We start from the raw sequence: 288,358 nt of genomic DNA on the forward strand, positions 1-288,358 counted from the left end.
TTATCAGGTGCTTTTAGCAACACCCCCACCCCACCTCAAAATTTTGTTCTCACTATTCACCTGCATTTTCTTTCTTTCTTTCTTTTTTTATGAAAGTGGATTTCAAATCCAAAGATTTCTGGACTGGCACTATGGCTTAGTAGGCTAAGCCTCCACCTGCAGAACCAGCAACCCATATGGGCCTGAATTCATGTCCTGTGTCCTGGCTGCTTCTCTTTGATCCAGCTCTCTGCTTGAGGGCTGGGAAAGCAGTGGAAGATGGCCCAAGTGCTTGGGCCCCTGCACCTGTGTGGGAGACCCGGAAGAAGCTCCTGGCTCCTGGCTTCGGTTCAGCCCAGCTCCAGCTGGAACAGCCAGTTGAGGAGTGAACCAGCAGATGGAAGACCTCTCTCTCTGTAACTCTGCCTTTCAAATAAATAAATAAAATCTTTAAAAAAACCCTAGGCCATAGGATGGTTACTGGCGCCATAAACTAGAGTGTCAATTTGTTGGGTCAACAACAGGAGCCACTGTGCACTTGCTCCTCATGTGGGATCTCTGTCCTTAATGTGCTGTACATTGTGATTTAATGCTATAACTAGTACTCAAACAGTATGTTTCACTTTGTGTTTCTATGTGGGTGCAAACTGTTGAAATCTTTATACTAAATTGATCTTCTGTATATAAAGAGAATTGAAAATGAATCTTGATGCAAATGGAAGGGGAGAGGGAGCGGGAGGGGGGAGGGTTGCGGGTGGGAGGGAAGTTATTGGGGGGGGGAAGCCATTGTAATCCATAAGCTGTACACTGGAAATTTATATTCATTAAATAAAAGTTAAAAAAAAAAAAAACCCTAGGCCATCCATAGGAAGTGTACATATAAACATATATTTCATCTACTTAAGGAAGTTGCAGCATTTCCTGTGATCAGCAGTGAATGCAGCAGGCCCTGTGCACACTTGCTTCTGCACTGACCCATCAGATCTGGGCCATGTGCAAACAGGAGCCATGTGCAAACCTGACTTCCTTCACTGCTCTGGGCTCAGGAGCAGCAGGGCAGGGCTGGTCTTTTGGAAAGTTCTGGACAAGCCAAGGGGACCTTTTCCACCTCTACTCAAAGAGGTCACAGGAAGTTGGCACTGGCTAAACCATCAGAGCTATAACATAGGGTGGGTTTTTCCCGTCCATTTACTGTTCCATGAGCATGGACGCTGAAAACCCGCCTGCACTCAGCCAGGCAATGGAAGCCCGACAGTGCTCCTAGGTAGCCCTGGTTCTTTCCAAGTTGCACATATGGAGCAGGATGGGATGCACTGGCAACAATTTCAGGGAAATGTCCCAAACACCCCCTAAAAGAACCTTCTCAGCTCTTGCATCTGGCCCCTGGAATGGTGAACATTCTTGCCTGAGGCTGATTTTTGTTCTGCCAGGTCTCACGGAATAACTCGAAGTCATTATTTCCATCGACAAATCGGTCTCAGTTCTTCCTCTGATGAATAGTGTGGCCCCCAGCACCACACATAAGCCAAGCCTCTCACTCACACCCACAAGTCTCGGCAGAGCTTCAACCCTGGACCAGACCGTACCTAAAACCTATCCATGTGGTCCCAGAGGACACATTTCTGTGGCAAGAACTGGTCTCCAGGGGTGCAGGACCAGTCCCACCCACCCCACCCAACCCCGCCAATCACAGGTCAGGATTTCCCATTCACCTGCCCACTGTTTTGGTCCCCTGGGGAGCTCAATCCCAGCTGTGGATGTTCAAAGTCACTGTCAAGCCCCTGCATGTGGGAGCTGAGGTTCTCCCCGGGTTTGTGTGCCCTGCTGCAGTACCATTTCCCATAAGGAACAGAATCCAGGTGTCCCTGCCCTTTCCTGATTTTCCTTGGCCCATGGCCTAGGAGAGGCAGGAAAACCTCACTCTCTGGAGAGCTGCTGCCTCTGCAGTGGACGCCCAAATTATCCCCACCTCCAGATGAAGTGTCGTGCTCAGCCTGTGTTTGGCAGTGGTGGTCAAGCACTTTTGCTTCATTCCTGCACTTCTGCATATTACAGAGATCGCACAAAGTTACCAGTGGTTACTTTCCGTGGTATAACTTACTGTTACACGTCGCCGCTTCCCCTCCCTCTGAGACAGGCTCAAAGGCCAGAATTCTTTTCCCAACTATTTGCTTCTCCATGAACACAACGTTTTTATGGATGGGCGTTACCATTAAAAAGAAAAATATAGATTTTTAAGTTTGATAAGAACTGATTCCCTGTGCATTTTAAAGCTTAGACACATCTTAAGGGTTTGTTCCCAGTGTGTGCTATTTAAAACGTGATACTTCTATCTAGCAAACTGCTGGACTTCCTCTGAAGAGTCATGGTCAGCTCAGTGCATTTTTTGTTTTGTTTTGTTTCATGTTTTGTTTTTTGTTTTGTGTGTGTGTTTATGTGTGTGTGTGTGTGTGTGTTTGGTGAAAATTCTGGCACACAGGGTCTGCAGTAGGATATAGAGCTCTGCATTTTTTTTAAGATTTATTTTATTTATTTGAAAGGCAGAGTTACAGAAAGAGAGAAGGGGAAAGACACAAAAAGAGATCTTCCATTCACTGTTTCATTCTCCAAATGGCCACAGCGGCCAGGGCTGGGCCAGGTCAGGCAGCAGCCAGGAGCATCTTCCAGGTCTCCTACGTGGGTGCAGAAGCCCAAGCACTTGGAACATCTTCTGAAGCTGCTTATCCCAGATGCATTCCCAGGGAGCAGGATCAGAAGTGGAGCAACCAGGACTAGAACTGGGGCCCAAATGGGATGCCGGCACCACAGAAAACGGTTTTCCCTGCTACACCACAGTGCCAGCCCCGTCTATGGCATGTCTATCTGACCTCACACTCATTCACCTGAGAAGGAGGGACAGCACTACCTCCCCTCTTTGCTGGCCACCAGTCCCCAGCAGGGCCAAAGCATGTAGGACTCAGACCAAGCTCCCTGTGGGGAATGTTACACTTTGCCGCTTCCCCTCCCTCTGAGAGAGGCTCAAAGGCCAGAAACAGTAGCTTTGCTTTTGCAGGTGAGAAAACCCAGCTACTGGGAGTGAACTCCCAGTGGATTTCCTGGTTACCGTGAAATACTGACAGCAGGTTTCCTGTTCTGTCTTGCATGACTGGTCCCCTGGGTTGTAGTCACCTGATAGCTTTCCCAAACTCTCCCTAGAGCCCCTGTGGGGGACTTCCATCAGCCCCACTGGAGACAAACTGAAAACATGTTTTATAGATTCTCACAGGTTAATCACCTACCAAAATCAAGTTGCCCCCACGGATCACAAGACTAAGCCCACAACCATCACGACTTTGTTTCCTTTTGGGACGGCTGCACTGGCAGCATCCTCACATTTGCAGGACTGAAGTGAGGTTGCCATTCATGTGGAAGCCCACCTGTGTGCGGAAGGGAGAGAAGGAAAGAGAGCCGACCTCGGAGGTGAAGCACCCTCCCACCCCATCCACCTAGGACCGTGAGGACCACCACACTGTGCCCACTCCAACCGGGATCGCCAGCCCATCCAGGAATCCAACGGTCCCTCCGCTCTTTCTGTGGTCCCTCATGGTGCTTCCAAATGGGCTTAAAGTTGCTTAGCTCCAGCCTGGCTCTGAAGCAGGGCAGGAGTTTGGTCAAGGAAGCTGCATTTCAGGATAGACACATGGGTGCCTCCAGGTAGACACAGATGATGTAGCAACAGGACAACGTGGCTAAGCCACAGCGCCTCACCAGGTGCGCTTTCTGATTACACCAGTGATTTTCCTTGTGTTCTCTATGTCTAAACTGAACTAAGTTTTATAAGCCTTCTAGGCAAGGATTTCTAATTTTCAGGGTTTTTGTTTGTTGTGATGCTTTTTTTTTTTGAGGGGGGGATATGCTTTCTATGTTATTGATGCTTAAGCATTTTATTTTTTGTAGGCCCATAATACTGTACAAATAATTGATGGAAAATACCCTCATCAAACATTTTAAGACCCAGGATGGGGTCAACGCTGTGCAGGAAAACCTTCCGCCTGCAGTGCTGGCAAACACAACACTTAAGACCCTGACAACCAGCCGGCGCCGTGGCTCAACAGGCTAATCCTCCGCCTTGCGGCGCCGGCACACCGTGTCCTAGTCCCGGTTGGGGCGCCGGATCTTGTCCCAGTTGCTCTTCTTCCAGTCCAGCTCTCTGCTATGGCCCGGGAAGGCAGTGGAGGATGGCCCAAGTGCTTGAGCCCTGCACCCGCATGGGAGACCAGGAGAAGCACCTGGCTCCTGGCTTCGGATCAGCGCGATGCACCTGCCGCGGCAGCCATTGGAGGGTGAACCAATGGCAAAAAGGAAGACCTTTCTCTGTCTCTCTCACTATGCACTCTGCCTGTCAAAAAAGTTAAAAAAAAAAAAAAAAAGACCCTGACAACCAATGCTCCTGTTTTTGAGGTCGACAACAAAGCAGTAAGTAGAATGGGTTGTATCGCTCACGTATTACGGATGAGGAGACTGAGGCTTGGCTAAATGGGCGGTCTAGCCTGGCAGGCTGAGCCGCAGCTGCCGCCGGTCTGCCCCCGTGGCCGGCGTGCAGAGGGCAGGGAGCCGAGGGCGCGGCCGGGAGGAGCCCCCGCCCGCGGAGAGCAGGCGCGGCTGGGACCGGGCGCTCCTCCTCCGAGCGCGCCCAGCGCCCCGCCTCGCTGCGCGGCGTTGAACGGTCTGCTCCGGGCCGCCGAGGCGCTCTCCCTTGCCAAACCGCAGGGAGGGAAGGGGCCCGAGCAGGGAGGGGGCTGGGCACTGTTTGTTGTTGCTTTTTTTCTGAATTAAAAGAAAACCGGGGAGTAGAGCATGGAAGAGACCAAAGTTCAAGGGGGAATCTGGCGAGTGGCCCTGGGCAGACCCCTGGGCCCCGGCCAGCCCTCTCTTGGAAGGGGCAGGGCTGCCGAGCGCGCGATGAGAGCTCGGCGCGTATTCACGGCGGATGATAGATGACCGGCCTGGACGCCTTCCACGCCGCAAATTTGTTCCTCTGCACACCCAGGCAACCGAGCAGCCCAAGGAGGTGGGGGCGCTGCTGCGACTCCTACTCTCCTCGCCCACCGTCCCGGGCGCCTCCGCCACCCCCGGCCCCATTGTCTTGGGGGACTTCACTCCCAGCTCCCTTTGGCGCGTCCCCTTCCCCTGCTTGCGCTCACTCGCAGCCTCCCTGGGGCGGGCGTGATCGCAGGCCGATAGGGAGGGCAGCCTCCCCGGCTCCCTGCCTTCCGCCCCTTCCCCCCGCGCTCCCTGACCCAACCATCCCACGGCCCGGCTGCCAGAATCGCGTTTCCGTTCCGTGGTTTTGATCATGGAACATCCCCTCTTGGAAGACCCGAGTGCGTCCCAGTGGCCCCATCCGTCAAATCCTGATTTCTGACGGTGAGCGTGAAGGGCGTCCCCACGGCCCCCCATCTTGCCTGCCCGGCCTCGATGACCTGCTCTCCAAACCCTTCCAAGACAACACTTCTGCTCGGACGGTGCCAAACTTCTCGCCTCTCCCTCCCCGTCCCCACCGCATAGTCATTCGACAAGTATTTATTGAGCTTCTATAACGTGCCAGGCCCTGAGCCATGGGCTACGAACACAACAACTAGGGAGAAACAGCGACCCTGCCCTTGCAGACTCCACAGCCAGGCTGGAAAGTGCTAAGCAAGATGAGAGGGCAATGCCTTGCTTCTTCTATGTGCCGCTGAAAACTTAGCTGATATTTAAGCCTAAGCACAATTACGTAAAACAAACTGATAAACAGCCCATGCACAGATAAAACACGGAAAAATCAGCCCAGCTGTTTCCTTATTTTTACTTTTAGGTCATTTCCAAAATTCATGACCAGGGATTCATTTTTATGAAATCGAGCAAGCTCTTTTGTGGTATCTCTTATCTTTTTTTTTTTTCCTGCTTAAACAAACAATAACATTTCTTCTAAGAAAATTTTAAAACTACACAATGCATTCATAAGAAATTTTAAAAATCCACAATCCCGGGCTGGCGCCGTGGCTTAACAGGCTAATCCTCTGCCTTGTGGTGCCAGCACACCAGGTTCTAGTCCCGGTTGGGGCGCTGGATTCTTTCCCGGTTGCCCCTCTTCCAGGCCAGCTCTCTGCTATGGCCCAGGAAGGCAGTGGAGGATGGCCCAAGTGCTTGGGCCCTGCACCTGCAGGGGAGACCAGGATAAGCACCTGGCTCCTGGCTTTGGATCAGCGCGATGCGCCGGCCGCAGCGGCCATTGGAGGGTGAACCAATGGCAAAAAGGAAGACCTCTCTCTCTCTCTCTCTCTCTCTCTCTCTCTCTCACTATCCACTCTGCCTGTCAAAAAAAAAGAAAATCCACAATCTTAACATTAATACATACACCTATGAGCACTTCCCTGGTACCTAACCACTATCACATTTTTTTCATAAAATCAGGCTCATGTTTCTATATATTCAATCATAACCTATCTTCCCACAACAATTACATTGTAAATAATTTTCCATAGCACTGAAATGTTCTAAATAGCATTTTTCATATCTTCATAATATTCAGTACACATGAGCCTTCACTGGTTTACTCAATCCCTATGCATAAATCATTTTACATATTCATAAAAAGGAAGAAAGCTGTAGAGCTTGGAGATAAAATTTTCAAATCCCTGAGACCTGGTTTCAAATCGTGGCATTACCACTTACTGGCAAGAACTTTAGGCAAATTTACTAAATATTTCTAGATCTCATTTCTCTCAAGTATAAGTAAAGTGATAACAGCATTTTCCTTATAGGCATATTTTGAGAACAAAATGAAATAATATCCATCAATTGCTTTGGCCATGCCTGGCACTTGGGGTTAAACTAACAGCAATCATTAACCCTGTTATTTCCTGAGGATTCATTCCTAGACATAGAACTTTAGAGGGCAAGGGTTTGACCCTTTTGAAGTGTTTCTGAAGTGTACTGCCAACTTGTACGAGAAAGAGTGTGTAAATTTCATTTAGAAGGAAGAGACGGGGGAAGTCATTAAAAATCCAACTTGTGTTGAGTCTGATGTGCCCAGTGCTATAACGGCTCTGTCAGTAAGGTAGGCATGGACAACATCTGCCTACTCTCTAATTGTGTCCTGTGACAGTTTCCCAGCTCTCTTTCCACCAGGGCCAGTGCCTCCCTCTCCAGGGCACCTGTCTTTAAGACGTTTTTCTAATGAGCACATCAGGTGCTTCTTCACGTTACATCACTTGAGACTTCCACGTTCAGCAGTGGATGCTCACTGCAGCACCCTCAGCAGACGGCAGAAGTGTGAAGTTCGAGCTTAAGTCATGAGAATGAAATTGCTTTAGATCCTTTAGTGACTCTGTTTTGACTGAGAACAGAATAAATTTGTCCCCTAATCAAACATATCCAGGAAGACCCGGGACATGGAAAAACTTTCCTACTGAGAGATACCACTATGTAGTTGAGAAAATCTTGACTTGGGGAGGGAAAGTGTTCTCCCCAAGGCCATACATCAAGTTCAGGGGCCTTGTTTCTGTTTCTCCACGTTCCTCCTATCTCATCGGGCCTCCTGCCCCCGGTTTGCATGTTTTATTGCTCCGTCTAAGCCCTGTGTTATCCTCCACACTATCTCAACTTGAAAAATCTTGCCTTGACTCTTGCCTTCCAGCAGCCCACTGCCCTGCTATCAGTGGAGATCATTCCTGCATCCAGACTCCGCACTCCCACCCACCGCCCTTCCTTGAACCAGGGGAGATAACAGAAGCAGCACCCACTCGGCATTCCTGCACATCCCGCACATGAAAGCAGTTGTGAAGCATGTGGAATCCTCCCCGATTTATTTCTTTCTACCTTACATCCCTTCCACTTTGATGTCAGTAGACTATTTGAAAGAAAAGGCTCTAACGTGACCTGGTACCCTGGAATGCCAAGAAAAACAATTACCAGGGTGAAGGAGTGCGGTGAACAGATGGTGGGCGCAGACAAGCTGGGCAAAACACGTTTCTTCTGAACTTCTGGTCCACCTCTGGGTGGACCAACAGGTCCTTCTGCAGGAGTCTGCTCAGAGCTGCCCACTTGTGGAAACTCAATGTCCTGCAATCCATTCCTAAATGGGAGAAGGTCCTGTCTTTCCCTCAGATCCTTCAGGGTCCTAGCAGGGCTCCTTAGGAGTCCCTGGAACTTCCTAGGAGTGATATGAGTTTAAAAACACTTGGACCTATGGGCGTGGGCGGTGGAATGGGAGTGGCGGTGGAAGTGAGTGCAGAGGGAAGGAGGATCATTTCTCCTCCCAGGCCAGCTCCAGGGGACTCTAAAGTACCTCAGCCTCCCCTCCCCCGCTGCCCACCCCAGGGCCTATGGTGACAGCATTTCTTCAGCTGCAGTGATTACAGGCACCGTGTTCCTGTGCACAGTGCTGTTATGAGTGATGATGGTCAGCATGGGCTTTGAGAAGGACTAGAGTGTGGTGCATCTGAAGGTGAAGCCTGCCTGCCATCTCCAACAAGACCAGTCTTGCTCACTGTTACCTTCTGGGCTGCTTCACAAACAGAGCTACTTCTTGCCTCAGTGCCTCTACATGTGCTATGGCCCTGTCTCTACCACATGCTAAACTTAGCGCCCTGGCTATGTTCCAACCAAACTGCACAAAGCACAATGCAGCTATGACCTGCCCCGCCTGTGGGCATTCACACACACGCACATACATACACATCTTGTAATTGGGTCTGCCATAACTCTTTGCATCACTGTCTCCTTCTCTTCATTCATATCTCTGACTGCTCCTTGGAAAAGTCTTTTCTGGCCACCCTATCTAAAATAGCAGTCTCCCCACCTCCCAGCCCAAGGCCTTACCTTGAACCATTTTCTTCATCATACACTCTGTCTAAAGGAGAATTCTTTGTGTGTTTTTCTGTTCCTTCTTCAGACTGTAAACTTCAAGAGAGCAAGATTCATTGCTGAACCCCAAAGACTAGAACAGACCCTAACTTGTAGTTGGGACAAAATCTAACATGCCTGAATAATCAGTCACTGAAGGAGCTTCCAAGTCTGTTTTTGATTGATAAAGCAGAATTGTATCTATACTGGGAAAGCTTTGGTGGCTGAATCTTGCCCTACCCCACTGGTCTCTTTGATTCTGGTTTTGTACGTCACAGTTTCGGTGGATTGGAGCATCTTCTCCAGTACTGAGACATCCCCTAAGGCCGGGCTCCCCCAGTGAGAATGGTGCAGGTGCTTCTGCAGGAGGCTGGCTGACAGAGGAGCTCTTGGTACCTGAGTTCTCAGGATGGACACTTACACCCCCAAGTCAAAAACAAGGATTGAAGAGTGATCTATCTTTGGGAAGTCATAGCTCACATTCCGTTGTTTACGAGGAAGTACTACTGCTGACAAGCGTAAGCCACTTAGATATATGACAGGAGTTACGAACCCTAGAAGACGGAACCATCCTTGAACTGGAAGTCTGGATGATGGAATTTCATGCTATTTGCTCAACTGTTTCTGCTACCCATCAGAAATGCTTCTTTTCAGTATTTCACTAGAAGAGAGGCAAGTGACTCAGAAGGGAGAGGGTCCCTATCGGAGAAAGCTGCTCTTTGGTGGCCACCTGATGTGGAAATGAGAAGCTGGGCTCTGCTGGCATGGAGATGTCTGTCTGTTACCTGGGCAGTAAGTCTTTCCCAATAGAGTGGACATTACTAGTGCTCACAACGTTTTCTGATTCTCTTCTCTTGAGCCCACGTCCCTCCCATTTAGACATGTCCTTGGGACTGACTTTGATTGCTGAGACATGAATGGAGTGATGCTTTTTAGGGCTGGAGTGGGAGTTTCCATCTTCTCCTTCCCTGTCACTGTGACTCCAAAGCCTGATGCCAAAATGGTAGTGGGGAATGACTCATGGGTCTCAGAGTGTGTACTATCCACAGAGTCCCCCTCTTAGTATATGAGAGAAATGAAGCTTGCTTTGTGCAGAGTTTGGGGGCTGTGTCTTATAGCAGCAAACCTAGCCTATCCTGGCAACACCATACCTCCAACAAAGCAGGTGCTTTTCCATCAGTGAACTCATGTGATCACTGTAACTGCATGAGCCTCGTTTTTCAGACAAGGAGACTGCAGTGTAACAAGGCCAGGCTCCAAAGCTCAAACACTGATTGAGTCCAACACTGATTCCCTTGCCACTGCTCTGTGTTGTCTTCTACTTTGGAAGAGATCCCACTTTTTGTGTTTCTCCAGGCCCTCTGGGACTCAATAGCCCTTGTTCTGGAATTCAGTTTGTTGTGGTCTGCAGTATATGGCCTTATGATTTAATGAGCAAATCAGAGAGATAAATAAACACTTTTTTTTCTCCTAAAAAGTAGGTTAGAGAGTGGGCACGCCCTGAACTTGTGGACTGGTAGGGCCTGGGTGACAAAAGGGAGGTCAGGCCCAGCCTAGGGAGCTGTGGGGTAGGTGATGCACATCTCATCCGGGAAGCTTGACACTCATCCGGGTAATGTAAGATTGGACTGGGTCCTGGAAGCCTTGGGTTCCAGGCCTGGCTCAACTGGGCTTGGTGAGTCACCTTTCTGGGCCCAGCTCCCAGATGTGGAATAAGCATTTTGGATTTCAACCCTGCATGCACATTAGCACCACCTAGGGAGCTTTAAAAAGGCAAACATCCACCCACTCTCAGAGATCCTGTTATTTTATTTTTAAATTTTATTTACTTATTTGAGAGGCAGAAAGACAAAGAAACAGATAGAGAGAGCTCCCATCTGTTGTAGTTCCCACAACAGCCAAGAACACAATCCAGGTCTCCCATGTAGGTGCAGGAGCCCAATTACTTGAGCCATCACTACCATTTTTAGAGTTTGCATTAGCAGGAAGCTGGGGTCAGGAGCAGGAGCCAGGCATCAAACTTGGGCATTCCAGTGCAGGACTCAGGTGTCTTAACCACAAGGCTAATGCCACCCCACCCCGGAGATCTAGAGGCAGTGGGTCAAGCTCACAAGCCTCCATAGTTGTAAGTGGCCGTGCACAGAACAGATCATTTAATAACATTTTTCTCCTAATTCAGTGGCTGGGGCCCACCCTCATGATGGGTCCGTTCTGAAACAAACCCTGAGGTCAAGACTCCGGTAGCCACTCAAAGTCAGAGGCCCCAAGGAGACAAGGGGATTCTGAAGGGCCCCAAAGCCACTTCTCAAGCTATGCAGCAATGACACAGAATCAGCAGAAAGACCTCCAGCACCCAGCAGCCTCTTGGCAGAACTCAGAGTGGGCTCTCGGCTGACATACTGTGTCCAGGGCTGCTGGGTTCTTGCCCAGCCCTGTTGCCAGACTCCACAGCAGAGGGCAAGGCATGGGGTTGCTTTGGTTGGTGAGCACATTCCAGTGCCTAGGAGTCTAATGGGACCATGTTGCAAATTAGCCATCCAATTACGGCAACTAAAGGCTCACACCCTCTTCATCATCAATGTGGGAAGGACTGCTTTACTGAATAGAGCCTCTGTTGGCTCCCACACCCCTCGGTGTAGATCCCGAGCCACACTGGAGTGTCCCCAGCAGTGGGAGCAGGGTGATCTTTCTCTGCAAATCCTTAAGGTTCTCAGGGTGTTGATGGCTGCTTTGGCTTCTCTGAATGGCCCAGCAGCCTCACGCAAACCCCACCTGCTCCTGGCTATGCAACGTCAGGGATGCTCAGGTTCTGCACACCATCCTGGTCCCACAAGCCACATCTGCATCTTGGTCACTGCCTCTGCAGTGGGATTGGAGAAGTGCTGCGGAAGCTCATGTTTCTGAAATGCCCAGTCATCTGCTCAAAGTGGAACCAAAGTTTGTTTTTCTCCTCCCTCTGATTTAGTTTCTGTATCTTGCCAACTTTCAAAAAAGATTTGTGAAGACTTACGATAAATGACACCTTGCTCATCAAGCAATGAAGAGAAGGAAGGAAACCAGGGCTAGCGCTGTGGCACAGAGGATTAACGCCCTGGCCTGAAGCACCAGCATCCCATATGGGCACTGGTTTGAGACTTGGCTGCTCCACTTCCAATCCAGTTCTCTGCTATGGCCTAGGAAAGCAATAGAAGATGGCCCAAGCCCTTGGGCTCCTGCACCCACATGGGAGACCCGGAAGAAGCTCCTGGATCCTGGCTCCTGGTTTCAGATTGGCGCAGCTCTGGCCATTGTGGCCAATTAGGGAGTGAACCATCAGATGGAAGATCTCTCTCTCTCTCTCTCTCTCTCTCTCTCTCTCCCCTCTCTCTGTGTAACTCTGACTTTGAAATAAATAAATAAATCTTAAAAAAAAAAAAAGAAAGAAGAAGGAAGGAAGCCAAAGGGCAGGTATTGAAGCAGCCACAACCTAGAGGAATGCCTGTACCAAAAACCAAACCTAAGGGATGCCTAAGGAGAATTTGGTCCTGAGCATCCTGAGAGCCCAGTAAAAGTAGAACCAGGATCTGTTACAATGCCCTTTATTGCCTATGAGAGAAAGTATATCAGATGATATAGATCATTTCTTAGTCCTGAAAGTATGAGAACATTTTAATGATCTTTATATAAATATCATTGAACAATAAACTAGACAGTGACTCCACAAGGTTTATCAAAATGGCCCTGTCTAGAAAGAATAATGATAAATTATTATTGGGGTGATATTTCTATGGGAAGCTGGAAAGCTGTATTTTAGCATTATAGTGTGTAGCAGCTGGACTGGCTGTTTATTATTATGAGGATATGAGTTTACTTCTGACTTGTAGGGAGTCTGAAATAGCTTCTATGGGGTCAAAAACTAAGGATGGTAAGCTGGGTTTCAAATTGCACAAACACCCTTTCATCCATCCTCTCTTCTCCCTTTGTCTACCATCATCTCACTCCAAATCCTTCCTTCCCCCAGCTTGACCTGATGTGAGGGGGGTCCCGATAGTCTTCCTGCCTCTGACCACTCCTCTTCCAGTGAAGACTGTGAAGTCCATGCTAGGATGATCTCCCCAAGTCACAGCACTCATACTGTCACTTTGCAAGTAAAATAAATAAATATATAAATACACAAAGATTCCTAGTTGTCCCTATTGTGGGCTGTGCTCCCCAGAAGCAGACTTGGAGCAGGAAAACCCCAGGCAGAATGTTTACTGGGGGAATTTTCTTGGGAGACAGACTTAAAGGAGAAGTTGGCCCACATATGATAGAAACAGAAGCCCCCACTAATCCTTTTGGGACTCTGGAGCTGGGAGAATCCTGCAGTCTGGTCCCAAACTGAAGGGAAGATCCAGTCATTGGATGTAGTTGACTTCCTGGAAAAGGTAGTGTAAACTTGGGCAAGACCAGTCCCTACAGCTGTAGACCATGCCCAGGGAAGAACAGGGCTATGGGACATTGGCAGCTGATGCTCTGAGCCTGCATTGACTCTGAGGAGGGTGTTAAGCAGGTGACCCCATTATCTGTTCCAGTTTCCTCAGCTTGGCACTTGTGCCTGCTTCCTTTCCAACATAAAACTCATCCCTCCTTCCTTTTTTGAAGTTGTATACACACCACACTCACTCACTCACACACACACACACGCATAGGCACTCACACACAATGTTTGCCATTGTAACCATTTTCACATGTACAATTCAGTAGCATTAATTACATCCACAACATTGGGCAACCCTCACTACTACCTATTGCCAAAATTGTTTCATCATCCCAAACAGAAACTTGGTAACCACTGAGCAGTAACTCACCATTTTCCCATCTCCCTGGGCTCTGGGAAGCTCTGGTCTACTTTCTATCTATGGATTCTTCTATTCTAAATATCTCATCTACGTGGAATCATACATTAATTGTCCTCTTGTGTCTGGCCTCATTCCCTTAGCATAATGTTCCCAGGGTCCATCCACGTTGTAGCACGTATCAGAACTTTGTTCCCTCTCTAGCTGAATAGTAATTTGTGGTATGGATATACCATGTTTTGCTTATCCATCTATTTGTTGGGGGACACTTGGGTTCTTCCAGCCTAGGTGACTAAGAATGATGCTGCAGTGTACAGCAGCACACAAAAGTCTCTTGGAGTTTCTGTTTTCAAATCCTCTGAGTATGTACTAAAGACAGCAATTGTCCACTCCTCTCTTTCAGACACCCAGGTTTTATTGAGCAAACCAATTTCCAGCCCTTAAGCGTGACTGTGCTCCTGCCTCAGTGCCCCAGCTGTACTGAGCTCTCCACCAACAGCCCCCTTCTTCTCTTCTCCACATCCCAAGGTCCTCTCCACCTGTGTCAAGCACCCCTGATATGTTCACCCCTACTCTCTGGAGGCCACGAGGATCCCATTGCGTGGCAAAGGAGGGGACTGAGGGGAAGTAACTTGAAAGGAGGAGCACATCCTGTCTTATCCTGGCAGGCCCTGACAAGAGAGAGGTGGAGGGAGATTCAACAGACAACGCACAGAGGAGAAGGCAGCGTGAAGGCAGAGACTGGAGCGATGTGACCACAAACTGAGCCATGTCAAGCATTGCTGGGAGCCTCTGGAAGCTGTAAGAGTCCCCCAGAGCTTGAAGCAGAAGCACAGCCCGCTGAAGTCTTGAAACGTTTGGCCTCCAGAACTGTGAAAGAATATGTTTCTATGATCTTAAGCCACCAAGGTTGCAATGATGTGTTATGGCAGCTCCAGGAAACTAGCATGTCTTCCTTCAAAGTCCTGCTCAGCCCCACCTTGGTTACCTCTGGGAAACCGTATCTCCTTCTTCCCAGCCCCTTCCCTCTTTGTGTATGCTCTTTATGAGACTTCCAATCCAGCATCTGATAAATTTTTAAAAGTGTGGATGCCTGGATTGTAAAGTTCCTTAGAGTGTGCACCGAGCCTTGTGCACTAGAGCATTTCACTTAAATTCACCCAGTATATACTAGCATGAGCCAGGCTGTGTTCCAAAGACATAAGGCTTCCATATGGAACACATATATTTTCCCAGATTTATAAGTCATTCACTTCATCAACAAATATTTATTAAAGACTTAATCCATGTTAGACACTGTTTCAGGTCTTGAGAATTCAATGGTAAACAAAAATGGACCTCTAACTTTTGACCTCTCACAAGTAGTCCTTGTCCTCACAAAGGAGACAGAAAAGAAACAAATATGTATACAGTGATGCACTGATACCGACATCTACCATTTACGACAATGGTGGGCTTCATATTCCATGGAGATCTCATAAGATTTTAATGGAATGGAAAAATTCCTGTTGCCTGGTGACATCATAACCATTGTCAGGTTATAGTACAATGCCTGGCTCACACGTGTGTGGTGATGCTAGCATATGAAACCTACTGTGCTGTAAGTCTTTTTTTTTTAATTATTTTTTTCTTTTTTGACAGGCAGAGTGGACAGTGAGAGAGAGAGACAGAGAGAAAGGTCTTCCTTTGCCGTTGGTTCACCCTCCAATGGCCACTGCGGCCGGCGCACTGCGCTGATCCAATGGCAGGAGCCAGGTGCTTCTCCTGGTCTCCCATGGGGTGCAGGGCCCAAGCACTTGGGCCATCCTCCACTGCACTCCCTGGCCACAGCAGAGAGCTGGCCTGGAAGAGGGGCGACCGGGACAGAATCTGGTGCCCCAACTGGGACTAGAACCCAGGGTGCCAGCGCCGCAAGGTGGAGGATTAGCCTAGTGAGCCGCGGCACCGGCTTATCAAAAGGATAGCACACTCATTATATGCAGTACACTATAATTAGTAAATGTAATATGTGTAATATATATGTAAATGGTTTATGTGCTATAATATGTAAGTGGTTTATGTGCTCACTGTACTACACTTCCTAGTACTATTTTTGTGTACTCCCACTAGTTATTAAGAAAAGGTTACTGTGTGGTGGTGGGTTAAGCCACCACCTACAAAGCAAGATCCCCTGTCAGAGCACCAGTTTGAGTCCCAGCTGTTCCACTTCCAGTCCAGCTCCCTGCTAATGTGCCTGGGAAGGTAGCAGAAGATGGCCCAAGTACTTAAGCCCTGTACCCATGTAAAGCCTTGATGGAGTTCCTGGCTACTGGTTTCCATCTGGCCTGTTCCCAGCCTTTGCTCTCATTCGGGGAGTGAATCAGCATATGGAAGATCTCCTTCTGTTTGTCTCTCTCTCTCTCTCTGCTCTGTAACTTGGCATTTCAAACAAATAAATAAATCTTTAATAATAATAATAATAAAGCAAACGGTTGCTGTGAAGCAGGGTGTTCTATTAAGCCAGCAGCAGTCCCATACGCTTCATGTTTATCCTGTCTCTTGATTGGATCATCTTCTTTTGTGCTTGATTTAACCTCCTGCTGTTTGCTGCTCCTGGAAGCCACGGCTACTCTGTACACATATACCATGTGGCCTGGGTGTGTCGTAAGGCCATGCCGTCCAGCTTTATCTAAGCACACTCACTGATGTTTGTATGACAACAAAAGTAGAGTGTGTTCCCACCAGTGAGTGTAGCTCATGACAAGAAATGCTAGATGTTATAAAGAATTTCAGAAGAGATTTGAATGAACACTCATTGTGAAAAGAGAGAAGATAAAAAGTAAAAGTACACTGCACCACCGCTTCTGAGTCCACTCTGAAAGCAACCATGTGCATCCTTCCCATCTTTTCCTCTACACGTTTATACATACCACATAAAACCCCTGTATGATCATTTTATGCAGAAGGAGAATCATGCTGAATGCATTCATGCCTTGTGACTTGGCATTGGATTTCATGTAGAGTGTTTGTTTTACATACAGTAGCTATTTGAGTGTTGAGTTTCTTTAGGGTCTCAAAAGACCCTCCTAATGCTGAGTATCAGGGTCAAGTTCAGCAGCTGGTCCTTCGGGCCCCCTCTGTTGGGGTGTGTGTGTGTGTGTGTGTGTCGGGAGCTCCTCGGGTGCTGAGAGGAGATCTGAACAGGGCACCATTTGCCAGCCCCATCTGAGAGGTTTGAGTGGCACCTCCTCTGGAGCACCTGGAGTTCAATGTACAGTCTTCCTGCCCCTGACCCCAGAATTCCTTTGTTCAGTTCTTCCCCGGGGGGAAGCAGAAGGCTGAAGATTTCGGACAGTTCCAGGCAAGATCTTTTAACCCTAGTCTGAGAGGAGAGTTTTAGACATTTATAGAGTTGACTATCTGCCAGACTCTGCTACGTCCACTTCCATAAAAAGCCCAAGCATGGTGCAGGGAGATGTCACCTGGCTTCATCTGCCCTGGGCAAGGCCAGCTACAAAAATCACAGTGATGCTCTCTGCAACTGCTGTGATGGATGCATTCATTGATGAGTGATTTGATCTTCTACCAAATGCCTCTGCTTCATGCTGTGGGAAAGAGTCCTATTCTCCTTAGGCACCATCCCATAGCAGACTGAGTGCCTTAATGGTCACAGTGCATGGATGTGTGCATGCATGTATGTGTGCATGTGCGGGCACAGACACTTTCTACATTCCATGGTATTGCACCAAAGCAAGACAGAGAGATGATGGCCCTGAGAAACCACTAAGCTGAAAGGGACACTCCAGAGAGTATTTCTTTGTCTCCAGGAAGCCTGTGTCGGAGGCATGGACAATAGCTGGGTGTTTTCCAGCTTCTAAATCTCCTTGAGGAAATTGGAACATGACTGATCCCATCTTGGAACAAATTTCAAAATGTATTTTTGCAGACAAATTAACTTCCTAGTTGTGTCACCTGACTGACTAGGAAACCACACTGTCTCCTTCCACTGACCACATGCCCCCAAATAAAATAGTTCGCCTTCTCGTCATGACGGAAAAATTTCCAACTTTTCTTTCAGTTCCTTCCTTGTGGAGGACTTATTGAGAGCAGACATTTGACAATGCAATTTTGCAAGGAGAAATATAAGCCACTTTAAAATCACATGTGATGCGGTTATTGATTTTTGTGTGATTTTTACACGTTTCCAACATTTTTCTTCTTTTCTTCTTCTGCGAAGCTGGAGCTTTGTAACCCAACCAAGGGGCTCCTGAGTCAGCGTTGCTGTTTCTAATTACTGAGCATCTAGAAGCGTTTCCAGACAACTGCTCAGCATTGCGTTCCCACCACCAAAACCTGAGAGACAGAACTCTTGGTTACAAAATGCCGGAGTTCGAGGTTGAAAGACAACTTCCATTATAACCTCCTGTTTTCACTCACTTATAATTGTCCAGAAATTGTCCTTTTGCTCCAAATCATTCCATGCTCTGTTTCCACCCTGGGGATGAAATTGCTTGGAAAGTTTGAACAAGAGTGGTTTCGCCAGTTTGGAATCAGGCAACTTGCGGGAGGGGGGGCGAGAAGCCTTGTTCAGCTGAAAAACGAATAATGTGCATGTCTGGCTGGGGACAACCCCCACACAGCCATTCCCTTGCTCCATCGGCTCTCCTGTGGGTGGTCAGCTGCATCCAAGGGAGGAAGTGTCTGCGAAAGGAGCGGAAACCCAGAATTTCAAGACAGAAATCACAAACAGCAAACAAGGGTAGGGATTTGCGCTTTCTGTTTGACAGTGGGAGACACATGGATACACTGTGAACCATGTAGTCCTCTTTTTGTGGACTGCAGTAGATTGCTGTATGTTGATAACATGTTAATAGCATGTTAATAACAACAGAGTTAAAAGCATGTGGCTTAAGGGAAAGCATTCCTGAGCTGGAGTTTGGGTTCTGCCCATGACTGGCTAGGTGACCTTGAATTGGTTATAAAACTTTTCCTGGCCGGCGCCGTGGCTCAACAGGCTAATCCTCCGCCTTGCGGCGCCGGCACACCGGGTTCTAGTCCTGGTCAGGGCACCGATCCTGTCCCGGTTGCCCCTCTTCCAGGCCAGCTCTCTGCTGTGGCCAGGGAGTGCAGTGGAGGATGGCCCAAGTGCTTGGGCTCTGCACCCCATGGGAGACCAGGAGAAGCACCTGGCTCCTGCCATCGGAACAGCGCGGTGCGCCGGCTGCAGCGCGCTACCGCGGCGGCCATTGGAGGGTGAACCAACGGCAAAAGGAAGACCTTTCTCTCTGTCTCTCTCTCACTGTCCACTCTGCCTGTCAAAAAAAAAAAAAAAAAAAAAACTTTTCCTGAGGTTTACTGTCCTTGCCATTAAAATGGACTCAGGCAACTTGGGGGTGGGGGAGTCACAGTAGCACCCACTTCAAAGAAGAGCATGGAGGAGAAAATGAGGGAAATGCAGACACAATGCTGAGTCACCGTCAGATATGAAGAGTGCGCAATCCAGGTCACGGGCAGCAGAGCACGGGCAGGAAGGGAGAAATGCGCACCAGTGGCCACACATGGAATCTGCCAGTTGTGTTGCAATCTCCTGGGTTTTTTTTTTTTTTTCCCTTTCCAGGACTCAACCCCCTTCTTGTGTGTCCACACCTCAATGTTCGTTTTAGGAAGTCATCCCTTCCTATTAGCAGCCATCAGATTCGGGTGCTGCTGTCCCTACCATCTTTCCCATGGGGCATCTGGAACCAGTTCCAGCCAATCAGGGCCTGTAAGTCTCTGCTCCTGGATTTCTGCTGAAACATGGACAGAGAGATGCGCTCTCCCCTTTTGGCGAGAGTTCCTGGGCTGCAAGGATGCCAGCTTAGAGCTCCCGATAGACTCCTTTGGTCGAGCTTGCCAAGAATGGCTGAGATGGAGAGAACAGTGGACCCCAGGTGCTGGCTGGAGAACTGAAGGCCTCCTCCAAGTGCCTTGGCCGTGTTGCACCTGCAGTTAGCCCTGCTTGTAGACCTTCCAGCTTTGGGACACAATACATTCCTTTGGTTTTTGCTTAACCCAGTATTTTTTAAGACTTATTTTATGTAGTTCAAAAGTCAGAGTTATATAGAGTTACATAGAGAGAGGGCGAGATAGAGCTAGAGACAGACACAGAGAAAGATTTTCCACCAGCTGGTTCACTCCCCAGATGGCCACAACAGCTAGCACTGGGACATACCAAAGCTAGGAGCCAGGAGCTTCAACCAGTTCTCCCACCTGGGTGGCAGGGTCCCAAGCCCTTGGACCATCTTCCATTGCTTTTCCCAGGACATTAGCAGGGAGCTAGATCAGAAGTGGAACAGCCAGGACATGAACCGGCACCCCTTGCAGGTGACAGCTTCACCTACCATGCCACAATGCCAGCTCCTTAACTCAGTTTGAGTGGGGTCTCTGCTATTTACATTAGTGCTTTTTGGAACAGAAGCTCCAAACTGAACACATTCAGCAACGAGGCAGAACTTCTCCTGGCGTGTCTTTTGGCAGCTTTGGACAAGTCCTTTTGTTCTCTGGGTCTCTGGAGCCTCAGCAGTTAGATCAGACAGATGAAAGAAGTAGCCACTGAAGCTCCAGCTTCCTGGGAGTCTGCCATTTGGAAGAGAGACAGCATACGCCTGTAGACTATATGGAAGCCTGTACCTCAGTGTTTAACAACAGGAGAAATGATGAGACTGGTGTTAAGGGCATCTTCTATAGAGCCAGCCAGACTCTAGAGACTGATTTTGAATCCTGACTTCCCCAATTGCTGTGTGACCATGGATAAGTTCCGCACCCTCTCTGAAGTTTATTCTCATCAACTGTAGTATGAAGGTATTAAGGTTGTCTAGTAGCCAGTGCCACGGCTCAATAGGCTAATCCTCCACCTTACGGTGCCGGCACACCAGGTTCTAGTCCGGGTTGGGGTGCCAGATTCTGTCCCGGTTGCCCCTCTTCCAGTCCAGCTCTCTGCTGTGGCCCGGAAGTGCAGTGGAGGATGGCCCAAGTGCTTGGGCCCTGCACCCCATGGGAGACCAGGAGAAGCACCTGGCTCCTGCCTTCGGATCCACGCAGTGCACCGGCTGCAGCGCGCTGGCCGCGACGGCCATTGGAGGGTGAACCAACGGCAAAAGGAAGACCTTTCTCTCTGTCTCTCTCTCTCACTGTCCACTCTGCCTGTCCAAAAAAAAAAAAAAAAAAAAAAAAAAAAAGTTGTCTAGTGAAAAGCTTTTACTCTTCTCTTCCTAATCTTTTCCATTTCAATCCAAAGGTGAAAGAAAGACATCTGCTTCTCTGCAGACAGAGGCGCTGGGAGAAGCCTTTGCCTTCCTTCTCCATGCTGTCCCTTGCTCTTCCTGAAGATAAGGCTGTTGAGCAAGAACGGGAGAGCAGCCATCACCCCGCCAGGTTTCTGCAGTAGTCGAGAGGCCCGACCTGTTACCTGGACCCAAGTGGGCTGAAGCTCAGTGGCCAAGTGCTTCCAGGACCCGTGGGATAAGTCTAGGAGGAACACCACACCGTGACTTAAGGTCCGCATCCCCCAGCCTCTCCACTGTAAAGTGGAGTCAGAGCACACTGTGGACTGGGTCAGCTTTATCTCAAGAGAGGAAGGCCTGCCGCGCTATTCCGTCCTCACACATCTCTCACAAGGCAGAGTCTTGAGCAGCTCGTGGCTCCTGGAGGCTGTGCTGTTAGGACCTGGGACCTTGGATAAAGCAGGCTCCTCTAGCAAGGCTCCAGAATTACAAACCACAAAGTGAGAAGGGGTAGGTTTGACCAAATCAGTCAAAATTCTTATCAAGACAATGGATGCTACCAGGTCGGAAGAAGATAATTGCAACATCTACAGCTTTCAACGATGTGGTACATAAAAATTTTAAGGAGCCGGTGCCGTGGCTCACTAGGCTAATCCTCCGCCTTGCGGCGCCGGCACACCAGGTTCTAGTCCCGGTCGGGGCACCGGATTCTGTCCCGGTTGCTCCTCTTCCAGGCCAGCTCTCTGCTGTGGCCAGGGAGTGCAGTGGAGGATGGCCCAAGTGCTTGGGCCCTGCACCCCATGGGAGACCAGGAGAAGCCCCTGGCTCCTGCCATCGGATCAGCGCAGTGCGCCAGCCGCAGCGGCCATTGGAGGGTGAACCAACAGCAAAGGAAGACCTTTCTCTCTGTCTCTCTCTCTCTCACTATCCACTCTGCCTGTCAAAAAAAAAAAAATTTTTAAGGAACTCCTGCCAATCAGTAAGAAACTGTCAAAAACCATAATAGGAAAAAGGACAAAGGACATGTACATATAGATGCACACACATATATGTATCTATACATGTATATACATATACACACATATACATATGTATATGGGCTTCAAAAAGCTCATGGGAAATGAGCATTATCTTTTAATTCAATTTGTCCACAAACTTTTTGAAGCCTCCTCATACACATCTCTCTCTCTCTCTCTCTCTCTCTCTCTCTCTCAAGATTTATTTGAGAAGCAGAGAGAGAGAGATGTCTTCCATTCACGGGTTCACTCCCCCAAATGGCCGCAACATCTGGGAATGGGCCAGGCCAAAGCCAGGAGCCAGAAGCTTCATCTGATTCTCCCACATGGGTGCAGAGTCCCAAGCACTTGGGCCATTTTCCATTGCTTTCCCAGGTGCACTAGCAGGGAGCTGGATAAGAAGTGGAGCAGCTGGGGCTGGAATCGGTGCAAAAATGGCATGTCAGTGTTGCAGGCAGCAGCTTAACCCATTGCACCACAGCACCAGCCCCCCCACACACATGTGTCTTGTAATCTGTCCAGGTTCCTATAACAGAATGCTGTAGACTGAGTAACTCACAAGCAACACAAGTTTCTCCCCATTCTGGAGCCTGGGAGGTCCAAGACCCAGGCACTGGCCTTCCTAGAGTTGGCTGAGGGCCTGCCTCCTGGAAAACAGGCAGCCAGCATCCTGTTACACCCCCATGGGGCAGGAGGCCTCCGGGGGATCTCTCGGGCCTCTCTCCTAAGCACACTTACCCCATTTAAGACAGCCCTGCCCTCCTGATCCACCAAAGGCCCCACCTCCTAAAACCACCACCTTGGAGGTTAGGTTTTCAACCTATGAACTTTGGGGGTACACAAAGATTCACTCCATTACCATGTCTGCAACAGTACTTCAAACATGCATGGGAAAGGGGAATTAAGAAGTAAGCTTATTTTTGGTGCACGAAACATTTTTAAATTCATACATAGTTTTTTCATAATAAATATCTTTCTTCCACGAACTTTTTGAAGTCTCTTAGGCAGTTGCCAAGTAAAACAGAAACCAAAACCAGGGGTGGAATGTGACATCCTCTTCTGGGCCAGGCTTAGTCCACAATTCTGTTAAGACAAGCAACAAAGCAGAAACAGGAAATCGGAATGGCTAGTAAGGACACCGAGAGGAACTCCACTTTCCCAGGAACAAAAGGGAGGTGAATCAGAGAAAGACGCCGCTTTTTAGGCAGCACACTAACAAAATGAGAAATCTGAGCCATGCAATGCTAGGAAGGAGTGCTGGCATGGGACCCTCGTGCACTGGGGGCAGTGGCTGCTGTACCTGTGTATTGGACAAATGTTTGGAGAGTGGCATAGAAGCCTATGGAAACTGTGTGCGAATTCTGCACGATTCAGCAAGGCCTAGGTAGAAGCCCAAGAGTACCTCCCGTGTGGGTCAACAAGGAGACTCGCCCGAGAATACCCAGCTTGGGAAAGAGCTGCAGGCACCCAAGTGTTTACTGGAACACTTTGCAGCAACCAAATGGAAGCGGCTAGGGGTGGACATTCCACACAGCAGTTAAGATGAGTTAAGTTGCCTGGTTTGAGCCCTAGCTTTGCTTCCAAATTCAGTTTCCTGCTAATACACACCCTGGGAAGCAGTACATACTGCCTTAGTAGTTAGGTCCCTGCTACCCTTGTGGGAGACCCAGACTGGGTTCCTGGCTTCTGTCTTTGACTTAATTTAGGCAAGGCTGTTGCACGTGTTTTGGGAGTAAATTAGAAAATGGAACTAACATCCTCTCTCTCTCTCTCTCTCTCTCTCATCTCCTTCCCCTCCCCAATTGTTTAAAAAAGGAATTGGCCATACTTATATAGAGCATCGATGAGGGACTACAAAGCATAGTGTTGAGAAAAACAAAGAATGAGCTTAATGATATGTACTGCAAAAATCTCATTCATGCACATTTTAAAAATACACAAGATAATACCACGTAATTCCTATGGATGTTAAACGTAGAGACAAACATAGATCTTAAAGATCCTACCACAAACAAAATTAGGGGGCACTTGAGATAGCAGATAAACAGGAAAAAATAGACAAAAGAAATACTTTGTTTGCCATCAATTGAAACGGCTAAACTCAAGTCTGTTCACCTGTGACTAGATAATACCTTTATGAATCTACCATTTTCAGAGCGCTGAACCTGCAGTGCATGCTCAATTCATGGTCTCCTAATCTGTCTATGTGTGTGTGTTTTAGCCTGCAGATGCTGGGAGTTCCAAAGAGGAGCTACAGAGTTTTCTCAGGAGCCAGTGTCCAGAGCTCACAGTGACCCCCTGCGTCCATATAAAGTCGTGCAATAGAATTCCAATCCGTCTCCAGAAGATACTGTCCACCCCTGGGGTGGAAGGAACCTTGGAGACCATGCAGTGTGAATCCTTGTCTTTCCTGCGGAGGTCCTGCAGTCGGAGCAGAGCAGCGTCCAGGCCTTGCACCTGCCCTTTCCACCATGAACCTGACCCTGGATAAGCATCACTGCTTCCAGGGGCGCTGGGTGGATCTGTCGCTGTGACACCCCTCACGGCAACCTGACATGGCCTTGGCATTCACACGAATACAGAATAACATAAAATGTCCCCAAAGCATGGGATCGCTGCTGTTTCAGAGTGGTGTCCCGGGGCTTCGGCCTGCAGCGGCGCAGGCGGTGCTGATGACGGCGCTGCTAAGGCGTACGCGCCCGGTAGCTGCGAGGGAGTCTTCAGGAAGAAGACTCGTTCCCTCTCAGCCTGGCCCCCTTGCGCGGCTGCGTGGCGCCCCTATCCGTCCCCGTGAGATTGCTCTTCTGAGCTCAGTCTGTGTACATTCTACTAGTGACATTTTTCAAGAGCAAACACACATATATGGACAGGGGTACCATACCCTCTGAGTTTGTTTTGAGGTTCGCTATTGTTTCCCCAAAAACTATTTTCAAAATCCGGCCCGTCCCAGAACACCTAGAAAGCCCGGGTGCGCCGCCCAGAGCCAGCAGCAGAGGGCGCCCGTGCCTAACAATCTTCTCGCACCAAGCGTCCCGCGCTGCTGCGGACCCCAACCAAGGAGGCTCCCTAGGGAGCCGGGGCGGTCGCCAGCTCCTCTGTGGTCTGTGGTCAGACGTGGCTTTGCGCTCCAACGCTGCCGCGGGAGGCATTGCCATGGACTTTTCCATGCAGGAGGGTGGAAGCTGCTCGTCCCTGGCGGGGTAAGAGTTTGGGCCTCCAATTCTCTTCCCAAGCCTGCAGAGGCTGTCTTGCCAGAGTGGCCTCGCCTGCCCGCCTAAGGGGAAAGGGAGGTCCCGGGCTTCCCTTCCACTCTCCGCTGAGCCCCTCCCAGGAATGCCCTCGGTCAGGTCAGATCCGTTTGTTTGTGACCAGTTGTTTGAATTACAGAGGAAGAGCCCAAATGACCGCACATAGACAGATTGGATTTTTCGAAGCTATTAAAGCAATACAGAGGATAAATCTGGGAGTCGGAAGGTAGCAGCTCAGGGCCTGGTGCATAGCGGGACCTGGGTAGATGGGGGTGGCATGTGAATCTGGGTCCCTGGGAGTCACTGATCCAGTGAGTCTTTAACGTAGAATCATGAGGTCATTTCTCTCTGAAGACAATTCTAAAAGAGAACTAGCCAAAGAAAATATTGTTATAGTTAAGCTCTTGCCGCAGGCATTAGCTACATGTTGATTTGTTTGTCCAAGTTCTGCGTTTATTTAAAAAGGATCCCTCCTTGTCATTTTCTATTTGCTCCTTGTATATCCCAACCCTTCTATCTGCAGATTTTTCTTGGACACACAATATACAGATGGAGCTGAGTAGAGGAGTGGTGGTCTCGGCGTTGAGCAGCACTTGCCCTGCACCTGCAGCGAGAGTAGCCGGCTTCCTCCGACCACCACGTGTGTCCTGGGACAAGTCATTGAATTTCAAGAGCCTGAGTTTCTTCATCTTTAAAACGGAGATACTGGGGCAGGTGCTTGGTTCAGCGATTAAGACACCACGTGGGATGCCTGCATCCTCTATCAGAAGTGCTTGGGTCTGAATTCTGGCTCCACTTCCTGTGCCAGCTTCCTGCCAGTGCTCACCCTGGGAGGCAGCAGGTGATGGGTCAAGCAGTTGGCCTCCCACAACTACTTCTAGATGGACTTTGCAACTCCTGGCTTTGACCTGACATAGCCCCTGCTGTTGTAGGCATTTGAGGAGTGGGCCAGCAGATTGCAAAATTTCTCTCTGCCTCTGTGTCTGTCTCTCTGCCCTTCAACTAAAAACAAATTTTTTTTAAAGTACAGATACCATTATTTTCACACCTACTTCCCAAGACCAGACTATAATTGTACACCTTTCTATGCTACATAATCTTCAAAGTCATTTCTTAGATTTCCTTGATTCTTGTGCTTTCTACTTTACTCCACTATAAGTGTTACAAAGGCTAAAAGAAAAAAAAAAAATCGGCCGGTGCCGCGGCTCACTAGGCTAATCCTCCGCCTCGCGGTGCCGGCACACCGGGTTCTAGTCCCGGTCGGGGCACCGATCCTGTCCCGGTTGCCCCTCTTCCAGGCCAGCTCTCTGCTGTGGCCAGGGAGTGCAGTGGAGGATGGCCCAAGTGCTTGGGCCCTGCACCCCATGGGAGACCAGGAGAAGCACCTGGCTCCTGCCATCAGATCAGCGCGGTGCGCCGGCCGCAGCACGCTACCGCGGCGGCCATTGGAGGGTGAACCAACGGCAAAAAGGAAGACCTTTCTCTCTGTCTCTCTCTCTCACTATCCACTCTGCCTGTCAAAAAAAAAAAAAAGAAAAAGAAAGAAAGAAAAAAAAATGGCTTAACTTCTTTGGTCATTGTCCACGGTGCACACAAATAGAATGTTGTCAGACAACGGGGACCTTACACAGTGAACAACACACTCTAGACTGGGTTTCTGGCTCAAGGCTCCAATGCAGAGGCTCTTGAGCTCATTATACTACATGCAATGGCTGCATTTATTGGGCACGAAACCAGGGGTACCAAGTAGCTTCAGCCAGTTGACACCCTTGCCAGTTCACCACCTAACCCTAATCCTAACCCTAACCCTAACCCTAAGCATTATTTGGTTGACAGCTTTGGGCTGTGCCCTCTGGTTACTGTGGATATACACACTTGATTCAGACATGATCTCTGCTCTCAAGCAGTGTGTGATCAAGCTGATAGTGCCAGGGTACTTCAAGACATTCATGGAGAAATGGAACTAAAAGATGATAAGTTTATTTTTGGTGTTAAAATTTTGGAACTCAGTCACACAAGAGGTCTTCAAAGGTTCATGGAGAGTGCATATCATGAAAAAAACAAGGCATGGATTTCAAGATGTTTGAAGTATCCTCCTGCAACTGGTCATTAATTCAATGCACAAGTGTTAAACGTGTTCAACCTAGAGGCACAGAAAGATGATGGCATTCCCGAGAGGCAGCGAGCAGGACAAGCTCTGTGAAGATGCTGCATTTAGACTGCCCTTAAAGGCTGAGGAAGCCGTGGCTAGGTGTAGCCGGGACAAGAGTGGTGCCAGGCAGAGCGAGGACTGTTACAGCAAAGCCGTACAGGGCAGGTCCTCTGAGGAAGAGCTAGCTGGCTGGAGGAGAGTGTGCCGAGAGGAATGGGTGAAGAAAGAGCGTGCCGGGAGCTTTATCTCTGGGACCTGAACACCAGCAGCTATGATCCCCTGGATAAGAAGCCTGGGCTTATCCCAGACACAGAGTAAACTCATTGTAGCAGATACATCAGGTGGAAGGGCTCAGATTCGCCATCTTGGCTCACTCCGCTGGGGCGGAAGTGCTAGTGACGTCATCCAGGAAGAAGGACTGGTAACCAGGGAAGGCGAAGTGAAGGTGGTGCCCGCCTGGGACCCCAGTTTCTAGCATAACTGGTATTCCTAGTACCCCAAGCCAGTGGAATACAAGCAGGAAAAGGCTTTCTTTTCTTCCAAGCCTCTGTGACTAGATGCAGTTACTGCTGCCGGTTCACAAGGTAGAAAACTAAAATCTAAGGGGTTACGGTGCTGGCCCAGAGTCACTCGGTGATCAGAGGGAATTTTAATCGAGAACATCTGGGCTGACTCCCAGCCCTTGCTCCACGGCACCTTCCAAAATGAGTTTTCTCCCATGTGACTCCGCAGATGCAACACCCTTTGCATTTTCATGGTTTTCACAGCTTGTACGTGGCTTTCCCATTATCAGCAGCATTAGTCCCATTTGACTGATGAAGGCAGCACCTGAAATAAAAGTGCTAATCAAAATTAGAAGCCACTACTTTTGTATAATACATTGGATGATCCAGGCCAGGCTGAGTAATAGACTGACCTGGTCATTTCCTCAAAAACTCAAAATGAAATTTGAGCTACAAAGTCACTTGTCAACAGAACATACATTAACATTTTTCTCATGTTCTGTGCTAGCCACTATGCAAAGAGGTTTACTCATGTTAGCTCATAGATTCCTTATCAGAACCCTGTGGTGCACATAGCATAGTTATCCATTTTACAAAGTAGGTCATGCACATATGCTGACATTGGGTGTTGTGTATCTCTTATATCTTTATCCTTACAAGGTGTGTTATTACCAACCTTTTACAAATAAGAGAAGGATGTGACAACCAGAGACGTTGGACAACTTCCCCCCAAACACAAGGCTCCTGGCTGGAGCAGACGTAGGTAGGTAGGTGGCTAGCAGAGAAGCACTAAGCTCTGATGGCACTGCCTTGCTGTAGCCCAGTACGATCCTGTGTGACAGCTCCATCTGACCCACCGCAGGATAGCCCTGGCTGGTCTGAGCAGCAGCCCTGGCTGGTGCAGCAGCTGTGGCTGGCCTCCACCTGACAGCCCAGCCTACACCATCCAAACTCTTTTCCATTCCTCACTGCCTAGATGCCTTTCTGTGAACTGCCCGAGCTTGCCTTCTATGCACCACCAAACCCTGTCCACTACCTTCTGATAGTAGAAATTGCAAGTTCTGCAATGTTGCAAAGTTAGAACCAGTGCCTGCTGGAAATATCCAATATGGTTGCAGGCTGTGTCCCCACAATGACCTTTAGATCACTATAATGTCATTATAACGAAATGACCATGGCCAGCACTCCTGTCATGTACCTGATGCCATAACACTTCTGAGATTTCCAAGAAAGGACACAGAAGTGGGTGGGCCTCAAGCTCTGCCCAAACTCCACCCACTTTGCATATTCAATTAAGCCTACTCCCAACACCACTCACTATGCCTTCCAGTAGTATTTTTTAAGATTTTTATTTATTTACTTGAAAGTCAGAGTTACAGAGAGACAGAGGTGGGGGGTGGGGTCATCTTCCATCAGCTGGTTCACTCCTCAGATGGCCACAACAGCTGGAGCTTCGCCAATCTGAAGCCAGGAGCCAGGAGCTTCCTCTGGGTCTCCCACATGGGTGCAGGGGTCCAGTCTTCTACTGCTTTCCCAGGCCATAGCAGAGAGCTCGGATCGGAAGTGGAGCAGCTGGGACTGGAACTAGCGCTCATATGGGATGCCAGCACTACAGGCAGAGGCTTTATCCACTATACCACAGTGCCAGCCCCTCCCAATAGTATTAAAGGAAGGTCTGAACTTTGTTGGGAGTGGGGTGGAGGTTTCTTTTGTTTGTTTGTTTGGTTGGTTGGTTCATTCTTTCTCTGTCCAGCTCCCCCTCACTCCTTGAATGTGTACTTCTCCTTTACTTTAAATAAATCCTGCTTTCCTGTACACCTTTGTGTTTTCTCCTTGAATGCCTTCTTGGCTGGAGACAACAACATGGACCAAGGCTAGCCAGAGGTCACCTCACAGCAGAGCCAGGCTACAGTTGTCCAAGTCCAGAACCTATAACTTTTCAGCCCTAGTCCAGGGCCCATCCTCAGCGAGAGCCCTGTGAAAAACAGGAATGGATGCATCCAGTGTGTGATCTGGGTGAGGGGTTGAGGGCCTGAGACAGTGTCAGCCAACAGTGACCCGTCTGTCCTCCCACAGTCCCGGTCCTGCCTGGGGGTGGCGTGGGCGGCCTGAGCAGGGATCTCTCGGGAGATGCAAGCTCTGAAGCTTGTCCTGCCTACTGCAGAGCCACACCTTAAGGCAAGTTGAATTTCACTGTGGCTGGGGCTACACACCCACCCAGTTGGTCACCCTGGGTGGGGGGGGGGGAGCCAGGAGGTGACCCTGGAGGTTGTGACTGTCAGGGGCCCACCTGTGTCGACTCCATCTGGGCTTCTGTTCCAGCTCAGTGAGATGCTGTAAAGTACTTCTGGAAGAGCCGGCCTCCTGTGGATGGCAGAGGCCCTGCTGGGCCTTGCTCAGCCTGTACTTTGCTACAGACAAGACCTACAGGTTGGTGAGGAGGGAATCAAAGCTAGAAATGGGCCTTGGGTTACCACCGTTGGGACAGGAGGCAGTGAATTTTCCTGGAAGGCTCATTGTGTGGGTTGGGTAATGGTTTGGGTGTCTCCCAAGGGCCCGGGCCAATATCTGGAGTTTGGTTCCCAAGATCTTCCATTAATGGTTAGTGGATTGAGGGTGACTGCACCATCCACTCACGCTGTCTGGAGGTCTCTAGCTCACGGGGGACAAGCCCTCCGAAGTTGAGCCTAGCTTCCATCCCTCTGCCTGCTGGCTCACCCCATGACTTCTCTACACTCCACCACAGCCAGGCACCACCCTCATCATGTGCCAGAACAAGGAGACTGCCTTGGACTGTGAGCCGCCCAGGCTGCGAGTGCAAACACTCCTTGTTCCTTCCCAGGTAGCTCATCGTAGGGATCGGTTACAGGGATGAAGAGCTGACAAACACCCCTTCCCTAAAAGACAGTTCAGAGGGTCCTGTGGATTATGCTGGGGAAGGGAAGACGTCAGGGAGCCCCCCACCTACCCCTAGTTGGACTGTTTTCATTACATTTCAGCAAAAAATGCAAATGAAAAACAAAAGTAAAGGAAACAACTGGCAGAATTAAGATTTTCATTCTGGGGCTGGTGTTGTGGCATAGCGACTGCTCCACTCCTGATCCAGCTCCCTGGTAAAGCAGCCGAAGATGGCCCAAGTACTGGGGCCTCTGCCACCCATGTGGGGGACATAGAAGAAGCTCCTGGCTGCTGGCTTTGGATCTGCCCAGCTCTGGCCGTTGCACCAATTGGGTAGTGAAGTGGCGGTGGAAGGCGTCTCTCTAACTCTGCCTTTCAAATAAATAAATAAATAAATAAATCTTTAAAAATATATATTATCATTCCATTGCTTCAAGGCAATAACTAACAGACCCTTAAACTTTCCCCAGGAATCAAGCAATTTGTTTCTCCACAGTTGTATGATAACTGATAGAAGGGTTTGAACTGAAATGTTAGCCCTGGGGTTTTCTGAGGGCTACACAACACACATCACTGTGTGCTTAGTGTGTGCCAGGACCTGGGTTGGGTTCCGGTCAACAGGACTGCCTTGTACAGTTGTTCAGGTTGTGCACTTACAACCCCAGGGTACACTGTGTGTAAATCATAGTATGTATCCATATGTCTGCCCAGCCCTATCCTTTGCAGATGGCAGGGATCTGAAGACAAAATATTAAATAGTGTTGTCACTTAGACATGGTCCCTTCCTTCAATGGGCTCACTCTCTGGCAAAAAACAGGGCCCAGGATCACTAGGTAAACCTACAGATCCTAGGCTACAAGTTGAAACAGGGTTTCTCTCTCTCTCTCTCTCTAAGATTTTGTTTACTTGAAAGTCAGAGTTACAGAGAGACAGAGGCAGTGAGAGAGAAAGAGGTCTCCCACCCGCTGGTTCATTCCCCAGATGGCTGCAAGGCCAGAGCTGTGCCGATCCAAAGCCAGGAGCCAGGAGCTTCCTCTGGGTCTCCCATGCAGGTTCAGGAAACCAAGCACTTGGGCCATTTTCCACTGCTTTCTCAGGCCACAGCAGAGAGCTGGACTGGAAGTGGAGCAGCTGGGACTCGAACCAGTGCCTGTATGAGATGCCAGCCCTGCAGGTGGAGGCTTTACCTGCTATGCCACAGCACTGGCCCCTTTCTCTTCCTTTTAAGAACAGGCTATGCAAAAGAAACCTGGTGTGCTGTAGGCCTTTGGCCATTGTTGCTGGTTAATAGAAAACCCATTGCACTGTCCCACCTCCCACCAACTGCAAGGGCCTGAGAAGCTTCCCTTGTGCAAAGGACACCTTTGGGCCTCATGCTCAATTCCAGAACAAGATCGTCTCTGCTTATTCCTGGAAGAGGAACAAACGTGCGAGGGCACACTGACTTGGGAAGTGTCTCTTTCCTGGGATGACTCTGTGTCAGGAAGCCTGGCTTAGACTCAGGCAGCTAGCTCCAGGCTCATGGTCTCAGGACTCCAGCCACCCCACCAGTGTCCCTCAATCCTGCCTGGTATGAGCTTGGGTGTCTGTCAAGGGCTCGTGTGTTAAAGGCTTGGTCCCCAGGGTTGCATGATTGGGAGGTGGGATGACCTTGTGACCCTTAGGAGCTGAGGTCTAGTAGGATGGTCCTTAGGTCACTGGGGGTGTGCCCTTCCTGCAATCCTGAGTTTGGGCCCGCCCCCTCCCCGCCCCCTTACTGGCTTATCCTGTGACTCTTCTTCTGCACGTTCCCTGTCATCACCATCCGCCACCTGACCTTGATCTTGAACCTCCAAAACTGGGCTACATAGGCCCTTTCTCTTCCTAAGTAGCTTGTTTCAGGTAACTCATTGAAGTAACAAAAATCTGGCTAACCCACCCCCCTTCCCACATCTGAGATAGCTTCTCTGCAGACAATAACACACCCTGTGCTCCACACAGTGCCAGTATCATATTTATTGTTTCTTTGTTTGCTTTCCATGACAAGTGAAAAAATAATTTAAACCAATGCTATGTACAGATGCTTGGTGAGCTTTTCCAAGAACTTCCATAAAGACCCCCACCCCCAGCCCCTTAAACAGCAAAGAAGGGTTACCTTTAACATCCATACAAAACTCCACCTATAAAATTCTCATGCGTAGAAAGGTTTTCTTTATTATAAGCATCACATGTGGGGAGCAGGAAGGGGGTCAGGCCGGGAGGAGGAGTGATACTGGGTGGGCAGGCTGTGGCTGGTGGGGCTCAGGTGATCTGCAGGGGAGTCTCCAGCATCTCCATCAGAAAGGTGTCGATGGGGGTGTCCCCAATGAGCTTGAAGAAGAAGAGGTGCTCCAGGCACTTCAAGCCAATGGAGCGCAGGGCTGGGAGGCGCAGCAGCAGCTTGGCAAACCTGCAGGTGGAGCCAAAGAGGTGTTAGCGACCAGGGGGGGCCTGCACGGGGCACCTGCTGGTGGGAGGTGGTCCCTTGGGTCTTCTCCGCCAATCTGTGACCAAACAGCCGAGAGGGGGAGAAAAGGGAGATGGAGACCCTCTAACAGGCCAGAGAGCCACTTTGTGTTCAGGGTGGAAGCTGGATCCCCTGACCTGCGGCCATGTCCCCACCCTGCCCTCCTGCATGGTGGCAGGGAGGAGGGGCCACACTGCTGAGTCTGGTGTTTCTCAGTTCTCCAAAGCCCAAGGCATTGGTGCAGCACTTAGGACAGAGCGTGGCATGTCACATGCGCTGTCCCCGGTAGGTGAGCATGCCTGAGCACCTACTGTGTGCAAGAGCTGCATCCCTGCTCTCAGGAGGCCATACTTTCCCCCCATAGTCCAGTCACGTTAGGTGAGGTGACCATAGTACATTTTGATTACCAAATTTTTGTTGCCAGTTTGTAACCAAACATCACCCAATTGTTATGGTCAACTTCTTAGCCCGTGCTTACCTTTGAGTTCAGAAAAGTGGGAGAGAGAAATCCCACTTTTTCCCTGCAGGGAAACCAAACCCTGTGTGTGTGTGTGTCTACACTGACTCACATACACCATGTGGGCTTCATACACCTGTGTACACACACACCTCTCACCTGACTCACACACACCACCTGCTCCTCACACATGTGCGTGCACATGCGACCTCACCACTCACACATGTGCACAGCCCAACACACGCTTTTCTATGACTGAGGACATTTGTTGGGAGGGTCACAAAACAGAAAGGCAGCAGCACATGGAAAAGTTTGTCTCACGTCTATGCATCCCTCTCCATTTTAGGCTCCTTGCCCCGTCATTTTAAACTGCATCTATGTGGCCCTCTGCATTTCTCAATCCTTTCCTGCCCATGAAGCTCACTTAAAATATATTTATTTATTTTCACTCACTTGAAAGAGACAGACACAGAGAAAGAGGTGTTCCATCCACTGATTCACTCCCCAGATACCCACAGCAGAGCTGCAGCTGGGCCAGGCCAAAGCCAGGAACCTTGAACTCCATCCAGGCCTCCCACGTGGGTGGCAGGGACCCAAGTGCTCGGCCATCACCTGCTGCTTCCCAGGCACATCAGCAGGGAGCTGGGTCAGAAGCAGAACAGCTGGGTCTTGAATTGGCACTCGGATATGGGATGCCAGCATCGTAAGCAGCAAGGCAACCTGCTGTGCCACCACATCTGCCTCTGAAGTTCATTTTTAATGCCATTAGTGCTCCTAGAAATTAGGTTATGTACTCACAACTTCCAATAAAAGGCACAAGGACACAAATCACATTAGTTCCTATAGCCCTAAGTCAGAGATTGCTGATTTTAGTTCTATCTTTACGACACTATCTCATGGATGTTTTCAAATTGGAACTGCATTGCTCCTTGAAAATGTGAACATTCCTATGTGTGTGATGTTTTCAGAAAGTGTAGCAGTATAAGACACACACACACACACACCCCTACATACAAACACACGAGAGAGCTGGAGGAAGTTCCAGGCTCCCAGCTTTGGCCTGGCTCAGCCCCAGCTCTACTGTAGGTATTTGGGGAGTGAATCAGCAGATGGAAGATCTCTTTCCCTGTCTCTCTGTGTGTTGCTCTGCCTTTCAAGAACATATTATAGATTTTAAAAAGTGGCACCATGTAAAAAAAGAGCAGAAATAGCTTTACTAGGTTAAAGGTCTGTGCCAATGGCAAGACAGCTGGCCAAAAGCTTCTAATGACAATGTACTTGAAGGCCCCTGTATGGACCACGGACCACACAGCCAAGCCAGGACTCAGAGGAAGAGGAGGGAGGTAACGCTCCTGACCACAGCTCTGACCTTGCAGAGTTTTACGGAACTGGGCAAGGGAGAATGCATCTCTACGAGGGCAGAGGGAAGCTGAGATGAATTCTGAAGATGCTGTTTTCTTTTACTCTGAAAATGTCAATGTTTTACAATCTGTACACCACTGCACATGCCATCACACTAGGAAGATCAGGGCTAACAGACATGAACGCAATGGTGGATGTTAATACTCTCAGCCGTGGGGTGGGCAGTTGGCCTGGCATCAAGATTCCAGGTTGGACACTCAAATCCCATACTGTAGTGTCTAGGCTGAAGTCCCCGCTCCACTCTCAATCCCAGCTTCATGCTAATGTGTGCCCAATGGCTCAAGTAGTTAGGTTCCTGCCGCTGTGGGAGAGACCTGAATGAAGTTCCTGGTCCCCAGCTTTAGACTTCACTACCCCTGCACCTCCTCAGCCACTGTGGGCATTGGGAAGTGGACCACACAGAGTAGATGCCTCTCACTTTCTCTCTCTGTCTCCCAAATCAAATAAATAAATGCTCACAGCCGTGAAACCCAAGGGGGTTTGCCTGCGGGGGAGACTGCATGTGTGAAATTACAGCCTCTTGTCCTTCATGTCCTCTTCTGATCACCCAGGACTTGGCCCCGGTGAGGTGTATTCTGAACAATGTCCACAGGGAGGCAGCACTGCACCACTGAGAAGGCTTCCTTCACCTGGCCCTGCCAACCCACTTCTGCAAGCAGAGGGGAGCAGCCTACAGCACTGACCAAGCCAGTGACCCCTTCCTTGATGCACCAGCTGAGCCTCCCGCAAACTGGTCTAGGCAGTCCCTCTGTCTGTCCAGGCTGCACTCGATGAACACTGCCGAGGGGCAGGGGACCCAGCCTCTGCCACTTCCCTGAGCTTCCAGGCTCTGCCCTAGTCCCTGCAACACCTGTGGCCTCTCTCCCTGGTGCCCAGAGGCAGCCCAGGCACCGGAAGACCTCTTCCAGGACAAGAGAGAAGTTCCAAGGATTTTAAAGTGATATCAGAAATAACCTAAGTGTCCACCACAGGCAGTGACTAAAATACATTAGGATACAGCCACACTGTGAAATATCACAAGACCATTGAAAAATGATCATTTGCATTTTTCAATAATCAGATAAAAATTCCTAGAATGGCAACAGAAAAAAATTATACACCAAACTGTACTTTCTTATATGCAAATATATATTCCTATGTGCACATAGATAGGTACATAAGCATACCAGAAAGAAGATATCACTGTATTTACAATCCATCTTTTAAACCTGCTTCATATCTTAAATATCGTTGTGATGTACTACTAAAATATACATTGCTTCTGTAATGAGGAACAAGCCAGAATTGGGTTTCTTTTGCTTCTTTCCCAGTTCTAGGAAAGAGGTGAGCACAAGGTGTGCTATTCCTAACACCCTGTACCTGCCATGCATTCAACACCCACATCTAATGCGGAGCTGGACGCCACCGCAAAAAGCAACCAACCCGGGGCTTCCACTCAGCGAGGCGCACCCAGAGTTCATGGCTACCAGAGGCCAAGCCACGTCCAGAACCCTGGGGCAGGGCTCTTTCAGGCCAGTGAAGAAGAGACTGCTGGGTGGTCACCAAAATCCATTCTTGCCTTCTTCCTCGCTGTCCAGCCACACCCCATCCCCAGCCTCCTTTGTGTCTAAGCTTCAGCCAAATGGGAGTTCACCAGAGGGTGAGGGACCCCTCAAGCTAGGTCTCACCCATTGGGCTTCGCCTCTGTTCTCCTCCACCCCTGTGCTCTTTCCCCTTCTGGATACAATGCATGGTGTGGTGCTAGGTCACCACAGAGCCTCAGAAAGGAAGGAGCCTGGGTCCCTCAGTGCTGGCATGGAAGAGAGCCCCCTCTCTGAACTGACTGCCCACCCAGCTGGGTTGATGGGTGAGAAATAAACTTCCACTGCATGAAGCTCCTGACACTTGGTAGCTCCCATAACACAGCTTAATCTATCTGATGGATACACTAGGCCTGCCTGTTCACTCACCAAAGGGCTAAAATGCACTCCCAATTCAGATCCAGCCAAACCCCCCTACAAAACACACAGCTCGCCTCCTTCTGGACAACTCGTGGACAATGGCTTATGACTCAGGAGAAGCAGCTTGATGAAAATGAGACTTCTGGGGCCAGCGCCGTGGCTCTCTTGGCTAATCCTCCACCTGCGGCACCGGCACCCCAGGTTCTAGTCCTGGTTGGGGTGCCGGGTACTAGTCCCTGTTGCTCCTCTTCCAGTCCAGCTCTCTGCTGTGGCCCGGGAGGGCAGTGGAGGATGGCCCGAGTGTTTGGGTCCCTGTACCCGCATGGGAGACCAGGAAGAAGCACCTGGCTCCTGGCTTCAGATCGGCACAGCGCCGGCCGTGGCAGCCATTAGGGGAGTGAACCAACGGAAGGAAGACCTTTCTCTCTGTCTCTCTCTCACTGTCTATAACTCTCTCTGTCTCTCTCTCGCCCACTAACTCTGCCTGTCAAGAAAAGAAAAGAAAAGAAAAGAAAAGAAAAGAAAAGAAAAGAAAAGAAAAGAAAAGAAAAGAAAAGAAAAGAAAAGGAGGCTTCCCAGAGGGAAAATATTCATTAATGAGGATCAGGGAAATGCAAAACTAGTCCCAGAATGAAGCTTGTATGAGATCAAGGCAGCTTTCTTGGTTTCATTTCCAGTTTTCTGTGAGAGATGGGGCTTGTGCAAGGGTACTTCCGAAAGCTCATGGAAAATGGAATTACACAGTGTCTGTTTTGGTAAAAACACATTTTTAAATCCATGCAGGTGTTTTTGCGCCATGTATTTCCATGAACTTTTGACACACCCTCATGTTTTCCCATTTGCACTGGCATTAGCAGAGGGGGTGACACCCTCACTGCTCTGTGCTGGGGGATCTTTTGGGAGGAATGTTTTCCCAGGGACTCAGGAGCACCCACACTGCCAGATGGCATGAGATCTTCCAGAATCGCATCCTTCTTCCCAAACAAGGAGACCAGAGGCAGACCCAGCACCTTGGCAGAGGCCACAGAGGGTCTCCAGGCCATCAGGGGCCAAGCTGCTGGCCTACCAAAGCCTATAATTCTACCGCATGAGGGCTCCCACGAGGATAGACCAGAGAGCAATGTAGTCAACTCAGACCCCGGCTCTTTGGAACCAGGCAGACCTGGGCTCATGTCTCACCCCAACCACGTGCCAGCTTTATGAGCCTGGGCAATCTCTCACCCTTCCTGAGCTCCTATGCCTTGTTAAAAACTGGAGAGAGTGACCTCCACATTGACCCATCCGTTTGCTCTTTCACCCAATATTTAAATACGAATGCTGTAGTCCCCCCTTACCATGGGAGATGAGATCCAAGATCCTCAGGGGATGCCTGAAATGGAGAGTGGGGCCACCCCTCTACACATACACTGTTCATATACACATGTACCCATGACAAAGTCTACATGCAAAGTTTGTTCCTACACAAATGTACACATGACAGTCTACATGCAGTGTTTGTTCCTACACACATGCACTCATGACAGTGCAATTTATAAATTAGGCACAGGAAGAGATTGACAACAGTAACTAATAAAATAGAATAATTCCAATGATACATAGTCATAAAATTTACTTAAAACGCATGCATTGTTTATTTCTGGAATGTTCTGTTTCATGTATTCCGACAGCAGCTCACCTCTGTGCCTAAACCCACAGGGAGTGAAACCACAGATGAAGGGTACTACGTGTTACGCACTGCTTTGGGTGCTGATGCCTGGGTGGTGAACGGCCAACAAGATAGATAGGACCTCTGGCCTCATGGGGCTAACACATTAGTGGCTTTCAGCTTGTCATGAAGATTCAATGACATTTGGTAACTCTAGGCAGGGTGGCGGCCCGATGGATACCCTCTAAAGGGCGAGCGGGAATGGCAGCACAGTTAGGACCATTCTTCCTGTCCTCTCTCACCTGCCTGGTTGTTCCGGATACTTCTGCTTGGTATAGGCCTCCAGCGTGGCATAAACTTTCTCTCGCAGAGTCTCCACCTCAGAGGGGTTGGACAGACCCTTAGCATCTGAAAAAGGTGACCAAGTTAGCTTCTGGTCTACACCTCGGCTGGATGCATTCCCACAGAGGCTGTCCCCACCACTCTGGCCACCTCCCCTGGCATTCCTGGAGACACCTGGATGTGGACAACTGTGCCATAAACACAGCTGGACATTGGTGCCCCCTGGCCTTCCCTTCTGTGCCCTACCTGCCCAAGACACTCCTGGGGCAAAGGTTCTCAACTCCATGAATTGCCAAATGTGGCCACTCCCGACTCCAAGGGGGAGAGTTCCATTCATTGGGGCTGTTCTGGAAAGATCCGTTTCACACAGGTATTGAGTGGCTACTGTGTGCCAAGTGTGGACAGAGCTCTGAGATGGGGTGCAACAATGGATTCAGGATGCACCTCACATCCGTGAACTGCCCCCCTAAACCAGGAGGGAAAGCCACCTCACTCTGCAGACTGATCCTTGAGGCCTACGGCAGCATCCCATGAAGATGTCACCTCCCCCTTCCAGAAATACTTTTCCCTGGGTCCTCAGGTTACCCTTAAACGTTCTCTCCCTTGTGCCCCAACGGCCCCTTCCTGGGCTCCTCTGCCGGCTCATCCATTTCTCCTGAGCTCCAAATGTCACCACACCCCGGCCCCAGCCCCTAGACTTCTGCTCCATCTTGAAAGCACGCCAGTGTCCTGGTCTTATCTGACAGCCTACACTTGGCAGTTCTCAGAGGTGTATCTCTGCCCCGGCCTCTCCTATGAAGTCCAAACCCAAATGAGAGTACTTCAAAAAGTTCATGGAAAATTGATGAAAAAACTATGTCTGGGGCTTAAAAATTTTTTTGCACCAAAACCAATTTATCTTTTAATTTGGTTTTTCCTTGAACTTTTAAAAGTCTGCTCCTACAAGCAGCTGCTTCTGGGACAGCTAATCTTAGATGCCTGTAATCCATCTTCCATGTTAATGTCCAAGGACAAATCCTGATTCCTACACACCCACCCTCAGAACTTGCTCCACCTGAAATTGTCTCCAGCTCAGTAAATAAGAACTCCATTATCCCAACTGTTCAGGAAAACAAAACAAAAACTCCCTAGGAGTTCTCTTCAACTCCCCTCATTCTTCACCCATCCTGTATTTCACCCATCAGCAAACCCCACTGGTTCTACCTGGAAACACATCCAGACTCTAGCCCCTTCTGATGAACTTCTTCTCTATCACCAAAGGCCATTGCTATTGTGTATCTCCCATTCCACCCACCCCACCCAGACATGCACACCCCAGGCCAATTCAAACCCCTTCTCAAGATGGCTCCAGGAGTGGTTGAGCCTTGTGCCCTCCTGTGTTCCTGGATCCATGGCTCAGTCTCTGCTGAGGTGAGCACTGGCCATCAGCCTTGGAGGAGAGCTAGACCCTCTGCAGCCACTGGATGAAGCAGCAGTCACCTGGGTTAAACAGCACAATGGCTCGCAGGCACCCCAGCTCCGACTTATCCATCTGCATGTCTTTCATTTTGGAAACCAGCTCAGTTAGAACTCTGTTCACAGGAAACAAGGGCAGGTCGTGAGAAAACCAAGGGCAAGGGCCAATAAAATGAATTCAGTGTTATGTACGCACCCCACTTTCCGGATAACGCACCAGGTCCCAGGGGCACGGTGATGAGTAAAGCAGTCCCTCCTCATCCTAAGCTTAGTCTAACTGAAGAGACAGACACTGGGCCACTAAAAGGCAGCACAAAGCCTGGTGAAATGACTGCCCTAACCCATGTCCAAAGGAGCCCCAAGGAGGAACCTGCAGACTCTGAGCAGGGAACTAGAAAGGTATCCCAGGAGACTTGGGGACTAGGAATGCACCAGACAGAGCAGGATGAGGGCACGTGAGTCTGGAACACAGCACAGGGCAGCATGCAGTAAAACAGTGGGAATCTACACACACCATGAAGGGGTTCTCAGTCCAAAGACCACACTGGTCATTACAACAAAACACATGGAAAAGCACAGGGATGGAGCACAGACATCCCAGATGGACATGCACATGACCCAAGGAGCCCAGACATGGTGAAGGTGGAAGGGAGCCCCTGGGCCCAGGTATCAGACAGAGACCGTTTTCCAGTTTACTCAGGGCCAGCACTGTGGCATTGTGGCTAAAGCCGCTGCCTGTGGTGCCAGTGTTCCATACGAGCACTGGTTCAAGTCCTGCCTGCTCCACTTCTGATCCAACTCCCTGCTAATATGCCTGGGAAAGCAGCAGAGGATGGCCCAAGTACATGGGCCCCTGCACCCATGTGGGAGAACCAGAAGAAACCCCTGGCTCCTGGCTTCGGATTGGCCCAGTTCCAGCCATTGCAACCACTTGGGGGAGTGAACCAGTGGATGAAAAATCTCTCTCTCTCTCTCTCTGTGTGTGTGTGTGTGTTACTCTGCCTTTCAAATAGATAAATAAATCTTTATAACATAAATTTTACCCTCCTCTTCTCCAGGTCTCCCTAGGTCACTGAGCTACTCATTTTATTCATGGCTTCATTTTCCTTCAGCTCCATTCAGGCACAGAGTCTGTCGGGGCAACACTGTCTGACCCAGATGTCTCCAAACTGCTAATTATCTGCCCCTGGATTACACACAGTTCAGCATCAACTCAGCCTAGCCCAGCTGGCCTGGCCTCCTGAACATGACCCTGGATGTTTTCCCCTCCACAGCCCCTACATTAAGCAGCTGCCCCTACCTCCCTGCAGCTTACAAGCTCATGTCAGTCATCCAGTCTCTTTAACAGTCCATGGGGATAACGGTTGTTATATCTGCCCAGCAACTATGCTAGTCCATCTTGCTATAGTCTCAACCTTTCTTTTTTTTTTTTCTTTTTTTTTTTTATTTGACAGGCAGAGTTATAGACAGGGAGAGAGAGAGAGAGAGAGAGAGAGAGAGAGAGAGAGGTCTTGCTTCCATTGGTTCACTCCCCAAATGGCCACTACGGACAGCACTGCGCCAATCCAAATCCAGGAGCCAGGTGCTTCTCCTGGTCTCCCATGCAGGTGCAGGAGCCCAAACACTTGGGCCATCCTCCACTGCCCTCCCGGGTGACAGCAGAGCTGGACTGGAAGAGGAGCAATCAGGACTAGAACCCAGCACCCATATGGGATGCCGGCGCCACAGGTGGAGGATTAACCAAGTGAGCCAAGGCTCCGGCCCCCATGTAATCTCAACCTTTCTGTTAATTTCTCTCTCATTCCCCAGGTTTCTATTTTCACGTGCTTGGTGGGCACAGCATGTTCAAGTGCAGCTGTTCCGGCTGCTCATCCTACATCCCAGCACTTCCTACAGGCATTTGCACCTGCACGGTTGCACATATGCACATGTACACACACATACAGGATACTGGAAGCAGAAGGGAGACACCTGTCAAAGATGGAGCCGACCCCAGCACTGTGGGCACTGCTCCGGTGGACGTGTAGACCCGTGGCCAGAAGGATGCCATCCTGCACAGAAACCGAGCGGTGGGAGAAAGAGGCAATCAGCAATTCATTCCAGCCTGCAAGGAGAAGAGGCAGCCTTGAGGGTTAGCCAATCACATTCTTCTTCACTGACAATCATCCAATACCTGCATTGTCATAATAAAATCAGAACTGGAACTCTAGGGAGGCTAAGAACTAGTTCAAGACAACACAACTAATTAGTGGAGAAACAAAGGCTAAGCCATGGTCAGGCTCTGTACATTCTCACGGCCTCAAGACAAGAATCCTCTTAAAAAAAATCAGTCAACAAACGTGGGCTGGACATTTAGGAGGTAATAGTCATTATGTTAGCTGCCAGGGTAGTTAAAGCAAATATACCTTGTGGTATCTGCCCCCAGGACCTGACAACCTAGTTTCATTCTTTAGCATTGTCTAGTAACACCCAGCACAGTATGTGGCTGTCAGCTGACACTCCAGGATTGCTTATTATCTAACAGGGACAAACAAGAGTGCTGGTTCCCAAAGCTCAGCCAGTCTTCATGAGATTGTCCTGCTGGCTCAGTGACAAAGAGGAGACATGGCATATGTCACTGGGCTGTACACTGTCCCAGAAACAGGAGGCAAGAAAGAATATAGCACATAGAATCCTAAAGTAGGAAGGGACTTTGGACTCCATCTAGTGTAAGCTTGAGCCAAAATCTTCGGCTTTTGTATCTGATCTGTAAAATGGGACTGTCTTTATTTGCCAACTTCATTACAATAACGAGGCACTGTTTCAGATTACTGTCAATGAAAGTGGTTGGACAGTTTGGGAAAATTAAATGAGAATTATAAAGGCTGGATTAAAATTTGCATGGGTGGAGAGTCTCAGTTCTGCATTGACCAACAATGTTTCATCTGGGAATGAAAGCTTTTCCGAAGGTCCACCCAGGTTGAAAAGTTGACAGATGACACAAGGTAGTTCAAAAGTTTGTGGATAAAGAAATTATGGGACATGTACTCTATAGAATACTATACAGCAGTCAAAAACAATGAAATCTGGTCATCTGCAACAAGATGGAGCAATCTGGAAAACATCATGCTGAGTGAATTAAGCCAGTCCCAAAGGGACAAATATCATATGTTTTCCCTGATCAGTGACAACTAACTGAGCACCAAAGGGGAAACCTGTTGAAGTGAAATGGACACTATGAGAAACAGTGACTTGATCAGCTCTTGTTCTGACTGTTGATGTACAATGTAATACTTTATCCATTTTAGTATTTTTTTGTTCTAGTACTGGTGGTTGAACTCTGTAATTAACACACAATTATTCTTAGGTGTTTAAATTTTAACTGAAAAGTGATCCCTGTTAAATATAAGAGTGGGAAAAAGAGAGGGAGGAGATGTACAATTCGGGACATGCTCAATCGGACCTGCCCCAAATGGTGGAGTTAGAAACGTGCCAGGGGATTTCAATACAATCCCATCAAGGTGGCATGTACCAATGCCATCTCACTAGTCCAAGTGATCAATTTCAGTTCACAATTGATCACACTGATAGGTCTAAGAGTCAAAGGGATCACACAAACAAGACTAGTGTCTGTGAATACTAACTGATAGAATCAAAAAGGGAGAGAACGATCCAACATGGGAAGCAGGAGACACAGCAGACCCATAGAATAGCAGATGTCCTAAATAGCACTCTGGCCTCAGAATCAGCCCTTAAGGCATTCAGATCTGGCTCAAGAGCCCATGAGGGTATTTTAGGCATGGAAAGCCAAGACACTCTGGCAAAAAAAAAAAAAAAAAAAAAAAAAAAAAAAAAAAAAACACACCTAAATGAAAGATCTCTGCCAGTGAGATCCCAGTGGAAAGAACAGGGCCATCAAAGAAGGAAGTTCCTTTCTCTGAAGGGAGGAGAGAACTTCCACTTTGACTATGACCCTGTTGGAATAAGATCGAAGTCCACAAACCCTAAAGGCTTCCATAGCCTTGGCAACTCATGACTAGAGCCTAGAGAGATTACTGACGCCATAAACAAGAGTGTCAAATTGTTAAATCAACAACAGGAGTCACTGTGTACTTTCGTCTCATGTGGGATCTGTCCTTAATGTGTTGTCCAATATGAAGTAATGCTATAACTAGTACTGAAACAGTATTGTTACACTTTGTGTTTCTCTGTGGGTGCAAACTGATGAAATCCTTACTTAGTATATACTGAATCAATCTTCCGTATATAAAGATAATTGAAAATGAAAAAAAAAAACCTGGTGTTAAATTGGAAATTGCATAGAAAATTAATCAATTTTTAAAAAATATCATGTAGGATCTCTGTCCTTAATGTGCTGTACATTGTGATTTAATGCTATAACTAATACTCAAACAGTATTTTTCACTTTGTGTTACTATGTGGGGGCAAACTGTTGAAATCTTAACTTAATATATACTAAACTGATCTTCTGTATATAAAGAGAATTGAAAATGAATCTTGATGTGAATAGAAGGGGAGAGGGAGTGGGAAAGGGGAGGGTTGCAGGTGGGAGGGAAGTTGGGGGGGGGGGAAGCCATTGTAATCCATAAGCTGTACTTTGGAAATTTATATTCATTAAATAAAAGCTTTAAAAAAAAGTTTGTGGATAAAGGGGATTAAAACATAAATTATTTTGGCACAAAAACATTTAGAAACGTATGCAAAGTTTTTTCATAGTATGTCTTTTCCATGATCTTTTGAAAACTCCTCATATTAAAAAATAACAGCCCTGGAGACAGATGTTTGACCTGGTGGTTAACACATCTGCTTCCCACATCACAGTGCTGGAGCTGCAGCTCCTGACTCCAGCTTCCTGCCAATGCAGACCCTGGGGGCAGCAGACGATGACTCAAGTAAGGAGTCTCTGCTACCCACATGGGGACTTAGACTGAGTTCCTCTTGTCACCTGTCCAAGTCCCAGACACTGCAGGCATTTGGGGAGTGAACCAGAAGATGTTAGGCATTGCCATCAACCCTGTCTCTTTCTCTCTCATTGTTATTATTATTTTTTTAATGTAAAGCCCCTGGTAGGATTAGTCCATCAACACTGTACACAGCTTGGGTGGGTTGCAGCTCTGTGAAGTACCTTGTTTAAGGATCCTATGAGTAATTACAAAATGCCGGCCCAGATGATTGTCTCTAGGCAAAAGAACTGTGGTATGCTTTACCTGCCCGGAGCAAAATGACCTGATCCTCTAAGGTGAGGTCAGAGAAGTGGGGAATACGCTTGGCCCATTCAACGAGGGTGAAGAGCTGCTTATCAGCAGCGTGGCATATGTTGGTGACAGGGTCGTTTGTCTGAAAAAGGAACAAAGGACTGTGAGGGACAGTTGTGGGGACCCTAACACACCCCTCCCCCACATCCAGACCCATGAAGGAGGAAGTGGCGATGGCTGGGGATGTAAGAACACACACCGAATTTTCCATGTTCATGTCACCATAGGATTCAGTCTTTGGTTCAACAGCGAGTTCAGCTTCCAGAATCCTCTCCACAGGCATGTCTTCATGGCCACTGCTGGCACATTCCGCCTCGCTCTCAGCTCGCTCCCGGCTCCTCTGCCTTTCTTCTTGCACAGCTGACAGGCAAGCGGGACATGCAGAAGTTACCAGAAAGCCCAGGACAACCTACCTAAAGCTCAGTCTCCCCACCTGTAAAATGGGGGTGTTAGAATGCTGACAAATGAGACAAGGAAAGCAAAGCATTGGCTGTGACTGTTCAGAGCTAGGAGGGGTTCCTTAGCCTTTCCAACGTCTTACGGTAACCACACTAAGAAATTTGCATCTTAAGCTTTAATACATTCTGGTTCTACCCTGTCTTCTAAGGCTAGCTTTACCATTTCTTACAATTGTTCTTTATGTGCCTGCTCGGATAAACCACGAGCAGGCAATAGTTAAGCAGCCAGCGCGTGACTTTAAAACTCCCTCTGTCAGATCCTGTGCATCAACCTTGGCATTCACGTCCCATTAGGTCTGCCCCTCATGCACCAGCCTGAACACAGCATCAGCTGATCTAACTTGTCAGGGAAGATCTCCAGGGAGCCCGCTGTGGGGATTCAGTAAGTGAAGGGGTGGAGGGCTGTCACCTATGTGACATTTCCAATCAGTGCTGAGTCGGGGCTGGGGGAGGGTACCTAGGCAGGGGTATAGGAACTATCTCAGCCTCCCCAGAACCTAGGGTCTCCGTCACAGTTCATTCTGGCCCTCGGCATCTTCTGGCCCTGAGCTTCAGGAGGAGAGCCTCCTGTCCCAACCCTGTCCTCATCTCTAACTCTGTTGGGTTTGTGTCCATCGTCTGGAACACTGTGCGTTCTGCCTTATTCCCAGCAGAAACAGGCAAAATTCAATATCAGAACTCATTTTTTTTATATCCCAAGAATCAAGAAAATTACACTCCTAAGCAGGCAACTAACTGAGACTCAGCCACAGCTACTCCACCAGCAACTTGGACTCTCAGCTCTCCCTTCCGACCCACAGGCTACCCACACAAGCAGCTCCTACTCCTTGAGGGGAGGAAGAGCCACCTGGGCTGCAGAATGGACTGGCACCAGGGTTTGTCATGCACATGATACCATTGCTCTTCTCTAGGTCACAGAAGGGTGGGATGGCCCAGGCTCCAGAGCCTGGCACAGATGCCCCACACGACCCCCAGATAACAGGACTCTGCAGTCAGGAGAGATGGGAGGAGAGTGGGAGGGAAGGGGAAAGGGAAGACAGCCCAGAGATAATCAACACAGGCAGTGTGAATAAGGAGGAACCCAGGCGGGAGAGAGAGAAAGAGAGAGAAGCAAGGACCATAGGCCTTAGTGGCAGAGCACTCTTTTTTCAGAATCTAGCTCTACCACAGACTAGCGCAATGACCTTGGATGTGTCACTTAGCCTGCGAAGGCTCAGTTTCCCTACTCCTAAAGAAGAGATTATACTGTTTAACCAGTCACTTGTTTAACTGAGAATCAATGAAATGAATGATAACGTTCAATAGAAATACTTCTTTCCCCCTCCCCCTGTGCTTGTCTCTGGTTCCCTTTCTATCTGCTTCTCTGGCCTCTCCCTCTCTCTCCTTGTTCTCTTCCTTTTCCTTTCTCATCTTTACTTCCTGTCCACCTTGTCAGTCCTCATTTACTGACAATGTAGCAAAAACTCTAATATGCATTTCCTTATACCTGGATTTATCAGCCAGAATGCAATGCTGCTTTTATGAATTTTTTAAAGTTAGGTTCACAGTTAGGCTTCTACTCATCTGAATTTTAAAAGATGGGAGAAGCAAACTATGTTAAGTTCCTTTTATGCTTCTCAATCAATTTCTTCTACAGATTTGTAACATCCAGGGGGAATAACCTTCAGACTTCAAAGAAAATAACCTTGGCTTCAGGGAATTAGATTTTAACTCAGCTTTTGCCATGAATGGAGTTACCCTTTGTTATTCATTTTTTTTCTCTTTGTACCACATCACAAATGAGAAATCACAAGCTTGCTATTGGACGATATCTTCGATGTTGCAGATACTGGGAGCTTCTGCTAATGCATACCCAGGAAGCAGTAAATGGTCCAGAATAGTCCCAAAGTCCTGCCTTATAGTAGGGAGTTAGCCACTCATCCGACATGGATCAATTGCATAATTATAGGTGCTACAATGGTCAAATTGTATGGCATTCTTTCTCTACATCAGGAATATTGCTCAATGCTTTATACAGATTATATTTCATTTAATCCTCACAATAACCCTCTAGGGTGCTACGAGCCACAGAGAACCTAGAAAGTTCTCTAAGGTCACACAGCTAGGAAGTGACAGAGCCAGTACGGGGACTTAGTTTGGCTGACTCCCAAGGCCATCTCAAACCCCTCTCAACTGTCTTCAGACCACTAGGCTTGTTTTGGTCACAAAGTCCTGCAGGATGCCAAAGCTGTCCACAAACAGCCTCAGAGATAATCCCTTCTCGAGTCTTCAAATCACACGTGTAAGATCAGAGATCAGGGAACCACTCTTCCCCAGAATTCCTGAGTGGCCTAGGAGCCAGAGGGTCACAGTGCTACACCAGACCACCGTTTTCCTGCTGGGCAAGCTGGAGCACATCCTCGCCTCTCTGAGCTGCTGTCTCTTCTTTCAGGAAATGGATGTGTGCCACCAGAGAATAGCAAATGTCCATGCTGGCTTTAACACTAGATACTCTGAAACAGCAACAGGTCCGGGCAGGGGAGCCTGAGACCACCCCATTCATCTTTGTATATACAAATAAATTCCATAGTGTCTCTCAGTGTTCAGTTACCTGTTCCAGGATTTCATTATTCTTATTCCTCAAGAAAGTGTCCGAACTGAGCCCCCAATTCTATAAAGCAATGCAGGATGCAGCGGGGGAACAGTCAGGCTCCAGGAAGGAGCCTTGCGGGAGTGGCCCCTCACATCACAAGATCAGGAATCAGTTTGCTTCTGCACCTCTTCATTGTCAGGGCAAATGGCACCGATTCCTTTAGGAAATTCTTCCAAGGGCTCCTTCCCCTTTTAATTTTTACTACTCGGCTTTTCAAGCCTCCTGTTTCTCCACATTTTTAGAGGAGCAAAACCTGTGTTGGATTTTCTATTCAAGTGGGGTTTAATAAGCAATGCTAGGTTTAAAAGAAGGCCTACTATCCACGTGTCCCTGCTTCACATCCTTTTTACAAGGAGGAACCAGGCTTCTCACCATTTGACCCACTGGCCACTGTGATCAAGCTGGGAGATGACCAGCTGGAGTCCTGAGAGACGCATTAGACTATGATGACTTCTCTGAGGGAGAAGGCGCCATTCGCCTTCCTTTAATTCCATATCATAGGCTTAAAGAAAACTGTTGTTCTCCCAAGTCAATCTGAAATCTACCCCATCTGTTCTAGAAGGAGGAACATGACCCCTGAGGCCATGCCTCTCATGTGGTCATTCACTGAATTCAATCCTGATGGAAAGAAGAGAGCCTCCAATGGGAGATTTTTCACATCAAACGTTCCAATCTATAAGACCACTGACCTCCCTGCTAGAACAAGCCTGGCATTAGCACAAAGTTAGCACTCAATACCCCATGAGTGAACAAGGAAGAGATTTTTAGCAACTCCTGCAATTCTAAGATTTCTGAATTCTAAGCATTCCTTTTAAACTAATCCCAGCAATGTATTCAAGGGCTTTAGGGTACTACTCTTTGGTGATAGAGCAATGGAAAAATAAAGCAGACAAAACTCCTGCCTTCAGGGAGACAGACAGTGTTAGATAGTGATAACTGGGGGTAGTAGATTGAGTAAGCAGCAAGGCTTCACCTAGAAGGTGATAATTAAAGATCTGAAGAAAGTAGTCTAGACAGGCAGACAGCAAATGCAAAGGCCCTATGGCAGGAACATCCCTAACGCGCTTGAGCATCAGCAAAGAGGCCAGAAAGGCTGAAGCAAAGAGGCAGTGGACATCCAAAATCACGTATGACCTTGAAGTCATAACAAAGACTTTGCCTCTTCTCAGAGTGAGAAGGAAAGGCATCGGAGGACTCCAAAGGAGGAACTACTTGACCTGATCCATTTGTTCAAAGCCTCAGTTTGGCTGCTCTTCCAAGAAGAGACTATAGACAAAGACAGAAGCAAGGAGACCTCTTAGGATGCTACTTAGGTTATTACAAGAGGTGTCAGTGTTATGTGTCAACTAGGACTTTTTAAAAATACAGAAGTGATTTGGTTTACTGTGTTAGTAGTAAAAGTATTGCAGCATGGAAAGATTCTGAGCGTCCTGGGAGGAAGAGACAAGATTTCCTGACCCACTGCATGTGGCGGGTGAAGGCAGGGGGCAGTCAAAGGATCTGGGTTTGAGTAGCTGGAAACTGGAATGGCCATTTCCTGACACGGTGAAGGCTGTGACGAATGGGCCAAGGGTTGGGGGTAGAGGAGGAGGATTTCAGATTGGGCAATTTGGAGATTCCTGTTAAGTGTCACAGCACAGTTCACGAGCACAGCCTGGGAGTCAGGCGGCCCAGCATGCCTCTGCTTGCCACTTACCTTTGGGTCCCTGGAAAACCCATTCACCTCTCCGAGCCTGTCTCCTCTCCTGTGGGGTGGGTGCGGCTGACCTGGAGAATCTGAAGGCGTCCTCTTTCCCAACAGGTCAAAAGCCAAGGATATCTTTTTGCCCTCGTGTGGGTGGCGTTTCCTCTAAGAAGGGGATCTAAGAATCTTTCCCTTCATTGGTTTTTCATCCAGACTCAGCCTCTCAGGAATGAGGCTCCAGGGCAATGGGGAGCCTGCCGGGACTGACTAACCTCCTTGTTCCCCTGGCCTCAAGGGGACACCACCTCCCTACTCTAAGATCCATTAAGATGCACCAGTGACACTGTGTACCTGCTTGCATTCACTGGCTAATTAACTGTCCTCTTCAATTTATATATGTTACTTAACAGAAAGACTTTTCGATCTGTGAAAGGAACAAAAAGCACTTTTGGATTTTTTTCCTTGACACTGGAATAGCCCAACTAACTCACATTATAAATTAAAAGCTGTAATGGCTCGAAGGCACACTGATGGTCTCTGAATGAGAAGGCTAGATGTGTCAGACCTAGTGATGTCCATAATCCTAAAAGACCATGCGGTACACCAATTTCAAAGGATTTATAGCAGACCAAGCTTACAAAAGTCCAGAGAGTGAAATCAAACCTGAAGTTTTCCCCAGAGTGAGATCTAGGCTTACAAGGGAGAATTTGGCTCCAACTTGAAGGTCAGTGTGATGTTCCACTGACAGAGCCAAGTACAAGGACCCTGGAACCTTAGCTCTGAGAGTTGTTGCCTGACTATCACCAAGAAAGGAGGGAGAGGCTCCAAGGTGGGGACCACCAGCAGAGGATGGGTGACCACGATGGAGGAAGATGCTCCTTGCTCTTTACTCTGGAAACATCTCCTAGGGTAAAGGGACATTCAATTGCAACTCTTGAAAAGTCATGGTGGGGCCGGCACTGTGTACAGCGGGTGAAGCCATCGTCTGCAGTGTCGGCATCCCATGTGGGCACCAGTTCAAGTCCTGGCTGCTCCACTTCTTATCCAGCTCCCTGCTATGGCCTGGGAAAGCAGTGGAAGATGGCCCAAGTGCTTGGGCCTCTTACACCCGCATGAAAGACCCAGAAGAAGCTCCTGGCTCCTGGCTTCAGATCAACCCAGCTCTGGCCATTGCAGCCATTTGGGGAGTGAACCAATGGATGGAAGACCTCTCTCTCTCTCTGCTTCTCCTCTCTCTGTGTGACTCTGACTTTCAAATAAATAAATAAATCTGAAAAAAAAAAAAAAAAAGAAAAGAAAAGTCATGGTACCCTGAGTCATCCTAAGTCTTACTTCAAACTTCTCCCTTGCACACAGTCTAAGGCACAGGGGCTCTTCGCTATGTACCTATCTCCTACAGCTATTCAGATGCAAACTCCTCTCTCTTGAGTGGAGAGTCTCACCTTCCCTCTTCATGCCCATGACAAGGCACTTCTGATAGCGACAGTACTGGCAGCGGTTGCGCTGACGCTTGTCAATGAGGCAGTCTTTATTATCCCGGCATGTGTAGATGAGGTCTTTCCTTATGGTTCTCTTGAAGAAGCCTTTGCAGCCTTCACAGCTGTACACTCCATAGTGCTTTCCTGGGTGCAAGAAAAGAACACCCCATCAGCTGTTCTTGTGTTAACTGCATCTTTCATTCATAAGAACCCCTCGGTTATCCCTTGCTCCAAGGAAACAGGCACATCATCTGGGCACTGGGACAGAAAGCAGAGAATAGCTAGCAGAGAATGTGGGCAGGATCACAGGACCCAAACTAAGAGTAAATGCACCTTTCCTCCTGTCTTCCTTCTGGGTCACTAATCCCAGAAGGCATTGTTAGGAAATTCCTGGCCCGAGGTTATGTTTACATTTATTTTATCAAGGCAACTTATGGGTTTGATTAAACAAATGGTGCACCTCGGTGTGAGACAAATGTGTATACATTAAATGATATGTATGCTTGGCATGTATTATGTAGGAGGAAGAGAACCACAGTCTAACTACTGCTTCCTCATAATTGAGGCCCAAATTCGTAGGAAGCCTACTTAAAATTCTTATCCTTTACCATAATCTATGAGCAGAATCTTGACTTAAGAATTTGTAAGGGCTATGCTTGTGGAAGAAATAAATTGGTATATGATCCTTATAGCATAATAGGATACTCTGTGTTGCAATATGACATAAAGCTCCTAATGAAGGTGGTTTTGCTTGACCCACAATAATCTGTTGCCCATTTCATTGCCCTTATTACCTGACCCAAGAATTCCACTTTCATTGCCCCAGGCAGGTATGGCTAATTTGAGCCAGGAGAGCCACCATGCCCATCCACACACAGGCATCATGAATCAATCACAATCCTCTCTCTAAGTAGAAGTCGGCTCTGGACTACATGGCAGGCACCAATGCTCAGTTGGTTGGAATTGCTGAACTTGACAATTATAAGGAAACAGATCATCGAAAACATACTTTTATCTGTGATGCCATTTAGCTGTAGACCTGACAGGACTTTCTGTTTTAGTTAGGTTGACCTTAAAATGCATGTGAAGTCCCTGAGACTGAGCAGATGTAAACATCTGTGTCACCAGAGCTTATATTTCAGAGGAAATCACCCTAGGATGAAATGGCGGATGGAGATAGCCGTTTGATGAAAAGTCAGTCCGTGCCTAATTAGCTGACTCAACTCTCTCTCAACTCACAGTAATGATAAATACGGGATTTTTTATCTTGGGCACAAAGAATTGAATGCTCTCAGCCCTAAAATATTTGTCTTTGAGAAACATGGGACCAATTTGTCAACTGTATGACGCAGTCATTCCCAGGGCTTTTCAACATATGAATAAACCACCCAGACTTTGAACTAAAATAACCGTAGCAGGGAAAATGTTCTATTGGGTTGTGACTGGCTTTCTGTTATGTCCATGGCCAAGTCTGCACGATCTGAAAGTCGTTTTGAGAGCAAGCCAACACCAGCCATGTAGCCTCAAAGTTCCAGGCACCTGGAATTCTCCAGGCATAGCCCCAACCATAGTGGCTTTGATGATGATGAGAAGATGAGGAAATAGGCTTCCCTGTCTTATTTAAATCATCAAACCAGACTTTCGAATGTGTTCAAAATTGGTGAGGAGAGCAACAGGGGGCAGAAGGGATGGACAGCAAGGGAAAGAAGTCAGGAGAGAAACTATTTTGGCAAAGCTGAAGAGGTCCAAAGAAGATAAATTTGTGACAACACATTTGCTTCTGATCATAAAAATCGGTTTAACATCCAGAATTTTGTAGAAGGAAATATACTAAAATATTAAAGGGCTTCACTTTCTTGGGGACATTCCTCATGATGTTTTATTTTCCTTTGTACTTTTCTAGTCCTTCTAAATGTGTTTATATTGGGATGTTGCTTTTATAATTATTTATTTGGAGCTTTTTTATGATCATCAAAAATAATGTTTTTAAAATTAAGGAAAATCTAGCTTGGTAATCACAACAGCTTCTCTTTCCCAGATATACATGCAGTTGTGTCACTCCAGAGAGGAGCTTCCAACAGTTTCAGTGACTCTAACCTTCCAAAGTAAAATTGTGCTTTTAAATCATAGAGACTGGGAGCAGACGTTGTGGTGCGGTGAGTTAAGATGCCTCTTGGGATGCCCAATCCCACATCAGAGTGCCTGGAATCAAGTCCTGCCTCTGCTTCCTACCCAGCTTCCTGCTAATGCACCTGAGAGGCAGCAAATGAGAGCCCAAGTATTTCACCAAGTATTTCAGGTCCTGTTGCCCATGTGGGAGACCCAGATGGAGCTCCAGGCTCCTGGTTTCTACCTGGCCCAACCCTAGCTGTTACAGTGATTTGGTGAGTGAGCTTCTCTCCCCACTACCCCCAACCACCTCTATTATTCTGCCTTTCTTTCTTTTTTCTTTTCTTTTCTTTTTTTTTTTTTTTTGACAGGCAGAGTTAGACAGAGAGAGAGAGAGAGAGAAAGGTCTTCCTTCCATTGGTTCACTCCCCAAATAGCTGTTATGGCCGGTGCACCACGCTGATCCAAAGCCAGGAGCCAGGTGCTTCTCCTGGTCTCCCATGCGGGTGCAGGACCCAAGGACTTGGACCATCCTCCACTGCACTCCCGGGCCACAGCAGAGAGCTGGACTGGAAGAGGAGCAACCGGGACAGAATCCGGCACCCTTACAGGGACTAGAACCCAGGGTGCCGGCACCGCAGGCAGAGGATTAGCTCAGTGAGCCATGTGCTGGCCTTATTCTGCCTTTCAAATAAATAAAACTTGGGGCTGGCATTGTGGTGCCGCGAGTTAAGATGCCACCTATGACATCAGCATCCATTATCTAATACAGGTCTGAGTCCCTACTGCTCCAATTCTGATCTAGTTCCTTGCCAACGTGCCTGGGAATACAGTGAAAGATGACTCAAGTGTTTGGACCCCTGCCACCCACGTGAGAGACCTGGCTGGAGTTCTCGGCTTCTGGCTTTAGACTTGCCCAACCCCAACTGTTGTGGCCATTTGGGGAGTGAACCAGCAAACAGAAGATTGATTTCTCCCTCTCCCTCTTCCTCCCCTTCCCCCCTCCCCTCCTCCTCCTTTGTGTATGTCTGTATGTGTGTGTGTCCCCCCTCTCAGTGTGTAACTCTGCCTTTCAAATAAATAAAATAAATCTTTAAGGGGGGTTGGTACTGTGGCATAGTGGGTAACTCCAGCACCCCATGCATGTGCCGATTCGAGTCCCATCTACTCCACTTCTGATCCAGGGCTCTGCAGATGGCCTGGGAAAGCAATGGAAGATGGCCTAAGTGCTTGGGCCCCAGTACCCATGTGGGAAATCTGGAAAAAGTTCCTGGCTCTTAGCTTTGGATCAGCCCAGCTCTGGCCATTGTAGCCATTTGGGGAGTGAACCAGCAGATGGAAGACCTTGCTATCTTTCTCTCTCTCTGTCTGTAACTCTGCTACTCAGATAAATGAAGAAACTTTTACAAATGAATAATTAAATCTTTAAAATAAATAAGTACATCTTCATCAAAATAAGTTCATGGAGCCTGCAGTCTGTGAAGCCAGGGACAGAAATTTAGAGGCTAGCCCCCAGCTGGACCATCCTAAAGGGCCATTTCCCTTTCACGAGATGCATAGTATCCAGGTGGGTGCTGAGCAAGCCTCTTTCCTGGGACCACATCCATGGGCAGCTGGGAGGGCACGGGGTCCAGTGCATACCTGAGGATCTGTCGCCACAAATGGCACAGATGTGTTTAACCAGAGATCCAGGACTGGTGGACGGGTAGTTCATGTTTCCAATCCCAGGAAGCCCTGGTAAGGGTTTGATGTCCTCTGAACTGCTGATGCTGTTGACCACATTTAGCTGCAAGAGAAAAAAAAAGCACAATAAAGCACACAGCCAGGGTAAACCCAATCCTCAGGGCCATGCAGTGAGGGCCTACTGGAGAAAAACAAGTTCTATTTCAGGAACTCATTCCCAAGTACAGAACATGTGAAACTCCCTACCTGCGATATGGATTTAAGAGAGAGGGGAAAAAAGAATGGTGACATGAGGGGAAGGAAATCATTTCCAGAAGCCAAAACCTAAAGCTAAAATCACAACACATCTCCATTAGAGTCTCTAATTTTATTCTTTCAACACACATGTTTCACCGAGCTAGAAATCCATGCTGAACAGTACACCTAGTACAATGTCAGCTGTGCATTTTTAAATTTTTTATCAACTACTGGCTGCCTATTCAGCAGTGCTCCAAGAGGAGTTGCAGCCCTCAGGCAAAAGACTTAGACTCTAAGAGAGCCAAGTAGAAAATGCAAATCCATTCATTAGTCAATCAGTAGACATTCTCTGAGCATCCACCACACCAGGCACTGTGCCAGGCTCTGGGGTACAAAAGCAAACACAAATGCACACCCAGCAGGAGTTCACAGTAAATGGAAGAGAAGGGGTGTGCAATGATAATCTTTATGAGCCCAATGAAAATGCTAACCTTGACATACAAATCATTGCAATGGCACCAAAAACTGGGTAGAAAGCTCCAGATCATGGTTTTGAACCATGTTTGTAACCAACAGGGTGTCTTCCCATGAAATTATAAAACCTGTAGAGCCAGACACCATACCTTTTCTGCCCAGAGCTTGACGTGGGGCCCAGTACAAAGAATGGAGCTGATAGACTGGAAAGACTGAATATATGATCTTTTCCCTTATCCTTATCACAAGTAAATGTTACCTCCCCACCGTCAGCTCTGAGCTGCCCAGTGCTCCTGGGGAGATAAAAGATGCTGCAGGAGGTAACTCAGATAACTGTTTTATAGCCATCAAAGGAAACAAGTCAAATAAACATGAACCAGTCATCCAATGGGCACTATTTCTGAGGGCCATGTTATAGAGCAACATTCTAAGGGCTGTGAAAGGAGGCACCAAACCTAGAAGGTATGTCTGCCATTCCTCAAATGTGCACAATTTCTTAGAGGAGTCAGAGCATGTACAAAGATTGAGAAAACTTACAAGTTGGTTTAAATGAAGGTGGTGAAAGTATGCATGTGTGGGGCTGGCGCTGTGGTGCAGCGGGTTAAAGCCCTGGCCTGTAATGCCTGCGTCCCGTATGGGTGCTGGTTCAGGTCCTGGCTGCTCCTCTTCCAATACAGCTCTCTGTTGTAGCCTGGGAAAGCAGTGGAAGATGGCCTGGGTCCTTGGGCCCCTCCCTGCACCCATGTGGGAGACCCCGAGGAGGCTCCTGGCTCCTAGCTTCAGATCGGTGCAGCTCCAGCCAATGCAGCCAGTTGGGGAGTGGACCAACAGATGGAAGAACTCTCTCTTTCTCTCTTCCTCTCTCCCTCTCTCTCTCTCTCTCTGCCTCTCCTTCCTCTCTGTGTAACTCTGACTTTCAAATAAATAAATCTTAAAAAAAAAAGAAAGTATGCATGTGTGTAGGTGTCCTGTAGAGACATCTGATAAATAGCTGGGGGCTGAGGGTGGGGGGTGGGCCCTGACTTCCTATGTCTGTCTGAATTTGAATCATGCAACCAGAGTGACTGTACTTCTCAAACTGACCCAAAGGTAGGATTTTCATCTCTATTTAAGGTTTTTGGGATAGAAGGAGTGATCAATAAAACATAAACAACAATGGAGCAGGAGTTAGGTTCCTTCTAAATTTACCAGGTTTTCAATTCACTAAGCACGGTGGGTGGACAGAGGCTCTGGGTTAAATGCCATGGGGGATACAAAATGGAAGACCCTGCCTTCAGTGCCTTCCTTTGGAATCAAAGTCACCAGGAATTTTTAAAAAATAATTTGTATAGAGGATGGAAACACATATTTGATGGGAGAATATTCTCTTCTGCTCCTTTATAAATGTTTCAAAAGTTTACCTACTTGAGGGGCAGAGAGACAGATGGACAAGCAGAGCTCTCATTCACTGGTCTGCGCCCCACAGTGCTCTGAGACTTGACCAGGCTGAAGCCAGGAGCCAGGAACTCAATTCAGGAGTGACAGGGACCCAACAGGTACCACCTGCTGCCTCTCAGGGTCTGCTTTAGCAAAAATCTGGAGTTAGGAGCTGGGTATCAAACCCATGTACTCTGATATAGAATGTGGGGATTTCTAAAAATACTCATGTATTTATTTGAAATGCAGAGAAACAGAAAGAAAGAAAGAAAGAGACAGAGAAATAAAGAGATAGTCCCATCCACTGATTTACTCACCAAATGACCACAATAGCAGGGACTGGGCCAGGCAAAGACCAGAGAAGCCAGCAACATGATTAGGTTTCCTACATGGGTGGTAGGGACCAATTACTTGAGCCGTAACTTGCTGCCTCCCAGGGTGCACATTAGCAGAAAGCTGGAGTTAGAAACAGAGCCAGGACTCCAACCCAGGAATTCCAATATGGAATGCAGGTGTCCTAAACATCATCGTAACCGCTATGCTCAACACTTGCCCACAGATGTAGGCACCTTAACCACTAGACCAAACAGCTGTCCTCCCTACTGCTTTTTCATACAGGTTTAAGACACAACATCTGGAATCTGTGACCAGTATTTTGTTCTAATTTGGTGTAGTACAGAGATTCTCAATCCTGGACACACACAAATGAGCTTTGTAAAAACCGATGGCTAGGGCCCCTGCCTAGAGACTGGCTCAGTACATCTGTTGGTACTGGCATTTGCTTAAGTGCACCAGATGATGCTAATGTGCAGCCAGGGTTAAGGACCACTGTTGTGATGGGAATTCTGTCAGTGTGATTTTAGGCAACAACTTTTCCTAAGTGGCTCAAACAGAAATTAGCACTTAGATCCACCCCATGAAATGGAAGGTCAGACGACCCCATGGAGCAAGTACTCCAGCTGACCTTGGCTCTGTTCCCAAATCCTCAGACAGACAAGCAAGCTCAAGGGGAATAAACACAGGAGGTTACCATCACCTGGGACTCCAGAGAACCTAAATTCCTACTCCTCCACTCCATCTCCAGCAGGGTCAGCTCCACTGTCACCAGGCCACAGCGACCACAGAAGAATTATTGCCAGGGGCTGGCGCTGTGGTGTAGCAGATAAAGCTGCTGGCAATGCCAGCATCCCATATGGGTGCCAGTTCAAGTCCCGGCTGCTTCACGTCTGATCCAGCTCTCTGCTGTGGCCTGGGAAAGCAGTAGAAAATGATTCAAGTCCTTGGGTCCCTGCACCCGCGTGGGAGATCTGGAGGAAGCTCCTGGCTCCTGACTTCAGATAGGCGCAGCTCTAGCCATTGTGGCCAATTTGGGAGTGAACCAGTGGATGGAAGACCCCCCCTTCTCTCTCCACCTCTGCCTCTGCCTCTCTGTAACTCTGCCTTTCAAATAAATAATTTTTTTTTTTTTTAAAAAAAAGGAAAAAAAGAATCATTGCCACCATCTATGCCAAGACTGCTGTGTGCTAATGTGTTCTTCCAATCTCCACACAACCAAAGGGGTCTTCCTATTTTCCAAATGAGGGAAATCAGCCTGAAAGTGGCATATTCATTTGTTCATTCAGAAATACCATGGAGGTAACCAAAAGAAAAAAGACACAGGAACCCACCTCAAGGAACTGGCCACTAATGAGACTCAAAGTCAGTCTGGGGTAGTATAGGAAGGAAAGATTGCATACTATCGAGACCAAGGAAGACTTCCTAAAAGAGGTGGCATTTCAGCCGGGGCTTGAAATCTTCAAAAACAGATAGGATTTGGATGGGCCAATGTTGGGAAATAGGCTGTGAGAGCAGAAGCCCAGAGAGAAGCCTGATGTTTGTGGAGCTGGTGTATCCAGAGGATGGCTGGGAGAGGAGGGTGGCAACAGAGCCTGGAGCCTTGATTGCTAGGAAGATGGATATAGTTTGGGAGGCAGTAAAGAGCCACTGCAGGTTTGCGGCAAGGAAAAAATGCCCTTGAAACTACCTCGGTGAACCGAATGAGACAGCAGCATGAGAAGAGGTCAGAGGAGACACCCAAGGCTACTGTACCTGGTTAGGTACCAGGTGAGGTTCCTTGCCAGGTCTGAGTTAGACCTGGGGGTACAAAGAACAGCAGGGTCTTGGTTCCCAGGTAATTGCTCTTCCTTCATCACACTGTCTGTCTTGAGTGGCAGGAGATTCTCAGTTCTCATCTGCCCTAGCAGCTTCCCGTGCACTTCAGGCATTGGCCAGCAACTCCTGAAAGGGAAGACTTTCTTTGGGGCACCCTCTCCCTGATCAGAGTGAGCAGTCCTTCCCCAACACAGCTACTCTTCATGAGTCAGGACAGTGGTAAGAGAGGGAGGCTGGGACAGGTGAGTGGACGTTCTCTCTTCTGTCCATCTCTCTGGCTGGCTTGGGCTTTGTGTGGGCTCAGAGCAATGGCAGATGAGATCTGAGGCAACCATTAGAGCACAAACCCATTAACTGCCTTGCTCAGAGGCCCCAAACCCCTGCTGTCTTGTTCCATTAGAAGCAGCCCTGCTGGAAGAGGCACTTTAGAGCCAAGATTCACCACATGGTCCCACCTGCCCCTGCACACAGGCTGGCTGCTCCCTGAAAACAGGATAGAAATGTGCTTGGCTGCTGGCTTGGCTGGCTGCCCTGTGCAGATCCAGCCAGCGACCCAATGCTTCCTGCATGCTTGCACATCAGGTCCCACATTTCTGAACTGTCTTCAGCCCAAATTCCACAAACAGCCAGGCTGCAAGCAGGTGCTCCTGTCCCAGGGTGCAGACTCCTCACGGTAGCATCCCTTTAATCTCATTCCATAACTATGTCTCGAGGAGTAATGAGCCTGGCCCCTGGGCCTGCGTTCCTGTCTGGACCTGTTCCTTCCTCACTCTGTGGTCTTGACCTGGTCCCTTCACTCGACAGACACTCCGTTTCCTCATTTTGAGATGAGTGGTTTTCAAACTGGCGGAGGGAGAGAGGGCTGTGCAGCAGCTGGGGGAGGGGGCAGAGGGAAGTGGAGGCCCCTCATCTGCTGCCCTGCTTCACCCAGGTCTGTTTTTAGTTAGCATGTATGTTGGGCTTCCAAATACACTTTCATTGGAAGCAGAGACTTTATGGCTTAATTTGTTTTCATCATCAGGCTGGATGACCTTTAAGGTCTATTCCAGCTCTAACATTTGCAATTTTAATTATCTAAATATTCTCTATAAAAATGCAAACAGGTTTGAAAGGATAATAATTCAGTTACCAATAAATACCTATGCAGCAATTACCAAGGACAGAACCCAGGTCAGTAAGCAGGGTTCAGGGAGGGGAGAAGACATATAGGGGCTGTTTAGAGTCCTGTCTGCAGACATCACACTGACAAACATCCGGCTTCATCTCTCACCCACACTCACACACACACTCCTACACACACATTCACACACTCACACACCCAAACACACTCACACACACTCATACACACACTCAGAATGTAGCTAGATCCCTAGATTTGAAAGCTACCTAAGAACTTCCCAATTATATGTTCAGTATGTTTGGGGATTGCTATCTTCCCCTAGATGCCTCCCAGAGCAGAGACTGAATCTTACTTTTTTTTTTTGGGGGGGGGGGGGGGTAGGGGTCTCTGAGTGCCTAGTACTGGGCCTGGTTCAATGAGTGCTTCTTGAAATGGATTGCCCTAGAACTTTGTCGCAATACAGTAAACCTAAATCAGGGTCTACCTAGGTGTGTAGTACACCCCAATGAGCAACACCAAAGCCAGCTTACTGCCATAGAGCACTGTGGAGCTTAAGCCATGGTTTTTCAAATCCACATCTCCTCTGCTGGTCGTGAAAAAATCCCTGCCCAGTAATCAGGGCCAGGATTTGTAACCCCACAGGAGAGAAAAGGAAACTGAAACAAAAAGTGGCTTGCAAAGGTTTGCGGGGTCTCTGCCTCCATCATGCTGGTTCTGTTCTCTTCACTCTTCAAAACCGAAAGCCCAGCCAGAGCAGAGAGAGAGAGAAACCCAAACAGCAGAATGACAGAGCACAGAGTGGGACACCGGCCGGCTGCTCCCACTCTGGGGCCCTCTCTCCCCACACATACCTTCCCCCTCCCATCCCCCCAACCCCCCCATCTGCACTTACCGGCTCACCGGAGGAGCCTGGGCCTGGGCTGGGATGGTAGGACACATGGGAACCGTCTGTCCAGTTTGTCCCAAGCACCACTCACAGTGGCTCCCCACACCAAGGCCTGTTGTCCTGTGTCACCGGCCCACTGGGGGAAGTCCTGCTGCCATGAGCTCCGGAGCCCAAGCTCGGAACACAGCTCGGTATCAGAGGCTGCTGAGCTTGCCCCAGCACTTGGCAAGCTTAATATAGCTTCCCAAAGTCAAAGGTGGCCTCGGCCTCTGCACACAGCCCGGTTGGCCAAGCCCAAAGCTTTCAGCTGACCTTTCAACCCTAAAGCCTCTGTACAGACATACAGTCCAGGAATAGCGGCCCTGTCACTCACACGGCCACGGAGATGAATTTACTGGCCAGGTTTGGCCCAATCAGACTTGAGTATGGTTGCTAAAAGTGGCCTCAGAGGAACACTGCCTTGCCCACTTCCTACCCATGGGCCCTGCCACTCTCTCTCTCTCTCTCTCACTTCACCTTGTTTTGCTTCTTCATAAAATGTTTGGTCTTTGAAACAATCTTGTTTGTTCTTTAGGTGTGTGACTGTCTTGCCTGCTACTGTGTGATTGCCACAAGAAGCAAAGACTTTAGTCACCTTGTTCAATGCTTGTCCCCTTAACCCAGGGCAGCACCAAGTAGATCCTGCTGTGTTGCAGGTCCTCGTAGTTTTCTTGAGCCAAGGTTAATGCCCTTTGTAAATCATGCATTCATCTAAGAACTTGGATGTATCTTTCTGTTTCTAACTACTGGCTTTAACTTACCCTCCTGGGACCCACTCAGAGAGAGAAAGGAATAATCAGACCTCACACATGCTGGAGGAGAGGGTAGCAGGAGCTCTGCTGGTGCCCGTGGGTGCGAGTGGCCATGGCTGATGCCTGGTCCTCTCTCCTCTGGGGAGCCTTCTCTCATGGGATCAAGGAGTGTGGATGGGCAGTTCCTACATCCCCACTCTCTGCTCCCCTTGAGCTCTGCCCATACATCTCTGACAGTAACTACACCCTCATATTGCAACTTATCTGCAACAATGTGGCCACTGCCCCCACAAGGTCCCTGGGGAACACTGATTACCCATTGTTGAACCCATAGCAGCCAATGGGAAGACCACTGCCCACGTCAGCGTTAGGTGGATGCAGCATCAGGAATGCAGAGCCAGGAGTCAGGAGGCCGCAGTTCTGATCCTGCCTGTGTTGCTGACAAATCACCTGAGCTCACCAAGCCTGGCTACTTCATTTGTGGAACAAAGGATTCAGGCAGGATGAGGGATCCCTGCCTAGACAGGGCTGGGGCTTTTGCAATCTGCACAAGGGTCAAAATACAAGGTGGGGGAGAAATGTGTATTTTCAAAAGATCCTACAGATAAGAACCATTCGATTCTCAATTGGGGTGGAAAAGGCTGACCACATGTGACCCACAGAAGTCCTTTACTGAGTTTTTGGAGTGCTTTAAAATCTTTGAATCTAATGGCATCCTACAGTCCTCAGCAGCTTCATTCACTCACTCACTTGTGTCACTCACCTGGCCCCAGCTCCTGTAATCACTACGATGGATTACCTCTAATCCAAGGAGCAACAAATATTTGAGGTTCTTCTTGCCTCTAAGATTCTGTGACTCCCCATGGCTTTGCTGTCACATACCTAACATGTGAGGTATCCCAGGAGAGAGTCTAGGCATGGTGTCCAAGTTTCTTCTGTATGAGTGGGAAATACTACAGGTACAAGGGGAAATCCCACCATGTCTTCGTGACCTAAATTCCAAGCTGGCTTCAGAACTGTGTTAGTATCCTCTAGGGAAGCAGGACCAATAGGCTCACTCGCTCTCTCTCTCTCTCCTCCCCTCCCCGTGTTTGTGTGTGTGTGTGTGTGTATGTGCAAGTACACTCACACACATCTATTAAGAAGTTATCTAATGGGAATAAGGAGGTTCACAAACCCTAGGTCCACAGTGGAGTGGGCAAGCTGGAGTCCCAGGGGAGCAAATGGCAGCGTCTCAAGGCCAGCAGATGTGAGACCCGCGAACAGCCAATGTTTCACCTCCATAGGCAGGGGAAAAGTGATGTCCCATCGTGGGGGGTCACTGGGCAGGAAAGTGCTCTTTTGCTCAGAGGCAGGTTGGTCCTTTTGTTTTATTCTGAACCTTCACCTGAGTTGGTGATGCCCACCTGCCTGGGAAAGGTGCACCTGCTAGACTCAATCTGCCTATTTAGATTAGGATCATCCAAAATACCCTTAGAAGCATTGAATCAGTGGGGTCCCTGACTGAAATCCAGGGAGGGGGGAAGGTGTGGTAGATGAGATTATTGGGCCAAATTCTTCACATCCCTTACACCATGTCTCTGTAGTACTTCTCATGGGGTTAGACACAGCCATCCCCCTGGCCCAGAGATGTTGGAAGCAGCCACATGATTGTCATAGGCCAGTGTGGTGGCACTGGGCATGTGTGAGCAGAGGCTTCCCTGGGCTTGCTGATGGGGTTTGGCCTTTTGGCCTGCTGTGAGACACCATGAGGAAAGAACAGCCCAGGAAACTGCTGCTCCCTTTGTCTGGGACATGAGGGACACATGTCCAGCCCACAGCTGAGCCCAGCTCACCCACCACTTGAAGCAAAGCCATCCTAGCCTAGTTCAGTCTTGTGAACAAGAAGGTAAATGTCTGTTCTGTTTTGGTAAGCCACTGTGAGCTTAGGATTGTTTATTATGCAACAAACGCCAACCTACAGGGTTGGGGGGAGGGGAGGGGAAGGGGGGAGGTGATGCTCTTGGGGGGCATTGCAGGAAAGAGTGAAAGGACGCCTGGCCATCCTGTAGGCTTTGCAGGGCAGCAACTCAGTGTCTACCATATCCCCTCCCCCTGTCATGGCAGAAGGCACCTGGAATTAAAGCAGTTTCCATAGCCTCAGAGGCAATAGGTATGCTGCATAGTCTGCCTTCTTCTGCATTTTTCCAAGTACAGCACCTGCCTATTCCCCATCAGCTGTAAGCTCACAAAGAGCAAAGACCATGTCCTGATTATTTCTGAATGTCCCTTAACAAGAGCATGTGGCACACCATGGACTCACTAGATGCTCATTACTGACTTAAGAAGAATAAAGGGGGTCCACCACTCTGATGACTTAGACCAAAACCACAAGGCAGGCTCAGCATTGGCCACAGCCTCCTGGACAGGAGTTGTCAGTCCCCAGCCTGAGGAATCGATGAATAAATGCCCTGCAGGGAAGTCGGCAGAGGCAACCCTACCCCTCCAGCAAGACACACTAGGCACTTGCTGGGAGCTGAGTCTGCTCCAGGAGCAGCCTGGTGAATCCAGTGAACATGGCTGGAAAGCCCATTGAGAGGGAGGATGCCTACCTGAGAGCTGGGTGGGGCGACCAAATTGATTCCTGGAGGGGCTGCCAGTGCTCCCGAGGGTGGGCCCATGGCAGAAGTGATGACTCGGTATGGAGAACCCAGGGCATTGAGGGGGGTCCCCACTGCACTCAGAGTCCGTGGAGTGCTCACTGGGGTGTCCGTGTAGCTGGGGTGGCTGTCCATGGGCTTCCCTGTGGACAGGGCTGCTGATGGGCTCATGGACGTGGAGCCAGTGTGACCAGGGGAGCCTGTAAAAGAGAACAGATGACAAGAGGTTGGGGGAAGCACAGAGGCGCACCTGCAGGGACAGAGGCCCAGGCCCATCCCCACTTTTTTCTCGTGTGTTCTTCCCTCCTTTTAGCCACAGCTGCACATCTGTGAACTCAGTGCTCATACCTACATGAAGCTGATAGTAGAAAGGCAAGCAAAAGACAAAGAGGAGAGAAGGCCTGCCTAGGACAGGTACTCAGTGAAGCTATCATTCTATGGAGACTCATCTAGAGTCCACTCTGGACACACAGCAAGTGCAACAAGGGCACAGCACACAATTCCCCAGGCCTGAGTTACTGTGGCCAAGGCAATGTGAGGGGTGAAGTGAGCAGGTGCCTGGGCTGCCCAAGAATTCCCCACCCTAAACTCTTCTTGCTCTGAGAATTAGGGCAAGGCTAAAATTCATTCACCCACATTCAACAAGCATTTATTAAGATGCCACATTATGGGTATCAGAGCTGGAGAGAACCCAGTTCTAGCCCCGGGGGTCTCATTCCACAATGATGATGGAGAAGGCAGGGGATGTTGCCATATGCCTGGATTACCATATCTTTCAAAGCTTTAGGACCAGAAGGTTATTTTTCTACCCACCTCTCCAGCACTCAGAAGGAGATTTGGAATGGCTGGGCATGGTGTTGTGGCCAAAGAGGCCAAAGAAGCACAGGAAAGCTTGGGAAGACAAGCCTAGGGATACCATTTCTGCCTCTGGAGGCAGGATGCTGTGGTCACAGATGTCTGGGGAATGGACTCTGGACTGAGGGGTGTGACAGCAGCATTGGCCAGGTGACTATCTGGTACCACTTTTCTCAGATCAATTGAGCCCTCATTCTCTTGTAGCCAGTGGTTATCTCAAGATGAAAGTGAAGGAAGGGGGCTGGCACTGTGGCACAGCAGGTTAACTCCCTGGCCTGAAGCGCCGGCATACCATTGAGTCCTGGCTACTCCTCTTCCAATCCAGCTCTCTGCTATGGCCTGGCAAAGCAGTGGAGGGTGGCCCAAGTCCTTGGGCCCCTGCACCCGTGTTGGGGAGCTGGAAGAAGCTCCTGGCTCCCAGCTTCAGATCCACGCAGCTCTAGCCATTGCTGCCAGTTGGGGAGTGAAACATCGGATGGAGGACGTCTCTCTGTCTCTCTCTCTCTGTCTCTCTCTCTCTGTCTCTCTCTGTCTCTCTTTCTCTGCCTCTCTTCTCTCTGTGTAACTCTGACTTTCAAATAAATAAATAAATAAATCTTAAAAAAACAAAAGTGAAGGAAGGCACCCTCTGGAGCCTCAGGAACCTGTTATGGAACATTCTCTGTAGAAGAGAACTCTACACAAAACAGCAGCAGCAAAGCAGAGACTGGAAAATACAATGGAGCAGCCCACCCTGAGTCATAGCACTGGATCCCGGTGCAGCAGGAGTGCAGAATATATGCAAAGAAACAATAGCAAAATACAAAGTACTTGAGAACTTTGTGGAAAAATGGAATTAAAAGTTTTTCTTATAGGGGCCAGCGCTGTGGTACAGTGGGTTAAACTGTTGTCCACAGTCCTGGTATCCCATATGGATACCAGTTTGAGTCCCAGCTACTCCACTTCTGATCAGCTCTCTGCTAATGAACCTGGGAAAGCAGTGGAAGATGACCAAGTACTCGGATCCCTGCACCCATGTAGGAGACCCAGATAAAGCCCCTGGCCCTCTGCTTCAGCCTTGCCCAACCCTGACCAACGTGGCCATTTGGGGAGTGAATCAGCAAATGAATGATCGCTTTCTCTCTGTCTCTCCCCCTCTCTCTGTGACTCTGCCTTTCAAATAAATAAGTAAACCTTTGAGAAAAAAGGTATGTTTATCTTGATGCAAAAAAATTAGAAATAGGTGCATAATAGTTTTTTCAAAATATGCATTTCTCCATGAATTGTGTGAAGACCCCTTGTAGTGGCAGTTGGCCCAATTACGGCATCCATGTTGTTCACGCAGATAGAAAGGAAGAGGACTTAAGTAGTCAGTCTACACAGCCTGCTGGAGCAGACACCCAGTTCTCAAATGCCTACCACGAGTCACACAGCACCCCACGCCGATACAGTGCTGAGCACAGTCAGTCTGGGGCCTCACCTTGTGTGCTCCAGGATTCATTCTACAAACTCTGCAATGTGCCTACTACTTGCAGGATACTTTCCTAAGCCTTTAAAAAAATGTTTATTTATTTATTGGAGAGGCAGAGTTACAGACAGAAAGAGGGAGAGACAGAGAGAAAGGTCTTCCACCAGTTGGTTCACTCCCCAAATGGCTGCAATGGCCGGAGCTGGGCTGATCTGAAGCCAGGATTCCTGGAGCTTCCACTAGGTCTCCTACAATGGATGTGGGGGCCCAAGCACTCAAGCCATCTTCCACTGCTTTCCCAGGCCATAAGCAGAGAGCTGGATTGGAAGAAGAGCAGCCAGGTCACGAACCGGCACCTATATGGGATGCTGGCACCACAGGTGGAGGCTTAACCTCCTACACCACAGCGCCAACCCCAGAAACTATTCTCAAACATAAATATCTCTCTGCAAAAACATCCACCTGGAGTTTCTCTTGGAGGTTTGGCAAGTTCAGTGAAGTTCTACTAGTGGCAAGAAGTCACACTCACATTCAAGGATGCTGTGCCTTCTAGTCCTTCTGTTAGGGAGTTTCAGTCCATCAGGGACCACTGTCTCATAAACAGATACACCCAAGACCCCACGTTCTAGGTATCACAACTGAGGATAAACCACAGGCTGTGGGTACACAGGGCAATGGTGAAGGAGTTCAACTTAACAGGTTAGGCATTTATTTTTCATCCTTAGTAACATCAGACAGTCTCCACATATCAACTCAGTGAGCCAGGGAGGATTACTTTGGTCTTTTGCAGATGAGAAAACCTGGGTTCCAACTCACCCCTCTGCTGCTTTCAGTTCCAGGAGCACCTGTCCCCACTCCCATTGTCTGCCCAAAGTCTGATTCAAGTGTCAACTCCTCCTGAAGCCCTCTTTGCCATTCTTGGTCTGGTCTGATATCATTGTTTTCTAGTAGTTGGTCATCTGTTCTTACTACTGTCTTAGCACTCATTACATTGTCTTGCCATATTTGTTTATTTCCCTGTCTTTTCCAAGAGACAAGTACCCTAGCATGGTACTTGGCATTGCCCAGGTAGTAAGCAGCAAAGCCTAGATCGCACTTGTCAATCTGAAGCCCATGCTCTCGCCTACATTTGCTGTCAAGGACAGCAAAGATGATTTGAGGAGCCATTCACATCACAAACCACAGGATGACTCAATTGCCAAGAGATCTCAAGCAGAAAGTTCATCCGAAGGAGAGAGAAGAGGGCGGCTTCCAAGAACTCCAACCAGGAAAAACAAACATCTCCCCAGCCAGCCACTGATCGGAAAGAACAATTTTAAACTCTTCTAAGGCCCTGGAAGGCTGTGACATTTAAAGAGGCCGAAGTCTGCATACCTTGAGTTGGTTACTAAGATAAACTGTGACAGGTGAGTTAGGAGTCAGCCCTGACTTGATGGGTAAGGAGCCGTGAATTCCACTGGGACGGCAGCTGTCCTGCTCCCACAGCCAAGCCATCCAAAGGAAACTGACTTTCCCCTCCAGCTCTGGCTTTCCAGACACACACCAAGGGGCCCTGCCACTCTCCTTCTGAGTCTGCTTTAAGCGGATCTCAGTGAGACTGAGCCTTTAGAGCTGTACCTCTGGGGTCAAGCCCAAGGCCTCATGCCAGGCCTAGAACAATGGGATAGGCAATGACAGAGTTAGTCTTGCATTCCCACCAACCTGAGCCTTCCCAAGAGATGGCACCTGCACCACCAGGGGGGAGGGACATTTTTGTGGGATGTAGGCAGACTCTTAGAAAATATTAATCGTTTTACTTTTTTTCTTCTAATTTCCTTCTGTTTATAGCAAGTGATTAGGTTCCCAATTTTTATATAAAATTATCTTCCTAAAGATAGCTATTTAAGCTTTTAAAAAAGCTTTTAGCCCGTAGTTAAGATGCCTATACACCACATCAGAGTGCCTGGGTTCCATTCCCAGCTCTGACTCCTGACCCCAGTTCCCTGTCAGTGCAGACTCTGGGAGGCAGCAGTGATTTGATACCCGGATTGTGTTTTTGGCTTCAGCTTTGTCGCTGGACCAGCCCTAGTCATTGTATGTATCTAGGGAGTGACTCAGCAGATGGGCTTCCTTGCTCTCTCCTTCCCTTCCTCCCAAATGTTTTGAAACATTTTGTAAAAAGAATCAGAGAGTGGAGACTGCGGTTCGGCAGCTAACCCACTGCTTGGGATACCCACATCCCACATCAGAGTGCCCACTCAGGTTCCTGCTAATGCCGACGCTGGGAGACAGCAGCTGATAACTCCAGTGTTGGGTCCCTGCCGCCCACGTGGGCGAGCTGACCGAGTTCCAGGTTCCTGGCTTTGGCCTGGCCCAGCCTCTGCTGTTGTGGGCATTTGCAGCGGAACCAGCAGATGAAAAGTCTCTCTCTCTCTCTCTCCTCTCTCTCTCTCTCTCTCTCTCTCTCTCTCGCCTTTCAAATAAATAAAAGTAAATCGGCCGGCGCCGTGGCTCAACAGGCTAATCCTCCGCCTTGCGGCGCCGGCACACCGGGTTCTAGTCCCGGTCGGGGCACCGATCCTGTCCCGGTTGCCCCTCTTCCAGGCCAGCTCTCTGCTGTGGCCAGGGAGTGCAGTGGAGGATGGCGCAAGTCCTTGGGCCCTGCACCCCATGGGAGACCAGGAGAAGCCCCTGGCTCCTGCCATCGGAACAGCGCGGTGCGCCGGCCGCAGCGCGCTACCGCGGCGGCCATTGGAGGGTGAACCAACGGCAAAAGGAAGACCTTTCTCTCTGTCTCTCTCTCACTGTCCACTCTGCCTGTCAAAAAAATAAATAAATAAATAAATAAAAATAAAAGTAAATCATAAGACATAAAAAACTAATCAGTCTGGGGGCAGGCACTGTTACGTAGCGGGTAAAGCCACCGCCTGCAGTGTTGGCATCCTATATGGGCACAGGTTCGAGTCCCAGCTGCTCCACTTCCAATCCAGCTCTCTGCTATGGCCTAAGAAAGCAGTAGAAGATGGCCCAAGTCCTTGGGCCCCTGTACCTGTGTGGGAGACCTGGAAGAAGCTCCTGGCTCCTGGCTTTGGATCGGCCCAGCTCCAGTCATTGCAGCCAATTGGGATTGCAGCAGATAGAAGATCTCTCTCTCTCTCTCTCTCTCTCTCTCTCTCTGTCTCCCTCTCCTCTCTCTGTGTAATTCTGACTTTCAAATAAATAAATAAATCTTTTTAAAAAATCAGTCTAAGCACAAAGGATACCTGATATACAAAATGTCATGAAAAAGAACAATGTTCAGGAAACATCAACCTACACACAAAAATCTATAAATATGAACTTTGACAAGTTTACAGAGTGTTTCAAATATAAAAGATCATGACGTGAAAGTGATTTGAAACTGAGTTCCTTGTTGATGTTCATGTTACTATGATTAGTTAAAAATTAAGGAAGTGTGACTACTTAATGCAGTGATAAGTTTGGTACATTATTGAGACAGAGTGAAATAAGTTCAAGTTTGGTTTCTTTTAAAGATATAGTTTATATCTGCTGAGTTAATGACCTGCAGGAGGTGGGGTACTTTATTAAAAAAATAAGAAAATTTTTAAAAAAGAAATATATATCTTATACAAATATATTTTGGGTCTTTGCCCCTCAAAATGATCCAGTAATTCTTAGAAATACGAAAATAGCTTTGCTATTTATGGTGCAAAACAATGACTTTTATGACAAAAGGGTTTCTTGGTGGAACTTGAACCCATTCTCACAAATAGGCACTTACACACCCCTACAATGACACTTTTATCAGCTCCTCACACTCCCCCACTTTTGTTCCCCAGCCACATGGACACTAAAGCCAGCACCAAAAGGCACCGTGGGTTTTCTAGAAACGTGGGTGTGACTTATTTCTTTCCCTTCCTTACCAAGCCTTTGGGTTGATGAACAAGGACAGGAGACCTTGTTTTCCCGGCCAGCTCCTGGTAGAAGGGTGTGTAGTATTTACTGGAAGTTGGCCCAGGGTGGGCTCTGTCTGTTCCTCAGCCCCGGGCAAGCCTCATGCACATCTAAGGTCAGGTTTTTCTCTAATGCTCCCCTTCGGCCCCTGCTGCAGCTTCAATGCACATGTTTGTGCAGTGTTCACATCGGAACTTGAATCCCACGGGACAGTACGAAGGGCAGCGGTCTTTGAAAGGTGAGTTGGCCAGGAGGGCTCCACCCACAGGAGTGGGACTAAAAGAGGCTTCGGGGAGCTGCCTGGCCCCTCCGTCTCTTCAGCAAGCGAGGACACAGTGCTTGCTTCCTTTTGCCCCCTCTGTCGTGTGAGGTGTTGAAAGGGGCGCCATATTGGAAGCAGAGAGGAGCCCCTTATCAGACATTGAACTGCTGGCGACTTGATCCTGGACTCGCAGCCTCCAGAACCGGGAAGTCACTGCTACAATTTATAAGTTACCCAGACTGAGGTATTTTCTTATAATAGCACACAGAGACTGAGACAGTCTCTCAGCCCAGTCCCCTGTTGCTGGACCCCTGGCCTCTACAACCCATCAGCCTCGCAGGCTCCCTGGCGCTGCACCCTGAGACCTTCCAGGCCCTCTGCCTGCCTGCAGGCCTAGAAAATGTACAAATTCCGTGCTCTTCAGAGCTAATTCTCTTTATGCAGGCAATGATTTCATTAAAAATGGCTTATCTGCTGGGAAGCACTAGAGACGTTTCTCGGGAGGTCCCCACCTCTCCTGCTAACAGACCCAAGAAAAATGTCTCATTCCTGGGCCTCATTCACCCCCAGTAGATCATACTCCGTGGCCTCCAAACTCCCTTCCGGCTTCATGAGCATCAGCAGAATATGGCTTCCAGGAATGGAAAAAGAGGAAGAGCAGTGGCAGGCGGGGGTGTGTCTGGAATGGGCAAAGGCGGGACCCCTTGCTGAGGGTTCCCTGCCGTTATACCTTGTCCACATTAGACCTCGAGGCATTTGGCCTTCCCAGTTCAATCGTGATGCTTCGAGTGTCCCCGGAGCCAGAGCTGGGGTGGGCAGATGCAGAGCGCGTGGCAGGACCGTGCCTTTGCAGGCCCTGCATGCACGGAGGCCACCAGCTCCGGAAGGACAGTGCCATGGAGCAGCAGGCGAGAGCTCTGAAGCCAGCAAGTCCAAGGTTGGACTCGAGGCTTCACCACTTTCCAGCCATGTAAACTTGAGCAAAGAACTTGACCTTGAAACTGCAGTTTCCTCCCCCATAACGTCAGACAAACATGCCTGCTACAGAGGACCACTGGGTGCTTCTGGGCCCACTGGCCTGGTGGTAGCAGCTGTAATTGTTTCCCATAATGTAAAAGGGAGGAAAGGACTGTGTCTGCCTTGAACATCACAGAAAGGTATACATGTAGAGGGCTTATCCCAAGCCAGGAAGAGTAAATGCTCAGTTAAGAGTAAACCTTGGGGGCGCAGCAGGTTAATGCCCAGGCCTGAAGTGCCAGCATCCCACATGGGCGCTGGTTCAAGTCCCGGCTGCTCCACTTCCAATCCAGCTCTCTGCTGTGGCCTGGGAAAGCAGTAGAAGATGGCCCAAGTCCTTGGGCTCCTGCACCCATGTGGGAGAGCCAGAAGAAGCTCCTGGCTTTGGATCTCTGACTTTGAAATAAAATAAATATTTTTTTTTAAAAAAAGAGTAACCTTTGTCATATGATATTAAAGACATGCCAATTGATTATAACATTGAGTTACCTAAATGGTTAGTTTCTAGTCATTTCTCCGAACCCCAAGTGCCTCTCCATCCTCCCAGCCACCCCAGCCTTTCCCCTGTGGACCTCAGACCCCAATTTCCCCACAAGTGTGAGCCTGACATAGAGGTCCTCCATGCTGACTTCATCTTGAGTTCCCAGTGAAAGAGAGAGAGAGATTTCTCATCCAGTGGTTCATGTTCCAAATGCCCACAACAGCCTGTGCTGGGCCAAGCTGAAGCCAAGAAATGGAAACTCAATCAGTCTCCCACGTGGGTGGCAAGGGCCCAAGTATCTGAAGCAGCACCTGCTGTCTCACAGGGTGCACATTAGCAGGAAGCTGGAATGGACAGCAAGCACCAGCAGGACTCAATCCCAGGCACTCAGATACTGTAGGTAGGCATCCACTATAGTAGCTTAACCATTGTGCCAAGTATCTGCCCAAAATTATTCATTGACTAATCGATGAATATAATAATTTTTGTTAATGAACACATATAATTAGATGTTGAGTTCACCAACAGAAATTATTTGCATAAGAAAGAAGTTCACTATCCTTGATGTTTGCCAGAACTGAAATCTCTGAACAATAAATTGAGTATGTGTGTATGTGTGTGTGTGTATGTGTGTGTGAGTGAAAGAGAGCAAGAGCAAGAGTGAGAGAGAGAGAGAGAGATTATTGAAAAAGAGAAGCGAGGCTAAGGTACTTAGAACCACAGAATTCTTACCAAGCTAAGGAAGTTGCTTAGCAACCTCATCGTCGGCCAATAAAAGTAGAATGTCAAGTACTCAGTCTTCCTAACTGGCCAGACGAGGAGCAAATGCTTGGTGTTTCCACCCCCTTGCTGCTGTGCCAGGCTGCAGAGTTCGCTCTTCCACTAGCAACCCTCTTCAGGATAGATTGGAAATTTGTAAGGAATCATTGACAATGGCTAGTGGTCGCCCGTGGGGAAAAGGACAGAGCTAAGAACTTACTATTCTCAGGGTTAGGACCATCCATCTGAAGTCACAGGAACATCTCAGGGCCCTATACCACTAGGGTCTCTCCCACCGTGGGAACAATTACACACCAAGGCCAAGCCTTCTCCCTCCTGTGGAGTGATGTGGTGCCAAGGCTGACAACCATGGGCTATTCAGACACCTGGCTCGCTTTTCTTTGTCCCAGGGACGCTGACTCACACATGCTTTTCCTGCTTGGCTCTCAATACACAGGTGAGCCACTGAGTACGCCTGTGAAGGCTCTTCAATGCCATCTTCTCTGGTAAGAAACTACAACAACTGCAAACACTCACTGAGCAACTGTCATGGGCCCAACATGCTTCTGAGCACTTAACATAGTTGAACCCGCTTCATACCAGCGATTCGGCTTGGAGGTCCGTACGCTTATCATCCCTGCAGTACAGATGCACAAGTACAAGCACAGAGAAATCAAGTAACTTGCCAAGGGCACATGGCTAGCAATGGTGCAAGTAACACTCGAGCCTGGGGAGAGGCAGCAGATCTGGATTCTAATCCTAGCCCCGGGGCCAGCGCTGTGGTGCAGCAGGTTAAAGCCCCAGTCTGCAGTGCGGGCATCCCATATGGACGCCGGTTCCAGTCCCAGCTGCTCCACTTCTGATCCAGCTCTCTGCTACAGTCTAGGAAAGCAGTGAAGGATGGCCCAAGTCCTTGGGCCCCTGCACCTGCATGGGAGACCTGGGAGAAGCTCCTGGCTTCGGACAGGCATAGCTCTGGCCGTTGTGGCCATCTGGGAGTAAACCAGCAGATGGAAAACCTCTCTCTCTTCTCTCTGCCTCTGCCTCTCTGTAACTCTGCCTTTCAAATAAAATAAATAAATCTAAAAAAAAAAATCCTAGCCCCATCGTGCGCTGCACTGTACCACTCCCAGGACAGCCTTTCCTGCTCCTTTGCGATCCAATGCTTGGCTTCTGTCAGGAGGCTGACATGCTGACTTCAGCCCCTCACAACTCATACCCTGGCTCTGGTTCCCTTCACCAAGGCCCCCAGTTCATCCCAACCCTCTCCTGTCTTCCCTATACACAGAAAAACCACCCAGCACCAGGACCTTGCTAAGAGGCACTTCTTACATTTAAGCCATTACAAGCATTGTCACCCACAAACAGTACCACAAAAACGTGAGGGTGCATTGCCACCCTGAGATTGGACAGGAAGGGGTTTGAGACCCCAGGATTGATTGGCGTAAAGCTCTACATTTCAACAGATGGGAGAAGAAGATATCAGGTATAAGCTCCCTGCAGGTGGCAGGTGGGGAGCAGACTTAGAAGCTCCATCCTTCTGTGGGAAGCCTTCTCTTCTGCCATAACCTTTTCCAGCTTTCTCAATGAGAGCAATGCAGAGAAGGATCAAGCGTGCAGGAGCACAGAACCTACTGCCTGAGAGGCTCAGCCTCTGCCTGGCTCTCTCAAGGGGAATGTGAGAGCAACTGGGTGCACTGACTGTTGGGATCAGTCTACTGTGTGTAACCCCTGGCCAGGCCAGTGGGCCAGCACCCCAGAGCCCTGCAGGGCAATGCCACCTGGATTCCTGCAGCCCCCAGAGGAGGGCTGACTCTTCGGGCTGGGGGCTGGGCAGCTTCTTCCAATGCTTCCAAGAGGGAGAGGGGGAGAGTAGCATCCCCTGACTCTGTCCCTCTCCTCTCCTCTTCCCCACCCCATTGCTCCCCTCCCCCTCCAGCCCACCCCCTCCTGTCAAATCTATAATGCTGGAGGTAGTGAGAAGCAGGGAGAGATTGATACTCAGCCTCATTATTGCCAACATTATATGTAATTATAGCAAAACCTCACTCATCTGGATCAATTGAGAGAAAAATCAGTCTAAATTCGTGACAAGTTGGCAGATTACTTTTAAATTACAATTTTATGACTTCTAAGTAACACACGTGAATCATTTGTGTTTCAAGCACCACAAGCTAATGGTTACTAAGTGGGGATTTTATAAAAACCTGCTTTAAAAGTCTTTTGTAATTAACACCCCGTTAATATGCTAATGATGCTCCCACTATGCTTTTTAAATTGCTTGAAAACAGATGTATCTTAAATAGGCTTAACACTTCTACCATTTTATTTGCTTAACAAACCTTTTCTCTTTATTATTTTTTTGTGAATGAGCAAATACAAACTAGTTAATACCATAGTCAATTTAATCGCCTTTTCAAATTAATTCTCATGAATCAATAAGATGCTATTGTTTTTGTTTAGAAACCAGATTTTAAGGACTGGAAAGAACATCCCATTTTATAAAAAGGGAAATCACTTCAGAGAGGTTGAGAGACCTGCACAGGGTCACACAGGACAAAAATGCCAGGTCATCTAGCTCTTGGGTGCAAGCTTATTCTATCCATTGCACTCTCACACTCATAAAACTCTTTCCATGTATGCTATTCATTTCCTTTTGAATTACTGGCTTAGGCATTCAGAAAGTATTTGTCACATCCAATTGTGTGCCAGCCCCATGCTAGGCACTGCAGGAAGAGTGAACCCTCCTGGAGGCCACTGTCTTTTTCATTTGAGTTTCAAGTGACTCAGTAGTGTATAAAGCACAAATTGTGGCCCATTAGACAGATCAGAAAATTGAGGTCAGGAAGAACAACAGACCTAGAATCCCACGCTAGTTTACAGCATCACTATCAATCTTTCTACATGTTATTAGTGGCATTTTGATGTCACACCCCCTTTCTACCCAGCATCACATTAGAAGTCTTGCTAGACCAGGTGGGTGCTGTGTGTCCCCAGTGAATGAGAGATACCAGAGAATCTCATGCACAAAGAGCAGCTCTGTCCCTGGAAGCCAGTTCCAAATGCTGGTACAGCAGGTATGCTCCAGTTAGTCCCCCAAGACAAATGGCCCAAGGATGTGCCAGGCATTTGCCAACGGTGCACCCAGCTCATGTTTTGTTCCTGAAGTCTGTGAACACCAATTTTGTCCACATCCAGCTATGGAATCCATGACCTCTGTCCCTTTCACTGTTCCCGTGGATGCATTGCCCTGATGGCTCTCCCCAGCCTCTAACTATGGACTCTCCTAAAAAAGGCAATTATCTTAAAAATACAGCAAAACCTATTCCTAGTGCAATGTCACCATTAGGTATGCCATTATTTGTTCTCCTTTGCTTCTAACTATATTGTGTTCCTTGGGTCCATTCGCTTCAACTCAGTCCCAAGGAAAAAATTCCAGAAATGCTGCTATGAGGGCTTCAGAGTTTGCAACTAGCGTATACATCCCTCCAGGGAAGATGGCTCTCGCTTTCTTGGTGTCCTACATAGCTCCTGCACAGTGCGTAGCTAGTGTGTGCTGAATGGCTGACTGACAGATAGCCCCTCATCAAACTAGGATACCCCATCCCTGCTCTGCTCCCTGCACATCTAGGCTAAGAAAACACAGGTGCTAGGAGCCCCAAAGCCTCCGAGAAACTGCTTCCCCATGATGCTACTGACCAGTAAAAGGAGGGACAACAGACATGGTGAGTCACAGGAATGAAAGCCAGGCAATCAGCCCAGGGGAAACATCACAAAATAGCCATGTGTCACTGCACAATAGGATGTATTCTGAAAAATGTGATCTGGTTGTTGGGAGAACATCATAGAGTGTATGTACAGAAACCTAGATGGCATAGTCCACAGTGCTATGTGGTACAGCCTGCTTGACCTAAGCTACAAACTTGCACAGCAAGATACAATGCTGAGTACCTCAGACAGTTGTAACTCAGTGTCAAGTATTCGAATATCGGCCGGTGCCGCAGCTCACTAGGCTAATCCTCCACCTGCGGTGCTGGAACCCCAGGTTCTAGTCCCTGTTGGGGCACCAGTTCTGTCCCGGTTGCTCCTCTTCCAGTACAGCTCTCTGCTGTGGCCCAGGAGTGCAGTGGAGGATGGCCCAAGTCCTTGGGCCCTGCACCTGCATGGGAGACCAGGAAGAAGCACCTGGCTCCTGGCTTCAGATTGGTGCAGCATGCTGGACGCAACACACCAGCCTTAGCAGCCACTTGGGGGGTGAACCAACAGAAAAAGGAAGACCTTTCTCTCTGTCTCTCTCTCTCTCTCTCTCTCTCTCTCGCTGTCTAACTCTGCCTGTCAAAAAAAAAAAAGTATTCGTATATCCACACATATCTAAATACAGAAAAGATATAGTTAAAATTCTAAGGGAAACAGGCCCAGCATTGTGGCTCAGCAGGTGAAGCTGCCACTTGGGACCCCAGCATCCTGTATCTGATGGCTGGTTGGAATCCTAGCTGCTCTGCTTCAGATCCAGCTCCCTGCTACTATGCCTGGCAAAGCACCAGAGGATGGCCCAAATACCTAGACCCCTGGAGACCCGAATGGAGTTCCAGGCTCCTGGCTTCAGCCTCACCCAGCCCCAGCTGTTGCAGCTATCTGGGGAATGAACCAACAGATGAAGGCTGGCTGGCTGGCTGTCTCTCTCTCTCCCTCTCTCTCACTCACTCACTCTGCCTTTCAAATAAATAAAATAAATCCTTTTAAAAATACTAAGCAATAGGAATTTTCCAGCTCCATTATATTTTTATGGGGGCATTGTCACACATACAGCCTGCCACTGTCGTTATAGGGCACATGCTCGTATTTATTTTGCACTTCCTTCAATGCTCCTCTGATTTCCTGTAACTACTTTGAATTAAAGGCAACAGACCTTTTTCCAAAATCCTCTTAGGAGTTTAAGATTGATCTTTTTTAAAAAAAGATTTACTTATTTATTTGAAAGTCAGAGTTACAGAGAGGCAGAGGCAGAGAGAGAGAGAGAGGTCTTCCATTCACTGGTTCACTCCCCAAATGCTAGGCTAATCTGAAGCCAGGAGCCTGGAGCTTCTTCTGGGTCTCCCACATGGGTACAGGGGCCCAAGGACTTAGACAATCCTCTACTGCTTTCCCAGGCCATAGTAGGGAGCTGGGTTAGAAGTGGAACAGCTGGGACTTGAACCAGCGCCATATGGGATGCAGCTTCACCTAGTATGCCACAGCACTGGCCCCAAGACTGGTCTTTAACCTAGAAACTCCTGCTGTCCCTGACCCTCACTGCCCATGATATTATAGACGCTGATGAAAGGGAGCAGGGACTCCCGGCTGTGCTCTGTGCTGCTGAGGAAACTGGGGAGGAAGATACTTACCCAGGTCACTGCTCTGGGGCCAGGGCACCCCAAAGATAATAGAGTTTGGAAGTGCCAGATCCTGGTTACCATCCTGCATCACTTTAAGAGCACCTACCCTGCAATGTTATTGGTCAAAACATAATTTTCTTTCTTTCTTTTTTTTTTTAAAGATTTATTTATTTGGAAGGCAGATTTACAAAGAGAGGAAGAGACAGAGGGAGAAATCTTCCTTCCTCTGGTTTACTCCCCAGATGGCCACAAGAGCAAGAGCTGGGCCAGGCCAAAGCCAGCAGCTTCATCTAGGTCTCCCACGTAGGTGCAGGGGACCAAGTACTTGGTCTATACTCCGATGCTTTCCCAGGTGCATTAACGGGGAACTGGATTTTAAGTGGAGCAGCCAGGACTCAAACTGGCACTCATACGGGATGCTGGCATCGTAGGTAGAGGCTCTACCTGCTCTGCCACAACACCAGGCCCAAAACCTAATTTCTTGAAGTGAGCACTCCCTCTGGGCAGAACCCACACCTTACTTCTTTGACTTTGCCCTCATCTTACAGTCTGCTGACTCTTTAGTGATAGGTGCACCTTCTTTAGCTGGATTTAATACCAGTCTCCAATTCTTGTTTGGAAAAAGGGAAGTTTCCTGTGTATTTACAGTTTGTCAGGCTTTGTTTTATGAAATCCTTATCCTGTAAAAGGCCAGCCCTTACTCTGTGTGGTTGGGTTGGCATTGAGCTACTTCACTAAAGGCTGGGGGAAGACTCCTCTTCCTTCCACCTCAGGCGGCTCAGAGGGAGCTGAGAAAACCCAGTTTGAAGACCACAGGGCTCTAGGCAAGCCGCACCTGCTTTCCCAAGTGTCCTGCCCTGTGGCTGAGGGGGCAGACCCGACGGTCTGCAGGCTCCTCTGTCTAGATTTGGAATTTCAGCCTCCTGACAGAGAAGCGGAAGGCAGAGAGGCTGAGAGCCAAAGTGTTGGCAGTGGCTGCTAACCGAAGAGCAGCCAGAAATGGAAAGGAAACTTCTCTGGAATGATCCATGCCCTAGGAGCCAGCAGACTCTCCAGAACACAGCTACATCTGTGCACATGGGTCTATGCAGTAACTACGGCTGCTTTTGTGTTACAGTGGACCCACCCCATGAGCAGCTGTCAGAGACCAGGGAGCCAGCAGAGACTCAAATATCTGCTCTCTGGCCGTGTAGGGACAAAGTTTGCCAACTCTTGCCCCAGAATGGAAAAGCGGGTCCCCCGGATTTAAGATACAGTGCAATCTACCAGAAAAGCATGTTAGCCTTAGAGGGCCCCGTCCCCTGCCCCTACCTAAGTCATTTTATTTCTTTGCTGAAACTTTGTATGTTCAAAAGAAAAAAAAAACTGTATTATGATGCATAAGTTGTGAAAAACATAGGGCAAGAATGGAATATTCTAGATGTTCTTCCATATAATCCACTCATTTGGGGCTGTTTGGGGACTCCACCCCTAGACACCATCCTCCAACCCCACCCCATCATGGGGGTTGCAAGCACAGGGTAGCCGTAAGCACTGCCACCAAGGCACATAACTTCCTGGATTTGGGTCCTGGCTGCTCTCCTCCCAGCCTGGTGATCCTGGACAGTCCACTCAACTTGGTGACTCCAGTTTCCCTGCCAGTGAAATGGGGATGGTGGCAATGACAGGTACTGCCCCCATCCCCACCTCAAGGGTCTTTGAAAAGATTAAATGAGATGTTGTGTGAAATGCCTCTGGAACAGGGCTTGGCACGTGGCAGGTGCCTTAGCAATGCTGGCTACTATTCTGAATGTTTTGTGAGGATTTCTGACCCAAGACTGAATCCATCTCCAGAGAGTCACCCAAACCCAGGCATTGTAGAAAATCAGCTGCTTCTGTTCGCTGGGCCTCTGTCTTCTCCTTCCAAATCGGAGGCGAGAATACCAGCTTCCTCCAGGGGCACCTGCCAGGCAGGCATCCGACGCTGGTGGCTGAGTTCCCTGCACATCCAGAAGCCACACCATGAGGGAGAGGGGAGTGTGAAGCGTTAAGATTCCTCTTTGCACAGCGTCTTCTCCCAGTTGCTGTTCAGCTCCCTATCTCTTGGTAAGATTGTAAATGTTTCAGAAAATAGTTTACACTAAATATGTTCCTTCCTACATCTCATAAACAGTTCCTCCTTCCTACACAAACCCTAAGCACTTACACCCACGGAGGCTCCAATTAGCCACCCACACATCTAAGGATGGAAAAAAACATGTCCTGCACACACACACACACTCAGACCCACACAAGAACCACCGACTTAACCCCTCACTGTGGCTCTTCTTGGATGGAAGGTGGACATTCTACACGTGAGCAGGGCCGGCCAGGCAGGACTTCTGCACATCCTGGAGAAGCCACCAGGTAATCCTCCAGAGGCCCCTGTTCCTCCTCAGTGGCTCCTAATCTACCCTGCAGTGCATTCCTCAATGGCCAGGCCATAGTGAGTGCAAACACCTGTCATTGCTGCAGCTGCATTTCTGAGACTGGACTGGGGCCCCCGACCCCCAGTGGGTAGCTGCTGTCCCTGGCCTCTCGGGGCAACGGTGTCACACAGAGAAGTTGTGACAGACAGCTTAACAGAGCACAGGCCCTGGAACCAGGCCATTGTCCAGCTGTGGGACCTTAACCAAGTTATTTCGTCTCCCGATGCCTCCATCCCCTCATCCACAAAAGGAGCGTGACCATGCTGGCACTAGCACCTACTTACTGGGTTGTTCTGAGGATTATGGGAGTTGAAAGTGGGCGAGTGCCGAGAGGGGCGGCAGGCATTCCTGTTCCAGTGTGCTTGCTCTGTGAGAGGCACGAAGCCCCTCTCCCCCTGATCTCCTTCTCACCCTGAGGATTACTTCACAATTGGATAGGGGGATTACAGGCTTTGTTTTGCCATCTTCTAAGAGGCAGCAACTGTCTCATCCCAGAAAAACAAATCTCTTACTGAGCAGCTGGCAGACCGAGGACTTGGCAGAGGAGGAGAGGAAAAAAGGCTCTCTCACTGCAGAGCCCCAGAACTGGGAGGGAGAGTGGACACCCTGGTGGGGCCACCACAGCCCAGGTGGCCACCCCTTCCGGCCAGTAGGGCCCGTCTCTCCTTCACTGACCCGACGGTGCTCTGACATCTGGAAAGCGTGGCCCTAAACACAAATCCTGGGTGCTATTTCCCAAGTGTGACGTCACTTCCCCAGAGGTCCTCACTCTGTGGTTTCCTTTGGGTTACAGCCCTGATCCTTCAGTAAGTGCCTTGTAACTCGCTGCAATGGGGCGAGGTGGCTCGAGCTGCAGGTGAGGTCCTCTCCAATGTCCCTTGTGCCTAGGGCACTGGGAGTTCTCAGACCTCCCAGCAGATGGGCTGAGTCCTTCACTGGTGCATGCAAACAAAAAGGAAAACATCAACAGAAGCAACCACATGGTTCACCTCCCTAGGAATGACAAGGAAAAGCAGCAGAGGAGGCGGGCATTTCCCACGTTACAGCAAACTCCTTTCTTCCCCGCTGCACTGTGATGTTCCCTTCTTGAAATCTAATTTCACTAAAACCCTAGAGTCCCCACAATGTGGAAAACCTCATCCCACAAAATACGAGGGTCTTTATGGTATTTACTTTCCCAGATTCCTGCTTTATCATTCTACAGTCATGTCTCACTGTTAAACTAATGTTCAGCTTGGTATCTGAGCAAAACAGAGGCGATGAAAATATTAACTTGTACTAGGTACTGCATATAGGGACAGCTGCTTCCTCTTGTGCTAGCTCATTTAGTTCCCACAACCATAAGGATGAGATTATATAGCCCATTTTAGAGATGAACACACTAAGGCTCAAAGAGGTTCAGGAGCTTGCCTAAAGTCACACAAGGCAGTAAGTAAAAACCTAGGAACCAAACTCAGATCTTCTCTCTCTCTCTCTCTCTCTCTCTCTCTCTCTCTCTCTGCTTCCCCTCTCTGTTGACTATACTAGTATTAAAATAACAGTATTAAAAATTTGAGAAAGAAGCTTCTCTGGAAGTACTCTGCACCTCAACTCCAGACAACCTGGGCTAGTCCCTGCCTTTAGGCCTCAGTTTACACATCTGTAGAATGGCAGATCTAAGGTGCTCTTAAAGGACCCTTAGGATACAACAATTCCAAGATCCCAGCAAGCAGCCCCCTCCCTGGAACTTTAGACTGCCTCTTCTTTCTCTGGCCTTTACTTTAGCACTCTCCCTAGCCTTTCTACCTTCAGCTCTGCCGTTCACCCCAACTGTCTCCCAGGGTCTCTTTGGCATTTGGGAAGCCAGCATCTCATAGAGCTCAAGGTTCCAAGACACGGGCTGCAGAGCAGCATGCTCCTCCAACAACCAAACTCAGATGTGCAGGAAAAAAGCAATTCTCAGCTCTGAGTAGGACTGAGAAGGGAGCTGCAAGGGGCCCAGCTATAAACTGGAGATCAAATGTCCAGGTCACAGTCTTGGCTGCCACTCTCACTCTGTCATCAGACTGACCCAAACAACTTGAACATTCTCTCTGGAACACTGCCACGGCCCCTTACCTCTGAGTCCAAGCAGCAGCCTCCTCATGCCTCTGAGGCTGCACACATCACCCAATATTATAATGTGTCTGTCTAATGAGCCTGGCGCAGAACTGAAGGCTGTTTCATTCACATTTGCATTTCCAGTGCCTGGCTGAGAGGAACTACCCAAGGGAGCCTGAATGAATAAGCAACCCCTACCACCACCACTGCTTAACACCTCCCCGGCAGAGACCAAGTCCACCTTGCAATGTCCCTTCGTGCCTCGTAGAAGGTTCTGGCCAGCAAAGTAGGCAAGCTTTATTCCCAAGCCTGCAGATGGATCGGCTATCTGTTCACAGACAATGTCAACAGAGCAGGAACTTTTCAGTGCTCCAGACCTTACAAAAATATCTGCTTTGTCCTGCCTGCCAGAATCTATAGGGTAAGAGCTCCCCTTTGGGATCCCAAGAGCAGGAGCTCCATGCCACCAACTGAGGAGCCAGAGGCCAGTTGGTCAGATGCGGGTTCTATTTACTCCAAGCTGGGGGGCCGTGCTACTTCTGCCAACTGAATCAAGGAGCTCCGGGACTCAGGCTCCGGAAGCTTCCATCAGGTATGACCAGGTCGCTCTGCCTGGCTGGCTAACTGGGATCTCCAGTTTGCGTGTTCTCTCTTATAAGAGCCCAGACCCCCGCCCCCACATCCTGACCCAGCAGAGTCAGAGAAGCAGGGACCCCAGCGTTGGGAAGGGGGCAGTCAACAGCAGGGGAGGAGAAAGAGGCTATTAGCAAATCAAAAGGGGAGCAAACGCAGAAAGGAAAACCGGGTGGCAAATTAAAGGACTGTGTTTTCTTTTCAAAAATCCAATTAGAGGGAAACCTGCTTTGCAGGAAAACAATCACGCCCTTGTTTACAAAGTATCCCGGGACCCTTCACACAGGTGAAACTGCTCCAGCCACGTTCTTGCCAGCACAGTTCGGATAATGGATACATCCTAGCAATTTGCCTTTCACTCTTCCACTTTTCACACCCACACAAACACATCTGTGTGTAACAATGCTCTTGCTCTATCTTTGTCTGAGACACACGCTCAAGCATGTTGATTTAGAACCCAGCTGACACTACCTCCAAATCCTTATTCTGTATGCACACATATCCTCACCTGTGGTCGGTTCTCTCCTCTCCCTCTGCCCCCCTCACTCCCTCTGTCTCGCCCCCACATGCACACACTCTAGCAGAAACAAGCTCTGCACCACTACAGATGCACATAAACACTCATGATCGCCGTCTCATTCAATGCTCATCCCGGCATTCTGATTCCCCGGCTTCCTCCTGCTCTCTTGGGACAGGTCCACCCTGGGAAGCCCAAGTGGAAGACTCACCGCCAAAGCCCGTGGGAAACTTCATGAAGTGAGAATAATTCCCATACATGTTTGCTCTTCAGTTCATAATCCTGCGCTGCTTGCGGCTGCTCAATCTCACGGCCTCTTCCCGGCTCCCAGGCGCAGCCGGGCTCCCTTCAACTTGGGCTAACAAGAGTGGTCATCGCTTCCTCGCAGCCCTGGGAGCAGGGGCTGGGCCAGCCCTCTGGGATTAGTCAGGAATCTGCCTGGAGATCCGAGAGTCCACATAGTGCGTTGGAGCGGCGGTGGCGGCGGCAGCTGGTGCCTGTCAGTAATCACGCATAATGCTGCCGCCGCTGCCGCCGCCGCCAATGCGACTCTCGCCACCGCGTCGCTGCCGCCCGAGATCCTGTTGCTAGTTTGATTAAGTCGGGGCTGGGCTGCTGCGTGCGACTCTTCCAGCTCCCAGCTGGTCCCCTGAGGTCCCTCCCGGGTGGCACCATCTATTGTCTAGGAAGCCAATCGATGTGTGACCGCCCCGGAGTAGGTCAGGAGCAAGGGGGCATAGGGGAGGCGCTCCAGGTGCCTTTTTCCTTGACTTGCCCCCACGAAAATCAATGGGGCTTTATTAAAATGCTTTTTCCCACTCTGGCGTCTAGCTGCCCGATGCACTTGGTGTTGGATCTGTGCAAGGGGCTGAGAGTGGGGGCCAAGAGGGAGCCGAGCCCTTTCATAAGCACAGCATTAGAATTGCAGGAGGCTGGAGCCCCAGCGACCGGGAAAATGAAAATAGAGTGGCCCTTGCTTCAGTCCCGGGATGGGCCTCTCCTGCTTTCGCAGCTGGAAGCATTTGTTGTACTTTAAAAGGAAAGCTGGACACCACCTGCGGTTGGGAGCCAGTGCCCGCTCACCTGAAAAACTGCCCATTGAAGAACAGGTGTTGTCTGGTGGCGGTGGTGACTTGGAGGGGATGGATCCACCTTCTGCACCACTGTCATCATGCTACCTGTTTAGAGTCCACCTCTGTGTCCCCTCGGCAGAGTCTCTCCTGGCTGGAATGGACAGACAGAGTCTGAGCACCCCTTTGATGTTTGGGAGTTGTGCAGCATTCCTGCAAGGCACTGCTCAGACTATACTTGAACACTCCCAATAATGGGGCGCTCACTAATGTCCTATCTCTCACCAGCTCTTCCTAAGACAAAGTCTTCTATTGAGTTGAAATTGGCCTCTTTTTTCCCCTCACTGCTTCGGCTCCCAGCTCAAGGCTATTCCCTGGAGCCACACAGAGGAATCTGGGGATCTTTCACAGTGGGGTCTTCTGAAAATTCCGAGAGGTCTGTGCCCAGTTCTCCAGGTGCTCATGGCTCTTCCAGTTACTGCATATATCATTAAGTGTTCAAGTCTATTCAAAACCTACCCTTTGTCCAGTAATGTACTTCAGTTTGCATAGACCACCCCCCCCCATGGTGGGGAGGAGGTCATCCAAACTTGGATGTAGTAGTCCAGATAGGGTCCGCATCTTTTCGGCTCAGTGTTACATGTTGCCAGGGTCATGAGATGCTATCAGCACACTCACCAATAGCCAGTGTCACGGACTGAGCTCAAAGGACTGCAGCAAGAATGAGTTTGCTTCAGATGCAGCCCAGGACCCACAGCCAGAGAGGTAAGTCAAGTCAGGGCCCCATAGAAAAAACTCAAGTTTCCAAAGTTAGAACCTAGAACACAAGCCAAGAATGAAAGGGCTGAGGCTGGAACAGTCAGGATGATAAAGGAGGGGGCCAAGTTAGGGATCAGAGCAAGAATGGGTCAGGAAAGAGAAAGAACACTTCAAGCCTATGGAGAGAAGCCTTGGAGAATATGGAGCTCCCTTGACTGGTTGCTGGGTCTCAAAGCATGGATCATGAGCAGGGAGCTAGCGTTATGGCACAGTGGGATAAGCAGCCACTATGACACCAGCATCCCATATGCAAGTGCCAGTCCGAGTCCTGGCTGCTCTCCTTCCAAACCAGCTTACTAATGATGCACGTAGGAAGGCAGCAGCAGATGACCCAAGTGCTCAGGCCCCTGACACCCACATGGGAGACCTGGTTGGAGTCCCTGGCTCCTGGTTTCAGCCTGGCTCAGACCTGGCTGTTGTGGCCATTTGGGGTTGGGGAAGGAACCAGCAGATGGAAGATCTCTCTGTCTATCTCATGCTCTACTTTTCAAATAAATAAAATAAATATTTTTAAAATTTTTATTTTAGAAAGAGCTGGGAAGACATGAGTGGTGCAGGATTCAGGAGGATTCAGCATCTGGTGGCTCCACATGTTACTTTATGTTCAATTAACTTGCTAAAACCTCTTTGTTCCCCAAATTGTGTTCTCTTTTAATAAAAGAGCCTCAAAAAGTTCATAAAAAAATCCATGTTATAAGAAAATTTCAAAAATATTTGCACCAAAATATATCTTCCTTAATTCCATTTTCCATGGATTTTTTAAAAAGCATCCTTGTACATATTCTTCATCTTATTTTTGGACATTTGGTTTAAGCTCCTACACACAATATCTGTCTATATTCTCCCAAAATGAAAACATTTTCGATTCATTCATCATCCCAGATTTTTTGGGACTCTGTTTCTGTTGTGCAGTGTCTTATTCCTACCTTCATTTCATGACGTCTGAAAATATGATGAATTGTTTTCTATACCTTATCTAACTCATTGATAAAAATGTTAGAAAGAATCTAGCAAAGACATATCATTTGTTAGTACCTTTAGCACTTTGCTCTGCCACTTACTGGTTTATGTCTTGGAGAGGCTCTATCTGTGGACTCCGTACCAACTCAGAGGCCACACTTGTTGGGTGCAAATCCTAGCTCCGTTGCTCACAGTCTTGTATCACTGGAGAGTCGCTGAATGTACCTGCCTCTCAGTTACTTCACAGGCCTGCTGTGAGGACTAAAAGAGTAAACACAGGCTAATCACTTAGAATATGCCAGATACATAGCAAATCTCAATATATGTAAGCTAATTTGATGATGACGAGGATGTAACTTTAAGCAAGTCATTTCACCTTGTGCTTTCATCTTCTCATTTGTAAAACGATGGAGCAGGGATAGATGAGTTTCAATATCCCTCTACAACTTTAAACCTGAGTGCAATCTAATCCAGAACTTATTCCTTCATAGTCCACTTCTCTGCAGCAGTATCTGAAGCAAGTGTCTTACTGAAGTACACACTACAGTTTTCTATTGTACGCCTGTCACAGAAGGAAATGAGCTATTCCAACTGGCTTTTTGGCAAACCTGTGCTTGCAAAGATTCTTCCAAGTGTTCATGCACACAAAAACCACCCCTAAAAATCCCCACCCTAGAGCCTTGTGCAAGGCCAATGTCAAGATGATCTACTAGCAGTTTCTGGTACATTCTACTTTCTTTCCCTTTCACTAAGTTAGACATTGCCTACTTCTTGTTCTCATAGAATAAAAGACAAATTTTATAACTTGGCACAGAAAGGCCTTTCCATTGTGTCTCAACCTACCTTCTGAGCTCTATGTAGAAGAAAGTGCTCTGGGTCAGTCATCAAATGGCCAAGGGCTCTGCCACTCTCTGGTGGTCTGACTTTGGGCGAGCTCATTTATTCTCTGGGGAAAATATCCATTCCATCTATCTCATGAGGTTCATGGTTTTGGTTTTGGTTTTGTAGATCACATAATGAGAATTGGGCAAGTGTTCCTTTTCTACGCTGCCGAATTCTATACAATATCTCTGTAAGGCAAATGCCAAGAATATTTTCTTATTTTTCTTTCTGGCCTTTCTTCAATGGTCCCTTCTGGACTGGCTACTTCCCACTGTGACCACACTTAAGTTCAGTTCCCACTATGATCACACTTATGCCTCAAAGATCTCTCCTTAGCCTAAGTCTCACAAAACCCTATTGTCTACTGTGTTCAGGTGATGCTTAACAGATAGGGCTGGCTCTGTGGCATCCCCTGTGCAGTGGAGCTGAATGGTCATCTGTCCTCCTTTGAAAATGTCTCATCTTCATCTCATGGCTGTTAACTATTCAAGGACAGTGATAGTGTATTGGGTGTCTATTTTCCTGCGTTAAGTGATAGAACAGTTTTTAAATAAATATTTTTGCACAAGACAGTGTTTGATTCACTTACTATATGCAGCATGCTTTCCTTGTTATACGTTCTTGATGATTTAACATCCCATAACAAGCCACAAAGTTGGCGTAAGGTTCAAGAAAGATGAACATGGCTTTTCTTTTTAATACACATTTTTTTGCTTGGCACTGTTGTGTCTTGTCTAAAACTATAATTGATGTAACAGCATTGTCCTAACTGGCTGATATTTCTAGCCTAAGCCCTTCCCAGACAACTTCAGTCACTCCAGTGTCTCCAGCTGTTAATGAAGATGTCAAGTGCTCGGTGTCCATGGTTAGGAGTTGGCTAGTTCATTCAGAGCAATTCTGGACTTCCTTCTTGTCAATGCTAATCGTCCTTTTAATTAACATGTTCAGCTTTTATTAAAACCATTAGTACCTGTGAGTAAATGAAAAAAACATGCATTTTCACTAGTACATTGGACACAAACTCAACCAATAATATATTCTTCCTGGTGGCCAAAGGATATAGCTCTATCTCTGATTTTTTTCTTTCAATCAATGGTGATATAAAATATCATTTTGCAGCAAACACAAGATGAAAAACCAAACTCATCCATTTGAAAATTACCAGTAAACACTAATTACAGAATTGAGATGCCAGTGTCTCCACACTGATGCTATGGATCCCTGTTTTTATATTAAGTAGTGACAGAACTGAGCAGAAAAGCCAGGCTCCCAATTTGGACTCCCAGCCAATATGTCATTCACGAGGCCATGACCTTACTCTCCTTAATGAAATATCTCTGTTGAATGAGTGCTTACCATTATTGTTTATTCTCTCTGCTGTTATCATTCATTCACTTATCATTTGGCCAACACTTTGTGAGGGCTTATTATCTATCCATCAGTGGGGAGGTACTAAGAGCAAAGAGAAATTCAGTTCCTGATTTTATGGGGCTTATATAATCTGATGAAGGTGATGGATATTCAACAAGTAAATATCATTATAAATCATAAGAAGTGCTATGAAGAAAAATTACTGATAGGGGGTGGATCTGATTTAAATGGAAAGGACCGGGAAAACAGTTACACTCAGCTGGAAAGCAGAGTAGGATTCAACCCAGGCAAGAAGAGGAGGGGCAGGCGAGGAGGGGCAGGTGAGGAGGGGATACCAGGTGGAGAAAACAATAGGTCTAATAACTCTAGGAAGGAAAGGAAGTCAATGCACCCAAGAAGCTGGATAGTGAGCATGTCCAGGTATCCCATGCAAATGATCTGGCCTTCCAGAGTTCCATTGTTCTATTGTCTCACCCATGATTCTGTCAGCCTACATTGGACATCCCATGCCAATTTTGGGCTCTGAACTTCCAGAAAATCTCCTACCTGGATTTTTCTCCCCTTTACCTGCTGGTCAAACAGATGACTCACTATTTTTTAAAGATACCTCCAGCAACTTACCTTCTTGAATTTGTTCATTCTGCTCCTATATTCAGGGGAAACTTCCCTTCCTTCTGCTCTCTAATACTACCTGTTCCGCAAAGTCACTCCCACAGGGCCTCTTAGGTAGCTCTCCGGCCATTGACTGACTCTCTCTCTCTTTCCTCTCTCTCTCCCCTCCCCAAACTCCATACTCTGTGGTTCCCATGGTTGAGACCACTCTTGTGTTGCTCAACATGTTCCTCCTTTACATTATTATTAAGAATGCGTCTGAAAAAACCACTTACTGGATGGCAAATCCTGGAAGAGTGACAACTGGGTCTGAGTCATTTTTGTAGCTCCTAAAACCTCCACAGCATAATCTAACATAGTAGAAACCCAGTAAGAATATATGAAGAAATGAATAGAGGTTTGGTTCTGTTGAGACCTCCTGACGTCAGTGACAAGGCTCTGGGTATGAGGAAATGAACGTGCCCATTTCCAGGTTCCAATTTCAATTTTTATGGGCTCCTTTTCCTGTAATCACATACTACTCTGTGGACAGGCTTGATACTAGCATAAGTACAGTACATCTGTCTTCATGACTGGGGACCTCTGAGGACAAAAATGAGGGGTACCTAAATGAGAAAGAATGCTGATTATCTTTAAATTACCACTCTGTCAGCTACTATCAAAAAAGGGCCATTTCCACAGATCTCTATGTGTTCAAAAGCATAAATTATAACTGCAAGGTATCTCCTACAGCTCAGGAACCTACTCTAAGTTTGTAGCATAGCTAATTGTTCCAGGCCGGTGAAGCCAGCTGACTGAGTTACATTTGTTTTAAGGAAGTGGTTTCCAAAGTTTTCTAACGTTGTAATCACTCCGGAAGCTTAAACAATTACCTCCAGAGATTCAGCAATTTGTCTGGGATTGTGGTCTGTCCTGGAACTGTTTGAAAGAACCCCAGGTGAGTGTTTGGCATAAGTGGTTAAGATACCAGTTGGGATACCCATAACCTATATTGGAGTTCCTGGGTTTGGGTCCCAGCTCGGCTCCCAATTTCAGCTTCCTGTTAATGGGTACTCTGGGAGACAGCAGGTGGTGGTGCAAGTGGTTGGGTTCCTGTCAATCATGTGAGAGATGAAATTCAGTCCCACCCAGCTCCTGACTTCAGCCTGACCCAAACCTGGCTGTTACTGGCATTTGGGAGTGAATCAGTGGACAAATTCTCTGTGTCTGTCTCCCAAATAAATAAATACATAAATAAAAATAACAATTTAAAAATAGTACTGCATCTTTTTAAGAAATGAAAACATTTCCCCAGGAGACTCTAATGTGTAGACAAGTTGGGAAACATTGATGTAAGGAAAGCAAACCTTCTTATAACAACAAGAAGGACCCATCAGCAGATAATGAGAAACAGCTTCCCAGGGAAATTCCAAGTAACCAAGAAGATCCACTTTGCCCATCTGCTAGGATGCACAATTGGGCCTTATGAACACAACAAGCTCTTGAAGAGCAGGAGACATGATTGGCACTGGCCATCTGCTGTGTAGCCATAGCATATACTGACTTGCGGTCTGCTAACACCAAGTCCTCCACATAACATGCTCTCACCTCACCACCTCTGCTGTCAAAATCCTACCCAATAAAGGCTAGTTCCTCTGTCAATCCCCTCTTAGAAGCTGTTGATACTTCCACTCTTCTCCATACCCTCAAAAAAAAAAAAAAACCTTTTTATTGCAGAGCTAATTGAACTTTCCTCTGTATCATACATAGTAGCTAAACTAGAATCTTCTTCCTGAGTGCAGGAAGTCTCTTACTCATCTATACATTATCAAAGAATCTAGCATCTTGCTTTGCACACAGCAAAGTTGACGAATGCTTATTGAATGGATGCTGAGATAACAACCAAGAACATTACAGACTTGAGCCTGCTGTCATGATGCTATAAGCTATAACTTTAAGGATAACTTATAACTCCCCTTAACTGCAAATGATATAACATTGTCATAAAACTTTCAAGGTAGAAGGAACAGTTGCATAGATGCCTCCATCTCTTGGTTCCCAGCCAAACGATGGATCACAAAACCCTCCCTGTCATAAACAACCACAGCTGCAAAGCACATGGGAGCTGTCAGGATGCAGAACAACTATGATCACGCTGAGAGGAGGCTGGGGCTGAGACCAGGGGAAAACATCTGGTCTCCTCTGGAGAAGAGCCGGCAATGAAAAAAGGAGACTCTCTAATCCAGACTGGGTCCGCATCCAGAGTCCTAGGCAAAGAGGCAGATGTCAGCATGAGAGTTCAGGGGAGCCTGTTCAAGCCCCTGAGAGGGAGGGAGCAATGCTACAGTTCGAGCCTCGCCCCTGAGAGCACGCCACTGCCGTGTGTGGACAAGCATGTGTTGAGAAGCACTGTGTGCTGGCCACTGGCTACACATTCGTGTATTCAGGTATAGATATGGAGGCTGCAACCCAATCTCATGCAGGCAGTCTATTTTCAGTTCCCACTTACTCTTGGGGAAGAGGCTCTAAATATACCCTCCAGTGAGTGCAGGAGGCAGATAATCATTGCTGGCAGCTGAGCAGGGTGGGGCAGACAGGGACGTCGGGAACTCTACCATTAACCTCAGCACAGCCCCAAGGCCCACAACACTTGTAGAGCTATATTTACATAAAGGCAAATGTCTATTATGTTTGACTTGATTTTCATTTGTGAGTTTCCAGTGGATGGGCTTCGTATGACAGTAAAAGGAACTATGTTGTCCCCTCCAAAGACCCACTGAGCAAAGCATGTGGACATCAAAAGGTAGGACTTGGGCAAAACTGACCTTGTTCTCCGATGGGGTATTTGAACCATAAGATGGTGCAATTATATAAACAACAGTGCAATTTCCAATGTGTTTAACATCTAACAGTTTACAATACACTTTTGTCGCCCATTCATAGATGGGCGCAAAATATTTTTAGAAGAAAAATCCAGGAAGGCTGCAGTCAGGCAGGATGCTGGATATTAGGACATGAGAATTGAGGTAGTCACAATGATTTTCTCTGTAATAGGCAAGGCTTTTTGGGTAGGTATTCAGCCAATGTACTTCTTTTACCGCCCAAAACCAGACACTCTATAACCCCTTCTATAGCTGTTCATATTTCCCAGCAGCTGATCCCAAAAGTCCAGAAGGCATTCAGTTTCAGAAGGAATGGAGGGGGGACTGGTACTGACTACCAGCATTTAGTTCACTCTACCCAGCAGCAAAGAGGAACAGAAACAGCTGTAGGTAAAGAAGTAGTTAATTGGGGCCAGCAGAGAAGTTCTTAAAGTCAGAATGTTCAGCAATATCAGAGTTTGATAAAACTCTGTATTGGTGTATTATGTTAGCCATAGACTCGGGACTACACCAAGTTTGAATTCCATCCACCATAGGACACCAAAAAGAATTCAGAACCTCCATAAGAAGCAGAGGGGGATGGGATCTGAGTTATTCCCCCCACAGTAGGGTTGCTCCAAAAACCCATGCACTTTCTACATCAGACCCACCTGGGAGATTTGTTAAACATGGAGATTCCTGGGCCTCACCCAGGCCTCTAAATCAGCCTCTGTGGGGCCCAAGAGTGCCTGAATATGTGAATCTTTGACAAGCTCCATAGATGATGTCCTGGGGGAATGGTACCTACAGGACGAATCACAGGGTTGGGGAATATTCCTTCGTGCCTCCAGGTTGCTTGGCAGAGCCAGCAGTAATGGCATTTTTAGTATAGTTTTCTAAAGTCAGTTACTAAGTAATGGAAGCAAGACTAGAAACCAATTCTTTGACTCCAAATTCTGTGCTATTTCCACTACAATTCACTGTGAAGATACAATCCTTGAACTAGCCACATCCCTGTCACTGGCAAGCAGGAGGGCCAGGCTGTGGCCAAATGAAGGTTCAGGAAAGCACGTTGAGTGTAGGTGTGAAGTGGAAGTGAGGTGCTGCTGGCCTGCAGCTGCGGGTCTTGGAAAGACTCAGTTGGGATAATGTAGGCCCAAAAGAGAAGAAATAATTCAAAGCATTGGATATACAGAGGGCCAGGGGGAGCATTGGCCCTGTGAGAGCTGCCCCAGAAGATCTGCTGTTAGAGAGAGCTGGTGGGATTTATGGGCTGGCAGGAGAGTGCAGGAAGAGCTAGAGGCAGTTCCTGATGCAAAGGCATGCAGAGCAGAGGGCTGTCTGGTTGCCTGTGACATCACCTACGAGCAGCTGTTAAGGATGCTACGCTATTTCTGACATGACCCAAACATCAGTGGCTCCCACGGTGGAATTTCAGACACATCGGCAGGCTGGGGCACAGATATTTGGGGACTGGAGCTTTTCTGATGCCAAATCAAACCCTACACGGGAGGCTGATGTCTGCCCTCGCCTAGGAGGGGCCGCTTGGTCCTGCACTAATGCTTTCAGCCAAGATGCTGGGAAGGCCTCAGCCAGTTAAGACTGCAGAGCTGTGGAAACGGAGCTGGAGATGGCAGTGGTGACAGAGAGGACTTCCCCTTATATCCTGGCAGAGGGAAACAGCTTCAAGGCCAACAAGAACAGAAGCAGAAAGGGAGGAGACTCAATTAATCCAACAGGGTGTTCTGCATCCATTATTTCCCCGAGGGTTTGAGGGACGGGGGTAAGCCCTCTGCACACCCCAGGGAGGCATCAGTCAAGCCTGGAATTCAGCAAAGCGATGCTGATGCATGCTAACAATGAATCACCCCTTTTCCATCAGAGGGTGGGCAGAGGACGGTTCTCAAACTTCCATTGATTGAGTAGTTTGCCGATGGTAGACCCGGGAGGCACAGCCAGGGAGTGAGGCTGAGGGGCGGTGATGGGAGGAGCAGCTGCCAGCCCTCCTCCTTCCCTCTGCCATCCATCCTGTGCACGCCTGACAGAGCAATCCTCCTAATGCACCCCTCTGACGTGACTCCTCAGACCAAGCACTTTCAACCGCTCACCTTCTGCCCACAGAGGCGTCTACCCAGGGGCCCCTGCCCCTGCTCCAAGCCCTTTAGCACACGTTCACCAAGCATGTTCCGGTCTCCAGGAAAGCTCGCAGCACACTCTTTCGCAAACTCACTCTGTATATGTCCTTTGTCCCTTGCTTTTGCGCCCATTGCTTCCCCTTCCTGGATGCCCTTTTTCCCACTCTGCATCCCCATTAGCTGAATCCCAGCTCACCCTTCTCCAGGCAAACTAAACGCCATCTCTTTTGGACCTTGTCCAGCCAGGGCGTCTTGCGGCCTCCAGGCCCTGAATATGTCCCTGTGCGTCTCTGTCTCTGTCTCTCTCTCTCCTTCCTCTTGAAATTCTCACCCCCACATCCACCTCCCAGCACTGGGCACCTGTCTCTGATCTGTACCTGACTTTGGGTTATCTCCGTGTGAAGCATATCCACAAACTGATACCACTTAACCTGCACTGAAAACCCACCCCTATGCCCTCTGTTTTGCCTTTTTTTTAAATAAAAGATTGATTGATTGGTTGATTTAAAGGCAGAGACACAAAGACAGAAGGAGAGAAAGAGAGAGATGTCCATTCACTGGTTCACTCCCCAAAGGGCAATGGCTAGGGCTGAGCCAGGCTGCAGCCAGCAGCCAGAAGCCTCTTCCAGGTCTCCCACGCGGGTGCAGGGGCCCAAGTGCTCAGGCCATCTTCCACTGCCTCCCCAGGCACAACAGCAGGAAGCTGATTGGAAATGGGACAGCTGGGATATGAGCTGGTGCCTATATGGGATTCTGGCATTGCAGGTGGAGGCTTAACCTTCTATGCCACAGTGCCAGCCCCTGCTTTCACTTTTGTAGTTGAAGATCCTCAGCTTCCACATCACAGGCTTGGCCTCATGGTGATGAGGCTCCATTCTCCTCTGGGGCAGGCTGTGTCTTCCAACCGCTTTGGACCAAAGCCTCTTCCTTAGGAAGTTTTCCCTGCCTTGCCTCTATCCTCTTGCCCTGGCCAAAGTTGGCAGCTCCACACCTGCACTGGTTCTGTGCACCTCTTCCTCTCCAGCACAAACCACAGTTACAATTAAATGACTGTCTCACCGACGCTTTAATGCCTGCCTCCCTCCACAGATGGAAAGCTCCACAGGTGCATGGCCTATATGTCTTTTATTCAGCATTGGAGCCCCAGGCCTGAGTCTGTAGACAGTAAATGGGAGGTGGATGAGTAGAAGGCGTTATCACCACTTAACAGCTTTGTGTGCAGGATATGTCTCCCCTTCCACTTCACTGTCTTTAAGCACACAGGTGATGTAAGGTACTTGTCATATTCTCCCAATACTTTCAACATTTTCTTGTGCTTAATAGATGCTCAAAAAATAGTTGTAACACCAAATCCTCTACTGAAAAAGTACTCCAAAGCCCGTGATAGTACATTCATGACATCACATTTGATTCCAAAGAAGACACATTTAGGCCAACAGATTAACAAATAATAGTTGTTGAGCACCCATTCTGACAAATGCATAGGAGCTTTTCATCTGTCTCTCCACGTGCCTGTCAGTCTGTCTTCCCATTCAGAAGTGGTTGTAGAGACAGTGCAGCGTCTGGGTTTGAGTCCTAGCTTTGCCCTTGAGCGTCTGGATGACTTTGAGACGACAGAGCACTCTGAATGTCAGTTTCCACAGTTTCTTCAAGTCCTTAAAATGAATGCAAAATTCTTAGTTCACAGGGATAGTGTGAGAATTGAAAGAAAGAATGTATTTGAAAGGCTTTTGTAAAATGTGAAGTGTAATAACATGTATAATTATTATGAGTGCATGATGAAAAGGAAAGGCAGTGGAATGAAATACAGCTGTGGGAGTCTCAGTTGCTCTCTAAGCAGTGAGGTAGACAGGCCAGGAGTGAGGCAGGAGGTCCGAGCTCTCTGCACCTGCTTCTCCTGACCCCGTGACAAATCCCTAAGCCCCTGAGACACAGGCTCATCATCGTCTCACATGGACTCCAAGGCACCCGGCTTCCTGGGAGGAGCAGGCTTACTAATAAAGAGACTGTCTTAATAATGTGGAGTCCCCGGGTGCTATGGTAACGGGCATTACATGATCTGGAGAAGAGGAGCAGCTTTTGATAAGAATAGGGAGCCTGCAGATGGGGAAGGGGGCGGGGATGCACACGGATGGGGGTGGAGGGAGATGGGAGTGTGAATAGACACAGAGTAAGCATGAGAGGGAATGAACAAACAGCTTTGCGGCTCCTGCCTCTCCCTTCTAGGCCCTACCAGCTGGAGGGTGCCTTGAGCACCTTCTAGATCGTCAGGGGCTATTGCAGTGTTGGGCACCCATGTGCACTTAGATTGGGTGCCCCACAGCCTTGTAAAGGCATAAGAACAAATATCATACTGTAGACCATAAATATGTACAATTATTGTTAACTAAAAAAATTTTAATAAAGTTTTTAATAAAAATTTTAATAAAAATATATTTTAATAAAATATAACATGCAAAATTATGATTTTACAAAAAAATTAGAAATACAAAGGCTTTTTAAAAAATATTCACCAGGGGCCAGCGCCGTGGCACAGTAGGTTAATCCTCCGCCTGCAGTGCCCACATCCCATATGGGCGCCAGTTAGGGTCCCAGCTGCCCCCTTCCAATCCAGCTCTCTGTTGTGGCCTGGGAAAGCAGAAGAAGATGGCTTGGCCATCTGCACCCGCATGGGAGACCAGGAAGAAGCTCCTGGTTCCTGGCTTCAGATTGGTGCAGCTCTGGCCGTTTGCGGCCATTTGGGGAGTGAACCAACGGAAGGAAGACCTTTCTCTCTGTCTCTCCCTCTCACTGTCTGCAACTCTACCTCTCAAATAAATAAATAAAATCTTTTTTTATTTAATAAATATAAATTTACAAAGTACAACTTTTGCATTATTGGGGCTTTTCCCCCCATAACCTCCCTCCCACCCGCAACCATCCCATCTCTTTATAAAAAATATTCACCAGTAGATAACTTTAACAAGTCCTCCTGTAACTCAATCTGTCATGGCCTTGTTGGTCAAAGATATTTTCTGAAATCCTACCACTATGGTAAACCATAGTTTGTGCTCTGTGAATAGAAGGTTAATGTCAATGCCAATGTCCATGCCATCAGACTTCAATACCCTACTAAAGCAGCACCTGTCTGTCCAAGGTCAGAAGGCTGTCAGTGCGAGGAGAGCTCTTCAGACAGAGCACAGGAAGGCAGTACATGCCTGAACCCTTCCCTGTCCCCTCCACTGGCCCCAGCACTTGCCCACATCAGTGTCCACCAGGGGTCCATAGCTGGGGTTCTGGACCCCGTTTGCCACCAGCCAGCTGTGAGACCTTTGGGTTCTTTTTAAAGAAACACATCTGTTCATAATTTTGCACGATCCTGCTATGCAGAGCTTCCTCTTCCTGGGGTCCCCAAGGATCTCCTGGTGAGCCTTTGCCTTCTTTTTTACCTCCTGCTATTTCCTCGGTAATCACCAAGATCCTGGGCCAATCACAACAAGGAAGAGAGTTTGGCTCCTTCTTGGTTTTGGTTTTTGGTTTGGCCTCTTTGGTAACATTTTAAAAGGTGAGTTGAGTGTGGCTGTTTTGTGTTTATTGAATCACAAAGATGCTTCTCTTGCTGCCAGAACTAAAGGACGTGGGTGTAAAAAAAGAGAGAATTCGATAAAGAAACTGAAAGAGCCTCCTGGTTACCAGGCTATAGGGCCCTGTGAGATGCAGTACCAAGAGTGGCTATGAATATTCTTTTTCTTTGGATTTTGTTTTAAGAAAACTAGACTCTTTCCTTTTTCCATTAGTCTAAGATCAAACATGCCTGCAGGCAAAAGGAAGAACTGCCCACGACTCCTTTCAATATTTTATGTGCATTTAAAGTAGCTGTACATTTTTTCAAAAATATTCTTTAGACTAGAAAGAAATGCAGCAGAATTCAAATGATGATTAACTCTAGGCCATGCAGTTTTTAGGTGATTTCTGTTCCCTTCTTCAAACCTGTCAATAGTTTATAAATTATCTGCAATCACCCACTACATTTATAGTAAGAAAAAGGATTTCAGTATTTGTAAGTCCTAAACAAAATCTCCTTTAGTCTTCTGAATTGTTTTTTTCGGCCTTTTGTATACCAAGAGTCAATGCCCATTTCCTGCATACATTTTATTTCATAAAGCAATAGCTGAGAAACAGCAAAACAAACAAATGAAGAATAGTGTGGACTCCTTGCCTCCCTGAAAAAGCCACATAGTTAGAGCCAATCATTATGAAAAAGTCGAAAGATAACAAATGCTAGTGAGGGTATAAAAAATGGGGGACAAGGGACTCTTACACTGTGTGTGGCACTGTAGATTGGTACAGCCATTGTGGAAAACAACATAGAGGTTTCTGATGAAATGAAAAAGAAAACTGCCACTTGGCCCAGCAAGTTCTCTTCTGGATATGTACCCAAAGGAACTAAAGTCACTAACTCCTAAAGACACCTGTTCTACCATGCTCCTTCACCGTAGCCAGGATATGGAAACAATTTAAGTGTCCCTTGGCAGTCAAATGGATAAGGAAACAGTGGTACATTTATACAATGGAATATGTTCAGCCCCAGAAAAGATCAAGGTCTTACAGTTTGCCAAAACACGGAAGGGCCTGAAAGACATCATGCTAAGTGAAATAAGTCAGACATGGAAAGAAAAAATATTAACCTATCTCGCTTATATATGTAATCAAAAAGAAAAAAAAGCATCAAATCTATAGGGCTAGAGAACAAAACAGTGGTTATGGGGGGAGGGGGGAGCAGGGGAAGACATGGAGAGATGTGGGTCAGAGAGCACACGAAGTTGCAGATGAGGGATGAAGTCTGGAGATCTAATGTAGAACATGAGGACTCTAGGTAACAACATTGGACTGTATGTGGAATCCATGTGAAACGAGTTGATTTTAGGTGCTCTTGACACAAAAGAAAGGACCAAAAAGAGTGAGCAACTCTGAGATGGTGGATATATTCATTTGCTTCATTTCAGTAACCTTTTTACTATCTACGTGAATCAGATTCAGCCCATAACGTCATGTTGTGTGCCTTAAACATACATAATAAAATCTGTTTTTAAAAAAGATTGTTGGAGCCCCAAATCCAAGTTTTACAAGCATTCTGTGGACACAGCCCCTCAGGGACTCATCCATCTGAACTACATTAGGCTGTCTCACCCGGTTAATGAGTCCATCTCTTCAGCTGCCCCTCCCCCACCACCCCTTTCTACCCTGATCATTTACCTGCCATCTGAAATTCGTGTCCTTCCAAAGTCACTGAAAAGACACGCCATCCAGATTCTTGGATCTTTAAAGCCCATCTCGGTTGTCATCTATACTGCTGATTCTCCATGTGCCATTATAAAGCGTGTGGTGTGTGACTGGTGATGTCAGAAGACCAGGGTTCAAATCCTGACTTAGCTTAAGAAATACACTTACCCTCTCTGAGCTTTCGTGATCCCATCTATCACATAAGGGTGATGGCTGTGATAATCAGATGAAAACACGTAAAAGCTCATGACACAACGATGAATATGTAGGATGTGCTCAGTGAATGGAAAGATAGTCTATGGCTGTTCTTATATTAAGAGGACAGTTCAACTCTGAAATCACTCCCTGGAGTTAATTAAAACATCCATTGGATCCTTTTAATCTTTCCGAAGTGGAACATTCAGTAGCTTGACTCCCCAAGGAATGGCCGGCGCCACGGCTCAATAGGCTAATCCTCCGCCTGCGGTGCCGGCACACCGGGTTCTAGTCCCTGTCGGGGTGCCAGATTCTGTCCCAGTTGCTCCTCTTCCAGTCCAGCTCTCTGCTGTGGCCCAGAAGGGCAGTGGAGGATGGCCCAAGTCCTTGGGCCCTGCACCCGCATGGGAAACCAGGAGGAAGCACCTGGCTCCTGACTTCAGATCAGTGCGGTGCGCCGGCCACAGTGGCCATTGGAGGGTGAACCAATGGAAAAGGAAGACCTTTCTCTCTGTCTCTGTCTCTCTCTCACTGTCCACTCTGCCTGTCAAAAAACAAAACAAAACAAAACAAAACTCCCCAAGGGCAAGGAGGATTCACACAAATCATAACTGTCAGCCATGCAGTCACCTGGGCATCTCAGTAGAAGCACTGGGGGCTCAGCATTGAAGCAGCCTTGCCTGCAGTAGAATAGTAGAAACTTTTTCTGTGTATGTCAACAGATTCAACAAATATGGTGCAATGAACTACCATGTGCCAGACTTTGCACTGACCTAGAGGACCATAAGAAGCTTAAGAAATGGACCCTGCAGTCTAATGAATCCTTCTGGTGTGGAAACCTGGATGTGCCACCCTTCCCTTTGGTGGCTGCCCTCTCTGCTCCCCTCACAGCCAATATTCAATCACCCCTCCCTCACACTCATGTCCATTTGCCCACCTTGTGCTTGCTCCTCAACTTGCATAGTCCAGCCTTTAAATCCACCACTCTAATAGAGCCCTCTTTGCAAGGGCATCCAAATTGTCTCTGCTTCAAATTTGAATAAATATGGGTGACAGAATCTGGCACCACTTTCTTCCCTCCTTGAAGCCTGCTGCTCTGGCCTCCCTGCCACACTCCCATTCAGATCCAGGTGTCTAGAGGTTACTGGACATCTGCACTTGGATGTCTCACAGTCAGCCCCCACATACCCTGACGCAGCTGAGTATGTATCTCCCCTCCAGATCTGCTCTTCTTCCAGGCTTCTCCATGCCCAAATGGCATTCCTACCCACCAAGTTGCTCTTGCAGAAATGTAACAGTCATCCCTGGAACCACATTCCCCCTCACTCCTTGTAGTCCACCCATTTCTAATCCAGTCACTTCTCTCCATCTCCAGCGTGTCCACCTCGTGCTACCATTTTCTTTTGCCTGGACCCTGCAAAAATCTCACGTCTTTCCTTGTCTCTATTCTTATCCCATCCATTCCATTAGCCACAAAACAGCCAGAATGGTGTTTATAAATCTGAATTTGATCCTATTACTCTCACGCTTAAAATGGGATAAATCATATCACTGATTGCACTGAGAAATTAACTCTCTTCTCATAACTTGATCCTTGGGATCCCCATGACTTGGTCTCTCTTTTTTGCCCTACATTCAGGTACTCTTGGCCTTAGCACTACATCGTAACAACATACTGTACAATTTCCTGCCTCAGCACCTTTAAATGTGCTATTCCCTCTGCTTGGAAACCTCTTATATCCCTCTTCTAGGTAATCCAACCTACCTTTCAAGCCCCAACACAAATGACATGCCAAGACCTGGGAAGTTAACCTCTACTGCACCCTCTTCAAAGATCATCTGTAAGCACACTCTAACCAAGCAAAACAGATGTCTAAGAGGAGAACATGAGATTCAAAAAGAGTGGAAGTGAGGTAGGGCATTTGGCCTACCCACGACATGCCTTTAGAGTACCTGGGTTTGATTCCTGGTTCCAGTTCCACCTCTCAATTCAAACTTCCTGCTGATGTAGATTTAACACAGGTAGTGCTGACAGCTGAAGTAATTGAGTTCCTACCACCCTCTCACAGAGAGGCCAGGATTGAGTTCCTGGCTACCATCTTTGGCCCAGTTCACACTGTTGTACGCATCTGGGGAGTGAACCAGCAGATGGGAGCTCTCTCTGTCATCTCTCCATCCATCTGCCTATCTCTAGCTCTGTCTCTCGAATAAGTATATATATTTTTAAAAAGAATAAAAGGAAACTGTAAGTGAAAGGAATTGCAATCCTAGCACAGCAGTTCTACAGAAGGCCTAGAAAACAACCACGCAAGTCAGAAATGGAGGACTTTGAGAAAAAGGCATCAAGATTTCGCACACCAAGTCACTGGAATAAAAAACTGGATGATCTTGGGCTGGCACCGTGGCTCACTAGGCTAATCTTCCACCTGCGGCGCCGGCACCCTGGGTTCTAGTCCCAGTCAGGGCGCCGGATTCTGTCCCGGTTGCTCCTCTTCCAGGCCAGCTCTCTGCTGTGGCCCGGGAGTGCAGTGGAGGATGGCCCAGGTCCTTGGGCCCTGCACCCACATGGGAGACCAGGAGAAGCACCTGGCTCCTGGCTTTGGATTGGCGCTGCACGCCGGCCGTCGTGGCCATTTGGGGGGTGAACCAATGGAAAAAGGAAGACCTTTCTTTCTGTCTCTCTCTCTCACTGTCTAACTGCCTGTCAATAAAATAAAATAAAGTAAAATAAATAAATAAGAAACTGGATGATCTTGTTGATAAGGAGAAAGAATAGCACTGTCCTATAGAGGAGAAGCAAGAAAGGCAATCAGGAAAATGTAACACAGAGCTATTAAAAAAATTTAAAAAAAGAAGTCACAGTTCAAATACTCAAAAATGGGGGCCGGCACTGTGGCATAGCGGGTAAAGCTGCCACCTGCAGTGCTGGCATCCCATATCGGCTCCGGTTTGAGTCCCAGCTGCTCCACTTCCAATCCAGCTCTCTGCTGTAGCCTGGGAAGGCAGTAGAGGATGGCCCAAGTCCTTGGTCCCCTGCACCTGAATGGAAGACCTGGAGAAGCTCCTGGCTCCTGGCTTCGGATGGGCACAGCTCTGGCCATTGCGGCCAATTGGGGAGTGAACCAGGGGATGGAAGACCTCTCTCTCTCTCTGCCTCTCTTTCTCTTTGTGTGTAATTCTTTCAAGTAAAATAATAAATAAATCAAAAAATACTCAAAAATGAAAATGTCTCCTGCTTCTAAGCATAGGTAGAATGTATGCACACAGCACCCACCTGAAGCATTTACTATTTGAATGGAGATGTATAACAACACAGAACTGAATCTTTGCTGGGGCTCTGAGCACACTACTTGGTTCTAAATAGAACAGTAATTCCATAATCATAACGTGACTTATCACTGATTTTCAAGTGATAAAACCAACATATAAACAAAACAGAGGACTTACTGGTGAGCACCGAACAGAATCTAAATACCAACCTAAACAATGTGTAAGTGACAGAGCAGCACTCAGACAGTGGAGGAAAGCTGCATTTCTCGTTTTATAGGGAAGAACTAGGACACAATATCTGAACTGGAGATATAATTTTTTAAAATATGCATTTAAATCTATTATTTCAAATTACATAAGTAAGTAATGAAAAATAGAAGCAAAATCAGGAGCTATTACAAATGAACTAAATTCGGCTGGTGCCGCGGCTCACTAGGCTAATCCTCCGCCTGTGGTGCCGGCACCCCGGGTTCTAGTCCCAGTTGGGGCGCCAGATTCTGTCCCAGTTGCTCCTCTTCCAGTCCAGCTCTCTGCTGTGGCTGGATTGCAGTGGAGGATGGCCCAGGTCTTTGGGCCCTGCACCTGATGGGAAACTGTGGGGGGGGGGGGGGGGAGCGCACCTGGCTCCTGGCTTTGGATCAGCGCAGCGCGCCAGCTGCAACACACCAGCCATAGTGGCCACTTGGGTGGTGAACCAACGGAAAAAGGAAGACCTTTCTCTCTGTCTCTCTCTCTCTCACTGTCTAACTCTGCCTGTTAAAAAAAAAAATGAACTAAATTCTCCCTCATTTACAGTTAGTAAATTTATAGTTAGTAAGTTCATGCTCAGTAAAATTCAGCTTAAAGTCAAAAACCAATTAAAAAATAAAGGGACTTCTAAAAGTCCATGGAGAATGGAATGAAAAGACTATTTTGGTACAAAAAATCTTTGAAATTCATGCATACAGGAATTTTCAAAAAGTGCATAGAAATGCATATTATAACAAAGCTATGCCTGGATTTAAAAATTATTTTGCACCAAAATAAGCTTATCTTAATTCTATTTTTCCATGAACTTTTTGAAGTATCCTCTTAAGTAAGCATTAAGGTTTGGAAATAATCACCTGAATAATCAGAAACAGAAATGGGTACACACACAGCTAGGGGAGGGACGGGAAGGAATATGTTCACTCTTCATTTTATTTTATATTCTGTGGCACAAAGACTTCTCACTCTGCATATATATCACTTGAATTAAATAGTGAAGAAGCAAATCAAAGTAAACTGAAGTTCTGGGCTAAGAGACTCAACCACAGACAGAATTCTCTGAACCACAGAGGTACATCTGAACAGAGGAGCCATCCAAGCAAGGAGCCATTCAAGGGTCCCCTTAAGAGTCCTCCCAAGGTGAACATCCCTCTCTCCAGGTGTGCCCTTCTAACATCCAAAATGCAAGCACCCTGCACATCTGAGATTGAGCAATGGCTGGCACAACAGGAGAAGAAGCTCTAAAGGTCTTAGGAGGCCACAAACCCCAGAGGAGCCAGCCATTTGAAGTGGCCTAAACTAGAGCCTTGGAAGCACAGTGGGCTGGTGAAGGTGTTGTGATTCATTGGTCAAAATCAAAGGCCCTAGAACCAACTGCCTTGCTGGACTGTCACCAGGTGCATGACCTCAGGCAAGCGAGGAAAAGAATTAGACCCATCCTCTAGGGTTCTCAGTTGGTTTAAATGAGCTCGTTTGTGTTAAGCAGTTAGAACAAGGCATAAGATGAATGCTGGCTATTACTATTATTATAAGGAGATGAAGATTGCAGCTTAAGGGAGAGCCTTAAGGACAACAGTAAGTTTTGGAAACTCTGTCTGGTGATGATCCCCTAGAGCACTTCCCCTCGCTAACCGTTAAAAGGACAACTTGATTTCAGCCTGGGAAACGAGATGCTAATTTGCGCAACAACAATGATTCATACTAATACCACGAATGACAGTTAGCATCTGCTGAGCACTGACCACGTGTAGGAGGTGTGCCCGGCACTCCCCACACATTACCCCATTCCATCTTCACACCAGCCGGTGAGACAGACGTTATTGTCTACATTTTGCAGGAGAGGAAGCTCAGAGGAATTATTATATTGAATCATGTGAAAAATGCTGCATTCAACTGTTTTTTTGACTTATGAAATTGGTGACGGGAATAATTTAACTTCAGAGGCAAGTAGCCCATGGCAGTTCTTAGCACAGCCAGGGGACAAATCTGTGCCCTGATGTATTCCATGCAGATGAGAACACTCCTACAGTGATGACGTGCACCAAAGACATTGAATCAAACCAGGTGGGAGACAAGAAGACACAGGAAAGACATAGGAAGTACCTGGCACTTTTCTGTAACCTATGAAACAGGCATTAAGGTTATTCTAAATTGAAGACATATTTATCTATTTGAAAGGCAGCATGAGAGAGAGAGAGAGAGAGAGAGAGAGAGGTCTTCCATCTGCTGGTTCACTACCCAGATGGTCACAATGGCCAGGGCTGGGTCAGGTTAAAGCCAGGAGCCAGGAACTGTATCTGGGTCTGCCCTGTGGGTGGCAGAAGCCCCAGTATTTGGGCCATCATCTGCTGCTTGCCCAGGTGCATTAGCAGGGAGCTGGATGAAAAGTGGAGAAGCTGTGGCTACAACCAGTGCTCTTCTATGGGATGCCAGAATGACAGGCAGCTGCCTAACCCACTGCACCGCAACATTGGCCCCAGCTGTTCTAAATCTACTACAGCCACAGGGTAAATCCAGATACGTGGGGCTTGGTGCTGATTCTACTTAAGGGAGCCTCTTTCATTTTATTTTATTTTTTTTTAGATCACACAAAAATAATATTTTGTTTTATTTTGTTTTTGTTATAAAGATTTCTTTATTATTTGAAAGAGAGAAGGAGAGGCAGAGAAGGAGAGAGAGATCTTCCATCCGCTGGTTCACTCCCCAGATGGCTGCAAAGGCTGGAGCTGTGCCAATCTGAAGCCAGTAGCCAGAAGATTTTACTTGGGCCATCTTCTACTGCTTTTGCAGGCCATAGCAGTGAGCTGGATCAGAAATGGAGCAACCAGAACTCGAACTGGTGCTCATATAAAGTGCCGGCACTGCAGGCAGTGGCTTTACCCACTATGCCACAGCACCTGCCCCAAAAATAGCTTTTTTATACATTCAATATTTCCACCCTGAACAAGGGAAATTTCAGGTTTATCTTAGTTAACTGAATTTATAACAAATGGAAAGTTGTGTTACCTTAGGTGATCCTACTGAATATCTACACATGTAAAGTTGTGAACTTCACATAATCTTTTTTTCTTTCTTTTTTTTTAAAGGCAGAGTGGACAGTGAGAGAGAGAGAGAGAGAGAGACAGAGAGAAAGGTCTTCCTTTTTCCGTTGGTTCACCCTCCAATGGCCGCTGCAGCCGGCGCACCGCGCTGATCCGATGGCAGGAGCCAGGTGCTTCTCCTGGTCTCCCATGGGGTGCAGGGCCCAAGCACTTGGGCCATCCTCCACTGCACTCCCTGGCCACAGCAGAGAGCTGGCCTGGAAGAGGGGCAACCGGGACAGAATCCGGCACCCTGACCAGGACTAGAACCCGGTGTGCCGGCGCCGCAAGGCAAAGGATTAGCTTGTTGAGCCACGGCGCCAGCCTGAACTTCACATGATCTTACAGATCCTTCCTCAGCACGGGTGTCCTCTGCAGAAACTGCAAGGCTGTAGTCAGCCAGGAAGGTGGGTTTTTATGGCCAAGACGTGCACCAGAAGGCAGAAGAATGAAGACATTAGAAGCTGCGCACCTGTCAGAGTTACAGGGGCACACATGCACGGCCCCCAGGCAGAAGCTGGCACAGAGCCCTGCTCCATGCTATGGCCCTGCTGCCACTGACCCAGGAGACCTCCATTGGGTCTCTATTGTTTTAAGACCCAGAAATGGCAGAGTCCTTTGAAAATTCCTTTATCAATGTCTTCTGTCAGTGTTCTTTTTTTTGTATCCTAACCCAGGTCTCACCTGCCGGAGGCCCCATTTTCTGCACCCTGCTCTTCTTCCATCACCTCCTAAGGCATCTCTGCTCCCTGAACACTTGAACCTGTACCGACTCAGGCTTCCTTTTCTCACTGCTTTCGAAAATTCTGTAGGTGGAAAGGAATTTAATCGGTAATAATAACACTTTCTATTTTTAGAGCCTCTGCCTTCTGAGCAACCCCAAGCTATAACGGAATCAGTCAAAGGGTTGAAAGGGTCTTCCAGAGTTCTTCTAGGAAAGTCTCCTGCAGTGAGGCACAGCTTGCCTGAAACCTCACTGGGCAATGGGTGGCCTCTGCTGATCGCAAGCAGCTCCATTTCCAGTAAGCTCAACCCACAGAACGTCTGCCTGTACCCAGCCAGGTCCCTTCTTTCCATCCCTTGCTCCTATTCCTCTCTTTGGAAGGGTTGCAGCTGGCTCCTGATGTTCTTCCAGCCTTTAGCCTCTCGTCCAGCCAATCCCCTCCCATCAACAGTGATCTGTCTGAAACACAGCTCTCATCACACTTGGGATGCAAGATTAGAGGTGCATCATGGAAACACGAGTGGGGAAGGAGGTTAAGGGAAAGTGTCATTGGTGTGAACGTGAAAGGTCATGGGTCACCAGAAAGAGTTTAGGGGGGCAAAGGGCAGGTACAGGGCCTAGCCAGTGTAGAGGTCTGCGTTATCAAGTGCCTAGAAGCTTGAGGCACGGCAGAGTGCAGGGTGGAGTGAGTACAGAGCAAGAGAAACCTTCAGAGCAGAGACTGGAATAGAGAATGGAGGCCAGCTTGAGAGCCAGGACTTTTTCTCATGGCAGAGGGTTATGGGTGGCTGCAGCCACAGCAGAGGCTTGGGGCAGAGTTAGGTTCCCAGATTTCCATCCAAGAGAAAGAGTAGGGAATGGTGCTGTGGCCATATGGTGTGCCTGCAATGCCAGCATCTCTGTATGGGCATTGATTGGAATCCTGGTTGCTCCACTTCTAATCCAGCTTCTGCTATGGCCTGGGAAAGCAGTAGAAGATGGCCCAAGTGCTTGGGCCCCTGCACCCATGTAGGAGACCTGGAAGAAGCTCCTGGCTTTGGATCGGCCCAGCTCTGGCCATTGTGGCCATTTGGAGAGTGAACCAGAGGACGGAAGTCCTCTGTCTCTGTCTCTCCCTCTCTCTCTCTGTAATCCTGCCTCTCAAATAAATGAATAAACATAAAAAAAAGAGGAGACTCGTATCAGAGGGGAAGGTACTCAAGAAAAGCATGATGCTGTTGCTATCTCCCCCAACACCAGGGCCCCAACACTCTCTGCCCCTCCCCGACTTGTGTAGGCAAACCCCTCCTTTTTGCAGGCTGAGAAATCCTAGGAACCCAATGCAGTTGCTAAACTGCAGATGAGTAAAGAGAGTCTTCAGTTTGGAGTCAAAAGGCCTAGTTTTAAATCCACTCGGATGCATTTGGCTTCACCACTGGGACTCAATGCAAAAATGCAGCTGAGACAGCAGAAATCACGTGTGCAGAGTGAACCATGAAGGTCCTTGGCATAAGCAGGGCTCAGTCAGTGCGGCTCTCACGTGACGTTTGTTTCTTTGGGGTCCTCTCAGTAACCCCCACAAAGTTCGTGTCCCCAGACTTAGGGAGGCTCCATCTTGGACAGGCAAGGGGCCTGGGTGGGCTCTAGCTAATGGCACCGCTCAAACAGCTCCAGTGGGGCTCTGCTGGGACTTCACCACTATGATGTTGGGATAGGGATCACACTTCCAGAGAGCGTGAGGCTATCGAGAGAGACTGGGGTATGTGTGCATATGCACATGCATGCACCTGTGCATGTCAGGACTGCCATTGGCAAAGGGAGGAGGAGGTACAAGCAAATGAATGCAGAGCAGAGTGGGGCAAAATGTGGCCGTGCAGGAAGAGGGCTAAAGTCACTGAGAGTCTGCAGGGCTGAGGGAGGGGTGAGACCCTGCTTGCCCAGCTCTCCACTGACTGCTGGGAGTGACGGGTGCCCAGAGGAGATGACAGCCCACCCACACCCTCCCCAGGGACCCTCCCGTTTGGGTCTTCCTCCAGTGCCCTATCTCCAAGCTGAAGGCATATTCCAGGGCTAGGGGCTGGGGGTGGGGTGGAGAGGCGGGTCACCCCACCAGCTTTCAGGGCCCGCCAACAGCTTCTTCCGAGGCCTGGCTCCCAGAACACATGCTTTTCCGTGACATCACTGTCAGTGACCTTTAGGGGCCAGCAGGGTGGAGTCGCAGGGGAAGGGGACAGGCCACAATTCTTTGGTCATCACAAAGGTTGGGATTGTGAGCTGCATGGAGCTGGAGTGGCCTCAATGCGGACAATGTCCCTCGCTGGGTTGGGAATGGCTGCCCTGCCCTAGGATATCGTGGGACTATAGTGGACCTGTTGTTCTTGCTCATTTTCTATATTCAAAAGCACATTGTAGAGCACCGAGGCCGTGTGTGTGTGTGTGTGTGTGTGTAGAAGTGTAAAGAGTCTGGGAAAATTGAATTTCACTTTTAGAACAAGTGATGACGATGTGGATCAGAGAGCTTACAACCAGCAGAAAGAAGTGCGTTTTTGCTTTTCAGAAGCCTGAACACTAAAGGAGGGAAAGAGGAGGGGTTGGGGAAGACAGTGGCTGCTGTTTCAAGGAGGATGCCAGACAGCGCTGGGAGAGATCAATATGCCTGCTGAGCCCAAAGCTGACTACAGCCGAGCAAACACAGCCCTGTGTTCACTTAGAGTAATAGCCTTAAACACTTGAGGGAAATAATTCAATTACCTTATTGATTGGAGATTTAGCCACATCCCTTGAAACACACAACACACATGAACACCACCACACCCATACATATTGTTACATTTTGTTTGGCTCCTTTAAAAAAATGCATGTAACTGGCATGAGCTGCTCCACCAGCTTGGAAAATAAACAAAGATGTGTCTGGTTATTATACACACATTCATCGCTCAGGTGCCTAGCTGCTCACATTTTTTTCAAAGTTTTATTTGTTTATTTGAAAGGCAGAGTTATAGAGAGACACAGGGAGAGAGAGTCAGAGAGAGAGAGAGAGAGAGAGAGAGAGAGAGAGAGAGAGAGAGAGGGAATCTTTCATCCTCTGGTTCACTCCTCAAATGGCTGTAATGGCCAGAGATGGGACAGGCTGAAGCCAGGAGCCAGGAGCTTCTTCCTGCTCTTCCACGTAGGTGCAGGGGCCCAAGCACTTGGGTCATCTGCTGCTGCTTTCTCAGGCACATTAGCAGGGAGCTGGATAGGAAATAGAGCAGTCAGGCTCAAACAGGTGCCCATATGGGATGCTGGCCACAGGCTTTTCCCACTACACCACAGTACCAACCCCGTAACCTGCCCAAATTGAAGACTGGCCACTACCATCTCTCTTGGGATCTCCTCCCCCAAAACTAAAGCACCCCACGTGCTCACAGTGGAGGAATCTGATCAGTTCATCAGCCCCCCCATCCCCCATTTCCCGCTGTTGTCACTTTTAGCCCCATACCACATGATGCTGATGGTAAACTACACAGGTGGCTGTCTTGTCACCACTAGGCCAGCACCTGGCTAGTCCAGACCCCCATGTCAGCAGCACAGTTTCTCCAGGGAAGACAATCATGCTCACTCCCCTGCACATCCACTGTTCCAACGCCAAGCCCCCAAACTGGAGGGGCCTGCACCGACAGCCAGAAGCAGCCCACCCAGAAGTTTCCCCCCAACAATAGACCACAAGCAGGGCCATCGAACCATCACAGGCCACCTACATCACTGACCTGCAGGAGCTCAACAGGATCTGGAACGTGTCTAAGACACTACCCAGTCCTATGTCCTTGTTTTATGTCTCAGGACAACAAGGCCCAGCAAGTTCAAATGATCCAAGAAGAGCCACACTGCTGACCTGAGCCAGTTACAGCTGAGGCAGCGAGGGGGTTTGGGGATGGGGTGTGTGGGTGTGTGTGGAAAGGTGTTCCCTTAGTTACCTTACCCTTGTTCTCAGAGATACACCTGTGCCAGTGCCTGGCCACAGAGAAGCCCGGTGTGCCTGCTTCTGCCCTGACAGCCTCATATCCCTGGAGACCCTCAGTCCTGGCAAATCAGGAGGGTTGGTCAACCTCGACTGTGCCCCAGCTGCCAGCTTGCTCTTCCTTACCCTGCATCTTCACATTCCCCTCTCCACAGGCTCTTTCCTACAGGCTCCAACCTTTCCCAGACTGAAAACAGAGGAGTCCCCGATCCAACATTTCTCTCTCACCTCCTCCCTTCTCCTCCCCCCGCCTTCATCTGTTCCTCTCTCTTCCGTTTTCCCTTCCCCACCCTCCTCCTCTCAAGATGTCTTTTTAAAAAGTATATACCCTACACACACACACACACGCGTGCACGCACACTCACATGCACACACACACAGCTCTCTTGTGCAGGGCACTGGAGGAGAAAGATCACAACCCCAACAGCTTTCTCAGTGACCATGTGACTGTGGACCATACTGTGACCCCAGGTGGGGCAGTGAACTAAATCGCCATCTGTAGTGCCTGCATGCCTTATCAGAGTGCTGGCTGCTCCAATTCTGATCCAGCTCCTTACCAATGTGTCTGTGCACAAGATGGTCCTAGTACATGGGTCCTACCACCCATGTGGAAGACCAGGGTAGAGCTCCAGGCTCCTGGCATTGGCCCAGATCAGCCCTGGCCATTGCAGCCATTTAGGAAATGAACCGACAGATGGAAGATATTTCTCTCTCTCTCCCTCCCTGCTTCTCTCCCTCCCTATCTCTCTGCCTTTCAAATAAACCAATTAATTATTTTTAAAAAATAAATAAACACCGAGAAGGCAAGAGATGGGCAGTAGGAAGGCGGGCCAGGCAGACAGCCAAGGCCAGATTCGCCCATGGCCCCGCAATGCTCCCCTCTCTGTGTCAGATAGGGATTGCCAGGCTCATCCCCACAGCCTGGATGATTCCAAATGTCTGCTGCTGAGTTAGGGGCCACCCAACACCAGTCTGTAGGGGTTGGGGGGAGGAAGCAGGGCACCTGTTGGGCTCCAGTGAGTAACAAAGGTATCATTGCATTTTAGTGCTGATAAAATGGATGGAAGAAGTGAAATGACTTGCCTAAGATCACACGCACAGGACAAGGAGCCCAAACAAGACCTCGGTCCATCGTTCTGTGGAAGGAGGGGCCTGGTACCCTGGAAAGGGGGTGGATTTTAAAATGAAGCAGACTTGAGTTCCAATGCCACTTCTGCCAGGGACTCACAAGGTTCTTAACTTCTATGGCCCTTACCTTTCTAATTCCTAAACTAGGAAAAATTCCACTTAGAAAAATGCAAGCTTGAGGATGGTGTTGTTGCGCAGTGGGTTAAGCCACTGCTTGCAATGCCGGCATCCCATATGAGTACTGGTTCGAGTCCCAGCTACTCCACTTCCAATCCAGCTCCTGATAATGGGCCTGGAAAGCAGCAGAAGTACTTTGGCTCCTGCAACCATATAGGGGACTCAAATGGAGTTCCAGAGTCCTGGCTTTAGCCTGATTCAGCCTGAACCACTGTGGCACTTAGGGAGTGAACAAGCAAATGAGAGATTCTCTCTCTCTCTCTCTCTCTCTCTCTCTCTCTCTCTCTCTCCTCTGCCTTTTGAATAGATAAATAATATATGTAATAAGTAAATACATACATAAATAGCAAAATGCAGGTTCGTGGTGAGGTGTAAGGGAGAGATGGCTTACGGCATAGAACACACATATTACAGATGTTGGCATCTCTCCTCTTTTTTGACTGCTCTCCATTCAGGTGCTGAACAAACTGAGTTATTGAACCAACATCCCCCTCCCAGTGGTGCCAACAAAGTTCTGGAGGCTGGCGACGGATGTCACCCTCGTGACGAAGGCACTGTCCCAGGCCATGCCGAGGGGTCCTGCTCAGCCATCCACATCTGAAGCCAGCCCCTGCAGAAGGGAAGGGCTGAGTCCGAGATGGGTGATCTGGGAGGCTGCTCCACACCCTTGCCCTCTTTATTGACATATCAGACCTAGCTTTTTAAAAAAGCAAAACAGGATTTATAACAGTCCAAAACCAATGCCTTCTTAGAAATCTACCTTGGGGGGCCGGCACTGTGGCATAGTAGGTTAATCCTCTGCCTGTGGTGCTGGTATCCCATATGGGCACTGGTTCAAGTCCCAGCTGCTCCTCTTCCAATCCAGCTCTCTGCTAATGGCCTGGGAAAGCAGTAGAAGATGGCCCAAGTGTTTGGGCCCCTGCACCTAGGTGGGAGACCCAGAAGAAGCTCCTGGCTCCTGGCTTCTGATCGGCGTAGCTCCAGCCATTGCAACCATTTGGGGAGTGAACCAGTGGATGGGAGACCTTTCTCTCTGTCTCTCCCTCTCACTGTCTGTAACTCTACCTCTCAAATAAATAAATAAAATATTTTTTTTAAAGAGAAAAGAAATCCACCTTGGCTTACCATTTGGAATAAAAGCAATGTCCCTTCCTGTCTAAGCTCACTCTTCTGTGGGGAGCGATTTCATATACATCACTTCACTTGATCCTCAGAATGCTGAAAGAGAGACGGCACAGGCTTAGCTGTTCCCTTTGAACAGAGAATTCCATGGCTTAGAGGTGGAGGGATCCAAGTCTTTGCTGGCTGCACTCTCCCTCCCCTGTAGGCTCCACCCACTGGCCAGCTCAGCCTTGGAATCCTCCCCCACCCCACTCAGCTACTGCATTACTGGAGATGCCCACATAGGGCTCAGGCAACTCTGCAGATGAAGATGGAGTGAGGATAGTGGCTTTGAAAAGACGGAGCTACCCTGGGCACAGCCTGCAAGTGTGCTAAATGTGCCATTCAGTACAAGTGCAGGTCCCTAAGCCACAACCAGCCCAAGAGTCCTTCCCTGCTGCCCCAGCTCTCTCTACTGCGACCCTCAGAAAAGCAGAAGATGCACTGAGGGTCAGCTCACTTGAGGGCCGGGCCGGGCTGAGCCTCCAACCTCAGCTCGAGGATGTAGGGAAATCTGTGCATGCCTACCTCAGAGATCTTCAAGGGAAGCTGAGATGCTGATCCAGACTCCTGCTGAGCTCCCATGTGCAGCAGATCTGTTCTGTCCAACGGCATACAGGGACCCAGAACAAAACAGCAAGCAAAGTGTGGCTCAGCAGCTCCAGGTGTTCCAGGCACTTTGCCTAGATCAGTGACCACACCTGACAAAGTTCCTGGCTTATGTTCTAGAAACAGAAAAGCAAGCATAGAGAATAAGTCCGAGGCGCACTGGGTGAGAAGCCTTCTGTGAGAAAGCAGCCCACCAGGGATACGGGCAGGGTATACAAGGTACTGTTTGCAAAGGACTGTCATGCGCTCCACCGAGAAGGCAACGTTTAAGCGAAGTTTTGGAGGCATGAGGGGATTAGCATGAGGATGCCTAGAGGACAAACCTTCCCCGCAGAGGGGCAGCCAGCACCAAGGCCCTCAGGAGAGAGGAAGGGGTCAGTGTCGCTGGAGCAGGACCCTCAGGATGGGAGTAGCTGGAGGTGAAGTCAGAGAGGGGAGAAGAACCAGGTCTGGGGGTCACGTGGAGCCTTCCGGGGCATCAGAGGCACAGTAGCTGTTGCTGAGTGAAATGGGACTACTCAAAGGATTTCTAGACAGAGGACTGAAATGATCGAAGCTTCAGGAGGATCTGCCTGCTGCCCTACTGTGAGAGGCTGTGCAGTGGGGGATGTGGGTAAAAGTGATACAGGAGAAGGTGATAGAGTCTGGTCAGCACTGGGGGTGGTGAGAAGGAGGCAGTCTTGGCCATATTCCAAAGGTGGGACCAACAGGATTTCCTGACAGGTGGGATGGCAGGTGAGAGAGGCCGAGGAGAAGACAGGATCCAAGTCAACTCCTAGTGTTTGGACCAGAGCCACTGGAAGAATGGAGTTGCCATCTGCTGACAGTGGAGCAGGTGGGTGTTGGCCAGGAGCTCAGGTTGATGTGTTGACTTCAGAGCTCTGCTTGTTTAGTAGCAAGCCACTCAAGCCAGCTGTGCGTCCTTGTGCAAAAACTTCTAGGCCACAAACTGAGAGCCACTCGCACTGCTCAGACCCCAGAGACAAAGGCCCCTGAAGGAGGCTACCCAGCTGTCTCATTTTGTAATCACTGGGTGCCAAGCTGTCCATGCCAGGCCCTCTGGAACCTCTCTCCATAAGGTGGACCTGAAGGCTCTATGGCTCACAGCATAAAAAGCAGTCAAAGGGAAACATTTCAGAGCATTCCTAGTGATGTCCAGAACTCTCCAGGGTTGGGTCAAGTACCTGATCCACTCCCTGGATCCCACCCCAGCACAGGGAAGCCTGGTACAGGCCTTGTGACGATAAATACTTCAGACTTAGCCAACACTAACTGAGCACCTACTATGTGCCAGGCACTCTGTGAGACACTTTCACTGCTGTTTTCCATTTGATTCTCACAATCACGGATACTGTTATCTGCTTCTGAAGACGAGGTGATTAAGTTCCCTAAGGAGTCAAACTTGCCCCAGATCACAGAACTAGTAAGCAAAAGCACATTTGAATCAGCATTTTTTAACCCAAACCATGGCTGTCATATCCCATTTTCTATGCACTCATGCTTCAAGGTCTGCTTTGTATCACATTTCCTCTGTGGACTGTGGATCTACCCCTAGGTCAAATCTTCCCTGTTGGGGGCCGGCACGGAGGATTAAAGCTCCTGCCTGTAGCACCAGCATCCCATATGGGCGCCAGTTCAAGTCCTGGCTGCTCCATTTCCAATTCAGCTCCCTGCTAATGTGCCTGGGAAAGCAGGGGAGGACGGCCCAAGTGCTTGGGCCCGTGCACCCAATGGCTTCAGATTGACCCAGCTTTGGCTGTTGTGGTCATTTGGGGAGTGAACCAGCAAATCGAAGACCTCTCTCTCTCTCTCTCTCTCTCTCTCTCTCTCTCTCTCTCTCTCTGTCTCTACTTCTCTCCATAACTATTTCAAATAAATAAAATCAATATGTTTAAAAAATATCTTGGGGTGGCGCTGTGGCGCAGTGGGCTAATCCTTCGCCTGTGGCACTGGCATCCCATATGGGCACCGGTTCTAGTCCCAGCTGCTCCTCTTCCAATCCAGCTCTCAGCTATCGCCTGGGAAACCAGTAGAAAATGGCCCAAGTGCTTGGGCCCCCTGCATCTGCTTGGGAGACCTGGAGAAAGCTCCTGGCTCCTGGCTTCGGATCGATGCAGCTCTGGCTGTTGTGGCCATTTGGGGAGTAAGCCAGCGGAAGGAAGACCTTTCTCTCTCTCTCTCTCCCTCTCCCTCTCCCTCTCCCTGTTTGTAACTCTACCTCTCAAATAAATAAATAAAATCCTTTAAAAAAAATCTCTTTCAGCATTTGATGTATACCTGTGCCAAGGGGCCTGTGCATGTGCTGGCCCTTCCCACTGCATTACAACTGACTTGAGAACAGAAGCCACTCCTTACTCCAATACTCTCTAGCAATCCCCTTACCCCTTAAAGTGATGTGTGCTGTATGTTTATAAAAAGCATGCTATCCTACACCTTCTCTACTCTCATGCATAATACTACATTTGAGGCTTCCTCCATTGGTTAAGTATGAGCCACATAGGTCCTGCTAGCCTCACCATGGTTGAGAATAGACGAGCACAGACTCAGAGAGGTTGGAGGACTTGACCAAGGCCACACAGCTCCATGGGATGAGGGGGACCTGATCCCAAGCTTGTGACGCTCAGCTCGGTGCCTGTTGCCTGATCAGGTGGTCTGGACTGCCTGAAGTCCTTTGGCCCACCCTGAGCCTCCCTTAGGCTCCACAAGTATGTGTTTCTTCCTCTGTATCCTTCTTTGCCTTCTCCTCTTTGTCTGCTCATCCCATGTCCCACCTCCTCCTCTCTGGCTCTCACAGAGACATTGTCCTTTCCCTGCCCAGGACTCCTCACTCAGAGAAGAGAGCAGCCGTGGGGAGATAGGCCTCCGAGCACACGGGGATCCAGAGGCAAAGAGCAGGCAGTTGGTGTGATCACCTGTTTGATCCCATGCTATGCTATGGGGTGGCCCAATGCTCAACACTCAACCCTGCACACAGGATAGATGAGTCGGTGCTCACAGCCTGGGACAGAAGGATGGTACTTGCCACATGGGGTTTCACTATGGGACAAGGAGAACAACCAGGAGTGTGGGACACTGGTTCCATAGGGTTAAGAGGGAGGGGTGCCCCTTGATTCTCTCGGGAGGACATGATTGGCATATTGAATAATTGTAGATGCACAGGCTGGTGGGAAACTGAGCTGTGCCTGCCCCCTGGGTAGGGAGCATTGTTGGAGCAAGGGGTGCTACATGCAGGAGCAGAGTGGGGAGGGCAACTTGCAGTTGGGCCATGCAAGGACCTCCCAGCTTTTTTATATGTCAAGGTAGCAAATAATATTGGGCCTTTCCCAACCATCTTATCTTCACCAATATTTTGCTAATAAATCTTTATTTACAGATTGCTTTAGACTTACAAAAATACAGTAAATGTACAAAGGGCTCTGTATACCTTCACTTAGTTTTCCCTAATATTGGCATCTCACATAACCATGGTACAGGGACCAAAACTGAGAAATTACCAAGATAATTACCAAACTACAGACATTATTTGGGTTTTAGAGATTTTCCCACTAACATTATTTTTCCTGGGATTTTAAAGATTTGTTTGTTTGTTTATCTATTTGAAGGTCAGAGAAAGAGAGAGAGAGAGGAGAGGGAGAGAGAAGAAGAGAGAGAGAGAAACTACTGCTTTGCTCCCCAAGTGAACACAATGTCTGGGGCTGGCCCAGGCCAAAGTCAGGAGCCAGGAACTCCATCTGGGTCTCCCACGTGGGTGGCAGTGAGCCAAGTACTTGTGCCATTTTCTGTTGCCTGCCTACACATAGGAAGCTGGCTTGGAAGTGGCAGCCCAATCCACTGTGCCACAGCACCAACCACACTACCACTCTTTCTGTATTCCAGGATCCAGTCCAGGAGCCAAACTGCGTCTGATCATCGTGTCTCCTTAGCCTCCCCAGCTCTGGGGTAGTTTTTCTGTCTTAGTTTTTCCTGACTCTGACACTTATGAGGAGTGCTGGTCAGATAATTTGCAGAATATCCACCCCCCTCCCCAGAGTGGGTCTATTTGGTGATGGGTTTGTGTGCTTAGACTGGGGCTGTGGGTTTAGAAGACCACAGTGGTGTGCTGGCCTCCTCGTCACATCAGGGATCCGTGATGTCCATGTGATGTTACTCGCGGCGCTGAACTTCATCATGTGGTTAAGGTGGTGCCTGCAGGGTTACTCCACAAGGAGACCCTGTCCTGCACCACACTGTGCTCATCAGCAGTGAATCACAAAGTCCAGCCAACACCCAGAGGAAGGGGAATCAAGCCTTGCCTCCTAAAGGGGGAACAGTCTACACACATTATTTTGATTTCTTTTGTAAGAAATATTTGTCCCTTTCCCTTACTTGTTAATTTTATTCACTGATTTATTTAAATCAACATAAATCCATGGAAATTTATTTTCTTCTTTGGGTTCTAATATAATACAATCATTATCAACTATGTTCTAGCTCTGGCCATTGTTCTAGCTATGTTCTAGCTTCTGTGTTGGTTCCATGGTCCTTTTGACAAACCCTCATTTTTTTTTTTTTTTGTTTCCTTAGCCCTTCTTTGCTCTCTAAATCTACAAGATACTTCGGGTTTATCTTATTTATTTTTCTGTTTTCCCTGGAATCTGCCATTTTCTCAGGAGCCCTAAGTTCCTTTTATTGGGCAATGATAATTAGAAACTGGAATTTGGTTGCTGGATGTTCTCATTGCTTCTCATGTGTTGCCACATTAAGGTTTTCTCAGTGGACAGAAGTGGGAAATGTATTTCTGATATTAGCAAGACAGACCCACATCTCCATAGGCTATATTTCTACTTGCCTACATATACATATGCAAGAGCACTTTGGAAAGTTGGTGGGAAAATGGAATTAAAAGTTTCTTTCAAAAAAAAAACTAGAAATCCATGCATAATTCTTGCATAATATGCATTTCCACGAACTTTTTGAATAGCCCTTTATTCAAACAAGTATGATTTTATACGAATATCTCTGACTCTAATTCAGCACCATGGGAGCCATTGTGGCTTTCCTCTCTATGTATTACTGTTCTGCATTGTTGTTTGCCCTCTTTCTCTCATTGATCTACTAGTTTTCTTTTTAACTGCATTTCGACTGTTAAAATACTTTAGGGTAGAACAGGAATTGTCAAGCTTATGTGCATCAGGAACCCTCAGAAGGCTAGCTAAAATGCAGAGCTCCTGATTCAGCAGTTCTAGGCTGGGACCAAGAGGTTGCTTTTTTTTTTTTTTTTTTTTTTTTTTTTTTTGACAGATGGAGTTATAGACAGTGAGAGAGAGAGACAGAGAGAAAGGTCTTCCTTCCGTTGGTTCACTCCCCAAATAGCCGCTACAGCCGGCGCTATGCCGATCCAAAGCCAGGAGCCAGGTGCTTCTTCCTGGTCCCCCATGCAGGTGCAGGCACTCAAGCACTTGGGCCATCCTCCACTGCCCTCCCGGGCCATAGCAGAGAGCTGGATTGGAAGAGGGGCCACCAGGACTAGAACCCCGCACCCATATGGGATGCTGGCACCACAGGCAGAGGATTAACCAAGTGAACCACGGCGCCGGCCAAGAGGTTGCATTTCTAAGACATTCCCATGTGATGCTGTGAGCCTGGGGTTCACTTTTAGAACCCTTGATCTACAGAAGCTCTGGCGTCCCTCATGGAGAGGCCTTCACATTCAGAACAGGGGTGACTGGAACAGTCACTGAGGGTCTACCTCGTGCTGGCAAGTCACCATGGTGACAGCTGCATCATGTTGTACCCTTGGGTGCTATAGGCATGGCTGTTCTATTGCCTGAACCCATCTGAGGGAGGGGTGGGTCTGAGTTCTGGAGCAGAAAGACCCAGTTTCCATTGCTATGAGTACAGAGAGATAATCTGGCTGATGATGCAATGTCCGAGTCTTCGCCTTAAGGATTAAATGGATGCTTACAATTTAAAATTTTTCAAAGGAGATTCTTCCTTCCTTTTAAAATATCATTCCAAAATGTTGTTCTGGGGGAAAGTAAATTCTTCTTGTAATTCAGGCAGTCTATAGAGCTTCAGCTACCAAGGTCACCTTTAGCTACTAAGAGAAGTGCTACTGTCAGGCCACTGTGTTGAAATTTCCCAGAATGTCCAGTGAATTTGCTAGCATCTGTAGACACCTACCAGGGAGGAGGAGAAATTTCTATTTTTTAAAACAAATTTCCACAATTAATACCTTCTGATTATTAGGTTTGCATTGTTCTTCAAAGGTCATGTGGACTTCCGTGTCCTGGTGCTGTTCTCTCTCCAGTGCACTTTCGTCCACTAGAACTTTCTAAAGTGGTGGCAACAGTCTATGTTTGTGCTATCCAATGTGATAGCTACACAGGGCTACTGAGCTCTTGAAGTGTAGTCAGATCAACTGAGAAGGTAAAGTTTTCATCTTAGTTCATTTAACTCTAAATAGCCATGTGAGGCCATGGCTGCCATAGTGGGCAGCCTAGCTCTGGACTGTCCCCCTCCCCAGCTGCCCAAGCTCTCCTCATCTTTCACTCTGAGCTCCTTCCTTCTCATTGTGCTGAGACACAGGCTCCTCCTTGGTCCCCCTTAGCCCTGTAGATGTGTTTCCAGTGCCTCAGTATACATGAGGGGGAATGAGAGCAAGAAAGACTAGAACAGGGGTCAGATCCACTGCCCCCACTTCTTTAAGAAAGCTTGAAGGGGACCAGCACTGTGGTGTAGTGAGTAAAGCCACCTCCTGCAGTGCCAGCATCCCATATAGGTGCCAGTTAAAATCCCGGCTGCCACGCTTCCAATCCAGCTCTCTGTTACGGCCTGGGAAAGCAGTATAAGATGACCAGATGGCCAAAGTGCTTGGGCCCTGCACCCGCATGGGAGAATGGGAATAAGCTCCTGGCTCCTGGCTTTGGATGGGCACAGCTCCATCCATTGCAATGCATGGAAGAACTCTCTTTCTCTGCCTCTCTCTGTAGCTCTGCCTTTCAAATAAATAAATAAATCTTAAAAAAAAGGAAGTGTGAGGCATTAATATCAATGAATTTCAGAAACTTGAATACCAGTGCAAGAACCTAAGATGGAATTTCCAGCTGTAAAGCCACAAGAGAAAAAAATATTTTGTAAAACAGATAAAGATGATAAAATCATATTTAGTTGATAAAGTGGTACATTTTACTTAGGTATTTATTTAATGAATGTATTTCTGATTTATATCTTAGCATCAAAACAAGTCATGTGTGGTTTGTTGTTTGCTCTGCTTTGCTTTATTTTAAAATAAACTATACCTATGGCTAAGCTCAGTTGTTCAGATTGCATCACACCCATATGGTGGCTCATGCTGACCCAGTCATTGGGAAAACATCCTACTTTTTTTGAAGATGTCTATCATCCTAACCTCTCAGGGAGTAATATTGCTCTTGAGAGTTTCATTGTCGAGGCTGGCATTGTGGCGTAGCAGGTAAAGCAGCTGCATGTGACACCAGCGTCACACATGGGTGCCAGTTCATGCCCTGGCGACTTTGCTTCTGAGCCAGCTCCCTGCTAATGGCCTGGGAAAGCAGCAGTAGATGTCCCAAGTGCTTGGACCCCTGTACCCATGTAGGAGACCTGCATGAAGCTCCTGGCTTCTGCCTTCAGCCTGGCTCAGACCTGGCCATTTACTTGGGGGGTAAATCAGCAGATGGAGATATTTCTCTTTCTCTCTCTCCCCAGCCCTTTCTGTAGCTCTGACTTTCAAATAAATAAGTAAATAACTATTTTTTTAAAAAAAGTTTCACTGTTGGAGTGTTCCCATGCATGAGGCAGTAGCCAAGGAGGTACAGCACAGTCCATATTCCTGAGAAGCAATGTTCTAAGTCCACCAGGAGAGTGATCATGTCCTAATAAACAAACAGACAAAAAAAATCAAACTCTGAGCACCTTTGACATCACTGCTAGTTTGGTAAATATTAATTTTCGATAGGTTAAACATTGACTGACCCACTCTCACCAGAGATGTGAGAATGGGAAGATGATCAATAAAAAAGAGGAGAGGAGAGTTTGGGTTACAGTCATGTCTGGTGTTGCAAACAACCAGCAGAGAGTGCCAAGTTCTGGACTCAGCCTGCAAGGCCAGTGATGCAATGGGGGAAGGAGGAGACTGCAGTAGCCCCCAGGTGCTACTGACATTCCGTCTCAGGCCTCCCACAGGCCAGCGGGAGCTTTAGTGCCTAGAAGCCACTCTAGAGGGTGGTTCTAAGTAGCTCCCAAATGCTCAGGGCCTCACCTGGGAAAGCAGAGGACTTAAGCTTCCTCCATTAGAACCCTGAGTGGTCATGGGTAGAGTCTTTGCTAATAAAGAATAGGTGTTCATTTGTCAAAATGGAGGCATTAGCTTAACTCTTCCTCCCAGCAATAAGGAAGGAGGTCAAGGACTGGCCTTGAACATGGAATCGCATGTGGGTCACCTGGGAGCCCACTGCAAAGATCCATGTGGCTGAGTGATTTTACTCCCTGTAAAGCTCAGTGAGTTTCTGGGTGTTAGGGACTGAATATGTTCTCCCACCAAATTCCTATAATGAGGTCCTAACTCTAGCACTTCGGAAGGTAGCTGTGGAGATAAGGCCTTTAAAAAGATCATGGCATGGGGCCGGCACTATGGAGTAATAAGTAAAGCCACTGCCTGCAACACCCATATCCCATATGGGCTCTGGTTTGAGTCCCGGCTGCTCCACTTCCAATCCAGCTCTCTGCTATGGCCTGGGAAACCAGTAGAAGATGGCCCAAGTCCTTGGACCCCTGCACCTACATGGGAGACCCAGAAGAACTCCTGGCTCCTGGCTTCAGATTGGCGCAGCTCCAGCCATTGCGGCCATTTGGGGAGTGAACTAGCAGATAGAAGAATCTCTCTCTCTCTCTCTGCCTCTGCCTCTATATAACTCTGTCTTTCAAATAAATTAATTAATTAAAAAAAAAAGAAAGAAAGAAAACATGATCGCGTTACAGTTGGGTGGTTAGGGTGGGTGCTAATCCAGCCTAAACAAGGTCCTTCTAACAAGATACTAGGACACGCAGAGGTAACAGGAACACAGGGGTACAGAGGGAGGTCCTTGTGAGGAGACGAGGAGGCAGCCTTCTGCAAGCCACGGAGAGAGGCCTCAGAGGAAGCCAATCCTGCAGGAACCCTCATCTTGGACTCTGGCCTCTAGCACTATTGGAAAGTGCAGTTCTATTGTTGAAGCCACCCAGCATGAAGTGTGCACTTTGTTGTAGAAGCCCTGGCTAACTAATACACTGGGGACAGGGCCTCCGTGTGCTCTGAAGGAGGTGACCAGTAGGCCATTGGCTGCAGCACAGCTGCTCAAGACACTACTGTTTATTCCATCATCAACCTTGGAACGCACCGCACAGCAACTCACACTGGGGTTTTCCCACATGCCGTTCACTATGCCAGGTTAAATTCTCCTTTATATTATTCATTAACATTTATGTGATTATTACATAATAATTGTGTTATATAATATTAATTAATCTAAAATTAACATTTGTATAATAAATATCTATTATATACACATATTGTGTAATACAACATATATTACATTAATAGTGCAATATAGTAATATTATATATTAATTGTTAATGCAATATATAGTGCAATATAGTAATATTATATATTAATTGTTAATGCAAACCTAAAAGTCAAAAGAAGTTAACTGCAGGTACAGAAATACAGGTTAGAAGGATTAAGTTCTAGTGTTGTATAGCACAGTAGGGTGACCATGGTTAACAGTAATTTAGTGCATATTTCAAAATGGCTAGAAGACAGGACTTTGATGATCCCAATACAAAAAAATGACAAATGCTTGACATGCTAATTGTCTTGACTTGATTCTACACATTATATACATGTATCAAAATATCATATTTGCCCCTGTAATCACATACAATTTTCATGAGACAATTTAAAAATGTTTAAAGCTTTAAAACAAAGTTAATTGCTTTCTCCAGGATCACCCAGGTAGGGCATGTGGGACCCTCTGATTAACTGGGCCAACGTTCTTCTGTCACATTCAGGGGGCTCCCTGGAGGCTCTAAAGACCAGGGTATAAAGCACCATTCACCACTCTCCCATGCTGACGGCAGTTCAGTGCTCCCGGGAACACACTCGCTGGGGCTTGTGTCTACGTCCTGTGACACAGAGAGGGAAAATGCATAGTGAGTCTTAATTCTTTCTTGACTGTGTCTTCCAAGCCACATCCTGACCACCCAACCCTGCCTGGTGGCTAGTAAAAAGACATCTACAATCCCACAGACCTCACTAGGGACTCGCTTAGGAAAGCACATTTGCTTTTCCAGTAGACTGCCCTGTCTTGTTCAGCTCAGTTTGCTGAGGAAACTCTGCCTCAGGCTCCTGGTCAGTGCCTCTTTTTTAAAGGGATATATTGATAAAATATTTATAATATAACCTCCCTCTCACATGCATTTGTTTCCTTTCTGGAAGCACGGAGGCATTTCAATAGATTGCCTATGGCAGCAGAGGGGTGACTGGAAAGAGCTTGGTGCTGGTTGTCTGTAGAATCCAGGAATCCTGACTTCTCCTCCACTCCGCGCCTGCTGCCCACTGCAAAGAAAGTCCACCCCCCATTGGACTCTGGTTCCCACTTCTACAAAAGAGATGCATCACTGCTGGGAGAGACAGAGGTTGTACAGGCAATTAAGACGTTAGCGTCTCCTGAGGGAAACCTTCCATGGCAATCTCTATGATCGATTCCATTGACATATTTATTGCCCAGATACCACCCATAAGCACAGACTCATTGTTGGAGACAGGGTATTTTTTTTTTAATATTTATTTATTTGTTTGAAAGGCACAGAGTTTCAGAGAGGTGGAGGCAGAGAGAGAAAAGTCTTCCATCCGCTGCTACACTCCCCAGTTGGCCGCAACAGCTGGAAATGGGCCAATCCAAAGCCAGGAGCCAGGAGCTTCCTCCAAGTCTCCCACGTGGGTGCAGGGGCCCAAGCACTTGGGCCATCTCCCACTGCTTTCCCAGGCCATAGCAGAGAGAGCTGGATAGGAAGCATAGCAGCCGGGACTCGAACAGGCGCCCATATGCGATGGCAGAACTGCAGGCGGTGGCTTCACCCACTACGCCACAGTGCCGGCCCCGGAAATATGGTATTTTTAGGAAATGATTGAATACAATCATCAGCACTGGGGGAAGTCTTAGCAATTGGGTAGTCTGATTCTCTCACAGTAGAGATGAGGGACATGAAGTGCAGGCAGGGGAAGTGACTTGTCCAATGTCCAAGAGCAGGTTCCTGGCAGAAGGGGTTGAATGTCCTGACTCTCAGTGCAAAGGCTCCAAGGTACTCTGCAGCAGTGAGACCATCATCAGACTATCGTATCCACGCTGACTTACCACGCTGTGAAAGCATGTGCACCTCTGGAAAGGATCCATTAAAAAAAGAACCAAAACCGATGCAAGATAGAAAAGAGATCTTTAAATTAAATTGCTGGGATTCCGGCTCTGCATGAGGAAGCACTTGTTGGGGCTGCCAGAGTGATAAAATATCAAAACAGGCATATCAGAGGAAAGCACGCCCAGAAATTCTGGAGAGCACAAGATATAAAGCATCTGTCTTTGATCATTACAGGGTCCTCTGGCCCGAAACAGGGAGCAAATAGCCTCCCCGGTCCACCCAGCTCTATTGGAATTCAGTTCTGATACCAAGGGCCTTCCAGAAGGTCTCGGACACACAAAGTGCTGTGACCCAGCCCATCTGTATCACTGCTATGATAATTCCTATGAAATTTCCTCTTACAACCATTGCTTTGCCTTTCCTTGTTCTTTTATTTAAAAAAAAAAAAAAAGGCCATTGTCATAGGCCAGAGCAGAATCTGGAAAGCCTGAATATTAGGTTTTCACATTAGATATATGTTTATATATGAAATCCCTCCCCAAGAAATTAGAGACCTGATGGTAACCACTGGTCCACCCAAGCAAAAAGTCAAGTTCAGGCCGGCGCCGTGGCTTAACAGGCTAATCCTCTGCCTTGCGGCGCCGGCACACCGGGTTCTAGTCCCAGTCCGGGCGCCGGATTCTGTCCCGGTTGCCCCTCTTCCAGGCCAGCTCTCTGCTATGGCCCGGGAAGGCAGTGGAGGATGGCCCAAGTCCTTGGGCCCTGCACCCGCATGGGAGACTGGGAGAAGAGCCTGGCTCCTGGCTTCGGATCAGCAAGATGCGCCCGGCCGCGGTGGCCATTGGAGGGTGAACCAACGGCAAAAAGGAAGACCTTTCTCTCTGTCTCTCTCTCTCACTATCCACTCTGCTTGTAAAAAAAAAAAAAAAAAAAAAAAAAAAAAAAAAGTCAAGTTCAGAGCAAGGCTCACTCTCAGACATTATAGATCTAGTTGGGCTGTGTCCTGGCTATCAAAGCAGTGGCTCAGATACAGCAGAACTCTGACCTTGCAGCAAAAGGGCCACTTGTTTTCTGTCCTTTTTAGATCATCTCCTAAATTCAGGTTCCTTAAAGTTTAAGACACACACCAGATGCAGGATGAGGTCTGAGGCTTGACAATGCTGGGGTTAGAGAAGCTAGGGTTACCTGAAAGCGGGCATCACCGCACATCTCTCCTTGCCTTTGAGGCCTCATTAATGCCTCTGTGTCACCCTGCAGATGTCCAAAAAGCCTGCAGCATTCAGGACCATCACCCACAAGAACGAGGTAAGCTTCTGTACATCAAAAACAAGAGAACGCCAAGCCCTCAGGGGGACAAAGGGAACCATCCCTGCTCCTTCCCAATGCCTTTCAAAATATCACTTCAAAAGGCAACTCTGCATATCTCTAAATAAATGCCAACCACCTCTGTGCCTCACCCAGACACCTCTCTCTGCTGGGACCCACCTCAGTCTGGTTCCCAATGAGGCTGAGCAACAATGATATACCTGTTACTGGAAACTGTCTTCCCCAGGATTATCACACACACCCTCTTGTCTCAAAAACCGGAATTAGCCAACTAGCCTGCTCCCGGAGCTTGCAACTGTTGCTCTGTTCAGATCAATCTCCACAGCTGTCAAACGTAAGAGTGACAGGCCCTTGCGGCTCAGCTGAAGGTCACCTGCCACACATCAAGACGGAAAGGATGTACATGATGACAGAGACAAAGAGGAACAGGCTGACCTCTTAGGCGTCCATATGTTCTTGGATACTTGCCTCCTCCTGGGCTCTGGTTTAACTTTCTGTGTTCAAAGATTTTAGCAAGAGTACCGGATGTGAGAAAAGCAAGGCCAACCCAACAAGAAACCCCAGGTGCTAAATCTGTTTGTTTCAAGGCTCCCTTGAAAGCTATTGGGAAACTCGTATGAGATCTCTGTTCCAAGGAGTCGTGTGGTTTAGTTCATTTCATTGGACCCAAGGCTTGTTCTGAACTCCCACATCCGTTGATGTTGCTTTACTTTTTGAGCCAGAAGACAGCAGATACATTTGATGAATTTTCCTTCCCTCACAGCCTTGCTGTGTTAAATTTCTGCATATGTGTACACCAGGAAACCATTAAGAAAATAGCTATGGGTTCTTCCTTCTTCCTCCTCGGCACATCCCAGGAGAGAATTCTTTGTACGTGAAGAACGAGTGTGTAGGCATGCACACACAAAGGCATACAAGTCACAACTATTCAGGAATTTGGAAGGAAGTCAAATCCTTTTCTTTGAAAACAACAGGGTCGTTTGTGGAAGATTCCACAGGAAGACTCAAACCTCCAGGTAAATAATGTTAAATACCATTTTTACTGTTGACGTGTGTGCTCACATCTCTGTGAAAGTATGATCACCTTGAGGACAGAGATTCCGTGGTTATTTTTGGAATTCCTGACACCTAGCCCTATAAATTCAAGAGACAGTCACTCCAAAAATGTACAGCTGGTCCTCCTCCTCCACAGGTTCAGCCAACCAGGAATCGAAAATATTCAGGAAGGACAATTGCATCTGTACTGAACAGAAGACTTGTTATCATTATTCCCTAAATAAGCAAGTATGACAACTGTGTGCATAGGATTTACATCGTAGTGGTAATACAATGTAAGTAATAAGTAATTGGTAATACAATGTAAATAATAAGTAATCAGGGCCAATGCTGTGGCGTAGTACGTTAAGCCTCCATGTGCAGTGCTGCCATCCCATATGGGCACAGTTCAAGCCCCAGCTGCTCCATTTCCTTTCAAGCTCCCTGCTAATGGCTTGAGAAAGCAGTGAAATATGACTCTAGTGCTTGAGCCCCTGCATCCACATGGGAGACTCAGAAGAAGCTCCTGGCTCTTGGCTTCAGCTCAGCCCAGCTTCTACCGTTGTGGCCATTTAGGAAGTGAACCAGTGGATGGAAGACCTTTCTCTCTGTCTCTCCCTCTGTCTGTCTGTAACTTTGCCTCTCAAGTAAATAAATAAATCTTAAAATAATAATAATAATAATCAGTAATCCAGGGATAGTTTAAAGTTTATGAGAGGGTTGCTTAAGTTAAAGGTAAATACTACAGCATTTTCTATATGGGACTTGAGCACCTGCAGATTGCGGTATCTGCAGGGACTCCTGGAATCAACCCCTGCAGATGCAGAGGAACAAGCATATTTTTGAATGAACAAAAATCTCTTATTTTGGAGGCCATTCCTCTCTGTGAGAAAACGCCCCTTCACTCTCCTACATTATGACAGTAGCATCCCTTCCTCCAGGGTGCAAAAGTTACAGCTCTACATCAAAGAAAATGACAACAGAAATTTTGAAACTAATGTCAGGATGTTATGTGGCAAGCTACTGTCAAAGTCAAATTCTTATCTAGTTCCATTATGGCATACTTAAATCATTTCCTTTTATCTTGGTTTTACCATAAATTAAAAAGCATTCTTCAAAATGTAAATTTATGAAGTTACTTTAAGAAATGGATTTTTTAAAGATTTATTTATTTATTTGAAAGGCAGAGTTACAGAGAGAGAGAGAGAGACAGAAGACAGAAAGACAGAGAGAAATATTTTCCATCTGCTGGTTCTCTCCCCAAATGGCCACAGTGGCTGGAACTGAGCGGATCTGAAGTCATGAGCCTAGAACTTTTTCCAGGTCTCCCACCTGGGTGCAGGATCCCAAGGGCTTGGATCGTCTTCTACTGCTTTCCCAGGCCATAAACAAGAGCTGGATCAGAAGAGGAGCAGCCAGGCCTGGAACTGGGACCCATATGGGATGCCAGTGCTACAGGCAGTGGCTTTTCCTGCTATGCCATAGCACCAGCCCCAAGAAATGGATTTAAGGTAGGGACCTTATCAACATAATACATTTCCAGATGATCTTCTGAAAGATGTGCTTCTTGGGTTTGGAGCCAGTGGAGTCTAGTGCAGGGGCTTGAGACTTCTCCATCACTGCTCTAGTTGTTGTTAGAAGTCAGTCTCTCCTGTCCTAGAACAGTGCCTGACCATGGGTAAGAACTCAGGAAGTGCTGCTTGATTAATACAAGGGATAAGTATGTATATGAATGATGTCCTTACATTTCCTATGCTGCTGTCAGATGCTCCAATGGTGGTGAGTCTTACAGGCTGAGTGCCAAGAGACTGATAGTAGTTCCACCAGTACATCATTCACTTAGTTAAATTACTGGATTACTAACTAGCTTTCCAAACCAGAATTAGGGTCTCCACTGCTTCCTATGTGCACAAGCTAATTCCCAAATTCAGTCTCTGTCACTTGGCTCTCTTCTAATTTCTGTGTTACTGAGGACTCTTGGACTCATGAGGCAGGAACTTAATGAGAATTATATGAAACAGAGTCCAGGTGGGGCTGGCTGCATTTGTCTTGAGAAGTTCAGAGCTGCATTCAAGCAACCCTCCCAGTACAGATCCCCTCACTGGGACTCACTCCCTCCCCTTCAGGCCTAGAAATGCTGATGGCTCCCACCTGTCAGCCAGCTCCCGGCCCCTGCACCTTTGCTTGTCTTTCGTAAACCTTGCTACCTCGGAAGACAAAAACATGGTCCCTTTATGGACTGCTACTCAGTTCCCCAATTTGAGAGCACAGTCTCCTTCCCACTGGAACCCACACTCCCACAACCTCCCTGGACCCCTTCTTTCTACCCCAAAGTGAACAACAAGCAAACAAGTTTCTAAGAAGTGTTTCTGCAATTACAACTTCCTCACAGAGAGTAGATGCTCAATAAATATTAGACTAAATCACAAAATCGCCAGTGCCGTGGCTCAATAGGCTAATCCTCTGCCTACAGCGCCAGCACACCAGGTTCTAGTCCTGGTCAGGGTGCTGGATTCTGTCCCAGTTGCCCCTCTTCCAGTCCAGCTCTCTGCTGTGGCCCAGGAAGGCAGTGGAGGATGGCCCAAGTCCTAGCGCCCTGCACCTGCATGGGAGACCAGGAGAAGCACCTGGCTCCTGGCTTCGGATCAGTGCGGTGTGCCGGCGACAGTGCGCTGGCTGCAGTGGCCATTGGAGGATGAGCCAACGGTAAAGGAAGACATTTCTCCCTGTCTCTCACTGTCCACTCTGCCTGTCAAAAAAAATTTTTTAAATCACAAAATCACACTGTCAAGACTAAAGCTAACCTCTGGCTCTTCCAATTACAGATAAGTAGATAATCGTCCTTGAATTCTGAAAGTTTGGGTTGGAACATGCAAGATTTTCAGAAATAAGACACTCATTTGAAGTTGACAAGTCTTTTTTTTTTTTCTTTAATTTTACTAGATCCATTGTTCTCAACCTTGACTGTAGGGCAAAAAAAGGAAAAGTATTACACCTGTGGTACTTTTATAATCATCTTTGGGCACATCCCCCCAATTCTGATTTAATTAGTCTGGAGCAGATCCCAGACACCAGTCTTTTTTATAGCTCCCTGGGAGACTCTAAAGGGCACCTAGGATTGCAAATCACTGTTCTTGACAGGCCACGCCTTCTCCTTCCCAGGAGTGATAAATCTTCACCTCCCCATAATGAGGTTGCAAAGGTGAAGGAAAACCCCATATGGAATATTGGGAGAAAAAGGATCAAGGGAAGTATTTCCAAACCATGTTCCCACTTAAACATAAATGTGTTGAATAAAGAATTGAAAGTGCTAAAGCTCTAAGGGCAGGGGAGAAGTTTTGAGCTGAGAGCTCTGTTTTGCAGCCAGTGCAGTGTTCTCAGCCACAAGCTGCGTGTGAGACTCAGCTGAGCTGTATTGGAAATGTTTGTGCTCTGGTACCACCTCAGAACAATTCTATCAGAAGCTCTGGGGTGGGGTCTGGGCCTGGGTGGTAGCTTTGTTTTTTCAGTCCCCCACCCCCCACGCCCCAGATGAGTTTAATGTGGCCAGTGCTAAGGACCATGAATCTAGATAAGGCAATTTTTATGAATTCCTTGAAATTTATATCAGATGTTCTGCTTTTTCTTTTCTTTTCTTTTTTTTTTTTTTTAAGATTTATTTGACAGAGTTACAAAAAAAGAGAAAGAGAGACAGACAGAGAGAGCTTCCAATCCCCAGATGACAACAGCCAGGGCTATGCCAGGCTGAAGCCAAGAACCTGGAACAAGATCCAGGTCTCCTACCTTGGTGGCAGGGACCCAAGCACTTGGGCCATCTTCTGCTGCTTTCCTAGGTATGTTAGCAGAGAGCTGGATCAGTAGTGGAGCAGCCAGGACATGAACAAATGCCCATATGGGATGCCAGCATTGCAGGCAGCTTAACCCACTACACTGGCCCCATACTGGCATTTTAACACAAAAGAAAAGGAAAAAAAAAAAAACCAGAAGTTTAACTTGAAGTCAAATTCCAGCTTTTGAACACCTTAAAGTCTTTCATATCTGTGAGTGTGATTAAATGGTATTGCTAGCTTTGACTTTCAGTTGCAGTGAGGCAAATATAGTAGACTGGGGAAAAAAAATGGTCAGTTGCCATGGCTAGTTGTTATTTCCAAATCAGTCATTTGGTCATTTAGTTGGTCAGATGCTATATAGAGTGACACTGGCTTGTGTGTTTGGATGTGCCCTGTGCTGAAAATGGTGGCTCTCCTGGACATGTGGTCCCCATATGAAGTGAGTTCTGGGGAAAATGTTTTTCTGGTAGAAATGCATCGCCAGCTAGAGGTTCATGATTTCCATTGACAAGAGGAATGGAAGCAAAGTGCAAGGTTTCCAGAGGAGACACAGAAGGCCAGCGTGCCAGGCCAGAGGCAGGGAAGTGGCAGAAGAACTCGCGTTGATCTCCACCAGCCTCAGACGCAGTCAACAGTGACACTTGCCTGAAGATCATGGAGAAAGCACCAGTGCACTGGGGATGAAATCACTGCTTTCCTTGAAATGAAATCCTGTTTCCTAAAGGCACTTTACAAGTTTACATTTTGAAGTATGCTTTTCATTTATAACAAAACCACAATAAAGAGAAGCAACTCAGTATGTCATAACAACCCTGGTTTGGTCACTAACTAGCCCCACAACCAAGGCAAGATGTTTCCTCTCTCTGGCTTCCCATTGGAAGCTTCCCAGCCCTGACTGCTCAGCAGAATGCACAGAGAAGCATTGAACATACCAGACACTGACTTAATCAGTCTGCAATGGGGTCTAGGCATCAACATTTCCTAAATTCCCTCAAGTGATTTCCACATGGGCGCAAGCTGGGGCCCACTGCTCCTTTTCAGCTCTCATCTCCCCTTGCGCTTAGGAGTCCTAGCTTTTGCAAGTGAGTAAGCTATTGGAAGAGGTTAGTAGCCAATGACTGATAGAATTCAGAAGAATGCCCAACCAACACTACCTCACCTTGTAAAAGGGCCACAATTTCTTTCTTTTTTTAAAAAAAATGACTATCTTAATCAAACAAAACAAATCTAAAACTAAAAATCTAAACTTTGGAAATATATCCCTAGACAGTCTATGCCTTTGACATTTTTTGCCATCCTGAGAAGTTGTCCAATAGCCCTTGCTAGTGTGCAGTCCCCTAAAGAAAACTGGTGATTTCAGTGTCACTAAAACTTTTCTTGGTCCCACTTCAAGCCTTTCCAGTGTCCTGTAGGCATCTGGGCTGTGGGCTTGTGTACCTTTTCACATTTGACCTTGACTCCTATTTTGGTTTAGATTTGTTGCCAAGTCCACTTTCCCGTGGGTTGGCTGAACCACCAGTATAAACCAGCTCAATCACACTCCAGGGCTGGAGCTCCTCCAGCCACATTATGCCACGAGAACTGAATCCTTCCTGGCCTTGAACAGTCACTGTGTTCTCACAGCCAAGGAGCCATCCTGGAAGCACATGGATGGACAGTTCCAGAATTTTCTTTCAACACCATCCAGTCTGTGATTCCAGCTGTGGCAAACAAACCAAAGGGAGAGGAAAGGAAGTCCAAAGAAGAAGTAACTTAAGGCCGATTTCAAAGAGCAAGCAACTGGATAAAAGTTATGGACCTAAACAAATTGGTGGACACTTGCAAACACTATGGAATTAAAACCAGGATAAAGGTATTTAGGTCAAGATATTCTGATGAGTAAACTTCCGAGGTTAAGGACTGACTTCCTCAGTGAATTGCTTCAACCTGCACTTCCTTTTGGCTCCAGAGATGCAGCCTCTACATTAACACCGAGAAACCATTGCTTTCCCCTTGAAGGTGGAGGTGATGATGTGAGACCACATCTGGCACAAATTTGGATCTTTGGCTCCAGGACTGACTGGCTCTTATAGCCTAGAGAATTATTTTTGTGTTGCTCCAGCTTTGTAGAACTGCAGTCCCCAGCACAGTTTACTTGGTGTGCAAACGTTAGGAGCGCCTGGAATTTCTGCTTGCCCTTACATCCCTCATTCTCAAGATTAAAAAACATATTGAGTAAGAACGTTTCTTAGGTCTTATCTTTATTCATCATTATATTGGCCTAGATCTTACACACCAGAAGTAGAAACAAGAGGAGCTAGAAACAGCCTGGGGAAAGGTCAGGGACAGGATTAAACTTGTCCCACTAAGCAGTTTAGCCAGAGTCCCTGCTATCTAGCTGTCACACCAGCAGTCACTCACTCCTCGCCACGCCCAGGGGAAATAGTCAAAGGAATCTCCAACTTTATAGAACAGTGAACAGGTGCCCAGTTACCTCCAGGATAAGCCCACTGTGAGAAGGCAGGATGTAGAAGTCCCCTAGAAATACCAAGGCCAGGAATGGGCACCAGGTTGCATTTGGGGAACACAGACTTTAACAAATTGGATTCCAATGTTGAGTACCTGCAGCCACTGTGCTATCTGTCCTGTAAAGCTAGCTCACCAGTGAAGAGTGTGTGATTTGGTGTTAGACTATGCTTGGTTCAGTTTCCAAGTCCTTTATTCCCTTACAGGGAGATCTTAGGCAAGTTACACAGATACAGGTATAGCCTCAGTTTTTTATTCTGTAAAATGGGAGGAAGTCAATAAACTTCACAGAACCATTTTGGGGATTAAAGAAATGTGAATGCCAAAATGTAGGGCAGTCTCAAGAAATTCTATTTTTGTTATCCTTTTTTAAAAAAATTACCTTTTTTAAAGTATGGCTTTGTTTTGTTTTGTTTTGTTTTTAAAAGGCAGAGTTATAGAGCGAAAGGGAGAGACTGAAAGATAAAGAGATCTTTTATTCACTGGTTCACTCCCCAAATGGCCATAATGGCCAGGGCTAGGCCAGGCTGAAGCCAGGAGCCAGAAGCCTCATCCATGTCTCCCAAGCAGCTGACAGGGCCCCAAGCACTTGAGCCATCCTCTGCCGCTTCCCCAGGTACATTAACAGGGAGCTGGATTGGAAGTAGAGCAACTAGGATTCAAATTGGTGCTCATATGGGATGTTGGCATTGAAGGTGGCAGCTTAACCTGCTGCACCACAGTCTGCCCTGTTTTTATTATCCCTGGTGGTTGTCTAGAATGATAAAACTGTCACTGAATCTGTCCCAGGAATAGAACATTTCTCAGAGCTGGATTTTGTGTATTGGCTTGATTTTTCAGCGAGTGCTTTTAGCACTTCAAATTGAACACCAACGCAGGGCATGAGACACAGAGCGCTGGCATCAGCTAAAGCTAATGTGGATATTGCCGAGGAAACAAAGAAGAGACACAACCTTGATTGATTGTTAAGCCTGATTCATACCAACAAGGGCAAGGCCAATGTGGTTCTGTTAACTGTCCTAAGGATATTTTTAAAGAAAAACAGTTTTGTAGCTTTCAGATATGAGCTGGAACTGACACTGGATTCAGGAAGTGTCATGCAATTGTGTTTTTTGGAGGCTGCTTTGGCAGCTAGACTGAATTTGTGATTAGCACATCAACTTTGAGTATATGAGAGTCTCTGACATGTTAGAATGGGTTGAGGGCTGGCGCTGTGGTGTGGCGGGTAAAGCCGATGATGCCTGCAGTGCTGGCATCCCTTATGGGCACTGGTTCGAGTCCTGGCTGCTCCACTTCTGATCCAGTTCCCTGCTAGTGTTCCTGGGAGGGCAGCGAGGGACGGTCCAAATGTTTGGCCCCCTACACCCATGTTGAGGATCTGGAGGAAGCTCCTGGCTCCTGGCTTTGGTTCAGCCCAGCTCTGTCCATGCCTGCCATTTGGGGGATGAACCAGCGGATGGAAGACCTCTCTCTCTGTCTCACTCTCTCTCTCTCTCTCTCTCCCTCTCTCTCTCTCTCTCTCTGCCTCTGCCTCTGCCTCTCTGTAACCCTGCCTTTCAAATAAATCTTTAAAAAATATTTTAAAAGAATGGGTTGAGAAAGTTTATACTCAAGCATTTGAAAGCTCTGTCACACTCTGTCGGTGTTATATCTGAGCCTCATAGGCTCTCTCTCTCGCTCTCTCTCTCTCTCTCCCCCTAGGCAGATCCAAAAAGAATTCCAATTCCTGCCTACATTTTCACTTACCTTCATTATAAAGCAGGGACAGTGGGATCACTTTCCCTGAAGGGCTGAGCTGAAGACGGTAAGGCATTTGGCAGAGCACACAATGCCATGTAGGTGCTCTTGATCAAGTTTAATTGTTGCCACCTTGATGTGCGGTTATTCGGTCATTTAACAGACTGCACCACACCTGTCCTAGACACAGTGACCTGAACGAGGAATATGCAGAATGGGCATTGAACCTAGCAGGTAAGATGCCCATATCCCCCACTGGAGCACCCGAGTTTGATTCCTGGCTCCAGCCTGGCTCCTCCAGACCCTGGGAGGCACGAGTAATGGCTCAAGTAAGTGGCTCCACTTGTGAGATTTGGATTGTGCTCCTGATTCCTGGTCCTGCCCTGGCTTCTTCAGGCATTTGGGGAATGAACCAGTGGATAGAATCAATCAATCTCTCTCTCTCTCTCTCTCTTTCTCTCCTCCCTCCTTGTCACCCAAGTTTAAAAAAATAATGATAGCCGGCGCTGTGGCTCAATAGGCTAATCCTCCACCTAGCGGCGCCGGCACACTGGGTTCTAGTCCCGGTTGGGGCGCCGGATTCTGTCCCAGTTGCCCCTCTTCCAGGCCAGCTCTCTGCTGTGGCCAGGGTGTGCAGTGGAGGATGGCCCAAGTGCTTGGGCCCTGCACCCCATGGGAGACCAGGAAAAGCACCTGGCTCCTGCCATCGGATCAGCCCGGTGCACCGGCCGCAGCGGCCATTGGAGGGTGAACCAACGGAAAAAGGAAGACCTTTCTCTCTCTCTCTCTCTCACTGTCCACTCTGCCTGTCAAAAAAAAAAATAATGATAATACTCATATTAAGGGTGGGCATTTGACCCAGCAGTTCAAAGGCCCATGACCTATATCAGAGTGCTGACTCCAGTGCCTGACTCCAGCTCCCTGCTAATGCCAACCTTGGGAGGCAATGATGATGGCTCAAGTAGTTGGGTTCCTACAACCCACATGAGAGAGCTGGATTGAGCTCCTAACTCCTGGCTTTGCCTCTGCCAGGCCATAGTGGGCATTTGGGGAGTGAACTAGCAAGTGGGGAGTATGCGTGTATATGTGTGTGTGTATGTCTGTCTATCTGTCTGTCTGTGTCTGTTTCTTCATCTCTCTGTCTCTCAAATAACAAATAACATGAAAAAAGAAGAACCAAGAGTACCTCAATAAATACTTTTGGGATTTTTTTGCTTCAAAACTAAACTTAAAATTCCATTTCTCCATGAACTTTTTGAAGTACCCTCATACACCAGAGGTGCAATCCCTCAAGATGCTCAGACTCCACATTCTCATATAATCTTTACTTATTTATTTAAGAGGTAGGCAGAATGGGAGAGCAGTCAGAGAGTCCCCATCCACTCGTTCACTCTCTAAATGCCCAAAAACCAGGAATACAAATCCAGATCTCCCATCTGAGTACCAGGGACCGACTGTTTGACTCAAGACTGCTGCCTCCGAGGTACACATCTTCAGGAGGCTAGAATTGGGAGTCGAACTAGGACTCACACCCATGTGCTCCAATATGGGCTACAGGCATCCTGAACTGCTAGGCTAAGTGCCCACTCGGAAAGTGGTAACTTCCTCATGAAGATCAGAACACGGTGCTTTAGGTATCCAGAGGCAAAACGAGGAGGACTTCACAGAGGATGTCATCATGTGGGCTTTAATCAGTAAGCAGGGATTTGCCTGCCAAAGGGAAGGGTTTTGCAAGGCAGAGAAAAGAGTGTGTGCGGAGGCTTGCGTTAGTGAAGAAACATGGTGGGCACGAGGGTGGTGGTGGGTGCTGATTTGCTGATGCCCACTGTACCCGGGGCCAGGAGAAGGGACTGGGGAGAGGGCAGGGTCAGACTGAGAAGACATTGACGACCAAGCCAAGGATTTGGTGTGGATCCCGTGGACCCCAGGAATCACTGGTTTGAGTGGAGAAATGATTGAGTTTGTTTTATGAAGATAAATCTGGGGCAGAGAGGAAACTAGAGAGTGGAGTTGAACAACCCAGGATGAGGGGCCTCAGGGGTGAGCAGAGAAAGGCGCTCACTGTTGGTGGGAGTAATAGCCCCATTGACCACACTGCAAACTGGGCCTTCCATGCGATGCTGGTACTCAGAGCTGGTCGGCCACCAGCAGGGCCTTGTGGCTCCCTGCAGTCCTTCTGAAGAGGAGAAATCTTCAGGTAAGAGAAGAAGGACCTCAGCTTGCTGTATGGTGCAGGGTCCAAGCTGAAGAGAGCTCAGTGTCTAACACCACCGCCAGAAATCAACAGCTGTTCTTTTAACCTGTAAGCGAGAGAGATTTTAGCTGGCCCAGAAGTCCCCAGAGAGTGGTCCTTTTGATTGAAAAGACCTGCACATGAGGACTTCCAGGTTGGGTCCCCAACCTTATGTTCAATCTATCTATGGCCTCAAGTCCTGCATCTTGTTTGCACCTCTGAAATGTGCATGGGGAACTTCGCTTGAAAGATGAACTGCAGAAGAGGAGCTCTACCCAGGATGAGGAACTAGATGCCAAGTGCCCTGGCTTGTTTGGGACGACCCTGATTTTAGCACTGGAAGTCCATCATTCCAGAAAAACTCCTCAGTCATGGGCAAACCAGAGGGGTCAGCAACCCTAAAGAGCTATAATAAAAATGGCAAAAAGACTCCGATTCAGTCTTTACAAAATTTCATAGCAGATAGATATGATTCTTTGGGAAAATTAAATGACTTTTCCTCTATGTAATTTTAGGATACCATACATGTGAACTCAAATAATGCATGTTTCCTCTAATAAAGCTCAACATGTTGACTTACAAAAGATAGGAGAGAAGTCACTTAAATCAATAATGATAGTAGTAAGTAATATATGCCTCTATGCCAGACATTGTTTGAAGAGCTTTACATAAACAAAGTCATGTAATCGTCATCATAGCCACTTTATCGTCATCATTCCCATTTAACAGATGATAAAAATGGAGGCATAGTGATTGCCTACATAGTAAGCGGACATGGTGGAACCTGCACTTGAACTCAGGCTGCCTAAGTTCAAAGTCCACGCTTTCACTTATTTCCTATACATAAGGTATAGTGCTCATTTCCTGAGCCCTACTCTGGGCCAGCCGTGGTACCTGTCTGTCTGGGACTGGTTACGTCATCCGTCCATTATTTGTGGAGCCTGTGCTTGTTCTGGAATTACAATATTATAGTTTTACCTGTGAAGGAGGATGAGGGTCTGGACCAAAGCTGTAACAGTGGAAATGGAAAAGAGAGGCAAGATTCGAGAAAAATGTCTGAAGTGAAAACATCAGAACATGGCGATTGATTGAACACGGAGAGAGATGAAGAAGACAATGGTCCAAGGTGACTGAGACATTTCCACCTGCCTGACTGGTGGATGGAAATCCTTCATTCAAAATCAAAAGTGCAGAGGGATTACTCCAAGGGAGGGTATAGACCATTCGAATGTTTGCGTTCCCTCCAAATTCACCTGCTGAAATCCTAACCCCAGTGTGATGGTAGTAGGAGGTGACAGGCTTCACGATTGGGAGCAGTGCCTTGTAACAGACACTTGGGAGACCTTTCTCAGCACTTCCACCAGCAGAGGACACAGAATATGTCTGTGAACCAGGAAGTAAAAGGCCCTCCCCAGACCAGGACTTCAAATAGAAGTCCTAGAAACTTGAGAAATGAATCAATCTCCCGTGTTTGTAAACTACCCAGCCAATGGTCACTTGTCTCGGCAGACAGGACTAAGACAAGAGGAGAGACAATGAGTCATATTGGGATATATTAAGGTTCAATTACTAAGGAACATACTAAGAGATATGGCCAGAAAGCCCCCAGGAACTGATGCCCGGAGGGAGCTTGGTAGCAATAGTCTGGGCAGTAGCCCAGACTTGGTGATTAAGGTCACAGGTGTAAATAGGATTATCCACAGAAGAGAAGAGGACAAATGACAGAGCCTTAGGGAACGCCAACATTTCAGGAGAGAGCAGGAAAGACGAGCCTGCCAAGGAGACTGCGCAGACTTGAGAGGTGGGAAGAAAACCAGGAAACAAGTGGTTGCCTGGAAACCAAGAGAGAAGCAGGTGATGGTCAGCAGGGCCCAGGCTTTGGAGAGGACAAACAGGAAGAGAACTGAAAGCACACGATCAGGGTTAGTTTGGGACTGAGGGTGCCAGGTCAGTGGTGATCAGAGGCAGTGGACCACTGCTGTTGACATATTCATTGCCAGGTGCTTCTTCAGATCACATGACCAGCTCTAAGGAGCCAACAAAACATAAAGCATTAAGCAACTGATTTAAAAACAAAACAAGAAAATTTAAAAAAAAAAAAAACTGTCCTTCTGAAGCAAGAAAGAAATAAAGCACAATTTGGCCCCAACGAAATTTCTGTGCAGGTTTATGGCTGCTGGCCTATGGCTGCCTGACCTCTGACCCCAAGCAGCATAACAACCAGGTCTTATTAAACATCAGCAGAAGATAAGTGAAGAGAGGTAGAGCCTTCCAAGGATCTCGTTTCATTTCCAAGCCCAAATAGCTCACAACTGGCCTGGAAGCCAAGGAAGATCTTTTTCCCATTCAAGGTGATACAGCAGAGACTAAGTCATGGTGGGGTTCCGAATGGGAACCACGGCACTCCCCTGAAACAGCTCTGGTTTTAATACACCCGCGGGAGAAAATGTAGAAAGTTATGAGCTGTGCGAAGGAAAGACATGTGAATGCAAATCTGACCTTCTTGCAACTCTGGGCAATTCTGCTTAGGAGGAAAAACATGCTCTCTGAAGGCAGATGTGTGACCTCTCCATGTGAGTTGCCCATTAATTATCTCTACACCCTTGAAGTGGTATTGCCTGGGCCATTTCTTGTGCTCTGAAACCAGGCTCCACATCCAAGTCTGTGTGATCATTCAGGCATTACGAGGTCTCCTCACTCGTCTACCACACTTCATTTTTCATCCGGCGAAAGGATCAAGCAGAGCATTCCTGCGGGGAGAGACCCCACTCAGGCCTCCCCCAACATCCTCTTTCAGGCCGATAAGCCCCCACCATAAATTATGCCACAACTGGAGGCTTCAACCTGTTTCCATCAGCTTGCTGTGCTCTTGGCAAGATATCAGTTCTGTCCCTGGAGATAAATCCATTATTTTCAGAGTTCTAGAAGATTCCATGGGACAGACGAAGGTGTAGGGGAAGCCCCTCCATCCCAGGGCAAGGGTCCTGCATTGCTCTTTCCAAGCCTTGAGCCAACATCTCACTCTGCCCATGCTCCTTTCTGGATCTCATCACCAATTCTGCCACAGAGGGCTGTGGCATTTTCCAGTGCGCCACTTCACCACCCCCCACACACTCTTCCCAGCAGTTGTCAAAGCAACAGGCTAATTCACTGGAAGGTTCAACGAGGAGAGGCAGTGGGAGGGAAGTGTACTGAGATAAGAAAAGCACGGAGCGGAGCACATTGCTGGAATCCTGGGCTGCATCTCCATGGCCGTGTTTTCATTCTGGCGGCTGGATGAGGACTGCAGCTCAGAATCCATTCTCTCTGGCCTCAGAAGTCTGGAACTTGAGAAGGCTCTTGAAGGGCTGGTCAGGACCCACAAGTCTGCACTGGACCCATAGACCTTGGCCTGGCCCACTCTGCTTGTGTCATCTCCCTCTATTCAGAGACACTACTAAGAACAGGGAGAGAGGCTGCCTGCACCCTGAGGCTACTGTAAGACAGAGGACAGAAACCCTGAGCTCCCGAGCTGAATCCCAGCCATTCCCAATTCCACTCACACCCCCCACCACCACCACCAAAAAAAATGATTTGTGCAAGTCATGTCAGCAACTACTCGTGCATGACCAAATGCATCCACCACACAAATGACCCAGCACGGCTATGGGGGCTGCCAAAAGAAAAACTCCAATTGATCTGCTGTTTCTCATCTTCCTGACAAGAGTTAATTCAGGCAAGCTGCCTATGTTCCTGGGAAAGTTTCAAACCTTGGGCAAAGGGGAATGGCAGCGTCACCTCCCTCAGCTGGAAGCGGGCCCTCAGGCAGTGTTGATGAGTGTGTCTGTAGCAACTCTGGGGAACAGGTCCCACTTAAATCTGGAAACAGTGATCCCCAGAATTTGAAGGGAAATTGTGACATCAAATGGCCATTTGGTCCTGTCTGGTCTCTTCCCCAAAACATACAATTTTAGAAAAGTCGGTGAAGCTAGAATTTCTTTTTAAATATTCAAATTTAATGATAATGATTTTTTAAAAGATTCTTATCTGAAATTCACAATAACATCACATTCTCTTAGATATGTCAAAGGAGAAATCAAGTCTGCTCCATAGATCAAGGACTGGTCTTCCTGATGCTAAGAATGAGAGCTAAGTTTGTTTGTGTTTTTTAAATTGATTGTATTTATTTGAAAGACAAGTTACAGAGAAAGGTAGAGACAGAGACAGAGAGAGGTCTTCATCCGCTGCTTCACTCCCCAAATGGCCACATCGGCCAGAGCTGAGCTGATCCGAAGCCAGGAGCCAGGAGCTTCTTCTGGGTCTCCCAAGCATTTGGGCCATCCTCCGCTACTTTCCCAGGCACATTAGTGGGGAGCTGGATTAGAAGTGGAGCACCTGGGACTTGAACCAGTACCCATATGGGACGCTGGCACTGCAGGCCAGGGCTTTAACCTGCTTTGCCACAGTGCTGCCCCAAGAGCTAATGCAAGGCTCCCTCTAGGACAACCTGTAAGCTATGTGTAGATGGGACTTTGAACATAACCTCAGTTCTGACCCTGAACCAGCAACCCCGCTGCTCCTCAGAGAAGGCTGCAGTAGAGAGGTCCTTATAGAAAGAGGGGGCTAGACAGGGAAACATCCTCATTCTTCTGCCATGACACATCTTCAGAAATGATGACTGACATGTACTGAGCCCTTACTATACCCTGGGTATTGTCCCAGGGTGCTCCCTGATTTCATCCTTAGAGCAACTCTCTGAGGATGGGACTGCAAATGCCTGCATTTTACAGGTGGGGAAATTTAAGCAGAGAGAGACCAAGCCACCTGCTGAGGCGCACAAACAGGAAGTGGCAGTGCCAGCATCCTAGCGGAGGAACTGTGGCTGCAGAGCTCATCTGTGCTGCTCTGGATCCCAGCCACCCTGCACCTGAGCCTGAAGAGACATCTGGAAGACTGCGTAACATGCAGTCTGCTGAACCACACTCCTGGACTTTGCCCTTCGGTAGCTCTGGCTGGGGCTCAGGGATTTACATTGCTAGCACATTCCCAGGTGTTGCTCAGGCTGTGGGCCACACATGGAGAGTCCCTGGCCTAGATTATTCTGCCCCCTGAGAACACTCTTGATAGAACCCGTTCCTCCTCCCCATGCACTCTTCCAATTCAGAAACAAAGCTCAGTGAAAGCATTGCTTGAACTGAGGATCTCATGGGATCAATCAACCAGCCCGCCTTTCAGGAGGCCTCCAAAACTTCTCAGCACAGTGCTCAGAGCTGTGGGCTTGCAGGACAGAACCCCAGCCTTTCCTAGGGAAGCCTCTCAGAGCCACTAACTGAGCCACTGTCTATCCTCACCCCTTTGTTGACAAAATAGCTTTACTGGGGTCAGCACTGTGGTATAGTAGGCAAAGCCTCCACCTGCAGCGCTGGTATCCCATATGGGCACCAGTTCATATCCTAGTTGCTCCTCTTTTTTTTTTTTTTTTTTTTTTGGACAGGCAGAGTTAGACAGTGAGAGAGAGAGAGACAGGTCTTCCTTCCATTGGTTCACCCCCAAAATGGCCACTGTGGCCGGCGCACAACGCCGATCCGAAGCCAGGAGCCAGGTGCTTCCTCCGGGTCTCCCATGCGGGTGCAGGGACCCAAGCACTTGGGCCATCCTCCACTGCCTTCCCGGGCCACAGCAGAGAGCTGGACTGGAAGAGGAGCAACTGGGACAGAATCTGGCGCCCCAACCAGGACTAGAACCCGGGGTGCCAGCGCCGCAGGCAGAAGATTAGTCAAGTGAGCTGCGGCGCCGGACAAGTTGCTCCTCTTCTTATCCATCTCTCTGCTATGGCCTGGGAAAGCAGTAGAAGATGGCCCAAGTGCTTGGGCCCCTGTACCTATGTTGGAAACCTGGAAGAAGATCCTGGTTCCTGGCTGAAGCCCAGCTCCAGTCGTTGTGGCCATTTGTGGAGTAAACCAATAAATAGAAGACCTTTCTCTCTGTCTCTCCCTCTCTCTGTCAGTAGCTCTGCCTCTCAAATAAAATCTTTAAAAAAATAAAAAATGTTTTTTCTAAGCAAAGGAGTGTTACTAAACAGGCATAAATGTCATGCGTTTGCTAAAACTTTCTTTGTAGATGTTTGTAAAGTGGTGTGTCTCCCCAGGCCAATTTGTCCATTGACTTCAGGAATATGGATGTCAACAGAATATACATATAGAGGTAAGGAAAATCAGAACAAGCTGAGGAGCAGCACTATGGCACAGTGGGTTAAGCCTCTGTCTGCTGTGCCAGCATTCCATATGGGTGCCAGTTCGAGTCCCAGCTGCTCCTCTTCTGACCCACCTCCCTGCTAATGCACCTAGGAAAGCAGAGAAAGATGGCCCAAGTCCTTGGGCCCCTGCACCCATGTGGGAGACCCAGAAGAATGTCCTGGCTCTTGACTTCAGATCGGCCCAGCTCTGGCCATTATAACCATTTGGGGAATGAAGAGCAAATGGAAGATCTCTCTGTCTCCCTCACTCTTTTGGTAACTCTGCCTTTCAAATAAATAAATAAATCTTTAAACACACACACACACACACACAAGCAGAGCGATGCTAGCAAAGAAAGCCAGGGTAAAGTTAATACCCAGAGATGAAACCATACAGCAAACTCACAGAAGGAAACACAGTAGGCTCTGAGATTTACAGCTTCTCGGGAGCTCTTGGACACACTGAAATCCTAAAGCCGTTTCCATCAACAAAAGGCGTTCTGCCTGCTGTAGCCTACAGTGGCTGCACAACATCCTGGCGTGAAACACCCAAGTGCTGCACAGAGCATTTAGCAGAGCAGACCTCGAAGCCCACTGTGGGCTCTAATATTCTACAAAATATGGACCCTTAAGAGAGCTACATGTCAAGGAGGAAGCCCGGCCTGCAGCAGCTTTGCAATAAATATTTGAAGAGTGAGAACACTTTTCGCAGTTTAGCTCTTCACTCTACTTTGCCGTGAAGTGCATCGAGATGCAGAACTACGATGGCACTTCTTCCCAACACCCTATAATTCTGTCACTTCTACCACTGCCTCTCCTGTCAGCTGAAGCTGCTAACTTGAATTTAATCTTCGAATGCTTGAACGCTATTATTAAAGTATTAGGGTGAAAGTCATCACACATTCTCTTTACAAAAAAAAAAAAAGTGCAGTTTTTCTCAAAAGATCATTGTTAAGAGATTTCTCATTAAGCCTGCTTCTCATCAAATAATCTGTTCATTAATATTGGTGTGTGATATCCTCTATTCTGACATTTTCCGGGATCATTTGTAGCACAATGAAAACCACTGCGACCAAGTATCAGAAGCTGAGATCCAAAGCCTGACCTGTTACTCAGAGCCTGTGTGGCTTGTCTTATGCTAACCTTGATGATCTCACTTGCTAACTGGGAGAGAAGATAACTTACCACGTAAACATTCTTGTTCATTAAAAAAGGAGGAACCAATGCCAGTTCTTACAATAATGAATTAAAGTTGTAATCATGGGGGGCCAGCGCTGTGGTACAATAGGTTAATCCTCCGCCTGCAGCTCTGGCATTCCATATGGGTGCAGGTTCAAGTCCTGGCTGCTCCACTTCTGACGCAGCTCTCTGCCAAGACATGGGAAAGCATTGGAAGATGGCCCGAGTGGTTGGGCCCCTGCACCCACGTGGGAGACCCGGAAAAAGCTCCAGGCTCCTGGCTTTGGATCAGCCCAGCTCTGGAGTGTGAACCAGAGGAAGGATGACCTCTCTCTCTGTCTGTGATCTGCTCCTCAAGTAAATAAATAAATCTTTAAAAAATAAAGTTATAATTAAGGTACTAATGGTCATTGACTTGTTTTCTTCTAGGAGTACCATGCATTTCCACCTGTGGCCACTAAGGCTGTGGGCAGAAACAGGGGTAAGAGATACCCACCCACCAGCACAGTGGAAGAACAGGGGTGCTTCATCAGCGCCCAGCCACATTTGCTCAGATCCAGAGGGTGAGCCCACCAAACATATCTACACTGCTCACTGGACCACAGAGACCAAGCAGTTATCAGAAACCATACTGCAAAGTAAACAGCATTAGAGAACAAAAAGAGATGAGAACAAAGAGTGAATTGAAATGGGAAAACAGGAGAGATAGTCTGAAGAAAATTCTGGAAGTGGCAAGCCCATACACACAGTGGGGCTTAGTACTCCTCACAGTTCATTTGCTGCGTGCAACCAGGTCTGTTTAAAGGGCAGGAGCAGCTTACATGGGTCCTCACCCAATAGACCTTCCAGCTGGAGGCTTGTGCCTCCCAGTCCACCATGGGACAAAAACTACTAGGCCAGTGCAGGTGCCAAACATGGCTTCACCAAACAGGCTTTCTCACTGAGTCTCTCGCCTTCAGGGTTAAGGGATGTCTTGCTGATAGTAGTTAATGTGCTAAGGTTTTCAGATACCTTATTTATTTATTTATTTATTTGACAGGCAGAGTGGACAGTGAGAGAGACAGAGAGAAAGGTCTTCCTTTTGCCTTTGGTTCACCCTCCAATGGCCGCCGCGGCTGGCGCGCTGCGGCCCGCGCACGGCGCTGATCCGATGGCAGGAGCCAGATGCTTACCCTGGTCTCCCATGGGGTGCAGGGCCCAAGCACTTGGGCCATCCTCCACTGCACTCCCTGGCCACAGCAGAGAGCTGGCCTGGAAGAGGGGCAACTGGGACTAGAACCCAGTGTGCCGGCGCCACAAGGCAGAGGATTAGCCTAGTGAGCCTCGGCGCCGGCCCAGATACCTTATTAATATGCATGATTTACCTTTGTATGTAAACTTGAACTGAGCTGACTTTGTCCCTATGACAACTCTTCTGTCGCTCACTAATATCCCAGTGGTTCTCTTCTGAATTCAAAAGACAAATGAGGTAAAAACCAGTGGTCTGGGGCTGACGCTGTGGTGCAGCGGGTTAACGCCCTGGCCTGAAGTGCTGGCATCCTATATGGGTGCCGGTTTGATACCCGGCTGCTCCACTTCCAATCCAGCTCTCTGCTATGGCCTGGGAAACCAGTAGAAGATGGCCCAAGTCCTTGGGCTCCTGTACCCACGTGGGAGACCCAGAAGACGCTCCTGGCTCCTGGCTTCAGATCAGCACAGCTCTGGTCAATTGGGGAGTTAACCAGTAGATGGAAGACCTTTCTCTCTCTCTCTCTCTCTCTCTCTCTCTCTATCTATCTATCTATCTCTCTGCCTCTGCCTCTCTGTAGCTTTGCCTTTCAAATAAATAAAATAAATCTTAAAAAAGAAAGAGTCACAGAGGGACAGGCATGCTTGGTGGTGACACCTGCAGTGCCATTGGCCTATGTGAAAAGTGAAATATGACATAAGTGATGATTTCCGAGTACCTGGATACAACACCTGGCTTTCCTTCCAATTCCAGCTTCCTGCTAATACAGACTCTAGGAGGCAGCAGTGATGGCTCAAGGAGTCGGGTTCCTGTTGCCCACGTTTAAGACCCGGAATGAGTTCTCAGCTCCTGTCTTTGGCCCCTAGCCAGGGTCTACTGTGGGCATTAGGGAAATGAACCAGCAAATGGGAGAAGTGCATGCTCTCTCCCTTCCCACCCTCTCTTCCTCCCCCGCTTCCTTCTCTCTCTCCCTTAAATCTCTCTCAAATAAATCAATTTCTTTAAATTTTAAAAATAAAAAATTGTACTCTCATCAAAAGAATTCATCTCACCAAAGAAATTTGTTTTCCCCTATAAATTTGGCAAAAAAGGTTTCATGGTCCTGGGAGAGAATGGCTAGCATAGGTGACCTCAGAGTATTTTTGCCACCTGTGAAACAGATCAAGGAGTTTCAGAATTGTGCTCCTGCCTACAGAAGTTAGGGAGAAAACCTAAGACCCAGATAGCTATCTCTCACCACAGGGAAGGTGTACACAGGCTCATTGTCCATAGAAAGTGGCTCCTCTTAAGCCAGCGTGTCGTCCTGAGGGACTGCAGCCTCCATTCCCTGGGCTTTCTGATCTGAGGACGTCTGACACAGCAACATCTGGAAGACAACCGAAAAAAACACATTCCTAGGTCAACTATGGTTTCTGTTTAGACTGTTGCCATCTGGGCTGTATGGTCCCCTTTAATTAGTACTAGCACTAATTTAATAATCAAAAACTAGCAATATTTGCAAAGGTCTTAGACTTGTTTTCCTCAAGAGAGAGTTAAAACCACCCATTGCTGATTGGAAAATGAAAGAAATGAACTTCTAATCAAGATTTTTTTTCCTGAAAGGCCATAGGAAAATAAGTCATTCAGGGGGCATTTCCCGGGTATTCTAGCCCAGCTTTTTTCCATATACTTCTAGAGTCCCTCACCATCTGATGAGAATTTTGTACTTTCCATCTGTCCACCCCCAGGAAGCTTTTCCAGTACCCAGACTGGGTGAAGGGACCCTCTTCTGTGCTCACCTGCACACAATGCATGCTCTAATTTCAAATCTCAGGACCCACTCAGCACAGACGTGGCACATGTAGAAAACAAATGGTGGGGCCGGCGCTGTGGCGTAGTGGGTGAAGCCACCGCCTGCAGTGCCGGCATCCCATATGGGCAGTTCAAGACCTGGCTGCTCCATTTCCAACCCAGCTCTTTTGTCATATAACATGACAAGAGCACATAACACAATGGCTACATTTCTATGAAATATCCATAATGGATAAATCTACACATACAGGAAGACTGCTTGTAGCTTAAGCTCAAAGAGAATGGAAGCCTGGTTAGGTGACAGCTATGGTCTGGGAAACCAGTAGAAGATGGCCCAAGTCCTTGGACCCCTGAATCTACATGGGAGATCCAGAAGAAACTCCTGGCTTTGGATCGGTGCAGCTCCGACAGTTGCAGCCAACTGAAGAGTGAACCAGCAGATGGAAAACCTCTCTCTCTCTCTCTTTCTCTCTCTCTCTCTCTCTCTCTTTCTCTCTGCCTCTCCCTATCTCTCTGTGTAACTCTCATTTTCAAATAAATAAATCTTTTTTAAAAAAAAATGGTAAGTGCTGACCCAGTGTGTACACTGGACCACAATTTCCAAATCATCACATTGTGCTCTTTCTCTCATAGTGCTGATTTGACAATGTCTTTCAAATATTTTTTTCTGCTCATCACTTTCTTTTTTTTTTTTTTTTTTTTTTTTGACAGGCAGAGTGGACAGTGAGAGAGAGAGACAGAAAGGTCTTCCTTTACCATAGGTTCACCCCCCAATGGCTGCTGCAGCCGGCGCACCGCGCTGATCCAAAGGCAGGAGCCAGGTGCTTCTCCTGGTCTCCCATGCGGGTGCAGGGCCCAAGCACTTGGGCCATCCTCCACTGCCCTCCTGGGCCACAGCAGAGAGCTGGCCTGGAAGAGGGGCTACCGGAACAGAATCCGGCGCCCTGACCGGGACTAGAACCCGGTGTGCCGGCGCCACAGGTGGAGGATTAGCCTAGTGAGCCGCAGTGCCAGCCCTCTGCTCATCCCTTTCTGCAGATCTATGTTTTGAATTAGCACCAGACAGAAAAACAACAGGACAAAAAAAAAACTTCACCTTTTTGCTCAGACTGTGAGGATATTACAACCCCTCAAATAACACCGTGTAACTTCGTGCCCAACAGAATGGCAGTAAGCAAAATGAAGTTAACAATAAGCATTGGCAAAGACATGGAGAAATTGAAACCCTTGTACATCACTGGCAGTAACATAGAATAGTGCAGCCACTGTGGAATTCACTGGGAAGTTCTGTAAAACTTTAAACAAAAAGCACCATATGACTCAACAATTCCACTTCTAAATATATACCCAAGAGAACTGAAAACAGGTGTTCAAAAAAAATCTTGTACACAAGTGTTTGTAGCAGCACTATTCATGGTAATCAAAACATGGAAGCAACCCAAATATCTATTAACTAATGAATGGATAAACAAATGTGGTATCCCCATACAGTGAAATATTATTTGGTCATAAAAAAGGTATGTAGTTGTGATATATAACATGACAAGAGCACATAACACAATGGCTACATTTCTATGAAATATCCATAATGGGTAAATCTACACATACAGGAAGACTGCTTGTAGCTTAAGCTCAAAGAGAATGGAAGCCTGGTTAGGCGACAGCTAAAATATAAGGAGTTTCCTACATGCTGCTGAAAATGTCCAATGATTGACTATGGTGCTGGTTACACATATCTGTGAATATACTATAAACCATTGACTCACACATTTTAAATGAGTGAATTGTATGATACACAAATTATATCACAACAAAGATTTTTTTAATAAATCTACCATGTGGCATGAAGGAATACACTGAGGGGTTGGAATTGTTCTAGATCCTGCTTTTGGTGGTAGTTACAAGACTCTGAATGTTTGAAAATCCCCACAAAGTGAATTTTACTGTATGGGAAAAGTACAATACAATAGAAAGTTCACCACGTGCAGCCTTGGTTGGAATCATAAGTGGGAATCCATGTTCAGCTTCAATAGAGGCTGTTCCAGCTAATTAGAAGTTCCTGTATGTGTGCAAAGGGAGCACTGAGTCCCATGGACCCAAGCCTAACTGTAATCCTACCTAATCTGCATTGTGCAGATGAAATCCAGTTAAATAAAAAATGCACAGCAGAGAGATTTCCACCCATGCAATCCCACCTCTACATCACCCTTAAAGCAGAGTGGCTGATTCAGCAGTCCAAGTCTTCACCCCAGCCCAGGCGATCGTTCTGAATTCTCCATTTGATAATGGACCAGATATTGAACTTGGTCTTCCCTCTGCAGGAGTAATCAATAAAGTTGACAAAGAGTTTATACAACTCTCCAACTCCAAGCCTTCAATAGATGCCCCATGACTTGCAAATATGTAACACTGTAAGATGACACATATCAGGAACCCTGCGTTGTAGCTTTGGTCAGGGGTGAATGCGTTTCAAGAGCAGCAAATATGGAAATGGTCACCAAGAGAGGGTTAAAGAAAAAGTTGTCCAGTATCATAGGTCCCAAGGAAAATCACAAAACTCCCAAGACATCTGCTATCAAAAGTCTGAGAATTTTCCCAAACTGGAGAAGGTTCTGGAACAGAAGCAGGAGCAAGAAACCTCTTGAATTCAGAGGGTCCTGCTCTGGGGGTGGTCTGGGGAGACACCTGAGAGCCCAAAGAATTTTAAGGCTGTCACTAACCACATGTAAATAACGCGAAACTGGTTAGATGTTCTCTGTAATTAAGGTCTTCCTACAGCCCTGTGTTCAGAGCGCACACAAGCCGTGTGGGTTCCAGTTGGGTGGGCTCCCTACACAGCAGTTTGTATTTCACAGTGGGATTTAATGTTAGGTAAAGGAACACTTTAAAAATAATAGTAAAATGTGGACCCTCCACACTAATATGAACACTTACCTTGAGTGGCAGATCCCTCAGGGAAGTCCTGTCAAAGCCGTGCCTATGATCTGTTCCCTTTTACTTTCCTGATCCCGGATCCCTTAGAATCATCTCCAAGCCCTGAAGCTCCCTAGTCCTCCACTATAGCCTGTCCTGGGAGAGAGGAACCAACAGCTTTGCTGCCCAATCGTCTTGGTCTGTAGCCACTCTTCCTCACTTGATTGAACCAACCACACATGTCCTCCCACTTCGGAGGCTAATCTGAAAGACTGGAGTCCCAGAAGTCTGTTTCAATACGAATCCTGTGAAACGCTCATGTGACTTTCTCCATGTGAGGGAACGTTTTCCTGGCTCTCACTGCAGCAGCGTCCCAACCATGGGGACAGCATGAGCACTGAGGGAGCGTGAACTGGTCTTTGCTACAACATGTTGAGATCTTTCATCTGAATTGACAGTGAGAGTTAACAGAAAACCAGGCCCTGCAGACAGTCCTTTCACAACACACAAGTTCTCAAGCTGGGATGCTCCCTTACTAGCTGAAGCCAGAGTCTCCTCCTCTACTGCTGGAGTTGGCAACACCTCCCCAGGGATCCTACACAACGGCTCTCTGTTAACTTCCTTTAGCAACTCTGGGCTCTAGCTTCCTCATCTCTAAACCATGGGAGGGCTGGGAGGAACTGACCAGCTCATCATTATCATCCCTTCCAGATCTGAGACTCTGCCACGCGTGCACAGTGGCTAGGCAAGCCCCAAGTCCTATTCAAAGAAACACCTTCTGAGTCCTTTCCATCCTCGTCTCAAGCTCCAGCTGCTGTTGCTCTCACTGAAGAGTGCTGAAGACCACATGCCTGAACTTAGAATGTGCTAGAATACACAGTATCCAGATGCATGAAATTTCCTGAGAACAGAGGCTGTCTGGGTTAGCGGGGATGAGGTACAGCAGCACATAAATGGAAAGACTTAAACACAGAAATGTGTGTTCTGCTCCACAAGCCAGGTCTGTGGGGAGGCAGTCTGCGATTGATGTGAGGTCTATAAGAACTAAGTATACTTCCTTCTCCAATCTGCTCCACCAGCCTCAGTGCACAGATTGCACATTGATGGTCCAGGATGACCACCGAAGATCCAGATGCCATGTTCACATTCCAGGAAGCAGGAAACAGAAGTCAAACAAGGGGGACATAGGCACATTTCTAGGTTGAACAGTTTCTCTTTAACAGAGCCTTCCTGAAGATGCTTACCAAGGTTGCATTTTTTTATATATATTTGAAAGGCAGTTGCAGAGAGAGGGAGAGACAGGGAGAGAGAGAGAAATCCTCCATCTGGTTCACTCCCCAAATGGCCACAATAGGCAAGGCTGGGCCAGGCCGAAGCCAGGAGCTTCTTCCAGGTCTCTCATGTGGGTGCATGGGCCCAACCATTTGGGCCATCTCCTGCTGATTTCCCAGGCACATTTGCAGGGAGCTGGATGAGAAATGGAGTGGCCTCAAACCGGCACCCATATGAGATGCCAGCATGGCAGGTGGCAGCTTTACCCACTACGACACAATGCCAGCCCCCAAGGCTGCACTTAGGTTCCAGTGCTCAGAATATAGTTGCAAGGGTACACATAGGAGCAGCCTTGGAAGAAAAGCTAAGCAATGTAGTTTTTAACTGGGCGCATTGCTGCCCCCCGTGACAGGGGCTCTGTCGATGAAGTTGCATGGACAGCCTGCAGTGGCAGCCAGACTACCCTGATATGTGCTGGAGTACCCTGTGCTGTCCCTGGGAGAAGCTTGTTAAATGCTCTTGATTTGATCTGATTGTCAGCAGGCAGGTAACCTGACCCAGAAGAGGCTTTGCTCTGCTTACATAAATAAGCATCCTCTGGTCTGGGCGTCAGGACAGGAGCGAGGCGCGTAACCATGGTGCTTCCAGTCTTTGTGAATTAGCAATCAGCCAAAAATGTTGATGTTTTCTCTTGGAAACCAGAGCTTTATATGAAAATGAAAACAAAGTTATTTCCATTTTCTGAACCACCAAGACTTCTCTGATTAAAGATGAAAAACCCCTGTCACAATCTGTCCTCAGATCCATCCACAGTTCTCCCACCCACAGATTCACGCAGACTGATGGGAAGTAGCTTCCGCTGAAGGGGTGGAAGGTCAAGTACACTGGGATGCCCAAGCTTGCTACCAACCCATTCTATCCTAAAGGGATGTCCCACATACATAATCCCTCAGGAAAGAAAGATCATTCATGGACAAACTCTACTTGTGAGTCCCTCTGTACAAATTTCCTAGTCCTTAAGGCAATGGAATGAGATGCAAAGTGAATTAAGTGATTTGCCTTGTTCTAGAAGCAGAGATAGGACTAAAATTTGAGTCCCAGCTCCCAATCCATTGCTCAAACCAACACAGCCCAAACTCTACTCGGAAAAAAATCTACCAGGAGAACCAAATGTTTGAAATTCTGAAACACATCTAAATTAATTTAGTTATCCAGGTAAGAGTTTGGTTTATGATTTAATTTTGCCTAGGTCTCTGAAGTCATCAGTAGTTTTAATTCAATCATTGTTTATTAAATGTTTATCCAGTAGTCAGTAATGTGTTACGAAGAGAATACAAAAGGAGTGTAAGATATGCCCTGATAATGTTGCTGCTGTTAAAAGTTATAACCAGGGCCAACACTGTGGCGTAGCAGGTAAAGCCACTGCCTACAGTGCTCACGTCCCATATGGGTACTGGTTGGAGTCCCGGCTGCTCCACTTCCAATCCAGCTCTCTGCTATGGCCTGGGAAACCAGTAGAAGATGGCCCAAGTCCTTGGGCCCCTGCGCCTGCATGGGAGACCTGGAAGAAGCTCCTGGCTCCTGGCTTTGGATTGGCAGAGTTCAAGCCATTGTGGCCATCTGGGGAGTGAACCAGCAGATGGAAGACCTCTCTCTCTCCCTCCCTCTCTCTCTCTCTCTTCTTCTCACCTTCAAATAAAATGAAAATACATACATAATAATTTATAAAGAGTATCTTTACAATTTCTATTGGAATATTATTTTGAACTGTTGAACCAAATTAAATTAAATGACCTCAATGGCTACACAGTCTTTCTTCTTTGAGAGTAGAATTTACTTGGGGACTGGCAGGGGCACTGAGGGGGCTGCCAAAGTCATTCTGAGCCAAGAATTCTGTAAAGCAGACTTGGGTGTCCTGTTTGGGTTCCTAGTGACATTCTATCATCCCAGGACAGCCTCCCTCCAGTCCTCACTTCCCATGATGGAATACTCTGTGTGTTTAGGCCAGTGGCTCTCAAATTTCAGCATGCTTCTGAATCCCTCGGACAGCTTCCTAAGACTCAGAATTGCCACACTCCACTGACACAGCAATTGCGGGCTGCGGCCCGAGAATCTGCATCGCCCACAAGCTCCCACGTGAGGCTGCTGCTGCTGCTCAAGGATCCACACTTCGCAAGACCACTGCTTTAAGATAGCTATTTCGGGCTTTTAATTATAAGCAGTTGCATTCTATCTTGTCTGATGCAAACCCTCTCCACTCTCAGAGAGCTCCCCTCTCCACTCTATTGCTGGGTCCCAGACTCTTTGTGGCCTTGCACATTGTAGGTGTGCAACAGGACATGTGCCCATTGCATCCAGAACCACAAGAGGATGGAGCTGAAGTCTGTGAATGACAGGGCTCACAAACACTTCTGTGCTCAGAACTTGAGACTTGCCCAGCACCCAGGAGAATTAGAGAGGGTTAAAGCTGGAAGAGGTGTTAATTATCTGGTCTAATTCCTTCCACCCTCACTTCCTTCCTATAAAAGATGAAGAAACCAGGGCCCAGAAATGCTCAGTGTCCAAGATGGCTCAGTATGTTACAGGGGAGTTACATGGAGTCCATAGGAAGATTTCACAGTCTCCTTCCACCTCTGGAGGACAGGGTCACGATCTCATCTGTTTGGGACCAAGTGCAACATCAGAGAGGCCTAGTATGGACATGTGCATCCTGCAAAAAACAAAAAGTGCAAATCAAACTGTATATTTTGGGGGTGGCGCTGTGATGTTAGTAAGCTAAGCCTCACCAGCATCCCATATAGGAGCCAGTTCGTGTCCCAGCTGCTCCACTTCCAATCCAGCTCTCTGCTTATGGCCTGGGAAAGCAGTGGAAGATGGCCCAACTCCTTGGGCCCTACACCCACATGGGAGACCCAGAAGAAGCTCCTGGTTCCTAGCTTTGGATTGGTCCAGCTCCAGCCATTGTGGCCACTTGGGGAGGGAACCAGTGGATGAAAGATCTTTCTCTGTCTCTCCCTCTCTCTGTCGGTAATTCTACCACTCAAATAAATAAATAAAATCTTTTTTAAAAAACTGTGCATTTCTACCTCTTCCCTCTTATAGTCATTGAGATTGGAAAATTCTGAAAAATTCAGTTTAAAGCCTATGTAAAAAGAAAAAAAAATACTTGGGCCAAAACTGTGGTGCAATGGGTTAAAGCCACATCCTTCAGCACCTGCATCCAATATGGGCATTGGTTCAAGCCCTGGCTGCTCCATTTCCAATCCAGCTCTCAGCTATGGCCTGGGAAAGCAGCAAAAGATGGTCCAAGTACTTGGGCCCCAGCACCTGTGTGGGATACATGTAAGAAGCTCTTGGCTCCTGACTTCAGCCTGGCCTAGCCCTAGTCATTGTGGCCATTTGGGGCATAAACCAGCAGATGGAAGAGCTCTCTTTCTCTCTCTCTCGCTCTTTCGCTCTCTCACTCTCTCTCTCTCTCTGTAACTCTTTCAAATAAATAAATAAATCTTTTAAAAAAGACCGGCACTGTGGCTCACTAGGCTAATCCTCCGCCTGCGGCACCGGCACCCTGGGTTCTAGTCCCGTTTGGGGCACTGGATTCTGCCCCAGTTGCCCCTCTTCCTGTCCAGCTCTCTGCTGTGGCCTGGGAGTGCAGTGGAGGATGGCCCAAGTGCTTGGGCCCTGCACCCGCATGGGAGACCAGGAGAAGCACCTGGCTCCTGCCTTCAGATCAGCTCGATGTGCTGGCCGCAGCGCGCCAACCTCACCGGCCATTGGAGGGTGAGCCAACGGAAAAGGAAGACCTTTCTCTCTGTCTCTCTCTCTCTCTCACCGTCCACTCTGCCTGTCAAAAACAAACAAACAAAAAAATCTTTAAAAAAACCTTACAGTAACTTTACCACTATGGCTTTTATTCCTGTCAAAAGCCGTAGCGGCCATTTGGGGAGTGAACCAGTGGAAGGAAGACCTTTCTCTCTGTCTCTCTCCCATTATCTATATCTCTACTTGTCAAATAAGTTTTAAAAAAATTAAAAAAGAATATTGGGGGAAAAAACTTGAAAAGAGAAAATAGCTACTTTTAAAATGCCATAGAGCTTGAGCTATTCTTTTTCCCCAATCTTTTTAAACACTACTGAAAGTCAGTTCATAATATAGGACTGCTCAAAGATAGGAGCTGTGAAATACAGCAATGGGTCAAAAGATTCTAAAAGTGTCAAGCAGAATATTTTATTTTTTAGTGTAAAATAACACCCCCCCTTGTTGCAAACACAAAAGTGGGGCAGAGGAAGACCCACCACTCTTCACCCCCTCTCCAGGGATGTATCTCTGTTTGAGTACTTAGGACAACCTCCAACAATGCCACATGTTCAAAGGCGATGACAGGGAGGTGAGGGCAGCTCGCGCGCACCTCCTTCCTACGTGCTTTTGTGTAAACATTTGTGATGTATGCATGTCATCATAGAAAAGTCACAAAGCCACAGAGAGATGAATTGGCCAACCTCTCGTCGTGTCTCAAGCCCCTCTGCAGTGTCAACATTTGGTCTCAGCCTCTTTTTGGTCCGGTACCAACTGATGGAACAGCACTGACACTTCGGAAGCTGCGTGTGAGTAGGAGGTGAGCCAGGGGTGGCAAGAAGAAAGGCTGGATGTCCAGAGAGCATGGAAGCCAGGCAAGCCTGAGCTGCCTGCTATTGTCTTCCCACTTTGGATTTGCCTGAGTTTCCAGTGATGCAATTAAGGCCACAGACCTCAGCCTTCTGGTTCCAATATCCAGTTCTAGGAGCTCGGCCTCACAGAACTAGCCTGTTGTCGATGTCCCTCTATGAAAAAAAGGCTAACATTCCCTTTTGTTGCCCTCAGAACCCTCCTAGAAGATCTTGCTCTTTAGAAAACAACCTTTCTAACCTACCTTCTGGCTGTCCCCTCAACAAACTTTCCAGTGTAACCCTAAAGGGGTTCAAGGTGATCAAAAGCTGCACTTTTATATCCTTCATGGGCTTTGTTGCCATCACTTGCAGAGTTTTTCCAGCTCTTCACTTCAGCCTGTGGGGTGTGAAGATACCAGGAAAAGGCTTCCAGGCAGTGATCTTGCTGCCCCTGATATTAGAGCTGAGTATAACACTGGAAAACTTGAAAATATGGGTCTGGGAAAGGTCTCTGGAGAAGCCTCAAAGTATCCTTAAGGGCAGTGTGTGTGGTTGCTGTGGTTACCAGGTAGCGTGGCAGTCTCAGCACCGGCACCGAGCAGGACAACCCCTTCCCCGTGAAGCACAAAGAGAGGATGCTCCCAAGCTCAAACCTACCTCACTCTGAGGGCTAGGAGAGCAGACACTTAGTCACTACCCATTTGTCACACTGCCAAAGTTAGGGGTCCCCAGGGCAAGCAGGGGAGCATACTGTGGAAAGTCACTTTGAGAATATTTGTTAAGATAATGAGATTACACCTGTGTTGTGGTGCAAGTTAAGCTGCCTCTTGTGATACCAGCATCTAAATCGGAGTACCAGTTGAAGTCTCAGCAACTCTGGTTTCGATCTAGCTCCCTCCTAATGTGCCTGGAAAAGCAGTGGATGATGGCTCAAGTATGTAGGTCCCTGTTGCCTCCACACAAGACCGGGATGGAGTTCTGTGCTCCTGGCTTTGGTCTGGCCCAGCCCTGGTTGTTATGGCCATTTGGGGAGAGAACCAACAGATAGAAGATTTTCTCCCTTTTTTTGCCTCTCTGTCTCTGTCATTCTGTCTTTCAAATAAATCTTTATTAACAACAACAACAAAAAAGAATGTGATTGGGGCTGATGCCCTGGTATAATGGGTAAAGCCATTGCCTGAAATCGCAGCATCACATTTGGGTGCCAGTTCAAGTCCCAGCTGCTCCACTTCCAGTCTAGCTCTCTGTTAATGTGCCTGGGAAAGCAGTGGAAGATGGCCTGAGTGCTTGGGCCCCTGCACCTGGCTCCTGGCTTTGGATCAGCCCAATTCTGGCGTTGTGGCCATTTGGGTAGTGAACCAGCAGATGGAAGACTTCTCTCTGTGTGTCTTTCCTCATTTGTCTCTCTGAAACTCTGCCTTTCAAATAAATAAATAAATATTTTTTTAAAAAATAATAAAAAAGAATATGGGGGATGGTGCTGTGATGCAGCGGGTTAACACCCTGGCCTGAAGCGCCAGCATCCCATATGGGTGTCAGTTCGAGACCTGGCTGCACCTCTTCCGAACCAGCTCTCTGCTATGACCTGGAAAAGCAGTGGAAGATGGCCCAAGTCCCTGGGCCCCTGCACCCACGCGGAAGACCCAGAAGAAGCTCCTGGCTCCTGGCTTCGGATTGGCGCAGCTCTGGCCATTGAGGCCAATTGGGGAGTGAATCCTCGGATGGAAGACCTCTCTCTCTCTCTGCCTCTCCTCTCTCTGTGTGTAACTCTGACTTTCAAATAAATAAAGAAATCTTTAAAAAAAAAAAAAAAAGACTCCGCCTGCGGCGTCGGCAGCCCATATGGGTGCCGGGTACTTGTTGCAGCTGCTCCTCTTCCAGTCCAGCTCTCAGCTGTGGCCCGGGAGGGCAATGGAGGATGGTCCAAGTGCTTGAGTCCCTGTACCCACTTGGGAGACCAGGAAGAGGCACCTGGCTCCTGGCTTCGGATCGGCACAGTGCCAGCCGTAGTGGTCATTTGGGGAGTGAACCAACGGAAGGAAGACCTTTCTCTATGTCTCTCTCTCTGTCTATACTCTACCTGCCAAAAAAAAAAAAAAAAAAAAGAATGTGGTTAAACAGCAAAGTTAGAATCCATATCCCTACACTTTCTGAGTTTTATAACATTTTGCTTTGTTTCTGTCATTTAATTTTTTATTTCTTTTGAACTAGCACTAACATTATGTCTGTCACCATGATTCTTGTGACCCTAGGGCCAGCCAGGCACAGGGCTAGGGCAGTGGGGAAATAACTGGGCTGGGACCCTGTGAGGATGGTCTCTCCGTCTACCTGAGCCTCAGACTATGGTTTCAGGCTCCAGATGGTGATCATGATTGTTAAAAAGCAACCATTATCCCTGTTAATGAGGATAATAAAACTGAACAATTCATGAGCACTGACAACATATGGAGCACCCTGCAAAACACAGATTTACCAGCATTGTCAGGAAATGAAGTTTTCCACATCAGTGAATTTTCTGGAAAATTAAGGCTTACCTCTTTATCTTCAGTGCTTTTTTCTGAAGATGTTAACCATTTAGGATGGAAATGTGTCAAACATACAATACATTTTCCTATCTCAATAAACAGTGTAACAAAAACCACCCACCCCATTTGATCTGGGTGTCTTCTTACAAACATGCAGTGGAGCACAGGATGGGGGTCTCCTTCCATCACATAGTTGGGTCTTAATTGGGACAGTTAATCCACTTCGCCTAGACTTAGTCAACTGGGCACAGGTCTCTCTGGATGTCCCTAACCAATTATGTCACCACTAACTAAAAATGCTTGCTAGAAACATAGGATTTCAGCCCTGGTTAAGACCTAGTATCAGATTCCCCAAGGAGGGAAACCCAGATATCTACCTGTATTGCATTCAGTGGGTAATTCTGATATGCACCAGTCCTAGCAGAGTGCCAGCTCTAGCTTTGCTTATAGGAAGTGCTAAGTCTTCATGAAACTGAATGGATTTCTTGGATTGCATAAGCAACCTAAAGGTATAAGTCCTTTTGTCTAGATAGCGGCAACTCTCATTTCTGATTTTTTAACATGGTTAAAGTCTCTGGCCAGAGCCAAAAGGCCACATATTATATATTTGCATTTACATGAAATGCCCTGAATAGAACTTCATAGAAATGAACTTCATAGAGACAGAAATTAAATTAGTGGAGTCCAGAGACTGGAGAGAGGGAGGAATAGAGAGTGACTACTTACAAGTACCGTGATTTCTTTTTGAAGTGATGTAAATAAAATGTGGAATTAGGTAGTGATGATGGGTGTACAACCTTTTGATAGTAAAACCCCAAGAATTATACACTTTAAAAGATGGAGTTTGTGGTATGCAAATTATCTCCTCATTTTAAAAAGGTATTGGACTACTTGAGTTCAAAAAAAAAATTTTTTTTTTGACAGGCAAAGTAGATAGTGAGAGAGAGAGAGACAGAGAGAAAGGTCTTCCTTTTTGCCATTGGTTCACCCTCCAATGGCTGCTTCAGCCAGCGCATCTCGCTGATCCAAAGCCAGGAGCCAGGTGCCCAAGGACTTGGGCCATCCTCCACTCTCTTCCCGGGCCATAGCAGAGAGCTTGCCTGGAAGAGGGGCAACCGGGACAGAATCCGGCCCCCGAACCAGGACTAGAACCCGGTGTGCCGGCGCTGCAAGGCGGAGGATTAGCCTGTTAAGTCACGGCACCAGCCTCTTGAGTTCAAATTCTGGCCCTGCCACAGAGCCGTCAAGTAACCTTGAACAACTTAATGAACCTCTTTGAAATCCGGTCGCATCAATGGTAAAGTGGGAGATAATGGCACCTATGTGATAGATTTGTGATGAGATTTAAATAATATAATCTTTGTCAGCAGTGTCTAGTTGTCAGGGGTCACCCCAAAATATTGACCGCAGGAGACCAAAATATACCACCCCAAAATACACTGCTATGGCATAGTATTTTAAGCTGGTTATTTTGAGAAACTGCAGACATGGAGTAGCTCTGAAAAATTGCCCTTTCGTAAAGGAAATTTACATCTATAAAGGGAACTTCTTTTTGTAAAAGTGTCTGTATCAGGAACAGAGCTGCTCCAGAGACAAATTTTATCACCTAAGAAACTTCTAAGGTTAGCTTTGTTCATCACACATTTCCTCCCCTCATCTTTCCATAACTTATCTCCACCCTGCTCCCCAGTCCTTATTGCTTTGTGTAGCTCAGGCTGCCATTTCTTGAGTCTCATATTTTTGTGATACCCCCATGCATTCATACATTATGAAATGTTTTTTTTCTTTTAATCCTTTTGATGTCAATTTATTTTTTTAAGATTTACATTATTTGAAAGATTGAGTTACAGAGAGAGGTAGAGTCAGAGAAAAAGAGGTCTTCCATCTGTTGGTTCACTCCCCAAATAACTGCAACAGCCAGAGCTGAGCTGATCTGAAGCCAGGAACCAGGAGCTTCTTCCAGGTCTCCCACATGGGTGCAGGGTCTATCTTCTACTGCTTTCCCAGGCCATAGCAGAGAGCTGGTTCGGAAGTAGAGCGCCCATATGGGATGCTGGCACTGTAGGCCAGGGCTTTAACCCATTGCACCACAGCGCTAGCCCCTGATGTCAATTTTTTTTTTTTGAAAGGCAGAGTGGACAGTGAGAGAGAGAGAGACAGAGAGAAAGGTCTTCCTTTGCCGTTGGTTCACCCTCCAATGGCTGCCATGGCCGGCACGCTGTGGCCGGCGCACTGCGCTGACCCGAAGGCAGGAGCCAGGTGCTTCTCCTGGTCTCCCATGTGGGTGCAGGGCCCAAGGACTTGAGCCATCCTCCACTGCACTCCCCGGGCCATAGCAGAGAGCTGGCCTGGAAGAGGGGCAACTGGGACAGAATCCGGCGCCCCAACCGGGACTAGAACCCAGTGTGCCGGCGCCGCAAGGTGGAGGATTAGCCTATTGAGCCGCAGCGCCGGCCCCCTGATGTCAATTTAATTCATGGGACAGCCAAAGATCCTAAAGGAGTAAAATAATAATAATAATTTTTTGTTTCCCCTACATTGTTGCATCTTAAGTGCTAATAAATATTTTCTGTTGCAGAGGCAAAAAGAATGTTAATGTCTTTCTGATCACCAACCACAAAGGTCAACACTTCTTTAGCAAAAGATAGGTTAACAAGAGAAAAGTGTAACAAGTATATTTTAATATCAAAGTTTTGTGTGGCATAGGAGCCTTCAGAAATGAAGACTCAAAGATCAGGGAAACCTCTATTTTTATGCTTAAGTCTGATGAGGAATGGACAACCAAGGAGCAAGTGACAGGGCAAAATGGTACGGTATAATGATAATAGACTGGAGAGGGAAACACAATGAGACCTATTTGTTCATAGTTTTCTTGGCCTCTCTGTGTCACATTCTCTTCCCCAGGTACAGCGCAGAACTCCTGTCACTGGAGGATCTTCAAGGGAAATAGAGAATGATCTGTTAAGGTTTTATGGCTTGCTTGGGGAGAGGGGTTTTGGTTTCTATGACCCACCACAGGGAAGTAGAATTCCAGCTTCTAGGATTCACTTTCAGGCAGAAGGAAGGGTGAAAGATAGGAGGATGGGAGAAGATCAGGGAGAAGATCAGGGAGTCCTCCCTCTGAAGACTTCCAATCACCTTCAGCTCCAAGTCCTCCCTGTGCAAAGGGCCATACCTCGGGATATCTTTCTGAGCCTTGACCCCACCAACAATTCTCAAACCTTAAAATCCATAAGAATCACCTCTTGAACTTGAACATATGAATACCTCCTAGACTTTCAGGTTGATGAGTCTGGAGTGGCTTCAGAATTATGATTTTTTTTTTAATTTTTGACAGGCAGAGTGGACAGTGAGAGAGAGAGACAGAGAGAAAGGTCTTCCTTTTGCCGTTGGTTCACCCTCCAATGGCCACCGCGGTAGCACGCTGCGGCCGGCCCACCGCGCTGATCCGATGGCAGGAGCCAGGTGCTTCTCCTGGTCTCCCATGGGGTGCAGGGCCCAAGCACTTGGGCCATCCTCCACTGCACTCCCTGGCCACAGCAGAGAGCTGGCCTGGAAGAGGGGCAACCGGGACAGGATCGGTGCCCCGACCGGGACTAGAACCCAGTGTGCCAGCGCCGCAAGGCGGAGGATTAGCCTCGTGAGCCACAGCGCCGGCAGAATTATGATTTTTTTTTTAATAAACCTACCATTCTGATTGCAGATGGTAGAGATAACACAAGAAATGCTGTTCTAAACTCATAAACTGGACATGAATACAATGTTTTAAGAATAATGTGTTGGTTTCCCTCTTGGGATGTATAAAAATAGAAAGAACATTGCTCCTATCCTTATACCAAAAAGAAAAGAAAAATAACCCCCAAAATTTGGACAATCTGCAAATGAACTTTCTTTGAACCTATCAGAGAGCTGATGCTGAAGAGCAACCAGGGAACCTAAAATCAAAGGAAACACAGGCACCCCCAAAATAAGACACACATGAGCTCTTGAATACAGGGGCAGATAGCTCTGTGCATGGGTAAGAATAACTCAACTCAAATGTTTGTTTTTTTTATTTGACAGGTAGAGTTATAGACAATGAGAGAGAGAGACAGAGAGAAAGGTCTTCCTTCCATTGGTTCACTCCCTAATGGCCACTACAGCCGGTGCTGCGCCCATCCAAAGCCAGGAGCCAAGTGCTCCTTCCTGGTTTCCCATGCGGGTGCAGGGGCCCAAGCACTTGGGCCATCTTCCACCGCACTCCCAGGCCACAGCAGAGAGCTGGACTGGAAGAGGAGCAGACAGGACTAGAACTCGGCACCCATATGGGATGCCTGTGCCACAGGCAGAGGATTAACCAAGTGAGCCACGGCACCGGCCCAACTCAAATGTTTTTAACAAATTGCTATAAAGGTTAAGTTTAGACCAGCAAGACAGCATCAAAGCCCAGGGAACATGGGCTAAGAAGTTACACCCTCTCACAGACACTTTTCCACCAGCCTCACTGGGTACACACAAAAGACCGGAAGAAGGGCAGGAGTCTGCCAAGAGCATTCCATGTACTGCAGTCCCTGGAGAAAGAAACAGCAGCCACTGTAGGAAACACATTAAGCCATATCCAGATCTTCATCTTTTGAAATCTCTCCTACAGAGAAAAAGCCTTAAAATGATGGTGGAAGAGCAACAAACCTGTTGATCTTAAGGCATGGATGAAAAAGCCATTGCAGCTGGGAGAAGAAGTGAAGTTGGAGGGGAGGCAAATTCTGTAACCATGCAAGGAGCAGGAAGAGGTGCTGGGCCCCGGGCTGAGGTAAAAGACGACTGCTGAGAAAAGCCCTACTCCTAACACTGAGACAAAACACCTGCCTATGACTTAGACTTGAAGAATGCGTCCCCCATCCTCTCCCACCAGGCTAACAAACATAGGGTAAAAAGCGACAGCATCTTCTGCTAAGAGAGGCGCCAAGGCATGGAGAGGCTCTGACTGAGGCACAAGACAAATGAAAGGCCCAAAGCAGAGGGTAGAGCAGGCACTCAAGAAAACTCTAGCAAACCAGCCCTTATATACAAGATCTACAAAGAGGAATTTGAAAACTGTGATGTGCCGAGGATAACCATAGGAACAACAAAATCTCCAACTGGTCCAACCCCTAAGTAGGTGGACTCATCCCCCCACATTGCCCATTTTGAGGCATAACAACTATTTAATTTAGGCTTTGTCACCCTACATAGATGGCTGGCTTTCCTCAAAAACTTAAAAGATACACAAGGAAACAAGAAAAAACAACAAAAATACTACCAACCAGACTCTGCTAAGACACAGATGTCAGAACTATCAAAAAGAGAATTTAACATAATTTTGTTATGTTTGAATGCTCTAGTTGAAAAGGTAGGTAACATGGATAAGTAGATGGGTAATTGCCACATAAAATGGAAACCATAGAAAGAATCAAATGGAAATGCTGGAAATAAAAAACACAGCAGTAGAGATTGAGTGATTTCAATGGGCTCATCGGTCAACTTGATAAAATAACTGAATTTGGAAATACACCAATAGAAATTACCCAAATTGAAACCCAAAGGAAAAAAAGAGTAAACAAACAAAAGAACCCAGAGCAGAGCATTTAAGAGCAGTGGGGCAATGTCAGTCTATAATGTGTGTAATGGAATTTCAAAAGGAGAGGAAAAAACATGACAAAACATCTCCTGAAGAAATGATGCATTTAAATTTATATTAACCTATTCAATATCAGTGCTATTCATCTTTGTATAGATTTAAGATTCTTTCTGTTATCATTTTTGTCTGCCTGAAGAACCTCCTTTACCATTTCTTGCAGTGCAATCTGCTGGAAATAAATTCTTTCAGTTTTTGTCTCTACTCTGACAAGTCTGTGTTTCTCTCTAATTTTTGAAAGGTTTTTTGTTTGTTTGTTTGTTTTGCTGAGTATAGGATTCTGGACTGACAATTTTTCATTTAGCTCTTTAAGAATATCACTCCATCACCTTTGGCTTGCATAGTTTCTGGCAAAAAATCAGCTGTTCCTGTTATCTTTGTCCATCTAAATGTGGTGCTTCTTTTTCCCACTCCCCACCCCCAGCTAACTTCTAGAAAATTTCTTGTCTTTGATTTCCTGTGACTTGAATAATATGCCTAAGCATATGTTTGACTGAGTTTTGTATTTATCCTGCTTGATATGCTCTGAGTTTCTTAGATTTTTTTTTTTTTTTTTTTTTTTTGGACAGGCAGAGTGGACAATTAGAGAGAGAGACAGAGAAAAAGGTCTTCTTTTTTCCATTAGTTCACCCCTCAATAGCCACTGTGGCCGGCGCGCTGCGGCCAGCACACTGCACCAATCCAAAGCCAGGAGTCAAGTGCTTCTCCTGGTCTCCCATGCGGGTGCAGGGCCCAAGGACTTGGGCCATCCTCCACTGCACTCCCGAGTCACAACAGAGAGCTGGACTGGAAGAGGAGCGACCAGGACAGAATCCGGCGCCCCAACCGGGACTAGAACCCAGTGTGCCAGTGCCACAGGCGGAGGATTAGTGATTTTTTTTTATTTATTGTCTTAATTTTGGACTTTGACTGTCAGAGTATAACTTTTAGGCTGAGAAATAAGAATGAGTCTTAGTTACAGAAAGAAAGATTAATGAGTGTTTCAAAGGAGAGGATCCAGGAGGTAGAAGAAACAGCATTGTATTCTAAAGATGAAAACATATTTTCACATCTCCAGCAAATTAAAAATACCCATAGAGATAATAAAAAGTAAATGGAAAGGTGCAGTAGATAGGGACAGACAGACAGACGGGGAGCATATCTTGGAAAATTGTGTAACCCACACTAACTATTTGTTCTTAGGGTAAACATTGAGGCTTGTAATCATAGGGGTAATAGAATCGGATTTATATTCTTTAATTCTTAGTTCATAATGGTCATTCTGCCTACTCAGTAGAGAGTATATTGTGCATGTATTGGAACTTGCGTTCTACACATTTACTTGGATGCAGACTAGATGAACTCTTCTCTTCCATTTTCCTTTACCCTATATAATCCATATGAAATAATCTCCCTACATAACATACCTATGTTATCATCCACTCTTTTGGATATTGCTAAATTTTTGCCAACATTCTTCACACAGCTAAACTATATTTTCCAGCCTCCTTTGCATATAAGTGTAGTCAAGTGTATGAGTTCTGGCCAATATGAACAAGAAATAAGCTTCTATTATTCTATATCACTAAAAATGTAGGGTACTTAGGGACACATCTAGCCTACTCTGACAATTACACTAAGTAACTATCTAATCAAAAAGCAAATTAATTGGGGCAGATATTTAAGACAGCAGTTAAGATACTGCTTATGATGGGGTTCATGTCCTGGCTCTATTTTATATTTATATATATATATTTGAAAACCAGAGTTACACAGAGGGAAAAGGAGAAGCAAAGAGAGAGGTCTTCCATCTGCTGGTTCACTCCCCAAATGGAAGGCATGGCCAGAGCTGGGCTGATCCAAAACCAGGAGCCAGGAGCTTTTTCTGGGTCTCCCATGTGGGTGCAGGGGTCTAAGTACTTGGGCCATCTTCTACTGTTTTCCCAGGCCATAACAGAGAGCTGGATGGGAAATGGAGCAGCTAGGACTTGAACTAGTGCCCATATGGGATGCCTACACTGCAGGCAGCAGCTTTACCCACTACACCACAGCGCCAGCCCTGGCTCTACTTATAAAATTTCCTGCTAAAGTGCACCCTGGGAAGGCATCAGGTGATGGCTCAAGTACTTGGGTCACTGCCACTCAGATGGGAGACCTAGACTGAGCTCCAAGCTCCTGTCTGTGCCTTGGCTCAGTCCTGGCTACTATGGGCATTTGGGAAGTGGACCAGTTGGATAGCAAATTTTTCTCTCTCCTCCTCTCTCTGCTTTTCAGATAAATTTAACTAATTAATTAAAACTAAAAAGTAAAATAACTTTCTGATTATGAGTGAATTCTTTAGATATATTATTATGGGAAAATGTTATAATTTATAGGTATCTGGGAATTTAAACAGATTAAGAACAGATAAGTAGGGGCCAGCATTGTGGCATAGCAAATTAAGCTGCCGCCTGCAGTGCCAGCATCCCATATGGGTACCAGTTCTAACCCCAGCTAGTCCACTTCTGATCCAGACCTCTTCTATGGCCTGGGAAAGCAGTAGAAGATGGCCCAGATCCTTGGACCCCTGCATCCACATGGGAGATCTGGAAGAAGCTCCTGGCTTCAGATCGGCCCAGCTTTGACTATTGGGGCTATTTGGGGAGTAAACCAGTGAATGGAAAACCTCTCTCTCTCTCTCTCTCTCTCTCTCTGCCTCTGTCTTTCTGTAATTCTGCCTTTCAAATAAATAAATAAATAAAATATTTTAAAAAGGAACAGATAAGTAAAAGTTTGTGTATTCTCCAACTCACACAACATTTAAGGCTATAGACTTCAAAATTCCTGAGATTCATGCCCTTAATTAAGAACATTCCAGGGAATGGTATTGTGGTGTAGCAGGTAAAGTCACTTCCTGCAAAACCACTCCTTGCAAAGCTATCATCCCTATGGGCACTGGCTCATGTCTCAGCTGTTCCACTTCTGATCCAGCTCCCTGCTAATGGTATGGGAAAAGTAGCACAAAATTGCCCAAGTGTTTGGGCCCCTGCTATCCATATGGGAGACGTGGAAGAAGCTCCTGGCTCCTAGCTCCTGGCTTCAGCCTGGCCCATCTGGGGAGTGAATCAATGAGTGAAACATCTCCCTCCCTCTCCCTCTCCCTCTCCCTCTCCCTCTCCCTCTCCCTCTCCCTCTCCCTCTCCCTCTCCCTCTCCCTTTCCCTCTCCTTCTCCCTCTCCCTGTTCCTCTCCTTCTCTTTTTCTCTCCCTCCCTCTTCTCTCTCTCTCTCTCTCTCTCTCTCTCTCTCTCTGTCTGTCTCTAACTCTGAATTTCAAATAAACAAATACTTTTTTAAAAATTAAGAACATTTTATGCATTTGTAACAGAAAATGCTACTGACAAATCATGCAGACTTAGAGATGCTTCTTGTCTTTTTATTATCTAGCTTTTAAAGCTATTAAAGGGAAGATAATAGTATCAGTCTCTTTTTTTAAAGATTTATTTATTTATTTGAGAGGTAGAGTTACAAACGGAGAGAGGAGAGACAGAGAGAAAAGTCTTCCATCCGCTGGTTCACTCCTCAAATGGCCACAATGGCTACAGTTGGACCGATCTGAAGCCAGAAACCTGGAGCTTCTTCTGGGTCTCCCATGCAGGTGCAGGGCCCCAAGGACTTGGGCCATCTTTCACTGCTTTCAAAGGACATAGCACAGAGCTGGATCAGAAGAGGAGCAGCCTGGATATGAACCAGCACCCATATGGGATGCCAGCACCGCAGGCGGAGGTTTAGCCCACTATGCCACAGTGCCCAACCAGTCTTAAAGAGTAAAGATGATACTATGAGGATTAAATGAGGCAGTATCTGTCTTTTTGTTATCTAGCTTTTAAAGCAATAGAAGTGTGTGATAGATTGCTATAATTGTACCATTTATTTTCCCTTCCCTGCATCTACTCTCTTTGCTAAGTGACCAAACTTCTTTAGCAAAAGTAGTGGAGTACATTTCCCGTGCCCAATACTGAATTCACTCATGTTACTTGTTTAGGTTAATATCTGAGGCTTTGCATGTTTCTGCTTCTTCTCTTGGGACTCTTCTATCATCTCTTTCATCACCATGAGAACATGCCTGGGTTAGCCTGATGGAAGATAAGACACAGATCAGAGCTGAGTCATTCAAGTCATCTCAGGCAAGCCAACCCACAGATAAGAGCACAAGCCTAACCAAGATCAGCAGAGCACCCAGTAAACTTCTAGATAAGTGATCAATGAACACATCATTGTCTGCACTGACCATGCATTGTTTTTAATCACTTAATTAATTAATTTGAAAGGATGACAGAGGGAGAGAAGGAGAAACAGAAAGAGAGAGAGTATGTGTGCTAGCTTCCATCTACTTGTTCACTCCCCAAATGCCCACAATAGCCAGGACTGGACCAGGCAAAAGCCAAGAAGCCGGAATTCCAACCAGGCCTCCACCTGGTTAGAAGGCACTCAACTACTCAAGCCATCACCTGCTGCCTTCCAGGCACATTAGTGGGAAGATGGATCAGAAAGCAGGGCAGCTGCAACTTGAACCAGGAGCTCTGAGAGGGTATTTAAGGTGTTGCAAACAGCAGCTTAACCCACTGCGCCACAACACCCACAATCAAAGCATTATTCTGACAACAGATAACAACCCATAGTCTGTAAGATTAGGCAGTAAAGTACCATACAAATGTAAACTATTAAAGTTCAGAGGTCAGGTGGAGTTGGGGTTCACCAATGAGAATTAGAGTTTGTGAAAAATCTCATTAAATCCTGTTCCAGAGAGGTATGGGATCAAAAGGTGAGTTGGATAGGGCCCCGGGGATGGTCTAGTCTCTCATTCTACCTGCGTATAAAATCTCTTCTTCCCTCAGTCACATTGCTTCTCCTTTATCTGTACCAACAGACGCAGTCCCTCTAACACCTCTGTACCCAAACCCCAAACAGCTAGGAAAGCTGTCATTCTCAATCTCTCTGCAGACAACCCAGGAAGTTAGGAGCAGTCCCACACTTCTCTGTGGCGGCATCTGTCAGTCATGCGCTGATCATGCTGCGAGCTGCGATTTCTCCAGATGCCTTCAACACGCAGCCCCTCTGACGTGCTAAAAGCTCCTAATGCTGCATCATCTATCAAGTTTTCCTGCACACGGCATTCATCTCAAAGACCCAGTTTAATGCACACAAGGACACCCTCTGTGAATATGGGCCCAGTCTACAAAAGCATCCGCCTGGATTTTCCAAAGGAATGGAAAGCCACAAGAATAATTTGGAAGAGAAACCAGACAAGCTGTTTTTTATTCTCTAAAGGAAGGAAAGAATTATTTAGCTTGATTCAGGGCTCCTTCAGGCACCTCACACATTGTTATGGCTGAACAAATGCTTATTATTCTCAACAGAGAGGGAATCTTAGACCGACCTTTTCTTCCATAAAAGGAATAACGAGTACTCCCAGGTCCCATTTCTGCATCCTGAATGGTGTCTTCACCTTAGCAGCTGAAGGACCCCCCCCTCCAACAACCTAGAAGAAAGCAGGAGGCAGGGTGCCTGTCTAGAAAAATGACAAATCAGACATGACATACAGACAGACCCATTACCTCTGTCATATTTCTCCTCTTAACTTTTCTCAGCAATTAAAGTTTCCATGAGCCTCCCACTCCTTTTCAAATCCTGCTCGTGAGGCAGTTGTAATTAAATCTCCTTGATTTCCCAAGGCTTCTTCTTGTAAAATAACTTCATTTTAGAAAAGTTCCCCTTCGAAATTTCCTCCACTCTTTCTTGATTCTAGCTCTGACGGTCAACAAAATCTTTTCCTGCCTCTCTTCCAAGTCTAAGCACTAGCACCTCCCTACCTACCTACCTAACCTGGCCTCATTTGGATGTCCTTTCTCTGGGCTCTCATAGCCTCTTATACATTCCTCTAGCATAATATGGAGCACACCGTCTTATGGTCATCAGTGTTCCTACTCTCTCCTGTGCTTAGCCTGTCCAAAGAGGATTATACCTGGCAAAGTGAGTTGACTCTACATCCACGAGGCCAGTGTTGCCAGCAGAATATCAGAGGGAAGACACTGACCACTTGTTTATCCCCCTTCACAGCAACAATTTTGCTTCCTTTGAGAGTGCTGTTATTGTACCAAGCCTAAATCTAGCATTGCCTTTGTTCTTACCTTGTTAACATCACAAAGGGAACAAGATGCTATAATTTACCAAAAGATGAGCTTCATAGAACCTTCTGGAATCTTCAGATCTCTCAGATAATCTTTGGGTATCTAGTAGGGGGCCAGATTTATACTAAGCACCATAGTGAGGAATGGGGTAATGAGAAATACACTGGCTGTTAGAGACTGAATATATAATATAGAATGCATATTGTATATATGCATACAAAACCCTAACTTTACATCGTCACAGAAGAGTGTCGTATAAGTCACACAGATGATGTAATAGCTGGAGGAAGAATTCAGACTTGGAGAGATTACTAGAAAAGAAAGAAAGCTGGATGGGTTTTCAGGGCAGCTTAACCAAAGCAGCTAGCATTAGGTCTTGAAAAGGAGCAAGAGCTCAGCAGAGAGGAGAGGAGCCGGCTTGTTGCTTGTAAGGAGGCTGAAATAGGGCAGAGTGGAATCTGCACCATCTCTTTAGATTTGGAGAATAATGAGTGGACTTGCCTGGCTAGGATAAAGGCCCCGCGACAAGTAATAATGGGAAATTAAGTTCCAAAGCCAGGCTGAATTATCTTTTTTTTTTTTTTCCCAATAAAAAAAACCCACCCAAATCACCTACTAAGAAGAGGCTCCATAAAGCCCATGTCCTTAACAGGAAATGCGCACTTAAGCAGGGAATGTACAGAATTATCATAACTCAGCCACCACCAATTACTCTTCAAGAACACTGTGTTGACTTTTGCCTTGCCAAACGCTGTTTCTCTGTCTGTGTCATTTGTCCACTTCCACTGAACAGTACAAAGAGTGCACCTACTGCATGCTAATCTCTAGGCACTCAAAAGTAAAGGTGGTAGAATTCCTACTTGGAAGAACGTATTTTCCTCTTCTTTCTCTTCTTTCACAGAGTTCTGTTTCTCTACCCTTTCTTAGAAGCAGGAATATTTTAGAAGCCCCATCAGACTTTAGACCTTCTGTGGTCCTTCCTCGGTTAACAGGTTTTAATTATTCTGGTGGAATTAAGAACAGAGAAAAGAAGAAATCATTACAGATTTTGATTTGGGATGTGAAATGGTTAAATTTTGAGCACCTTCTATGTAACATTAGCTCTTCCATTATTCTCTCCTCTGTGGTTAAGAGATGGCTCTGTCTGCCAGGAAACTGCTTTTGCATCTCCCTCTGATGAGAAACAAGACATCTCCTTGTCCACGTGGAGCATGAAGATCATGGCCATGCCAAGACCTTGCAATCCAGCTCACCCTTCTGAGCATGACTTGGTCTAGCCTCTGCACCAGCTCCAGACCAGCACAGGATGCCTGGAAAAACTCCCCTCTCACGACGCGAAGCCATGTGTCTCCTGTCCTTTAAATGATTCCTGAAGTCCCGCCCTCCCTGTGGTCCCGTCTGACTTCAGAGGAGGATAGCTAAATCCTTCCCCTCATCAGATCATGTCTCCGCATGAAAGACTCTGGGGCCCCTTCCCCAGGTACCTCCCCCGGCCCCTGAGCTCAGCTCTGCATTCTCCTTTGCTTCTCACCCCTAAGCACATGTGCCCTTGAACCGCACTTACTATAAATAGCCTACATTTTAACTCATCTGGTTAACCCTTTGTCAACCAAGCAGCCTTGGGCATATTAGGATCCAGAGAATTAGCCTTGGCTAGGCTTGTTTTCTTCAGTGGCTGGAGGCCCAACTACACCAGACAAGCACTCATTCACTGCACAGTGGCCCCTTGGAATCCATGGGAGATGGGCCCCAGGACCCCTAAGGATACCAGAATCTCTGGTTGCTCAAGCGCCTTACATAAAATGGCATAAGATTTGCATAAAACCTAAACGCACCCTCCCGTATACTTTAAATCATTTCTAGGTCACTTATAATACTTAACACAATGTGAGTACCATACTGTATTATTTAGGGAATTACAATGAGAGAAAAAAGATTGTACCTGTTCAATACAAATTTCTTTTTTCTTGATGTTGAATCAGCAGGCAGGGCTGACTGTATTTCCTCACTGAAGACATGCTAACAATTTTAAGAACTGACTTCACGGGGCTGGCAGTGTGGCATAGCATGTTGAGCCACTGCCTGCAATGCCGGCATTCAATATGGGTGCCAGTTCATGTCCTGGCTGTTCCACTTTCAATCCAGCTACCTGCTAACGTGCCTGAAAAAGTAACAGAGGATGGCTCAAGTGCTTGGACCTCTGCCACCCATGTGGGAGACCTGGATGGAGTTCCTGGCTCCTGGCTTCAGAAGGGCCCAACTCCAACTGTCTTGGACATTTGGAGAGTGAACCAGCAGATGGGAGATTTCTCTCTCTCTGTAACTCTGCCTTTCAAAAAAATAAATAAATTTTAAAACAAACAAAGAGAACTGATTTTTCTGTAACATTTATAAAATACTTTCATATCCATGATCTCATCTGGTTTTTTCTTTTTTTGTTTGTTTGTTTTTTTAATTAAACTTTTATTTAATGAATATAAATTTCCAAAGTACAGCTTATGGGTTACAATGGCTTCCCCCTCCCATAACTTCCCTCCCACCCACAACCCTCCCCTTTCCCACTCCCTCTCCCCTTCCAATCACATCATGATTCATTTTCTATTCTCTTTATATACAGAAGATCAGTTTAGTATATATTAGGTAACGATTTCAACAGTTTGCCCCCATATAGCAACACAAAGTGAAAAAAAAAAATACTGTTGGAGTACTAGTTATAGCATTAAATAAGAGTGTACAGCACATTAAAGACAGAGATCCTACATAATATTTTTTTAAAAATTAATTAATTTTCTATGCCATTTCCAATTTAACACCAGGTTTTTTTTTTCATTTCCAATTATCTTTATATACAGAAGATCGATTCAGTATATAATTAGTAAAGATCTCATCAGTTTGTACCCACGCAGAAACACAGTGTAAAAATACTGTTTCATGGACCTGCCCTGGAGTCGAAGGATGCCCAGGTCAGAGCCACAGATCTTATTGGCTCTAAGCTGAAAAGCCCTTCACTCAGCCCAACTTCCAAAGTGACCACTGCAGCTGAGGGGATGGTCAAGTAGGGTCAGCAACATTGCAGGCAGAACTGTAAATTTCTTGTTAGAGATGCCACCTGCCTTTACCTGGCCAGCTCTCCTCCCAGGCCAGCCAAGTAATGAAAGTCAACAGAGTGCCTTCCCCTAGGAGGTTCACACCTCCCTTAGGATATACCCCATGTGAAGAGATAGATAGGTCTGGGCCTCTTAACTTACAAGGCCTAAAGCCCAACAGATTATTATCAAGCCCCTTCTATCAGGTTCTATTTGCCTCTCAATCAGAAAACTTAATTGTAGCTTAGACAGCACCTTTCTTAACACATCTAATAATGACTCTGTCCTTTGTTCTAGACCCTGTCTAGCACACTTGGGCCTCATTCCTTTGTAATCATAACCTCTACTCTACCACCAATGGCTCTACTCCCAACCTGTGTGTACTGATGGTACTCTTCCCCACTTAATGCTGTATAATTGTTCAAACCTGGTAAATGCCACTCTTAGGATCATTGGTTACTATCCTCACTCTGTCTTTTATGACCTTGTCTAAATATGATCAGAGTCGGCAAACTTGGAAGGCTTCCATAGCCTTGGCAACTCATGACGACAGCCTAGGGTGGTTACTGGCGCCATAAACTAGAGTGTCAATTTGTTGGGTCAACAACAAGAGCCACTGTGCACTTGCTCCTCATGTGGGAGCTCTGTCCTTAATGTGCTGCACATTGTGATTTAATGCTATAACTAGTACTCAAACAGTATGTTTCACTTTGTGTTTCTATGTGGGTGCAAACTGTTAAAATCTTTATACTAAATTGATCTTCTGTATATAAAGAGAATTGAAAATGAATCTTGATGCAAATGGAAGGGGAGAGGGAGCGGGAGAGGGGAGGGTTGTGGGTGGGAGGGAAGTTATGGGAGGGGGAAGCCATTGTAATCCATAAGCTGTACACTGGAAATTTATATTCATTAAATAAAAGTTAAAAAAAAAATACTGTTTCAGTACTAGCTATAGCATCACTGCACATTAGACAACACATTAAGGACAGATCTCACATGGGATGTAAGTACACAGTGACTTCTGTTGCTGACTTAACAATTTGACACTCCTGTTCATGGCGTCAGTAATCTCCCTAGGCTCTAGTCATGAGTTGCCAGGGCTATGGAAGCCTTTAGAGTTCGCTGACTTTGATCTTATTCCGATAGGGTCACAGTCAAAGTGGAAGTTCTCTCCTCCCTTCAGAGAAAGGTACCTCCTTCTTTGATGGCCCCGTTCTTTCCACTGGGATCTCACTCACAGAGATCTTTCATTTAGGTCTTCTTCTTTTATTCTTTTCCATGGTATCTTGGCTTTCCATGCCTACAATACTCTCATAGGCTCTTCAGCCAGATCCGAATGCCTTAAGGGCTGATTCTGAGGCCAGAGTGTTGTTTAGGACGTCTGCCATTCTATGAGTCTGCTGTGTATCCCACTTCCCATGTTGGATCCTTCTCTCCCTTTTTGATTCTATCAGTTAGTATTAGCAGACACTTGTCTTGTTTGTGTGATCCCTTTGATTCTTAGACCTATCGGAGCCATCGAATGTGAACTGATATTGATCACTTGGACTAGTGAGATGGCATTGGTACATGCCACCTTGATGGGATTGTATTGGAATCCCCTGGCACATTTCTAACTCCTTCATTTGGGGCAAGTCTGATTGTGCATGTCCCAAATTGTACATCTCCTCCCTCTCTTTTTCCACTCTTAAATTTAACAGGGATCACCTTTCAGTTAAAATTTAAACAAAGAAATCAAGAAAATCCACAACAACAGAACAAACAACCCACTTAAGAGATGGGCCAAGGACCTCAATAGACATTTTTCGAAAGAAGAAATCCAAATGGCCAACAGACACATGAAAAAATGTTCAAGATCACTAGCCATCAGAAAAATGCAAATCAAAACCACAATGAGGTTTCACCTCACCCCAGTGAGAATGGCTCACATTCAGAAATCTACCAACAGTAGATGCTGGAGAGGATGTGGGGAAAAAGGGACACTAACCCACTGTTGGTGGGAATGCAAACTGGTTAAGCCACTATGGAAGTCAGTCTGGAGATTCCTCAGAAACCTGAACATAACCCTACCATACAACCCAGCCATCCCACTCCTTGGAATTTACCCAAAGGAAATTAATTTGGCCAATAAAAAAGCCATCTGCACATTAATGTTTATTGCAGCTCAATTCACAATAGCTAAGACCTGGAACCAACCCAAATGCCCATCAACAGTAGACTGGATAAAGAAATTATGGGACATGTACTCCATAGAATACTATACAGCAGTAAGGAACAATGAAACCCAGTCATTTGCAACAAGATGGAGGAATCTGGAAAGCATCATGCTGAGTGAATTAAGCCAGTCCCAAAGAGACAAATATCATTTGTTTTCCCTGATCGGCGACAACTGAGCACCAAAGGGGAAGCCTGTTGAAGTGAAATGGACACTATAAGAAACAATGACCTGATCAGCTCTTGTCCTGACTCTAGATGTACAATGTAATACTTTATCCTTTTTAGTATTTGTTGTTGTTGTTGTTGTTGTTCTAGTACTAGTGGTTGAACTCTGTAATTAACACACAATTATTCTTAGGTGTTTAAATTTTTTTTTCAAGATAACCCTATAAAGCAGCATTTACATTATCCTCTCTTAGTAAGGAGATGGAGGTTAGAAAGAGTTAAATAACTTGCCTTTGGTTAAGAAACAAATGGTGCCAAGAAAACTGTTTGGAAATAATTCCATGTGTCACCTGACACCACAAAACAAAATAAATCTCAGATGGATCAAGGGGTTAAACACAATAAATAAAACTAATAATAAAGAAAATAACATAGCTAAAGATTGGCCTCATCTGTGGATTGAGAAAGATTTTTTTTTCTTTTTAGGCACTGGAATAAGTCCCAAAAGAAGAAAGTGCAATAGATCAGTCCACATAAAAATTAAGCATTTTTAATGTCGCAAACCACATAAAAAGCCCACAGCAATAGTGAGCTTTAGGCCTAGGGTTTGCAATGCTGGTTGGAACTCCCACACCCTGGCCAGCTCCGTGGCTCACTAGGCTAATCCTCCGCCTGCGGCGCCAGCACCCCAGGTTCTAGTCCCAGTCGGGGCACCAGATTCTGTCCCGGTTGCTCCTCTTCCAGTCCAGCTCTCTGCTGTGGCCTGGGAATGCAGTGGAGGATGGCCTAAGTCCTTGGCCCCTGCATGGGAGACCAGGAGAAGCGGATCAGCGGACGAGCGCAGCGTGCCTGAGGAAAACCAACGGAAAAGAAAGACCTTTCTCTCTGTCTCTCTCTCTCTCTCAAAAATAAATAAATAAATAAAAGAACTCCCACACCCCACAGTGCAGGTGGTGATGCAGTGCACATTCACTGTCATTGCGCTGAAGAAAGTGGGAAGTGATGTGTCCCTTTCACAGCAATCGAGAGCTTTAGAAATGCTCAGATGCTTTGATCCAATGTCCGTTAGCTCTGGTTATCTATCACATAGGAACAATCAGATCTATTCTCAAACATTTATGTACATGAATATTCATCACTGCATTTAAACAGTAATAACTTGCATAATTCCACATCCTAGTACATCCAATGAAAATAATAAACCATGCTTTTAAAATATGACCTAAATGAAAGATCTCTGTGAGTGAGATTCCAGTGGAAAGAACAGGCCATCAAAGAAGGAGGTACCTTTCTCTGAAGGGAGGAGAGAACTTCCACTTTGATTATGGCCTTGTCTAAATAAGGTAGGAGTTTGTGAACTCAGGAGGCTTCCATAGCTTTGGCAGCTCATGACAAGAGCCTCGGATGATTACTGACATCATAAAAAAGAGTGTCAATTGTTAAATCAGCAACAGGAGTCACTGTACACTTACCCCTATGTAGGATCTCTGTCCTTAATGTGTTGTACTATGTGAATTAACGGTATAACTACTACTCAAACAGTACTTTATACTTTGTGTTTCTGTGTAGGTGCAAACTGTTGAAATCTTTACTTAGTATATACTAAGTTGATCTTCTGTACAAAGATAATTAAAAATGAATCTTAACGAAGTATTGGATGGGAGAGGGTGTAGGGGATGGGATGGTTTGTGGGTAGGAGGGAGGTTATGGGGGGGCAGAAATTCTCTATAATCCAAAAGTGGTACTTTCGAAATTTATATTTATTAAATAAAACTTTTCTTAAAAAATAATATATATTGTATATAGGAACTTAATGAAAAGCAAGCACACACAAATATTGCATTTATAGTATGATCTTGATTATGTAACCATACGTGTGAACAGGCTGGTCTGTCCAAACCATAGACAGGAAGAAGGAGGTAGGAGAGCAAAAAGATTTACTGCAAATTAATCCTTGCGAAAGAAAAGGAGAGCCAGCAGGAGTGCAGGAAGAGCCCTCTAACTACAAACCAACAGAGTGCCCTTAAGAAGAAAGCATTTCTTGGGGGAAGTGGCCAGGCTCCCATGACCTAGCCATGCTCCGTTGCCAGCTGGGGCTGCTGTTAACAGCAGTGGAACTTCAGCTCATATGCTAAAGCCAATCCCAGAGGAGCGAACAGCTGGAGTCAAGGTGGCTCTCCAAGGGTGATCTGAGTGGCCAGCATCTGTATTTACCCAGAAAAGGAACTGAAAATCCACCAAAATGTCAATTGTGGTTATGGAATCATGCATGCTTTTTATTTTCTTCTTTATACTTTTCTACATTTTCCATGTTTCTGCAAAAAGCATAATAATCAGGAAAAAAATTATATACTTAGAAAAGTAGGGCTTTCATTTGAAAATGAAGCCTATCCAGGATATCTGCTCTCCTCAGTCGCTCTTCTCCCAACACCATGCTCCCTTCAGAGTGATAGGACTAACGTATTCATGATTTGCTTAGAGACATTTGTGTTAGGACGTTATTTCCCAAACTAGACAAAGCTTTAAATGACACACACATGCGACTATCTTTGGTTCACTTTTGGAGGTCTCCCCCTCCTTCAAGTTTTATGGGGAAGTTTCTAGTTTCTCTCTCACAGTTGAACTGCATTGGAAAGGAAGAGAAGGAGACAGTGTGGACTCAGAAGAGGGTCCACATTTACTGTTTGCTACACACAGGGCTAGGGCAGGGGTTTTACAGCATCACATCATCTGTGACCCACGATATCATCTACCCCCAATCCACAAAAAGCAAAGCTTAGGTCACGTCCATTGCCACACATCTGGCAAGGACCAGAGACAGAATTCACTCTACGTCTGTTTGGCCTCAAATCTCTGCTCATTCATCTGAAGCTCACTGCCTTCAATCAGAATAGCTGCTGATATCCTGCAGCTCAGCAAATCTGGGGAAGATGATAATCAGAAGTGCCTTTGCACCCAATGGGAATTCTGCCAAGAGTGGGCTGAGTGTTGAGAGACTTCTGTTCCTACACTGACTCTGTCCAAGATATCAGCTGACTTTGAATGATTTGCATTCCTGCCCAGAGCAGTAGCATCTGGGACTAGTGCTTGCAAAAGGTCTTTCCTGCCATTAACCTCTGACTCCCTCAACATTCATTTATACAAGGGCACTTTAAAAAGTTTATGGAAAGTAGAACTAAAAGTTAAGTTACTTGGTGCATAAAATTGGAATCTTCTTTTAAAAGTTTGTAAAAATATGTATTATGAAACAATTATTCATGAATTAAAGAATTTTTTGCACCAAAATAAAAATCTTCTAATTTCCTTTTCCCATGATCATTCCTAAGCACCCTGATATATGCGTAAGTAATGCTTTCAGCAAGCCAGTACTGGGGCCATGCTGCATCTGATTGGCTCATCAATTTATTCCGCTGCAATAGAAAACAACATTCTTCGAACAGTCCCCTGTGAGTACTTCACTTAGAACTACTGATAAGGAGCATTGCATTCACCATGACACTGTTTACCAGCCAAAAACAATGGGTACAGGGCCTAATTAAATAAGCAATGTACAATCCCATGAAATATCAGGCACACGGAAAAAAGGAATAGGGAACTGATCCAACATTTGCTGCACTGGGCTTCCAAAACACCTCATTCTTAGGTTTTCCTCCTGCACCATTGGCTACCTCATCTCAGTCTCATTTGTTGATCTTTCCTTCTTTTCCCAGCCTCTAAATGGCAAAAAAAAAAAAAAAAAAAAAAAAAAAAAAGTCAGTCTTTCGGCTGCCTTCTCTCTGCATTCTCTCTCTGTACTCAATCCCGGGGTCCAGAGTTCAGCATATCATCTGATGACACCCAGATTCCTATCTCAAGCCCAAACCTAAGCCATGCCCCCTAAACATCCTGTTGATTTCTGAATACTGGCAAACAAGATAGACATTCTGAGTGCAACAGACCCAGACCAGAAAATGGCAATGCCATCACTCTAGCTCCTCCTACCCCTGACCCCTCATTTTTGTGGCTACAACACATCTACCAGTCGCACTGGCCAAAAGCCCTGAAGTCATTTTGATTCCTTTCTCTCTCATTCCACCCCTATTCTGAAGGCTCTACTTCCCCTCTGAACCAAGCCACCGTCACCTGCTTCCTGATTCTAGCAGTAGCCACCTGTTTCCCTCCGTTCCACTCTGCTCCTTCACAATGGCTTCATGTGTCACTGAGAATAAAAGTCAAACTGCTCTCCACACTGGCAGGGCCTCCTGGGGCTCTGTTCTTGCTTGAGTCTATGACCTCCTGTCCCACCACAGCCCCATCTCAGCACATTGGCCTCTCTCCTGTACCTCTAATGTGCCCAGCACTTTCCTACCTGGGGGCCTTAGTCCATGTCATCACTCTCACCTGCCAAACTCCCCTACTTGCTTTTGGCCTGTGTTACTCCTGTCTTTTATGCCATCCCCCAAGCTGTCTTCCCCGATCTTATCTGAAAGAATCCCCATCACTTCAATCCCCATACTGTTTCTAGTTTGCCTCACAGCATTTTTCACTACCAGGCATTACATTTCATAATCATCATTTACTTGTTTGTTTGCTGGTGTTGTCACTAGAATGTAGAGAGGGCCAAGATCTTGCCTTGCTTTTCCACTGCTGTATTCTCAATGCTGAAAGCAGTCATTGCCTGGCTGTTAATAGGCACTCAAATATTTGTCAAAATGATCAATAAATAAGCGTGCTGTTACAGAACAGAAATCATAAAAGGCTGTTGCCTCTGGGAATGGAGATCAATGGGCAAGCAAGAAGGAAACTATTTTTCAATGATAATTTTTGTACTATTTGAATTACTGCTATGGGTATGGAGTACATTTACAATTTAAAAAAAAAAAAACCTCCATTTATCTGGTCACTTGTGTTGTTCTAATTATAGTTGACTCCTACATTTTTCTTCAACCTCCCCTAGTATCTATCAGGGTCCTTGAACTTTTCCAGTTGAGTTGGACTTCGCTGAATGGGAAACTCCACATCTTGAAGGGTTCCCTCTCCAGGGGGGAGGTTCCCCATCCCCAAGACCAAAGACGAGGGTTTGATTTCTCGAGTCCTCCTCCTAAGGTCACATACTTGACAATTCTGATGGGTTCTTCTGTAGAAGAACACTTCTCCACTCCCCTCCCAAGGAAGCCAGGAGCATTGCTGTCCCCAGGTTAGCATCTCCCTCTGTCCCAATGGCTTGCAGCTGTTCCAGACCTTCAGGCAGCCAATTCCAGGTTGCACCACTCTCATCATCGTGGGTCATTTGCTCGGACAACACTATAAAGGACAGCTAGAATGTGGCTTCCTGCGGGAGGAAAAAAGGGCCATTTCCTGCCCCACTGCTTGTTCCTGGCCTAGCTCCATAGAATTTAAGAACCAAAGACACAGTTGTCTTGTTTCACAGATGAGGACACAGAAGCCTAAAGAGCGAAGGACTTGTCCAAGGTTAGACAGTGAATTCATGAAGGTACCAGGGCTGAAACTCAGAGCCCAGATTCCTAGTTCCAAGCTTTTTCCAGTGAAATCTCCCATCATTCTCCCATCAATCCTAAATCCAGCCCAATTAGCTCCAAACATAGATTTTTGGGAGGGCGGGAAGAGAGTTTAGGGGGGCTCAAGGAAGAAGAGGGAGGAGTTTACAATAGGTCAGCTTCTGGTCTCTGAGGCACACTGCCCTCTCATGGATTTGACAAGTGCTTGGGGTCAGCCCATGAACACTCTTGACATTTTAAGGACACCCCAGAAATCTCCCTGGACCTCCTTTGCAGACCTCAGCACACACACATACGTTTCCTTCTTGGTCTTCACAATTCGGTGTACTAGAACCTGACTCTGGAAACCTCTTTCCTTTAAAAAAAAGAAAATACCATGGAGGGGAAGGGTAGTAATTGTAAAAGCAGAAATAATATAATTAAACAAACCAACTCTTCTCTTTGATAAGGAATGATCATAGATAAGAATGCTTAAGAAAACACCAACAGGGTCCAGCATTGTGGTGCAGCAGTTTAAACTGCAATTTGTGATTCCAGCATCCCATATTGGAGTGCTGGATCCATTCTGCTTCCTGTTAATGCACCTGGGAAGGCATCAGAAGGTAGCCTAAGCTCTGAGGCCTTGCTACCCACGATAGACACATGGATGCAGTCCCTGGCTCCTGGTTTCAGCCAGGCCCAGGCCTGGCTCTTGCACCATTTGGGGAGTGAAGCAGGGGATGGAAGTGCTCTCTCTCTCCCTCTCTCTCTCTTGTTCTCACTCTCACTCTCTCTCGTTCTTTCAAATAAATACATCTTTAAAAAAAAAAATGAAGACATCAAAGGGACAGGCATTCAATGCAGTAGTTAAAATCCCACTGGGTCACCCGCATCCCTAATTGGAGTGTCTGAGTTCCTGGCCCTGTTCCTGATTCCACTCCCTGCTGATGCACACCATGGGAAGCAGTGGAAGATGTGTCAAGTACCTGGGTCCCAGCAAATAGGAGATCTTTTTTTTCCCTCTCACTCCACCTCTCTCTGACTTCCTCTCTCCCTCTGCCTTTGTCTTTGAAAAAAATACCAAAAAAAAAAAAAAGACACCAAAGACATGAGATTACATTTTAAATAAATTTAGTCATTAAAGATTACATACTCATACACTTCTTTCCTAGTGGAAATGGGTGACAAGATTTGGGAAGGATAGATCTGATGGGGAGAGAATTAAGAGGCAGCTTTAGGTGTATCCTCCCTACAGCACCCCAAAAAATTTTATTGGCAGTTCTATGTTCATTGCAGGAGGCGATGGTCTTCTATGGTCTGGTGTTGTGTGCAGAGAGATTGTCTGAGTCTTATGTGCTTTGTGTGGTAGAGCTGAATGTCTGTACACATCTGTGTCCCAGCCTCATCCACATGGAGGGTCCAGGAACCTTACCAACCAATCAGCCACACTTAGAATCACAGAGAGCTGGGCAGCTTCTCTCTGGAGGAGAGCCTTAGCTAGGCAGCTCTTTGGGGACTCTTCTACAATTATCTTCCACCTCTGGCAGGGCCCAGTAACTAATAGCAAACCATATTTTAACTCACCAATAAACTAGTAATTATTGCTGCATTGGCTATTTCTTTGGAGAGCCATACACTATCATTATTTTTATTACTATTATATATTTTATTAAAGACTCATAACCAAACAAAATTACAAAAAAATAGTTTTTTCATCTTATTTTGCTGAGTGCTTTCTTACATGCCCTACTAATCACATGGCCCAAATATCTTGTTTAATGTTTAAAACAACCTTGGTAATCTACTATGATTATTCCTATTTTACAGATAACAAAACTATAGAGAAGTTCAGTAAGTTTCCAAGTCATATAGTCAGCTGGGAAGTCAGGTCCACTCTGTTTTAACAACCAAGTTACATGACTTCTCATTATTAAGTAATTAGAGCATTTATAGGATACTATAGGCACCATTAGGAAAGTAATTCTAAAGACTCTAACTTTGGGCTTTCTAACAGTTAACCAAGGAGTCATGATAAACCCTAGGTTTGGCTTCTTACTGCTGCTGCTGGGTTCTTGCAGAAGATCAGCCTTCAATGGGAATTTGTGGAACTTTTATAGGCACTGTTACCAATGAGATCTGGGTCAGAAAATTCACTCTCTTACAAACCTTTATGACTTCATAACACATACTATTAACTGGCCATATGATGCCATTGGTTTAATTTCCTGCAACAAGTGTGATTTGGAAAACACATGAGCTAGACATGATATGAATATACAAATAAATAAAATCAATGCCCTGGACCCCAAGAGCTCATAGTCTAGTGGGAGAAATGTATAATTATGGGACACTATGATGAATATTGTCTTAAAAGTACAAAGTCTATGAAATTTTAGGATAGTTCTGTTTTGAGGGATCCAAGAAGGTCTAGAATCTGAATTAGATAGCAGTTTAAACTGGGTCTTAAAGGGTGAACAAGAACTTAGAAAGCCAACAGAGTATAAGAAAGGGCAACAAGTGCCATGGTGGCTGGTTGGTAACCAGTGAGTTTGGGAAGGAAGGCTCAGTCTAGATCCTAAAAGGCCTAGAATATTTCCTGTTAAGAAGATTTGACATCTGTCACGGTGGCATCGCGGGTAAAGCCACTGCCTACAATGCTGGCATCCAATATGGGTGCTAGTTCATGTCCCAGCTGCTCTACTTCCAATCTAGCTCCTTTATAAGGGCCTGTGAAAGGCAGCAGAGGATGGCCTGAGTGTTTGGGCCCCTGCCACCCACGTGGGAGACCTGGAAGAAGCTCCTAGCTCCTGGCTTCAGCCTGGCACAACTCTGGCAGTTGTGGCCACCTGAAGAGCAAACCAACAAAAGGATGATCAATCTCTCTTTCCTATCCCTCTTTTTGCAACTCTTTCAAATGGATAAATAAATCTTTAAAAAGGAAGAAGGAGGAAGAGGAGGAGGTTGGGCATCATCTTTACACAAGACGATGATGAGCCATCAAAAGCAGCTGAGCAGACTAGGGCAACCAGAAAGCTTTTCTGACAAAGAGAGATCTCTTGGGATCTTGAGTGGCCAACAGATGAATAGGTATCTGGGTCTGGGCAGATTTGATGGCCCTGAATATTTAATTAAATGAATTTCCTAAACACAGAAAGTATGCTACATTTTAATGTGTTTCTCTCTCTTTCAGTTTCTCTATGGCAACTAATCTTAATTATCTCAGAACTCTGAGCTTAAGAAGATATCTCCCCTGTTTATCTTCAGAGGGAACAAGTCAAGAGTTTACTCTGAGTATTAAATGTGCATTTTTATAGGTTTAGGGCTTAATTAAATAGCATTGAAATCCATATGCAGGTTACTGAAAGTGTAAGTACCTGGAATGATGGTGGAAAAAATATTTAGGAAGTTGCATTACTATTAAAAGAACAGAAAAGTCCTGTTAAAACAACTCACTGTACCGAGGTTCTGTTAACTATGGATAAATTCATGTCCCTCAGGGTCTTGCAGCATTTTTCTTCATTACAAAGGAAATCTGTGGAGCAATATGATCCAGTCCACACCCTCATCCCTCCTGCCACCTCCTCATCCACCACACCACACACATAGGCATGTGCCTGCCACCCAACATCAGCATCATAGCCAGTGCTACCACAGTGCTATATGGCAACATAGCCAGTACCACCATGCTGGTGTATGACATCATAGCCAGTACCACCACGCTGGTGTATGACATCATAACCAGTGCCACCACGCTGGTGTATGACATCATAGCCAGTACCACCACGCTGGTGTATGACATCATAGCCAGTGCCGCCACGCTGGTGTATGACATCATAACCAGTGCCGCCACACTGGTGTATGACATCATAACCAGTACTGCCACACTGGTGTATGACATCATAGCCAGTACTGCCACACTGGTGTATGACATCATAGCCAGTGCCACCACGCTGGTGTATGACATCATAGCCAGTACTGCCACACTGGTGTATGGTATCCCAAAAGTTTACAAACATGTCAACTCCAAAGCACAGTAATTTCGGGTAAGTACCCAGGATAGCAGGGCAACTGAAAAAGTAAACAGACCTACTGAAGTGAAACAAAAGGAGCAAATCTGCTCCAAGATCACCGCTGGTGGGATCTGGAGTGAGGCAGGAGACCGCTGAGGCTTGGCACAAGCTTGGGACAGCATTTATGTAAAAGAATTCCCGTGCCGGCACCATGGTTCACTAGGCTAATCCTCCGCCTGTGGCACCGGCACCACAGGTTCTAGTCCCGGTTGGGGCGCCAGATTCTGTCCTGGTTGCTCCTCTTCCAGGCCAGCTCTCTGCTGTGGCCCAGGAGGGCAGTGGACGATGGCCCAGGTCCTTGGGCCCTGCACCCGCATGGGAGACCAGGAGGAAGCGCCTGGCTCCTGGCTTTGGATCGGCACAGCGCGCCGGCCATAGCAGCCTTTGGGGGGTGAACCAACGGAAAAAGGAAGACCTTTCTCTCTGTCTCTCCCTCTCACTGTCTAACTCTGCCTGTCAAAAAAAAAAAAAAAAGAATTCCTGTGGGAGACATCTGACTCGGGCAGATTAAACTGCCAGGTGAGAAGTCCACATCCCATAGCAGAGTACCTGGCTGGCATCCTGGCTCTGGTCTCCATTCCAGCTTCCTGCTAATGTGCGCCCTGGGAGGCTGGTGGTGGTGGCTCAAGTACTTGTGCCCTGCCACCCACATCAGGGACCCTGAGGACCCTGAGTTCCAGGCACCTGGCTTCCACCTGGCCCAGCCCTGGCTGTTGCAGGCATTTGGAGAGTGAACCAAAAGATGGGTGCTCTCTCTTCTCTTTCATTCTCTCTCTGCCTTTCAAGTAAATAAACATTAAAAAAAGTTGCTGAGTTGGGACCAGACTTACACATGGGGACCAGATGAGGAAACAGAACCCCACCAGGCAGGAAGCCAGGCAGACCATGGTGCTGTCCCAAAGACTTTCTTAGCACTAAAAGCCTGACAAAGGGACAATAACCATAGGAAAGACATTTAGGAGGTAGTGTGTTTAGCAGCAAAGTGTGCCTCCTCTGGAGACAAAAAGACGGGTCCACATGCCAGCTCTGTGGTTCAATAAGTGTGAGAAAGTTACTAAACCTTGCATTCCATTAACAACTCTTAGTGCAAGGTAGTGTTGTGAGAACCACGTAAGAGATAGTGAATGTTAAGTGCTTAGTGTCATGGTTGGCACTCGGTGAGACTCAAGAAGAGTGAGCTATGACAGGTCAAACTCAATAAGCCCCAAAACAAAATCATTATCTGTCCTTGCAAACCTATTTCTTCTGCATCTGTATTTTCCATCTACCTGATTTCACCCACTGACCACAATCAGGAGCCATTCTCAGTTCCATTCACACACCATCTGCCTTCTGCTTTCCTGTGCCATCATCATCATCACAGCTAACGTTCCTGTGTTCTTGTGTGTGTGTGTGTGTGCATTCTTTTAAGATTTATTTATTTACTTGAGAAGCAGAGTTACATAAAGAGAGAGGGAGAGACAGAGAGAGATCTTCCATTTGCTGGTTTACTTCCCAAATGGCTGCAACAGCTGGAGCTGGGCCTATCCGAAGCCAGGAGCCAGGAGTTTCTTCCAGTTCTCCCATTGGGGTGCAGGAGCCCAAGCTCTTGGGCCACCTTCTTCTGCATTCCCAGGTCATCAGCAGGGACCTGGATTAGAGGTGGAGCAGCCTGGGGGCCAGTGCTTGGTGCCCCAGCCTACAGCACTGGCATTCCATATGAATGCCTGTTTGAGTCCCGGCTACTCCACTTCCAATACAGCTCTCTGCTAATGCACCTGGGAAAGCACTGGAGGATGGCACCCATGTGGGAGACCAGGAAAAAGCTCCTGGTTCCTGGCTTCGGAAAGACTTTGCTCTGGCTGTTGCAGCCATTTGGGGAGTAAACTAGCAGATGGAAGACCTCTGTGTGTGTGTGTGCCTGTGTGTGTGTCTCTACCTCTCTGTGTAACTCGGTCTTTCAAATAAATAAAATAAACCTTTGAAAAAGAAGAAGAAGTGGAGCACCTGAGACTTGAACTGGCACCCATATGGGATGCCGGCACCACAGGTGGATGCTTAACCTCCTACACCACAGTGCTGGCTCCATTTCTGTGTTCTTAAGATGGTACACCAAGCACTTCAGACGATGGCCTTCTTCAACCAGGCAGGAAAACCCTTACCAGGTTGTCACTATCATCATCTCCATTTTCCACTGAGCAAAATGAGAGATAGGTTGAGAAACTTCTGTAAGGTCCTCTAGCTATTAAGTAAGAGCACCAAGATCTTACAGATTGTCTGAGCCCAAAACCTATGTGCTTAACATTGCACTCCATCACTCCCCAATCAAGCTCCTGAACCCTCTGGATTCTCCTTTGGCTCAGTCCCCCATGACCACCATCCTCTAGGATCAATGCACAGGTGACACAATGGGTTGTAGGATGATGCTTCAGGGTAATTGTGGGGAGCTCTGAATGCCAGGCTCATGGGAAATTTGGCCAAAGAGGTCTGAACCTGAGAAGGGATGTCACTGAGTGGGGAACAGCTCCATCAGGGAGGGTGGGCAGGAGGCTCAGAGACCAGGAATGAGATGAGCACCCCAGTCTAAGTGCAAGGTGCCAAGGGCATGAAATGAGGGAGCAGGAGTGGGAATGAAAAAGAAAGGCTGGATGTGACAGACGTTACCTCACCAGGCACAAATACTCCCAAGGCTGGAACTTGGTTTAATAATTCTGTTACTAGGGCAACAGCAAAGAAAGAACCTGTCTCAGAGAAGAACCCAGAACGGCCCCAAGAAGCATGGGGTCTTGAAGCTGGAAAACAGAGTCGAAGACAAGTAACGAGGACTTCACATGGGCATTTTCTAACCTTTCACCTTTCACTATTTGGGGAGTAGAGACATTTGAAACAGGCTTCCCGGAAAGGAAGATAAAAAGACCCAGGAAGAAGAAGCTATTTGAGCCCCATGACAGATGAGCAACCCTGCCTCTGATACTTGGGCTAATCTAAGGACACTCAAACAGGGGCGGGGAATGCCTTCCCTACATCTATCATCTTGACGGTTCTTATGGAGAAGAATTCAGATGGACAACAGGCCTGGTAATGGAAGCAAATGCATTTGTCCCAAAGTTGACCAGGTATTTATGCCCAGTGGACCAGTTGCTTAGCTGTCTGCTTCCCTCCAACTTGCCACTATGGAAACCATGGCCAGTCCTTGAAGGTAACTTTCTCAGCCTGTCCAGGAGGGGCTTAGCCACGGGAGTAGATTCAGGAACCGTAGATGAGAAGTACTATCCACTTTTACCAAGATCTACAGTACAGTGAGCATTCTCCCTGTAAACACTCTGAGACTCACTCCATTCATCCTTTAGTCTTTTCAGGAATATTGCAATAAGATAACTTTGTCACTGAATTTGTCTGACAGCCATCCCATCAAGAAAAGGAGCAGCCTTTCAAAAACATTAGGAATACATTGAGGCTTAGAGACTGTCTCACCAGCCTCAGAATTTATTTTTTATTTGACAGATAGCGTTAGACAGTGAGAGAGACAGAGAAAGGTCTTTCTTCCATTGATTCACCCCCCAAATGGCTGCTAAGGCCAGAGCTACACCGATCCAAAGCCAGGAGCCAGGTGCTTCTTCCTGGTCTCCCATGCGAGTGCAGCGACCCAAGCACTTGGGCCATCCTCCACTGCCCTCCCGGGCCACAGCAGAGAGCTGGACTGGAAGAAGAGCAATTGGGACTAGAACCGGTGCCCATATGGGATGCCAGTGCTGCAGGCAGATGATTAACCAAGTAAGCCACAGTGTGGGCCCAGCCTCAGGATTAATGCTACCCTTTTCAACTTCCAAACCAAATGCCAAGCTGCCCCCTCTCTATGTAACACCAAATAGAGAAAATTCTAACATCAGTCTTTTAACACTTGTATTCAAGGTTCTCACCTTAAATATCACATATTTTCTTGATAATCTATGAGAATACTAGAAGAGAGACAGGACTCAATTTCCTTCAGTCCTCCCCCAAGCTATGACCTCACAAGCCGATATGAGGTATAGATCCTGCCTAAGGGACCACCCAAAGGTCTTCATTGCCTTAGAATTCCAGTTTTGAATATTGCTTTGAAGAGCAGAGTGGAGATGAGAGGGCACCCCAGTTACAGAGAGATTTCCACCAGGGTGACCATGTACTGTCAGGGCAGAAGTTTGCTCAGTGGTCACAGCATGTTCTATATCACCTGGGAAAGAAGTCACCCTACTGGTGTGGCTATATAGGGAATTCAAATCACCCCAGGCATTGATGGATAGACTCCTGCTCACTCTGCCACTAATTTTCTGAATGAGCTTGGGAAAGTTGTTTTTCCTTTTAGTTTTCTCACCTCAAAATTAGACTGAACAATCTCAAAGGTTAACGTAAGAATTTAAAGCCTGAGAAATGTCATAGCCTGAAAGACAAGAACCTCCAAAGTATAACCAGATCATGTTCAGAAAGCACACACACAGGGGTTTGATGCAGTCTGAAGTCAAGATGCCATTTTGTGCTAAGAAGGGGACAATTTAGTCCATGGAGCCAATAAAAGTGATAAGGTTTGTAAAGCACGTGCATATGATGCAATGATACCACTCAGTAGCTAAGGGTTTATCCTCAGAAGCAAAACTTCCTAGACCAACTCATCACCCACCAGCTCTGAGACTTGGGCAAAGGGCACCTCTTAGAGATCCTGTTTCTTCATTCATGGGACGAGAGTCACACTATGTGACTGGGTTGCCTGACCAAGAGCAAATAGATGGTAGATGTCACGGACCTTAAATTACATGCAATCTTTGTTACATACCCAGAAGAGCAATCATCAGCTCTGTCTTACCAAAGAAAATAATATTCACAGATGCTGTACCCCCTTCAGTCACCCAGTGTGAATTCTTCTCATTCCAAAGCTCACACAACAAGAGTTGTCTCTTCCATACTGAGAGCTACAAGATACCTAGAAAGGGGGCCCACGTGCTCCTAAATCAATGGGTTCTGACAGGTGTCATTGTTAGCAGCGTCACAGTCCAGTTTCAGGCATAATGACCACCACACATACACACCAGCCATGGACAGTTGTATACAAATTGGGTGTAAGCTAGAAACATGATCCAATTCCTCCCGTAAAAAATAGAATGTGATTTCCAAGCTTCCCCTTGGATTCCTCTGCATAATGAATGCTGCAGAAATGCACAATGTGAATGAAGCCTGAAAACAAAGGCTTCCGTTCCCTGGGGAATGGAACAAATTGGAGTGCTCTCCTCTGGCCTTTCCTGTGTAAGGGTCCAGTCTCCCAAGGGGGAACTCCAGCTGCCTGAAGGGAAAAGATAAAAATAGTCTACACCAGCTGGTACCTAAAACAGATCCCTGTGCATACACAGACAGCTACATACGCACATATTTGGCCGTTAGGCCTCAACCTTCCTGGCCTATTTTGGAACCTAGGCTGACATTCTTGTTCATTTTCATCTGCTCTCTATGAGACTCACCCCAAGTTCCACACGTGCTGCAATGAATTTCTTGAAGAGAATCAAAGCAATGTCAAAAGTCTGAAATGAACTGGCTGCCAACAGCAGCTCCTGCACCAAAGATTCTGAAATGTTAACATTCTTTAGATCTGAATCCACTATATCCCCTGCCTGGGATGCAAAACAAAGTAAGCAGTGTATGTGTAACTTAGGTTGCTAACCACACACAAGTCTGCCTTGAGCATGTGACAACTTCAAGCTTAAAGTTTTAATTGATATGTGGTAATTGAACGTATTTACATGGTGTGTAGTGCAGTATTTGAATACAGGTATACTATGAATAGTGATCAGATCAAGGCCTATCACCTCAGACATTTGTAATTGCATTGAGAGCATTCCAAATCCTGTTAGCTACTCTGAAATATTCCACTGTGGTCATCCACAGTGATCCTAGTGTGCTACAGAGAGAAGTCACGCCTCCTATTCAGTTGCACTCCTGTACCCATTAGCCATCTTCTCTCCATCCCTCCCTCCTCCACACCCTTCCCACTTTGTGGTTTCTAATTTAATGACAAGGCACATGCATTCCGTTTTTCTATTTCTCTCCTGGGCACATAAAAGTGTACCAAAATTAAATTTCCCTTAGCACTTGTACCTAGGCACTGGAGTGGAATGTTTACCAATTAACCTTTAAGGACCACTTACACTGTGCAAGTCCTGCCTAATTGTTTCACTCTCTGGCTCTGCTCTTTGAGTCTTGAAGCTGCAAGCTTTTGTACTCTCCCTTCACAGATGAATCGTGATGCCCTTAGAGAGCATCCGTCTTGTTTTACAGAAAGGAGGAAACTCCAGCATCTTGGCCATGTCCACTTGGTCCTATGTTGTCCTGCACTTTCCTTTTATGTTACTAGGGTCAGTGCCCACCTGTCTTTTGGATCAGCAGAGAGATGTTTGGAGGCATACAGGCACCTGAGAGGGATCATTAGGCTAGGAAGGCTGGGCCTTGATCAGATACTGCTAAAAATAGAAGCCTGCCCAAGACCAGACTCAGCCAGTGAGATTGCACTGATAGGAGGGGCCTCTACTGTGCTTGCCTGATACGCACCTGTCCTCCTGCAGGCTGGGCACCCCGGCCACCCGAGGGACAGAGGTAGATGATAGAACAGCTGCACTTGCTACATGTAACCCTGCTGCAGCTGAAGTCACATGAGCAGCTCTCTGGGGAGAGCGAATTCCATTTTTGTAGCTGCCCGACAAGTAAGGCCATACAGTGTGACGAGAAGGAGCAGGAAACTTGTCCTTTTGGCCCCCGAACACTCCCCCCCGCCCCACTGCTTTGCTGGGTGCTGCCCAGCACCTTCCCATTATGAAGGATTTTGGAAGTCCTAAGGTGACTTGGAAATGAGGTAGTCCACCTCCCTCAACAGGTAGATGGGAAAAATTAAGTGCAGAGAAGTTAAGCTACTCACCCAAAGGCTAAGAGTCTACTCTTTAATTTCTCAAAGTAGGGCTTGTGAAACAGTGGTATCACAAGATGTCCTTTGATTGAAACACAATTCCTGCCAAAGTTCTAAGAACAAAGAGTTTAGGAAATGCTGCATTCTCTATTCTTTGTCTGGTTTTCTTGTTCTCCAGCATCTACTTTTTCAACCTCACAATGAAAAACAAATCTTAGGGACCTGGTCTAACCTAGCAAAGCTGAAACTAGCCCATCAATGTTCAGACTTTGGGGCCAAAAAATACACAGCAACATAAAGCATAAGGAATATTCCTTGAGATTAACCATGCGTGAGGTTTTCTTCAGTGGCAATGCTCCAGAGAGTGAGACTCGTCTGAGTGGTGTCAGTCAATAACCTTGAGTATGATTTATTTATCTAAGGCTTGTCTAAGGGAGAGCACTTCTAATCTTATGACCAAACAAGTGAGACCCAGCCTGAGGCTACTGCCCTGAGAAAGTAAGTCTACATGGGGAGGCTGGAAATTAAATGAGGCAACCTGGAGATTCTGAATCTCTGAGGAACAAAGATGAGTCTGGAAGAGGGAGCGTGGCGTGAAAGAAAAGGCAGGAAGTCAGCAAAATCAGTCCATGAGCTTTGGCATTTCGGCCGGTGATCATGTCTCCTGCAAAGGAAACACACAACACAGAGCCCACTCCCAACAAAGCAGCCCAATGATGCCCCCTACTCAGGCAACACACCCTTGCCACAGCTCCCGGAGGACATGGTTCACCTTTGAGATTAATTCTGTTCTGTGGCCTTTCTGTTCCAAATTTCTCTCCTGGGCAGTTATGTAAGCTCTAAGGAGGAGCTTATTTTTTAATAGAATTTCTTTTCTAATGATGAGGGAAGGGTGGTTTCCCCTATCAATTTGATCCTGCTTCAATTAGCACAACTATCACTTGGGTCATTACCTTAAGTGTTTGAAATTTCTGCTTGAATAAGGTCACTTTCAATTTAGTAAACACCCCTAAGTCATCAGATAATTCACCGTCAGTCACCCAAGGAGTGCTGAGTAAGTCAACATAAGCATTAGCTAACTAGCCACGAATGCACTTGACTTTATTAATTTCTCTCTTGGCAGAGAAGAAAAGGAAACAAACTGTCAGAGACATTCATGCATCATTCATTCAGTAAATAGTTATTATATACCCAGTGCCCAGCACCATGCTAAGCTAAATACAGGTTCCATTATGTTAGGACTGTTATGTTATTAAAGTTTTCAAGAGTAAAATCCTATTTTCCCAGAAAGATAAAAATTTAACACCTGAAATGCTCTTTTTTCACTTCTGCCCAATGTGCCTTTCTCTTCCACCTCTTAAACTTCTAGATTCTCCACCTCTCCCTCCACAAGATTCACATCACCTGGTTAATAAACCCACACTCACAGTAGAAGCACTGGAGAGGCACTCACTGTTTTAAAAGTCCTAGGATAACACAAAGGGCAAGAAATAGTTTCTGTTATCACACTCAGATTTTTTTTAATATACACATTTGGGTTTTGTTTTATGAGGAGTGGTTCATACTCTTTCGAAAAGTTTTTATGAACACTAGTACACATACGAGGGTACTTCAAAAAAGTTCATGGAATTTAACTAAAAGTTAAATTTATTTTGGTGCCAACAGATCTTGCAATCAGTACACACCAAAGCTGCTCAAAAAGTTTGTGGAAAGTGTGCATAATGAAAAAAAAAATTTCAAAATTGTATGTGCCAGAATAAACTTACTTATTCCCATTTTCCACAAAATTTAAAGACCCTTTGTGTGTCTTCCAAATGAAGACAGGGATATACCCAACCTAGGAATTAAATCTCAAGGGTCCCACCCTTCCCTATCCAAGGAATACTGAGTAAATAAACAGAATCAAGAGTGAGCTAACTAGACACAAATCCACTTGAGTTTATTCAGTTTCAAAGGATTCACTCCCTTTCCCATCTCCTGATAACACCAAAAGAGAAGAAAAAAAGAAAAACAATAAAAGGCCCTCATCTAAATTCAATTACTCAAGAAAAAACCCACTCTGAGGACTGGCCTTAAGCAAGTCACTGCCTATCAGCCAAGGGCAGGGCATAGGGCTGGAGACTTCCCACGATCCCCCTGTGGCCAGACCAGCCTGATCCTCTCTACACTTCCATGAGGCAAGCATTACCATGCATAGTAAACCCCGCACGTGTCCCCCCCTGTGCACACATGCAGGCCCCTACGCACGAGGCCCCTGCCAGGGGACAGCCCACTTACCGAAACACACCTAACACCCCCACAGCACCCAGAAGCAGAGGTGAGCAGTCTCTGCCTCAGCCAGGCTGCTCCTGAGGCCGCTGACATCACAATGGAGCCGACTGGCAGCCTCATTGTCATGTGGCTCTCCCCTGGCTCCCCTTCACGGCAAGCGCAGGGCAAGGGTGAGACCTTTCAGAGCGGCCAAGTGGGCAGGCTTCCAGCAGCAGCCTGGGAGCTCCCGAGCGGCACGGCAGAGCCGCCGAGCCGGCCGGCGGGGCATTGGGCCTCGCGTTTCAACTTCTGTTCAGTTCTCCTGTAATGGAAAATTGCTTTGCACAAAGCTAGAGTGTTACTGTTCTTTCCAGCGCCCCTCCCCCGCCCCGCCCCACCCTCGGCAGACTTCAGCTCAGAGGGACAGCGCCCGCAGGAAGGTGCAAGGAGGCTTCTTACTATGTCCCTTGCTTCAGGTCCCGGCCCCCGGTGGTTACTCTTCTCCTTTGGAATGGGGCTGGTGTCAGGGTCAAAGTGTCCAAATAATTGCCAGTGTCAAGCTCAAGAGGTGATCTGCACAGGGAAGCAATTAACGGAATACCCTCCCGACATCCCCCTGAACACCCGGCGCCTATTCCTCAATGAGAACAGCATCACTAGTCTGCCAGCCATGCATCTGGGACTTCTCAGTGACCTTGTGTACTTGGACTGTCGGAACAACCGGATCCGAGAGCTGATGGACTACACCTTCATCGGGGTCTTCAGACTCATCTACCTTGACCTCAGCTCCAACAACCTAACCTCCATCTCCCCGTTCAGCTTCTCGGTGCTCAGCAACCTGGTACAGCTGAACATTGCCAATAACCCTCACCTGTTATCGCTGGACAAGTACACCTTTGCCAACACCAGCTCTCTGCGGTATCTGGACCTCAGGAACACCGGCTTGAAGACCTTGGACAGAGCTGCCTTCCACCACCTCACGGTCCTACAGACCCTGTATCTGAGTGGGAACCCCTGGAAGTGCAACTGCTCCTTCCTGGACTTCGCCATCTTCTTGATCGTGTCCCATCTGGACCACCCAGGTGAGGGCTTGCCTGGGCATGGGGAAGAGGAAGTGATGGATAGAGGAACTGGCTTCCAAAGAGGTGTAAGTCAAAAGACAGGCAGGATGGGAGAAAAGCCCGGGCTAGACAGAATGCACACGCTTCCCTACTGCCCTGGGGGTCCACGTTGTGGCTGACTGGAGATGCCATAGGCTCTGTAAGAAATGTTCTGAGATAGGACTCCAAAGAGCTGAGTTTGGATCCTAAACTCGGCTGCTCTTGAGGAGGTCACCGCTTCTCTGAGCCTCAGTTTCCTGATCCACAAATGGGGACAGTAACATTACCTAACACACAGAGCTGTCTTTCAAATAAAGTGATGTGTACAGATATGATAGGATCCTATAGCTGCAAAGGAACAAGGACAAGGAACAAGACAAGGACTTTGGTAAACTGTTGTAATCAGCTTAATTCAGTGACTACGTTCTTCCAGGATCTAAAAGTAACTTCAGTCGCATATAAACAGTGCAGGATCCAATGGGATTATAAGTATAGAAGGGGAAGTTCAATTGAGATGGGAGGAGGGGCCTGGGAGCCATCTGGATAATGAGATAGGGGAGAGGCATGGGAGAAAAAAAAAAGCCTTTTGTTCTGTCCGTGCTGACCTCACCAGGAAGGAAAGAAGGGCACGAATCAGTGAACGGGCACACAGCTTGCTCCCTGGGTGGCAGCAGATTCTCAGGGCTTCCTGGGAGATTCTCAGGCTAGCTGCTGCCACTCCATGCAGATCCCCCGCCCACTGGATGTGGCCCAGGTGGCATCCATCTCTGTGCCTCATTCCCTCCTCTTCTTGGGGACATCTCTGTCCCATCCTTTCCCTCCAGTTCCCCCTGTCCACCAATGCTCTTTCACCTGGGAAAATCAGAGCAGAGAAATGGTAACTATGAGTGCCACTGCTAGAATCCAGCACACCTGGACTTTGCAGAGAAAAGCACACCCTTCTAGGTCAGCGCCGTGGCTTAACAGGCTAATCCTCTGCCTTGCGGCGCCGGCACACCGGGTTCTAGTCCCGGTCGGGGCGCCGGATTCTATCCCGGTTGCCCCTCTTCCAGGCCAGCTCTCTGCTATGGCCCGGGAGTGTAGTGGAGGATGGCCCAAGTGCTTGGGCCCTGCACCCGCAAGGGAGACCAGGAGAAGCACCTGGCTCCTGGCTTTGGATCAGCGAGATGCTGATTGGATGCAGCAGCCATTGGAGGGTGAACCAACTGCAAAAAAGGAAGACCTTTGTCTCTCTCTCTCACTGCCTGTCAAAAAAAAAAAAAAAAAGCATACCCTTCTAAAGCCTGTCTTCCCGCCCTTCCCTAGGTGCATGTTTTCACAGAACCAGCTGCAGGGTCATCCTGGAAGCTTCCCCCCTGAAGTCTCACCCACGTGACAATATCCTAAGAATATTCCTGCCAAAGTGACAGACCTCAAGGGAAACAGAGAGAGGGAACAGGGTGGTGACTGGGAGTGAAAATGTGCCCGCTGAGCCTCCCAGGGTGCCCCTCTTAGATCTTACAGCAGAGCTGGGCTAGGTGATGCAAGCAAGACTCAGGGATGCAAAATTTAAGGAAGTGCACAGAATTTATGCCCTGAGAATGAGCACACTGAGCCTCCTTAAATTTTTTACTCTGAGTACCTTGCCCTGCTGCCACACACTATTTTTTTAAACTTTTATTTAATAATATAATTTTCAAAAGTACAACTTTTGGATTGTAGCGGTTTTTCCCCCCATAACCACCCTCCCACCCTCAAACCATCCCTTTTGAGTGATTATAATAAATCAAAAGGAACTAGCTTTGTCAAAAATCTTCTTTTTTTTAAGATTCATTTATTTTATTTGGAAGGTAAAGTTGCAGAGAGAGAGAGAGAGAGAGAGCATCCATCTGCTGGTTCATTCCCGAATGGCCGCAATGACTGGGGATGTGCCAGACCTGGAGCACTCGTGCCTCCCAATTGGGTGGCAGGGGCCCAAGTACTTGGGCCATCTTCTGCAGCCTTGCCTTCCCAGGTTCATTAGCAAGGAGCTGGATCGGAAGTGGAGCAGCTGGGACTAGACCTGGTGCCCACATGGGATGCTAGTGACACAGACAATGGCTTAACCCACTGTGCCACAACACTGGCCCTCAGACGTCCTCTTAACAGTCCTAATCACAAAAGGAGACAAGAGCAGTCATCTTGGATGTGTTTCCCTGCCTGTCTGACTCCCATTTCTAGGAGCCAGAGATGTCTTCCACTTTTCTCCATAACTGGTGCTGCGAGAGTTTCTAGAAAGTTCCCTATAGAAGGGTTAAAATTATTCACTCCCATGTAATAAATGTGGTTCCTGAACGGGACTCCTGCCATCAGTGTTCATGTAACTGGCCTGTGGAAGGACCTCGTGTTCTCTCGCCCCTCCTAATTACACACGCACATCTTCCCAAAGTTCATCAGGTACCAGGGCGACCTCCTCCTTCACTGAGCAGAGTGAACTTGCCTGACCTGTACCCCAGCTCTTAAGCCAACCACTTCACCTCCGACCTATTCTCTCATAATCGCATTTCTGCTTGTACGGGTGTGTCTTTTTGAATTTTCGGGTTGCCTACTTTGCGTTTCTTCACTCTTTAGTTCAGTGCATAAGTGGATAGGATCATAAACCAAGTCTATTTCACCACATGTTTCCAAGGACATCTAAAGGAAGCATCTAACTGGGCAAGACCACAAGCTCCTCAGAAATGAAGTCTGTCTTTTGAGGTAGACAGAGTTCTCGTGCACTGGCCAGGGGCACCCCACACAGGCACCCACAACTGTTACTCTGCTCATCCCTCTGCTGTTTGGTAGCCCGGGAACTACTTCATGCAGAAATATGGTCTCATTTTCCACGTTACTATTGTTTTCTAGCCCTAAGTCAGACATAAGAACAATCTAATTTGTATAGAGCTTTGCACCTGGGGAGTATTCTTTCTTTTTTTTAATATTTATGTATTTATTCATACAAAAGGCAAAGTGAGAGAGAGAGAGAGAGAGAGACAGGGAGAGATCTTCATCTGCTGGTTCACTCCCCAAATGGCAACAACAGCCAGGGCTGGGCCAGGCTGAAGCCATGAACCAGAAGCTTCTTTTGGGGCCCCCATGTGGGTACAGGGGCCCAAGCACTTAGGCCATCCTCCACTGCTCTCCCAGGCCATTAGCTGAGAGCTGGATTAGAAGTGGAACAGCTCAAACCAGTTGCCTATATGAGATCCAGCATTGCAGGTGGCAGCTTAACCTGCTGTGCCACAATGCCAGGTCTGGGGAGTATTTTTTCACTGAGGGTATCTCATTTTCTTTTCAGTATTATATCAATTCTTAAATGTTGTGCCCTCAACTGGTGGAAGAGGCCAAGATTAGTATTTTTAACCCTATCTTTGGATGAAAAAAGAGTTTGACTTTCCTAAAAATCACATAGGTGGTAAAAGCAAGAAAATTACTTGATTTCAAATCCAGGTCTTTCTGTGAAACTATACTTTGTTTTAAATCCTCACATCACATGGTAACTATTATCCTAGAAATCAGTTTAATTATAAATATAAGTCATGCTATAAGCATATGGCCACAATATCTGAGCCTCAGCTTTGTCCCCTATCTGGCTACCACTTGGACTTCACCCAAGTTCATTTTCATTGGTTAATAAGCACTAACCATCACAAAATCATTTTGGTATACCTGCACTTCCCTTGAAAATCCAGGTTTCACCCAAATCCACACAAACAAAAGGATGAATCTGATCTCAGTGTTTGCTCTCATTTGGCCCTACTCAGCCTGGTTCACCCTTCTCATACACACATACAATCACAAACATACACACAAACACACATACATACACATACATATGAACAAATACAAAGAAATATTTGCATATACATGCCATCTGCACATACTTACCTGCCCACATATTGCATACACACACCATATGTACACACATAAATGTACACAAACACACCTACTTACACATAAAGTTGAACACACACTGTAATATTCACCTAATGCTTCTCTTGTCTTTTAACCAAATCTCAATATAAGCAAAGATATCTATTTTATTTGAATCTCACACGATGATTCATGGTCCCTGCTAAGTGGAAATATCTTTGCTATTGACAAGCACTCTTGATGAAATCTCAACCTTAAGTTCACTGTTTTATACTGCATGTGCTATCAACATGAGAATCTTTGACTTGTTCTAGTACAGAGCCCACACATTTCTCCCCAAGTGCCCACATTTCAGGAAATAGGGAGAATTTCTATGAAATTAGCTGAGAGTGATCTAGCTTTTCATAAAGCATAACCCAACTTACAAATAGGTTCATTTTAGATTTAAAGAGAGAGCAAAGCTTCGCATTGGGAGGTTTTATGTGTGGTGCTTTATGAGGGGCCTTCAAGTATTCATGGAACCTGAAGAGCGGTGTGCCAATGGAATCCATATATATCTCTTTTGACAAGCAAGGCAACCAAGTAAGGGAAGTCCACGATACCATTCAATTCACCTGTTCATCCATTTAAATAGTAATTGAGTGCCTATTATGTGCCAAACACATGCTCATGAAGCTAAGTAAGAATTCTGGGCCTGAGTATGGAGATTCACGTGACTCTGGGTTATCTATACCACATGTAGCCCTGGTCCACTCAGGCATAGCAGATTCAACAAGACAGGATAAAAGAGGCCTTTGTGTGCCTATTGTGGGACAGCCTCAGCTACAGGTGACAAAGGACAGACACTGTGCCGGCAGCAGGACCCAGTGTGAAGAGCTCAATTTCTGGAGTGAAGTAGACTTGAGTTATAATCCTGGCCATGCCACTTACAATTTATAGAATATCTATTGAGTTTACTTAGCCTCTCTGAACTTGAATTTCCTCATCTGTAAAAGAGAGATAATGATAGAACCAACTTCCTTAGAGCTGTCATAAGGATGAAATAAAAATATTTATGAGCTGCTTTTAGCATTAAGTTTGGCATACCATATCATTCAATAAGCAAATGGTTGGTCTATGTTAAAAAAAAATAAGACATCAAGAAAATAGAGTAGCAAAAATGTACACAACCCAGAAAAGTGAGGGGCTTCAGAAATTCTCCACACATGTGGTATTAGGGGAAAGTGTATCCTAAGAGACATGACTGAAGAGATATAGATTGGGTGTGGGAAGATGGACAGCAAGTCCTAGCATGGTAATCCCTGAGAAAGTGAGGCAAGGGGACTCCTGGAGGAAGTTGAGTATTAGTTTATGAACACAGGGGTTCAGATGCTGGAGAACCAAGCAAACTAGAAGCCCAAGTCAATTCTTGGCCTCAGCCTAATCCATGAGATTCAGGGCTGGACCAGCATTAGCAAGGTGGTTGTTCCTGAGCTGCCTGAATCTGAAACTGACGCTCTACCTGGAGACATGTCTCACTTCCAGAGACAGGTGTGGATGTGCAAACAGCTTGCTAGGGATGAGGGAAAGAGAGTCAGTACAGCTGTGGGGCAGTCATGGCCTTGAGGGAAAGGAGTCACCACCATAGTGTGACTTGTTTTAGCTAAGAGTGCCAAGCAATAACTTTGCCCCAATATCTTCCCATCCACTGCTTACCACTGAGCTGAAATTAACCTTTAGAAATTCATCCCTTTGGGTCCCAGAAGGTGTTATGATCTTGAAAAGGGCCCTGCAAAAAAAAAAAATACATAAGCTCCTGAGAAGAATAACATAAGTGCTCCTTAGCCTTTATCAGCTGTCATACCAGAGGGAGGAGTGAATTTTTGGGAAATTCACTTATCCGGGATTAATTCTGCAACAGTGAAGAACCATGAAGGAAGTTAAAGCTGGGGCTGGCACTGTGGCATGGCAGGTTAAAGCCTGAAACACTGGCATCCCATATGGGCACCAGTTCTAGTCCTGGCTGCTCCTCTTCCAATCCAGCTTTCTGCTATGGCCTGGGAAGCAGTGGAAGATGGCCCATGTCCTTGGGCTCCTGCATCCATATGGGAGACCTGGAAGAACCTCCTGGCTCCTGGCTTCGGATTGGCACAGCTCTGGTCAATTGGGGAGTGAACCAGCAGATAGAAGACCTCTCTCTCTCTCTCTCTCTCTCTCTCTCTCTCTCTCTCTCTCTCTGCCTCTCCTTATCTCTCTGTGTAATTCTGACTTTCAAATAAATAAATAAATCTTAAAAAAAAAGGAAGTAAAGCTACAGGAAGGAAATAGAGAAATCTTAAGACAGAAAGGCGATAGCATGGCCTTCCATTATGTCACGTTTGGCTGAGGATGTCCCTTATACGGTAAAGAAGTTGAGTGCTTCATTCCCCTTATTTCATCATAAGGCTGAATTAAACAAGAAGATGGAAGTATCCTCAAATTGGCGAGGGAATTAGTGCTACTATCAAAGATCTGGAGCAAAGGAAATCCCCCAATGACACACTTTTCAGATGTATTGGAACATATTCAGTCCTCAGAGTTCACATATTCACGTCCCAAACAAAAATTACAGCAGAAATGGAGGTGTGTAGTGAAGTACAGGTGCCCGGGTGCACTATATAGGATAAAACAGGCCCACACATTCCATTTCCTCCAGCAGGTAGGAGGGCTGATTCCTGGTGGGAGCTGTAATTTTCCAGTCACTAATGCTATGTGAAGGGAAGAGTGGCAGTTAAGTTCTTCCCTGGATATTCTATGTGCCCTTGTGGGGCAGGGCTGAGTGTTTCTCAGAATGCTCTCAAAAATATACTCAATGCTAAACTTCTGGACACAGAAACCTGGCCTTCTGACACCTTCTTTCCCTCACTCTCAAAGTCTGGTCCAGTGCTGTTCAACAGAAGTTTCTGCAGCATGGGAATGGTGGTTATATGTGCTGTCGCTGTCCAGGACAGCAGCAGCTGGCTACAGGTTGCTGCTATTGAGCATGCTATTGAGGTTTTTTTTTTTTTTTTTTTTAGATTTATTTATTCATTTGAAAGGCAAAGTTTCAGAAAGAGAGAGAGAGAGAGAAAGGTCTTCCATCTGCTGATTCACTCCCCAAATGGTAAAATGAAGCCAGGAGTTTCCTCTAGGTCTCCCACATGGGTGCAGGGGCCCAAGCACTTGGGCCATCCTCTGCTGCTTTCCCAGGAGCATTAGTAGGGACCTGGATGGGAAGGGAAGTAGAGCAGCTGGGACATGAACCAGCACCCATACAGAATGTTAACACCTCAGGAAGCATCTTTACCTGATATGCCACAGCACCAGCTACACTATTGAGCTCTTGAAACTTGGCTAAACCAACTGAGGGTCCCAAAATTTTAATTTTAGTGGATACTTCACTGGTTGGGGAAGCCTTTTAACTTAAGATATTTAAGCTGGAACTTGAGAATCCATTCTCCTCGTAGTTAAGGGAGTACTGAGCCAAGCTAGCACAGAGATGGCCTTATACCCAAGTTCAATGTTCTCCAATGCCATGGTATTTCCATGCTGTCAAGCACACCATAGTTCATTTAACTCTAAAACATCCTCCTGTCTTAAGCACATTCAACTCCACTAGAACAAGGCCTCTATCCCCCAATGGACTCAGTGCCTCAGACCTTCTTTCCAGACATGACCTGCTCAGACAGTGGTTTTCAAACTCTGATAAGCACAAGAATCTGAGACCCCATGTTCTGAGATCTGAGATGCCATGACCTGCAGGTGATTCTTGGGTCACTTTTCAGAAACACTATGTCAATGTCTAGACTTAGCAACTGCTCCAATTGGTGACTAAATTGATTTGCAATTAGATGGTAATGGCTAATAATGTTTTGAAATGTCTCCCTCTAAGAGCAATGGCAATTTGACAAGGAACAACAAGAAACGGTGAGAGCTCAGCAAGTAACAGTAGGAAGAGTAGGAGTCGCAGTTTGAGGACAAAGGGTCCCTCTGTGTCAGCTGTTACATTATAGTCCTTAGGCAGCCCTCACTGAGCCTGGACCAGGTGCTCCAGAGGTGGGTAGACAAAGCCACCCAGGGACATGTGCAGGGAGCAGATGGGCTGGGTCATGTGCTGCTGCAGGTCCAAGTCATTTTGAGGGCATTTTGAGAGAGAACATCTTAGTTTCATTCCGAGGCTATTTCTTCCTGTATTCAAGACTGCTATAATAGGATAATGGCCCCATTTCAACCCACCAAGTACAAAGTCATCCACAACTGTGCCAAAGCTTAGATTGCCAGAATGAATTCAGGGCCTTGCACTATTCCACTATTAACACTCACCCATCTCCTCCATCAGGGAAATTGAAATACAGACCAAAGGCCAAAAAAAAAAAAAATAGCTGGGCATCAGATAATTCCAAGGCTGCTCTGCCAGGCTGGCTCTCCTACCTTGTAACAAACTCCCTGGCCTGTAGCTCCCTCCTGCAGAAAGTTGTAAGGGCAGCCTTCTAGGGGCAACAGGAGGCAGAAAGGGGTACATATGAGACAGTGATCCCTCAGCCATCTAGAAACCCAGAGCACAATGGGAGTAGCAGGAACAGTTTAGGAAGAAGCCCTAGGTGACCCTGGCTCACTCCCTAATTCAGCATAGCTGAGACCCCTGAGAGTCGGTGATCTCAGGTTCCTTCAAGCTCTGTAGCACCAGGTCCTTACTCATGACCCATCAGCTCTCCCAGTGTCACACAGGCCTCTGAGAAGCAGAAGAGCAAGGCTGGCCAAAGGAGCCAACCTTGATTTCCTCATTTCTAGAGGTGAAGTGCACCCCAACCTTGAAATAACCCAGTGAAGAGTAACTCTGGCTACAAAAAAGGACAGTGGTCCAGCCTTAAGGGTTTGATTTTTTTTAAAGATTTATTTATTTATCTGAAAGTCAGTTACACAGAGAGAGAAGGAAAGGCAGAGAGAGAGAGGTCTTCCATCCGCTGGTTCACTCCCCAGTTGGCCACAACAGCTGGAGCTGGGCCAATCCGAAGCCAGGAGCCAGCAGCTTCCTCTGGGTCTGCCATATGGGAGCACAGGCCCAAGGACTTGGGCCATCTTCTACTGCTACCCAGGCCGTAGCAGAGAGCTGGATGGGAAGTGGAACAGCCGGGACTTGAACTGGTGGCCTATATGGGATGCCAGCGTTTCAGGTCAGGGCTTTAACCTGCTGTGCCACAGCGCTGTCCCCCTTAAGGGTTTTGAAAAATTTTCTGAGGAATAAGCCATGTATCCTTAGATGCTCTGGTAGACAGACAAACCTGGAGGTCGTGACAGGAAAGATCCTCCTCTAGGCAACCACGCAAGCCCACAGCAGCAGTGAGAATGGAGAGGTGTAGACAAGTCAGAAGGAATCACTTAGAAGATGGAAACCTCAGGACTTGGACCTGAACTATATCTTCTCATGGTTCCTTGTACTCCCATCATAACTTCTCACACAATTCTAAGTAACTAGTAAATTATATTCATTTAAATTCTGTCTTCCCTCATAGGCTGGACGCTCTATGAGAGCAAGTCTGAATCTTTAGAAACTAGCACCAGGCCTGACACAGAATATGCTCAATAAATTTTCACTAAATGAGTGAAAGAGATGGAAAAATAAAGGAAAGGGGAAAGTCAAAGATAGTTCCCAAGACCTTGGCTTGGACAACCATGGGGACTTTAGTGAGACAGACATTCTTAAAGAGGGAACAAAAATGGAGCCCCATCTTTAGTTTGATCAGAGGGGAGTTCCTTGTTAGTTAACAGGAATTTGAATATTCTGGTCTGAAATTCAGAATAGAGAACAAGACATAAAATATGTGCTTGGGGATCATATCTCTTTTGGTTCACTGGTGATCATTAAAACCAATCAGAAGATGAGGCTAGGGAAGAGAGTTTAGAATGAGGGGACAACAGGGGCCAAAGACAGAAGCTTTAGAGAAAGCCAATATATTATTATAGGACCAGGTAAGGAGGGGTAACCTATGCACAGCACTGGGAAGGAACAGCCAAAGGTAGGAAATCAGAAAAGGTACATGGAAGCCAAAAAATTCCAACACGTGGGAGCAAGTCAAGCAGGAATTGAAAACTGTCCATCAGATTTGGCTACCCTGAAGCCCCTAATATTGTGGGCAGTTCTGGTGGTATTGCGAGAATAGACACCAGACAGCAATAGGCTATGGGCTGAACAGCAAAAAAAGAGAAACAATGTCAACTGTTCTACTAAGAAGCATGACTGTGGACCAAGGAAATAGAGTGACAATTGGACAAGGAACAAAAAGCATGAGCGTATTTTGTCAGAGAAAAGGGATCTGTGTTCATGTTCATCTGATGATGACAAAGGGTTGGTGCAGTGAAAAAGAAAAAGACGTAAAGGGGAGGGATAGCCCCCAAGGGCTTCCAAATGGAAAGGGTAGGCTGGGAATGGGGCAGCCACCTTTTCTGTCCTCCAGGACTGCAGAGATGGAAATGGGGTTAAGCACAATTGGGAACAAGTGTGACAATGTATGGCAAATGCAATCGAGGGGCCCACCCTGAGAGCCTCTATTTTACTTTTAATAAGAGAAAAGACAAAGAATATGCTTATAAGGCACATGAGTTTCACATGCTTTCTGTAAGACCAACCCAGTTATTATAAAAGATTCTTTTGTTCTCCAGATGCTCACATTCTAGTTGATCAGGTAGAACTAAGATGGCCTACGGATCCAAACTGGTTTTTAATCCTGCCTCTAAAACTTACCAACTACTTGACTATGGAGTTTCCCAGTCTGTATGAAACCCAGGTTCCTCATCTGTAAGACAAAGATAAAACAGAACTCATTTCCTGGAATAGTGATAGCTAAATGAAATAACCCACATGAAAACTTTAGAATTACACTGGTACATGTTTGACTAAGGCTAGCTAGCATTGTTGTTACAATTCTTCAAGAAAGTGAAGAGCTCGGTTGGAGCCTGGTTGCCTGGTAACAATTCTGAATGCCACATGGGATGCAGAGAAGGTGTAGAGCAGTGTGGTTTACAGAAACAGGGTAAGCACATGATGCCTTTCTGATCCACCTCAAGAGCAGCCAAGCTCTTGGAGCAAGGGTATTAAAACTCTCAACATGACAACATAATGTAAAATGTTGGTCCATACCCGAGGATAACTTGATCACATGGTGATACCTTGGCCTTCCTCTCACTCAAATGTCTCAGTCTGCTTTCTGTTGCTAGTAACACAATATTGCAGACTTGATGAGTCATAAAGAAAAAAGTACTGTTTTGGCTCTCAGTTCTGGTCCAAAGTCCAGGGACCACAACTATTAATGGCCTCCTTGCTGGCAGAGCCCCAAGATAGCACAGGGCATCACATGTGATTTTTATAGTAGATCCACTTTCAGGATAATCCATTGACCCACTGATCCATAAATGTATTGATAGAATAAATGAGTTAATCCATTCATGAGGGCAGAGCCCTAATCACTTGGTCCTTCCTTTTACTATCTCATAATGGAATTAAATTTCTTTCTTCTTTTTTTTTTTTTTTTTTTTTTTTTGGACAGGCAGAGTGGATAGTGAGAGAGAGACAGAGAGAAAGGTCTTCCTTTTTGTTGTTGCTTCACCCTCCAATGGCCGCCGTGGCCGGCGCATCTCGCTGATCCGAAGCCAGGAGCCAGGTGCTTCTCCTGGTCACCCATGCGGGTGCAGGGCCCAAGCACTTGGGCCATCCTCCACTGCCTTCCCGGGCCATAGCAGAGAGCTGGCCTGGAAGAGGGGCAACCAGGATAGAATCCGGCACCCCAACCGGGACTAGAACCCAGTGTGCCGGTGCCACAAGGCGGAGGATTAGCCTGTTAAGCCACGGCGCTGGCTTAATGGAATTAAATTTCAACATACATTTCAGAAAGGACAAACCCTTCTCAACCCATAGCACCAAATGAAGGAATAGCTAATAGATCTGACACATCCAGTGAAAAAATACTTAGGACTAGGATTAAAGTCATGTTAGATAACCCCTGTCATTGTCAATGTGTTTTCTTCCAATAGTCAAGATGCTTTGGCCATGGGGGAAAGTAGGAAGGAAGGAGGAAAGAAATAACACTATGTTCTTAGACCTGTATCTACAAATCACACTGAATCTGTTAAAAACTAATTTAAAACTTTAAAATAAATTAATTATTTTATTTTAAAAAAGATGTTTGGTCACAACATTTGGCATTATTATCCCCATTTCACATTCACAGAGAGTTGAGAAGCCCAACCTGGCACCTTCAAGCATTCATTGACTAGTATAACTGAGCACCTACTAGGTGCCATGGACTGGAGCAGACACCGGGCATATCGCTGTGACTAGAGACAGACATGCTATCACGGAATGTACATTCTAATAGCAGAGGAAGATAATAAATAACATAATGATAAGTGCTATAGAGGAAAATAAAGGGGAGGCATGTGCCCAAGATTTGAGCATCAAACTGAATAAAGTAAGGGGCAAGTCATAGAAGCGTGTCATGGTAGAGAGAGGGTCTTTATAGACAGAGGGAAGAGCATGTATAAAGGCCATGGGGGGGAAGGATGTTGACTGATTAGACTATGAGTATGGCTTGCGTGGAGGACAGGAAAAAGGGAAAGAATTGAGAAAGAAAATATCAGAGACTGGATCATAACAGAAAAATAGGTCATGGAGAGGCTTTTAGTGTTATTCTAAAAGTGATGGGAAGAAAGTGTTTTGAGCAGGGAAATAGCATAATCTACGATGTACAGCTTCTCCCCACAACTGAATGGAGAAGAGCGTGTAGAGGAAAGGAAGGACATGAGTTAGGAGCCCAGCACAGCTCAGGCAAGGGAGGATGGTGGTTGGGATACGGCTAGTGGTTCAGATGATGATTCAAGACAAAAAGTCAGGACATATTTTGAAGGTAAGACTAACAGAATTTTCTTATGATTTGAACATGACACATAAGAGAGGAAGCAGAGAAGACTTCAGTGTTTCTACCTGGGCATCAGATAAATGGTGGCGCCCTTCAGCTACTGAGATTTTCTAAGTTTCTAGTTAACCTTGAGAACAACTGTGTACTATCCGGATTTCTCTGAGCAGGTGGATGGTTATTAAGCAGGTCTAGTTGTGGGACAAATAGAGAAGAAGCTAGAGTTTACCTTTACTTCCAAGAATACTCTGGTAACATCTCCTGACCCCATTACAGCCTAAGAAAGATGGCAGCAGAGGCTTACCCCTGGGAAGGGACGAAGTCATCCACAACTTTCCCAGAAAACATTACACTTAGTCTTAGTTTATTGGTGAGACAGAAGAATTCATCTTCTGGCAAATACCTAAGAAGGTGTTACGGGGAATAGGTGACTTTCTGCTCGTAAATCATGCCCTCATGCACCCAGTTACAGCAAAGCCCAGTCCTGTAACCTAAAATGGCTGCAGTGCACAGAAATAGTCAGATGGAAATTGCTAAACTCTGGAGCCCCTTCACAGTGTTCCCTGAGTCTATGAATCACATTTTACCCTTACTGAACTATGGACTCTTAATCCAAAGGGAGAAAATGGTGAGTATTAGACAAGACTGTACTTTGCACAGCTCAAATCACCAAAAATACTTAGAGTTTCAAGACGCTGTGGATGGTTTGGACCATTAGTCAGCACATAACTTCTATAAAAGGCCAATAATAAATATTATAGGCTTTGTGGGCCTCCACTGCAACCACTCAACTTTGTCATTGATACAAAAACAGATTAGAAAATAGTAAAAGGGCAAGAATGACAGCATTCCAATAAAACTTTATTTACAAAAACAGATAGAAGGCTGGGTTTGTTCAGACAGAACTCTGGCTTCTGGGATCATGAGAAGAGAGCTGAATGATGAGGTAGGCTAAGGCAGAAGTCAGTACTAGGACTAGAAATGTTTGCAGGACCGTGAATGAGGCTCTGAGAAGGGCACCCGGCCGGCCAGCTGGCATCGCAGTTGCCAGGCTGCCACACCTCCCAGTCCGGGTTCTCTTCTAGGGAATCTTCTCCCCTGGCCACCCACAGGACAGCAGATTATAATAGTGATCTCTTCAAATCCCACCAGGGAACTTGTCCTAAACAGATCAAAGACACAAGAGATCAAGATGTGCCTTTGGAGACCAATAATCTACCCATTCTCCCAGGTATGCATTCAACAGGCAATTACTTAGCAAATCCTGTGTGCCAGAGATAAGGATACCAGATACAGAAAGGGCCTCTGCTCTCAAGGGGTTCTCGAGCCCTAACTGGGGGTAATCATAATCACCACTGATGTCACACCTGCAGCACCTCCATTCCCACACTTCCCGTTGTTTCTTCTATAAAGTCACGGAGGACAAAGGAGGTGCTCCTTCTGGCTCAAGGCTTTCCTCTCCATTTGATTCAGAGACCACCTATTCCTCAGGGCCCACCCCCCTTCCCCGGTCACTGAACCCTTCTCAGACTCCAACAGGGCAGGCAGCAATCAGCATCACCTGCTGTGGAGTGATCTCACATGGAACCTGCTGCCGGGTTCCTTTTTTCCGACAAAGCATCATGTCAGTATGACAGCAACCCCATAGGGTGGTAAAAAAATTAAGATTTAATTCATTCAACAAACATTCCCTGAGTTCTAGCATGTGTTAGTCAACTGTATTAGTATTCTTTCATTACTTCATTTACTCCTTCCTGGAGGAAACAAAGGAGGTTTATTTCAGCTTACATTTGGAGGTTATAGTTCAGGATATGGTATCAGGTGGAAGCTGGTCGTGGCAGATGTGGAGGACTGATCAGATGGCCAGTCAGGAAGGAGAGACAGAACAGCTAGGCCAACTTGAACACAGATAATCAACTCCTTGTGGGAACCACACCCTCCAAGTTCACACCCCCAGTAACCTAAGCACCTTCCTCCAGACCCACCTGTCAGACACCATAATTGAATTAAGTCTCCACCCCTAATCCTGCAACCATTAATATTAAGACATTGAATTCAAACATCGGCCTGAGTTTGGGAGGGGTCTTCTGACTCCATCCTCTCACTCTACATTGCCACTGCCTGGAACCTCCCCACCCCCAGTCAGCCCAGATGGTTCCTGAGCAAGGGCTCTCTGGAGACTCAGGGCAGCCTGCACACAAGACCGGGCTCCTCCAGGGCATCAAGCCCCTAGGAACCTGCAGCAGACACCTGGGAAGAACTGTGATCCATTGTGCAGGCCAAGAAAAAAAGCAGTTCTTTCTGTGAGGGGACTTGAAAAAAAGGTTCATGGAACACGGAAGTAAAAGATAAGTTTATTTTGATACAAAAAACCATTCTGAAATCTGCAGATGATGTGTCCTCAAAAAGTTCACAAAAAATGCATACTATGTAAAAAAAAAAAAAAAACTATGCATGGATTTCAAAATTATTGTCCCCAAAATAAACATCTTTTTTTTTATTATATTTTTATTTTTGACAGGCAGAGTGGACAGTGAGAGAGAGACAGAGAGAAAGGTCTTCCTTTTGCCGTTGGTTCACCCTCCAATGGCCGCCGCAGTAGCGCGCTGCGGCCGGCGCACCGCACTGATCCGATGGCAGGAGCCAGGTGCTTCTCCTGGTCTCCCATGGGGTGCAGGGCCCAAGCACTTGGGCCATCCTCCACTGCACTCCCTGGCCACAGCAGAGAGCTGGCCTGGAAGAGGGGCAACCGGGACAGGATCGGTGCCCCGACCGGGACTAGAACCCGGTGTGCCGGCGCCGCAAGGCGGAGGATTAGCCTAGTGAGCCGCGGAGCCGGCCAAAATAAACATCTTTTAATTCTATTTTCCATTTTCTTATGATTTATTCATTTATTTGAAAGGCAAAACAACAGGGAAGGGTCTTCTGTCTGTTGGTTTACTCTCCTGAAGGCTGCAACAGCCAGGTCTGGGCCAGACTGAAGCCAGGAGCCAAGAACTCCCTTCCTATCTCCCACATGGGTGACAGGAGCTAAAGTACTTGGGCCATTATTTGCTGCCTTTCCAGACACATTAAGAATGATACAAGAGGCCGGCGCCGCGGCTCAATAGGCTAATCCTCCGCCTTGCGGCGCCAGCACACCGGGTTCTAGTCCCGGTCGGGGCGCCAGATTCCGTCCCGGTTGCCTCTCTTCCAGGCCAGCTCTCTGCTATGGCCCGGGAGTGCAGAAGAGGATGGCCCAAGTCCTTGGGTCCTGCACCCACATAGGAGACCAGGAGAAGTACCTGGCTCCTGCCTTCGGATCATTGCGGTGCGCTGGTTGCAGCACGCCAGCAGCCGCCATTGGAGGGTGAACCAGCAGCAAAAAGGAAGACCTTTCTCTATCTCTCTCTCACTATCCGCTCTGTCAAAAAAAAAAAAAAAAAAAAAAAAAAAAAAGAATGATACAAGAAATGCTATGGATGAGTTCAGGTGTGGTAACAATCAACATGTCCTCTGAGCTAGCAGATGGGGTGGTTGAGGAAGGTCTCTTTGAAGTGGGCTAGATCTTGAAGGATGGAAAGAACTTGATCCTGCAAAAACTGGAGAAATGGGTATTTGGTGCAAAAAAAAGAAAAAGAAAAAAGCCACATAACAAAGTTAGCTAGACATGAGGGCAAGGGTAGGGCTCAAGCCCAGAAAATATGTTGTTTGGTTTGTCTGAAGCAAAGCTGGGCTTCTGGGGTTGCTGAGAAGTAAAATGGGAAAGGGAAAAGGGGGCAGAGACTCAGGGTCTCTGAAGGCCAGGCCAAGTGGTCTGGATATTATTCTGAAGCCCACACGGAAGTTTCAGCTAAAGTGTATCAGGAAGATCTATACCTGAAGGAGGTAATGCGGCAGGAGTGTGAGACATGAGCCAGCAGTGAAAAACATGGAAATGATGGAGACAGGGAGACAGAGAGAGGAGAGCCCCAATTTTGGCATTGACAGTAGGGAAAGGGAGACAGATGGCGGCAGCAGCAGAATAAACCCAGGTCTCCCTCCCAACAGAGCCACCCACATCCCTCACTTAACAGCAGCCTCACAATGCATTAAAATCACTGCCTAATTGTTCCTTTCAAAGCTAATGCTCCGAAATGGGAAAACGTGTTTTCAGTGTTTAGTCTCATCTCTGCCTCCCCAGCCCCAATTTAAAAGCCCAATCTTTTTAAATGTAGAATGAGATTAAAAAAAAAAAAAAAAAACACCCTAGACCCAGCCCAGGCCCTCAAATCCCCCGTTTGCCTCTCACAGGTATGTCTTTCTTTGTGTGTTCTTGCATATCCGGCAGTTTGGCCAGGTGACCCGAGCCCTCTCCCGATAGAATTCCTGGACAGTTCCCAGGAGCCTTCCCTGACCCAGAGGTCCTCAAGGCAAGAGGTCTACGGGTATAACTGTGCTCCTATCCTATCCCATGCTCAACTGCTTCCTCTACTTGAGAGCTCTCGCACAGGGCAGGGGGACTGTGTCCAGAGAAGGGCCTCTTCCTGTCCTCTCCTCTGTAGTTGCTACACAAAGTGGGTGTGACACAGTCTCTGTGCTGGCTGTTCCTTCCATGTCTACCTCCTACAAGAACAAGTCCTCAACAGCACTGCAAACTTCAGGTCATTTTGTTCAGTGTAGCCAAGTAGCTTCCCTGCAGGTGCATGGATGAGAAGTAGGTGCAGCTCATGGTGTCCAGGTGAAATGGATTCTACTCTTTCCAGCCACCTACACTCAACTGCCTCCTTTTCAGCTCACTCCTGTGCTCTTCTCTCTAATTCTCCTGCTTCTGGTTCCCATTAGGACTTCCATAACTGAACCTGATTTCCCTGACTTTCTTAGTCACCATGGATATTGATGCTTTCACATAGACAGATACAGCCCTGAAGTTTACAGGGAGCTTCTGTCCACGGTAGCTTCTGTTGCATCTCCCACTTCTGCAAAACAAATTCAGACAACTCAGTCCTGGTTTTCTCTCTTATTTCCTGCCTAGATCCTGCAGAACCTTCAACCACAAAACCTCCCGAGAATCAGTTTACTTATTTGTAAAAACAATGATAATATTATGGCCACCACAATTGTTTTAAAAAGTAAATGATGGAGTGAGTGTTGTTCACAGGTTAATTTTCAGCTTGGTGGGGGTGGGGAGGATGACGGGGGCATACACTGCACATCAGAGTGTCTGGAATGGAGTCCCATCTCCACCTCCCATCCAGCTCCCTGCTAATGCACCTGTGAAGCAGCAGGTGATGACCCAAGTTGGGTTACTGCCACCCATATGGGAGACCCAGATGAAGCTCCTGGCTCCTGGCTTCGGTCTGGCTCAGCCCTCCCTGGCTGTTGTAGGCATTTGTAAAGTGAACCATAGGATGGAGGATTCTTTCACTTTCTTTCTCTCTCTTCCTCTCTCTCTCTCTCTTTCTATCTCTCAATCTCTCCCCCACTTTCTCTGTCACTCTCCCTTTCAAATAAGTAAACATTAAAAAAAATTTAAGGGTGTCAATGTTGTAGCATGTGGGTAAAGCTGCTGCCAGCATCCCATATGGGCAGTGGTTCAAGTCCCCAGCTGCTCCACTTCTGATTCAGCTCCCTGCAATGGCCTGGGAAAAGCAGCAGAAAGCCAGCCCAAGTACTTGATCCCCTGTCACCTACATGGGAGACCCAGATGAAGCTCATGGCTCTTGGCTTCAGCCTGGCTCAGCCCTGCTGTTGCAGTCATTTGGAGAGTAAGCCAGTAAACAGAAGACTTCTCCTTCTGTCCCTCTGTGACTCTGACTTTCAAATAAATAAATTTTTAAAAAATATATAAAGAACTCCAAAAAAGTTCATAAAATACAATTAAATGATGCTTCAAAAAATAAAAGAATTAAATGAAGGCCAGGTGTTTGCCCTAGCATTTAAATGTTGTTATACCTGCATCCCACATCCAAGTGCCTAGGTTCAAGTCCTGCCTCTGGTTCCCAATCCCAGCTTCCTGCTAATGCAAACACTGAGAGGCAACAAGTGATGACTCAAGTACTTGGGTCCCTAACACCTACATGGTAGACTGAGTTTCTGTTCCCAGTTCCTGGCTTCAGCCCTGTTCCAGTCATGGCTATTGCAGACATTTGGGGAGTTAACCAGTGGATATGAGATCTCTCTCTCTCTCTCTCTCTCTCTCTCTCCTGTATGTGTGTGTGCCTCTTAAAATAAATAATTTTTTAAAAAAATATTTAAATGGGACAACATTTGTAGATTACTCAGCATGTAGTATGAGTTTAGTAAATATAGCTGCTATTAGAATCTTAATCATGGTTATAGCAAGCCCACCCCTGAGTCTGAGCTCACTTATCTAAAGCATGCCAAGTATATTTAACTGGGTACCCCCCAGAGGCACCAGGGTGGCACATCAGAGGAGTTAGTAAAACACAGGGCTAAGGATAAAGCTCCAGAGATTCTGTGCACCAGACCTAGTAGCACACCTTCTCAACCTGTGTCAATTGATCCCCTACTCCATCCTGAGCATAGATATCATTCCTTGCATTTTGTAAGATATGGAAATGGGACTCAGAGAGATGACTGGTTATCCTGCCAAAGTTTGCAAAATTAGCAAGTGACAAAGTCTAGATTGGAACCCAGGTCTATCTATCCTCAGAGCACATTTTTTCTTCTGCTGTGAACGGAAGTCCCTGGGACTGGTGGTGGGGAGGTGCCAGGGAACTGAGCCAGCTACTAAAAAGGACTGAAGACTCACATACACTGTGTGAGCAACCCATGAATGTCAACCCCACTGCTGAGAAGTGGAGCTGCTTCCTCTGCTATGATCTTGTTCCCCTGAGTTTCACCTGACTTCTCCCAGTGGGAGAACACTCAGTCGGCATCTCCAGGGACTCTCATCCCTCCCTAGAGTCAAGTCAGATGTTTTATGATGCTCTTCAGTAGCACTAGTGGGCCCTAGCTGGACTCAGGCACAGTTGAAGAGCAAAGGACAAAGTGAAGGAGAGAAGTGGGGGCAAAAGGGAGGAAGAGGGGAGGTAGATGGTGAACATTCATGGAGATCTGGGGAGTGTCAACACTCCAGGGAAATCTGGCTCAAGTTTCCTACCTCCTGGCCCTTGTTGTGGTCTCTCCGTCCTTGGGGACCCTTAAGAAACAAGCCCATTCTCACCTACCAAACGCAGCACAGCCAGTCTGGAGGGTAAGGGATGCAGTCCAGGCAAAGTCCTCACAGGGCAGTGTGCCACCACATCTCCCAGGAAGCTTGCTGACATGCAGAATCCAATTCAGGGGGCCCAGGGTGGGGCCTGAGATTCAGCATCTCTAACAAGGTCCAGCTGATGCAACCACTGCTGCTGCCCACCCACCACACTTTGAGCAGGGAAGGTCCCAGGCAGTGCCTGCAGGCTCCCTTTGGCCTCAGGACCACTGTTTCAGCCCCATGCCTGCTGTGTTTTTATTTATAGATGGTCAAAATGCCACGTGCGTGGAGCCCACGGAGCTGTTGGGGTGGCCCATCACCCAGGTAGGGAACCCACTCCGCTACATGTGCATCACACACCTGGATCGCAAAGACTACATCTTCCTGCTGCTCATCGGCTTTTGCATCTTCTCGGCGGGCACCGTGGCTGCGTGGCTCACAGGTGTGTGTGCTGTGCTATACCAGAATGCCCGCCGCAAGTCAAGCGAGGACGAGACCGAGGACGAGGCCAGCCACAGGGTGGAAGTCACCAGGAGGATTTTTCAAACCAGGGCTAACTCAGTGCATAGTGGGTTCCCTCAGCTGATTTAGTTACCAGAGACCACCGTCTGATGTGCCCACAGCCTCCCCCCTGCCCGGCTTTCTCTCTTGCCCCCAGCCCAACACTATGTAACTGTCTTAGAGACTGAAGCCTACTAGTAAAATAAATAAATGTTGGCCATTTCACAGCTTGGTCCCTCGCTGCTCCACCAGCTTCTTCAAGCTCAGCAGGTTGGGGCGACACAAAGCCTAGAAACATTGTTGGATAGATCTAAATGCTGAGGAAGCCCACACCCAAAGCAACTCAACTCAGCGTTTAACCATCGCCTACTATGGACCCAAGCTAAGTGGTGCAGGGTAAGATATGAGAACCACAGTATTTCAAATCTTCTTCTTCAAAAAAAAAAAATGAACCATTTAGGGGAAGTCAAGACTGACTTGATCAATGGGCCATCTCTACTATCCATCTCATAATGATGACAATTACCCTACAATGTTGACACTGTTTAATAGTGAGAAGTTGAGGCCTGGACACATTTAATGATTGACTTTGGCCCCCCCATGGTTAGTAGCACAGACTCCCAAAGCCTACTTTCTCTCCTGTCCATGAGGCTGCATCTTCAGGAAACTTTTAGCAACATAATCAAAATTCAACATATAAGGCCGGCGCCGCGGCTCACTAGGCTAATCCTCCACCTTGTGGCATCGGCACAACGGGTTCTAGTCCCGGTCGGGGCACCAGATTCTGTCCCGGTTGCCCCTCTTCCAGGCCAGCTCTCTACTGTGGCCAGGGAGTGCAGTGGAGGATGGCCCAAGTGCTTGGGCCCTGCACCCCATGGGAGACCAGGATAAGCCCCTGGCTCCTGCCATCGGATCAGCACGGTGCGCCGGCCGCAGTGTGCCAACCGCGGCGGCCATTGGAGGGTGAACCAACGGCAAAAGGAAGACCTTTCTCTCTGTCTCTCTCTCTCACTGTCCTCTCTGCCTGTCAAAAAAAAAAAAGAAGAAGAAGTCAAAAAAGAAAAATTTAACATATAAGCCTTGGACAAGACAAAGCAATGAAGCACATGGAGGCGGCCAGCACTTATTGAGTCATCACCAAGTACTCAGCATTGTGTCAGCTTTCCACATGTTTTCTCATGTACTTAGTGTTCATAACAACCAGGTCAGGTAGTCCCACTCCCTCCTGCTTATGAGGCTCAGAGAGGCAACATAACCAGTTCAAATCCCACAGTGGATGTAAAGCAAAGCAAATGGCTGAACCCAGGTTCTGCCTGACACTAAACACCATGCTCCATGCACCAGGAGCTTCTGTCTTTCCTGAAGTGTTAGACAAAATGACAATGGTTGCACAGGCATGGTCCATCTCTCAGAGCTGGTCAAAGGAAGGGAAAGAGAGTAGAAGAAAGAGAAGGCTCAATCCAGGCTTAAAGACCTATCACAGGTTGTCCTTTTCTCTCTAGCCAGATCAAATGATGTTCATGTTCAGGGCTCAGCTCAAACCCCCACCAGGAAGCTAGCTGTCCTTGGTCTCCCAGCCAGAGTCATCTTTACCCTGAATTACACTGTGACTTGCATGTGACTCCAGTCGCCACTCCCTCCCCCTTCCCCATTTGTTTGGTGCAATGGTTAAAAGTGAATTCTTGAATCAGGAACCAGGTTCAATGCACTCAGCCCCTGTGTAGGCTTGGGCTTCCTGCTTGTAATGATCTTGAGGGCAGAGACAACCTACTCCCATTTCTAGTCACACAGCACTTGGGATTTCTGATACAAGATTGGGATCAATAAATGTTTATCATTGCATTGTTTAAGTCCCAACCTTCCAATTTCTACCTTGTTATCCTGCATTGAGGGGGGACTCTGGCCAACCTATTTCACATCTGTGTACCACAGATTCTTCACATGTAAATGACAATCATTAGAGTGCTTATATAGATACATTGTGAGAATGAAATGAATAGCAATTATAAAAAGAATAATAAACTTTATCAGGGAATAATTTTAGACTTCCAGAAAAGCTACAAAGATGGTGCAGAGCGTTCCCCTATACACCTCACCCAATTTCCCCTAAGGTTATCTCACACTACAATGGTACATTTATCAACGCTAAGATCCTTACATTGCAATAAGTCTTGACTCCATTTGGATTTCACCAGGTCTTTTCCAATGAACTTTCCCCTTTCCAGGACCCAATCCAGGGTACTATATTTGCGTTTAGTATTTCTTTTAAAAATAATAACACATAATAATTTATCTAACACCTGCCACGCATTTCCATATGCCAGGCATTGCTTCAAGCACATATACAAGATTATCACAAAAGTTCATGAAAAATGAAATTAAAAGACAATGTGAATTTTCCGTGAACTTCTCCAAGCTTCCCTCTGTGTGTGTGCATGCACTGATTGACATCTACATGCATTGACTCACTGAACTGTCATAATAACTCTATGATGTAGGCATTATTATTATTCCCAGTAGGCCATGAAATCAAAGCTAAAGAGGTGAAGTAACTTGCTAAGAATTACACAGCTAGCAAGGTCAGAAATTATTGAGACTACAGACTAATTCCTAGAAAGTACCAAGGAATCCTACCTCTCAGGAAGTTTAATTACCAAGGAAATCTGGACAAAATAAACATGGATGACAGCTTTTCACAATAGGCTCTCCACCAAGACAGTGAGTGAATCTTCCCACGATAACTCATTCCACAGAAATGGACCAAGCACTTACTGTGATCAGCACTGGGAAGATGACAGGGAAGCAGGCATAGCACAAAGCTCAGGGATCTTCCCGTTCAGTTTAATGGAGACACAGGTAAACAAGCAACTTCAGCACAGAATGGTGTGTGGAAGGTAGGCACAGGAGGAGACTCGGAAGAGGGGCACCTCACCCAGGAGGTACTATGCAGTACTAGAGGGCTTCCCAGAGAGGCCACATCGAAGTAGAAGCTTGAAGGTTGAGTTGGAATTAGCCAGGCAAAGTGGCCCAAGAGGAGGTGGGTGACAAAAAGACATTGTAAGCAACAGGAATTGCATGTACAAAGGCTTAGGAGTGAGGAGCCTGGCGTGCCATCTTGGATGCAATGTAGACTCCAAGGGAAGACAGAGAAGGGAAACAATATTCAAGAAGCAAGGCCAAACTCTGAAGGGCTTTATTTCCATTCCTTGTGTTAGTCAGGGTTGTGGTAGGCTACACTGCAATAACACATGGACCCGCAAGTTTCATTGGCAACTCACGTAAAGTTAAAAGTGGGAAAGGCAGTCCTCCTCCATCCTGTAGCTAGAGCACCTGGAACATGGGCCTCGGAGGCCACTCCAGAAGAGAAAGGCAATGTAATAGGCACATAGCTATTAACTGCTTGGGCTTGGAAAAGACACGTGTCAGTTCCACTCACACATCTCATGGCCCCCATCTTACTGCAAGGAAATGTGTGTGTGAACACCAGGAGGACAAAATGCCTTGGCATTGTCTCTAACTTTCTCCTGTGGGTCCCAAAACACACTCAAGGTTTTTAGCATGAAAATGACATGATTTAGGCCAGTGCCGCGGCTCACTAGGCTAATCCTCCACCTTGCGGCGCCGGCACACCAGGTTCTAGTCCCGGTCAGGGCACCGATCCTGTCCCGGTTGCCCCTCTTCCAGGCCAGCTCTCTGCTGTGGCCAGGGAGTGCAGTGGAGGATGGCCCAAGTGCTTGGGCCCTGCACCCCATGGGAGACCAGGATAAGCCCCTGGCTCCTGCCATCGGATCAGCGCAGTGCGCCGGCCGCAGTGTGCCAACCGCGGCGGCCATTGGAGGGTGAACCAACGGCAAAAGGAAGACCTTTCTCTCTGTCTCTCTCTCACTGTCCACTCTGCCTGTCAAAAAAAATAAATAAAGAAAAAGAAAAAGAAAAAAAAAGAAAATGACATGATTTAATTAATTTGTGTATTCAAACTGGCTTTGGTTGTAAGGTGCAGAAGAGATCAGAGGGAAACCTGATGAGAAAGCAGATTAGCAATGCTGCAATATTACAAGCGGGAGATGAGCATGACAGACCAAGGTCATGGAAACAAAGAGAACTGGATGAATTTAAAGGGCTGTCAGATGTAGAATTCCACGATCGACTAGAGCTGGGAAGAATAAATGGGGGAGGGGGAGGCTGGCGCCATGGCTCACTTGGTTAATCCTCTGCCTGCGGTGCCGGCATCCCATGTGGGCACCAGGTTCTAGACCCGGTTGCTCCTCTTCCAGCCCAGCTCTCTGCTGTGGCCTGGGAGGGAAGTGGAGGATGGCCCAAGTGCTTGGGCCCTGCACCCACATGGGAGACCAGAAGGAAGCACCTAGCACCTGGCTCCTGGCTTTGGATCGGGGCAGCTCCAGCCATGGCGGCCATTTGGGGAGTGAACCAATGGAAGGAAGACCTTTCTCTCTCTCTCACTGCATATAACTCTACCTGTCAACTAAATAAAATTTTTAAAAAAGCAGAATGAATGGAGGGAAGATTAGGAGAAAGGAAAAAGAGTTACAGGGGAGGTTGGGGGTGCTCGTATTTCTGATCTGGACAGTCAGGTGGCTGGTTGCACCATTACTGGGGCAGGGAAAATCACCAAAGCATACCAGATGCAATAAAACATCAGGCATGGAAGGCATAGGCAGAACAGTGGGTTAAACTCAACAGAAAAAAAAAAAGCACCAAAAACTGAAAATCAAATAGGTGCAACATAAGCATATTTTTGTAGATACAAGAGAATCAGTCAAATGAGTTTCAAGTGTTTGCCTCTGAAAATGATGTTGAAATGATGGGGGCAAACAGTGGAAGACTGCTCTCAGTAACAAGTGTTGTACAACGGTTACTTTTTAAACAAAACATGTGTACATTTGATTAAAATGAGTACTTTTTAAAAAATTTTGCTTATTTATTTGAGGGGTAAAGTTACAGACAGAGGGTGAGACAGAGAGAGAGGTCTTCCATCTGCTGTTTCACTTCCCAAGTGCCACAGTGGTCAGAGCTGGGCCAATCTGAAGCCAGCAGCCAGGAGCTTCCTCTGCGTCTCCTACCCAGGTGCAGGGGCCCAAGGACTTGGGCCATCTCCTACTGCTTTCCCAGGCCATAGCAGAGAGCTGGATGAGAAGAGGAGCAGCCAGGACTAGAACCAGCACCCATATGGGATGCTGGCACTGCAGGTGGAGGCTTAGTCTGCTGCAACACAGCACTAGCCCCTAAAATGAGTACTTTTTCAAAAAAGAAAAGCCACCTGGTCTAGGATGTTGCTACCCTTCTCCAAGAAGGTGCTTCAACCATCTTCTCCCAAGATCACCCAACATAATTACTCAGGACAAAATGGTAATGAGTGGGATGTTCACATGCCTGCTGTAGTTCTTCATCTACACTGAAAAACCAGGAAGGACTTACCAGGGAGACCATGCTTGACCTACATCTTGAAAAAAACCATGGAATTTCACACAGGGAGAGGCATTTAGATGGATGGTGAGGGTGAAAGTACAGAGTATGACAAAGAGAGATATGTTGGTGGCACAGCTGAAATTCTGTTTGGCAGGATAGAAATTGAAGTGGCTGGAGGGTGGAGACAGCAGATCAATCAGGCAGCTAATGAAACTGTCTGATGCACTGTTTCTCCAAATCGGCCCCTGGGCCACCTGTATCAGTGACCTAAGGGGTTCTCAGTCCTTCAGATCCTGGGGAGCAGGCAGGGCAATAATCTGCATTTTAATAAATTCTCTCAGTGAATCTTACCCATACTAAAATTTGAGAGAAACTGGACAGGCAAGAGGATGAAGTCCACAAAGAAGGTAGTGATAGAGTGAGTGGGGAGTAGGAAATGGTCATTAGTACGAGGGCTTCCTGGATTGCTACAGTCTCCTGGGTCCAGTGCTTCTCTCGGCCAACAGGTCAGGTCAAGAGGCCCTTCTGCCTGCAGAGAAATGCAGATGGTGGGGAACTGGCAAGTCCAACAGCTCCTGCGCAGCACTTACTATCATTCCTGACTCAGTGAAAGGTCTCCCACTTCATATGATATGGTGGAAAAGCACTGAATCTACCCAGCTTTTTCTCAATGTGTGACCTGAAAACATTGCTTGAGATCTTGGGTCACAATTTTCCCAACTGTAAAATTAGGTGGCTGTACTAGATAACCTCCAGGGCTATCTCTCTCTTTTTTTTTTTTTTTTAGATTTATTTATTTACTTGAAAGTCAGAGTTACAGAGAGAGAAGGAGAGGCAGAAGGGAGAGAGAGAGAGAGAGAGAGGTCTTCCATCCACTGGTTCACTCCCCAATTGGCCGCAACAGCTGGAGCTGTAATGATCTGAAGCCAGGAGCCAGGAGCCAGGAGCCAGGAGCTTCTTCCAGGTCTCCCATGTGGGTGCACAGGCTCAAGCACTTGGGCCATCTTCTACTGCTTTTCCAGGCCATAGCAGAGAGCTGGATCAGAAGTGAACCAGCCGGGACTCAAATCGGCACCCGTATGGGATGCCGGCATGAAGGCGGTGGCTTTACCCATTATGCCACAGTGCCAGCCCCCAGGGCTACCTCTAAACCAACCTTCCAAAGGAGACATTTGGTGCAGTAATTAAGCAACTGCTCCAGACACGGCATCCCATCTCAGAGCACCTGGGTTCAAGTCCTAGCTATGGCTCCCAGTTCCAGCTTCCTACTAAAGCAAATCCTAAGAAGCAGCAGATCATTGAGTTCCCACCTTGAGCCTCAGACCAGCCCCAGGCATTTCAGGTATTTGGAAAATGAATCAGTTAGTGGAAGTGCATGCTCGCTCATGTGCTCGCTCGCTCACTCTCTGAAATAAATGAATAACTTTTTTTTTTTTAGAAAAGCAAATAAAAGCAACTATGGATAATATCCAGGATATGCAAGGAAATCTTATGAATCAAAAAGGGAAATACAGAACTCCAACAGAAAAATTAGCTAAGAATATGAACAGCCAGTTTATAGAAAAAGAAACAGAAGAAAGCTAGCAAGCTTCAAGTATGAAGTACTGATTCCATCAGTTATCAGAGAAAAGCACACTGAAACAGTAGATGCACTTTACATCTGTTAGATCAGCAGGTAGGCAAAAACCAGATAACATCACATATTATCAGGGCCACTGGGCTACAGGAACTGCCATGCACTGCTGATGGGTATCTAACAGCCTGGAGAACAATGGGGCACTACTTAAGTCAGATGCAGGGGACGCCTACGACCCAGCACTTCCACTTGGTCCTGGATGCATCTCCACAGCAATGCTCACACACGCTCACAATGGAACACCCGTGAGCATGGCCATCGCAGTACTCTATGTCAGTGACTAGATGAAATGTATGGCATGGGATGGGATGATTAGAATCAACCAATTAGGGGCCAGCTCTGTGGCGCACTAGGTTAATCTTCTGCCTGCAGCACCGGCATCCATATGGATGCCGGTTCTAGTCCTGGCTGCCCCTCTTCTGATCCAGCTCTCTGCTAATGGCCTGGGAAAGCAGTAGAAGACGGCCCAAGTCCTTGGGCCCCTGCAACCACATGGGAGACCTGGAAGAAGCACCTGTCTGCTGGCTTCGGGTCGGCGCAGCTCCAGCCATTGCAGCCATCTGGGAGTGAACCAACAGAAGGAAGACCTCTCTCTCTTTGTCTCTACCTCTCTCTGTGTAACTCTACCTCTCAAATAAATAAATAGTATCTTTTTTTAAAAAAAAGGAAAAAAGAAAAAAGAATCAACCAATTAGATGCACAGATGCAATGTGAGTGAAAAGGGGAAACCATAAATAGAATGTATGCTCATGAAGGCAGGAATTTTTGCCTGATTTCTCTACTAATATCTCCCAAGGCTTAAAACAATGGCTCACTAGGCTAATCCTCCGCCTTGTGGCATCGGCACAACGGGTTCTAGTCCCGGTCGGGGCGCCGGATTCTGTCCCGGTTGCCCCTCTTCCAGGCCAGCTCTCTGCTGTGGCCCGGGAGTATAGTGGAGGATGGCCCAAGCTCTTGGGCCCTGCACCCGCATGGGAGACCAGGAGAAGCACCTGGCTCCTGCCATCGGATCAGCGCGGTGCACCGGCCACAGTGCGGCAGCCGCGGCGGCCATTGGAAGGTGAACCAGCGGCAAAGGAAGACCTTTCTCTCTGTCTCTCTTTCTCACTGTCCACTCTGCCTATCAAAAAAATTAAATTAAATTAAAAAATAAAAAACAAACACTACCATGAAAGAGGTTCATTTTTCAGGTTTATGTGTTTGAAAGGCAGAGCAACACATAGAGACAGACAGATCTTTCATCCACTGGTACACTTCTCAAATCCCCACAAAAGCTTGAGTTGAGCCTAGCCAAAGTCAGGAGCCCAGGACTCCATCTGGGTCCCCCAAGTGAGTGGTAAGGACCCAAGTACTTGAGCTATCACCTGCTGTCTCCCAAGGTGTGCATGAGGAGGAGTCTGGATGGAAAGCAGAGGCAGAGCTCAAACCCAGGACTTTGATATGGGATGAGGGCATCCCAGCAGTGGTTTAACCCACTGAGTCGTAACTCCTGCCCCAAGAGACACTATTTTAAATACACTTTTGCACACATTAGAAGAATATCCATAAGGGAACTGGTGAGCATGATTACATAAAGTAGGAGATGAGCTTGGGGGCCAGTGCTGTGGCAGAGCAGGTAAAGCTGCCACCTGCAGTGCCAGAATCCCATATGGGCACCGGTTTGAGTACCAGCTACCTCACTTCCAATCCTGCTCTCTGCTATGGCCTGGGAAAGCAGTAGAAGATGGTCCAAGTCCTTGGGCCTGTGAACCCACGTGGGAGACCTGGAAGAATCTCCTGGCTCCTGGCTTCGGATTGGCACAGCTCCGGCACTTGTGGCCAATTGGGGAGTGAACCAGCGAATGGAAGACTTCTCTCTCTCTCTCTCTCTCCCTTTTTTTTAAAAAAATATGTATCATGTTATTTGGAAGGCAGAGGCAGAGAGAGAGAGAGAGAGAGAGAGAGAGAGAGAGAGAGAGGAGCTTGGCATGGGCCGTGATGACAATGTGCCATAAAACTGAGGAACGTGAGTCATCAACCACCTGTGTATGAGGCTCTCAAAGCAGGTGACGAAAAGCAGTCTGCCCACCCTGCCCTGGGCCCACCTGCTGTTTCTCTCTCCACTAGGACTTTGCCTAAATAAGCCCTGGCCATGGGAAGGAACTCTCTGAGGTTGCAGGCTGAGTCAGGGTAGCACACACCCCACCCCATCTCTTCACACTTCCTCAAGCACCAAGGAAGAGAGGACTGGGCTCCAGATAGAACAGTACCCAACAGTATTGACTGATTTCCAGCCCACAAAGCTGAAAGGATGTTACTGACCCCGTTGTATGGATAAGAAACACTAAGGCTTAAAAAGATCATTAGGCACTCTATGTCACTCAACTGGTAGCTGGCAGAACTGAGAGGTTCAATGACTTGGGTCTTCTTCATACATGTGTTTCCTCTACCACTTTACTCTTTCCCTATGTACAGGGAAAAAGACTTCTGTGTTGGGGAAACTAATAGCATACTTTTTCCCAGATTTCATTTTCCATGACCCTGCCTTCGGTTCCTTTCTGTTCCTGACTGCTCTCTGTCACTAGAATTCAAACTCAAAAGCTGTGCATTTGACACAGGCTATGCAAAAGCTGGTGTTAGATAATGAGGCCAAACGAATCATCTATTACTATTAAGTCTTTAACAGGATTATCCATTCTTTGCAAGCAGCCAGATGGTGGAGACTGCACTGGCCATCAGCACTGGCATAGTAGGTGTGATTCTGCTGAGGGGTCCACAGGGGCCACAGAGAATGTGGGGAAATCTCACGGCATTGCTGAGTGTCAGGCAGGAGTCAGATGATGAAATGGTGCATGCTGGCTGGTTTATTAAGCAGGCCAATTATTTAGGCTAAGAGATTAACACTGGAGAACAACAGTCAGGTACATAACTTGGGGTCTACTTGCCCACCTCTCCCTGGACTCATTTAAGTGACCCCCAGCCTCATTCCCAGCCAGTAAAATGGAATAGAACTGGCCTATTCCTGTGATCTTATCTCCCTCAGAAATTGCCCATGACTCAAAAAAAATTGTCCATGGACTTGGTACCAAGCAGGACACGTGGTAGCAGCTCCAGGAGGCTCCCTGGATTGCAAGATCACTTCATAAATGACTTTACATGGAAGAACTGCACCCCACAAATCTCCTACTCAGGAGCCTCTGGGGATTACCAGGCTCCAGGGAAAAGCCCATTAGGCTGATCTGGTCTTAACCTCTCACCCCACCCAATAAACAAATAAAAACCTCACCATGATGAGGTTTTAGTATCAACGCGGTAGTATCAATATGGACATTTCCTTGTGAGTTGCGTGGGCCTTAAGCACGTTATCATCTGTCATTTACCTTCATCTTGAAAATGAGAATTAAACTCAGAGTTCTAAACTTCAGAAATTCTTTATAATAAAGAACTCAATAAAATCCTCAAAGTAGGTCTTCAAAAGTTAATGAATGAGCCACCTTCCCACACAACAGACAAGATTCTTCCCTTCAAGGAGAACATCCTAGACTCACATTTTTATTCCCCTTTTTTCATAACTTTATTTATTTACTTGAAAAGCAGAGAGACAGAGATGGAAAGAGCCATCAGACAGACAGAAATCTTCCACATGCTGGGTTACTCCCCAGACGTATGCACAGAGTTGAATCAGACCAGGATCGGAAGCCCAGAACTGAATCCAAGTTTCCCACATGGTGGCAGGGAGCCGACTACCTGCACGGCATCACCTGCTGCCTCCTGAGGTGCACAGCAGCAGGACACTGCCATCAGGGTCTGCAGAGCCAGGACTCAGATTCAGGCAGTGAGTTCTGGGATGCAGCGGTCCCAAGAGACGTCTTGACTGCTGCAGCGTGCCTGTCGCACACTTTTGTTCTCCCTTCACATCCACCAGCTGCATTACTTCAAGCAAATCATTTCACCCCTAAATAAAGGTTGTGGACAAGAGCTCTAACATCCCTTCCTCTTCCAAATATCTTTAAAGATGTATTTCCTTATTTGAAAGGCAGAGTAACTAAGAAAGAGAAGAAGAGACAGAGATCTTCCATCCACTGGCTCACTTTCCCAAAAAGGCTTCAGTGGCCAGGGCGGGCCAGGCTGAAGCCAAGAGCCAGGAGCTTCATGGGCATCTCCCACATGAGTGGAAGGGGCCCAAGTACCAGGGCCATATTCTGTTGCTTTCCCAGGCACATTAGCAGGGAGTTGGATCAGATGGGGAGCAGCCAGAACTCAGACTGGTATGCCAGTATGAGAGGTTGCCATCACAACCAGCAGCTTATCCCCCTGTGCCACAAGACTGGCCCCTCCTCCAAATTTTCAAGTTTGTCATTATGGAGTTTAATCCCAAGAACTCTTCATGTAGAGAATTTTAGTTTTTGGGTTTTTTTTGTTTGTTTGTTTTTTGTTTTTGACAGGCAGAGTTAGTGAGAGAGAGAGAGAGAGACAGAGAGAAAGGTCTTCCTTCCGTTGGTTCACCCCCCCAAATGGCCACTATGGCCGGCGCGCTGCACCAATCCGAAGCCAGGAGCCAGGTGCTTCCTCCTGGTCTCCCATGTGGGTGCAGGCCCAAGCACCTGGGCCATCCTCCACTGCCTTCCCAGGCCACAGCAGAGAGCTGGACTGGAAAAGGAGCAACCGGGACAGAATCCGGTGCCCCAACTGGGACTAGAACCCAGGGTGCCGGCACCGCAGGTGGAGGATTAGCCAAGTGAGCTGCAGCACGAGCCTCAGATTTTAGTTTCTTTTTTTTTTTTTTTCTTTTTTGGACAGGCAGAGTGGACAGTGAGAGAGAGACAGAGAGAAAGGTCTTCCTTTGCTGTTGGTTCACCCTCCAATGGCCGCCGCGGTAGGCGCGCTGCGGCCGGCGCACCGCGCTGATCCGATGGCAGGAGCCAGGTGCTTCTCCTGGTCTCCCATGGGGTGCAGGGCCCAAGCACTTGGGCCATCCTCCACTGCACTCCCTGGCCACAGCAGAGAGCTGGCCTGGAAGAGGGGCAACCGGGACAGGATCGGTGCCCCGACCGGGACTAGAACCCGGTGTGCTGGCGCCGCAAGGCGGAAGATTAGCCTAGTGAGCCGCGGCGCCAGCCTCAGATTTTAGTTTCTAACTGGGCTTTTGCATCATTTTATCAATCATCAAAAGAATTTGAAAAAAAAAATTAGAGAATGAATCAAAGCCTAAGAATTTATAGCCCAGGCAGAGAGTCGTAAGCAAATAATATCAGAATATGCCTTCTGGGGCCAGCGCTGTGGCATGGAGGGTAAAGCAGCCGCCTATGGCACCAGCATCCCATATGGGTGCTGGTTCAAGTCCCGGTTGCTCCACTTCTGATCCAGCTTCCTGCTAATATGCCTGTGAAAGCAGCAAAGATGGCCCAAGTGCTTGGGCCCCTGAACCCATGTGGAAGATGCAGAAGAAACTCCTGGCTCCTGGCTTTGAATTGGCTCAGCTCCAGCCATTGCAGTCATTTGGAGAGTGAAGCAGCAGATGGAAGATTCTCTCTCTCTCTCTCTCTCTCTCTCTGTGTGTGTGTGTGTGTGTAACTCTGCCTTTCAAATAAAGAAATCTTTTTTAAAAAGGTGCCTTCTACGCACATACATAACACATATACTTTTTTAGCCTATAAATCAGAAAACAACTCTCTAGCCTGGAGATGCTGTGGAGGGCCTCTTTAAGAAAGAGACAGGTGAGCTGGAATTTCAAAGGTGGAGGTCAGGGTGAGAACATTCCAAAGAGCCAAAAGCATGCACAAAGTCCCCAAGGTAGGCGAGAGCATGCCACCTTCAAGGACTTGAAAGGAGAGAACATTGACAACATAGTAAGAAGAGTGGTGCGAAGATAAACTGGGAAAGAGAAAAGAGCCAGGTCATGCAGGGTCCTGGAGGATGAGGAAAGGAGTTGTGTCTTCCTCCCAAAAGCTATGGAAATGGGGCCAGCACTGTGGCATAGCGGATAAAACCACCGCCTGAAGTTGCCGGCATCCCATATGGATGCCGGTTCAAGTCCCAGCTGCTCCACTTCCGATCCAGCTCTCTACTGTAGCCTTGGAAAGCAGTAGAAGATAACCCAAGTCCTTGGGCCCCTGCACCTGAGTGGGAGACCTGGAGGAAGCTCCTGGCTCCTGGCTTTGGATGGGCACAGCTCCAGCTGTTGCAGCCACCTGGGGAGTGAACCAGCGGATGGAAGACCTCTCTCTCTTTCTTTCTCTCTCTCTGCCTCTCCTTCTTTGTGTAATTCTTTCAAATAAAATAAAATAAATAAATCTAAAAAAAAAAAAAAGCTACGGGGCCGGCGCCATGGTGTAGCCGATAAGGCTGCCGCCTGCAGTGCTGGCATCCCATATGGGTGCCGGTTTGAGTCCTGGCTGCTCCACTTCTGATCCAGCTCTCTGCTGTGACCTGGGAAGGCAGTAGAAAATGGCCCAGGTCCTTGGGCTCCTGCACCTGTATGGGAGACCTGGAAGACCTCTCTCTCTCTCTCTCTCTCTCTCTCTCTCTCTCTCCCTCTCTCTCTCTCTCTCCCCTCTCTCTGCCTCTCCTCTTCCTGTGTATCTCTGACTTTCAAATAAATAAATCTTTAAAAAAAAAAAAGCTATGGAAATGCCTAAAGAGTTTTAAACCAAAGGGAGATATGACCTAGTTTGATTTTTTTTTCAATAACTCTGGCTGTAGCTGTAATGCAGAAAAACACAAAAGGAGAAAGGGAAGACAGAGCCCCCATCAGCTTGGTTCACCCACCCATTCCTTGGTGGTGGTATTCACAACTATGTTCCAGAATCTTGGGGCAAAATTACACCTTTAACGTATTAAGTAATTAGTTAAGCAAGAAATATGCCTTACTCACTATGTTATGTACTCCACTGGGAATACACTGCTGCCTTGCAGCTCCCACAGCCAGACCTTGCAGGATCAGCGCGGGCACTGAGGGGCATTGGAGCAACACAAGCTTGGGAGCTTGCCAAGCCTGACTTGTAAATCCTGCCCTGTCTCCTCCTGGCTCTGTGACCTTGGGAACAGGACTTTGTCTGAATGTAAGTGTAATGTGGATGGTGATCACTAACTCAATAAGTTGTTTGGAGGTGAATGAGATGGGCTTCTCCATTGTGGATCGTTAGCTTCTGCCTTGAACTGCAGAACGATTCTGAGAGCAGACACACACACACACACACACACCTGCTCCTTCCCCCACCCCAGGTTTCCTCCCCTCCTTGGTGGCTCATAGAAAACTGTATAACAATCACCACAGGCAACACATAGCAAATCCCAGCTAAATGCCAACATTTTCCCATGTCCTTTCTGAATATTACCTGACATCCTCACAACTTTGAAGCCAAATGAGTTACATTACACTCACTTTGGATGTCAGTAAGCTGAGAGGCTAAGTGATGTGCTGCCCATCACAGCTGGTCTTCCTCACCCCCCAAGCCATGCCTTTCCAACTTGTTGAGCTGAGCTGTGTACTCTTAGCAGCTAAGCTGTGCACCTGTCTCCATTGTCTTCCATGAGACTTCTGAGAGAAAAGCAAGTCTCCCAGGCTGAGCTGCACAGACTCTCAACAAGGTGGTTTGTTCTCCCTAAACTATAAATCATTGACCTAAATTAAGGGAGAGACTTCTGTATTCACAGATTTGGAAAACTCAGTATTGTTGTGGGGGCCATTGTTTCCCCCAAACTGATATGTATAGCTTCAATAACACTCACCCACAACAAAAACAACACCACAGGCAATTTTCCAGAAATTAAAAGGCTGAATTTAATATTTACACAGGAATGTAAGAGATCCAGAACAACCCAAACAATTTGAAAAATAAAAAAGGACTTGTTGGGGTCTGCACTGTGGTACAGCAGGTTAAAGCCCTGTTGAAAAATAAAAAAGGACTTGTTGGGGTCTGCGCTGTGGTACAGCGGGTTAAAGCCCTGGCCTGAAGTTCCGGCATCCCATATGGGTGTCATTTTTAGTCCTGGCTGCTCCTCTTCTGATCCAGCTCTCTGCTATGGCCTGGGAAAGCAGTGGAAGATGGCCCATGTCCTTGGGCCCCTGCACCCATGTGGGAGACCCGGAAGAAGCTCCTGGCTCCTGGCTTCAGATGGGCGCAGCTCCAGCCATTGCGGCCAACTGGGGAGTAAGCCAGCGGATGGAAGACTTCTCTCTCTATTTCTATCTCTCTCTGTAACTCTGTCTTTCAAATAAATAAAATGAATCTTTAAAAAAGAAAAGAACTTGCAAAATACCATTAAATCACAGTAGTCAAGACAATGTGGTACTGACCACAGACAAATATATAAATCAAAGGAGCAAAATTGGAAGTCCAGAAATAATCCTTTATATTTCCGGTCAGTTGATTTTCCACAAAGACACCAAGCAATTCAAAGAGGAAAGGATAGTATTTTCAAAAGATGGTACTAGGACAGCAGGACACCCACAGGCAAAAAGATTAATCCAGATCCCTATTCACATTATGCAGAGAAACTAACTCAAGTGAATCCTATGTCTAAATATAAGACCTAAACCTGAAAATTTTAGGAGAAAATCCTGATGTTGTATAGGCAAATATTTCTTAAATACAATGCAAAATGTGTAATTCAAGAGAAATAATTGATAGAGTGGATTTCATCAAAAGTAAACACTTATGGATTTCAAAAGACACCATTACGAAAGTGAAAAGAAAAGCCACAAGAAAACACTTGCAAATCATATATCTAATAAGGGATGTACTATCCAGAATATATAAAGAACTTTTACAACTAAATTAGACAAACACACCACTTTGGAAATGGACAAAAAAGTTGAAGACAGTCAAAGATGTATGAATGACATATAAGTACATGAAAACACCACTAGTGGAATGCAAATTAAAACCACAGTGTGACCCAACTTCACACTCATTAGAATCAAAAAGACAGACACTAATAAGTGTCAGTGAAAATGAGGATAAATTGCAACTTCATGCATTACTGCTAAAGTAAAAGATGGTACAGCCACTTTTGAAAACAATTTGTTAGTTTCTTAAGAGGTGAGACATAAATAAACAACCCTGCAAGTCCACTCCTAGCTATTCACCCAAGGGAAATGACACCCTATGTGCACACACAAACTTGGACATGAATGGTCATGGCAGTATTATTCATAATATCCAAAAAGTGGCAACAATCCAAATGTCTATAAACTGATGAATGGATAGGTATCCACACATACTGCATCACAAAAAAAAAAAACACACACACACACACACATTGATGCACGCTACATCATGGTGAAAGAAGACAGAAATGAAACATTATATACTGCATGACTCCGGCTCTATGGAATACGCAAAAATTGCAAAAACATAGACAGAATGAGATTCCTAGTTGCCTGGATCTTGGGCTGGGAGCAGAAAGTGACAACAAACAGGCATGGAGGCTCATTCTCGGGTCATGGAAATATTCTAAAACTAGCTTGTGATGATGGTTGCAGTGCTCTGTGAATCCGTTTAGATGCATTGTCAAGGTAGAGTTTTCAAGTATATAAATTATACCTCAATAAATCTGCTTTTAAAAAGATATGAATTGGTTCCTCTACAAAAAAAAAAATCCCAAAGTGAAGGAGGGAGCCTGAGTGAGACCCCTCCCAGCCTTCCTTCTCTCCCCCCTCCAGGAAGGACAACCAAGTCCCTGTGCCTCCACGCTAACAGAAGCACTCTCTGAACTGTGAGCAGAGGCTCTGAGAGACTCCTCTGCTCAGTGGCTCTAAGCTGCCCCAATTCAGGCCACTTGCAGCAAAGCTCACCTTGCAGAAATACTGTAAGAGTTATAAATACTTTAAGTCCTTGGGGAGCTCTGTCAGTTCTCTGCGATGGCCCCAGTGACCTAGGGCAAGGAAACTTCTGTTCCTAGGTCTACTGAGTGGCAGTGAGCAGCCTGGCTCAGGGCACTCTGCATAATAACCTGTCCCTTTCATGGCATGGCTTGAACTCCTAAAGACACCTATACTTGTCTGAAAAAGCTAATTCCTAGAAACTAATTGCAACCAACACCCCCTGGAGAAACAGGCTGCATACAAATAATTCGAAGGGAGCTCAGTCAGCAGGAGGAGGGGCTCAGGAGCCTGACTTGAGAGCAGTGGAAGGCTCTCAACCTCAGTGTCATCGTTGAATCATATGCTATGCTTTTTAAAACACTATACCTTGGGACAGGTGCTGTGGCGTAGCAAGTAAAGCTGCTGTCTGCAGTGCCCCCATCCTATACGGGCGCCAGTTCAAGTCCCGGCTGCTCCGCCTCTGATCCAGCTCTCTGCTATGGCCTGGGAAAGCAGTAGAAGATGGCCCAAGTCCTTGGGCCTCTGCACCCACGTGGGAGACACAGAAGAAGCTCCTGGCTCCTGGCTTCAGATCAGCGCAGCTCCAGCTGTTGCAGCCATTTGGTGAGTGAACCGGTGGATGGAAGACCTCTCTCTCTCTCTGTAACTCTGCCTTTCAAATAAATAAATAAATCCTTAAAAAAATAAATAAATAAAGACTGGGTACCTTAGGATTCTTCAAATACTAACCCTAGTTAGATATCAGAAACTGAATGTTTCTTCTCTCCCAGACTGATAAGAAGTTGCCATTGTTTCATCTGCTTCATCAATCTCCAGAACGTTCTGTCGACAGGTCTCTGCACATGCATTTCTCTCCATCTGAAACACATGTGCGAGCGCACACACACACACACATCCTCCTCGGTTTGGCAAATTCACACTCATCCTTCAGTTTCCTGCTCAAGCAATACCTTTACTTTATTTTTTTTTTAATTTTATTTAAGGTATACAAATTTCATGTATTTCATGTATACAGGTTTAGGAACAAAGTGATACATGGTGTAAGGTTGATCTTATGAGTATAAAGTAAAAGTCAAGAGAGGGATTAGGAGAGGAAAGAGGAGGCAGAGTGCACGTGTGGGTGGAAGGGAGGGTCAAGTGAGAAGTATCATCTCCACTTTAAAACTTCCCCAGACACCATCCCCACCCATCCCCACTGCTAGTGACTGCTCCAAGAACCTAAACAAACTCCGCAGTCTGATCCTACCACACTCTGATGGCTGAGTTCCTGGCCCCTCTCACCTACAGATCATGGATTTCTCCAACGAGCAAACATATTCACCTTTGTATCCTTGGCATTTAATATGCCAGTAACTAGCAAGCGTTCCATAATCTGTGGATTTAATGCATTCCATACATAAAACGTGAAATTACAAAACTGACTTTTGTAGCTGGTATAACGGTCTCATATTGCTGTCTTTGGAAGCCCAGGTCAGAGAGAAAAATCATCATCACACAATTTTGGTCTTTATTTTTGAATTACTCAACTTGATCCTCCCCGCCTTATGCATTAGATTTGGCCCAAATTACAGACTGCACCTCATAAAAGGGAGATTTGCCACCACTGGGGGCATTAAGAAGATTGTCCCTGGCTGCAAAGGCAACACAATGAACACAAAGCCTGTAATTATATAAAAAGAATACTTTCAAAAGTTGCTGATAGAAGCAGAGCCCCTCTCAAGGTGCAGACCTCCTGCCCGACTGGCAGGTTCTTCCCCAGCCCCTCTCTCAGTGGCTGTATTTTTTTTTTATTTTTGACAGGCAGAGTGGACAGTGAGAGAGAGACAGAGAGAAAGGTCTTCCTTTTGCCGTTGGTTCACCCTCCAATGGCCACCGCGGTAGCGCGCTGCGGCCGGCGCACCGCGCTGATCCGGTGGCAGGAGCCAGGTGCTTCTCCTGGTTTCCCATGGGGTGCAGGGCCCAAGGACTTGGGCCATCCTCCACTGCACTCCCTGGCCACAGCAGAGAGCTGGCCTGGAAGAGGGGCAACCGGGACAGGATCGGTGCCCTGACCGGGACTAGAACCCGGTGTGCCGGCGCCGCAAGGCGGAGGATTAGCCTAGTGAGCCGCAGCGCCGGCCAGTGGCTGTATTTTTATCATTGTCCTGATACAAGGAGCTAAGAGCTACATGTCCACATTGGCTGCAATCCCAGTTTGCTTCGCTGCCCCAATCCCAGATTGCTCCATTATTAATCCCTGTCCATGCCCGTTTCTTGCTATTTCCTGTGCCTGAGTTTATCTTCTCCTTCAAATCATCGATGATCACTTTTCAAAACTCCACTCACTTAGAAGCTACTGGTGGTGCAGCGTTGAAGACATTGCTCGGTATGCGTGCATGCCATACTGCAGGGCCTGGGCTGGAGACCTAGCTCTGCTCTCCATCAGGATTCCTGCTGATACAAAACCTGGGAGGCCGCAGGTGATGGCTCGAGTAGTGAGTCCCTTCCACCCATGTGGGAGTCGCACACTGAACTCCTGGCTCCTGGCTTCCACCTAGCCCAGCCCCGGCTATTGCAGTCACTTGGGGAGTGCACCAGCAAATGGGAAAACTCTCTCTCTCTCTCTCTCTCTCTCTCTCTCTCTCTCTCTCTCTCTCATTTGTGTATGTGTGTGTGTGTTTGAAATAAATAATTTTTTAAAAGAAAAGCTGCCATTTATTCAGTGGCTGTACATGCCAGACCTTCCCTATCAGAAGCTTTACATATACCCTATTATCTTAAATCCCAAACTACCTGTGATCAAGTATTATAGGTATCCTCACACACAAGTAGCTTAACAAGGGGCCAGTGCTGTGGTGTAGCAAGTAAAGCTGCTGCCTGCAGTGCTGGCATCCCATGTGGGTGCCAGTTTGAGTCCTGGCTGCTCCACTTCCAATCCAGCTCTCTGCTATGGCCTGGGAAACCAGTGGAAGATGGCCCAAGTCCTTGGGCCCCTGACCTGTGAGGGAGACCTGGAAGAAGCTCCTGACTCCCAGCTCCTGGCTCCTGGCTCCTGGCTTCAGATCGACCCAGCTCCAGCTGTTGCGGCCAATTGGGGAGTGAACCAGTGGATGGAGGCTTTTCTCTCTCTGCCTCTTCTTCTCTCTGTGTGTAACTCTGACTTTCAAATAAATAAATATATCTTTTTAAAAAAGTAGCTTAACAAGTGAGGGAACTATGTGTGACTGCAAAGCCCCTGTCCTTAACCACAGAGGACCACGCCTTTCATTCTCTCATTAGATTTTCACATAGTACTCTAGGGATGAGGTACCATTATTCCCATTTTACAGATGAGGACAACAAGGCTCAGAGAGATCATAAGACTTCCTGGACCAATTCCAAATTATTTGAGCCAGTCTGGTTATTCACATCTCTGAAGGCTGTGGCATCAACCTTGCCAACATGGCAAAATTACAGCCAACCAGGAGATGGGAAGAGCGAAAGGATGGGAGAAGATGGGCCCTCAGGACACGATCTGCGTGTTTTCAGTCACACGAACCATTAATTTGCAATTTTTCAGCTGTTTGAGTCCCTGCTGCTCCAATTACAATCCAGCTCCCTGCTAATGTGCCTGGGAAAGCAGCGAACAATGGCCCAAGCCCTTGGGTCCCTGCACCCACATGGGAGACCCAGAAGAAGATCCTGGTTCCTGGTTTCCAGTCCCAGCCATTGTGGCCATTTGGGAAATAAACCAGCAGATGGAAGAACTCTGTCTTTCTCTCTCTCTCTCTAACTCTGCCTTTCAAATAAATAAAATAAACCTTTTTTAAAAAAATTTATGATTGTACCTTAATTAGTTTGGCTTGGCTAAGCCTAAGTGTCCTCCAAAATTCATGTGTTTAAGTCCTCAGCCCCAGTGTGGGTGCTCTGGGGTGATGCCTGGGTCATGGGAGTGGGGCCCCCAAGAGTAAAATTAGTGCCCTTATGAAAAAGGCCTAAAAGAAGCACCTTCCACCCTGTGAGGACACAGCACAAACATGACCTCCATAAACTAAGAAACCTGCCCTCACAAGACACCAAACTTTCCATTGCCTTGACCTCAGACGCCCAGAGTCCAGAGCAAGGAAATAAACATCTGTGGTCTGTAAGCAACCCAGTCCCTGGCATTCGATTGGAGCAGCCCAGACTACAGCAGCTGGGGCTTTTAATTGTTGCTTACCGCACAAAGAGGCTTATCTGTTGCAGAAAAGAGCAAATCTAAGGTAAGGCCATACAAGAATGTACGTGAGGGCAGTTTCTTTCAAAGTAGTCATCTTCCACTCAATGAAGCTGCACGTGTAAGCTAGCAACCAAAGGGAGGTGGGGAGCTATGAAAAGATGACCCATATTACAGTACTGATCAAGCAGTGGCCAGTGATTTGGAAGGAACAACATCTATCATTTTGCAAGCATGGTTATTTCATCTTATTGTCGGAAGTAGCTCAAGAACAAGAAAGAAAAATATTTGCTTCTATTCCTATTCAAACTCCAGTCTCTTGCTCTGTCAGTTGGCACAGGAGAAGTCCATTCTGGACATGGGTATATAATTAATGAGGAATCAGCTTCATACTCTTGAACTAACAACTTTGAAGCCTACAGATAAAGTCCGGGTCCTCAGCAAGATTGAACCTTGAGTCTCCAGATGTTAGACAAGTCATATGCAAAGGTCTACCTTTGGCCTCAGAGTCTGCTGTCTCAGCCACAGCTCGGTGACTTCTCTCCTGGGACAAGGTCAGTGGTTCAGCTAGGGCAGAACATTTCCATAGAAGTCTGTGACCCTGGGACAGCTGCCCAAATTATTACACCAGTGGAATCGGGTGACAAGACCATGTTTACCACGAGCTGAGAAATGGGGGAGAATTGAAAAAAAAAAATACTCCTTTCACAGCTGTGCTGATTCTCTTTCTGTGAATAAAAGGATCCTCCTGCTCATTATGCAATTGTAGAGGAACCCAATTAGCACCAGGAAGAGTTTCTTGGGTTAGAAAACAAGGACTTCAGAAGTGACTGTCGTCAGGAGGCAGCCCTGAGACCCGGCTCAGACCGGGCAGCCCCTCGGATCCAGCTGCGGGGATGAGGGAGAACCTTCTCCTTTGATTGCTCCTCCAACACAGTGCTGTTGGGATTGGAAGGAACAACGTCTAACATTTTGCAAACATGGTTATTTCATCTTATTGTTGGAAGTAGCTTGAGAACAAGAAAGAAAAATATTTGCTTCTATTCCTACTCAAACTCCAGGCTCTTGTGTGCTGTTGGGATTCAGCACATTTTTGCCCTCTCTTTCCTGACCTAACTTGCACATGAGAGAATGAAAACACAAGCCATCTTCTATGGTACTGAGCCTGTATATGCCACAAAACATATTTCTGACCCCCTTTTTTTTGGTATTTATTTATTTGAAAGGCAGAGTTACAGAGAGGCAGAGACAGAGGCAAAGAGATCTTCCATCTGCTTGTTCACTCTCCAAATGGCCACAATGGCCGGAGTTGGGCCAATCCAAAGCCAGAAGCCAGGAGCTTCCTCCAGGTCTCCCATCTGGATGCAGGGGCCCAAGCATTTGGGACATCCTCCACTGCTTTCCCAGGCCATAACACGGAGCTGGATCGGAAGTAGAGCAGCCAAGACTCAAACTGGCGCCCATATGGGATGCCGGCATTGCAGGTGGCAGCTTTACCAGCTATGCCACAGCCACAGCACCGGTCCCCTGAGCCCCCCTTTTAAAAAGAGATTCACATCTCATCTTCTGTTCTCTGCATGAGACCCCCTCCAAAGTTCCTAATGAATGGCAAGCAAAGGCATCAAACACAGGTGAAAAGAGGACAGGAAATAAGGGGCCTAAATGAAAAGGGAGAGGTGTGTAGGGGCAGGCACTGTGGCACAGCAGGTTAAAGCTCTGACCTGAAGCGCCAGCATCCCATATGGGTGCTGGTTCTAGTCCCGACTGCTCCTCTTCCGATACAGCTCTCTGCTATGGCCTGGGAAACAGTAGAAGATGGCCCGAGTGCTTAGGCCCCTGCACCCGTGTGAGAGACCCGGAAGAAGCTCCTAGTTCCTGGCTTCAGCCTAGCTCAGCCTGGTTGTTGCAGCTATTTGGGGAGTGAATCAGCAGACAGAAAATCTCTTTCTCTCTCTGTAACTGCCTTTGGTATAAAAATAAATAAATAACTCTTAAAAAAGACCAAGGGAAAAAAATTCATTTCTGGGGCAAGCATTTGGGGCAGCTGTTAAGACACAGCTTGGGCCATGTGCATGTGCTATTGGAGAGCCTGGGTTGGAGTCCTAGCTTTGCTTCCAATTCCAGTTTCCTGCTAATGTGCACCCTGGGAGACAGCAGGTGAAGGCTCAAGTACTTGGGTCCCTTCCACTTACATGGGGGATCCCAGACTGAGTTTCGGGCCACTGGCTTTGGCTTGGCCCAAGGTTATTGTGGGCATTTGGGTAGTGAAACTGCAGAAGAAAGATATCTATATACCTCTCTATTTCTCTCTCCTTCAAGAAATAAAAACATAATTTTTAATAAAAGTAAATATGTTGCTGACTCTCTGCCTGGTATAGGATCTGGCAAAGATCAAGTTGGTAGTCCTTTCACTCCAAAAGAGCAATTGAGCTCTGCCTCAGCTGGTAAGAAGGTAAGAACTCCATCTGGCCTTGGGCTCCAATTACAAGATCTAAACTTGACATTGAAACCCAAATAAATGTAACACACAAGATATTTTCCACTAATCCCTCCCTTGAGTTCCACTGCATTCTGCTTAACAACCGGCTCATCCCCGTGTGGCCAGAGAAGAAAACAGCCCTCAAAGGCTAGAGAAGGCCAGAGAGACCCATGCTGGAGAGAAGGCTCAGCCATGGAAACTCCACACTCCTGATTGCGTTTCACAGGCGGGACAGACAGGCACCACCTGCCTGGGGCCAGCCTCCTGTGTGTGGTTCTCATTCCCTAATCTGGTTCCATCTATGAGCCAAAGGAAAACCTGGAAATGTTATGCAGTCATCAAACATGAAGACTTTCCAAAGGATCCGCGATTCCATCCCCAGGACAAGCACCTTCTCCTGTGGCCTGGATGTCTGGCCACCTACAGAAGCACCTTGTAAATGTGGCCCTGGAGAGGCAGCTGCGTCAGGCGTCTCAAGAGGAACCCCACTGGGTGTCGGGATGCTCCAGGGAACTGCAGATTTCTCCCCAGACAGGAAAAGGAGCACATCTTAGAGCACATCTGAGGAGCCAAGTCTGTGCATAAGCCCTCCCATTGCAGACATTGAGACCACTCAAAATCCACAGTCCCCTGGCTATGGGCCATGATCTAGCTGAGCGCTCGGGGACCAGGGAAGGCTCAGTCTAAAGCGATGCTTAAGAAAAAAATATCCTTGTGTGGGCGCAGTCTGTTGAAACCTTTGCTTAGTATATACTAAGTTGATCTTCTGTATATAAAGATAATTCAAAATGAAACTTGATGAAGAGTGGGATGGGAGAGGGAGTGGGAGATGAGAGGGCTGCGGGAGGGAGGGAGGTTGGGGGAGAAGCCACAACAATGCAAAAGTTGCACTTTGTAAATTCACATTTATTAAATTAAAAAAAGAAAATAGATCTTAGTATATAACAAGAATGGGAAGAGGAGAAGGAGGAGGAAGGGTGGGAGTGCAGACTGGAGGGTGGGTACGGTGGGAAGAATCACTGTGTTCCTGAAGTTGTATTTATGAAATGCATGAAGTTTGTATACTTTAAATAAAAGGATTCTGGGGGGAAAAAAGAAAAAAAAATCCTGACATTGCACAGATCCTGACAGTAACAAGAGTGCCCCCCAATTCATTCAGGAAATCAATATTCAATAGAACACCTCCATATAGAATGCACACATGACATGCAAAGAGAGAATATATATGTATAAAAATACATCAGGAATAAAACTTGCCTTCCAACGCCAAATCAAGACAGGTATATGAGTATAATTAAAGAAACCACAAGTAAGGGATAATACATTCATTGTCCTAAGAGGGCCACCATTAAAGTGTCATATTCCCCAGAGCCAGTGTTGTGGAGTAGCGGATGAAGCCGCCGTCTGCAATGCCGGATTCCCATATGGGTGCCGGTTTGTGTCCCAGCTGCTCCACTTCCAATCCAGCTCCCAGAAAATGGCCTGGGAAAGCATTGGAAGATGTCCCAAGTACATGGACCCCTGCTACCCATGTGTGAGACCTGGAAGTAGCTCCCGGCTCCTGGCTTCAGCCTGGCCCAGCCCCAGCTATTGCAGCCATCTGGGCGGTGAACCAGTGCATGAAAGATCTCTCTGTGTCTCTCCTCTCTCTGTAACTCTAACTTCCAAATCAATAAATAAAACTTAATAGAGCAGGAGCTATTTAAAATGGCCTTTGGTTGATAGGAAGGATTTAGGTCTGAAAGACAAAAGGGTTGACCTAAGCAATGGATCTGAGGAGATAGAAAAGCCTGGTAAAAAAAAAAAAAAAAAAAAAACCAGAGCCACTTTCAAGGAGACCTTCAACTAGAACCTGGCAAGGAGCAGAGCCCTTGATAGCCTCTGAGCCAGGGAATGGCAGCTGACACTGAGGAAGGATAACCCGGCAAGTAGATTGAATGAGAACATGGCTGGGGCAAGGACACCAATCAGGGCAGAAACCCAATGCTGTAGGGAAAAGGCTGAGAACTGGGGTATCAGAGAAGGCATGAGAGGAAGGGGTGGGTGAGAAAAGGGTGATCAGGTTAAGGTCAGCACAGGGGACGTCAAAGATCACCCTGGGGGCAGGTTAAACTCCAGATGGGACATCCACACGTAGTATCAGAGTGCCGGGGTTTAATATTTGCCTCTGTTCCAAATTCCAGCTTCCTGCAAGTGCAGACTCTTGAAGGCAGTAGAGATGGTTCAAGTGGTTGGGTTCCTTCCGTCCATGTGGGAGATCTGGATGAGTTCCTGGGGCCATGGCAGGCATTTGGAGAGTGAACCAGCAGATGAGATCTCTCTCTCTCCCTTTTAAATAATTTTTTTTTTTTTTAGGAAAAGAGGGGGCCAGCATTGCATCATAGCAGGTTAGGCTGCCACCTGTGTTACCATGTGCCTGAAAAAGCAGTAGAAGATGGCCCAAGTGCTTAGGCCCGTGCACCCACAAGGGAGACCTGGAGGAAGCTCCTAGCTCCTGACTATGCTCAGCACAACTCCAGCCTTTGCAGCCATTTGGGGACTAAACCATAGAATTGAAGATCTCTCCCTATCTCTCTATCTCTGCCTCTCTATCTCTGTAACTCTGTCTTTCAAATACATAGATAAAAAGGAAGGAAGGGAGGGAGGGAGGGAGGGAGGGAGGAAGGAAGGAGGGAGGGAGGGAGGGAGGGAGGGAGGGAGGGAGGAAGGAAGGAAGGAAGGAAGGAAGGAAGGAAGGAAGGAAGGAAGGAAGGAAAGGAAAGGATGAAAAGGTTCATGGAAAATGGGATTAAAAGATCAGTGTATTTTGGTGCAAGTAATTTTTAAATCCATGCATAGTGTTTGGCTTTGCATTTTACTCTTTCTTTTATTATTATTTGAGAGGCAGAGAGACAGACAAAGGGAGGACATTCATCTGCTGGTTCACTGCCCACATTCCCAGAACAGCAAGGCCAAAGCTAGAAGCTGGGGATGCAATCAGGAACCTGGGTGAGTGGCAGGGAAGCAGTGACTTGAGCCATCATCTTTGCCTCCCAGGATCTGCATTGGGAGAAGCTGGAATCAGGAACCAGAGCCAAGATTCAAACCCAGGTACTCCAGTGTGGGATGCAGGCTCATTACCCACTAGATTATGTGTCTCTTCCCCAGAGTTTGGATTAGTTTTAGGTTCTTTGTTTTGCTTTTGGTGTTAGGTTTTTTAATGAGAGACAAGAAGAAAGAAACAAAGAGTGATCTCCCAACTACTGGTTCACTCCCCAAATGCCTGCAACAGGCCAAGGTGGGATGGTAGGCAGAATCGAGGTGCAAGGTTCTCTATCCAGGTCTCTCACGTGGGCGGCAGGAACCCAATTACTTGAGCCAGCATCACTGCCTCCAGCAGAAAGCTGGAACTGGGAGTGAAGTCAGGACTCAAACCGAGGCACTCTGACAGGGTCCATGGGTGTCATATCGTATCTTAACCACTATGCCAAGCACCCACCAACCCTCCATAGGTTTTCTTTCTTTCTTTCTTTCTTTCTTTCTTTCTTTCTTTCTTTCTTTCTTTCTTTCTTTCTTTCTTTCTTTCCTTCCTTCCTTCCTTCCTTCCTTCCTTCCTTCCTTCTTTCTTTCTTTCTTTCTTTCTTTGACAGGCAGAGTTAGATAATGAGAGGGAGAGAGACAGAGAGAAAGGTCTTCCTTTTTCTGTTGGTTCACCCCCGCCCCCAAATGGCCGCTATGGCCAGCGCGCTGTGCCAATCCGAACCCAGGAGCCAGGTGCTTCCTCCTGATCTCCCTATGTGGGTTCAGAGCCCAAGCACTTGGGCCATCCTCCACTGCCCTCCCAGGCCACAGCAGAGAGCTAGACTGGAAGAGGAGCAACCGGGACAGAATCCAGCACCCCAACCAAGACTAGAACCCAGGGTGCCGGCACCACAGGCGGAGGATTAGCCAAGTGAGCCATGGCGCCGGCCATAGGTTTTTGTAATACACATTTTCCGTAAATTTTTTGAAGACCTCTTGTAGAGGTACAGCACTAAAGACAGTGTTCAGTCCTTGTCTCACCTCTCTGTGGTATTTGCCACTGTTAACCCCTCGTCCTTGAAATTCTGCTCCTTGGCTCCTGGGCGGTATCTTCCTGGTTCTCTTCCTTCCTCTGCAGCAGCTCTCCTAGTCACCACGAGCGCCTCTTCTGCTTCGTGCCCATCTCTCCTAACACCAGCCCGGAACACTGGCTTCTTCTGAACCTACAGCCTGCCCTTGAAAGTCTCATCTGTGCCTGATGCTTCAGTTTGCACATCTACGCCGACGACTCCAGTGGAGTCAGCGGTTACAGCTGCAGGCTCTGAGGAAGAAGAGTTCTGGTGTTCCCCAGCACCACGGATTACTGAAATTTACACCTGTTAGACACGAGGATACTTAAAAAATTCATGGAAAATGGAATTGACAGATAAGTTTATTTTTGGTGCGAACACATTTGAAATCCATGTATAGTTTTTCCATAATGTACATTTCCCATGAACTTTTTGAAGATCTTTCATATTTTATAACCAAGAGAGAAGAGTTCACACATGAGCTCCCAACACAAAGAAATAACAAATATTTAAGGAAATGGAAATGCTAATCCCCCTGATTTGATCACTTACACATTGCATACATGTATTGAGTCACCACACAGTACCATGAATATACACACTTAGTGGTTGTCAGTTTAAATTTTAAATGTTTTAAATGAAATAAAAAGCAAATATTTGAAGCAAGTCATTAAAAAATAATGAATGCAGACTCTGGGATCCCAGCTCTGTCACCTGCTGGCCACGAGATGTGATCATCCTCAAAGGCGGGGAAGAGGCCTTAGCATCATCATCTCACTCCTGTTCCCCTGTCCAAATTCATTCCCCACCACTCCCCCACTCTCCCAATGAACCCTCAAGGTCTGCTCCAACTTCATCTCAAAGTGCTCAGCACCCAGCCCAAACACGAGGCAGCCCAGTGTGAAGGACTTTGCACGAGTCTCACCTCCCCGGGGCCTCTTCCAACTTCCTCTGCCCAATTGAGATGGCTCCTTTTGCCTCTGAGAACTCAGCTTGGGGTACCTCTCCCTGTGAAGCCTTTCTGAGCCAGAAATTAGGTGCCTTTCTCTCTGCTTCTGTAGCAAGTGTGTTCCCCTGTTGTGCTGCTTACCACACTAGAATTATTGATTTGTTTGCATCTCTTCTCCAGCGAACTGTAAGGATTTGCAAGCGAGGGCTGTGTCTTTTTCGTGGCTCCACTCCACCCCCCACCTCCCATCTAGCATAAAATGGAGAGCATGGCAAGTATTGAAATACATAAATAATAAATCAATGACTGATTAATCAGACAAGGCAAGATAATCCTAGACACTTCCTGCTCTTTTGTTGTTGTTATTGTTGCCAGCATGGTTAGTCAGAATTCATGCTGCTTGATCTATAATTCAAAAGCTTTTCTGGTTTAGGCCACACCTCTGGAACACTAACCCATTGCTTTCTGCTCTATTTTTCAAGATACACATATTTTAAAGCTAAAGTGAGGTTTGTATCTGTTCCTCAGTGCTCTTCTACATTCTCCAAATGTTGTCTGGTTGATTGCTTGATCCGTACCAGATCAATCAAATGACCCCATGACGAAAATGAAAATAGTCAAAGGAAAGCAACCATAATTAAACTTCCTCTACTTCACACAGCTGCGTAGCACGGTTCCTAATGATTATCGCTCTAAGGGCCAGCTATCTTTGCATTGGGTGTTGGCAGTAGGGAGAACGGATAGAAATTCCAGGTGACAAAATACAAAAATCCCAGAACATTTTTTTTTAAAACACATTCTTCTAGGGGTGGGCATTTGGCCTAGCAGTTAAGCTACTGGTTGGGACACCTGCCTCCCACAGCCAAGTGCCTGGGTTCAAGTCTTGGCTGCTCCTGTCTCCAGCTTCCAGCTTCTGCACACTCTAGGAGACAGCACATATGATTCCACAAAGTTGCCTCCTGCCACCCATGTGGGAGACGTGGTTCGGGTGTCACGCTCTTGGCTTTGGCCTGACCTAGGCCCCCAGCCACGTGGACATTTGGGGAGTAAGCCAGTGGATAGAAGCTCACATGTTATCTCTCTCTCTCTCTCTCTCTCTCTCTCTCTCCCTCTCTCTCTCTCTCTCTCTCCTTCATAGATCATAGCTGATAGATGATGATTTAAACGCACAGAGATTCTTCTAATTCAAAAATGACAGGTCTTCCCTGTCATGGATGGGGGATGCAAATGAGAAATCCACTTCCCAGTTGTTACAATGACCCTGCACGAAGACCAGTCTTCGATGCCTGCCAACAGCTTCCGTTTATGTAAGTTGTCACCGTCTCCATCCGGCTTCTTGGGGTCTACTTTCCTACCCTTTATTCCTCACATTTTGACCGTTGGGGTGGGGAGGGTGGTTCCTGCTGGGAAGTAATCTCTCTGACATAACCTGCAAGGCTCCTGCCAGGCACCCACCCTCAGTGGGTCACCCCTTACTGGGCACCCTGATGCTGGGCCAGAGCAATCTCCCCTGGTGTCTGAACGGACAAGAATTCTGTATGTATCTGGAGCTCCCCCTGGTAGTGCGGAGGCTGACATTGTCTGTCACTGTACAGGACTTTTTTGATTAAAAGTTCTCATGCAGGTTGAGAGAATACAAGGTGCCAAAAAGGAAACTTGAAAACCAGTGACTTAGACAATGCTGCCACCTATTGGTCAAAAATAAAAGTACTGTTGGTTCTTTTCACCAAGGTTACTGACTTAAGGTTAACACTTCCATGGATTTGAAAGGGGCAGTCGGCTGAATCGTTATTGCCATTACTACTGGTGCTTCAACAAGAAGGTTTTGATATTCATAACGACCACAATTACGGCAGGCCTGTGAGTTGGCACTGCAGCAGACATAGAGGTTCTGAGAAGGTGTAACAGGAAACTGGTTCTTGCTCTAAGAGAGGAAGTAGAGGGAGAGAGACGCTGGATGAAGTGGCCTGGCGAGAAAAATACATGGAGAAAGAGAAAGATAACAGCACCCATAGATGGAGCACCTCCCATGCGCCACACCCTGACTCAGTGTGGCTCATTCACGTACTAATTTCATCCCCGCTAAAACCCTCAAAGACTCCGATTCCTGTCCCTATGATAAGGTCCCCATCATTAGAATGTAGCCGAAGAGGCTACAGACTGGCCTAAGTGCACAGCTTAGCCACCCAGGGCTGCTTTGACCTTTGACCTCAGGTCTCTCTGCCTATCTCCAGAGTCCACTCTTATTCCTCCGGACCAAGGGCACTTGTTCTCACTTCTTAGCCTTGCTTAGGGCAAACACTGAGTACAAAGCCTCCTGTGGTATTAAATAGAGAAAACCAGTGCTTTCAGTTTGGAGTCTAAGTGAACAGAAGCCTACTCTAGGAAATTTAGTTCCACAAATTCTCTTTATTCTACAGGGGCTCATTTTTTCTTTCTCCATGCTGCCCCACCCCATCTCCCTTCTGAAGTCCTCTGCCTAACTATAGCTGCAGCAGCAGTTGAAAGCTTGGCTGTTCCAGTTCAGCAGTCACCATCTCCACATAGCTAGTGAGCACTGGAAACACGGCTACTCTAAATTGATAGGCATTGCCCACATAAAAATATACAGCGATTTGTAAGACCTCTTATAAAAAATGAAATGTAAAATATTTCATTAATGATTTTATATACTGACGATGAAGTTTGGACATATTAGGTCATATAATTTGCCACAAAATGACCTGTCATCGAACAACAGGCCAAATGGGCAGCAGTGGTCCCATAAGATTATAATGAAGCTGAAAAATTCCTTTTCCCCAGGGACATAATAGGCCTCAGAGGGCGGTGATGCAACACATTCCTCACGTATTTGTGGCAATGCTGGTGTAAACAGACCTGCTGCACTGCCAGGCCTTATAAAAGCATGTACACACAATTATGTACAGAACATGCTACTTGACAGTAAGAGCCTGTGTTAACTGGTTTGTGTATTTATGCATGTACCATGCTATTCACCATTAAAGTGTGCTCCCTCTGCGTACCGTAGAACACCAGGCTCTTATACCAGCAGCTGCCTCATATATCCTGGGCTTACCACGTCTCCGGTTGGCTTCAAGTGGCCGTGCGAGTGACTGACCTGTGCCCTCTAGGTCCAGGTAAGTGCCCTCTGGGACACTCCCTCATTGAAGAAGTCACCTAACGTGAGTTTCTCAGAATGTGTTCCTTGGGTAAGCAACATATGACTGCCTGTCGTTACAATGAACTTCATCCATTTCTCTTCACTTTTTTTAATGGGACCACTAAAAATATTTTTTGAATTACATAACAACATGAATAGCACTGTTTAAAGACACGCAAACATGGTTTTGTAAATTAAGGGCACTCCACACGTTAATTAGTACAAGATCTTGGGCATGAAATTGAAATCATTTCCTCCTCCATTGATGGGCAGAAAACTGCCATTTGAGGTTCAACTGAGACATCTATAATTATTAACCAGGAGTTGCACATCGTGCGGAAGCTGATCTCATCTTCTCCGGTTGTATGTTTCATGGTGACTGGCTTATTCACTAGTTTTCTCAAAGTTTTCAGCCGATTACATTAATAGTAGTGCAGGAGTCAGCACTGTAGCACAGCGAGTTAAGCCAGCTCTTATGACACCTGTGTCCCATACCAGAGTGCCAATTTCTGTCCTGGCTGCTGTGCCTGGCAAAGCAGTGGATAATGGCCCAAGTACCCCTCTTACCCATGTGGAAGACCTGGGTGGAGTTCCAGGCTCCTGACTTCAGTTTGCTTGAGTTGGTTGCTGTGTTCAGCTGGGGAGTGAACCAGACATGGAAGAGCTTGCTCGCTCACTCACTCTCTCTCTCTCTCATCTTTATCTCTATCTCTACTCTATCTCTCTGTCCCTCATTTCCTCCCTCTCTGTGTGTGTCTATTTGTCTCTCTGTGTTTCAAATAAATAAAAATCTAAAACATAAAATGTTATAATTTATATACTAGAAACCTGTCAACAAAGAACTTCCTAATACATTAAAGAAATGGGAGCTACTAACATTCCATTCAGAAGAGTGTTCCTAAGAAAGACTGTGGAATGTTCTTGCTTCTGCCTCTCCATGTCTCTAAATGATATGGGAATATTCCTTGTGAGCTAAAGACTGGTCCTACCCTAGGATTAAACCAGTTCCACCTGAAAGGCTAATTTCAAGTTAGGATTTCTTGGCAGGTTTCTGTTATTAATCTCATTAAAAAAAAAAAAAAAAAAACCTTGAAAGTGGTTTTAAAGAAATCTACAGGAGGGCTGGCGCTGTGGCATGGGAGGTAAAGCTGAAGCCTGCAACGCCAACATCCCATGCAGGCATCCCACACCGGCTGATCCTTTCAGATCCAGCTCCCTGCTGATGGCCTGGGAAAAGCAGTGGAGCATGGCCCACGTGTCTGGGCCCCTGCCACCCACATGGGAGACCCGGAAAAAGCTCCTGGCTCCTGGCTTCAGCCTGGCCCAGCTCTGGTTCTTGTAGCCATCTGGGAAGTGAACCAGGGGATGGAAGAGCTCTCTCACACTCTCTCTGTAATTCTTTCAAATAAATAAATGTGGTGTTTTTTTTTTTTTGACAGGTAGAGTGGACAGTGAGAGAGAGAGAGAGACAGAGAGAAAGGTCTTCCTTTTCCTTTGCCGTTGGTTCACCCTCCAATGGCTGCCACAGCCAGCGCACTGCGGCTGGCACATCACGCTGATCCGAAGCCAGGAGCCAGGTGCTTCTCCTGGTCTCCCTTGCGGGTGCAGGGCCCAAGGACCTGGGCCATCCTCCACTGCACTCCCGGGCCACAGCAGAGAGCTGGACTGGAAGAGGAGCAACCGGGACAGAGTCTGGCGCCTCGACCAGGACCAGAACCCGGTGTGCCGGTGCCACAGGCAGAGGATTAGCCTAGTGAGCCATGGTGCCGGCTTCAAATAAATAAATCTTTTAAAAAAGAAGAAGAAAGAAACCTTACAGACCAATAGACTCCTAAAGAAAAGATAAGAGTCATGGTTCCTAACCAGGGATTGAAAGGACAGATTTAGTTAGCGACTCCCAATACTGAGAAACCATTGGTCTGAACCTGCGGAGTTACTTCGCCCAGAGCCCTCGGGTCTTGGACTTGAATGCCCACTGCCCACTGGTGCGGTTCAGGGAGCCTCCTTCTGCCCCTTCATGTCAGGCTGGGTGTCCACAGTGACATGAGAAGGTAGATGGGCATACAGGCAGTCAGGTCGCTCCGGTTGGAATGAGGAAAAGGGAAATCTAAGAGTGTGCAAAATGCTTGCGTCTCCCCTTTAGTGAGATGAAATACCGAACCCCACTCCTGAGTTTCCAGGTTTCTCACAGAACAGGAAGGAAGTAGTGATTCTACCCCGCTGAGTTTTGGTTTATTGATGAGACCAGGAAGGAGAAGTTACCAGGCACACCGTTCTGATGGCTCTCTGTTTTATCCTGAATGAGCTAGACACAGGATAAACAGCATTACAAATCCGGCCTTTTGAGGGGTTTTGTTCCCACCCTCTGATTGTTAGCTGCCTGATCTGTTTCTTTCCCACCCCCCACCCCCCAAAATTGTGCTTAAAAGACCTAACCAGCGCAGTTTCTGGGGTCTGCCTCTCTTGGCGCCCCCTCCTGGCTGCTGCAGGAGGTTTCTGACTTAAACAAATCTTGCTTTGCTCACTGCCTTGTCGGCATGGAAAGTTTTCTTTGAGACAAGATCAAGGTCTCCTTTCTTAGCCACTATTCTACCCGTAACAATGACACTGAGTTTCCAGACGAGAGGAGGATGGACTAATTGATTTCTCAAGTTCACCTTCAAAACCACACTCTGATTCCCCTACTCTCCACAAAAGGGAACACACCCAACAAGTTTAAAAAAAAAAAATAACCTTGGTCTGAGGTCTCCTAGGAATCCATTTGAACAGTGCACAAAGCAAACTCCACAGATATCTCCTGCCAGCTCTTTTCAATTTTCTGTGCTATGTGTGATATTTTCCATGGATGAGACCAGAGATGTTTGGTTGCAAATGATTGTCAGATGTTTAAACAAGTCTATTGCTGAAACATGATAATTTCCAGAAGCCCCTTTTTCTGAACACGGTATCTCTTGGTAAGACCCACCACAAAGAAAATGAGTTGTACAAGAAGAATGGCAGAAGATCTGGAAATTAACCAGGAAACTGGACCATCACATGCCTCAAACAAAGCCAAAAAAAACCATTAATAGGAAACAGGCCCGTGTGTAAGGGTCAAGGAAAGAATACGAGCCGGGTTCCCAGCAACTGGCCGTGTTTCAAAGTCGGGAACCTCCAACTTGTCAGGGAGGATTGTGGCTGATGCTGCGAAAGACATGTGCTGAAAGATTTCCAGTTGCCCCTACATTCCTGAATTTCTACTCAGGAGACCTTGCCACACATGTGCAAAGCAGAAAAGCCTGGTGAAATTGAAATGGGTTCTTCTGTAAGTAAACCAACATATAAAATTTCAACTTATAAAAATCAATAAATTAGGAGGCGACCATTTATACCAAAAAAGTATTAACTGTAAAAATATTTTAATAAAAATATGATTCAACCTGTACAGTTTATTAACAACACAGATGCTATAAAAATTTAAAGAGAGGAAATCCCTACAAATTTCAAGGTGGCAAAAATAAAGTTTTTTTTTTTTTAAACCTATACCAAATGGCAATTCAAACTCTACTGGAAAATACTCTAATCAATGTTTTCCATTTTTTATGAACATAAATTTCAGGAACATACATATGCTTATTTTAACTTGGATTATTACCACAGATTAGTCAGTAGACTAAGAATTTTGGCAATGCCTAAAAATCTAGGCAATGCTAAAAGAACAGTAATGCTCCACATTTATATGTTATCATATTTCAAGGCTGCTTTAAATTAATCTCTCTCTTTTTTTTTTTTTTTTTGACAGGCAGAGTTAGACAGTGAGAGAGAGAGACAGAGAGAAAGGTCTTCCTTTTGCCGTTGGTTCACCCCCCAAGAGGCTGCTATGGTGGGTGAGTTGCGGCCAGCACATCACACTGATCCGAAGCCAGGAGCCAGGTGCTTCCTCCTGGTCTCCCATGCGGGTGCAGGGCCCAAGCACTTGGGCCATCCTCCACTGCACTCCCGGGCCATAGCAGAGAGCTGGACTGGAAGAGGAGCAACCGGGACAGAACCAGTGCCCCAACCAGGACTAGAACCTAAGGTGCCAGTGCCACAGGTGGAGGATTAGCCTAGTGAGCCGTGGTGCCAGCCATGAATCTCTTTTTTTTTTTAAAGATTTATTTATTTATTTGAAAGACAGAGTTACGGGGAAGCAGAGGCAAAGAGAGAGAAAGGTCTTCCATCCACTGGCTCACTCCCCAATTGGCCGCAATGGCCAGAGCAGGGCCAACTGGAAACCAGAAGCCAAGAGCTTCTTCCAGGTCTCCCACGCGGGTACAGGGGCCCAAAGACTTGGGCCATCTTCCACTGCTTTCCCAGGCTATAGCAGAGAGCTGGATCAGAAGTGGAGCAGCTGGGACTGGAACCGGCGCCCTTAGGGATGCCGGCACTGGAGGCAGTGGCTTTACCTGCTACGCCAAAGCACCGGCCCCTTAAATGAATGTTTAATGCCCAAATCCTTTGTGAAAATGAGACAAGGATGGGAAAGAGTTTGCACATCCAAATGAAGACAGCATGCAAAGGAGGTCCCATGGCCGCAGCCATCCCCAACCCCAGGTGACACAGCTACATGGATGGAAATATGTATATAGAATTCCTCCTTTGCAACCCCCTTAAGAACTACCCAAGAAAATCAGAACACCCCTTAGCAGTCACATTTCTTCTGCTTCTTTGTAAAATCCAAAATGGTATTGTTAGTGAAATGGTGCCGTCTTAGGCTCGGCCCAGCCACCACCCTGTACACTAAGTGCAGCTTCTCCAGGACCCAGCCTGGCTTACTAGAGTCAGGTGACCAAATGGCCCAACCGTAGGCGTCAGCTGCACCCCCACCCTATCAGGATCGCTGCTCCCACTCCCTCAACTCTGCAAAGCCACAGTAAGACTCTCGCCCTCTCCCTCCAGCCTGCTGGGTTTCCCCCACCTGACAATAAACCTGTCCTTTAACCGCGGTGTTTGGTGGCTTTGTGGTGGCCTTTCAGGCATCAACCAGGTTATTCATCACCTACTGATTTCTGAAACTTAGTTCCCAATTTTTTTATTAGTATGTGCTAGTGACGTCAGCATATGCCTTTACTCTCCCTGCTCCTTCCAATGGATCCCAACACAGAAAGCGGGTAGATCGCACCTGCTTTCATAATGTGGCAGAAATGCATGATGCAAGCCCCTGTATGAGAAGAAATGCACCATGGCCACCTAAATAAAATGTGAATGTGTAGACAACAAATATATTTAACAGAACTTCTCATACTTTTCTAACAAGTATATTTTTTTAAAAATCAGGAAATGAGATTTTACGACAGAAACGGCCGAGGGTAAGCACGTGAGAGCAAAGCTGACAGTATTCTCAGTTTACTTATTTTAAACAGTTATACTGAGACGTCATATAAATGCATTTCCTCTGTTATGGGATTCTTTAAGGATAACGAATAAAGCAGTCTGAGTATAAAGAATGAAAATGAGCGATCCCCTCGCTGACAGAGAGGAGGCGTTCGGGGTTGTCCATCTCTCCTGGTCAATCCGGAAAGGCTTCCTGAAGGAAGCGGGTTAGAGCCCCTGTGCTTCGCGGTTGCTGCGGCAACAGCCCACGCCGGAGCCGCGGACACCCACTCGGCGGTGCGCGCCTGGGCCACCGCGTTTCCAGCGCGCTCCGACTGCCCAATGAGCTGCGCCCTCTCTAACACGCTCTCCGCGATCCACCAATCAGGAGCTGCCTCATAAAGCCCGATTCACAGAGGGGGCGGGGCGGGGAACCAAAACGAATCATTCACAGGCCGTGTGCTCGCGTCCTGTGCCGTGGGGATTCGCGGCTGCGGCCCAATATTCCAGTTCGGGGAGGGCGCTGTCCCAGGAACCCGAGGCCGCGCGCTCGGGCGTGGGAAGGGCCCACGGAGCCCCGTCCAGCCTGAGTCACACACTGCTGGCCCTGCCGCCTCAGGTCCAGCCTGTGTGGCCAGGGAAGCACCCACTCGGCGCGCAAGGTGCTCTCTTCAAGAGAGCTTCCGAACCAGTCCCAGAATGTGGTGTGAGTCCTTTATCAGAATTCTCTCACGCCCACTTCAGTTTTTCTTCTCGTTCAATACACAGGAAGCCTGCCCTTGGGCTTCTGAGCGATCCCTCTTCTGAGAGGAATGGCCATGATGACTCGTGGAAGCCTGGCGTGGGGCAGACCGCTGTGCCACCCTATTCTTGTCGCTTCTCCCTTGACACGGTGCTGCTAGCTCTCCCGTTGTCCCGATGGCCTCGTCTCCCTGTCAACTGAAGGGTCTGCCCATAGCTCACATCAACATACAGTCTGCCTTCATTCGCAAGCTTGCTTTTGTTTTGTTTTATTTTTTAAGACTTATTTATTTATTTGAAAGTCAGAGTCACACAGAGAGAGAAAGAGAGGAGAGGGAGAGAGAGAGGTCTTCCATCTGCTGGCTCACTCCCCAGTTGGCTGCAATGGCTGGAGCTGTGCTGATTCAAAGCCAGGAGCCAGGAGCTTCTTCTGGGTCTCTTACATGGGTGCAGGGGCCCAAGCACTTGGGCCATCTTCTACTGCTTTCTAAGCCATAGCAGAGAGCTGGATCAGAAGTGGAGCAGCCGGGACTAGAACAGGCACCCATATGGGATGCCGGCACTGCAGGCGGCAGCTTTACCCGCTACGCCACAGCACCAGCCGCAAATTTGCTTCTTAATACACCACAAAAGGTGCTGTAATTCTGGGCTTCTATCTGCAGAGTTTCCAGGAATCTTCTTAATATAAAAAAACGTTGTCCTTTTCCGTTATGGTGACACACTGATGCTACTGAGCTTGTAATTCATGGTCTTCTGGGCTCTGTCTTAGGAAATGAGTTTTACTCTAATTAATTTTCACTTCTGCAGGCAGCTCTTCACAGTGAGATCTCCATTTGTCTCTTAGGAGTTTCTTCTGTTTCCTTTTTGGATCTTAACAGCTGGAATCTGTCTTCATTAGGAGTCTAGCATCTTGTTCTCTGAAATGGCACAGCAGAGCCAAGGTGCAGGAAGCAGCTGGCTGACTCCTATTTGCCTAACTTAAAGAGGTCATTGCTTAGCTTCTACTGTGTCCTGGCTCTCCCTTTCCTTTTGTCCTATTGCTGATCACTTCCTGGTGGTTTTTTTTTTTTTTTTTGAGAGAGAGAGCTGCAGACAGAGAGGTAGAGACAGAGAGAAAGGTCTTCCTTCTGTTGGTTCACTCCCCAAATGGCCGCAACGGCCGGAGCTGCAGCGATCCGAAACCAGGAGCCAGGAGCTTCTTTCGGGTCTCCCACATGAGTGCAGGGGCCCAAGGACTTGGGCCATCTTCTACTGCTTTCCCAGGCCATAGCAGAGAGCTGGATCAGAAGTGGAGCAGCCAGGACTAGAACCGAAGCCCATGTGGGATGCTGGTGCTACAGGCAGAGGATTAACCTACTGTGCCACTGCACCTGCCCCACTTCCTGGTGCTTTTAAGTTACTCTGTCCATGAGCATGAGACTTTAGCTTAATTATATCACAGGTTATCAGTGTTGGACCTCTCAGTTGTAGAGATGCCCACTTGCTCGAGAGGACGCCCAAAAATCCAGACTCCAGACCAGTTGATGCAAAAAGCATGAGGTATTTATTGTACGTTTGCGCAAACGGGCCCCCACCTAAGGCGGTGAGGAGCCCTGAGCGGCAGTTTCACACAGGTTATATAGTCAACAAATTAGCATATGGGATTGGCCGGTTCGGAGGGACAATTAGCATACCGGAGAATGCTGAGGAGAGTGCTGAGGGAACCAGCTGAGGAGAATGCTGAGGAGAGTGCTGAGGGAACCAGCTGAGGAGAATGCTGAGGAGAGTGCTGAGGGAACCAGCTGAGGAGAATGCTGAGGAGAGTACTGAGACTCTCCGAAGGGGGAGTGGCAGCTCTGCTCTGGGCATGCCTAGAGGTTCTCTAAAGGGGATAGACTTTTCCTTCCCAGAGAACGTGCCCGCTGGACCCTGGGGAACATCTAACCTCTTAAGAAGCCCCTGATATCTGCCCAGGCCTAGTTTCTTGTCCCTCTCCCCCATAAGGGTCCTTCAATCAGGCCATTTAAAGGGGCAAGCAAGACCACTTTCATCTAGCGCTGATTCACTGGCCTTAAGAGCTCAGTTATCACTGCCTCCAGCACGGGCAGGTTGCTGTGTGTTGTTCTTTGATGTCCCTGTATCCTTATATGTCATTGTGTGCCATCTTTATGTCCAACTCCTGCTCTTTCATCATTTTGTTAAATGTCACGATATTCTGGACATTTTCACCCATTCCTGAATCAGAATAATCATGAGTATTTGGAAAAACAGGCAGTGCCGGGGTGGGGGGGGAGATGTTGGGGTGCATTATAGCGTAGCGGGTTAAGCCATACCGTCAATGCCAGCATCCCATATGGATACTGGTTCAAGGCCCAGCTGCTCTGCTTCAGATACAGCTCCCTGCTAATATACCTGGGAGGGCGGCAAAGATGGCCCCTCACATGGGAAATCCAGATGGAGTTCCAGGCTCCTGGGTTCAGCTGGGCCCAGCCCTGGCTATTGTGGCCATCTGGGAAGTAAACCAATAGATAGATGATATCTCTGTCTCTCCCCTGTATTGGTAACTCTGCCCTTCAAATAAAAATAATAAATCTTTTTTTTTAATTATTTATTCATTTGAAAGAATTACACACAGGGAATGTCAGAGATTTTCCATCTGCTGCTTCATTCTCTTCTTTTTTTTTTTTTTTTTTTTTTTTTTTTTTGACAGGCAGAGTGGACAGTGAGAGAGAGAGACAGAGAGAAAGGTCTTCCTTGGCCGTTGGTTCACCCTCCAATGGCCGCCACGGCTGGCGCGCTGCAGCCGGCGCACCGCGCTGATCTGATGGCAGGAGCCAGGTGCCTATCCTGGTCTCCCATAGGGTGCAGGACCCAAGTACTTGGGCCATCCTCCACTGCACTCCCTGGCCACAGCAGAGAGCTGGCCTGGAAGAGGGGCATCCGGGACAGGACCAGTGCCCCGACCGGGACTAGAACCCGGTGTGCCGGCGCCGCAAGGCGGAGGATTAGCCTAGTGAGCCGCGGCGCCAGCCTAAAATAATAAATCTTTAAAAAAAAAAAAAGGCAGTAGGGGGAGAACAAAAGAAGAATGTAAAAAGCTAAAGTGAAAGCCTTTTTTTCTAATTTATTTATATCCAAATTAGAGAGAGAGAGATGTTCCATTCACTGGTTCACTCATCAGATGGCCACAACAGCCAGGGGCTGGGCCAGTCTGAAGCCTGGAGCTTCTTCTGAGTCTCCCATGTGGATGCACAGGCCCAAGCACTTGGGCCATTCTCCTCTGCTTTCCCAGGTGCATTAGCAGGAAGCTGGACCAGAAGTGAAGCAGCCGGGACACGATCCAGCACTCGTATGGGATGCCGGCACTGCAGGCAGTGACTTAACCTGCTACACTACAGTGCCGGCTCAAGTGAAAAGCCTTTCCTCAAAACACCTGGTTGGGGAAACAACTCTGTAGGGAAGACTGTTATAGAAATAGTGGGATCTGCAGAAGAAGAACCTGAGTTCACAGGCAGATCTGAGCTCGAGGTCCTAATAAAGCACAGATGTGAAGAAGAGAGAACACCCAAAGGGCATTGAGCACAAACTCCTGGGTTCAGATCCCAGCCCCGGCAGTTACTCTCTGGGTGACTGCAGGCAAGGCACACAGCCTCAGTCTGCTTATCTGCAAAAGGGGTATAACAGTGTATCATATCCATGGGGTTGTTAGACATATAAGTGGACTAACAATGTTAAGTGGTTAGAATAGGACCCAACATTTGCAAGTGCTAAGCGAGCATCCCCTGTTGTTATTCTAGAGCCATTGTTCCCAGCTCACAGGGTGTTGCTGTCAACATGTGTCTATGAAAGAATCATTTTTTGGCTAAGGAGAATGGGGCATGCTTTCTCATACGTGTTTTCTTCTTGTAATGGGCTTTACTTGGTGTCCAGGACATTAATTAAGCAAACAAGGTTTTGCTTAGAATTCAAAGAAAGATGGGGCTGGCACTGTGGTGCAGGAGGTTAAAGCCCTGGCTTGCAGCGCTGGCATCCCTTATGGGTACCAGTTCGAGTCCTGGCTGCCCCATTTCTGACCCACTCCCTGCTAATATGCCTGGGAAGGCAGTGGAGGATGGCCCAAGTGCTTGGGCCCCTGGGCCCATGTGGGAGAAGCTCCTGGCTCCTGGCTCCTGGCTCCTGGCTTCAGCCTGGCCCAGCTCCAGACATTGCAGCCATCTAGGGAGTGAACCAGCAGATGGAAGACCTCTCTCTTTCTGTCTCTACCTCTCTCTCTAACTGTGCCTTTCAAATATATTTTTAAAAAGTAAATCTTTTTTAAAAAAAGAATTCAAAGAAAGCATCAGAATCTGTTTTCATTTCTACTACCATATGAGGATGAGGGTGGATATGAGTCATCATCCATGATAGTGGAATTTCTGGACAACAGCTCCTCCGTGAATGTAGGAGCAGCAGCAGCACAGGGAGAGACATTGCAGAACCTCCTCACTCCCCATACCTCTCCCTTATAACTCTCAGTACTCCACAATCAAAGCCTTCCATGCTACAAAGCGTGGGCCAAAGAAATCAGTGTTCTGAGACCCTCTTCTGAAATTCAGTCCTGCTTTTGGGCACAACTCGAGTGACCTTTGATTTATAAGAAATAATATAAAGGAAGTGAGAGAAAGGAGAGCCTTTGGCAGGAAGTAATAAGGTGGCCACAAGGTGGCACAGCACGACAGCCACAGGTGCCCCCTCTCTCCCAAGTGACCGGCACATCACTCTGTTTCTGCTGCCCTCACCCTCTTACATCTTGTGCCCTTGAAAGCTGTCACTGCAAAGGCTTGTACCTCCTCCTCCACATTCCACAGTCTCTGGTGCCTTTTCTTTCCCCAGTCCTGCTTTCCTTCCAGTGATCTCAGTTCTCACTGTTACAACTCCACATCCCCTTCTCTCTCAGTTGAGGCTGAGTGCTGGTCCTGTACTCAGCTGTTGCTGTGGATTCATTCTGAGAGGAGGAGCGTGGTGAGGGCAAGAGGCGCAGAGTCACCACACAGACTCCGGAAGTCCGGTGAAAGCAGGCCACAGGCAAGCAGCCCGCAGACTCGTTTATTTCAGTTGGTACGGCAGCTTAAATAGCCAAGGCAGCCAATCCAGTCAAGGGGCGGTTTATGCCCTAACCAATCACAGTCTGTTGCCAGGCAGTATCCAAAGCCATCCAATCACAGCCTGTTGCCAGGCAGTCTCCATTGCCATGTGGTTTCCAAAGCCATCCAATCACAGCCTGTTGCCAGGCAGGCTCTGTTGCCAGGGGGTTTCCCAGGGTGTTTCTCAGGGGGTTTCCGAAGCCACTCCTGAGTAACTGACGCTGGCTTGTCAGCAGCCATCTTGGCATGGCCTTCTCATTCCATCACACTCAGCAACTCCCCTTTGTGGAATGTTGGCTCCTCCGGTGTATTTCTGAGTCACACATTTAGGGGTTTCCGAGTGAGGGATCTGAGCAGGGTTCCACTGGTTTTTCATGAGCCAAGCTGGAGTTCAACAGGGCTGGGTATGGAAGATTGCTGGTTTACCATACATAACCTTCCAGAATTTTCAGAGCAATGTCACAGCTCTGCCGCAGAGGAAATAGATTGAGTCAGTAAAAGGGGAGGGAATGCCCCTCTGGACTTTGGGATTTCTTACCCCAGGACAACTGGGCCATGAGACCTGGCTTCTATTCCCAGCCCTGGCACTTATCTTGTGTCTTTCAGCCAAGTGCTTAATTTTTCCAAATAGCATTTCCCTATCTGTAAAATAGGGGTAATATCTATCCTGTAGGACTGATAACATATGCAAAATATATGCAAAATATCTAGCTCAGCAGACATTAGTTCTCCCTTCTCCCCTCATCTACAAAATGAAGGGAACAGGCCGGCGCTGCGGCTCACTAGGCTAATCCTCCGCCTTGCGGCGCTGGCACACCGGGTTCTAGTCCCGGTCGGGGTGCCGGTTCTGTCCCGGTTGCCCCTCTTCCAGGCCAGCTCTCTGCTGTGGCCAGGGAGTGCAGTGGAGGATGGCCCAAGTGCTTGGGCCCTGCACCCCCATGGGAGACCAGGATAGGCACCTGGCTCCTGCCTTCGGATCAGCACGGTGCGCCGGCTGCAGCGCGCCAGCCGTGGCGGCCATTGGAGGGTGAACCAACGGCAAAGGAAGACCTTTCTCTCTCTATCTCTCTCTCTCTCTCACTGTCCACTCTGCCTGTCCAAAAAAAAATTTTAAAAAAATGAAGGGGACCAGACCATCTCTTCATGTCCCTCCCAGGGTAGTATTCTGTGTTCCATGTTTTGTCACAATGGTCTTCACAAATTGATGGAAAACTAGCAGCAAGTGGATAATAAAGGATCTCCCTATTTGAAGAGTCAAGAGGCCATCAACGACTATTTTAGGTTTGCTTTATACACCTGTGAGCATCCTAGCCTTTCTCTATGTAGCTTTTTAAGGTAAAACAGGTTTTTTCCATTTTAAGGTAAAACAGCTTCTAGTTCATCAACTAAAGGCTAACTATGAATAGAGAGTGACCCCAGCTTCAGACAGAAGACTTGCTGACCTTCCAAAGCACAGAGTCCCAGCAGAGCAGCTCACACAGTGAAGTGTCCCTCGAGACCTCTGCTACCTCCTCTCAGAACCCGTAGAGAAACTGCATGCCCAGTGTCCAGGATGCCTGGAGTAGAAGCTCATGACTGCGTGAGTCAGCTCCTCCTGCAAACCCTGGCACCTGAGTCCAGTGCTCCAAACCTGAAGCAGAGGTTGCATAATCCCAAAAGCCACTTGCACCTGCTTCCTTCATCCTCCCAGTACTCCCAGCACCCCTCACCCCTAGAATCTTCTTCCATGTGGGACACGGGAGGAAGCTGCAAGTGACCATTGGATCAATCAAAGGAATGCAGGGGTCACTTGAATACTTGGAACCTGAACATTAATAAGGACAACAATTGGGCCGGCGCCGCGGCTCACTAGGCTAATCCTCCGCCTTGCGGCGCCGGCACACCGGGTTCTAGTCCCGGTCGGGGCGCCGGTTCTGTCCCGGTTGCCCCTCTTCCAGATCAGCTCTCTGCTGTGGCCAGGGAGTGCAGTGGAGGATGGCCCAAGTGCTTGGGCCCTGCACCCCATGGGAGACCAGGAGAAGCACCTGGCTCCTGCCATCGGATCAGCGCGGTGCGCCGGCCGCAGCGCACCAACCGCGGCGGCCATTGGAGGGTGAACCAACGGCAAAGGAAGACCTTTCTCTCTCTCTCTCTCACTGTCCACTCTGCCTATCAAAAAATAAAATAAATAAATAAATAAATAAATAAAAATAAAATAAGGACAATTGAAATCACTTTAAAGGCTTCAGACATGTTTCAGTCCATGGATTTAAATCACACATTCTTGAAAAACCTATTTCATCGCCCTTGGAATATGATGAGGATGAGAACTGGTAAATAAAGGGAAAGAATCAGATATTTGTTCCTGCCTTTCCTGTGTGAATCAAATCACTAGGCAAGAAAATAGTGGGAAGGGGCAGGAGGTTCTCTAAGCAGCCATATTAGAGCTAATAAGTGGGGCAGGCATTTGGCCTAGCAGTTCCACCCATGAGGGAGACCTGGATTGGGTTCCTGGCTCCTGGCTTTAGCCTGGCCCAATCCCAGTTGTTGTAGGCATTTGAGGAGTGAACCAGAGGATGAGAGCTCATATTCTCTCTCTCTCACTCTTTGTGCCTAAATAAATAAAAAGCAATTTTTTCTAAAAAGCTGTCAAGTGAAGGAAGAGAGATTGAATTAGACTATCATCATTGTGGGCCAGCACTGTGGCCTGGTGGGTAAAGTGCTGGCATCCCATATGGGCACCAGTTCATGTGCTGGCTGCTCCTCTTCCAATCTAGCTCTGTCTATGGCCTGGGAAAGGAGTTGAAGATGGCCCAAGTGCTTGAGCCCCTGCACCCACGTGAAAGACCCAGAAGAAACTCAGGCTCCTGGCTTTGGATCTGCCCAGTTCCGGCCGTTGTGGCCATCTTAGGAGTAAACCAGTGGATGGAAGACCTTTCTCTCTGTGTGTTCCTCTCTCTATTTGTAACTCTACCTCCTAAATAAATAAATAAGTCTTGGGCCTGCGCCGTGGCTCACTTGGTTAATCCTCTGCCTATGGCGCCGGCATCCCTATATGGGCACCGGGTTCTAGTCCTGGTTGCTCCTCTTCCAGTCCAGCTCTCTGCTGTGGCCCGGGAAGGCAGTGGAGGATGGCCCAAGTGCTTGAGCGCCTGCACCTGCATGGGAGACAAGGAAGAAGCACCTGGCCCCTGGCTTCAGATCAGCATAGCTCCGGCCGTAGCAGCCATTTGCGGGGTGAGCCAACGGAAGGAAGACCTTTCTCTCTGTCTCTCTCCCTCACTGTCTAACTCTATCTGTCAAATAAATAAATAAATGTCTTTTTAAAAAAGAATATCATCGTTGTTATTGTACTCCATTGTATGGCCCCTAAGGAGTTAGTAGATCTTGGCATTGAGCTTGAGTGTCTGCTTACATCACACACAAACATACATCATGTGCCACCTAATAGAAGGACATAGTATCACGTACAAAGTACTCTTCCCAATAAAATCAAACCTACCTCATCAAAGCTTTAAATCCAACTGGCAATTTACAGAAAATAAATGACTGGGAGCACGCTACTTTTTTTTAAAAAAGATTTATTTATTTATTTGAAAGTCAGAGCCACACAAAGAGAGAAGGAGAAGAAGAGAGAGAGAGAGAAAGAAAGAGAGGTCTTCCACCCGCTGGTTCACTCCGCAACTGGCTGCAATAGCCAGAGCTGTACCAATCTGAAGCCAGGAGTCAGGAGTTTCCTCTGGGACTCTCACGCAGGTGCAGGGGCCCAAGGACTTGGGTCATCCTCCACTGCTTCCCCAGGCCATGGCAGAGAACTGGCTCAGAAGCAGAGCAGCCAGGACATGAACCGGCACCCACATGGGATGCCAGCACTGCAGGAGGCAGCTTTACCCACTATGCCACAGTGCCAGCCCCAAGCATACTACTTTATATCATGGAATGTAATTTGCAAACCCATTCTGTAGGAATTTCTATCAATCAAGCAGTCCAATTCACTCAATAAATAAAGTTCAAAGTGCAGGGAGAAGATGAAAAGGAGTTATAAATTAACAAAGATTTAAAAGATCTTATCTTTTTTTAAGAAAACTGTTTTTTTTTTAAGATTTATTTATTTATTTGAAAGTCAGAGTTACAGAAAGTGGGAAGGCAGAGAGAGAGAAAGACAGAGAGAGAGAGAGAGGTCCTCCATCCGATGGTTTACTCCCCAATTGGCTGCAAGGGCCGGAGCTGTGCCAATCCAAAGCCAGGGGCCAGGAGCCTCTTCTGGGTCTCCCACATGGGTGCAGGGGCCCAAGGACTTGGGCCGTCCTCCACTGCCTTCCCAGGCCTTAGCAGAGAGCTGGACCGGAAGTGGAGCTGCCAGGTCTCGGACTGGTGCCCATATGAGATGCTGGCCTTTCAGACCAGGGCATTAACCCACTATGCCACAGCAGCAGCCCCAAGATGTTGTCTTATTAACTGGAAAGATTTAACTAATACAAGGTTTTGGGATGCACATTTGGAGGAAAAAGGAAAGATGGGGTTCGCACAGAAGTCAGGGGGAAACACAGATTTTTAGTGCATTCTTAATCACTGAAGGCCTGGAAGAATGTGAGTTTTTACTTTGTGATATTTCTAAGTCTGAGCCCCTTGAAAGCAAGCAAAGGAAAAAATAGAATAGCTCTTTTCAGAGGAGATCCTGATGACAACAGCAAATTTAAATCTTTGGGACATGGCCTGGTGCTGTGTTTTTCAAGCTTTATTGACAGTGGCCACCATAAAATACACCTCTTAAATCACAATTCAGTGTTCATGTACATCTTTGGGTTTTCCAAACTATGAACCTGAAATAGGTTGTTACCAGCATTAGACAACACCACATAGAAGGAATGAACCCTGCAGACTTCGTGTTCAGCATGGTGGCCGTGGTTGGTTAACGGCATATAATATACCTGGAATCTGCTAATGTGTAGATTTTGAGTGTTTTCCTCTCTGTCTCTCTCTCTCTCTCTCTCTCTCACACACACACACACACACACACACACACTCAAAAAGGTGACTATGTGACGTGATAGACATGTTAATCATTTCACAACACATGCATATACCAAAGCATCTCCTTATATACCATAAATCTATGCAATTTTTATTCATCAGTCATACCATTCCAACTAATAAAGCTAGGGATAAAATCAAGAAGAAAACATAGAAAGTTGAGTCCATATCATGTGATTAAAGGAACCACTATTTTACGAAATTTTGTTTCTGATATATATTCAGGTGTGTGTGTGAAATGTGTGTGTATTTGTATGAACATGTATACAGGGTTAAATCTATTTCTCACTGTGAGAAAATGATCTGAAATGATTGGAAAAAATAACCCTGGCCATTTTCATGGATTAGTCTTCAGCAGTCTTCATGGCTTATGTGATTTCTGAGTTGGGATGGAGAGCAGGTGACAGAGCTGGAAGTGCTTTCAGAGCAACGTGCACCTGCAGCACTGTGGACCACGTATCTCCAACAGTAGCCAACCTCACCCTTCCAAACTCAGCCAACTGGTGTGGAGAAGTTTGGTTACAAAACTTGGTTTAGGGGTTACCACTGGGAGAGAAGAGTTTCAAGTTTTAAGTCTTATAATCATTTTTGCAAGACCTAATGATTTAATAGATATAAGCACTGATAATGAATGGTGCTAATGTCACACACACACACACACACACATACACACATACGCACACACACAATAACGTGCCACTGATAGAAAGATACGATATCATCTACAAAAGGACTCTTCCCAAAACAAGTCTTGTCAGCGGTGTCCACTGAGCTGCAGTTTCTGTGTGAGAACGGGAGGAGGCGCTCCTTTCCTCTGGTTGGCTTGTCACCCCAGAACTTGTTTGTGCCTGCAGATGCTAGCTTCCTGGGTAAGCCCGCAGGGCCCCTGGACTCTGTCTTTTAATCCAGCTCTCGATTTATGCAACACTGCCTTTGTAGTTGGTGGTCATTAATGGCAATGCATGGGTATAAAGTAGAAGCATTTGATCCAGTGCTAAATACATGGGAGCGTGTGGGATCTCTCACTGCAGAAATGGAGCAGGCGTAGCTTTGTGTGCCTGTTTAGCTAGCCAAATTCGTCATAGGTATTGGATCCAATAATGTTGTTGACTCTATGTGGTTTGAATTCCAGCCACCAACAATTAGTCATCTTATAGGCAAGAAAAACAACAAGGCTTTTGATATGACCACTTTTGAAGTTTTAACTACAACTAGAGTCTTAACAGTTAACACTCGTAACTTTCTAAGTTAACATTCTAAAAGTACAACTTTTAGAATGAGAGCTAAAGAATTACTAGTAACAATTTTAATACTTCCTGCTTTGGCAAATAATGGAATAGAAAAGGAAAGCAGTCTAACTTTGTTTTAAGAGTTATTTATTTATTTGAAAGGCAGAGTTACAGAGAGGCAGAGGCAGAGAGAGATCTTCCATCTGCTTGTTCACTCCCAGGGGGCCAAAACAGCTGGAGCTGTGCTGATTCGAAGCCAGGAGCATCTTCCAGGTCTCCCATACAGGTACAGAGGCCCAAGGATTTGGGTTATCTTCCACTGCTTTCCCAGGCCATAGCAGAGAACCGGATTGGAAGAGGAGCAGCCGGGACTCAAACCAGCACCCATATGGGATGCTGGCACTGCAGACGGAGGATTAATCTGCACCACTGCACCACAGCACCAGCTCCAGACAGTCTAACATTAACAAGCCCTTCTATGAAAAATGTTTAAACTTATGCCAAAACCTTTTTTTTTAATTGGATGGCTCAAAATTCAATTTTTTAAAAATATGTATTTATTTACTTGAATGGCAGCGCTACAAAAAGAAGAGGAGAAGGAGCAGTAGGAGAGAGAGAGAGAGAGAGAGAGAGAGAGAGAGAGAGAGAGAGAATATATTCCATCCAGTGGTTCACCCATTAAATGTTTGCAATGTCCAGAGCTGGGCCAGTCTGAACCCAGGAGTCAGGGGATTCTTCCAGGTCTCCCACATGGGTTCAGGGTCCCAAGCACTTGGGCCATCTTTCATTGCTTTCCCAGGCCATAGCAGAGAGCTGGATCAAAAGTGGAGCAGCCAGGCCGGCGCCGTGGCTCAACAGGCTAATCCTCCACCTTGCGGCGCCGGCACACCGGGTTCTAGTCCCGGTCAGGGCATCGGATTCTGTCCCAGTTGCCCCTCTTCCAGGCCAGCTCTCTGCTGTGGCCAGGGAGTGCAGTGGAGGATGGCCCAAGTGCTTGGGTCCTGCACCCCATGGGAAACCAGGATAAACACCTGGCTCCTGCCATCGGATCGGCACGGTACGCCGGCCGCAGCACGCCAGCCGCGGCGGCCATTGGAGGGTGAACCAACGGCAAAAGGAAGACCTTCCTCTCTCTCTCTCTCACTGTCCACTCTGCCTGTCAAAAAAAAAAAAAAAAAGTGGAGCAGCCAGGATACAAACCAGTGCCCATATGGGATGCCAGCATTGCATGTGACAACTTAACTCACTGCACTACAAGGCTAGCCCCTCAAAATGTAATTTTTTGAGTTTTACCTTTCCTTTTCTATCTAAAAGTATTACCCTAAGGCAGTGGATTATTTTTTCTTAGAGAGGATTAGAACTGTTCATAAACACAAGGACACATGAAGACCTGCTCCTTTTGAAGATCATTTCTACTTGGTGCCAATTAATTTCTGTCCTTTAGGGTTCGAAGCTGTGGCATAGCAGGTAAAGCCGCTGCCTGCAGTGCCAGCATCCCATATGGGTGTCGGTTGGAGTCCCAGTTATCCACTTCTGATCCAGCTCTCTGCTATGGCCTGGGAAAACAGTAGGAGACAGCCCAAGTCCTTGAGCCCCTGCACCCATGTGGGAGACCTGTAAGAAGTTCCTGGCTTCTGGCTCCTGGCTTCGGATCATCACAGCTCCAGCTGTTGTGGCCAATAGGGGAGTGAACCAGTGGATGGAAGATCTCTCTCTCTCTCTCTCTCTCTCTCTCTCTCTCTGCCTCTCCTCTCCCTGCCTCCTACTGGGGCTGGCGCTGTGGCATAGCAGGTAAAGCTGCCACCTGCAGTGCTAGCATCCCATGTGGGTGCCCATTTGAGTCCCAGCTGCTCCACTTCCGATCCAGCTCTCTGCTATGGCCTGGGAAAGCAGTAGAAGATGGCCCAAAAGCTTGGACCCCTGCATTGCATGGGATACCTGAAAGAACAGATCAGCCCATCTCTGGCCGTTGCGGCCATTTGAGGAGTGACCAGTGAATGGAAGACCTGTCTGTTGTCTGTCTCTCTCTCTCTGCTTCTGCCTGTGCCTTTCTGTAACTCTGCCTTTCAAATAAACAAATAAATATTTTTAAAACTTGTCTGCCTTCTTTTCTCCTAGGTGTTGAATTTTCAATTTCTTGAATATTTACAAAACTAGAAAAAAGTTATGCCTTTCTGATTGCCACTTTCCTGCACTTTCAAAAGCTTATAGAAGTCCTGTGAGAATGCCTTAATTCTGTTTGAATTATTAAGACATCAAAAGACCTACTTATCGACACAAGAGTTTGTAAAAAACCAAAAAGGAAAGAATAAAAATATAAAAGAAAAAAAGAGAAAAAAAAAAAAAAGACTTACCTGTGCTAATTATTTCCATCCAAATGAGCCTATAGGTTTACTTTTTCACCTCATGCAAAAAATATTCATTATTTAGTGATAAGCACAAAGTGAACGAGAGAAAATAATAGGGAAAGCTTTATTTTTATATTTTTAAATGAAGTTAGCATTCCTTCTATCTTTTTTTTAAGATTTATTTTATTTACTAGAGGTAGAGTTACAGAGAGAGAGAGACAGACAACAGACAGATCTTCCATCTGCTGGTTCATGCCCCAGATGGCCACAACAGCCAGAGATGGGCTGATCTGTTCTTCCAGGTCTCCCACATGTGTGCAGGGGCCCAAGCCCTTGGACCATCTTCTACTGCTTTCCCAGGTACATTGAAGGGAGCTAGATTGAAACTGGTGCAGCCGGGACTCAAACCAACGGCCATATGGGATGCCAGTGCTGCAGGCGGCAGTTTAACCTGCTACACCACAGCTCTGGCCCCTAGGGAAAGCTTTAAGTCTGATGTTTTCCCCTGCCCAGTTAAGAGTCTTTGAGAAAGAATGGTGCAGAATATATAACTCCTTAGTGGAGAAATCTGAAAACATCTTTAACTCTCCCCTTTGATTTAATCATTTTGGTTTTGAGCCCAGGATTTGTTAGCCTTCTGGTTTGGTATTGGCCACAATCCTAGTTTTTCCAACTGTCTAAAATCTGGATTTGCTATCAGAAAATGATGCTTTTTTACAAAAATCTTACATAGATCATAGCTTGCTGATCAGTTCAAATCCACATTAACCAATAAGACCTATTATTGGTGAAAAAGAAGGAAAAAATAAACTATTGGCTCTACACATACACACACACACACACACACTAAGAAAATCTGTATGTCAGATACACACACAGAGTCACAATACACAACAATGGGAAACCCAGTTGTTACAGTCCATGAAGGACTCTTGCAGTGCTGGAAAGACCCTGCTCTGTCATTCATGTAGACAATTCTACACCAGAAGTTCTACCATCCTATGGGATATTGTCTTGTCCACTGCTTTCCATGGTCTCCTGGCTCTGCCCTCTGGCAGTGTCTTCCTGGTCTATTACCCTCCATGGTCATGTCTGGGGAGTCTACCCTACTTAGGGGATGGGCAACTTTCTCGGCCTACAAAGTTGAGAATCCAAGGGTTTGTGGGGTGGCTCAGAATGACAAAAGCCCTGTTTATTACTTCTTAAGCAGTACAATTGCTTCAAAGATTCTGCTCTATTTGTTTCCAGACAGTTCCGTGTGCTAATCATATCCCATGTGCTAATCATACCAAATTCGTTGTGTAGTATTGTTGTTGCTGTTGTTCTAAAATGGCTTCATTTCTTTTCTTCCTTGGCCTCATGCTTGGGTCTGATATTTTCAGTATCTCTCACTCTGTCTTTCTCCCTCCCTATCTCTTTCTCTCTTCTGCCCCCATTTCCCTACCCCCACCAGTAGGATTAGAGGAGGAATAACCTCAACTTGACCTTTGCCACAAGGCAGAATCACTGTGTTCAAAGGAGCCATCTCCATGGTCTTTTCTTGCTGAGTGCCTTTTCTCAGTGTAGCAGGGACAAAAGGAGTCGGACAGAGCAACTCTGGAAGAGTTCAGGCTGGTAACTGCTGGGGAATGGAAGATAAACTATCTCATAATTTATAGGTTTTCTATTCCATTCATGCCTGCTTTCAAACCAGTTGACTCTTGCCTGACATCATTTCATTGCTTTAATTCCTCACCATAACTAACACACATCAGCACTATCATATTTTCAGCTGCATTCCTTAGAACTACTGACTCACTTGGTACTTGATCTGCCTGTCAAGTTATCATTAGTCACCACATGTCTGGTTAACTAAACGTACTTCCAGTGGTAGCACAGATCTGTTTACTGGCCTGCTATGTCTTTCTTCGTGGTCAAGTCAGCCGGTATCACCTATTTAGGTTTTGGTTTGTGGCACTACCCTGCCCTCACCCCAATTCAGGATGCCAATTTTGGGTTTATTTAGGAAAAGCTAAGGAGCAGTGACAGCCTAACACAGGTAATAAGTAATTTTCTTTTTAAAAAAGATTTATTTATTTATTTATTTATTTGAGAGGCTGAGTTATAGACATGGAGAGAGGTCTTCCATCTGCTGCTTCACTCCCCAAATGGCTGTAGTGGTTGGAGCTAGGCCAATCCGAGGTCAGGAGTCAGGAGCTTCTTCCAGGTCTCCCACATGAGTGCAGGGGCCCAAGTACTTGGGTCATCTTCCACTACTTTCCCAAGTCATCAGCAGGATGCTAGATCAGAAGCAGAGCAGCTGAGACTCCAATCTGGCATGTATATGGGACGCCGTGCCATAGGCAGAGGCTTAGCCTACTCCACCACAGCACTGGCCCCAGTAGTTTCCCCTCAGCCTTTGCACACCACCCTTCATTCTCTTCCTCCGTGCTACCTACAGAAGTGGCTGCCTTCTCAGCACTTGGGAAGGCATTCATTGTGCCTGCTCATCTCCATTTAACAGAGAATCATGGCCACCCTCAGAACTCTAGTGAAGCCCAAGATCATCAAAAAGAGGACAAGAAGTTCATCTGGCACCAGTCTGACCGATACGTCAAGATTAAGCATCACTGGCAGAAACCCAGAGGTGCTGACAACAGGGTGCAGAGAAGATTCAAGGGCCAGATCTTGATGTCCAACACTGGTTTCGGGAGCAACAAGGAAGCAAAGCACACGCTGCCCAGCGGCTTCCAGAAGTCCTCAGTCCACAATGTCCAGGGGCTGGAGCTGCTGCTGATGTTCAACAAATCTTCCTGTGCAGAGACTGGTCACAGTGTTTCCTCCAAGAGTCCCAAGGCCATCAGGGAAAGAGCAGCCCAGCTGGCCATCAGAGCACCAACCCCAATGCCAGGCTGTGCATTGAAGAAGATGAATAGACAGCCGGGGTTCATGTTTTATTTGTGTTTAAATAAAACCTTGAAAATTGAAGAAAAAACACAAAAAACTAGCAGTCTTAGATGGGTGTTCCAATTGGAGAGCTGACCCTTTTCAACACAATCACCTAGGGTCCCAGGAGTCTTCCTTCTTGTGGCTCCCCCATTGCTTCAGTCCTTTCCCTATTTGCATTCACCAAATCAAAAAAGAAAAGAGCACAGAGCAACATCTATAGAGAGTTCTTTTTTTAAAAAAGATTTATATATTTATTTTAAAGTCAGAGTTACACAGAGAGAGGAGAGGCAGGGAGAGGGAGAGGTCTCCCATCCACTGGTTCACTCCCCAATTGGCCGCAATGGCTAGAGCTGCGTCAATCCAAAGCCAGGAGCCTGGAGCTTCTTCCAGGTCTCCCACATGGGTGCAGGGGTCCAAGGACTTGGGCCATCTTCTACTGCTTTCCCAGGCCATAGCAGAGATCTGGATCGGAAGTGGAGCAGCCAAGTCTTGAACCGGGATGCCAGCGCTGCAGGCCACAGCATTAACCCGCTGCACCACAGCACCGGCCCCTAAAGAGAGTTCTTAAGATATTCTCACTCTCCACTGGAAAGAACTCAGTCCTGTGGTCCATACCTACCTACAAAGGAGGGAGTGTGGTCTAGCAGGGTACTGAGAGAAGTGAAGAATCTTATTATACACTTTTCAGATCTTTTTACACCAAGGAAATTTACATTATATCCACTGTAGCCCTACTTAAGAAGACAGGGGCTGGTGGGTGCTGTGGTGCAGTAGATTAAGCTACCACCTGCAGTGCCAGCATCCCATATGGGCTCCAGTTTGAGTCCCAGTTACTCGTCTTCCAATCCAGCTCTCTGCTATGGGGTGGGGGGAGGGAAGTGGAAGATGGCCCAGATGCTTGGGCCCCTACACCTGCATGGGAGACCCGGAGGAAGCTCCTGGCTCCTGGCTTCAGATCAGCATAGCTCCGGCTGTTGCAGTCGGTTGGAGAGTGAACCAGCAGGTGAAAGACCTTTCTATCTCTCCCTCTAATTGTCTGTAACTCTACCTCTCAAATAAATAAATAAAATCTTAAAAACAAAACAAAAAAGACAGGGGCAATTCCATTTGAACTGGACCATTAACTCAATGTTCTCAATTTAGTGACACAGTAATCCTAGCCTCAGACATAAAATAAAGGAAGTATAGCACATTCTTGGTTGTGCAATCAACATGTGCAAAATCATCCTGATGCTAATTTTTTAAATGTTTATTCATTTTCATCTACTTGAAAGGCAGAGCAACAGAGAGAGAGACAGAGACAGAGAACAAAGGTGGGGGTGGGGGTAAGTCTTTCATCCACTGGTTTACACCCCAGGCATCCACCACAGCCATGCCTGGGTCAGGTGGAAGCCAGGAGCCTGGAACCACATCCAGGTCTCCCATGTAGGTAGCAGGGACTCAAGCACTTAGATGCATCATTTATACATTATAGCAGGAAACAGCATTGGAAGTGGAGTAGCCGGGCACTCAAACCAGGCACTCCGGCATAGCAGGATCCAGCATAGCAGGATTAGGTGAGACTGGGAACTCTAGCTTTTCCGTGCTTCACTATTCATTTGACAATTGTGCCTGAGCTACATTAATGAATCGTTTAGACAGGAGAGGGATGGCTGTGATACAGCTGAGACAGCTACTCATGCAAATAGTAAAGCATACACACACACACACACACAGTTTAAGGCCTTTGTCTGCAAACCTATTTCCTAGGGGTGTAAGATGGTCAGAGTTTTACTACACAGGTTCTCCTTCCTGTGTGAAATGGATCACTGTCCACCACCTTCCTACAGTCATTAAAACCTGCAGAGTTTCACTGAAACTACCCAAGTAAAGAACAATTAATTGAACAGTCCTTAGGTATGCGGCAGACTATTTTGATTGAAATCAGATTTTGCCCCAAGATACTGGCCTCAGTAAATGCTGTTTGCCCAAATTGCAATGTTGTGCTTATACAGCATGTTCTTCCCAATGAGAATCTAAAAGAATATTCCACCTTGGCAACCCCAGGCAATCTGTTGCCCTCTGTGCTGGATGGCCACACATTAATCCTCCTCACACAGCCCCTTGATAGATGTGTTCTTTGTGCCCATCTCTTTGTGCTGATTCATGGCATTGACCTTTTAATTAAAGACAAAGATAATGCCTCTGCTTTTGAAACCCAAGCAGTGAGCAAAAAATTAAAGCAGTTTTTATACTTAAGAACCCGAGTGAATAGACCCGAGTGAAACAACATGGATAATCCAAAAATAGACCAAATCCATATGGCATGCTCATTCACGGGAAAGGTGGTATTTTTAAACAAAGAGGAACAACATGGACCCATTAACAAGCTGTGAGTGGTGAAAGGTTAGATGCCTTCTGCATTCCCTCATTTTGGTGTCTCAAAGATTCAAACATAAATTATCAAAGATTCAACATATACTAAGGAGTTGAACATAAAATAAGCCATAAATTTCCAACAGAAAATATGAGTGTAGGTAGGAAAAACATAAAACTTGGAGAGTGTGAGGTGAAAAAAATGTGAATACAAATCTTTTTCTACGGAACAGAAGTAATATGAACAAAGTTGAAAGATCAGTGTCAAATTTAAAAAGATACTTAAACACAAAGACAACAAAGGGCTAATTTCCTTAATTTATAGAAAGCCAGGGTCATGCATTTAGCCTAGTGGTTAAGAGCTCATTTAGGACTTGGATGCCTGTTTCCCACATTGGATTTCCAGCTCTGGCTCCTATTTCCAGCTTCCTGCTAGTGCAGACCCTGGGAGGCAGCAGGTCGTGGGTCAACGAGGTGTGTCCCTGCCACCCACGTGAGAGCCTGGATTGAGCTCCCAGTTTCCAGCTTCAGCCTGGCCCAGCCCCAGTAGTTTGTGGGCATTTGGAGAGTAAACAGTGGAAAAAGGAAGCACTCTCTCTCTCTCTCTCTCTCTCTACCTTTCAAATAAATCAAGTAAATAAATAATTTTATAAAAAAAAAGGTTCATGGAAAGGAGTGTTGTTTAAAAATGCATGGATTTCAGATATATTTGCCTCAAAATAGACTTATCTTTTAATTCCATGTTTCCATGAAACATGGGTCCTGTGCACCCAAGAAAAGGCATGGTATCACTTGTGAGTCTATACCAATTTGATATACTGTTTAAGATAATGTCATTTTGTATATTTTATATATTTGCTTTTACATAATAGAAAAAGAGATTGGAAGAATGTTCACAAAATATCCAGGATGTCTAATAATAGAATTGTGAATAATTTTATACTGTTTTGCTCTTTATTTGGATTTCCTAAAACTTCAACTATTTTTCCTTTATGAACATGTCTGTCTCTTACACTGGAATAAAATAAAAACAAGGCACAAACACACTTGACTTTAAAAAGTCATTGCTCTATTTTCATTCACAACTTCTAACCTGGATGCTGAAACAGGAAAGCCTGGCTTCTGCAACATTCCTAGTGAGCTTTCTATCTGAAAAGCTGAGTGAACTCATTGGCTCGGCCCTATCAAGCCCCTGCCCAGTGTCATTTTCTCCAGAGCCAGGGAATCTGACAGGAGAGAGGAGGACAGAGGACAACGGGCAGAATCAGAGCCAAGGAAAGTGGATCTTCGCCAAGGAGACACTGAACAGAAGGTGGGTCACACACACACACACACACACACCGAGCAGTGAGGCAAAACAGCTCAGCTTTGCAGCAGGCAGAGAGGTGAGCTGACCTTCGTCTCATTCACCACACTGAAGCCAAGCAAAGAGCTCAGCCAATCACAGCAGCATTGCTCCGATTTGCTCATTAACTTATTAAATAACTGTTTGTTGGACACCTACCAAATGCTGAGATTGCCTGAGGCCTAGCAAATGTAAGATGAAGTATTTTCTTGCAGAGAGGTTACATTGGAATGGAAGAAAGCGACAGTGTGGGAATACATTACAACAGAAGGTTGGGTATACAGTGCTCTGAAGATAACAAAGCAAGGAAAGAGGATAGAGGGTGGACAGGGGTTTGCCCATTTAGTTGGGCTGTTTAGGAGAGGCCTCCCTGAGATGTGACATGAATGAAGACAGGCAAGAAGGAAGCAAGGTAGGAAAAGCAGGTACAAAGGACCTGAGGTCAGAGCAGCTCGAACATCTGGGCATTGGAACAGACATTGTGGTAAAGCAGGTCAAGCCGTCATCTGCAATGCCGGCATCCCATAGGAACACCAGATTAAGTCCCAGCTTCTCTGCTTCTGACTCAGCTCTCTGCTAATGTGCCTAGGAAGGCAGCAGAAAATGGCCCAAGTACTGGAGCCCTTGCCACTCATGTGGGAGACCCGAATGGAGCTCAGGGCTCCTGGCTTTAACTTGACCCAGCCCTGGCCATTGCAACCATTTGGGGAGTAAACCAGAAGATGGAAGATCTTATTCTCTCCTCAGCACCATACCCTCCTTGTAACTGCCTTCCAAATAAATAAAGAAATATTAAAAAAAAAAAATCTGGGCACAAGGTAACCCAATTCTCTGCTCAGGGTCTCATCAGACTAAAATCAAAGTGTAGACCAGGCTGCAGTCCCCTGTGGAGCTTGCGGTCCTCTTTCAAACTCTCCCAGGTTGCTGCAGAGTCCCGTTTGTTTCACTTGTAGGACTGAGGTCCTCATTGTCCCTGCCATCAGCTGGTGGGGGGCGGGGCACTCTCAGCTCCTGAAGGCCACCCCCGGGTTTCAGTCACGTGGCCCCTTTTTCAGTTGCTTCTGTGTCAACAGACAAATATCCCTCATGCTTCAACTGTTTTTAAAGGTCTCGCCTGATTTGATCTAATCCACAGAGCACATTCAAATTTCTGTCCATTGTCCTCATATCTATGATAGGCAAGATCTGAGGATCACACACAACACTTGGTTGTCATGTCCCTCCAGTCTCCTTCAACCAGGACCAGTTCATCAGTCTTTCTTATGGCTTTGACATGTTTATTAGGACTATATCAGGGGGCCAGCATTGTGGCATAGCAGGTAAAACCACCACCTTTGACGCCAGCATCCCAGACAGGTATTAGTGGAAGATGGCCCAAGGGTTTGAGCTCCTGCCACCCACATAGGAGACCTGGACAGAGCTCCTGGCTCCTGGCTTCAGCTCAGCCCAGCCTGGCCCTGGCCATTGCAGCCACTTTCCCACTCCTCCTCCTCTTCCTTCTCCTGTTACCTGTCCTGTTTTTCACTGAGATTTATTTTCATTTAACTTTATATACAAAGGATTATTCTAGGTAAAGAGTTCAACCCTTTGTATGAGAAAGAAAAAGAATTAAGACAACGACAAAAACTTCCTCAACAGTGCAGACAAGGGCTGTTCAAAGTTAGTGCATTTGAAAGGTGATTTTGCTTTTGCTTTTTCCTTTCCTCTTTTCCCTTCCTTCCTCCCCTTCTTTACTTTTAGAAAATTATCTTTAAAGAAGAATCCAAGAATGATACATCTTTGCAAGCTCTTAGACATAATTATAACTTATGAGACATAAGAATATCCTCCACTTAATACACTAAAAGCAAGTGATGCTTGAAAACAAGTTTTACTATTAAGTCTTATGATACAACCTTTTGAGGACAGAGGGCTTGCATGGGAAGTTAGTACACAGTGACTCTTGTTTATTTAACAATTAACACTCTTATGTACGACATCAGTGATCACCCAAGGCTCTTGACATGAGCTGCCTAGGCTATGGAAGCCTTTTGGACCCACTAACTCAACAAGGCCATAAGCAAAGTAGAAGTTCTCTCCTCCCTACAGAGATAAGCACATCCTTCTTTGATGACCACTTCTTTCCACTAGGGTCTCACAGAGATCCTTTATGTAGAACATTTTTTGCCAAAGTGTCTTGGCTTTCCATGCCTGAAATGCTTCCCTGGGCTTTTCAGCCAGACCAGAATGCCTTAAGGGCTGATTCTGAGGTCAGAGTGCTACTTAAAGTGATTTCCATACTGTTGTATGGACTCACACAATACATTTTTAAAGATTTATGTATTTGTTTATTTAAAAGGCAGGCACAGAGAGAAAGAAAGAGAGAGAGAGCTTTCAATTGCTGATTCACTCCCCAAATGGCCAAAACATCCAGGTGTGTGCCAGGCCAAAACCAGAGTGGCAGGGACCCAATTACTTGGCCCACTGTCTGCTGCCTTCCCAGGTGCATTAGCAGGGAGCAGGATTGGATGTAGAGCAGCCAGGGCTCTATCTAGCACTTTGACATAAGATGCCAGCATCTTAAGCAGTGGTTTAACCCACTGTACCGCAACACCAGCCCCTCCCCCTATAATTATTATTTGATAGCTTACTAAAATTTAGAGTTCTCTCTTTTGCCTCATTTATCTATTTATGCATTTATTCATATTGGTATAACTCACAAATTTTTACATAATTCAATAGTTTGTATCTGTTATTATTATTATTTGTTTTGATGCTGAAATTTTCCCAGGTTTGCTCGGTGGAAGCTGCAAACTGATTCCTATATCCTTGTGAATAATGGGAATAATAACACCTTTTTTATTCTTTCAGAAATTTTAACTGTTTGACACAAAAATACCTTCCACGCTTATTTTGTCTTTCCTTGTGCCATATCTGGAATCAGTCATTTATTCAAGGATCCTCGATTCCTTTCTGTAGAAAATAGTATTTGGAAGCCAATATTTGGACACTAGACATGCTCATTGCTACTCAGATACTGTTGTTTTCATGCCTTCATAGGAGACAGAGCTAGAAATATACCAACAAATGAATTCACATGCACAAGCTACATCTATGAGCTTATGCCCTTATTTCGATCCCAAACCAACACCATAGCAAAATGTGCTAGAGTATCTCTTCAATTCCTCAGGAATGTTCACCACAGTACTTTGCAGTAATAATGGGGGGGGGGTCAACTAAATCATCCACCCATAAAGAGCTGTGTAGCAAAGTACAGTGGTCTCCCCTTATCCACATTCCAAGACTTTCAGCAGGAGTCTAAAGCTACAAGTAGTACCAAGCCATATGTATATAAAAGTTTTTTTTTCCTATACATAGACACCCATGATAAAGAAAATAACTTTCACCATTTCACTTAAAGGAAGCACTTAATGGTTTCTCTTTGGCATATCCAAATTGTCAGCATCATTACTCTTGTGTTTGGAGGCCACTATTAAGTAACATTAAGGTTACTTGAATACAAGCACTGAAATACCAAGATCTGATAACCCAGACATCTAATAAGTGACTCACAGACAGGGAGGAGGTCCCACGCACTGGACAAAGGAATGATTCATGTCTCAGGCGGGACAGTGTGAGATTTCATCACACCGCTCAGAATGGCACAAAATTTCAAACTTAGCCCTTGTTGGTTTCTGGAGTTTTCCATGTAATTCTTTTTGGATTGTGGTTGACTGCAGGAAACCTCCGAAAGCAAAATCATGTGAGTAAGGGGGGACTGTTGTATAGGCAAACTTATATGTTGTATTAAAATGCCACAGTCAAGATGACAGCAGTAAGTCAAGTGCTGATATAGGATGGCTTCCAAAATACTCTATGCACAAAGTCAACTAGATGTGTAGCAAAAATCTGTTTGCACAAACGAAAGTTGGTATACAATGAAATGAACACAGATATGCAGCTGTGAGTGGATATTTTTTCCCAATTTATAAAGGCTACTTCACAACTCTCTGAAACAATAGGTGTGGTAGGAAGGCAGAGTACATATTCTGATCTTTGCTTCAGAGCTGGGTTCCTTTTGCCAAAGAAGTCTTAATGGAAAGTCTGTGAGCAAGGAAAGTCTCATCCCCTGGTATGTAAGAGGTATGACCCAGGGATGCCTCAAATTCCAAACTCTGCCTGATCCTTTTCCACATAAAAGCAGGTCAGTCATTGTCTAGACTCATCTGTCTCTTATAATTCAGGTCCACAATCACTTACTCATAATTCTGAAACCCAAAAAGCTCTGAGAACAAGTATCTCAGTAGCTCATTGCTGTGACAGACTGGTAGTAAAGTGACCCAAATTGAGATGGGCTATTTATAGCTTTTACTTCACCTGCTCTGGGTGAGTAATTATACATGATCATACATTTCACTGCAGAAAACAGTCATGTGTTTGATTCTGAGGAGCTGCCCCAAACTAGGGTATTTTGTACTGCATTACAAAATATATACACTGCTAACTCTCTAAATTCAAAAAAAATTCTTAACTCCAAAACACCTGGCTCCAAAGTTTGGGGAGCTGTACCTTGCTAAAGGCAGCAGGCAGCAACCAACTCATCATAAAGTTCTTGCCGACAGCCTTGTCCATAAATCCAGGTCAGGAGGAACTTGCATCTGCCATCCCAACTATCGAGGGTGCTTAACTGATAACTCAAAGTTACAGATTTTAGATCTTTATTATGACACTACTCCATTTCTTGTTCTCATTTCTGCATTTTAGCATCATCAGACAGTTTTAATAAATAAACACCAAATAAAATAGCCCATGAAAAACAAACCTTTATTTCCCACTCATGTAACATCTTGGTGGAGCTATTTCAGGCTGGCAAGCAGCTCTCCCTCAAGTGCAGAGACCCAGACTGAGGGTAGTTCTACCAGTCAAGAGGACTTTGCTCATCGCCATTCTGGCTCAAGAGAACAGAAAAGCAAGTCCAGGTAGCATATGGGTCAATTTGTATATAACAAGTAAAGTCATCATCTGTGACATCAGCATCCTATATGGGTGACAGTTCACATCTCAGCTGCTCCACTTCCAATCCAGCTCCCTGCTAATGGCCTGGGAAAAGCAGTAGAAGATGCTCAAGTGTTTGAGCCCCTGCCACCTACATGAGAGACCTGGATGAAGCTCCTGGCTCCTGACTTCAGCCTGGCCCAGCACTGGCCATTGTGGTCACCTGGGAAGTAAATAACTGGAAGGAAAAATCTCTCTTTGTCTCTCCCTCTCTCTCTGTAACTCTGACTTTCAAAATAAATAAACAAATCTTTTAAAAATATGGAAATAACATTCTTCACTCTTCTTTACATTCCATTAGGGAGCATTCACACAGACCCACCTGTCTACAAGAGATTTTAAATGTCATACAGACACACAATCCTTGGCAATGACCAGCCAAACATCCACCACCATGAACATTCCAGACAGTTCCTGTCTGGCCCTGGCCTTTGGGGTTTTTCAGAGATACAAAATATGGAGAAAGGGACTATGGAAAGGGAGAGGACCAAGGGTCATGTCTTAAGCAGAATAGTTTAGGAAAATCTTGGAAAGGAATGACAGCAGTAGTGAGATATGAAAAACACAAAGAAAAGGGAAAATGAGGCTTTTTGATACATTATTGTAATCTGTTGGTCCCTTCATGATGTTTGGGGAAAATGCAAGGGAAACACTTGGATTATTTAGAAATTACTTTTTTGACTGATGAGCTGTTTATTTCATAGCAATAATTCTTTGAGCCACATGGGTCATGATTTACATGTTCAACAAACAGGATGTTAAATGGGACGTTTTGACCATAGCACCAAAACCTAATACACAGCAGAGCCCGAAAGGAATGGAGAAACAATATCATGCATGGAAATGCAAGGTAGGTTTCCAAGAACCAGTTAAATAATTAATAGAAACCAAAGTTTTTTTGATGTTTGGGAGATTGAATATTGGAAAGGATTTAGGGAAAGGATTCTGTACTGAAGGTCCCACTACCCTGAGGCATTCAGGTGGGTGATGGCTCCCACTCACCACAAGCATGGTGAGAGCACCTGCAGGAAGACGACTTGGATTGAGGGTATGTGTCTCCCAGCACAGAAAACAATCATCCAAATGGGTGAGAGAGGAGACTGCGCTGGTAGCCAGCTCCCCTCCCCAGTGGTGAGAAATGATGTATGAATATTTACATGGACTGCATTTGAGCCACAGCAAGGAGACAGAGCTGACCTAGAACCCTCTAAATTCTGCCTAGGACGATCTCCTAGAGAGAGGTGGGGCCCCTACAGAAGTTTAAATGAAAGACACCACAGAACACCAGAGGCTTGGAGAGTACAATGAGTACTGTGTTAGGAGGCACCAGCAGAGGAGCCAGGAGAACGGCTCACGGGCAGTCAGCCATACTCATCCTCCAGGCCAGAAGGTTCTAATCCAGTCCTAATCAGTGAGCTAACCAGATGGTGAAATTCTGGATTGCTGGCTTAGGGCTAGCCCGGCCTCAACTGTTTCAACGGTTGCAGGCTAATTAGGAAGAAATCAGCAGGTGAAAGAGCTCTCTCTCTCTCTCTCTCTTTAATAAATAAAAAGTAAATGTTTATTGTGTACCTACAATGTGTCAGACACTGTTTTAGGCTTTTGGCACATATTATTAGACCACTATGGAGCCTACATCCTTTAAGAAAGTAGTGGACATAGCCAGCGCTGTGGCTTAGTGGGTAAAACCGCCACCTGCAGTGCCAGCATCCCATATGGGTGCCGGTTCCAGTCCCAGCTGTTCCTCTTCCAATCCCGCTCTCTGCTATGGCCTGGGAAAGCAGTAGAAGATGGCCCAAGTCCTTGGGCCTCTGCACCCATGTGGGAGACCCAGAAGAAGCTCCTGGCTCCTGGCTTCGGATTGGCTCAGCTCTGGCCATTGCAGCCAACTGGAGACTGAACCAGCGGATGGAAGATTCTCTCTCTCTCTCTCTCTCTCTCTCTCTCTCTCTCTCTCTGCCTCTCCTCTCTGTAACTCTGACTTTCAAATAAATAAATAAATCTTTTTTTTTAAAAAAAAAAAGTAGTGAATGAGGAAAGTAAATAAAAATAAATGTGATTTTCAACACTATTCCTATGTTCTTGATTTCTAAATGTGAGTCTCAAGCTCAGACTCCTATTCTCATCAGCAGTCTCTGTCTTCTCCTGCACACCTACAAGGCATCTCAGGAAAAAGCAGTGGCAGTGACTGGGTCATCATTCATCAAATGCTTTTCACCTTGAGCACCCAGATAAACAGTTCCTAGCTTCCCATGCAGCTGGAGATAGCTCTGGAGTGGTGCAGAGCCATGAGAGAGAAAAAGCTCGGATTCATGAGTAAATGCATAAAACCGTCGTCCACCAGATACCCACATCGAACTGTTTTTACGAAGCACATGCTTAGTCATTACTGTTCTGAGAGTACTTGTTCAAGAACGATAGACCCACCCAGAATTCAGGAAGCCCGAAACAGAACTTGACTCTCCTACCCAAATTCATCTTCTCCCATTCATCTTCTCTACCTTGATCATCAACACCTTTCTTCATTCTATTGTTTTCCTTTTCCTATATTTTCAGCCCAAAAGGTCTGTTAGTCTTATATCTGCATTATTGTAGCTTTGCCAAAATAACAAACAAATCTGAACTCCCAGTGAGTAACAGTAAATATTTATGCCTTGCTCTGAAGTCTACAGGGCAAGCCGTGACCGTGGAAGGACGTTGGTAACATCCAGCCAAGCGTGACCCTATACTGCAGATCAGGTTGGGAGCTGTAAGTCATTGTGTCTCTTTCTGGGACATCAGATAAAGGAGCAATGGTGTCCGGGAATATGCTCCTGGCTTGGGGGGTGGGGGTGGTGGGGGTGGTGATGACATAAGCACAAAAGAGATGACAGAATTGCTCCATGCCCCATAAAGCCTTCAGTTTAAGTCTTAGTCTCACTGGGACAGTTTGAATTTGTCTGCCAGAATTCATGTGTCAGAAACTTGATTGCCAATGCAACCACGCTGCAAGGTGGAATCTAACGAGAAGCGTTCAGAGCATGAGGGAACCACTCGTGTTAATAGACTAATGCCATTATAAAGAGGCCCCCAGAAGGGCAGGCCTTTGGCCCCGCAGTCAAGGTGCCGCCTGGGACACCTGCATCCCATATCAAAGTTCTTAAGTTCTGGCTCCACTTTGGAGTCAGCTTTCTGCCGGGGGGCAGCAAGTGATGGTACCTGGGTCCCTGCCACATCCATGGGAGACCCAGTTGAAGTTCCAGGTTTCTGGCTTAGGACTGGCCCAGCCTCAGCTGTTGCAGGCATTTAGGGAGACAATCAGCAGATGGAAGGTCTCTCTCTCTCTCTCTCTCTCTCTCTCTCTCTCTCTCCCTTTCAAATACATTTTTTTTAAAAAAGAAACATTTTGAAAAATGGGTTTGAGGGAGTGGATTCACTCTGACACCATTCAACTATTCACCATTTGATGATATAGCAAGAAGGTCCTTGCCACATGCTAGTCCTTGACCTTGAACTTCCCAGCCTCCAGAATTGTGAGAAACAAATTCTGTTCTTTATAAATTACTCAGTGTCAAGAATCTTATTTAGAAGCACAAAATGCCCATATAAAATCACAATCTGTGATTATCTTAGTGTTTTTATTGATAGGTTCCCCTATTAAAATGTAAGTGCTACTAGTGTCTGACATCCAAAAGGCACTTAAGAAATATTTATAAAATTATGTTAAATGAGAGGGTTCTTGGGGTGGGCACTTGGCACAGTGGTTAAGTTGCTGCTTGGAATGCCTGAGACCCATATTATTAGAGTGCCCGGTTCAAGTCCCAGCTCCCCTGCTTCCAATCCAGCTTTCTTATAATGCAAATACTGGGAGGCAGTAGATGATCAGTCAAGTACTCAGGTCCCTGCCTCCCACGTGGGAGACCTGGATTCAGTTCTAGACTCCTGGTTTCACCCTGGCTCAGCTCCAGCTGTTTCTGCCCTTGGAGAGTGAACCAGAGGATGGAAACTCTCTCTTTTCCTCCATTTCTCTTTCTATCTCTGTCTCTCTGTCTTTCAATGAAAATACACTTTAAATAATGCAGGGTTCTGCAAGAGTAGTTTGAGGTGAGGCTGTTAAGGATTTAGAAATGCCAGGTTTGAGAGTCTGGGCTTTTTCCTAAAAGCACAGGTCACAGATCCGGGAGATGAGTTCCACTGTAGAAAGATGACTATGGAGGTCAGTGCTGTGGCATGATAGACTAAGCCTCCACCTGCAGAGCTGGCATCCCATATGGGCACCAGTTCATGTCCTGGCTGTTCCTCTTCTGATCTCTCGCTCTCTGTCCGTAACTCTCCTTTCAAATAAATAAATAAATCTTTTTTAAAATATAAAAAAAAGAAAGAAAGATGACTATGATGTCAGGTGGTGAAGGGTTGAAAAAGAAGCCAATTAGTAGATTGCTATACTTGTTCAAGCCCAAAGAGACTGAAGACCTGAACTAGGACAGAATGACTAGAAGGGACACTGGGGCGAGCGCCCACTAACACAGACTGCTACTAACTGCCCCCAGAATACCCAAAGCCTTAGCCTGTCTTCATATCAGTCAAGCCAAATCGATGCTTCTCTACTAATTTTGAAGATGAAGAGTCAAAACAAGTTCAGAGAACTTACATAACTTCCTCCCAAAGTCACACAGCTAAATAAATGTCTCTTCTTGGATTCCACTGCAGGGCCATCTGACGCCCAAGTCCACAGGGTGAACCCCAGAGAATGTTGGCAAGTTTCTAGCTAAGGTAACTGCTGAGATGATGTTGTCCTTTGCTGAAATACATAAAGGTTTTATTGGAAAGGCTGTGAGTGTGGCTTTGGACATGCAGTGAATGAGAAGCCTATAATACAGTGTTCCCACATGAAACAGAAACTGATTGTGGCTAACTTTCCAGATTGGATCACGCTTGGAAGGTTATCAGCTCCCAGAGTTGGTGGTAGGTTAGAAGTACAGGCTTCCTGCAAAGCCCAGGAATCCAGGGAGTTGTAGAAGGCTAGGCAACCAAGACAGGTCAATCAATCACCCACTGAACAGTTACTGAGTGCCTGCTCTAGGCACTAGGGATACAGTGGTCAGGAGACAGCCCATTATTTCCATCTTCAGATAACTTACCTTTGAGTAGGGCAGCTGCATAATATACTCATAAATTAAATCAAGAAACATCTTGGATTGAAGGGAAGTGCCTTGAGGAGAGGGAGGTTGTAAATTTTCACAGAATGGTCAGAAAAGACTCTCAAAAAGGTCTGTACCTCCTCCTGCTGCTGCCATAATGGATGAGACCTCCAAATGTCCCCAGGTTGTTGTTCATGGTCTCAAGGGACAGAGTCCAAGAAGCAAATATCTAACTGGCAAAGCCAGAGGCACAAGTCTGCCTCCTTGGCTCCTCTGAAGTGGGGGAGAACTGGCCTTTAACTTCAGCATTATAGCAGCTACTGTCTTCACAGAACAAGTGTGAAATGATGGATTTTCTTAAAGAGAAGGGATTTTGGACTTCAGAAAATCAAAATAGGCACAAGAGTACTTGTGATCACTAAGGGATAAGCAAAGAAGAGACTAGAAAGAGGAAGAGGAGGAGGAGGGGGAGGACTTGAGTTCAAGAGGAAAATCTTGAACAGATCTTAAGAGGTGGTGAGATGAGGGCGGATGTATGGCCAAGGGTTAACCACTGGTACCATGTCAGAGTGCCTGGGTTTGATTCCCAGCTCTGCTCCTAACTCCAGTCTCCTGTCAGTTCAGACTATAGGAGGCAACAGGTGATGGGGCAACCCAGACTGAGTTCTAGGCTCTTAGCTTTGGCCTGGCCCTGACCCAACTGTTGAGGACATCTGGAGAGTGAACCAGTGCATAGAGGCACGCTCGCTCGCTCACTGGCTCTCTCTCCTTTTTCCCTTTCTCTGTGGATCTGTGTGTGTGTCTTAAGGAAATTAACAGAATTTTTTTTAAAAGGAGATAGGGAAATGAATAGGTATAGTAAAAAAGAAGAGAAAAAAAAAAAAAGAATGAGGGGAGAACAGTGTTTGTGAATCCAAAGAGTTTACAAGGCAAATGGTGACCTTTGAGAGAA

General features: G+C 46.8%; 2 protein-coding genes and 1 pseudogene across 4 annotated transcripts; 2 read left to right on the plus strand and 1 right to left on the minus strand.

The window, feature by feature from the left end:
• Positions 1-32,697: 32,697 nt before the first annotated feature.
• On the minus strand, positions 32,698-197,702 carry RXRG (retinoid X receptor gamma). 3 transcript variants are annotated; one of them, XM_062193758.1, is made up of 11 exons: positions 197,631-197,702; positions 149,725-149,853; positions 65,434-65,681; positions 55,726-55,870; positions 51,940-52,119; positions 45,923-46,083; positions 45,676-45,805; positions 42,440-42,572; positions 40,493-40,584; positions 38,974-39,079; positions 32,698-33,150 (listed from the first exon to the last, which is right to left on the minus strand). In XM_062193758.1, the coding sequence occupies exons 3-11, from the start codon at positions 65,650-65,652 to the stop codon at positions 33,003-33,005; spliced, it is 1,314 nt and encodes a 437-aa protein (XP_062049742.1). In that variant the 5' UTR covers positions 65,653-65,681; positions 149,725-149,853; positions 197,631-197,702; the 3' UTR covers positions 32,698-33,002. The 3 variants fall into 3 exon arrangements, with proteins under 3 accessions (XP_062049742.1, XP_062049741.1, XP_062049743.1); XM_062193757.1 differs by lacking the exons at positions 149,725-149,853; positions 197,631-197,702 and adding an exon at positions 85,498-85,561; XM_062193759.1 differs by lacking the exons at positions 65,434-65,681; positions 149,725-149,853; positions 197,631-197,702 and adding an exon at positions 62,058-62,292.
• A 361-nt stretch (positions 197,703-198,063) lies between these two features.
• Positions 198,064-219,247, plus strand: LRRC52 (leucine rich repeat containing 52). The gene is made up of 2 exons (XM_062193760.1): positions 198,064-198,685; positions 218,922-219,247. Exons 1-2 carry the CDS (start codon positions 198,064-198,066, stop codon positions 219,245-219,247), a joined length of 948 nt encoding a protein of 315 aa, XP_062049744.1.
• A 53,886-nt stretch (positions 219,248-273,133) lies between these two features.
• Positions 273,134-273,539, plus strand: LOC133761097 (large ribosomal subunit protein eL32-like; annotated as a pseudogene).
• The last annotated feature ends 14,819 nt before the right edge of the window (positions 273,540-288,358 follow it).

Source organism: Lepus europaeus, chromosome 5, assembly GCF_033115175.1.
Source record: "Lepus europaeus isolate LE1 chromosome 5, mLepTim1.pri, whole genome shotgun sequence".
In the NCBI taxonomy this organism is placed as follows: Eukaryota; Metazoa; Chordata; class Mammalia; order Lagomorpha; family Leporidae; genus Lepus; species Lepus europaeus.

What these genes read in the sequence shown, in the direction of transcription:
- RXRG (XM_062193757.1), bottom strand. Translation starts at nt 85,546, where the DNA reads ATGTATGGGAATTATTCTCACTTCATGAAGTTTCCCACGGGCTTTGGC. An exon ending in GTTTCCCACGGGCTTTGGCG is followed by an intron (nt 65,682 to 85,497) that starts GTGAGTCTTCCA and finishes TCTCTTTTACAG; the next exon opens with GCTCCCCTGGTCACACTGGC. An exon ending in TCGCCCCACCCAGCTCTCAG is followed by an intron (nt 55,871 to 65,433) that starts GTAGGCATCCTC and finishes TTTCTCTTGCAG; the next exon opens with CTAAATGTGGTCAACAGCAT.
- LRRC52 (XM_062193760.1), top strand. Translation starts at nt 198,064, where the DNA reads ATGTCCCTTGCTTCAGGTCCCGGCCCCCGGTGGTTACTCTTCTCCTTT. An exon ending in GTCCCATCTGGACCACCCAG is followed by an intron (nt 198,686 to 218,921) that starts GTGAGGGCTTGC and finishes TTTTATTTATAG; the next exon opens with ATGGTCAAAATGCCACGTGC.